General features: G+C 48.3%; 2 protein-coding genes across 3 annotated transcripts; one reads left to right on the top strand and one right to left on the bottom strand.

The window, feature by feature from the left end:
* Positions 1-60,996: 60,996 nt before the first annotated feature.
* ACKR3 (atypical chemokine receptor 3) lies at positions 60,997-72,731 on the bottom strand. Of its 2 annotated transcripts, XM_084778586.1 has the most exons (3): positions 72,584-72,725; positions 65,347-65,418; positions 60,997-62,862 (listed from the first exon to the last, which is right to left on the bottom strand). In XM_084778586.1, exon 3 carries the CDS (start codon positions 62,834-62,836, stop codon positions 61,748-61,750), a length of 1,089 nt encoding a protein of 362 aa, XP_084634712.1. In that variant the 5' UTR covers positions 62,837-62,862; positions 65,347-65,418; positions 72,584-72,725; the 3' UTR covers positions 60,997-61,747. The 2 variants fall into 2 exon arrangements, with proteins under 2 accessions (XP_084634712.1, XP_084634711.1); XM_084778585.1 differs by lacking the exon at positions 65,347-65,418 and having other exon boundaries at positions 72,584-72,731.
* A 39,316-nt stretch (positions 72,732-112,047) lies between these two features.
* On the top strand, positions 112,048-225,593 carry DRC11 (dynein regulatory complex subunit 11). The gene is made up of 19 exons (XM_084779500.1): positions 112,048-112,339; positions 120,956-121,280; positions 123,243-123,362; positions 125,490-125,681; positions 127,246-127,317; positions 137,445-137,650; positions 159,763-159,847; positions 165,573-165,713; positions 172,777-172,852; positions 179,265-179,371; positions 179,540-179,632; positions 182,321-182,385; positions 185,862-185,944; positions 193,420-193,527; positions 197,077-197,276; positions 210,170-210,256; positions 215,759-215,936; positions 219,818-220,056; positions 224,994-225,593. The coding sequence occupies exons 1-19, from the start codon at positions 112,329-112,331 to the stop codon at positions 225,108-225,110; spliced, it is 2,505 nt and encodes an 834-aa protein (XP_084635626.1). The 5' UTR covers positions 112,048-112,328; the 3' UTR covers positions 225,111-225,593.
* The last annotated feature ends 4,782 nt before the right edge of the window (positions 225,594-230,375 follow it).

Raw genomic sequence — 230,375 nt, 5'->3', positions numbered from 1 at the left:
TGGGTGCAGCTCTCGAAGGCCACTCACGTTTCAGTGTTGCCTAGAGGACTCTTAAGGATGCTCTCTGTGGAGGCCGATGAGATTCCACATCAACAACCCTTAGCACCAGGCCCTGCTGGCACCTGGGAGTTTCTCCCACCACTGTCACCTCACCACTGTTGGCCTCACGCAGGAGCCTCCACACAAGATGTCCTTGGGCTGAAAGCACTGCCAATCAACAGAGCTCCTTGTCTATCAGAACCAGGTCAGGTGCCATCACCAGCTACAGCCTATCACTGAGCCCCGCCCACCACACAACACCCTCATGAGTCACAAACTCTTGAGGGACAGTTCCCTTTTTTGGATGAGCTGAGCATTCCTAGGAGAATCCTGTCCTTTGAATTGTCCTGGCTTCCTAGAGGGACTACCTCAGCCTTACCTCCTTCCCACGCTGGGCAAGGCTATTCCATTAGTAGATGCCGCTCACCCACTTCCTCCTCCTTGCCAGGGTCAGAGCCAAGGCATGCCCATCTTTAGCTGGGTCTGAACGTCTGAGCAATATGGAGAGGAAAGTCAGGCATGTGCTTCTATTGGGAGTGGTGAGCTGGGGCAAGAACGGCTGTCAACAATCACGTACGACACACAATTATGGGTAGAAATGCACACGCTCACATATGCGCATGCGCGCTTGTGCAGAGCAGGCACTCATAAGCACACACATGGGTGCAAACTTTGATGCTGCACACTGACAGCACGGACCCACTGCCCCTGTATTTTGAAGGTGGTTAAGGTCGCCCGGTTCTCAGGGACAGAGGAGCATGCTTGCCATCACCATGCGGGCACTCCTAGGGTCTGCTCAATGAAAAATCAAGTCACTTCCGTGCTTCCTACATTGGTTCCGTTCAGTTCAGAGCAAAGATCCCAAACAAGAAACAACTTTCCACAGTCCAGCCGCACCCTACCCAGCAAGCTGCAAACTACTCCCGCCCACTAGCAGGCAGGGTTCCAGCCAGATGCCGTGATCTTCTTCATGTTCCAGCTCACGTGGAAGAGCCCAAGTGCCCTGCTGCTCGCTGACCCTCTCTGTCATTTGGTTGAAAGCAAACTACTTGGCAGGATGAGGGACATCCTTCGCTTTCATCATCTGCACAGCTTGGACATTTCCATTTCTAACACTTGCTTGACAGCTGTGAATTTCACCATTCCAGCCACGCTCAGGGATTCCTCTCCGATGACACCAGCAGGGCTCTTCCCCTCCTCCATGTCAGAGCGCGCATGTGCATGACTCACCCAAGATGGCGCCACCACATTCCGGGCAGATCCTCTGACTTCAAAGTATGCTTGAGGCTTCTTGCCTAGCCTTCTCTTCACCCCCCCCCCCAACTCCCCGAAGGGGCACTGTCTATTCAGCATCTTACACCCTCTACACTTCAGCTAGAGCAAAATTTTTGCCCTACCCAAATAAAAAGCCAACTGGAAGCTACCTACCCCAGCAGCCCAAGTGTGCCTGCTCCCCCTAGGCCCTGCCTACAACCTCACGCAGCACTCTGGAAGTTGGTTGAAATAATTAATCCTGGGGAAGGCAGGCAAATGCTGTGACAGGCACCTGGGAGAAGCACCCAGGCAGAGGTAGGCTCCAGGGGCCACTAGGTCTACCTGGGGTTATAGAAGAGATTTTTGGGTTTTTATTTTAAGATTTTTATTAGTAGGGCTAGAGAGATAGGTCCAAGGGAGGACAAGTTCAGTTCCCAGCCCCAATACTGTGGCTCACGCCATCATCACTCCGGTTCTATGGCATCCAATGCCCCCAGTAGCTGGTTTGTATCTCCCCAGGTTGCATCCATCCTGTGGTTCAGCTTCACTCAAGCAAGCTTAAATCTAGATGCTCAAAATAAAGTGACAAAAGGTTGATGGATCCCCAAGGGCTTAACTCCCAAAAGTGCCAGGAGCCCCATCCCATTATCATTAGCTCTCAGAGGTGAACCTTGGAGCCATCTCTGGCTTTGTCAGCCTCTGCCCTCAGACTTGTGGCCTCTGCCCTCAGACTTGTGGCCTCTGCCCTCAGACTTGTGGCCTCTGCCCTCAGACCTGTAGCCACTGCCCTCAGACTTGTGGCCTCTGCCCTCAGACTTGTGGCCTCTGCCCTCAGACTTGTGGCCACTGCCCTCAGACTTGTGGCCTCTGCCCTCAGACTTGTGGCCTCTGCCCTCAGACTTGTGGCCTCTGCCCTCCACTTTCTTCCTCTTGTCCTTGTCTTCTTCCTTCCTCCCTTCCTTTTATTTAGGGATAGGGAGAGACAAGATCTCAAGGTCTCATTCTGTAGCCCAGGCTGTCCTGGACCTCTATGTAGTTCAAGATAATCCTCAAGTTGTGGCACTTCTCTTACCTCAGCCTTCCCAGTGCTAGAATTGCAAGCATGAATGTCTACATCTGACTTCTTTCTGTTTTTAAGTTAGCATCCTGTATGGCTTTGCAATTTTCAACTATTAGAAGTGATCTCTTGTCCCCTTTTCCTTACCACATGATGGCACAGTGACTATGGTCCCCGTCTCTTGCCAGCCTCTCCGGCCTCGTTTCTGCACGTAGATAAGAGCCTGTGACTCATCCAGGAGCCACGGGCACATTAAATTGTTGTAACTTGGCATGGTTACTCACCACAGCCTGCAGGGCACTCAGGATCCCATCTGGATGAGAGGTATGTTATTAATGTAAAACATTTTCATTACAGCCACAACCACAGGGTGTCAACATTCCAGGGCCCGCCCCCTCAAGAGAGTACAAGCCTGAGTGGCTGGCATAGTCAGCAGAATATCTGTGGTGCAGACAAGTGTCCAGGCTGAGGCAGGTGGCATTTGCTTAAGCAAAGCCTTTGCTGACACATGGGTGGAGGGAAGCCTGCTTCTCCAGAGCGAAGCTGCTCAGAGTTTCCAGCCAGAGAGAGGCTCATGTCCACACAGCCATGCAAGTGTGAGCCACGTGCCTGGGTGATTAGGACTGTGGTTTGGGCAGCGTGTCAAGAGCTCCCCATGAGACCCCCCAACCCTTCACTGCCTGAAGCAGGATGTTCAGGATTTTTATGGCAGGCAATCCAGTTTCTCGGAGAGCTGGTAACAGCAGTCCCCGAGTGCTCATTCCTCCACACGGCCAAACATCGGCTCTTCTGCAGGAACACGGAGATTCATGCCTGGCTGTGCTCCTCTGTCTAGCAGGACCCCCGAGGCCAACTGACCATGAGGACAGCCTAAACGCCATGCTCTTGAGCTCGCTAGGACAACAGGCCTGACCCTGGAATGCTATCCTTCATGGGCCTCACTAATCCCCACACCCCACCCAACACAATGTGAATATCCCGGAGGGGCGGGGGTGGGGGGCAGAGAATCAACTGGCCTCAGAACAAGAGTCAGTGGGAGGCTGGAGACAGAAGTAGACAGAGTATACACTCTGAAGAGATGTGTCAGTCCAAAGTTGCATTTCTATATGTGATTAATACAAACATGACTGAAGAGAGAATCCTTCCTGTGCATTGTACTGTTAAAGCCACTTGTAACCGACAAATTATCCATTTATGGGTTTCAGAGCGGTGTTTCTCCGTACGGGTACCATGCAGTGATTTAACAACTGATTAACACATCCATCACCTGGCTTAGCATTTTTTTGGTGGTAGGCCATTTCAAATTAGTTTTTGTTTTAGTATTTATTTGTGCATTTGTGTACGCGCTTGTTCCTGTGGATGCCAGAAGAGAACATTAGCTGTCCTCTTCCGTCACTCGGTACCTAGTCCCTTGAGACGACGTCTCGTCCTGAACCTGGAATTTGCATTTTCTTGCCTTGACTGGAAACCATAAATCCCCAGGGATCACACCACCATCGCTTCACGGTTATAAGCAAGCATTGGATGCCCAGCCTGTTATGTGAGCATTAGGGTCCAAGCAGCAGTCCCTCCAGATTACACAGAAAATGCTTTTTATCACCAAACACCTCCTCAGCCCCACTCTTGATTACTGTCAAGCTCACATTTTCATGGGCTACAGTCACCCTACTGCAAGTCCCAAGACATAGCATCCTCTTGCAGACATGGACCTGCGTCCCCTTGAGCCAACAGCTCCAGCTCCCTCCCCTCCATCCTCATCCTTAGTCTCTGGCAGATTTACTCTTCTCTCACTGCACAGAGGGCCTCATCTTTCTGCACAATATGCTATCTAGCCACCTTCTTTGGTGATGCTTAGAATCAGCTGTCAACTTCATCAGAACTGGTATCAACTGAGAGATATGGGGACAGTGACCCCTGGCCGAGATCCACGGAGTCATATGTCTCACTGGTCCCCTTTCACTGGAGGTTCCACCCTTCAGTGAGTCCACAAATCTGCTACCTTTCCCTAACCGATCTGCTGAGTTCCGGCTGTGGGACCACTGAAAGCCGAAGATAGATTTAAAACGAGAAAGAGCTCATGTGGTCCTCTTCCACGAGGAATACGAGCTTTGGGCAGGAGAAGCTTCAACTGCAGGGGTGTGTCCCACTCCCTTGAAATGGAGACGTGGAAAGAGAACTGGGCAGAAGGCAGGATGACCAAAGCACAAGTCCTGGGTCTAGCAGACAGCTTGTAAATGAACGTCACAAAACGGTCTCTCTGCCTGCAAAGAATGGTTTCCTCTGAGTGCAGCTGACACAAAGCGGCCAAGATTTAAAAAAAAAAAAAAAAAAAAAAAGCAAATGTTTCAGTGAAATGCAATGAATAGTTGATGTCAAGAACCTGAAAAATATGGTTGTTTAACACAAAGTAGGTTCTTAAAACTGTGAGGGCCAGCCTTAGGACTGTCCACCCGGGGCTGCAACACGGCCAGAACTGTGAGCTGGCTAAGGGTGTGGCAAAGTCCGGTCTGGTCTGGGTCTACAGAACATCTGACTCTGGTTCCCAATGGGCATCGTGAGACTTGGTGAACTGTTGAAGGGAATACCATGCCTTCCACATCCAGTATCTTCTGGCATTCTGTTCATGGGGCCCAGTGAGATGACTCCCCTCCCCCAGCCTGCCCAAGGCCTCTCCCCGCACACCTGTACATCATCAGCAAGATGGATGAGATCACAAATGAGGGTTGAAATGGAAGCCCTTAAACACACCGAGCCTCAATTCCCTCCTCAGGTTTTTCCTCTACACCTCACCACGAGCACTTAGGACTTGGCTCAATGGGATAGACTGTTAACCAGCTTTCACCACCCAAGAATCTTAGGGACACTGAGTTGTCCAAGGAACGTGCCTCTCGCGCTCGGATCCAGGTGGGTAACAGTAAAGGAATGGAAATGGTCTCTGAGCAAAGAAAAGTTCTCTGGTTCAGAACTCAACAGAACCTGAGTAGGCACGGCCACAGTTTCAGATGCAAAGGCAGCTGGAAAGCAACCAGTGCCTGTAGCCCCACCCATGTGCTCTGCAAAGCATCCCTTCAGCAATGCCCTCATGTGCCCCAGGTCCTCGGAGGACAGTGAGTGTGATCACAAAGTCTAGTTTACACTCTGCTCTGCCCAGCCTCCGTTTAACCATCTCATGGGTGGTTGGGTTGGGAGAACCTATCTAAACCACCCGCCAGTTCCCGTGGTGTAAATACTTCCACCGAGTCCAGCCTCAGACTCTGAGTATGAATCCAACAAGCTCCCCGAGTACCAGCAGATCTAGGGATGGGGACTCAGCATGCACAGGTACCATGGGCACACAGCTGTGTCTGCAACATTGGTCTTCTTCCTTCAAACCTTATTTGCTCTTGTCTCATAAATGCTTAAGAGTTAAAAAAAAAAAACATTTTTGGCAAGAGACCCAGACAGGCTGGCTCTGAGAAGGCAAAGGGAGGCTAAGAAGATGTGAGTCTCTTTTTCTTCTTCTCATTAAGAGAAAGGCTAACTACAGGGTAAGGCGGAGAATCTGACAGCACTCCACTGGGGAACCCCCGCCTCCCCCAAACACACACCCTGCCCGGCACCAAATGCCACCAGATGGTTATCTCCCAAAGAGGGAACAGTGATTTATTTTTCTTAAACTTTTCTTGACCAGAAAATGGCCCACCTCATAAAGCCAGGCTAATCTTTATTACAGATCAGGGTTGCTTTTGCCCAGTAATGTTTTATTATGGTTGAATGCTGATGATCTTTTTTTTTTTAAATAAACCTTTTTCTACTTCATCTGCTGTGTGAGCTACTTTCTTCATTATTGAGACAAAATGGCTAACAGAAGCAATTCAATGAAGGAAGGGTGTTTTGGTTGGTTGGTTTATGTTCTGGTTTAGGTTTTTTGGGGGGGTCTATCATGGTAGAGAGAACATGGTGGTAGGAAGGTGAGGCCACTGACTGCTTTATATTCAAGAATGGCGAGATGAGTACCAGTTCTCCGTTCACTTTCCCCTTTTCTTAAGTCTGGGACCTCAGCCGTGGGGGTGTGTCACCCACATTCAGGGTCCATCTTCCTCCTCACTCTCACAGACAGGACGAGAGGTGTGCCTCCTCGGTGGTGGCAAATCCGGTCCAGATGACAAAAGGAGCTGGCCCATCATGCCTACCTGCCTTGTCAGATGATTTGGTGATGTTTACCTCTCTCTTTAATAGCAAAAGGAACAGAAAGAAAGTAACTTTACAGCCTGGCTGGAAGCCCTTGGGTTGCCGCCTTCCTACCATTCAAAGAATGTTCACTTTGATGAAGTTAGGGCCATGGGCTCCGAGCATACAGCCTGCCAGAATTCCTCAGAACAAAGAGAAAACAGAGCAAATGAGAAACCCAGGATAGATCAGCAGGAAGAGAAATGGCCTGATGGACCTTAAAGAAACATGGGAACCACTTCGTAAGGCTAGGGAACCCATCGTGAAGAGGACGCATCGAGTAACTGAGCATAAGCACCTACTGAGCATAAGCAGCCTAAATCAGGTCCTCGCTCACATCTCGCCCGATGCTGGTTTTCCAGATGAGAAACAGCTGCAAAGAGAAAGCCAAAAGGAAAAGGAAAAAAATATGTTCATTCTCTCTACGGGATTGCCAGGGAAATGATGTGCTTGATTTTATCTTGATGGCTAAGTGAACCAAGCTAACTCCAAATCCGTTCGGGTAACCTGGGTCTCAGGGGTTGGACTGCAAGAATTAGGGAGGGGGGTGGTGGGAGACTGATTTCGGAGCTAATTGGTGGACTTCCTCTCAAGCACACTCACCTCATCCTCCTAACTCGCAGCCTGTTCAGGTCACTCTGCAATTTGCTAGACATGTCGGCTATTATCTCCAGCTTAATACACAAAGGCAGAGCCAGAGCGCAAACAGGGAGGTTGTGCCAAGGTCCAATCACCGCCAGGGCTCTAACTGCAGGTCAGCACGCTGCACAGTTCAGCTCCGTTGCTCGGTAATCAGTCACGTCTAGGGTAACAAGGAGACTCCCGGAGACAGCCCATAAAGCCATCTAAATGTGACTGCTTGGGAAGGTTAACGGAGGAGCAGTGATTACAGCCACAGACTTGACACACATAATTAGGTTAGGAAAGCCCTGGGAGTGAAACCGAAGACAGAATCTTAGAGAAACAGATGCTGAGCCAGCTGATGCCCTTGGTTAAGTGCCACACGGGCCACTCTGAAGTGCGCAGGGCTGCGATGTCCTGGAGGACAGCTCTGCGGGAGCCTGGCCTAGGGCGCTCTAGTTTGGAAGACACAGGTGCTGTTAAGAGCCAGGCAGCTATGGCCTGAGAGGTTCTGCCTGCCGCCTGCTCCTCTCAACAGTACGGCAGCCTAGGGTGTAACACCAGGCAGAGGTGGCCTAGGATGTCCACAGAGGGACCTGGCAAGGCCAGACCAGAAATGCCACACTGCAGAAAAGGACTATGAGAGCAGTAGGGATGTGCTGGATAATTTCAACCAAAAGAACCACTTTCTGCTCTCAAGGAGAGACGATGAAGGTCTCTGGAGAAGGCTGGGGCCGGGTGAGATCTCTTCACAGGAGATGAAGCAGACATGTTGAGCCCCTGCAACAAGGGAAGAAAAACTGAGATGAACACACATAGAAGACTGACCCACTCATCCCAAGAGAATTTCATGTGGACTCATGGGGCGGGGGTGGTGGAGAAGATTCATCTCCCAGCAAGGAGATGCTGGGAGCTGCTATCTAGCTGCTACCTAGAACAGCATTACCCATGCCCTGATTTGCATACATCCCTGCTTCCTTAAGAAAATCAAGGCGTGGGGGAATGGAGAGATGGCTCCGCCCTTTAAGAAATGCAAGGCACCTTCCCACTCTAGCCACTTTTCCTCCGTACCCTAAGATTTTCCAGGTGATAGTTTAACGTGAGGCCTGAAGCAGGCCACTCAGGGCCCCCCTCCCCCTCTTCTGACAGACTTTGCACCTTGTTTCATTCCCCCAGTAGCTCTCAGCAGCCAGCCTCAGGCAGGATCCTCCTCTGTTCCTGTCAGCACAGGTTCGCACCACCACTCTCTCCTGCTTGCTTTTTTCCTCTCCTTTCCCCTCCCCCACACCTCATCTCAAGGCCACGGTGACACGTTTGCACTCACATTCTATCATCTTCGTTCCACCAAAGACTTTTATGGCTTTCTATTGCCCTTTGGGTAAACCCAGACTCCCTCACACGCCCTAAAGTCCCTGACATTTCTGAGGATAAGGGAGCACACCCTTGGGACCCTGTGGTGGATGAGGACAGGAGGAGCCACTGGGGGGCGGGGAGTGGGAGATGCAAAGTCAGGGCATGAGATTGAGTTATCCTGGATGTGACTAGAATGCCCTTCCTGACAGCAAACCCTGAGTATCCTGGGCTCATCCCAGCATGGCTTAAGAGAAAGAGGGCCAGGCCCAATGAAGATGGAGCATTGAAGGGGTCCTGGGGTCTCTAGGATGTCCTAAAGCCCCAGATGTTGCACGTGGACTTTGCTAGGGGCTCGTCAGGATGTATGGATGCCAAACAGCAAGAGCATATGGGATGATAGGTGGCCTGGGTCTAGGATCCAGGGTGGACTCATACCCCTTCAAGCCTAGGGCTGAGAGACTCAGCGCAGTACTTTCTCCAGAATTCAATCCATGATCTGTGCACTTCAGGAGCCCATGACCCTGTGCCCTGGTAGCCATGGCCTGGGCCACCTCGATCCAACTGTCCTGGGAGATCAGGGTGCTACGGTCATGGCTCAGTCGGGCGCTGGAGTACAACCCCTGTGCAGACTCCCATTGTCTGTCCTAATCCAGATCACAGGGGGCACAGGTGACACGTTTCCCCATTGTGAGCATCCCTAACCCTGACCCACCTCCATAGTGGAGCAGACTCTTACATCCCACACAGCGCAGTCACACAGCCCACCTGTGACCCACCTGCCAGGAGAGCCACAGCCAGAGGCCTCGCCCTCTGCTGAAGTAACTTTAATAATTTGTCTTTAGTGGTTTTGCTGTCAGCTTCTATTGACCCAGACAGATACTTGACAGGATTCTAATATTCCAAGATTATGTTTTGTGACTTGTTGAAGAATTATAAAGGTGATTCACAAATGGATTTGGTTTTATATTATTTTTAAGTAATATAACTACATCTTATTTATTTCTAATGATTGAGCATAGTCTGAAGGCAGACTTTCTTTCTTTCTTTCTTTCTTTCTTTCTTTCTTTCTTTCTTGTTTTTTCACACACAGTGTAGCACTTGCATGCCTTCAGGGTTAGGTTGGCCCTGCCTCTACCCACCCATCCCCCACCTCCCTGCCTCTACCCACCCATCCCCCATCTCCCTCCCTCTACCCACCCATCCCCCACCTCCCTCCCTCTACCCACCCATCCCCCACCTCCCTCCCTCTACCCACCCATCCCCCATCTCCCTCCCTCTACCCACCCATCCCCCACCTCCCTCCCTCTACCCACCCATCCCCCACCTCCCTCCCTCTACCCACCCATCCCCCATCTCCCTCCCTCTACCCACCCATCCCCCACCTCCCTCCCTCTACCCACCCATCCCCCACCTCCCTCCCTCTACCCACCCATCCCCCACCTCCCTCCCTCTACCCACCCATCCCCCATCTCCCTCCCTCTACCCACCCATCCCCCACCTCCCTGCCTCTACCCACCCATCCCCCACCTCCCTGCCTCCCTCCCCACCTAAGTTCTTCCATCCCCAGTGTCTCACTTTACCTTCCATGCCCATACTCCTAGTTTCTTCCTCCCTGGTGCCCCTTAAAGCCTCTTTTGTTCCCCTCTCACTGGCCCCTTTCCAGTTTCCTAGCATCTCCACACTTTTATTCGCACGCAGATACGCTTATTTAAACATTAGAAGCTAAGATCTGCACGTGAGAGAGGACACGTGGTATTCGTCTTTCTGAGCTTGGGTTACCACACTTAATATAATATTGATGATACTTTCCAGATCCACCCATTTTCCCGCAAATTGAATAATTTGATTTTTCTTGATGACTGAGTAAAATTCCATTGAGAATGCAGACCACATTTCCATTATTCATTTGTCTGTTGATGGACATCCAGGTTGGTGCCATTTCGTCACTTATAAAGGAGGCTGCAGTAAATATGGAGAAGCCAGTATCCATGTAATAAGAGGTAGCATCACCTGGGTACATGGCCGGGAGTGGTGTGGCTGGGTCACATGGTAGCTCTGTTTTGGAGTTTTAAAGAATCTCCACACTCACTTCCATATGATGGGACCATGTCACACTCCCACCAACAGTGGAAAGGGGTTCCTCTTTGCCCCCTCCACCCCCACAATCCTCCCCAGCATTTGTTGTTGTTTGTTTTCTTGATGACAGCCATTCTGCAAGGGATGAGATGGAATCTCAGAGTGGTGTTAATTTTCATTTCCCTGATGGCTAAGGATGTTGAATGGGTTTTAAAATGTATTTATCATGTCTTCTCTTGAGAACTCGTTTGCTTTTTTTTTTAGACCATTTTAATTTTCTAGATTTATATATGTTATTTTATGTGTATGGGTGTTTTGCTTACATATTTCCATGTGTGCTACATGTGTGGCTGGTGCCTATAGAAATCAAAACAAGGTATCAGATCCCCTGGAACTGAAGTTATGGAGTGCTCTGAGCTACAGTGTGGGTCCTGGAAAGGGAACCTGGGTCTTCTGCAAAAGCACCAAGCGTTCTTAACTGCCAAGTCATCTCTCCAACCCCTCTTAGCATATTATTTGATTTGATTATTTTCTTCTTTAATTTTTTTTGAGTTCTTTTTATATTCTACCTATTAACCATCTGTCAAATGTATAGATGACAAGGATATTTCTCTTATCCTGTGACAATCTCCTCACTCAATAAATTGTTTCCTCTGCTATATAGAAATTTTTTAATTTCTTAAATTTAAGCTCTTACAGTCCTATCTATCAATTATTGCCCTTGTTTTCTGAGTGACTGGAGTCCTAGTCAGAAATTCCTTAGCTAGGCCTATGTTTTAAATGAGTGTTTCCATTTTTTCCTAACAATTTCAGAGTGCCGGGTCTCATGTTAAGGTCTTTGATTCAATTGGAGTTGATTTTTGGGTGAGATGAGAGAGCTGAGAGTTTTCTGGTGGGATCTTTAAGGTCTCTGACATATAAGAGCCTTGTCATCTCTTTCCTTCTCTTACCTTTTTTTGACACTTTTTTTATTATGTTTCTTTTTCAACATATACATTTATATTATTACACATGAATAAAATAAACTACATACAACAGAAAGAATCAGGAATTATATGAGTGTTACATTCATAGTGATTTGGCTATTTGTATTTAGCAAACTTGAAGTAAATCTCTTGCCTTTCTTGTTGGGTCTAAATTTCTGAATGAAAAATCAATATCTATCACATCTCTATTAACTTAAAACATCTATCTTGATCTAAAAACATCTTAGCCCCTAGCCAACTAAGCTTACTTGTAAGACTAAACTATCTGGTCTTCAACCCCATCAGAGACCTGAGAAGGAATAAAATTTAAATACCTGAGTGAACCGGAAGTGCAGCTTAATGCTTCCAAAATGAAAAAAAAAAATGACAGAGACAGTTTGCTGCCTGAATAGTCATCCAACATTCTCTATAACATTGGTGCATCATCTTCGGCCTGCTAGCCCAATATATCTGACGGACATATTTTCAAGGCAGAAACTATTGAGGACTTGCTTACCCTGTGTTGGCAGAGATCGGCCATCGATTCAGCCCACATCTAAGCTGTCCAATTTTAGGCAGAATTCTGTCTATGGCAGAAATGAGGACATTTTGCGCAGTGGCTGGTTTGCGACATTTGAAGCCATCTCCATAAGGAGGTTCTTTGATGCTCATCATCTTCTTTGAGGCAGGCTGGGTGTTGCCAGGAATTAACTTGTCTTGTTGTCAAAGAATCTTTAGAATAATAAAAACATCTGGTCACAGAGTCTCTGCGACTTATAATTAGATGCCATCCTTAGTATGACATGAAGGAATATTTGCAGATGTCTTACTTCTGCTCATACAATGAGCAGAGAACCAGCTTAATTGCTCCATGCATCCCGCACACCTCATACAATTATAATGTTAGAACTGTATAATGCTTGTGAGAAATTATATTTTTAGAACAAAAGAACTGGGCACTGATGCTGGACCAGACCTGACAGGATTCATTCCTCTCAGCATGCTGGATGCTGACCTCCTGCATCCGCCATATTCCAGCCCCAGGAGCTTCAGTTGCTATTACCCATCAAAACAGGAAGGCCTCCAGGACAGCATTGTAGAAAGCTTCTGCTCCCAATTGGTCCAGCATTTCAGACTGCCCCACACAGGACTCCTATTAAGCCTGGAATCTCTCAACATTTAGAAAATGGAACACAAATGCTATCCCTGGCTTTCTTACCCATTTCCCCATTTTGGGGGGATCCTTTAAAGGTATTATTCACCCTAAATCAGCCTGAAGAAACTTTAAGAGAATGATGTCTCATTTCCTCTAAGGGTGGTGGGTAGGTTTCTGTTTGCTCTCTTGGGCTACAGATGCTTATTTTCATCGGGAGTTTGTTATAAGTTAGTATTGGTCTTACACAGAGAGAAAACTATATTGGACTCAGGGACATCTCTCTTTTCCTTTATTTTTCTTTTTTAGGTAGGGAAATAGGAGCTGAAAAGAAAGAAAGGGGGATATAGAAATATAGAAAGAGGATAGAAAAAAAGGTAGATTATTGAATCTACTCTTCAACTCAAGGCCTTAATTGTTACTCACAAATAAGGTTATTTTTAATTCATCGGTATAGAATTTTGTATATTAATGCAAATCATGGTCACGTCAAATAATAGTCTAATTTTATCACAAGAAAATATACCCTATGTCTAACAGATAGATATGATTCTATAGATATGCAAGGTAAAGTAGTTAATAAGGTCTTCAAAAGCCTCAGAGATCTACAGAATATGGCATCTAAAGATGTTTTTCTTATTCTAAAGATTCCTTCTCTTGTCTTTTGTTCTAGCTAAAACTTAAAGCACTATTTTGAAGACGGGTAGAGAGTCAACACCCTTGTATTGTGCCTGATTTAATGGCAATCACACACACACACACACACACACACACACACACACACACGAATGCTGGGCATAGATTTGTCATGAATATAGTTATTATTTCAAGCATTGTTCCTTTTAATTTGAGTTCTTTCAGGGTTTTTATCAAAAAGGGTGTTACATTTGCATCAGAAACTTTTGCAGCATCTCTGGATATAATCACGTGATCTCTGTCCTGGATCTGCCCATCCCCATCCCTTCTCCAGCATGGCGGGCTGTATTCTATCAACCCATAAGCCAACGTTAACTTTTCCTGCCTTATGTTGCTTCTCATCAGGGATTAGCTCACAGTGGCAGAAAAAGTGACTGATAATAGTGACCAGTTCAAACTTGAGATGAAGACCAATGCCATGTAACCATCTACAATGTCAGCCTCCTCCAATAGTGAGTACTTAGGCATAAACCTAACAAAATACCTGCAAGACCTAAGTACAGAAAGCATAGCACACTGGCTTTTAAAGAAAAAGAAAAAGGAGGAGGAGGAAGAGGAGGAGGAGAAGTTTTTTTTAAATCCCTAAGTAATTACAGGAACATTCTGTGTACATGAACTTGGAGACTCACATAGTGAGGTTTTAATTATTCCCCCTTGATAAAAAATTATAATTCATTTTAAGATTTCTTTTATGCTTTACTTATGTGTGTGTCTGTATGTGCACATGTGCAGGTGCCACTCATGGCGGAAGAGGGAGCCAGATCCCTGGATGCTGTGTTACAGGTGGTTGTGAGTTGGAGGATATGCATGCTGGGAGCTGAGCTCAGGACCTCCTCAGGAGCAGCAAGCACTGTTAACTCCTGGGCCCTCTCTCCAGTACTCTGATGAGTTTTACACACTACCCAAACCCTGGGGACTTCTCTTTAGATCGTGATAAAATTATTCTAAAAATCATATATAAAATATATATGAAAATATTACCAAAATGACTAGAAAAAGGAGGCAGTTAGGGGATTTACATCAACTGATTCCAAGAGCTGCTATAAGGTGACAGTGACTGTCATCAAGGCAGGGATACGAAAGGTGAGGGGATGGCTCACTTGGTAAAGTGCTCACAACAAAATAGTGAACTTTATATAAGTGAGACAGCCTAGCTCTGGCCTCATCTCCTGGAACGGCACCCTCTGAATGGAGCAGCATCGGGTTCACAGGCATCTCAGGGGCGTGCTGGTCAGGGGACATTTCATTGTCCCCCCCCGACCCCCCCCCACCAAGAACCTGACGCATAAGCTGTATGTTAATTTGGCACACTCAGTGTTCACCAAGTGGCAGTTTCAAAATGTAGTCTTTGCTGGATTCTGCACCCTGAGCTGCAGCCTCCATCAAGTGCACCCACCAACTGTATGTACATAGAGCTTTATTGGGACACAGATACAGTCATCCGTGTATCACTGGTGGCAAAGTTTAAAGGCTACAACCATGCCCTGTGGCTCCCACACCTACAGTATTTACTTTTAGCCTTAGGCAACAAGCCTTTCCCTCCACTAACAGGCATCTCAAGTTTTATTTTGCCTGAAAGTTTTTGTAGAGCCTACTAAAGCTGTTATTTGATAGAAATTCCCGAGCAAGTAGATGTGGGTGGGGCAGCCAGAAGTCTGCATGCTTCGGGATAAGCAGACTGCTGTCCACACTCAGAAACAGCCAGTCAAGAAATGTGGGGTGAGGCAAGGAAAGCAGTCGATGGGGTTTGTGTGCAGAGTCAAGCCACAATTCGTGCTTTGTACTGGGATCTGATGACTCAGCCTTTTTAGAAGTTGTTTCAAGTATTTGAAGGCGGCACCCCCTGGATAAAACAATATTTGGAGAACAGACACCTCCAAAGAATTACAGGCACAGGTTGCATTGCTCACATCATCTGCCATTATGAACACATACAAAACTTTTCAAGAAGTCGGTAATAAAAACACGCATTATTTTGGACCTCAACCGCACCCCAACCCAGACAGGGTTCCTGGTGAGGCGTCTGCCCCTCTGCAGGAAGAGGGTGGTTGATCATTTGTCATCCTGATGGGCAGGTAGAAGGGAGACCATAGGGGAACACTCATCAATCCCATTTACTGTACATCTATTTCTCCTTCCAGATCTTTCCCCACCATGCTAGTCTATGCCTTAATCATCCATTCAAATTTGTTAATGTCTTACTCTTCTTCAGGGCATAAAGGCCAGGCTGTAGCTAAGCTCAGGAGCCTATGGGATCCACTCAAAATCAAAGTACAGAGCTGAGAGATGGCTCAGTCTTGAGATAGCCTCAAAAAAGCCAAGAACCCTTGTAAACAAAAGTCAAGTGTGGTAGTACACACCTGTAATAGGCCTAGTCTGCTTGGCAAGTGTAAGGCCAGTGAGAGAGACCCTGTCTCAGAAACTAAATAGGTGAACGGCCCTTGAAGAATGTCACTTCAGGTTGTCCTCCATACACTCACACATGTGCATCTGTACACACAAGTGCGCGCGCGCGTGCACACACACACACACACACACACGCATGTGCACCTGCACACACATACACATACATACATGCATGCACACACACAGGTATACACATACTGAGAGAGAGAGAGGGAGAGAGAGAGAGAGAGAGAGAGAGAGAGAGAGAGAGAGAGAACCAGAGCCAAAGGCCAAAGACAGACCATCTTAACGCAGCCAGGGAAGCCCACGACAAATAACATGACACACAGACATCAAATGTGGGTGAGAGTTTGACTTTTCTTAATGATGGAGGAAAACTCAATTAAAAAAAACTACAAAAATATGAGTGTAAAGAAAATGTTCTGGGGCTGAAGAGAGAGTGAGGGACAGAACTCAGGAGGGCCTGGGAAGAGGAAAGGGGTATGTACCAGCCTGCCTCCCCCAGCAGTACCACCTCCTCCACCCCCAGGCAGCCCAGCATGCGTTGATGGCTCTTTGCCTCGAGTGCCAGTTTTGACTGTTGATCTCAGAATCCCACTGTCATTCAGTGTGATGCAGTGAATTCCATCAGCCTCGTGGCTTGCAACAATAACATTTTTAGAACATTACGGGATGAGGCTATAATTGCTTTAATTAGTAGTTAAATGACATCATGGCTGGGGAGATTTTATTTTGAGAGTGAAACTTCCCATGATTCACAGTGAAATTATTATTTTGGGTCTCGCACTGTCCTCCTGGCGGCCTCATAGCTCTGAAGTCTCCGAGTGGATGTACCATATCTGACACACAAGCACGCATTCTTCTCAAGTGCTGCTTAGCTTCCAATTACATGTCACTTGAGCTCTGAGTCTGAAGTCAAGATGGCCCTTCTCTATAACAGGGAAGGGGGTGCCGTCTGTCTCCTTTATTTTTCTCTGTGGTTACTATTTGGCAAGAGTGATGTGTCCAGCAGGTGTCCCATCTGACCTTCTACTTCAGGGCACATGGCTGGAGCATTCCGCTGGGATGGATGGGAAAGGAGGTAAAGAGGGTGTCTGTGACCTGGGCAAGAAATTTTAAAAAAAAATCACAATACGAATTTGGAGCTCCATTGCTGTGTGAATGAAGGGGACACAAAGAGGCCAATGTTGATTCATCTTCTCAGAAACAACACTCCCTGACATATAAAAAACAAAAACAAAAACAAGAGAGAGAGAGAGAGAGAGAGAGAGAGAGAGAGAGAGAGAGAGAGAGCGCTCCAGGATTCCCTCCACAAAAAGTCATGATGAAATTGACCAAGGGTTTTTTTTTTTTATAACAACGTAGTTGTGAATCTGCCACCTTGAAGTGGTGAGTCGCTTGACTCTTTTTATTTCTTTAGAAATATCTGTGTTTAATGGGACTACTTTTCTATTAAAAGTTAAGCCAAAAGAAGATACCTTCCCAGGGACATTCAGCTTTGTAGGTTAGAAAAATAAACCCTGACAAACGCATAATCCGAACATCTCTGGAAATTAGAATTCTGTTGCAGACACATTCACAGTCACTGTGGAAAATTTACTCAGGATAAATTTAAAATTATTACTCTCAGGAATGCTAATAATATGCTGTGAGCAGTATTTGAATGCTGAAGGCTGTTCTGTGAGAAAAGAGCCACTGGCATAAGTCATGTCCCAGAGTGCATTTCTGCACACACGAGACAGGAGCATGGGAAAGCCATAAGGATGCTCTGCCAGAACTCACAGGTGTCTCACATCATCTTGACAAATCCATCTCACAGATGGGCTTTCAGGAGAGAAATATGAAGTCTTGGTGTAGGAGGTGATGGAGGTGTGTGATCCAGACCTAGGATCAAGTAGAGGTAAGGTCTGGGGCTGGATGGGTCGGAGCAGCCTGGGTTTGAGAGTTTGGACAGAGAGAACGGCAATGTAAGCAATGGAAGGATGGGTACCCTAAAGCTATTGGAGTGGAGGCCAGCATGGAAGCCAAATGAGGGGCCCTGTTAATGTGGAAGGACAGAGCTCGGAGACTTGTGGTGACTGTAGGGGGTTGGAGTAGGACATGTCAGATGACAGTCCCCCTGCAGTGTGGGTCTATACAGCAGAGCCCCTGCTGAACTCTGGGGTCTCCGTGGAAATGATGGGGGTGAGGAAGGAGACGGTAAATGACGAGTGTGTCTGTGTTCTGGTCTAAGTATCCCTATTTCACATGTGCCCTCCACCCTCCTCTCAGAGCCCAGCCTCTGTGCTTGCAGCTCGTGTGTGTGTGTGTGTGTGTGTGTGTGTGTGTGTGTGTGTGTGTGTGTGCAACACAACTTGGATAGCATCTAACATCAGAACATCTTATGGTTTGGGAGGGCATAAGTCTTCAGAAAGACATATGCAGGGCGAGGGCCCCCACATGGGCGCTAGGGAGGGATCTATACCCATGGTATCACGTGCCATCTGTGTCTCCTGTTTTTTTTATAAGGACGCCAGGCACTGGAGATCCCTAACTTACCTGTTGCTGCAAACAGCCTTTATCCAAATAATGCAATAAAAACTCAGAAGAAACAAAGTATTAATAGCCCAGGGAAATAGTACAGAAAGGAGCCACAAAATGTTCAGGACTTTCATTCACTATTTTACTAACAAGATGAGCCTTGTGTTTAACAGACAAGAGCACATCTCTGAGTCAGGCCCGAGGCTTCCTGGAAATGGTATGATTTGAACAAACCCAAAGGCAGGTTATGAAACCAGGGGAGGAGCCTCCTGACTCAGTGCTCAGAGACCAGGGCAGCAAGTGGTCCTTCGAACCCTTCAGATAGCCTTCTTGGAAATCAACCACTTGTCACACCCCACCCCTACCTTGGCTATTTCTGCTTCTCCGCAGCCACTTCAATCTAACCACCCTCCCTGGGATGAACTTGGAAGCCTCACATCTGGATTGTGCCGGGTGAGGGTTATAGGACACTACAGTGACTCAGTGAAACTACGTGACATCAGCACTGAGTCCACCACCTCAGGGCTGTTTTCCTCTGGGATGGTCTGGAAGCCACAGAAGGGCCTGTCCTTTGGAAGGAGCCTGTGTGACATCACTGGGGACACAATTTTCCAACAGATGTGTACACCAGCATCATCTGTGCAGTTATAAAAGCTACTGCACCCAGGCCCGCCCCAATCTACTGAGCCAGAGCACTTGAGTTTGTTGCTCTGTTTCCATGTGACATGGTGACTCACTTTTACTGACAGCCATGGACAACATCAATGTTGAGTAACCAACAAGAACACAGAAGTCCTGAGAGGTCAGATACGAAGTAAGCGTTTGTCCCTACATGAATCTAGTTTTTTCTTTTTTTAATCCACTTGCTGCAGAACAGAGCCCATCCTTCTGTTTCCTTTTGGCTTGCATGACATTGAACAGAGTCCAGGCATGCCATCCAGTTGAAAGACCACATTCTGGGTGTGCCAGACAGCTTCCTGTCTACTCATACTTTTGGGGAGACACCATGTATAGCTCCTAGATTTTCTTTGGGAGGAACAGTTTGCCCCGATTCACTCCAGCCAGTTCCCGTGTGCTCTGCATGTCTGATGATCCCCATGGGTCCCTCTACATGCTGCTATTCCGTGAATCTCTCAGCCAATGTTTATCACCAGACTTTTCTCAAAGGTTCAGTAAAACTGTGGCAATGGAGGGAAATGGACAGCAAATTCCAAAGGGCCATACTCTGATGCCCCATGCTGACTGCCTGGCTGCTGGAGATAGGCATCTACCACTGAAGCAACGCCTCAGGTTCTGGGTGTTGTGTGTGAAGATATCTTGGGAACACACTCGGAGAAGAGCTGCTGGGGCACACCAGACTCACAACAGCCAGCAAGCTTGAATCCCCACACCTGCAGCTGGAGCGCATGTCCAACTCCATCCCGCCAGAAGGCCCTGATGGCCTCGCTCGCATGGCCCAGGGGAAGAGCTGCTTCTCTGGGAAGAATCAGTCTTGTGACTTGCCTCTGCTCTGCAGATTCAAGACTTTCAACAACACGGGAGCTGCGTGATGTTTACGGGGAACACTTGAAACTGCAAACAGCTAACCTGCTTTCAGACGTGAGCTAGTGTGATCCATGCTGATCACTCCTGCCAAACTGGCTCCAGCTATTCTACCCAGATGACTCCCACTGGGGCCAGAGCCCTGCAGTCTGCAGTTCTCCGTGCTCACTCACAACTGACCACCAGAAGCCAGACCACCCTGCTCTGGATGCTGTGTGGCTTCTTCATTAGAGTCTTCCAGACGCACTGATGGGTCCAACCACGCCAGCTAATGAGTCTCCTGCTGCAGTGTTCTCAGGGTGAACTCTTCCTACGAAATGTGTTAGGCTCATCACCAAACTGTGGCTTCCAAAACCAGGTTTGCGATTTCAAGTGTTGCCTGTAAGCTCTATGTGAGGTCCCACATTGACCTCAGTCTTAGCACTCTACGGAGCACGGAGGGACAGCTTCGCCATCACAAGGCAACCCAACAGGTCAGAGCCCTTCCTGAATGCCGATGCTGGTCTGGTCAGTAATGGTGTCCCCCTGTGAGAACTGACATAGACTGGGAAGAGTCCACTTTGGAATGACTACAGCCCAGCACTGCAGTTTCCCCATTTCATTGGAGGACATTGTCCTGAGTTGGTTTTCAGCCGCAGCTTCTCTCCGCCTAGGAATATGTTCCAATCGTAACAAGGAGGCGTCCTTCCGAAGGACGACCTTGTGTTCCAAATCTGGGACTTGGCCTCCACAGAACAGAAGGGATTTTCCACTGGGGACTTCTGGAGAAAGCCTGGATGCTGAGAGTCTGTCCACACTCCCCAAATTCTGCCTCTCTGAGCAATGCTGCCACTGAGCTCATTAGCAAGTTTATGGTGCTCTCTGTGTGCCAGGTGGTGCGCTGAGCGCCATTGATAGTCTCTCCAGGATGCTGTTCACACCAGACACCATTGTATACAGGAGCCCAGCTGTGCTAGAGGAGTCTGTGACATTGGGCTCAATTATATAACTTGAAATCTACACGAAGTAAAATGTGTTTTAAATTGCACACTGTCTTCTGCCAAAACAAGATGTCTCGATGTCTCGTAACGCTATAATTAGAAAGTAACTGGGCTGGAGAGGGGCAAGTGTTTTTGTTTTTTGTTTTTTTTTTTAAGTTCAGGAAAGCAAAAGTTCTCCCATTTTTTATTCTCTTGCTTCATGGTCTCTTCCCTTTGTTGGACACAGACAGAGGAGGAAGAGATGGAACCATTAAAGACAGAGGGAAGACCTTCAGCGGTATTACAGCAGCGCCCTGAGTAAAGTTCCCCAGAGGCTCTGACTGGACAACATTCCTATGTGGCAACCTTTGCTGGGACTGGGCAGCATTCCTGTGTGGCTACCTTTGTTGGGGCAGATGTCTTGTTTGGAGCTGGGATGACAGGGTAGGAGGATAGGATCAGGGCAAGCAGGAAATCAAGAACAGATTTTTGCATGGGGCATTTGGAATGGGGTCTTGAGGGATGATTAGAAGTCCACCAAGAAACCAAATGGGCCAATGCAGACAATGGGCTGGGGGGTGAGCTCACACACAGCATGTTGAATGTTCAAAGCAGAGATGCACAGATGGGAGAGTGGGAAGGAGGAACTGAGCTGTCATTTCAATTTATTCTTTATGGGTTTCTAGAAACTTCCAATCTGTCAAAAGGGCGTTCCCTGGGGTCCTCATGGGCTCAGCCATAGCCAGTGACCCTGTACCTCTATGCCAAGGCCCCACCAGCACAGACTCCACCCTACTGAGTAAGAGCTCTCTCCAAGTGGCACCAATTGGACAAGGGTCCCTATGGAGTAGAATCTAGGTCCTCAGCTTTCATGTGAATCATTAGACGCAGTTCCCTGTGACATGGCAACTCTGGAAGCTTCCAGTTACTTGATCCAGAGTCAACCTCTCCTGGTCACGCTGTAATAACCATCATAACCAAAAGCTATTTGGGGAGGAAAATATTTACTTAGCTTATAGATTGTAGTCCATCACCGAGGGAAGTCAAGGCAGGAACTCAAGGCAAGAACCTGAAGGCAGGAACTGAAGCAGAGACCCAGGAGGGATGCGGCTTATGAGCTTGCTCTGCATAGCTTTCTCAGGCTGCTCTCTTATAAAACTCAGGACTATCAGCTCAAGAATGTCACCACCAATAGTAGGCTGAGGCTGCCCCCTCCCAAAACTCAATCATTAATCAAGAAAATCCCTTCCACACAGACATGCCTATAGGTCAATCTTTTGTTGTTGTTGTTTTGTTTTGTTTTGTTTTTCAAGACAGGGTCTCTGGATTAGTCTTGGCTGTCCTGGACTCACTTTGTAGACCAGGCTGGCCTCAAACTCACAGTGATCCGCCTGCCTCTGCCTCTGCCTCCCGAGTGGTAGGATTAAAGATGTGAGCCACCACGCCCAGCCTATAGGCCAATCATATGTAAGCATTATCTCAGTTGGGGTTCCCTCTTCCCAAATAATTCAAGCTTATGCCTGGTTTGCAGAGGAATAGGGAGATTAACCAGCACGCACCACAGCTCAAAGACCCATGAAAGGCATTAGAAATGTGCTTCCGGGAAGATTCAAATTCAGCTAGTCTGAGGAGACTTGAAAATTCAGTTTCAACAGCCGCAGTAATGGGAACTCCAAGGCCCTGCTGTGATAATAGGAACCCTGGGCAAGCTGCCTTGACCCCACCATGACCTCTGCCATCCTTCAGAATTCCCCTACAATTACAGCACCCAGGTATGCTTTCACAAAGAGGCTGGTTACAGCAGGGCCCACAATGTTTGTCTTGATGGGGCCCCTGGTTCTTGGTGAGGCGAATAGCCTGTCAATTTACTCACATGAAGTTCATCCCATAGAAAGGTTTGCAGAGCTAATCACATTGCCCAAAACTTTATACAATAAAGTGGAATGACAACCAGGAGATGGAAGCAACACTGTTCTTTCTGACCCAGAGGGTCTGCTACTTGTGGAGATTGGTCACAGAATCCGATAGAGTAAGGTGCCCAGAGAAGATGCCAGAAGGAAACTCAGTTCAGCATCCTGCATCTCTTCCGCCCTAAAATCCTGGGAAGAGGGCAGAGACAACCATTGATCCTAGAAAGAAAGATTGAGGAATAATAATTGACAGCATGGGCCACAGTACATGGCGTGATGACCACATGCCACCATGCATGTGTGACAGTGGGAAGCCCATCCCAGGGCTGCCACAAAGCACCAAAGGCAGGTGAACTGAGAGCAGCATTTGCTCTCTCACTGAAGAAGGCAGAAGTCTGACTCCAGCTGACAGCAGGGCTGCTGTCATGTGGCCTCTATACATCTCTTTCTTCTCTTTTCTTCTCATGAAGACATGGGTCATTGGGTTTAGGGCCCACCCTCATGCAGAATAAGGCCCCAAAATATATTAAATCTGCAAAGACCCAAATATGTATAGACAAATATAGTTCACACTCACCAGTTGTCAGGTGTTGGGGCACAGGCCTGATTCTTTCCAAGAAAGGACAGCATTCTGGGGCTGTGATTGTTCTGCCTGTCTTACAAATGGAGACATAGGGAGAAAAGTTCAAATAACCACTGAGTCCAAAGCTAGTGAAGGATGCAGCTCAACGCTGTGATATAGAATGAAGTGAGTGTGAGAAACATAGAGATAGAGGCAGAAAGAGAGGCAGATGACAGAGAGACACACAGAGATAGGCAGACAGAAAGAGACAGGGAAATATACATTAAAAAGAAAGAAAAGCAAAAAGAAGACAGTGACAGAGAACAGCAGACAGACAGACAGACAGACAGAAGACCCAGATTTTTTAACACAGCTTTAGCGGAAAGTAAAAATCCTTTCTCAGTTTCGGCCCTGCCAGAATCAGACTGTTTGAATAGCTTCTGTCAGTGCATAGAGCACAGACCACCCATCCACACTGCTGCCCACCATAGCAAGTCCCCCCCAGCCCAACCGGCACCCACTGGGGTCTGTGGTACCAACCCTGGGACAGAAGATGCAGCTTTCAAACCCAAGCGCACCAACTTCCTCTACCAAGGGAGGATGCTTCTCCCACTAATTAAGGAAGATGTGTTGGTGTGGGCTCCCCTGGGCTCCAAGGCAGCCCTGATGCATGAGGACCGATCATAAATCTCATTTAGTGAAAATCCCCCCGCCGCCCCCGCCCCCCCCCCGAGCTCTTGCAGAATATGTCAGCTGTCACAGGCACTGGGGGCTTCGCCTCACTGCCCCTGGGAAGTCAGGCTGAAGAGAAGACTCGTGCACTAACCTCCAGAAATACTACAGAAATTTAGGAAGAGACATGGAGGTCTCCAGATCACTGGCCCAAGACTGAAGGAATTACAGTAGAAATGGTGACAAGTACAGGGAAGATAAATCATAGCCTGCCTGTCATCTACTTAGAGAGAGGAAAGTGGAAGAGAAAAGAAAATACGGAACGTTAATTAACCTGCCAAGTTTTTAATATTTCACCCACATTTCAGAGCAGGGAGACAAGGACGGAGAAAGAAAGAAAAAGATATGAGTCTTGGAATGCAGGCAACACTCAGAACACGACCCTCCAGACAGTCCCCATCATGGGGAGGGGACATGATACTGGAGAGAAGTGACAAGGCCTGCTGGGCGGTCCCCTATTCGGCAGACTCCCCCTTGCTGGTCAGAGTGGGTTCCGTGGCTCCAGCTGCCCGCTGCCTCAGAAAAGTGATCTTCTTTAAGAGAGCAGCCATGTTGCTCCTGACTTCCTCTTTCCCCGAGATTCTTGCTTCCTTCCGAAGCCACAAGCATGCCAGGGCTTGTGTTCCCCTCAGATCAGAGCATGGTTGCTGGCCTACAGATGCCAGCTGCTAACACTGTTAGCGGCTGCTCCATATTTAAAACCACGGGCATGGCTGATGTGGCCACACCTGTGTAGTTGGAGTGAATTGTCCCTCCATCACTGCTTCCTGGGGCCCCAGTCCTCATTGTCTTGTGTGTGTGTGTGTGTGTGTGTGTGTGTGTGTGTGTGTGTGTGTGTGTGTGTGTCCAGGGAACCTCCTCCAGAGCCTTCACCAGCAGCTCCCGCCACCTTCACATCCAGTCGGGCATTCTTGCTGGGTAAGTGTGGAAGAAAGGGACAGCGCCAACCATCACAGAGAGACTTGTAGGCTCATGCCAGGCAGATGAGGTCTGGAGTGTGACTTCCAGAAGGGGGTCTAGTGCAGAGCTACCTCCTTGTGAAGCAGCACGTGACGGATCCAGCTCACAGGTTGCTGGATTAAATAAGATAATGAGCCTGGCCAGCCGAGCACAGTGTCGAGTGCCCAGTGGGTGTTCATTCTCCTCCGCTTTTCTGCAGCGATGATGATTAAGCTGACAGTGTCTGTTGTTTTCAATCCTTTCCAAAAGGAGCCCTCGACTGTATTTCTTCCACACCCAGAGAGGCCTCGTGTTTCATCTTTCTCATAAGTCACATAGAAAGAGCCCACAAAAAAAACCACTCACCCCAGCCTTTCCCATGGACCCCCAAGTGCCAAGGAGGGTAGAAAGATGCATTTCACAGCAAACATTCATTTCTCTGCCGATAGAAAACAAAAGATGAATTTCTAAGCTCTGTTCTGAGGTGGAAGATAAATTCAGTGTGTGTGTGTGTGTGTGCATGTGTGTGCACGTGTGTGTGCATGTGTATGTGTGTGTGCACGTGCATGTGTGTGCAATGCATGTGTGTGTACATGTGTGTGTGCATGTGTGTGTGCACGTGTATGTGTGTGTGCATGTGCATGTGTGTGTGCGTGCACGTGTGTGTGTGTGTGTGTGTGTGTGTGTGTGTGTGTGTGTGTTCAGATGGAGAACTGGGAGAGGAGATGAATCTGAAGAGAAGAATAGAGGGGCTGGGGTGGAAGGAGACCATGAAGTTCAGCCTCACTCTTACCTCTGCTTTAAATTCTCACTTGTAAAAGTGAAACGTGATCCTGGGCTGGAAGAGTAGCTCAGTGCTAGAGTGTTTGCCTGGCATGGTCATGTAGTAGGTTCAATCCTCAGCAACACACACACACACACACACACACACACACACACACACTTTCACAATGGGTACACACATACACACATTCAAACAATGGGTACACACACATTCACACATACATACACACACACAATGGGTACACACATACACACACACTCACACAATGAGTACACACACACTCACACACATGAATGGGTACACACACACTCACACATGTACATACACATACACACAATTGGTACACACACACACACATACACACCCACAATGGGTACACACACACTCACACACATACATACACACACTCACACACACAGATAAAAACAAAAACTGGTTTGCTGTGGTAAGGGCTTGAATAGGGATGTGGGCCTGTCAGAACATTTAGGAGTAACAGTGGAATCCTACAGCTACTCCCTGACATGGGACAATTAAAAGCAGCGAGGATTTGGCCCTGTTGCAGAGACAGGTCACAGACTTTAATGCTGGGGTGAGCCTGGTTTCCTGGTGAATTGCTGAAATGAGAGCTTTGTATAAAGACGCCCAGTGATTCACTCCCCTCTCTACAGCTGTCATTATTGGCTATGTGCAGAAAGGTTCCTGTCACCAAATGCCACTAAAGACTGTCAGTTCATGTGCCTTGTCAGGCCCACCTAACAGTCAAAATGCTTTCAGCTTTGAGACATTACAGCAGCCACAGGATATTTGAGGCAAGGGCAAGGGCATGGATGCTGCTTCTGCATGGTGTGACTAAGCATGGGAGTTCAAGTCAAATACTTGCCCTCTTAAGACACCACGCTGTCCATCTCCTAAACTCCCACATTTGTCAAATAATTTTATTCAGGAAAATTGGTTAATCGCATCTAGAGCAGTGTCCCCACGCAGCCTGTCCTTGGCACAACCTGGCAACCTTTCCATGTGAGGCTGTGGTCCTCCAGACACAGCAGATCATAAAGAGATGGATGGTGAGTGCAGATTCCAGAGAGTACAGACAGGATGGTCACCCACGCAGGCACTGCTCAGCTGCAACCATGGCAACCTATGTGTCTGGGCTGTGTGAGTAGAACAGTGACCCCTAACAGGTAGATCTACATCCAGAAACTTGTGCCTGTGTTGTCTGATCTACAAGAAGGAGCCTCACCATGCTGAGAGTCCCACCTGCCACCCCCACCCCATCCCCGCCACAGTATGAGCTGCTGTGTCCAAGTGTTCTGATGTCACAAGGATATCCCTCACTGGGCAGGGGACCCCTTCAGGGATTTCCTGGCTTCTAAGGTTGCTCCTTGTCACCACAAGGAGGCCCCTTGCCGGTCCCTGGTTGTGTCTCTCTTGTGAAACTTAACTGGAGAATCACTTGCTGTTCTGTCACAAGCCTGAATTTTGGAAAGAGAGGTCGTTCGTGTACCCTTTGGGAACTCTTGAGCAGCAGGGAGGAGAAGACATGTGCTGACCTCACAATCCTGACCATTTTGCAAGTAAGAAATCATTGCCAGAATCCCCTAAATAGTTTTATTAAAAACACAAAGAGGCTGAGTGCAAAAATCTCGTTTCCAGCCCGCCAACTCCCACTCCCAGCCTTCACTCCTTCAATGAGCAATATTTACGAACGTCAGAAGGAGCCAGGTACGGCCTTAGGTGTGTGGAATGTAACAGCAAACCAAATGAAGAGAAACACCTGCCCTTGGCATTCTGAGATCCCTGGGGGGAGGTCAGGGAGAGGGCAAGCAATGAATGGACAAGCCAGCAAGATGCATCGCAGTAGCCACCAGACAGGGACAAGGTGACAACCAGCAGGTGGAAGAGAGGGAGGCGGGTTTCAACTGTCAGTGCTACTACAAATAGGCTCTGTCAAATAATTTCTAAGCAAAAGGAAATCTTTCCTCACTCTTCAATAATCGTACATGGAATTGCAATATGGAAAGGCTGACCCAGAGACACTTCCATATGATGTCACAGCCAAAGCCCTCCCAGTAGCTATTACCCTAGACCTCTAGTCTGTCTGTAAAACACTGGGGTGTATGGACCCCCCAAAGGAACCAATGTGCTGTTAAAGAAAGGCACTGTTTCCTCAAGTGCCTGGTCTCCTTTGGGTCAGCTGGTTTATTCTGCCCGGTCTCCCATGCCTTAACTTACATTTCTGCTTCTCACAAGCCCAGGGCTGGCTCTCCCTGAGCCTGGCCAAGCGAAGCTGGGAACCATCTGCAAGAGAGACCTGCCATACAGGGTGATGTGCCTTTGAGAGCTGGCCAGATTCTCAAAGTAACACCGTGGGGACTGGTCCTCCACCTCCCTTGAGGGAGACGCTGGGAACTTGGCTCCTGAATGCTAGAGGAGAGCTGCCTTGAGGGTGCTCTCCTGGGAACTGATGATGGTGACAAATGGCCCCTTGTCTAACTAGCTTATATGGCTACAATCGTAAGCACCCAGGCCACGCCACGTTAGCAGGGTCCTGAGAAAGAGGCCCTTTGGGCTCCTTCCCTGAGCTCCTTCAATTCACCGTCAGGGCTCTTTCCACGGAGTTCACGGCCCAGCCAAGGACATGAGGTAGGTGAATTAGCTTCCATGCAGCAGAGGGTTTATTCTCTCAGTCCTCAAGCGAAGGCTTTGATTCCAGAGGGGCCTTCAACTGGTGGAGCAGAATAGAAAATGAGGCCACTGCTCAGGAGGTAGGGGTGGACCGAGCCAAGCTACAATCACTATGCAATCCCAAATGCATTCACCGGTCAAAGGCACAGGTCCAGTGGCCGCCCGTGTGAAAGGCTGCTCTGCCAGAGACTTACCAGTCTCAGGATTCCACCTCTGTCCACCTCAGGCCTTAGACGGACAGCTCCTTCCTGTCCCCCTGCCCTCACCCTTCTCTGCAGTTGTCTTGCTACTGCCCAGCTTTTTTCTGGGACTTCATTGAGACTTCATTCCAAAGTAGCTTGCTAGCAGATTCAAACACTGGAAAATACTAAAGAGGAAAACGAACGTCAGGGAAGCCCAGCCCCCATGGTAATGGGGCTGTCGACACTGGAATGGCTAGGGAGCTGCTGACAGGACCAAGTTAGCAAGGCAGCAGAACCAAGAAACAGGCAGCAAGTAGACCCAGAGCCCAGGCAGCCTGGATCCCTCCCTGTCCTTTCTTGGTGGCCGGCAGTGCCAGCACTCTGTGCCTTGTGGCTGTGCCCTCTCCCTATGCCTCGTTGCCCCGGTTCACCAAACACAGAACTTTGGTGTGGCACAGCCTGGATACTTCCATTGTGTCCTAGGGGGCCTTTGTGCTGCTCACACTTCATCACACTTATTGGAGTGTGCATTGACCACTCAGGACATCCCGCACTCTCCCTCCCACCCCCTGCAATTTCCTGAGCACAAAAATGGAAGCATGACCTTTTTTTTTTTTTTCAACCTACTGCTCATGTGGGCCTCCCACATAAGGAGTACACCGACAGCTTGCCTTTGACCTTGTACCCTTACCCAAAAGTTTCCACTATGGACCTCCTCTTCCGGTGAATTACAGCCCTCATGCCGAGGGCTACCTCTCTGGGTCTCAGAGCTCCCTGAAGCCCAGGCCTAGGGCTTTCTCAAATCTGGATCCTGGAAACTCCATCAGTGCACTGAAGCTAAACCATTCACACCCACAAAGACATTGGAAACACAGCTCAGGATTAGGGTGCCCAGCACTAAGTCAACCTCCAGACCCCACATTCCCTCCTCACCCCAACACCAGGATGGGCCACAATATCCTGGAAATGAAATGCTTTCTGAATGGAGAGCTAGAACATCCCATCCCATGATCATGTGTCCAGCAGACATGACCACTACCAGACCTCAGCTTCAAAAGTGAGAGGCCAACAGAGGACTGCTCCCTGCGTGCAACACCACCGTCCCCAAGGCTTTCTGCATAGGGCTTCTAAATCCTCAAACCTGTGGCCCTCCCCCAGCAGATAAACACCAGGCTGCAGGGATGTGTGGGTCCTAGAAAACAGAGATAAGAGGGTGGCTATTCAGACACTTGGGCCTTCTTGGTGGCCACCTCTGAGTATCTACACTAACCTACTGAGAGGGTCTCCCAAGCCAGGCTGTCCTTAGGATGTGGTCAGCTCCCACAGTTTGAAACTTAACTGCACACAACCCCTCTATGCCATCCCAGCAAAATCGTCCCTTGAATGCTTCCATCCAAGGGCCTCATCCTCATCAATTCATACTAGGTGGGTATCATTTGGGAGTTTATAGTGGGCCAGTTCCCCTTCAAGTCACCCTTAGCATCCAATAGATATCTGTGTCTACATAACCCCCTCCATCCAGTCTCATCCAGTCTCATCCAGCCTCAGTCCCTGACCCCGCTGCCCATCTGCTTGGCCATACCTGGCCTACTCCCGCCTTCTGCTCCACAGTGCTCTGGAGAGCCAGAAGGAGAGAGTTGGTGTATTCTTGCACGTTGATGAAATCTGCTGTTTTAGTATAAGTTCCCAGGACATTCAGGCAGCCACACCATCATCTTCTGTATTTGCAGCCTCCCAAACCAGTAGTGTCCTAGCATCCTTCTTGTGGTTCACTTCCTGTCTCCCTGCCTGCAGTGGAGATGGAAGAACACAGGACTGGCTGGCCCCAGAGCCCACCTCCAGGGCATCGCACATGATAGAGGCTGTGCTGTTTTAGTTTCTCTGATGCCTAATGTACCGTTTGTTTCCTCCTTGCAGATAACCCCTTGGGCCCCAGTACTGCCAACTCCGCACTCACACTCACTCCTACCCAGAAAGTACCAGAGCTGATCCCCGTCATCTCAGTGGCTGGGACGATTTCAAATCCAACCTGGCGTCAGCCGCTGCACTCACTGGGCAGCTGACATACCTTGCAGACCCACACTGCTCGTCTTTTAAGCTCTCTCTGTTCGTTGCTGGCAGCTTACCCAGCCAAGCATGGCCCACCACTCACTACCTCTCTTGGCCTTGTATGAGCTCCTCCCAGGGACTAAGCAGGAGCCCCATGAGCCGTGTAACCTGGAGGGAGAGGCAGAGGTTTGAGGTCTAGGTTCCCCTTGCAGTCCTCCCGTGATGTGCTCCTCCTAAGCTCCCCCACAGAATCCCAGTCCTCTGTGAATGAGGTTTGTCACCTACAAGTTTCCCTCTGACTCTGCTCCTCCACCAGCACACCTGGCACAGTCGCTGTCACTTGTCTGAAAGAAGTCAAGAGGGAGCGCCATTGTCTTGGGCATTGGTAGATTTCTACTCTTCCTGGTTCTCAAGCAAGTCTGGGGCAAGGCTCTCTCTGTCCCTCTTGCTGAGCCATGACAGAGCTCTGCTTCATGTTATCTTGTCCAGCCACTGAGATATCCTCCCCCCTATCTCCTTGGCCACAGTTTCTCATCTCCCAAAGGCACCTGTCCGGGTCACCAGATGACCAAGCTGTTCTTTTACTGACATGTTTTCGCCATCACCCTGTTTCTGTCAACACACACACACACACAAACACACACACAGTGACTTTTCATCCCCACCCCCATGCCTGGCTTCCCTGCAGTACATGACATCTGGAAAGCTTCTCAGGCCAGAGGTGTATTCAACTGGGTCCTTCCCTCCAGGCCCAACACTTCATGAACAGCTCAACAGTCAACCAGCTTTGAATTACCCTCCTTGGCCAGGCACCCTGTATTCTCCCAGCGCCTGACTGTCCAGTCCCCCTGTCTTATTCAATCCACGTCTCCTGCACAGAGCCCAAGGGCCACAGGAGGCTGTTTGCATGCCTGTCACCCACTAACTGGCCAGCCTGAGCGTTCCTCGGAAGCTGACAGGGGCCAAGCTCTTTTCATCTTTAAACCCCCAGCAGCGTCTGGCTTCCAGCAGACACCCCCCCCCCCCCTGGTGATGGATAAATGAATGAATGATTGATGGAACCAGCCTGCAGCCTGGGCTCTCCTCTTCTCCATAGACAGTTCATTTTGTCCTAACTCGCCAAACTCTGAAAAAAAAAAAAAAACAAATAGCTTTCTAAGAACCCAACCACTGAAGCTCTTAATGGGAGACTGACGTGTGTCCAACCAGGCCAAGGAATCTAAAGCCCTCTGGGCTCGGCACCATCCACCAGTCTGTGCAAGATTACAGCCCTGCAAGTTTCTAAAGGGAGACGGTGTCATCATTGATGCAGCTTGCCCGAGCAGCAACTCCAGGAATGCTAGATATCTTAGTGCACACCTATTTTGTGGGCAAACATAATTGCATATGAAGGGCTCCCTCAGCCCTGGTACACCCACAGCCCGGGAGACTCAGCCCTCTAATCAGCTGTGAGGACTGGGTGACAACTGAAAAGCAGGGATATTTTGATTCATCCCCAAGAGCTCGGAAGCGTAGAAGAGGAAGCCAGGTCCAGAACCATAAAGACTTGGCTTGTGGATGTTTTCCCAGATTGTAGAGATGAATGAATGAGAGTGGGACAGAAATGGGGAGCCTGGAACCCCGGCAGTGCTCACCTCGTGTGCTGAAGCCTTGTACCTTTGCCTCCCCCTCGGGGTCAGTGCAACCCACGCAGAAGGTGGCGCTGTGCCTCTAAGATGAGCCAGGCACCCTGCCTGATCCAGCTGAGCTTTAAAGCTCCAGGCTGGGAGGCTGCTGACAGCCCCAGCAAGTGGCAGCACCACCCGACCCCACCCGACCTCACCCCACCCTTATGTATCTGCATTCACTTTTCCACACAATCCTGAATGCCAGGCACAGAGGACAGGCACACCTAGGCCTTTCTCCACTTTGGCCTCTGTCTTCCTTGGTTGCTGGTTACCCTGAGAGCACGGGTATTCAAACTCTTGCCTCCTTTGCATTCCCAGGTCCATCTTCTCTGCCACCAGTGTAGCGGAACTGCCAATCATCATCTCCCGTCTTATTCTCTCCCACTCTGAGCTAAGCTAAGTGCTGCCCCATTCCCACAAGAAAAATGTGATCCCCATAGTCTGTGTGGAATGCTTCTTTTCCTGGCATGAGGGACTCGTGTGTGTGTGTGTGTGTGTGTGTGTGTGTGTGTGTGTGTGTGTGTGTGTGAAGGCCAGAAGACAGCCTCAGCTGTCACTCTTCAAGCACTGTCTACCTTGTTTTGAGTTCTTTTTGTGTGTGTGTGTGTGTGTGTGTGTGTGTGTGTGTGTGTGTGTTGCCTTAGTTTTTGTTTTGGTTTGGATTGTTTTGTTTTGTTTTGTTTGAGGGGAGGAGTTGTTTTGTGTCACTGTTGTTTTTTTGTTTATTTGTTTTTCCCCAGTAGGGCTGGCTGAAATGGAACTCCCTATACACATCAAGCTAGCCTCAAACTTAGAGAGTCACTAGTTTCTGCCTGTAGGCTCTAGGACTAAAGGTGCATACCACCATTCCCTGCCTGCTGCTTTGTTTCTCTTACTTGTTTTGGTGATTCTGATCAGGTGGGTGTGGGGTGGAGGTGCAGGCGGGGTGAGGCAGAGGACTGGTACAATCCTCAGAAGTCCTCTTGTCACTGTCCCTCCCCCAATGGGTGAGTGGCAAGTGCATACCACCCCAGGAGACCAACTTTTCACTTGGACTTTTTGACTTAAACTTAGGTCCTCATGCTTAAAAGGCAAGGGCTTTATTGACTGAGCCATCTTCCTCACCCCAAGGTAAGAGTTTTAAGGAAAGACAGGCCTAAGTGATCAAATTGGACCTTAAACGTGGTTACCATGAGTATCAGTGACTTTTCTGTCATTGTGACTGCGATCCTTGACAGAAACAACCTAAGGTGGTCACAGGAGGACAGGGCTTCATTGACTCACAGTTTCAAAAGGGGGAAGTCCCTCACAGTGGGGACAGCATGGTGAGTGGGCTCCACCTTTGCAGGCAGGAACAGGAGGCTGTGGCGGCCCACATGTCAGTGAGCTGAATGCAGAGCAGTCCGGCAGACCCAGGGCCAGGTGTTGCCCTCAAAAGCAAGACCCTGGTGCCTACCTTTGCCAGCCAAACATTACCTCCTAAAAACCCAACAGCCTTTAAACTAGAGCCACAAGCTGGAGAGCAAGCCTTCAAAGTGCGAGGCTGTAAGGGGTATCTCATATTCAGATCCTAACACCATGTCCACAAAGGGAAAAGGCAGAGAAAAGGCACAGAAGAGAGGAAAATGATGTGCTGGTGAAAGCAAAGGAGTTCATGCTGAAGGAAGGGACCAAAGACCAAGGAAAATCTGCAGATGTCAAAATGATGAGGAAGTGCACCTCCTCCCAGGCCCCAAAAGAAAGCAGTGCCCCCAGTGAGCGAACTTCAGCAGGAGCTAAGATCAAACTTGGAAGAGAGTGTCAGTGTTGTATTGTGCTTGAAGCTGCTGAGCTAAGGCAACTTGTTTCAACACCTAGGAAGATCCCACAGGAGCCTGTACCTTCCACTGGAATGTCCTAGGATGTGGTATCCAGACTGGGAAGGGCCATTCTGGGCCATCAGGGATCTCTTTAGGTTTCCAACACTGAGTTCACTGGTCAGGTTTGTACGATGGGTTGCCTCCCAGTCTTACTTGAGCTGCTGCTGTGAAGAGGTGTGATGTCAACAGAACAGATGCTGAAGAACTGCCCATGGATGCAAGGGTTGTTTGCTCAAACCATGTGACATGGAGGCCAACACATGCATGCACACACACACACACACACACACACACACACACACACACACACATACACGCACGCACACAAATGCACACACACAAACACACACAGAGAGACCATTTGATCCTCAGACAATGCTGGCTGCTAGAATATCCCTTCTTTGACTTGACCAGGGTTCCCTGGAAATCACCTCTTCCAGCAAGTTCTAAAAGTGAACAGACCCTAAAAGAGCAGTGCGGTCCTGGGCCTCTTTCTCCCTTCAGGTGCTCTGTTTTTGTGATGGCCGCCAGCTGCTCACTCATCCAATTGAACATTATATAAAGTTCCCGCGTCTCTGCTCCCTTACCTGTCTGTTGTCACTTAGGCACACTGCCCTTGTGTCTGGGCAATTGATTTACTTGGGCCAGGCACATTTAGCTTTTGACTTGGCACCACTCCAAACAAGACCTTATAGTCCTGCTCACCTTTATTATCCACACAGTCTCAGCTTTCTGTCATCAGGAAAGATGAGCTTCTATGCAGATGATTTGTCTCCTGACTCCCAGGTCTAACCTTCTGCACGCCATTGGACACACACCAGGAGACTCCATGATCGCAGGTCCATGAAGCTGACGTTGCCTTCTTCCTCAGGGTGGTGTCTACTTTTACCAAAAATAAGAGGAATTTAAAGTACCCTTCTCCCTCATCTGTCTGAGATCCTGACAGGCCCTCTGTGAGGACATTCCACTGGCATTAGGGTACCAGGCGAGGCCTTCCCAGAGGGATTCCACAGAGAGGCCAAGGGCCTGTGAATCAGGACGGGCAGCCTCTGACAGAGATTGGTGAGGTCTCCCCCATTGGCTGAAGGAATTGCAACCAGCCATCCCAAGCACACCCTAATCCTCCCAACAGAACACAGATATCAGCAATTAGAAGAGTACCATTTATAAGAGACAAAGAACAACACGGGCAGGACGATAAGCCAGGGAGGGTTGGGCTACAACAATACGCAGTTGGAGGAGGTGATCCAGAGAGGCTTGCCAGTCGTATGCCCCAAGAAAAGGGCCTCCACAGAAGCAATCTCCCTCTCTGGACCACACTGTGCTTTCCCACAGGCTGAGCATGAAGAGATGCCGCCAGTCTTCAAGTAAAAGATGAGTAATATTCTCCATTGCTCTTGCCATATCGCGCTGCAGCTTCCTTCTCTCCTGTGGCCATGAACTGACAGACCTCACCTAGCAGAGCACTTTGGTCACGGGGACTCTCCACCTGCCAGTGGAGACATCTTCTGGTTGTTCCCCCCAGAGTCTTCGGTGACTAGTGGGTCTTCTCTGGAGTCTTTCATGACAGGTGGCCTGTGAGATCATCCCTAAGCGTTGACTCCTTGGCTCCTTTCTCCGATTCTCCTCCCATCACCTGTCTACAACCTGGCTTTTCGGTATACCGGCCTTCACCTTTAACTCGATGCGGTTCCTGCAATGTCCTCTGGGAGGCGCTCTTGCAGCCTTTCTGATGGGCTCCATCAACCTGCTGCGTCCCACTGGCTCTGCCTTGGAGAATACATGCTTGCACTTCTTGAGACCCCACCAGCCACCACTCAGCCTAGAAAACAAGCACCCTGACTTCTTCCCTCCCTTTGTTAGGTAGTAGAATCTGGCTACACAAAACTTTCCCCTGGCAAGACCTGTGCACACACAGGTTAGGGAGAGGCCATGAGCTCGGAGTCACCTACACAACTTCTCTCTCTCTCTCTCTCTCTCTCTCTCTCTCTCTCTCTCTCTCTCTCTCTCAAAAATGTCACGACTGGGCAAGTAAGATGTCTCAGTGGGCAAAAGTGCTTGTGGCCAAGGTTGACAACCTGAGGTTCCCCGTCTCCCAGGACCCACATGGGAGGAAAAAAAACTGACTCCTGCAAGCTGTCTTCTGACTTCTATACACATACCTTGCCATGCATGCGTATCTGCAAACGCACACAGACACACACAATAAATCAATGATCAATCAAAGAGTTCAAAGTGTTGGGGTAGCCTGTCTTTCCTGTTAATATCACTTGCTCTTGGGACAGGGAAGTTTTGCAGGACAGTTCCTGACCTTCACAGCCCCTCCCTTCAACCCCAGCACATCTGATACCCTGTACTTGCTGTACTGAGAGGGGAAGGGGAAAGAGCTAGCAGCCATGGGTAGCAGGGACCCCAGCCTTTAAGCACAGACCCTCCAATCCCAGCAGACATCACTCACAAGACCGAGAGAGAGAGAGAGAGAGAGAGAGAGAGAGAGAGAGAGCTGTCAAGAGATTCAACGTGACAGCTTTGAAACTGTAAGCCCCAGGTGTGGCATGCTAGGTTTGGGTCAGTCACACATCTATGACGACAACCCAGATAAGACCAACCCACGACTGTTCCAAAGAGAAGTGTAAACATGCGTTGGGTCTCTTGGTTGCCATGGTGTGGGGACCTGCAGTGTTTATCTCCTATCAGCACCAGGCCAACAAAGGACAAGCATGGCAAGCCTTCTCTGTAGATGAGGACATGGGGGCTGGCACGGGTGAGGTAAGCTGAGATCAAATCTTGCTTCAAAATGTCACATCATCTCTCTTTACACACCAGGTTCCCTGTGACAACCAAGTGTGACCGTCAGTAACCTTCACTGCAGACAAGGAAGAAAGTGGCCAATGCTCTGAGGTTTGGGGAAATTCACAGTAGGCATAACATGTTAAATACAAGTCCCATTAAAGCAAGAACAAAATGACAGGACATGAAGGATACGGTGGGGGAAGGAAAATGTTTTCACCAGGCTCTGATTTTAAATAAATAAATAAATAAATAAATAAATAAATAGATAAATAAATAAATGCTTCATTGGCTGCAGAGAATGCAGATCCAAGCTGCCTGGAAGCTGAGGCAGGTCAAGGCCCATGTACCACACAGTTCTTGGGCCCTGAAAAATAGCAGTATGTGGAGACGTGCATGACACCTGCATCATTGGCGCTAGATTTTAAGAACGCCACGTAGCAGTTTGACAAACACGAGCAGATATTCTTACCTTGGTCGTTTCATAGAGTGGCTCTTGGGGCTACAGCTGAGATGCCACATTATGTAGCAGGACAACTGAAGCACACGAACAGAGGCGCAAACAGTTCCAGGACATTCCATGAGGAAGTGCTGGCTTCCTCATCCCTTGGGTCAAGGACTCTCACAAGGACTCTATGCTGGAGAGTCCAGACCCAAGATGGATTTCTGGACACACTACCTCCATGGAAAGATAAAACTTATGAGGTAAAACAAAAGATTAGTGTTATTGAACTAATAATCTTTTTTTTTTTTACAAGCTGGCCTTTTTGTCCTCGTTTAGAAAATCGTGTTGGACACGATTACTTTGCCACTGTGGGAAACTGGCCCTTGGCAGGGAGCTGCTCAGTTGCTGGCCTCGGCAAATGCCAACACTAGAGAGACTTTGAGGGGAAAGCATCAGTGTGCGTGCAAGATGACAGGGTCGACTCTAAAGCTTGGAGTCTAGCGCTGAGGGATGGGTGAGACTCTAGTCAGGGACGAGAGATTGTCATCAAACAGTGGCCTCTGCTCTCAAGATCAAAGAGGGTGGGGAGGGGGAGGAGGAGCCCAGAGCAAGAAGGGAGCACACACAGCCAGACTTCCAAGCTGCCTACCTGTGAGGCAGCCTTGGGTTCTCCCAGCTTCCACATCCATCCACAGGGAGGCCAAGCAAAGAAGGGCTAGATTAGCAAGCACCAGCAGCAGGGCTTGGCCAGCAAAAGGCTAGAAACAGGCTCTCCACACCAACACATCCGGTTCAGCCATGCCTGACACTCTGACCAGCACACCTGCTCTCTCTGGACATCCAACCATGCTCCAGGACTGTCAAATGGCAGTTACTCATAAGAACCCTGTGGTATCATATGTAAAGCTGCCCTTGAATTGAACGGAGAGGTGACTAAAGTTCCATCCCTGACCTCAGGGGACCTGGCCGTCTAATGCAGAAGGGACACAGATAGGACACCACAGCTGATACAGTTAGACAGCAATGCCCACTTCACATGCTTCCAAAATTCACGCTCCAACACATCTAAAAGGCTATGGTCAAGCTGCCGTGCCCCAAGATCACTTCACATTTGGCCCACTGGAAGACCCCACAGTTGTCAGGCATTCCATCTGCTAGTTCCTAAGAACCAAGGTGGGCTGCTGAGGTCTCTGTATTGGGTGTTCTGGGTGATTGGCAGTAGCTCTCCGAACACTAAATGTGAAGGGCTCTGAGCTCACCACATTGACCTCACAGCTTGCCAGCGCAGCCTCTGTCCCTTGAGACTAACACTGGGTATGAGCACGGTCCGTGAAGTTTGTCTCGCCTCAGGACATAAACCTTCCAAGATCATTAGCAAAACTAATTTGGACCCTGATTAGTCCACATAAACCATCCACCACCAAGGAGCAGGCTGTGTTTGGACTGATTAATAATTGTTACTGAAGCTGGCTGTAATTAGTTCTGTAATTCTGAGCAGGGTAACTCTAATTCCACTGAGCTGACATCACAAGCCTGAAGCGTTAGCAAGAGTCGCTTTCCAAACACTGGTAGGTATGACTACATGCCCATGTGTTTTCGCCCTTGTGTCTGAACTAAGTCCAGGGCCACAGGCTCGCTATCAACTCGACATTGTTTTAACAAGGCTTTTTATGGAACCGATGCCACGAGTGTTTCTTTCTTGGCAACCCCAGCGCCTGCTCCAGAACTCCTCAGAACCCGCTTCTGGGTGGCGCCTTTTATGCTGGCTGCCTTTCCCACCTACCCCAGTGAGGCATGCTGGCGGCAGCTGTCCCCGCTCCTCACTGTGCCCTGAGCATTGATTCCCGCTTGGTTCTCAACTCTCACGGAGCGTCAGTTTCCAACTGCTGCTGCAGCTGCTGTTGGTCTCAGGGGACATGTGTGTCCTGGCCCTTCAAACATCCATCTCCCAGGGTGGGTCAGAGTCTAGGTGCTCTGTGGCACTTCACCTCCATCAGCCATGTACAAGCCACCTCATTCTAATTCATTCCAGATCATTCCAGATCATTCCAGAAAACAAACCTATCCTGCTGTACTTCCGGCAAAGGCCTTAGGGCAGGACAGCTCCAAGTCCGTAGCATCACCCTCCCCTATTGGTAGGGGAGGCCACAAGGACACCATCTGACAGAGTGACAAGAATGGCCCCCATAGGATAGGCTCATATGTATGAAAACTTGGTCCCCAGTTAGTGGAACTGATTGGGAAGGATTAGGGGTGTGGCCTCGATGGAGAAGGTGTGTCACTGGAATAGGTTTTGTTTTAAAAGCTCACATCATTTCCAGTCTCTCTCTGGGACTCACGCCTGTGGACCAAGGTGTAAGCTCTCAGCCGCTGCTCCAGATCCATGTGTGCCTGACTGCTGCCATGCTCCCCACCATGATGGTCATGGACTCTAGCCCTCTGAAGCTGTATGCCCCAAATAAATGCCTTCTTTTATAAGTCCCCTTGGCCGTGATGCCTTATCACAGCAATAGAAAAGTAACTAAGATGGTGACCAAGAGAGATAGTAATCAAATATATTATATACATGGATGAAGACAACACGTGAATCTCATTATTTTGTGTAGTTAGCATATGCTATTTTTAAATAGAATGGAAAAGGGGAAGCCCTTCTCACAGTAGAAACCAGAATTAAGATCATCACCATTAGGATCACTGATCCATGGGGCCCAGTCATCAGCATACAATATTCATATCTACCTTAGAATCTCTGTATCAGGCCCCTCCCACACCATGGTCCATCAGCACTTGCTTCCCAGGCTAGCCTCTCACTTAGGGCCAGCTCCCTTAGAACCATTGCTTTAGTTTGAAAATGGAATCTTACACAGATAGTCACAGGGGATTCTGGCCTAGTTATCCATCACTGTATCTCCTCCATTTCTGTCACAACACAAGCAGGGGAATATTACTAATCTATGTGCAATGACCTATCTCTAAAGGAGTCTTGGAGTCTAAGGAGTCAGGTAAAAACTCATCCAAGCAAACGACACCATGGCGTTGGTTGATCAGCTGTCACTAAGCCTAATCTTGCAATTAAAGGAGACAGTGACAGCCTGTGGGCTTTGTTCCCTTCATACCCCCTGAAAGTGCCCCATTGGGTTATTTTCCAAGAATAGGAAGGAGATTCTGCTGCTGATGTGACTGATGGAGATGAATAGCAAAGGCTCCTGTAAGTAGGTCACAGTGAACATGATCTCTCAGCTTCCTGCTCTGGCCGAATGATGCCCAAATTTTCATGACGGACTCGCCCTCTGAAGCTGTGAGTACAAATAAACCCTTCCTCCTGTGAACTCCGGTTGCTTCTGCTTTATCACAGCCGCAGAAATGTAACCGACAAGGCAGTGCACCATCCACGTTAAGCTAATACAATCTACCTTGTCTACAGAGGGGGGAACTAAGGCTCTCCCTCATGTGATTTGCCTGAAGCTCTGACCCTGGCCCGAGAACTCAAACCTTTGCCTTTGCTTTTGACCCTCATCAGTCATCACGCTGACACTACAGATTTCTACATTATGTGCCGCCTTTGCCGTATTTCCAGGAGGCTAGATGTTCTTATTATACACAATTCATAAAATTACATAACAACATGACAGAATCATGCATTTCAAACATGGTGTTTCTCTCACAGGAAGGAATACAGAATGGGAATATTACACCTTCAGATTTTTCTAGGAAGCAGGATATAAAACAAGTAAGGGGACAGATATAGTGCAGGCCCAGAGGTACTGGTTTCTCAGAGGCCTATCAATCACTTCTGCTAGATTTGCCCACGATGTCAAAGACTGGGACTGATGGCGGCATCTCCCAGAAGTCAGGAGGACTTCGTGATAGGATGGTTGAACCCTGGGCTTCTCTCCCCTGTTCAGTTTTCAGGATTGTTGGGCCAGGTACTGTACAAATGAAGCAAGCTAAGGGGCATCGAGGACAGGCTCACAGGCCAGGCAGCCCAGATCTACCATCTGGTGTTCATTAGCAAGCAATGTTTTAAGCTTCTAGTCACGCAGGGAAAAAGAACTCTGTTCATTGGAAATGTGGAGGTATTCAGATGTCAGCAACGAGGCCCACCTCTAGGGACCAGGTTTTCTTGAAAGAAATGTTATTGCAGCAACAAATCTGTTTTTCTGGTGATTTCACCCCATTTCCACATCACCGTCATCTAAGTTCACGTTCGAAACTGATGCAAGGCATGTGGCAACTTTTTTCCATGGGCGGGGCACCTGACTATGTCTCCCTTCTCCTTACTCACCCATGAAGCCAATGGAAGCACCTTTCAGCAAACCAGGCTGGTCCAAGGACGTGGCCAAAGTCACACAGATGAGACGTGACAGAGTGCCCTATACCAAGTCCCTCTTCCCACGGTCCCTGGGTGTCCTAATGCTTCCACCAGAGATTGGATAATGTTCTCCCCAAAATTCGTACACTGCAAGCCTAACCTCTAATTTACTTGTGTTCATAGACCTCCCATTTTCCCTGGATGTTTCTATAACCCAAGTCAGTCCTGTGCCCAAGGTAAACAAACATAACGAAGGGTCAGATGTTATACGTCAGTGTCCATGGCAGAGAGTATCATCTGAAGGGCATTTAGGGCTTTGACTGGGTATCTCCTCCCCCCACCCTCAAAAAATGATACATTAAAGTCCCAGTTCCTGTTACCTAATACCTCCGGCTATGACCTCATTTGGAAAAGTAAATCTTAGAAATGTGATTAAAATCATGGAAGTGGGCTGGCCACTAATCCAATACAATTGTCACTTTTGCAGGACAATGGCTTTGCAAAACTAGGAACTGATTTCTGTAATCAACTTAATTTGCACTTGCCACGGGTGGCTTCTGGCTACCATGTTGGACGTGGGGGGCACACACTGTGATCGGAGGGAAACTGAGGCCAGTTGGAAGCTCTGTGCTATGGAGGAAGGGTGGGAGCGAAGATGCCTGAAGCTTAACTGGGCAAAGGATGGGTTTTAAATCATCGGGATCTCTCTTCACTGCACTCAGCAACTCAAAAGGGAAATGGGATACTTGCGTAGAAGTTGGGAATCATGCCCGGGGCACACTGTAGGTGTGCAAGATAAATCTTCACCCTCTGTCTCTCAGTTAGCAGAGGTCACTGTGCCCTTCAGCTGTCCCATGTTTGTATTAAGAGTGGATGCATTTCTGGACATTTTAAAAGCTTCCCAGATGAGCCCCAGAGATCCGTCCTGGAGATGTGGCAGGCACGTTATTTTCATGGGGTTTTATATCATCAGATCCTTCTTCTAATGTTGTAAAGAAAGCCCTCAGGGAGGATAGGATGCCTGTTGGCTAATTAAACTCAGTAACAAGCCATTTGCCCTCTCTTGGGGCTTAGGAAGCTCCAGCTACCCCATGGAGGACCCCCTTGATGCACCACATGTCAGAAAAGAAATATTTAACCATGGCTGCACCATCCACTACATCTCGCACTAATTTCTATGATGACAAATGCTCTTTCTAAAAAAAACAAAAAAAAAACTTGATTATTTTCCTCTAAGCTCATATCACTCTGTATCAATCCTTGGGCATTGGCAGGGGAAGCCATGCTCCCACACATGTTCAAGAAAACCAACTGGAATATGGTCACATACCCAAGCGACAATGCTTAACTCAGGGCCTGAGGTCTCTCCCAATGGCTGACATCATCCCTCAGACGCCTTTGGTCTTGAACGGTGGCTTTCAACCTTTACTAAGGTTCCTCATGCTGCTGCGGTGACCCCCTAACCATCAAATTTTCTCACTGCTACTTCATAACGGTTAACTTCGCTACTGTTACAAATAATAATGTAAATATCTGTCTCTTCCCATGGTTCCACTTCAAAGGGGCTGTGACCCACAGGTTGAGAAACGCTGGTCTAAAACTTCCTGTCCAAACTCTGTGGCATCCCTATGAGAGGTATACGGTTAGGTGCCCAGGGATGGGCTGCATTGTCTTGTAAAGGATGGCACAAGGAGACTCTAATGCTAAAGGACTCCACAGTGGAACACCACACACAGCTACATATGAGAGTGGCAGGTGGATAGACTGATGTGGTCCCCAGCCCAGGAACTGAGAAGTGTGGCTCACACCCAAGAGGGAAAAATCACTCCCCTCCCTGAATTCAGAAGGACTTTATCACCACAGACCCCGGCTGCAAGGAGCCCCAGGCAGAATAAAGATATTAACCGGATTAATGAGACCTATCTCCTCTAATATTTTTCTTGGATTGACCAAAAGACAAAAACTACATGTTAACTTTTTTTGTTTGCACTGCCTGGACGCCTGCCACTGCCAACTCCAGCCGCCTGTGGCAGGGGTTTGTGGGTCTATTGCAGCTCGTCCAGCTGTGGCCTGAGGGACGCTACCTCCCCCACCCCTGGACAACAACTACTTCTCTGTGGAGTTTTCACACACAATCCCTTAGTGTTCTCAGGTTTTATTTCCTTCCCATTTATTCAAGCCTAGTTGGCAAAACCGTCACGCAGAGAGACCTTATTAGAGACAATCCCTTCAGTGGTGTTTTCATTTTTACCACGGTGCTTATGCCACCACTTGGGGACTTTTTTTAAAAAATACTTTTTTAAATTAAAAAAAAAAAGATATCAATGAACTAGGCTGTCTCACTGGATATGTCCCAGGGTTAGGAAAATAAAATATATACTCCACGGTGATGTCTTCAGAGGGAAGAAGCAGAGAGGCCAGCACAGGTGACCCACGCAGCAGTCACTCTTAATAACCAAACACAGAGTGAGGCTTCACTTCCTAAAGCAACACCCCAGGCCTGCTATAGCTCCTGCTGGCAAGAATCAATACCAGCACCAGCCAGAAGAGCAGGCTTAATGGTATCTGCAGGCATCCTTCCATGCGGTGTTGGGGGCGGGATGAAAGTCCTCGACAAGACACGGAGCCACACAAACAAAAGTAATTTGGGTATGTGAGTTTTATTCTCGGTGGGGGTAAAAAAAAAATCATTCAAAGAAATATTTGATATTTAACTCTTCTAAAAGTTGCATTGCCAGACCCTGGGGGTGCAGGTTGGGATGGGGCAAGCCAGGCTGAGTGGGTCTGGAGGCTTCCCCCATTGTCCGCCTATGGCTCACAGGACACACAATGGCAGCATGGGTTTTGTTGTGGTGACTGATACTACTTACAAATCTGTCTATTCGTGGACCTGCGGCCAACCTTGCTGGCTCACTCGCTGCAGGTAATTATAGAGGAGCCTCTCTTCCCCGGGGCTGTCGCTTGTGAGTCTTGGCACGATTTACAGCGTTTGGTTTTCATTAAAAGAACCCGCAGATAGTTCTTTCAAAAAAAAAAAAACCCAGCCTGCCCTGGGGATAGATGTGGTAAGTCTTGGCCACATTAATGGGAGTTTTGTGAAAGCTCATGAATTGATCAGCTGGGCCTGAGTGAAGTCTCTTTGTTGCCATGAAGGGCACGTGGATCATCCATTGATTCCTTGATTCTGCAGCCGTGCCTTTGTCCTACTGTGTTCTAACACTGCACAAGGACCAAACGCACATATGTGGAAGGCGTTCTCCGTTGGGTCCTGATGTCTCGCCCTCAGAAGCTCCCGGGTGAAAAGTGCACACACTCCTTGATCCGGCAGGCCATATCCCCGGCAAGCCCATCACAGACAGAACCGTGTTTAGGATCCCTGACTTTCCAGGTGTCCCACGACAGCTGCCACAGGACATCCCAGTGCAGTGTTTATCCATCCCCTTGGTTACAGAGCTGACTGGGAGCTGCACTGAGTAATGCTTCTCATGGCCCACTGAGAGAGGGTGGGACCACCCATCATTGCATGTGTTAGCACGAAACACAGATCAGCATCCTAACATTAAGGATGGCTTCCATGGAGTGAAGTCCAGGCTGTTGTAAAGATGAAAGCGCACTAAATCCAACCATCCTAAATCAGGAGCCATCTGCATGGCAGAGGCCAGAGGACACACGAGTGGGGCTGAACTCAGGCTGTTCTCTTAGGTGTGAGGTGATTAGACATAGCTATGGGCTTCTAACCTTCCTGATCTTTCTCAGCCTCCCCCGGTATCTCAGAACAGGCTACATAGCATCCAGACGGCCTGGGGCTCAGGGACAGCCAGCTCAGACGACCGACCACCTGGATTGAGCATGTGGTCTGACTTCTAAATCGGGTCCTGAGGGAATTCCACCTCTTGCAGGCAGCCCTCAGGGGCCTGCAAGGCATGCTGGTCCATCTCTTTGCCATTGGCTATCCCAAGGAAGCTGCGTGAACTGGCCTTAGGGAATGTCACATGGTCCTTGTTCACTCTGCCCTGGCAGAGGTACAGAGTTCCTGGAGTTGAGTCACTGTAGTCAGAGCCAGCAACTTATTTATTTTCTCTACTGTTGTTCATGTTTAGAAACCTCTAATGGTATGCATATAACTACAGGGTGAGGTTTTAGAAGCTCAACCCACATGGCTATTAAAATAGAACAAAATATAATCTTTGATAATGCCAGAATTTTTTTTTAATCCATTAGGTAGGGCCTAGAGAGATGGCTTAGTGGTTAAGGGCATTGGCTGCCCTTCCAGAGGATCCAGGCTCTATTCCCAGCACCCACATGGTGATTCACAACTGTCTACAGCTCTAGTTCTCGGACATATGACACCCTCTTCTAGCCTCTGGGGGGGACCCATGCACAGACATACAAACAGGCAAAATACTGATACACAAAATAAAAATAAAATAAATCTGTTAGGTGAATCCATGTGGACAAAGAGACCGTACAAAAACAATTCTTAAGATGACTTGGAAGGCTGTACTGCAATGGGTTGTATTGATCTAGGCCTGCAGAGCTTGCCTATGTTTGATCGTCTCAGCTGCCCGTGTGCCTTGACAGAGTAACGGAGAAGAAAAGCAAGCTCTGGGGAGCTGGAGAAGTAGAGCTAATAGGCCAAGGCCACCATGACACTATCTAGGGATTTTCCTTTGCATCCCTGCAGTCAGACTCTGGAGATACCGTAGAGAGGGTGAGTTATTTGAGCAGAGCAAGAATTTTTGATCTAGATAAACCTGACTCCCAAGTTACAGAGGTGCCACTGCGTGTGCTGGGAAGAAAGCCATGGCTCTCTGAAGCCACCAGCATTTGCTTACCAGCACCAGGCTGTGAACTTGGAAGTCTAACCCAGGAAAGCATGGAATGGAAGTCTGGGCTCCACCGAGCCGGCAGGATCCAACAGAGACCTCTCCATTGGCGATCTCTGGCCCACCACGAGGCCAGGGACACTCAGAGAAACAGGGACTCCTGGAACAGAATGAAGGCCACTCCAGTCAGAGCCTGAAGCCAGGAGGGACCCTTCCATCTTCACCTTCTTGAACTTGGACAATTTCTTGGAACTGAATTAAATAGCAAATGGATCCTGCTCCGTCTGTCTCTTTTCGAATACAGGGACGTGCCGCATGCCAGAAAGAGCAGTCATTTTCTGCACTCACTGGCTTGCTCATTAGCTTAATGAGCCTGTTAGGCCCGCCAAGCACTGCGCTAGACCCCAGCCATAGAGGTGCAGAAGGCCCATCCTAAGAACCCCTTCTGAGGAGTTTCACTGAGGTGACGGAGAAACATGCCTCGGTCCCTTTGCCAAGTCTCCAATTTTTTCAAACGTTCTCTAGATCAAGTAACCAGAAGGAATTGGTGGCTAAAGAGCAGGTCAGCACGGAAATGGCCATCTTAAACGAGGAGAGCCACATTGAGATCTAAGATGGCGGCAGGCTTGGCCTCCTCCGTGAAGCAGCTTGGTGGCTCGGTGCAACCTCCGTTTGGCCGCCCTGGACCTCCTGCTGAAACAATGGACAACCTCAGACGTCTCAGAACTGAGGACCAAAACACAGCCACGCCCTTTCAGTTGTTGATCTTTAGCTGGGCCTGGCTTTAAAAGAACACGAATTTTTTAGGCATGAAAATTATTCCTATTTGTCCTTCCTACCAAGAAAGACAACAGATTGTCAACTTGACAAACTCAAGGGAATCTCATGAGATTCATTAAACCAAACGACTCATTAGAAAGAAGAGCCGGGTGAGAGGTGACTCTTACCCACAGAAGTCTGTGTTTGCTCCAACTCAAAGCCTTTTTTTTTTTTTTCTTCTCTTCCCAGCCTGATAAATAGAGCGGCCAAGGTTGCATTTTTAGATAACATCCCAGGCTTGTAATCTTATTTGGCCTTTGAGTGACTTCTGGCTTAAAAAAAAACTCTGTGAAACAAACGTGCAATTCATCAGGTATATCTGTTGGAGGACTGAGGCACAAACTCACAGCTTGGAAGAGGGAAGACAGAACGCGCCTCTGTGAGTGGGCTGTGGTTTCTAAGAGCAGTCTGCCTTCTCTGGGCGGCTGGGCTGTCACCAAGGGCCACTGGTTTCCTGCCTGGACCACTTACCCACTTACGCTGGAGGCAGCCTAGGGGAGCGGCTTCAGAACCAGATGGTCTTGGGTTTAAATGGGGGGCTTACAATCAACTGAGTTCACGGGCTATTTGCTTGATGTTACTAATGCTGCCAAAACCCCAAAGTGAAAGCCAAAAGCGCCCGGAGCTCCAGTTTGGTCTACCAAGAGCACGGGAGTTGTTTCATTTCTTTTCACTGTGTGTGCCCATTTCCACCTTAAAAGTCAATTCACAGAGCAATGCTTCTTTTGTGCCCACACAGAGAAAACAACAACAACAACAACAACAACAACACACACACACACACACACACACACACACACACACATACCCTACAGCATCCCAGCTCACTGACTCTGCAGGAAACTGTAACATGGATGTATCCTGATAAGACAACACTGGCACTGATTTCTTGGTGTATCTATTGGCCAGGAGACAATTGTTTCATCAGTTTAAATCAGCCCCTTTTTCTGCTTTTGTGCTGTTTGTTAACACGACATTCTCTCTAAAGACAGCTGAAGGAACACAATGCACAGAGCAGGGCTGAACGCTCAGCGTCTGGCTTTGCTTATCTGTGCACTAATGGATGCAACAATTCAGCAGTGAGTATTTGGCACAAGGCCAGCATGGCCTGTTGACGTGTCTATAGGGCACTGGGTACTGATGACAATGGCCACTCATGACAAGGTTCCAGAAAGGTTGGACATCCCAGCTTTCCACAGAACACTACACTGGGGCTTCACCACATAAGAAGAGTGGCAGCTAATCCAGGGCTGCCTCCTGCTGCGTGGCCTACTCTGCCTCAGTGGGACTCAGTTTACAGGCCTAATTACACTCCAGTACTAACAGGCACCTGGTAAGTCAGTACTAATCCCTGACCTGAGGGGCCTCCCCTCAAATGTTTGAAATGGATACACACACACACACACACACACACACACACACACACACACACACACACCTACCTGGAATGTCTCTGACGGCCTGGCTTTTCCATGTTCAGTTTGAAAGCATTTCTCTGGGTGTGTACAAAGGCACTAAAAGCATTTGCCTGGATACAGCCCAAACCAGGGATAAGGAAACATTCCTGGAGCAAACCACTTCCACCCCATGTACCCCAGGGATGGTCCACTTCCAGAACAATGCAGGTAAGACCCCTAAGGATCAAAAATTTGCCTTTGCACTCAAAATATCTGAGCAAACCACTTACATGAGGTTGATTTTCCCATATCCTCTTTACCAAGCTCTTTTGAAATTTTAAAATTTTTATTTATTTATTCACTTTACATCTGGACCATGGCCCCCTCCTTCCTCTCTTCCTGGTCCCTTCCTTCCTTCCTCTTTCCCCATCCCCCCCTCCCCTAATCCTCAGAAAAAGGGAATTCCCCCCTTATCCAACTACCCCAGCTCATCAAGTCTAATCAGAACTGAGCACATCCTCTTTCCCTGTGGCCTGGCAAAGAAGCCCCAACAAGGGAGGAGTGATCAAAAAGCAAGCAACTGAATCCATGTCAGAGACAGCCTCACCTCTGCTCCCCTTACTTGGAGACTCACATGAAGCCTGAGCTCCTATCTGCAAGCATAGCAGTGTACTGTTAATAGTGTCAGGGGTTGGCTCTCTCCCATGGCGTGGGTCTCAGGTTGGGCCAGGCATTGGTTGGACATTCCCTCAATCTCTGCTCTATCTTTATCCCTACACATCTTGTAGGCAGGGTAAGGTGTTTGTGGGTTGGTTGGTGTTCCCCTCCCTCCACTAGGAGTCCTGTCTAGTTAGAGGGTGTCCTCTTCAGTCTCATGACCCCTGCTACTGGGAGTGTCAGCTAGAGTCACCCCCATATCCTCCCAAAAGCCTACCCTGTCCTAGGTCTCCAGCTTGTCACAGAGATGCCTCTGCCCACAGTTTCTTTTCTCTCTGCAGGCTCTCTGTCCTCCAGCCCCCACTCACCCCAGGTCTGATCTCCACCCTCATTTCTCTCTATGTTTCTTCTCTACCTTGTTCCCTCTCTTCAACCACTTCTGATGTCTATTCTCTTTTCCCTTCTGAGAGAGATTTAATCATCCTCCCCTGGGTCCTCCATGTTACTTATCTTCCTTGGCTCTGTGAATCGTAGTACGTTTATCCTGTACTGTATGGCCAGAACCCACTTATAAGTGACTACATGACATGTATATTTTTCTGGGTCTGGGTTACCTCACTCAGGATGATCATTTCTAGTTCCATCCATTTGCCTGACACTTTCATGATGTCCTTGTTTTTAATAGCTGAGTAGTATTCCATTGTGTAAATGTACCACAATTTCCTTATGCATTCCTTGGTTGAGGGATATCTAGGTTGTTTCCAGATTCTGGTTATTACAAATAAAGCTGCTATGACCATAGTTGAGCAAGGATCCTTGTTGTATAGTAGAGCATCTTTTGGGTATATACCCAGGAGTGGTATAGCTGAGTCTTGAGGTAGAGTTATTTCCAATTTTCTGAGAAAGCTTGAGATTGATTTCTAAAGTGGTTGTACAAGTTTGCACCCCCACCCACAATGGAGGAGTGTTCCCCTTTAAAGATCTCTCTCTCTCTCTCTCTCTCTCTCTCTCTCTCTCTCTCTCTCTCTCTCTCTCTCTCTCTCTCTTTCTCTCAAGGCTGTTTCCCAAGATACTCACCCAGAGTTGGATCTAAGATGCCTCTGCCCACCTCTCACCTCTCCACTCTGTTTACCTTTGGGAAGCTCAGGTTTAAGACATAAAGAAGAAAAAGCTCAGTGTAGGCTCTCTGGTACCCAACACTCTCTCTCTCTGTCTCTCTCTCTGTCTCTCTCTCTCCCCCCCCCTCTCTCTCCTCTCTCTCTCTCTCTCTCTCTCTCTCTCTCTCTCTCTCTCTCTCTCTCTCCCTCCCTCTCTCTCTCTCCCTCCCTCTCTCTCTCTCCCTCCCTCCCTCTCTCTCTCCCTCCCCCCCTCTGTCTCTCTCTCCCTCTCTCTCTCTGTGTGTGTGTGTGTGTGTGTATGTGTGAGTGTGTATGCGTGTGACTGTGTGCATGTGTATATATGTGTATCTGTGTGTATGAGTGTGTACATATGTTTATATGTGTGTGTATGGAAGTGTATGTGTGTTTGCAAGCATGCACACGTACATGTGTACACCAGAGACTAATGTTAGGCATCTTAGGTGTCTTCTTCCATCCTTTTTTACTTTTTCTATTTGTAAGGAAGACTATCTATCTATCTATCTATCTATCTATCTATCTATGTATCTCTGAACTGGGAACTCAGAATTTGTTTGATCTGGCTGCTTCTCCAGCACTAGAAATACAGACACTTGCCACCACACACTGCTGCTGCTGTTGCTGCTGTTGCTGCTGCTGCTGTTGCTGCTGCTGCTGCTACTGCTGCTCCTCCTCCTCCTCCTCCTCCTCCTCTTCCTCCTTCTCCTCCTTCTCCTCTTCCTCCTTCTCTTCTCCTCCTCCTGTTTCTTCTTCTTTTCCTTCTCCATCTCATTCTGTGTAATGTTGTAAATGTGGGTTCTGGACATCAAAACTCAGGTCTTTGCATTTGAGTAGCAAGCACCTTACCAACTGAGCCATCTCCCTTTGCCCCGTAACCTGTGTGGTATTCAGTCCCTGAAGAAGTTTGAGAGACTGTGGACTATGAGCCCACCCTGGAGCTCCCAAAGCAAAGAACCATTGCAACAGTCCCAGAAACCTTTGATGTTTTGAAGTCTTCCAGTTAAGTCTCCTTACTGGGATGCATGAATTCAGAGTTAGCACTGCCAGTTGGAAAGATCCATCAGGACACCTCAGAGCCTGGGGCGCATTGGGAATTTCCCACAATGCAATGCAGCATTTCTCAGCCACATCTGACTTCCAAGTATGCTTAACCAGGGTGAGCTGCTAAGAGTCAACCTCTGCTAAAATGCTTTACCTCAGGAACCATCCCAACACTCTTGCTGGCCTGACTTAATGAAGTCACTCACCGCTAGTTTGCCTCTATAATATCTCACGGTCTGATGGTTGGGAAGCAAGAACGGGGGACCTGGGTTTCAGGTTTGGCCACAAAGGCAGGCGATGACTTAGCTGATCTCAGACATGATTTATCTTTCCCCACACAGACTCTCACCAGCAAGATAAATGTCTGGGGTCCACACAGTAAGCCTAGCTGGGGTGAAGTAGAAGTGATGAATTGATTAAGCCTGCCTAGAGGCAGGCCACCAGCAACCACACCTAATTACTCACCCAGCACTCAGGGCCTCACCCGGAATTCCACGTCAGTGACTCACTGGTCTTCCTTCAACTGGCTGCCGGAAATGATTCCTCCTCGGGGCACTTTGGGCGAGCCTGAGAAGCCGTGGCCCCCTGCGAGCACCATAGCCCTTGGGCATCAGTCAGGCAGGATCCAACCCTGAAGGCTAAAGAGAAAGTATTTGGGGGGTGGGGGGGTGGATCTAAGACTGTCCTTGGAGAACTCAGGGAATAAAATAGAGTTTGGCCTCTTTTTGTGTCAGGTATTGAGACTGACCACAAGATAAGAGGGGAAAAAGAAATGTTAGATACCAGAGGGAGGGGATGAAAAGTGCCTCCCTGCCACAGCCTTTCTGGTGGGAGGGGTTGTGAGGTGCAGGGAAGGAGTTGGCTGACTCGAGGTTCAGGCAGGAGCAGAGTTCCTGCTAGTCACTCAGGAGAGCGAACGTGGTGCGTGGTACGGGAACCTCGCTAAGGGTCTCAGGGCTCTGGGGACACCACCACAAGAAGGAAGCCCAGAGCTCAGCTTGAGGGGAGGGATGGATACCTCCAGTGTTGGCATGTCTCAGCTAGGGGAGGGACCAAGGCTAAATACCCAAGAAAGCATTTAGCTGGGCACTGCGTGGGAACTGGGGCCACCGAGATAAGATGACCCTGCCAGGGACACTGACTATGGTAAAGTGAGAGGAAGAGCTCACAGGCAGTGACTAAATAAATAAATAAATAAATAAATAAATAAATAAATAAATAAAACCTACAAAGCACAGTGGCAGAAGTCACTCCTTCCACCAGGGCATGGCAGGGGAGGAGGGGAAAGTGTCTGAGAATGACAGAAAAGGCAGGCAACAGGTGGACCTCGGCTGGACACTCCCTCAACACATTCGGCTAGCGAGGGGCCCCAGGAACTACAGTCACACCCAGCCCAGGGACCAGGCAGCCTACTTAGGGCTGCAGCAAACATCCTCCAAGCCAGGGTTTCTTTGCCTCAGCACTAACGGGCATTTGGGACTGCATAATTGACTACCTTAAGCACCATCCTGGGCGCTGGAGGATGTCTAGACACATCCCTGGCCTCTGGGTACTGGATAATAGCAGCAGCACCCAAGTATGACACCCAAGCTAGCCCCAGACCTTGCCAAGTGTTCCCAGGGGGGCAGAAATATGCCCTGTTGAGAACCACTGATCTGAGTCATGGCAGGCAGAGATCACACAGGCCTTCAATCTCCGGTGAGTCCTGAGTGAGCTCATCTGAAGGAATTGCACATGCAAGTCAGCGGGCAGTAGAGTGAGAAGGGCCCAACCTGCCAGTGGTGCTGCAGTGTGGCAGTAGCTGGGCTCTCGGTTGTGTGGCTAGGTTCAGAGGTGGCCCATTTCCCATGGCTGTGGAAGCATACAGCTTAGCAATGCACTTCTACGGAAGCGATGTTTCCATTTGTCCCATGTATCACCACAAGGCACAGAAGGAAAGGGAGAGCAGAGAAGGGAAGGGGACAGAGCTCAGCTGTAACGGGCACTAGCATCACACCAACCCCTGCAAGGAAGCAGCAGAGTCCTCCGCTTGCCGAGCGGGAGACTGAAGAAACACAAAGCCGGTGTCATGCAGGCCTGCACTGGCTCTCAGCCTTAGAGCCAGGACATCTATGCAAAGCAGGACACAAGAGTCATGTAACACCCACCATCACACCATACACACATAACACAATACACACAGTACATGCCATCATACAATATAGGCCACAAAGCAGACACCGCATACACAATATAGAGACTATACACATGCAACACATTATACAGCATATATGTGCCACACTTCCTATGTGTGTGTGTGTGTGTGTGTGTGTGTGTGTGTGTGTGTGTGTATACAACTCACATACAGTAGTCCATATATACAACATACATATTACATATACTTAATACAGACTACACAGCACTGGTTCCATGCACACTCATACCCCACACATACCAAACACACCACATACATATGACATCACACACACACACACATCCCTGAGGGGCCACACTGTTTCACCTGAGGCGAGGACTGACCCTGTCATCATCCTGCAGAATTACCAGGGAGCCACCTTCTTTTGCCTCTCTGCTTCCGTGTTTAACCACAGCATGATGAGCACTGCGGCCTGTACTTCAGGTACCAGCGCAAACAGAACAGACACACGGAACAACCGCCACTGAGCACTGACTTCTCCCAGGGGGGGGGGGGGGTCTTGAAGGGCAAACCATAGCTGTCTTGAACCTCTAGGGGGAAAAATCCACCCAAAAGACACCACCCTGGGAAAGCCAAGTTTGGGTTCCCATGGAGTCATGAACTTTGGGCGTGTCCCTACCTCACAGGGAGCCAGGAGGACAAAGTCCCAGGATGTGCAGGGAAACCATAGGGCAGCTGAAGTCATCCACCTGGAAAGCCCCAGGCTTCCCTCAGTTTTCTTTTTACTTCCCTGTCCTGGGCTTCATTTTCTGTCCCAAGAGTGGGAACATGGTGACCTTTGAATTCCAGGTAAGGATAAGGCACCACACAGGGACGGGCAGTCTCGGGGTATTCATTAGCTCTGTTCAGACAGACCCCTCCACTTTCCCCGCAAAGAACACTTAAAACGTGATGCCATCATGGGAGCTGAGGCTTAAGGTCCGAGCTTTGTTTCGGGCCTGCCCTGCAGTTCTGGTCATCAGCAGGGTCCCTTCTCTGTAAGCCTTCCTTGTTTCTCTGATCTAAAGGGCCACGCCCTCCTTCCTCTAAGCTAAGACTCCAGGACACTCCTCGCCTTGATACACTCTCCTAGTCTCACTGCCCGTCACCAGCGCGGGCCGGGGGCATCTCTAAAGGAAACACAGTGGCCCGGCCATCTCTGCACTTTAAAGACAAGTACATTGTGCAGCCCACAGTGGGCGTTCCATAAAGCCTGTCCAACTAGGGATTGAATGAGTGAAATGTACGAACGGATGAATGAATTAACAGGACCAAGTGCAGAATAAATCGTCAGCAAAGACATCGCTCGGGCTGCACAGCTGGGCAACTGGCGATTTTTCATTTACACTTCATGCGCCCCACGAAATTCAAATTCTCATTACAGCCCAGCACAGAACGCAGCCCGCACTTTCAACAAGGACCCTGAGAAATGCGGCGGTGGGGGAACCTTTAATGTGTTCTTCTATTGATTACAGCCCCGTGGAAAGAAATGAAAAGATAGCTTCAAACGCTTTCATATGAAAGGGCTAAAAGGAAGCAAATTGTGCATGGCTTGCTGAAGCCAGGCCTCTTCAGACACGCCACCGCCACCAACAAGACATGTCTGCTGCCCGCCACATGGCGCGTTGCCGTGCCAACATACATTCTGAGTCACCCAAGCAGATTTAATGCCATCGCCCCAATGACTTTCTCTCTGCCTTTTCTTGTGAAAACTGTTCAAGGGAAGATGCTGACCTACCTAGGAAATGGTTTTTAATCAGTTTTGTTCCGGAAATAACTATGGAAATGCAGATGCTTCTGGACGTTATGTTGTGACAAATGGCTGTGAAGTTCCCCCTCCCGGGCCTCCCTGCCCCCAGCCCCCGCTATGCACTGCACCCCTCAGCCTGAAGGGAGAACTGCCCTGAGTGGCAGCCTTTCAGAATCCTACATGAAGTATCTGAAGGCATCAGCATATGAAAGCCCATAGACATGAAGCTGGCGAAGGGGGCAAAATGGCAAAGCTGTACCTCACTTTTCACATGTCATACCGACAACCATGACCACCTTTATACAGGATCCTGTCCTGGATCCGTAAATCTCAGAGGCTAAGAAACAGGATTCTCAGAAATGGAGGCCAGGACAGCGTGGAACACAGACAAGGACTGCGTGGACGACATCTTACAGAGAGCCAGGTGACCAGACACTTGTAGGAGACATCAGGCAAGCTTGACAGCATGGGTTACACTGGAGGAGGGGCGGGGGGCCCGGGGGGCAGGGAGGCCATACATTTCCAGGTTGGTGACAGAATCACGGAGCACCTCGGTATTCAGTGACAGGAAGATGAATCACAAGGGTGGGGGGCGTTGGGAGCTCAGCAAATTTCTGAAAACATTAGTGTGTCCCTGAGCAGATTTCCAAATGCGTCCCACTCTCTAGTCATTGGACTGCATTGACTCGCAGGTGCTCTGTGTTTCAGTCTCCTCAATAATCCTCCCAGGAAGAGGAGCAGCAGTATGCGGTTCACCTCACTGAGCTTAGAAGAAGCCAATAGTGTCAATCACCCTAGCTTGATGTCGTCCGGTTGGCCCCTGTCCAACCCTGTTCTTTCTGGGCCTGGCTATTCATTTGTTTCTATTGTTTACATTTACTTCTTTGTGTGCGAGAGAGGGTTAGAGGACAATCCGTGACTCTGTCAACTCCTTTAGATACTCTTCCCAGCCCTGGACATGTCAGAGGCTCTGCTAAGGGTGTGCTTGGCACCCTGAGGTCCCAAGACCTAGTGGCCAGCTAGATCCTGGCTCTCCTCATCACCACTCTGTTGATGCCTGGAGCCTGCTGCCTCAGTGTTATTGAGCAGTTCTGTGCCCTGAGGGCTGTACAGCAGTGGCCTGAGCATCTACTCACTGCATGCTAGTTTTCTTATCACACCCTCCACCACCACCACCCCCCAAACCCCACATCTGTGCACTGCCAAGTGTGTCATGGGACAGCTGCCACAGAAGAAAAGCATTGCTAAGGCAGATGAGGCCCAAAGGCAAATTTTATTTCACCTCACTCTGAAATGCTTTAGTATAAAACAAAACAAATGTGAAGATTGTCCAGAGGCGGGAGATGGACCAGTTGTTTGCTGTCTTCTGCTCATGTCTGTGACAAGCCCTTTGCAAGGACCTTGTGATTTGGTCACCACAGTAACCTGGGACAAGGCATATCACATCCAATGCTACAGAGGAGCAACCAAGCTCAGCAAAGTTAAAGTCTTCCTCACTTCCCTACACAGTGAACAGTGACAACTCTTTGGGCTACTTCCAGGGCTGGCCCCAACCATGGTAGGTACCAGTGCCTTCTAGAAGATGAACCTCAAATTGTGGCCAGAATGCTTACTCGACTCATCCCAAACATGACCCTGAAAACCCCGTCTGCGTGTGGGTTGGTTACAGGAGCAGTAATAGCAGGTCATGTCCATAGGCGGGTATAGGTATACAAGTGTCTGAGGGTGTGAGAGTCAGAGTAGGGAAGGAAATGGTCCTAGGAGGGTTGACCCACAGCTGAACCAGCTATCCAGGCTCCCCTAGCTGCTCCCAAACACAATAAAACACTGCAGAGCCAAATTCTGCAGGTAAGTCAATACGCCATCAGAGCTTGTTCACACTTGTCTCATATCATGTATGTATTGTATCCCTGGGATCAAGACTGAGGAGGGGGGCTTGAAGGTGTTGCAGGGAGGCACCCCACCAAGGCTGAAGAGAAATTTTGCTGGAAGATGTAGGCATAGAGGAGTGGAGGAGTATTAGAGCTTTTTGCAGTATGTGGCCCACCTGTACCCATCACTTTTGAAGGACTAAACTCCACAGAGAAGAAATATAGAGCTCAGAAGGGAGACCCTGCTCCCCAGGCAGGTACCTTGGGGCCACCTTGCTACCGTCATCTCTATAGATGTCCCCGTCTCATCCATTCCGTGTCATCCCATCCTGTTCCACCTCATGCAAGGCCATGGATCTTTGCATTTCTCCCAGGCTCTGAGACACTGTGTTTGGCATAGATGGGTTACAGGGTGCCCCCAGGGAGCACCCTAGAAGGCAGAATTCCCTAATCCTAGTAAATAAACCAGACACCTACAGCTGCTTCCAGGAGAGGCCCCAAGAAACCTCTGGTGCAATGATTTCAAACTTCTTGACTCTGACAGCTGTGAACACAGATGTGTGTGTCACGGGGAGGGGAGCTCCTGATTGCAGACATGGGCACTTGCATGAGGCTCCTTAAAGGAACACAGGCCATTGGGTAGTGGTTAGGTTTTGTTCCTTGGTGTCAAGTGCTTTGAAAGTCATTATTCTTTATTTCTGGAAAACCCAGGCCGCACCTAAAGTAAATAGTTTATGCATCAAGCCAGGGGGAATACATCCACACAGCAGTGAGCAGTGCTAATAAGTGTTCCTGGAGCTTCTGGAACATCTGCCTTACCAGTGAAGGGGCGGGACGGAGAGTGCAGAGGTGTGGCTCCTGGCAGGTAAGGCACTAAGTGGCTTTCACACTTTGGGTGGCTGGACCCTGGTGTCTTGAAAGATTTGCCCTTCACAAAGGAAGCCGAGAGTGGCTCCAACGTGCCATAGTTAGGGTTCCTATTGCTGTGAGGTAAATCCTTATTTCAGCTTCCAGTTCCAGGCAACAGACCATTGCTCAGGGAAGTCAGGACAAGAACCCAAGGCAGCAACTAAAGCAGAAAGCATGGAGGAACACCTCACCAGCTTGTTCTCCATGGCTTGCTCAATCTGCTTTCTTAGAGCACCAAGGACTGCCATTCCAAGGATGGCACCACCACAGTTAACTGGGCTCTCCCATACCAACCACCAACCAAGAAAACACATCACAGTCTGATGGGGGGGGGTATTTTCTCAGCTGAGATTTCTTCTTCCAAAAATGACTTCTAGCTTTTGTCAAGTCAACATAAGAAGTCAGCACAGCAAGTGACAGAATTTCTGGGCCTCTGGTGTCTCGATTTAAGGAAAATCCGGGTCTCTTGGCTTCCCTCTTCCCACCAAGTCCTGTACCACATCCATCCTCACATAATCTTCTTTCTGCCCCCACCCCATGCTCACATACTTAGAGTGGGACAGAATATTCTATGTTTAAGGGATGCCTCATTCCCTTGCACACATTCTATACTCCTGATTCTCCACTTTCCCATAATGCCTCAGGAAATGTGCTGCAGAAGCCTAAGGTTGGACTTGGAGTATAGAAAGCAGGGTTCCATCAGCATGTCTTGGAGCCTCAGGGAAACAAAGAAGAGGATGTGTAGAAGTACAGAGAGAGCTCAGTCACTTGGCCATCCCTGAGACAGAGGTGTTGTCTATACCCTGGAGACAGCAGACTTGACACATTTGTCAAGAACCTTTCGCCTGAGTGGGGTGGGGGTTGGGGCATGTAACAGGAAATCCCCTTGGTGAAAAGGCACAGGATGGCAAACTTCTCTCTGTCTTCTCCTCATCTCATAGGGGGAAGAGACAGCTAAATGGTTATCCTGTGGCATAGGGTGGTAAAGTAGAAAGGGCCAGGAATCCCAATAAACACCCTCAGGGTCCCACATGGCAAGGACTTGTCAGCAGAAGCCAAGGACTAAATCTGACAGAGGAGACCTGCCTGGGGAGCAGGCAGAAAGGGCGTATCCGGCAGCATCATGGACTCCTACCCCGCCCCCCCCCAGCGAGGTACAGTCACCCATGACTTAACCAGTCTTCCAGAGAAAGGCAATAGGGCCCTCGCTGGCCATCTGAGCCCTCGGGGCCTCAGTGGTAGAGGAGAGTTGAGCTCTGTTGAATATTTTCACTGAATGCAGGGCTGAGCTGTAGACCTCTCCCCCTCCCACTCGACCTGCCCCTCGAGTTTACTACTTAGAGAGTATCGCTACTCATTGGAACCACTTGATACCTCAGAACAGACACGAGGTCCCTGGTCATGGTCAGGGACACACAGTGGGGTGTAATTCCCCCCACCCACCCCGACTTGGCATGACCATTTTTCTTTCTCTCCCTTGTCGGTAATCCTGCCTGTTGTTAAGACTATTATCTCGCGGGCTGTAAGATTGCTAGCTCAGCAGAATGCTCTTCAGCTGGAGGCCAATTGTTGAGACACCAAAGGGTGTAGGTAATGCACCCAGCAGGTACTAATACAAGTTAACAACCCTCGTTTAAAATTTTTTTCAGGCATGAAGCCCTTCATGGGATATAGGTGTCCTGCCGATGACACGCATGGTCCCTGTGCCCCTGGGGGCCTTTAAGCTGCTGGCTGTGAATGGGGGGAAAGCCCGTTGAACACAGGGGTTTTCCTACAGAAGGGCAGCCGCGCGCGCTCTCCAGGTCAGTGCTTCTAGCTTTGATTTATCTATGCATGGGCTGGCAGCCCCCACTCAGTCATCCTCAGAGCTGGAGCAGGAAAACGCAGCTTTGAGAACCAACCTATCTCTGAGTTCCTGCCCGGCGTTCCCTTAGCTCCATGGAGAATTAGCGAGGGTAAGGAACGCCTCCGTTTTAAAAGGACACTTCAAACTCATCATAACACGAATTAATGCACAAGCCAGAACCTCGCTTCCTGCATTCCCTTCGGAGGAGGTCCAAAACCATATTTTGAGACAGAGACTTACTACATGGTCCTGCCTAGCCTGGAACTCACTATGTAGATCAGGTTAGCTCTAGCCTTGACCTTACAGAGGTCCGTCTCCAGAGTGCTAGGAGTAAAGGTGCTTTGTGCTCGGGGAGTCACATGGCATACCCAGCTCGCTGACAATAGCAAGAATGGGAAAGCACTACCTAAGCCTATGGCCTCAGCAGGAAGCTGCAATGGACATGTGGCTGTGGAGGATGGCTGGTGTAAGGTGCGAGTACAAGCTCCTGGGTAGACAGTGGGCAGTACATCTTCCAGCAAGTTCCACTGAACAGCCACTGAGACGCACCCACCCCAGCCTTGCTCATCCTCCCCCCACTGCCTGAAAATGGTCCTTTAGGAGCAAAGCAAAGGGACCCACCCTCCTCAGATGGCACTTTTGTATCAACCCATCCTCCCGAGCCCCGGAAGCCTACCCACCTGAGCACCATGGTTGGGTTTTACAGTGGTCCTCTCTCGTTGAATTTCTTCTTCTTGGGTGTGTCTGTCACATATTTCCATTTGTCAGTACCATGCCTGCCATCCAAAGCCCAAGCATGCTTTCAAAACAGAAGCACAGACGCAGCTTTAGGAAACAAAAAAGATCTTTATTAAAAAAATAACTTACAAATTGTGAGAACGTTATGTTCCCTTTGTTCATGGGTTTGCAGCCAGAAACATAACTCTACAATACGGTTTATGTCACAAACTGCATTGCTGGGCAGTTTTTTGTTCCATATCCTGTGCTGGCACCAAACACCACACAGATATAAAACTATTGTAAATAAAACATTTCAGCCAAGGCTGGCATAAATTTATATTTATATATACTTATATATATATATATAATTTCAAATCAGCTAACAATTAATGTCATCCTTAGACAAAACTCAAGTCCAAGCTAGTCTGAGGCCCTACACGGTCTGAATACAACAGCATTACACACCTCCCATACAATATTTAAAATATATTTAACTTTCAAATACATTTATAAGGTACATCCATAGTGAGAAAATAAAGTCTTGAAACTTAAATACAAAAGTCACCAAGTAAAAACTTGAGGAAACACAGAAGAGTCTATTTTACAAAAGTCCGAATCAGCCTGTCCCGACGCTGGCTTTAATAGACAGCTCTGCCTGCCCCCAAGCTGTCAGAATGAACACCCAGGTGACAGCCATCTTGGCTGGAGAGTGAGAGACAGGAAGCACAGTCACAAGCCCTCTCCTCTTCACACCACTCAAGCAACCAGACCCAACACTACACTGCTTTCTTCGAGAAACCACAGGGCCCGGCGCCCCACTTGCAACATGCACGTGTCCCCACACCTCTGCAGGGCGATCACTTGGTGTTCTGTTCCAGGGCCGAGTACTCCGTCTCTGACACTCTGGAGGCATCAATGAGCTTGGTGAGGCCTGTTTTGGCTGAGTACTTGAAAATGAAGGCCTTCATGAGCTCGTACCTATAGTTGCGGTTGATGAAGCTATAGAGCACCGGGTTGACGCAGCAGTGCACCAGGGACAGGCACTGTGTGACGTGCAGCGCTGTGAAGAGCGCGTTCTCCAGATGGCACGTGAACGGGATGTAGTGCAAGATGGAGAATATGTCCAGCAGGACCACGGCGTGGTACGGCAGCCAGCACACCAGGAAGACCACCACGTAGGAGAAGATGATCTTCCTGCTGCTGTGCTTCTCTTGGTCACCCGATGATGACATGGCTCTGGCGAGCAGGAAGTAGAAGATGGCGATGATGGTGAAGGGAACGGCAAAACCCAAGATGACAGAGACCAGCTCCATGCCGATGAGCCACTCCTTGATGCTGTGCTCGGGGTAGAAGGACCGGCAGTAGGTCTCGTTGTTGGAAGCGGACGTGACCGTCTTCAGGTAGTAGGTATCAGGCAGGGACACAAAGAAGGCCAGCAGCCACACCAAGATGCAGACAACACGGCGAGCCATCTTCTTCTTATAGCCGGAGGTGCTGGTGAAGTAGGTGATGGAAAGATAGCGGTCCACGCTCATGCACGCGAGGAAGAAGATGCTCCCGAAAAGGTTGATGGAGAAAATGAGGTGCGTGACCTTGCATGTGAGCTCACCCATGGGCCACTGGTTATGCTGCACGAGACTGACCACCCAGACGGGGATGGTGATGACGACCCACAGATCGGCAATGGCCAGGTTCAAGATGTAGCAGTGTGTGTCGTAGCCTGTGGTCTTGGCCTGGATATTCACCCAGACCACCACGGAGTTGGCGATCATGCCGATGACGAAGATGAAAATGTAGACGAAGGAGAGTGTGTACAGCAGCACATTCTTGTTGGGCATGCTGGGACACTGCACCGTGTCCACCATGATGCAGTCGCTGCTGTTACATGGCCAGTTGATGTCGGAGTAGTTTCCGGGCTCTGCATAGTCAAACAGATGCGCATCCATGGTCTGGAGGAGAGCGAGCACGTGACCTACAGCAAAGGCAAATGGGAGAGAAAGGCAGGCAAGATCATTTCACTAGGAAAACCTCAGGTCTTGGTCGGGACACTCTTCTGGGGCTCTGGAAGTGCTCATCTGTTTTGTTTTTTGCTCTATGATGGCTTCACAAAGAAAGGAGGGAGGTGGAGAGGGTGGGGGAACAACCGTCTTAGACTGCAGAAAGGAAAACCAAACACACCCAGATACAGCTACATGGTGCTGGACAGGGGCTGTGCTATCGAGGCATCAGCTTGCCTGTGTCCTGGGTGTGAAATCAACATGATACAGGGGCCAAAGAAATGTCAAGACAGTAGAGCCCTGGCCACAGCGATGCTGATGGCCTGCCTGCGCTCAGCAGGGGCCCACAGAGAGCCATTTTACTGACATCCCCAAGAGTGGCAGGGTTGATTGGCTCCTGGCATGAGAATCACAAGTGTGCTGCTTTGGTGTCTTAATGAAAGCATTTCAAGTCTCTTCCGATTTTGCATTTAAAAATGGGACTCTGTTTTTAGTCTTTTTTGCAAAGTCCGTCTGTTTACCTGGACCCTCCCCAGGTCCTCTGCTGCCCTCGAGTGCTAGCCTGTATGGAACGCCCTGCCATATGATTGTACCCAGCAGACGCTGGGCTTGCTGGGAGTTTTCAAGCGAGGGCAACCAGCCAGCTGCCTCAAGCTCTCAGCCTTCGCCTGGGTTTCCATTTCTTACTTGCTCAATTGACTCAAGAGCAGTGTGTGCCAAGACTCAGAGCGCATGAGCCACCTGCTGTATCTCTGGAGGGCTGGCGAGCCCTGTTGATTGATGTCCCCACTGACCTGCCTGACCTGAGGCCAACACTCTTAGCTGTCATCATGTCACCTAGTGAGAATTTGTCCCCAGGATGGCACTCTGCCTGGGGTGATTTCTCCACAGACACTGTAGGGACCACTGGGAGCTGTCTTCTAGTGCCCCATCCGTCTATGGTTCTAAGACTGTTGTCCATGAGGTCCCAGCCAAACCACACTGCAGGACTGGGATGGAGAGGCATCCAGTCACATGTCGGCACCCATCCCTGGTGATGGCTTAAACAGAGCTAAGCTTGTCTTTCGGGTTCACTTGCGATGGACTCTAGGTTACAGTTACGCATGAGAACTCTCACGGGACAGCAGTCAGTGGGTCAGTGGCCAGGTGGCTGACCCCAAGGTATGAAAACCCACCAAATCCAGGATCGGACACTCCTGGGTTGGAATTAGGGCTTTCTCAATCACTTCTAAGCTAAGATTTAACCACCTGTGTCTGATCCTCCAAGGCAGAACGGCATAAGCCAGGATCTGGGAACCAGCAGTTACTCCACACAGCTCCACCTCCAGCACCCGCCAGGAGGAGAGGACACAGGACTCTTTGGTTAATTAGGGCCTGGAGAGGTGGCTCAGTGGTTAAGAGCAGTGGCTGCTCTTCCAGAGGACTCAGGTTCAATTCCCAGCACCCACCCACATGGCAGTTCACAAACTGTCTGTAACTCCAGTTCCAGAGAATCTGGCACTTTTAAACAGACATACACACAGGTGAAACATTGATGCAAATAAAAATAAAGAAAAGTAGCCAATTACCCTCTTTAGCAAAGCCTGACCTGAATGCTGGCTATGTGCTCTTAGGAAGGTTAAGAATCCAGCAGAGGGGACATAAGAGCTGGCAGACTACCACTAGTCAGAGGGCTTTCTCCTCCAAGACAAAGGCAGTGGGATCTTGTAACAAGATGGCTTCTGATGCCACCCACAGTCACCCATGCCACCAACCCACAGCAGGTTAACCCATTCCTGAATCCTAGCTAAAGCAGACTCTGAGAGGGTTCCCTTCCCAGTACCCTAACTAGACTCTGCGTTCTCAGCTGCTGATGGATGATGTTAGCTATCTGTGATAGATTCACTACCCCCCCCCCACATTCAGAGGGTCTCCCATGGTGGGAGAAGATGATGGTCCTCAGAGATGTCCTGACAAGTGGACCATGACCAGTTTAGGAGGTGCCAGTTCTGTCCTACATCACGGCTCTGAGAACTACAGAAGGGCACCAGCTCTCAGAGCTGCAGAGTACCTTCCAGAAGATGGGGCCTCTGTGACTTATTAGACTGGCCTCTAGGAAGAGTACCAATGCCAGGTTGCTTAAAATTGCTGCACACACACACACACACACACACACACACACACACACACACTGGCACTGACTCTTCACTCTGAACTCATGACTTGGAAGGAACAAAGTAAGAATTCTGTCCTGTATAACTCCAGGGCAAAGATCCTTTTTTTAATTTTTATTCTAGTTAATTAAAATAAGAGACATGAGCCAGGTATGGTGGTGCACATCTTCCATCCTAGCACTGAAGAGGCAGAAGCAGGCAGATCTTTGAGGCCAGCCTGGTCTACAAAATGAATTCCAGGACAGCCAGGTCTATACAGAAAACCCCTGGCTTTAAAAAAAAAAAAAGGCACATGGTGGTACATACCTATAAATCCAGCACTCAGGAGGTAGGAGATCAAGAGTTCAAGGTGATCCTCAAGTACATAAGAACTCCCTCCTGGACTACAAGAAACTCAGTTTAGACTGAGCCTTCTCAGGCTCCTCTGACCCAGAGTCTCTGCATAGCATCAATAGCATCAGCAATCAGCTAAAAGATAACTCGAGGCCCACAACCACAAAAAAGGAAGAAAGGCAATAGAGTCCAGGGTTGACTGGAAGAGCTGCAAGGCCCTCCTTGACCTACTGGTCCAGTCCATGGCCTCAAGAGCCGCAGTCATGGAGGCTGAAAGGACTAGCCCCAAGTCCTGAACTTGTTCTCCTGCTGTCTGCACACCAGGAGGCAGCCCCTTGCTCCCACCTCCCTTGCCTTCAGTGCCCAGGCATGCGTAGTGCTGGCAGTGGTCCAAGAAGGCACTGTGCAGCGCAGGGGACAGAAGGAGAAGGCATCTGCCTTCTGCACCCCTCCACTGTCCCTGCAAAATAAACTCTCCGGTTCTCATATGTATCTGCAAGTCTCGGGGGTTTGGTTTGCTTTGTTTTGTTTGGGGGTGTCCTCTAGAGCAGCAGTTGATGGTAGCAGGGCTTGGGGATCCCCATCCAGCCCTTTGGCTTCTGACTTTTACCTTTGGGGAACGGAACCTTGGTTTCCTGACCATTGAGTCCCAGAATCACAGCAGTATTTCAGGGCAAGCACAGAGCCCCAGCCTCCTGTCTGTCCCTACTTACAGGGCTCCCTTGCACCGAGGAAAGTCAGGATCAGGGGTGACGCTGTTATGGTCTCATTCTGAAGGATGGAGCTGAAGCTGGCACCATGACTACCAGTCCCCTCCTGGCACCATGACTACCAGTCCCCTCCTGGCACCCTGACTACCTGTCCCCTCCTGGCACCATGACTACCTACATGTCCTTACAGTGGGCCAGATGAAGCTAGAGAAACTCACTCTGACCACCCACCTTCCCCCTGACTGGATGTCCCATCCCTGCTGTAGGAGGCACCTGGAGACCAGGCAAAAGAGGGGACCAGACCCTCCCTCCTTCAAACAGGCAACTAAAGAAAACAAAAGCAAAGATGTCAAAGGGCCACGCACAGCCTGGCCTTTGTCATTTGGACGTCTTTCATGCATTAGGTGTTAGAAACAAGAAAGACTGATTCCAGAAAAGAGCCAACGACCGGGCACTCCATCTTCTCGGGGACAACAGAAGCTGCACGTCACCTGGGTGTGCTCTGCAGTCGCAGCCCCTGTGCCAAGAGTCCTCCTCCATTTCTTGCGTTTGCTCCCTCAGCAAATGGCCTTCGGCCTTTTTGACGGAAATAGAATCGTGATACAGTAAACTGAGGGGCCATCAACTCACAGCCCTTAGACTCCAGGAGTCCTGGACAACGCTCTCAGGGAAATCTGAAAGTGAAGGCCAGTGAGGTTAAAAGGAAACTCCACCAACTTCCCAGAGAGCCCTGCATGGGGACCTGGACTCCCTCCAGCAGACAAAGGGAATTCCCAGGCAGTTCGTGAGGAACCTCTTACGTTCCATAAGAATCTGAGTGGACAAGATCCAGAGTCTAGAATTAACATCATCTGGCCACCATGACAGGCCTGTTTATGCTGGCAACAAGGAGAGCTGACAACCAAGGAGACCAAAAGAGGTTTCTCCACCCTGCCCAGTCACCCATTGCTGCAATCAACCCTGGTTCCTTTCCTGCTGTCTTCAGGCCAGAGGTAAAGAGTGATTGATGGGGTGCCCCTGCATGCGGTCTCATTTTTAAACATTCAGAGTCCGTCTCTGGGAAGGCCAGGATGAGACCCACTGATGATGCTTCCAATGTGCCACATCTGGGAAAAGAATGCTGGGGGGGGGCGCGTGTGGAGAAGCAGAGCCTCAGAATGATGATTTTATTCTATGATTTTACAAGTTCCCACATCTCTTCTTGAGATACCCACACGTTCTCAAGCACACGCCCTAGGTAGCTACTAAAGTTTACCAGCAAAAACTGCTGGCAGCATAAAAGAGCCACAATAGCAGACTAGTCCAAAAAGGCACAGTTCATCTAATGTGTGGAATATAACACAGCTGTGATGAGAGAGGGAGAGAAGGAATTGAGAGCTGCTTGTTCTTAAAGAACAAGGGTGGTAAATGGCGTACTGTTAGGCAAAAGGCAAAAAGCAGGTGCACCGCCTGCGGCACCGCCCCACTGATGTTGGAGAAAGGGCAAAATTAGGAGCATTTTATATGCAAATGCATGCATATAAAGACACAGACAAAGATCTGCAATGAGAGTTAAACTTTGGGCGGGGAGCAGAGACTTCTCTAAAGGCAAAGGGAGGAGCATCTGCCTGGGCTCGCTCCTTCAGAGGCCCACTCTTACTTAGCTCTTTCTGTCTTGTCTGTCAGTGACTTTGCCCACTATCTGTACACAGACAGACCCACATCTGTCCAGCTCTCCCGTGGGTCCACAGCCTATCAAGTGGTCCAGCGATGCCTCCCAGTGCCAGTGGCGCAAGAGTCCTCTTTGTGAAGAGATATGCTTCTTGCTTCTAAGGTTCACTAGTCTCCATGAAAAGTCCTGGACAGCACCCAGCTGCTGCAAGCAGCCTGCGGGATCCAGCTGTTTTCCAAGGGCTCGCCTAAGCTCCCTAGCATGCTGGGACAGCACCAGAATTAGAAGCATCCAAATTTAGAGTCTCCATGGGGTGGTGGTTTGGGCTGCAGCCCATATGTCCCTATCCCCAGATAGATCCTCCGAGAGACTGCCAAGTGTGTTCAGGTGTCTGGCAAAGATTTTGCCAAATTGCCTCAACATGTTTCGCCACATCCCATCGGAGAGTAGAAGACCCTTCTCAGTCAGGCTGTCTCACCTCTCCCTCCCACAAGCTGTGCTCACCACTGTACCAGAAAGCTGTCTACCCTGCTGCCCTCTCCAGCTCCTCCCTGCTGTGTCTCATTCACCTCTGCTCACCCAACGGAGCAAAGTGACCAGTCAGTCATGCTCCAGGAAGGCCAGCAGGCTGAGCAGCATTGGACATCCACAGAGACTCAGCTGTGATCCTGGTTCATCTGATCTCTTCTCAAAAGCACCCCTGTGAGGCAGGTGAAGATGTCAAGCTAGGATCACCTTCTCCTAGTACCCACCATCTAAACAAGGCCACTGGGGAGGCACACAAAGGCTTGCCAGGCTCCCGGGCATGGGTACTTTCTTCAATAGCAAAGTGGGGAGCCTTTGGGAGAATAGAGGCAAGTCAGAGATGTCACAGAGGCATTGCCGAGAGGACAGTCACTGTCTCGATGAAGGGGAGCAGAGACCAGAGGTGGGCCTTGACCTATGGGCAAGGAGATATGGCCTTAAGCTTATCTATGCCAGTGCAGGTTTGGAGAAAGGCCGTGGCTTCGGGAGAGAGAAGGTTTAAAGACAGAAGTGCCACACAGTTGAGAAAACCTGGCCCAGGATACCCTGGAAAAAAGATGTGTTGCCCCATAGAAGTCAGGTAGGATACTGTGGTCCCAGCCCCAGGGGCTTGGAATCGGCTAGGAAACAAGAGGCCCGCTGGACCTGTCGGACCTCCATCTGCACTTCCTGGACTGGTTTTCTGAAACTTGTGACATAGGTCTCCTGTGGAACTTCCTGGAGAAGTTCAGTGTGGACTCTGGTCAGGAGGTGACATTTGTCCACCCTGTCTTCACTATCTACACCTCTGTAAGAGGGCAGGGCAGAGGATGAGACAAGAGGGGTGAAAACAGATGTATCCGTGCACTGCGGCTTGTCCACACTCCGGTTAGTAGGACCCAGGATCAGTAGCTTCCACTTGGGTCCCGTGCTACAAGCACAGTGCTTTCATTTGGCTGGCACAGTCCCCACAGAGTATGCCACCGAAGCAGGAGAGTCTGGCCACCTCTACAGAATGGTGAGGAAGTGTCTGTCAGGAAGATGATGGGTGCAGTGTCGTTGTTTAAACAACTCTGTATAGTCCATTTGAACCCCCCATCAATGAGAAACAATGCTGTCCTGAGCACACATTCATTGTGGCCCTAAGCGACCTTACTTCGTATAAGTAAGGAACTGCTTTGAATTATTTGAGAACTCAAAAAATAATAAATACCCAGAGAGAGAAAAAAAAACCCCACACCCTGATTCTGATGCAGGCCACCTATTCCCAGGGTTCTTGGCTGAACTTCCCACCAAACACATGAGACGGCCTCCTGTACTGTGAGCACTCACAGACATTATGAATGTCCCATCCAGAAACCGGATCAGAGGCATTGTGTTCAGCGGCCCAAGGGAGCAGAGACGCATCTAGTGGAGAGATCTAGACGTCCCTGTGTCATACAAAGGCTACCAGCTGGCAGGATATAGCCAGAGCCTGCATTCCCACCAACTTAAGACCTGGCCAAGACAATGGTTGGTCCAGGGTTCCCAAGACCACGCTACGAAAGCTGAGGCTCTTCCTGTATAGTACCTTCCCAGGGTACCAGAGACAACAGCAAATCTAGAAGATGCCAGCTATGTAGCTTCAAACACAGCCTCCCATGCTGTCCAGGGCTCTAACTGTAGTCATGTGGTTGAAGTAGTCTCTGTCTTTCCCGCCTGTAAGCTGTAGAACAAAGCATTGCCCACTTCCACTATAAAATTCGACTATCCCTAGGAAGTGTTTATAAGAAACAACCTTTTTTTTTTAAAGTAGAGTTTGGAGGAAGACAGGCTAGCGGGCCCGCCCCCCCAACCCCCCACCCCCCTTTTAAACAAGCGAGGCATCAGCTTCTGAGGAAAGCATCAGCTAGTCCCTGTACAAAATGCCCTTGCCTGACACCAGGCCCCATCTGTTTCTTTCTCTAGGCTGTTTGTTTCCTTTGTAATAGAAGATAGGTGTCCCAGTGCTTGGAGACTTTGAAAATACTCATTACTATGCTTGATTATCAATTTCCTTGAAGTACATAGATTTCAATTACAAGACTTTTGTTCGTTTATTATTTATTTATTTTTAGATGTTGTATGTACGCAACATAACCCAAGCTGGCCTCAAACTCACAGCTATCCTCCTGCCTCTGGAGTTCTGGAATCACACGCAGGCACACAGGAACCTAACAAGCAACAAGAGGCATTTTAATGAATGCCCTGCCAGTCCTTAAGAACCCTGGTTGCTTAGTTTAAAAGTACAAATGCCTTCAGGCCCGAATTCCACTCTGTTTGCTACAAAATCTCTGAGAAAAATAAAAGTTCGGAAATCGCTGAGGCCCTCCCCTCTTCCCTCACTCCTTAGTTTATAAAGGAGCAGCCCTTCAGCCTCAGCTCTGCTAAACTTCAACCAACTTCCCTGTGTAGATTTGAAAATAAGAGCTCTCCGCCTCAAATCCTCACACAAAAAGCCACTGTTCTGATTAACCAGGGTGTTTCATGGTTTTTTTTCTTTCTTTCTTTCTTTTTTCCTCTACACACCGCCCCCCTCCGTGCCCCCCACCCCCATCTAGAAAGCCTACCCTTGGCCCTTTCTGGGCCTGATTAGAAATCAGAATACCTTAACTTCTTAGCTCCCTAAGGACTCGCTATTAATACTAGATAAGCTCACCTTCGAAGTCTTGACTCAGTTAAGCACAAGCATGCTCTGTGTAACTTTCTGGAACTTAAAAAAAAAAAAAATATATATATATATATATATATATATATATATATATATATATATATATATATATATGCATGTGTGACTGCACTGTACACACCCCTTTAAAAAACAAACCTGAAGAGAGCAACAGGCAGAGAGTGCAGGCAGCAGCAGGCTTCCCCAGCCTTTACACCTCTCTCTCCTCACAGACAGCTCCCTCCTGCCCCTGCTGCCTCCTGGAGGCAGCGATGAAGCTCAGCTGAGAGTAACGCTCAGTGTTTATGGCTCAGACTGGGGGAAATTAGAGCAAAATGTTTCCAAGCTGCGCAACTCCCGTTTTTTTTCGTTGGGGGTGGGGGAGGGGCCCCTATTCAGATGGGAGAAAGACCAAAGCTTTATCCATTTAAAATCTGCAGCACAAAACCCAGAGCCTTCGCTCTTCTTTCGGGTCCTATCCATCAGAGCCGCACATTCTCCTGAAGTAAATAAAGACGCACAAAGCCAGCATCTGCTCCTTCAAAGAAAAGCAGAAAGTTTCCGCCGCTGGTACAGCACAGACTAAGGTCTCAGGGATGCCACTGCCCTCAGACACCTCGAAAAGATGCTCACTCCCACTCCACTTTGAAAACATTAATTAATCTTGCTTGTGAGCAAATGGATGAAGAGAGACGGAGAGAAAGGGAGAGAAAGAGGAAGAGACAGCCAGTCTGCCTTTCACAGCGCTTCATTCTCCTAGCAGCTAGCAGCCAGGAGTCTTGGCTGATCACCCACCCCTGACCTCAGGACAGTCCTCACTCACTCCCAGCCACCCGGTAAAACTTTACGCACCGATGAACCTTTATGCACCGTAACAAAACTCAGCAGTACAGTTTACTTGAAGAGTAGATTTAAATTATAAAATACCAGACTTTTCAGTGCCTGCTTTTTCTTTTCTCCCAATTGAAATTGGACACTACTTTCTAAGAGAGCAATAGATACTCAAAATTAGATGAGTGGAGATGCAATGAAGAAATAAGATGAGCAGTAGCTAACATTCACACTTACAACTTCCAGAATTTAGGAGCTGAGAATTAACCGACACCACCACGCACACACACTCCACCCCACCCCCAGAGCACTGAGTTTAAACCCATCCTAGTCACAGAAAAGCTCAGTCCAGCTGTCTGGTCCACTGGACAGCACCTCTGAACACATCGTATCCTTTTCTAGAAATAAGTTTTTACAGTCAGTTCTATGTACCTCCAATCTGATAACCAGAAATAGAGTGGGTAAAGAGTGGGTACCAAGCTCACCCCTAAGCCAGCTTTGGGCAAGCTCAATGGGGCAGTCCACATTCTCTGCGAAGTTCCTCTGCTTCCTGGAACTTAAGTACTCGCAGCAACAAATCAGAGTCCAATGGCAAACAAGTGCCTGGACGAGAATTTCCCCCACCCCCCTCCCCAAATCAGGAGCAGTAGTTGGCAATGCAGCATGCATTGAGCCTGAGCTTTCCAAGCCAGACCTGCAGGTTCTAAAGCCCCCCAGCTCAGGGATCCAAGAGTTCTTAGAAAAAGCCCGCTTCTCCTAAGAACAGGAGCCCTGTCCTTTGCTGTCCTCTTCCTCCGCAAAGCAGTTGCAGAAGCACCGCTTTCTCACCTTAGGGCTGCCGGGACTGTGGCTTGCCTTCCCGGCTGTGAGCGCGCTGCAGGCTCCTTCCGTGCTGAGCAGTTTGTGGCAACTGAGATCTCCAGGCTCCGGACTTGCCTTTTATATACACCGCGGGAAAGCGCCTCTAGGTGGCAGTTTTGCAGCCCTCTTCTCTCTCTCTCTCTCTCTCTCTCTCTCTCTCTCTCTCTCTCTCTCTCTCTCTCTCTCTCTCTCTCTCTCTCCTCCCTCTCACCACAGCGCAGGCACGCAGGCATGTACACGCGCACACGCCCTCCTGTAAACCTCTCTAGGTTGCTAGGTTTTGTTTTGTTTTGTTTTTTATACAAACACACTCTCGGAAGCCCTCAGCTTCCCTTCTTTTGCAAAGTCTAGACCCCATGGGGGGAAAAGTCAGGAGAATAAAAACCAAAAGAAGTCCCAGTGCTTTGCAAAATGATCAAATATTGATCCTGTCCCAGGTATATCTTTAATAATCTCTGGAGCACCGGGAGTTCCTTTGAATGCCTGTAACTCCAGGGAAGACTGTGTTCCCAAGACAAATTACTCTGAACTGCTGAACTTCGCTGATGATTTGTCAAGCTTGCCCTTTCTTTGTCGATGCCCCTCTGTAACAGAAATCATTCTTTGGAAAAAGAACAACTCGTTGTCCTTGTACCGCCCAGAAGTGAGGGGGGAAAGTGCCTTTAAACTGAATTCTACTGGAACTCTTACACGTAGTCCTCGTGACCCTGTCAAAACCGCGTTCTACAGAGCTGAGCAGTGCCAGTCACTGAGAAGGGCTTGTCCGCAGGTGAGGTAGCAACTCTTTATCGCCTTGGTGAGCTGAGCAAACCTTTATCGCCACCGGCATCGTCATTATCAACATCTACGTTCTTATCTGGGTGCTCACTATTAAGATTCCAGTGTAGAATTGTGCCCCCCTTGCAATGCTCCATTTAGTAAAAATCAAGCGTAAAAGGACTCAATCCCTTCTTTTTAAAGCCGTGTCACTGTGACACATTCCCCCAGTGCCCCCCCCTCCAAGTGCCGGCGGCCACTCTGCTCTCTGGTTTTCCAGAACTTTTTGAAGAGCACTGGAGGCACGGGGCTATATGCACTTTCTTCTGACTGCGCTAAGACTTGCTGAGTCTGTTTTCTAAGACTCCCGAGGGCGACGGCTGAACGCAGAAACCCGAGGACTCGAGGAGGTCAGAGTCTCACGTAGGTTAGAGAGCTTCGGTCTGGAGAAAAACCTTAACAAAAGAGATGGTTTGTTTAAACAGCCTTGCACTTTACTCTTGGCGGGGCAGATCCTGCTCAGTGGGCTCCTGAGGAGCACACCTGCTTTCTGGGCTGTGTGGGAGGGGGTCTGTAAGGAGTAGTGTGAGATCTGGGTGGGAGGTCATGCGGCCTCCTAGGGTGCCGAGGACCTCACTGAGCGGGGGAGAAGGGGGTGGTCCTGAGGCCTGTGGGCGGGGTCTGTGGCCCGGAGGTGTGGTCTGTGGTCTCAAGGTTGGATCTGGGTCTAGCTAGGGAGGAGGCGGTTCTGTGGTCACCAAGTCTGTGACCCCAAGGGAAGTGAGATCTGAGTCAACAGGGAGGGTCGGGAGAGTCCTACAGCTTGACCTCTGAGGCCTCAGGGTCAGAAAGGGGTCGGGGCTTCGGGAGCCAGCCAGGCCATTCTGCCCCAGGCCTTCTAGCTTCCATTCACTAAAGACTTGGCACGGATTTGTTGATTGCAACCCGCCCTCGGTTGAGACACCAAAGCGCCTGCGCATCGCAGCACGCCTAGGTCCCGGCCAAAGCCTCCGCAGGAAAGGCTGCCTTTGTCCAGAGCCCAGCGCTGAATTGGAGCAAAGCTGAGACCTGCCCTCGTGCGGCCGTCTCAGGATGTCCACAACCGAGGACAGGTCGGCTTCTCGCCGCAAGGCATGGACCAAGACCGACGCAGAGGATTGGACTACCCTGCAGGAAGTGAGCTGGAGCCAGGAGAGCCCCCATTGGTCAGACCATATACACTTGCTAAAGAGAAAGATGTAAAATAATTCTTTAAAAAGCAAATGTATGCTCCCAGCCCAAGCGCGCCATAAGGCCCTGGCCCTTGCTGGAGCATCCTGCTTCTGAACTCCTGGAGCTTCAGGTTTTCTTATAAACAAGGGGTGAGGGTGGACAAGATGGCTCAAGAGGTTAGAGGCGCTGGAAGCCACACCTGGTGCTCTTGAGTTGGATACCCAGGAGGACTCAAATGGTAGAAGGAGAGAACTAATCCCCAAAAGTTGTCCTCCAACCTCCCTCTGTGTGTCATCCTCCCAACTCAGTCTCTGTCAGCCCCCCCCACCCCGAAAGAAACAAGAGTTAGCATGCAGTGTTTTCTAAGGAAATAAATCCAGTGCCCCAAAAGTGTCCTTGAAAGCACTGATGTTCCCCCAACTCTAGAAAAGATTGTCTTGGCACAGTAGGTTTGTTGAGCTGAGACGCAGCATAAGGTCCTATTTAATGTCTCCCACCTTTGGCCAGGAGCCTATCTGCTGACTCACAACAGGGTAAGACAGGTTTAGGAGACAGTCCCAACTGCCCAGAGCTCTGCTCTTTGACGCTGCAGGCCTTGGGGTGAGGAGTGTCTGGTATCTTCCCTTCCCTAGGGTCTGAAGCCCACCCAATCAGCTGCTCTGTCAGGTGTTAGCATGCCATCACCTCCTGCCTGACTCCCACCCACTCAACACACTGGCCCCTTGAAGGGCCAGGGCTATAGCAGGCTGTTGAGTTGCTGTGACTATGTCTGGAGATCTTTAAGCAGCTGGCCTGGGGACAAAATATTACAATGTCCCTTGTGTTACAACCCAGGAAGAGGCGTCATCCTCCAGTGGCCAGGCAGGACAGGGATGCTTCCTGCCAGACAGGACACTGCCCCCCACCCTTGAATTACTTCAATACCAGATACCTTCCTTAGAGGTAAGGTCAGTCAGCGCCTAACCCCAGAGGATACCCCAGCTGGATGGTCCAGACAACTCTATCTTGGAACTGACTCTTGTGTCAACTCTCCAAAGTTGAATGACTCAGTGTCTTTACTGCCAAGTCTGAAGACCTTCTATTCCTGCTGGGTGCCAGCCAGGATTCAAGGAACAAGTGCATGTCCTGGGTACCCAAGAGAGGTCCAGACAGGCTGATTTTCCTCCTCTTCCCACCTCTGTAACAGCCCTTTGTGACGTGGAACTCTGGAAGGAGTATAGGAGTTCGTTAGCTAATGCTAGTGACGCTTACAAACTTAGAAATGACCCTTGGCCATAAGTTAGGTGTGAGCGCTTGCTGTCCGTCTTTCCTCTGAGGGTCCCGCCCACATTCTTCCCTGTAATCAGCACAGCAGCCCTCATCTCATTTCTGTAATGAAGAGAATGAGGCCCAGAGAGCCAGGAGCTACGGATGGTAAGAGAAGCCAAACAAAACAGCGTTTGTCTGACGCCACAGAGCACCTTCCTGCCCGACACCACAGAAAAGCAAATCTTCAAAAGAGATAAGAAAACAAGTGTGAGACGTGCTTCAGGGGCCTGGGATGTGGCTCAGTGGTGGTGCCTAAAGGTTAGTATGCTACAGACTCGGACCCATCCCCAGCACTGAAAATAAATGAATAATAGTCAAATATGCATATTAAATATGTCTATAATTTTAAAGTAGTGAGTATCTTAGGTTGGCACCCAAGAGCAGTAAGGTAAGAATTGAGGACCAGCTCCTTAGTTAAGAAAATCTCCCAGGAGGAACTAGTATGCAGAAGGTAAGATGCCCAGGTGGGTGAGGCCAAGCACAGCACCTGTTTCAAGTGGCCCTCCGCAGCCCAGGCAAGGGGGCTGTGTGCCAGTCCCACATGCTCCAGCCACTGTGTAAGGATTGCTAGCCAAAATGGCCCCAGCTACCTGCAATTAGACTCTCGCTGATCAGGGTCTTTCCCTGCCTGGGAAGCAAGCCTGCAATAAAACTGAGAGGTACAGAGAAACTAAGCAAGGTATGGCAACCCAAGGGCACCATGGACTTCTATGGCATGTGTGGTGTGAGTTTTGCCCAGAATAAGAGTGTCCTGTAATACTCAGGTCCACTTGCCCATGCCCACCTGCCTAGAGGCTGAGACTGTCCTCATTAATCATCAGTCAAGAAAATGCACCATGGCCTACAGGCCAACCTGGTGGTAGCATTTATCAGTTGAGATTCTTTCTCCCAAAATGACTCTAGTTGTGTCCAGTTGATCATAAAAGAAGCAGCAAAAGTGCCATTCAGCAATAAAGGCATGGGACCATGTCATCTGCAGTAAGATGAGTAAAACACAGTCCTATGTGATGTTAAACAATAAATTATCTTATATCACATATAGCATTTGGGTTGTACACAGTATGCTGTATATGCTTATATGTATGCACACACATGTATTGTGATAATTTGAATAGGTTTGGCCCCTGTAGACTCCTGTGTGTGAACGCTCAGCTCATAAGGAATGGCACTGTTAGGAGGTCTGGCCTTGTTGGAGTAGGCGTGGTTTTGTTGGAGGCAGTGTTTCACTGTGGAGGTGGGCTTTGAGGTCTCATATGCTCCAGCAAGGCTTAGTGTGGCACAGTCTCCTTCTGCTGCCTACAGATCAAAGTGTAGAGCTCTCAGCTGCGTCTCAAGCACTGTGTCTGCCTGCATTTCTCCAGGCTTCTTACCATGACGATGATGGCCTGGACCTCAGAAACTGGAAGCCAGCCCCAGTGACGTGTTTTCCTTTGTAAGAGCTGCCTTGGTTATGGTGTCCCTTCACAGCAATGGAGACCTGAATTAAGATACAAACACACACACACACACACACACACACACACACACACACACACACACACAAGTTGAGAGCAGAACAGAGGTTGCAAGGTCCTGGCAGTCAGGTGGGGAGGAAGAGATGTGAGGAGACTGATCAGTAGGTGACTGCAGGTAACAGCCATCACACCACTAGAAGAAAAGCGTTTGAGGAGTCTCACTATGAAAGGACAGGGAGCTAGAAGCTTGCCTTGACTTAAAATACTGCAGTGTGTCTGCACATCTAAATGTCACATGTCACCCCACTGACTATCATTTCTGTGTTTTAGGTGTCAGTTAAAAATAAGTTTTACTTGAGCTGGGAAGAGGGCTTGTGGCTAAGAGCACTTGCTGTGCCAACATGAGGACCTGAGTTTGCCAATCTGGTACCCTCCTAAAAGCCAATGGCCAGTGAGCTGTTAACCCTAGTGCCAGGGAGTGTAACAGTTGTGTGTGTGTGTGTGTGTGCGTGTGTGTGTGTGTGTGTGTGTGTGTGTGTGTGTGTGTGTGTGTGTGTAAGAGTATAAGAGTGTAAGAGCTAATCCCAGGAACTCAATAAACCAGCCAGCCAGCCTGGGAGGAGTGGAAGGGTGATTAAAAAACAAAACAAAACAAAATCTTAAACCAAAACCTGATGAGTTCCTGTTCAGTGAAATACCCTTCCTCAAGGGCATGAGGGAGACGGTGGTAGAAGAGGACACTTGGACGTGTGCATGGGTGCACACCTTTACACACACAATGTATTCCTTAGCACTTACCACCTCTTATGTTTGGAGTGTTTCATTCTTGCCTTTTTTTTTTTTTAAGCAGATGGGGGAAGGCTCTTAAAAGTTTGGAGCAAAGCAATCCTTTTCCCTGATTCTGCTTCACTGTGAAGTTTGACACAGAAAAGAACATCTTCTGATCTCAAGGAGGCCCGGAAACTTCTGCCATGAGAATGTGTTAAGGCTTGGGAAAAAAACCTAATGAGATACTGGCTGCCTGGGGTCAGGACTGAGGCTCATTTTCCCAACTTGGACAACACTCTAAAGCCTTGTGCTTTCAAACCCTTCGGTCTACAATATATAGATTTTAGCTTCAAAACAGGAAAAGCACTTCAGCTTAAAAAAATACCTAAGCCCCGAAGGCCAGCCAAGAACATACATCGTAGCTGACCCACACAATGATTTGAATCACAGTCTGGTAGATCTAAGCATTTCCCTTTTCATTTGTGTTTAACGTGCCCCTGAGGCACCAGAGAGGTAAACCGAGGAAGAGAGGCATCTCCTCCCTCTTCTTTTCATTATTTCTTTTTATTTTAAAATAATCACAAACCTACAGGAAAGTTTCTAGTTAAAGGAAAAGGACTTTTTCCCTGAGCCATTTGGCAGCCACATGTCATTCCATCCTTAAGTGCTATTTCTCATATGCAAGAATGTCCTCACTGTCCTGACACGGCCACCACAGTCAGCATGCAAATTAAAGCACCTTCCACCTCCTTGCCAAGCCCTATTGGGTTTTGATAGATTTTTTTTTTTTTTTGTAATTCTTGTGTGCATGTGCATATGTGTGAAGTGCCTGCAGAGGCCACAAGAGGGTGCCAGATTCCCAGCGGGTTGGGAACTGCCTGGCATGGGTGCTGGGAATTGAACCTAGGGCCTCTGGAAGAGCAGCCAGTGTTCCTACTCTCTGGGCCATCTCTCCAGTTCCCCAACTGGGGTTTTAAAGATTGGCCCAGCTTTTTTGTAGAAAAGCTTCTCATAACCACATGTCCACACAAGCCCTGTCTCCAGTCCCTTCTACCTGGCTCTGGTTCTCAATATTACGTGGCTTTCAGCAAGAAATGTTGACACATTTTGGTGGAACTGGCTGGTGCCTGTGTTGGCTGGTTCCTATGTTGACCGCTCATTTGGGGTCTTCCTGGTGGTTCCTTCAACATGTGTAGCCCACACACTACATAAGTGACAGTGGGCTCTTCCTGAGGCCCACTAAGTATGAACAATGTCAACTTGTTCCCATCCGGACCCTCTTCTCTTTGGTCCTTTGAGGGCTTTTCGCTTTTCTCCTAACTAGAACACACTTTAAATAGCTCGCTCTTTCTCAAGCATTCAGTTTGTTCATTTGTTTATTGACATGTGGTTTTCTGCTTTATTTGGTGAGTTATAATACACTACTCTTGATACTTATTTTGCTACTCATCTCTGTATCTCTGTATTTACTCAGCCAATAAGAGCTGCTTCTATCTTTATGTGGTGTGTGTGTGTATGTGTGTGTATGTGTGTGTGTGTTTATGTATGTGTGTGTGGTTTGTTGTTGTTGTTTTGGTTTTAGTTTTTTCAAGACAGGGTTTCTCTGTGTAGCCCTGGCTGTGCTGGACTCTCTTTGTAGACCAGGCTGGCCTCGAACTCACAGAGAAACCACCTGTCCCTGCCTTGTTGAGTGATGGGATTACAGGCATGCGCCATCATGCCAGGCTGCTTCTATCTTTTGTTTGTTTGTTTGTTTTGTTTTGTTTTTAATTTTTTTCGAGACAGAGTTTCTCTGTGTAGCCTTGGCTGTCCTGGACTCACTTTGTAGACCAGGCTGGCCTTGAACTCACAGCAATCCACCTGCCTCTGCCTCCCGAGTGCTGGGATTAAAGGCGTGCGCCACCACTGCCCTGCTTCTATCTTTTTAAACACACTCCCATCACTCTTTGAATAGTTGATTGTTGTCTGACACGAGAGTCGGTCCAATCCCATCTTCCACTTTCCCTAGCTTGCCCTGTCTTCAAAGAGCTTAGAGATAACGCTGTGTAGAAGCCACTGGAGGTAAAGTACACCCATAGCTGGCCTCAGGAACAACAGGACAAGGACCGTCTGGGTGGCAATGCAGAAGATGACTTAACCCTTTCTCTTGGCACTCTGGAGCAGGGTTGGAGGGTCTTCCTTACCCCTGAGGATGCCCAGGCCCTGGCAGGGAGGTTTGCCATGTTCCCCTGTCCTGGAAAGGGTCTAAATAGCCACAGAGGGAGGGAGAGCGCAGGTGCGGTTTATAGCGGATAGGAGGGCTGGGGAAGATGCGGAGTGGAAACACTGATAGAGCAGAAGGGCTGCCGAGAGACAAAGCTGGCGTGCTCAGGGCCGATGCTGGCCTAGGAAGCTGGCTCAGTTCCAAGAGCCAACCATCCAGGGGAAGCAGCCTAGAGCTGGGGACATCCCCAGCACAAGCTGGGCAAGTGTTTGAGTGAGATGTGAGGTTTGGGGATCTAGGCTTTCAGCGGAGGGGCCAGTGGGGTTGTTAATTGAGGGCCTTTAAATTCTCTTCCGAGGTTGTCATTCCAAGGTGGACCCTGTGGGTTTTCACTGCGCATGCGGTTCCCCCAGTGCAAGGTTCCTGGAGTCCGGTAGCTTCGGTTTCTCTGCAGCAGAGTGGATTTAAGTAACTGGTCCATCTAAGATGGTCCCCCAGCCCTATAAAATGACCCCTGCCAACCTGGGAGCCGGGCCTTTTACATGCCATTGGCATCTTATTTCTGGATGAGTCTTCCTCTGTGTGAGCCTCAGTCTCGGGGCCTGGCTCCTCTGCACCTATGAACCCCATTTTCTCTCCAGTCTTCTCGCTGGTTAGTTCCTTATACCTCCCTTATTACTGTCTTTTGAGTTGAGCATGTGATCATCTGGGAACAGAGTCCACATCCTCACATTTGCTAGGCAAGCACTCTGTCACCGAGACACACCCCAGTCCCTCCATGCTTGCAGTCTGTCTCTCCTGACTGGCCCTCTTTTGGCTAAGCACCTCTCTGCCCCTGCTGTCCCTCCCCCTTCCCACCTAGAACTCAGCACCCTCAGGGGCACGCAGATCCGTCGGCACTGGCTGAACCATGCTTCCTGGGACAGTTCTTCATGTGACATGTGCAAAGGATTAATGACTCTCGGTGTTTAGGGACCCCCGTCCCTTACTTTTGTTTTCCCAGAATAGAAAGAAGGTCGGAGTTCCACAGAGATGGGGCACAGCTGAGGCTGTGGGGTTCCCTGTGGTGCTGTGTCCTTGTGACCTGCTGTCTGGGACCCTAGATGACTGTGGCACAGTTACAAGTGTGAAGCGGGTGCTGAACAAAAGCCACAGTTGGCGAGGGATGGCTGAGTAACAATGGAAGACAAATGTCCCCAGCTGCCTAGAGCAGGTGGGGTAGAGCCACGAAAACGTTACCTAAAGAGAACACTTGGTTTCCTCGCAGCCTTTATCTTCCATATCCCTTTCCTGAGTCGGATGCTTGAGAACCAACCCTTGGCCCCACAAAGCCCACATTACTATTCAGAGCTTCAACCAGCGACTGCGGGCACTGAACTGTATGTCCCTCTGGCATGGACCCTTTGTGACCCAACGATGCCCTGGGTTGGCAGGTGGATGTGTCACTGACCCCTTCCACAGCATGAGGCGTGTCCTTCCCGGGTTCATCTTCATCTGATCTGAGACACTCACTTCGCAACCCTCATTCCAGCCCCCACCAGCTTACCATTCCAGCTCAGCCCGTGACACTAGCGCCCTTGTCTGTTCTTTCTCTTTCTGGCTCTTCAGTCTCAATCTCTCCACCTTTGCTGCATTATAGTTCCTTTTAAAAGATGTTCAGTATAAAAAGACCAAAACTCACCCGTGCTTCCTTTAGATGTGGGCAGCTTGGGTCTCCCGAACTTTGCAGGCGCCCATGAGCCTTAGCTGTGGTGGCCACCTCTCGCTGTGCTCCTTGGTTAGTAATACTGCGTGTTAACCCCACCCTGTTTCTAAAAGCATCTCTACAAACACACCTAAGTAAGCAAATATACTGCTCACGTGATTCCCCCCTCACATGCCCCCCGCCACGTGCATCTTCATTTTATTCGGATTTTCTAGCTATCGACGAAAGCAAGTTCTAGCTATGTTTTCCATATAAAATGTCCCCTGCCCATCCCCCACCCCAGCCCCAGCCCCAGCCCCTGTGACTCAGAAGGCTGAGAAGAGGAAGAAAGGCTGGGAGGAAACCTGTCTTCAAGGAGCTTGCTGACAATTCCTTCAGCTCCGCCTTTACCACTTTCCCCAAAATTCCCCCTGCCAATTAATGAGCTCCAGATAAATGACAGTTCTTTCTCCGTCCCCAGTGTCCGTCCCCTCCAGTGGCCTTCACACACAATCCCAAGGACACACTGGCAAGTCCTGGGCCATTGACCTGGCAGGGAGGTCTACATCTCCTTTCAGGAGCTCACAATACGAATTTACATCCTAAAAGACCCTCTCTGTTCTGTCCTGAAGAATGCCAGGGTCTGTTGTAGAAAAATGTCAAAACTCTGAATTGGGTATGAGATGGCAGATCCAGGGAGAGAGCTGTAGCATGTTTGCACGGGGTGTGAATTAGGAGAGAGGTGGGCCACGGTTCAATTTTTTAAAAAAAAACTTGCAGATGTGCTGAGCATACACGGTGGAGCATGCCTGTAATCCCAGCACTCAGGGAAGCAGAAGCAAGCGGATCTCTGTGAATTAGAGGCCAGCCTAGTCTACCATGTGAGTCTAGCACAGCCAAGGCTACACAGAGAGACCCTGTCTCCAAAAATAAAAACAAAAACAAACAAACAAAGAGTACCTAGACTGACCCCTCCAACGCCAACCCTGAGCTATAGCTACTGACCTCCCTGGGCCAGGGTAGAGCTAATAGCCCGTGTGATGGCTAAGGCCATTCCTAACGGGTCCCAGCTGCAAGATCAGAGAACTAAGGAAACAGAGAGACCAGTAGGACCAGGTCTTGGAGGGCTAGGCTACACTTTAGGAGCCGGCTGACACTGGGAATGAGAGGGCATAATTCTCAGCCGCCCAGGGCATCTTTTGCTGTTGCAGGGCCTCTGCTTGACCTCGCAGAGGCTCTCATGCTGGATCAGAAGAGGGACACTGGGGTCAGCTGGTGCATGAGCCTGCTGCTTCCTGGATCTACTTCCCACCGGCAAAGGTTAAACCAAGAGCCCCTATCATGCCAGCTACCCATGATCCCTTACAGTGCAGGTCCCTACCTGGTTCAGTGTGCCTATGGGTATCAAGGACAAGCACTTTCTGTGTGCTTACGGAGGCCCTTACAGTCTTGCCTGAAGCCAGACTGACCTTGAGGCTAACGCCCCAGCTCAAAACCACAGCCTAAAGTAGCCAAGTAGGAAGAGACATGGAATGCAGGGCTGGTGCCATAGGAAGTCCATTTCCTGTCTAGGGCTGGCATGTAGAAGGATCCCTGAGTTTCGAGACGCTGACAAAGGAGGGCAGCATCCTATCATCCATTAGTGTCAACTCTGCCCTCTGATGGATGCAAGATGTATGCTTCCATCAGTGCTAAGGGAGGCAGGGAAACTGAGGCAGGGCATCCAAAGAGAACAAGCCCTCAGGGAAAAAGAGAGAGCTCTGCAACAAAGGTTGGCACCCAGGGTGGAGGCTTAGTGACGGAAACTAAGAAGTAGCGGGCCTAGTGGCGGAGCCTGAGCCATTCCAGCACCTGCTCAGCAGGACACCTGTGCGCCACGGAACACGACACAGTGACCAGCTTCATTATCAGTGAAAAGAAGGAGAGCAATACATGTGAACCAAGAATAGATGCTGGAGCCCTGGCAACAGCCCTGCGGAGGGTAAATGTCACAGATGAAGAACCAACCGCAGCTTCAAAATACTGTGTGCGCTTTCTGCAGCCTAGCCTCTGTCCATCTTGGACAGATTTAGAATTGCCTGCTTATCTAACCCAGAGATGAGGAAGGTAGTTGGCTCAGTCCCATCCCTTGTATCCTCCCATTCCTCCCTCCCTCCCATTTTCCCCTTACTCTCCTCCCCTATGACTGTGACTGAGGGGTGGCCTCCTCCCCCTGTATATGCACATAGGGTATCAAGTCTCTTCTCGGTAGCCTGCTATCCTTCCTCTGAGTGCCACCAGGCCTCTTCATCCAGGTGACGTGGTCAAATATGGGGCACCAGAGTTTGTGTGAAAGTCAGACCCCACTCTCCACTCAACTGTGGAGAATGTCCTGTCCATTGGCTAGATCTGGGTAGGGGTTTGAAGTTTACTGTATGTATTGTCCTTGGCTGGTGCCATAGTTTGAGCAGGACCCCTGGGCCCAGATCTGCCCATCATAATGTTCTTCTTGTAGGTTTCTAGGACCCTCTGGATTCTTCTATTTCCCCATTCTCCCATGCTTCTCTCACCTAGAGTCCCAGTAGGATCTCCTCCCCTCTGTCCCACTTTCCTTTTGGTTTGGGTTTTATGCACATTGGCTCTTCAGTTATAACAGTGTCCCTGGAGACTGAGGGGACTCCTTCACTCCACCTCTAGAAGAGCACCAGGTCCAGCCAGTGCAGGAAACAAGAAACCCAACCTGACCCTGACAGCACAGCCACTGGGCCTGCCCACCCTCCCCCCGCCCCAAGGTACCACACAAGGAAGTAAGGATGCCATTAGCTTCGCCTCCCAAGCCACCATCACTGCATTGACTTGTCAGTCCATCTCATGACCATGGGACCAGAACAGGGACAGAACCGCATGGTGCCTGCTGTCAGCAGAACTGGGGAGCCCCCTAACTACTATTACAGAGGTCTTCTCAAACAAGCTGGTGTTACCGTGCCTGCAGACAGATACCCCTCTGCCTGCCATTACCTGCAGATGCATTCTCATGAAGAAAATTATGATCTGTGGACAGTACTCACCCATCAGCCCCCCTAGACATTTCTCCCACACATTTGAAGTTCTCTTCCCAAAGTTATGTCCAACTTCACCACAGTTTCTACCTGCCTTAGCTGTGGGGTCACAGCAGGTGTGGCCTATCCCCTTGTAGATGAGGCATGGACCAGGCACAAGCCTCTCAGTGCAGCTGTTCCTTGTCCCTGCTTTCTCATACACAGCCACGCCATGGGCTCTGCATGTCTGCTTGCCTGTAACACTCTGTACAAGAGCAGCCTTCAGTTCTGCTTTGGGGGAGCCCCTGAGTGCCACTAATCAACAAGGAATTCACAGAAGAAAGTTCCTAGAAACCCTCTTGAGCCTGCAGAACAAGGGACTGTGTGCTTTCACCAGGGACAGCAGACAGCAGGACCAAACCTGCTCAGCCTCTGATGAACATGCAGAGAAACAGGCAAGGAATAGAGGTAGGGTGGAAAAGAAGAAACAGGAGAGGCCACTGGAAGGTCTAACCCACATACATCAAAGTTTCAGGAGGAAGGGCTCAGGAGGGAGGGGTGAATGGGCTGACCAGATACTGGGGAAAGTGGCCAGTGCGCAAGTCCTCAGTCTCAGGAAGGGTGACCAGCTTTAGCCAGACTTCATACAAGAGCTGGGCATCCAGGCAGGTTGTAGACACTTTACCAAAATTAGGGTATGAAGGGGCTGCTGAGGGACTGCTCTAGGGGAAAGCAGACTCAATGGTGCCCTGAGGAGACTGGGTCACAGCCCCCAGAGAAAGCCACAGAGAGAGGCAATCTCTCACACACCAATGACAAGAGCTGTGACCTGGATGGGGCAAACCAGGTCATTAAGTATGGTGAAGGAAGGCAAGATCAAAATAGGCACAGGCTGTCAAAACCCAAGTTTTCTACCAAGAAGTCTTCCTTAAAAGGCCTCTTAGAAATGGATTCATTTTAATGTTTGCAATGTGTGTGTGTGTGTGTGTGTGTGTGTGTGTGTGTGTGTGTGTGTGTGTGTGTGTGACTGCATATGGGTTGGTACAAGTGAGTGCAGGTCCCCATGGAGGCCAGAAACCGACAGGCTGTCGGTGCTGGGAACCAAACTCCGATCCCCTGCAAGAGCAATGAGCTATTTCTCCAGTCCCATAGAGGAGTTTCTTAAAGCATACAGTCACCACCACCATCACCACCACCACCACCACCACCACCACCACCACCACCAGCAGCAGCACCACCATCCATTTTTGATTAATCCAGATGTGCTCCACTTTGGATTAATTCTAAATCTGCCTCTTGTTGGTGCCTGAGATCCAGGACCTGAACTTCATTTTTTATTTGGTATACTTTGAATGTGTAGGCAAAAGGATTGTATTTTAAATGTTTTTTTTCCCACATGTGGAAAGGCTTTGGGTAATTTGTGCTCCCTTCTTTATATGTTTGCGTGTTCTGTACAGTCATCTTTGCGGAGATCTGGTCATGACAATGTGTCTCTGTGGCTGGAGGCAGGTTCCAACTGTGTCTCTGTGGCTGGGAGTTGGGGGTTGTTGGAGCGAAGTCAGGAGTTTGGGGGAGGATCCAAATGAGAACAGCAGAGCACAAAGTCTGCCCCGACCTCCAACCCTCTGACCCCAGAGCTGCAGTAGAGGCCAATGAACAAGAGTATGCCAACTCTCAGAAGGAAAAGGGCCATCCACTTCTCTTTGTGCAGCGACTCCCTCCCAGACGACAGCAACGGGAAGGAAAGTGGTCTTGTGGGGGCCTAGTCAGGCTAAAGAGGATAGGATAAAACACAGCCCACAAGTAACACACGGCTGCTAATCTTTCTGGACACAGAACTAGGTCACCAGTCTCCTGACCCAGACACAGTGTCCCAGACAGGGTCTTGGTGGCAGCTAGCTCTGGCCTTGGTAGTCTCCTGGGTCTGCCACTCAGGGTGCCTGACTCCTTCTTCAGTGGATGTGCCTTGAATCAGGAAGGGTCAAGTCTCGTAGGCTGAGGCTCCAAGGACCCTGGAAATGTCCTTGTCCAAGGATGTGTATCATTTAAGTTGCAGAGGGGACTCTGACATTTCCAAATCCCCTCTCTCACTGATGCCCCCAAGAGCTGGCAGCATGTGCTATTTATCACACTTGGGGGGCGTGGCTAGGGTTGTAAATGAGACAGTAGTGTGCTTGCTCAGCATGCAAAAAGCCCTGGGTTCCCTCCTCAGTTCAGACTAAAACCAAGCTTTGCAGTATACAATTATAATCCTATCACTGAGCAGGTGGAGGCAGGAGGATTGAAAGTCCAAGGTCATTGTTGGACATATAGGGACTTAAGGGCCAGTATGAACTCCATGAGACCCCAAGAAAGAGAGAATTTGGAGTGGTAAAATGTCTATGCGAAAAAGTGACTCTTTATACAGAGAGACAGGTGGAGAGAAAGCAAGGTGACTTCATTGAGTGCTGAGGATAACAGGCCTCGTGGCCAGGATTGAGAGCCTAACTCTTGCAGGAGGAGCCTGAAAATGAGGCCCAGTTTCCTCCTGGGCATGCCAATCATCGAAGGACCCATTTCCCTACAGTTAAGTGAAAACACAGTCCTCGCATTACAAACTCAACAAATGTAACCGGGTATCTAGCTTCTCAAACGATCGATGATCACCAGAAGGAACGTTCTAGAATACTAACACAGTATCACCTCACACATCATGGGTCCCTGAAAAGGAAGTAAAAGTCACTGTGGTCAGAACAATGCCTGTCACCTCTAGCCAGGCCAGATGGCCCAAGCTTTCATATCCTTTCACACATACTGAAAACCAGGGCCTCTCAGTTCCCACCAGGCTGTGTGTCACAAGCATGTGAGAGAAGAAGTTATGCAAATGATTTAATACGTGAACATGGTTTATCTTTCTAGTAATGGGAAGGCACGTGGCTAGGAAAGCACCCTGGACTCTCCTAAGAACTGCAACTATTCTCCCAGGAGTGTCATGTTACATCCCCAGGGAGAAAAGACCCCAGGGTCCGCTCCATGAATTATCTGTTTTATTACCACATTGTGAAGTGCAGTATTATGAAGTTGGAGGGGGCATAAAGTCCCTACAGAATCTGCCCCTGCCCCAGCTCACTGCAGAAGCACAAAGGCACCTGTGAGGATGGGGGAAGCTGAAATCCAGCCCAGCTGGCTTCCTTACTTGGTTGGGTTGAATGGCACTTGAAAGAGCCACAGGGTAGTTTCCAGAGTTTTATGGCCATAAGTCCCTACAGAATCTGCCCCTGCCCCAGCTCACTGCAGAAGCACAAAGGCACCTGTGAGGATGGGGGAAGCTGAAAACCAGCCCAGCTGGCTTCCTTACTTGGTTGGGTTGAATGGCACTTGAAAGAGCCACAGGGTAGTTTCCAGAGTTTTATGGCCATGTTACCTGCTCTAATTCATCCCTGGAGGACTAAGAGTGTGTGTGTGTGTGTGTGTGTGTGTGTGTGTGTGTGTGTGTGTGTGTGTGTGTGTTTAGAGGAATGCACATGTCAGCGGGAGCAAAAGTGTGTGGGTGCATGTGCACATACGTGTGTGTATATGTATGGAAGTCAGAGGCTGATGTCACGTGTCTTCCTAAATCACTTCTCCCCCCCCCCCTTTGTTTCTGAGATGGGGACTTTCCTCCGGAACCTAGAGCTCACTGATTGGTTGGGCTGGCTGGCAAGATGAAGCTCGAGCTCACTGATTGGTTGGGCTGTCTAGCCTACAAGCTTCAGAGGCCCTCCTGCCTCCTTAGCAGGGATGTTCCAGGCTCATGCCATAGCCAGCTCTCCATGTGGGTAATGGGGAAATCCAAACTCCGGTCCTTACACTTGCATGGCAAGCACTTTACAGACTGAGCCACGCCCAAAGTCCTGAGTCCTAACATTGTCTTTCCTCTTAACGCCAGGCCTCAGACAAAACCACGTAGGTATTTATAACCCCAGCTCCCTGATCATAGGGTGTGCACTGTATCACTAGAGCGCCATCTTCTCCCCTCAGTACACTGATGGAAGAGACCAAAGACCCTCAGACATCTGCCCAAGACTAGAGGATCGGTAGGAAGCATTGTGGAAGTGCTGGTGTGGCTTGTCACCTTGTCCCAGTGGGAAAACAGAGAGATGCACTCCCTCAGACAGTGGCCATTTTCCCAGGTAGACTCCTTGCTACAGAACTACCTCCCCTGTGTGAAAGATAGAAGAAACCCCTCTGGACCGAGGGACACACCCATTTCACACAGGTAGAAATACCTATTCCCACTAGGTTGCAGAAGTTGAATCAGTGGGTTTGATTCTGTGGCTCCATAGCTATACCAGGAGCTGCATCTTCTGACACCGAACATTGCCCCTGGGTCCTAGTTTGCTCTCTATTACTGTGATAAGCACGGGGACCAAAACCAACCTGGGGACGGATGGGCTCATATGACTTCCATGTCCCATCACAACTCATCATTAAGGTAACTCAGGGTGGGGACTCAGGGCAGGAACCAAACCTGAGGCCACAGAGGAGCAGTTTGCTCTCCAGAGCTTGCTCAACCTGCTCTCTTATACAAGTCAGGCCCACCTGCCCAGGGGTGGCACATTCCACTGTGGGCTGAGCTTTTCCCCTCCACCCATCTATCGTTAATCAAGAAAATGCCCCCCCCCCAGACTTGCCTACAGGCCAATCCGATGGAGGTAATTCAACAATTGGCTTTCCCTTTTCAGAGTTGTCTCTAGCTTGTGTCAAGTTGTCGAAAAGAAGCCAGACATCCACCACCATTCCCCCTCCCTGTCAGCTGATCAAAGTGCATAAGTCAGTAATGGTGACATCCAGCATTTACACTACAAAAAAAAAAAAAAGAGTGTTTGAAGAGGTGGGTGTGCTGAGTCTGACTGAGAACTGCGCTCTGTCCACGGGCTTTCAAACATCACGTGGCACTCCACAAGTAAGAACAACATTTCAGTTCTTTATCGATTTAGAAAAACAAATTAAACATGCCCAGTGTAGTAGCTTAATCAAGACGTACCCTATCAGCCAGCTGTGTTCAGTCATGCCTGTGACCACAGCACTTGAAAGGCTGGGGCAGGCAGGAGGATTGACCTACGCCAGTGGTTCTCAGCCTGTGGCCTTGAAACCCTTTTGAGAGTCAAAGGACCCTTTCACAGAGGTCACCTAACACCGTCTGCACATCAGATACTTACATTACAATTCATAACAGTAGCAAAATTACAGTTATGAAGCAGCAATGGGAACAACCGTGTGGTTGGGGGTCACCAGGACATGAGAGTTGTAGCACTAGAAAGGTCGAGAACTACTGCTCTAGGCTATGTGGTAAGTTCCAGGCTAGCTTGTCTCAAAAAAACAAAACAAAACGAGAGATCAATAACCTATAAATGCCAGCCCCTTGGAGCCCCACCCCCTTGCCAACCCAAATCTCCTAACACAGGGCAGGCACCAGCTCATAAGGGCAGGTCGCCCTTCCTCTCAACTGTCTCCTACCTCCATCTGTACCTACCACAGCACAGCGACAGCCCCAGGAGTAAGGGGAGGGTCCGGGACTCAGCCCTTCCCTAACTCTCCTAATACTGTTTTCTCTACACGCTCACTGTAAGCGAGGAGTTAAGAGCCATTGGAGTTGCTTGGCTCCCACCATCTCCTGTACAGTGGCCTCAAGCTCCACTTTGGAACACGGCTTCTATTTTCTTAGGTATCAGTTCATCTTGCCCGGAGTCATCCCACATCAGTGCTCCACTTCATGCCACAAAGCATGAGCCCGTATCCCCAGATGGCTTGTCTGACACTGAGCTGCACACTCTGAAGCAAGGCCTGAGAGGCCTGAGGTCCTGGGTTGCTCCACTGGCTCTTTCTCTTCTGCTGACGTCACTCCTACTCCACCTTTGCACTCCAAACAACACGTGGCCCAGGAAGGGTTCCATTTAGATCCAGCAAAAGAGCTTGTCACACTCAGTTGAGTGCATGACCTCACTGTGTCCCACAGTAGAGTTGTAGTTCTGAAGAACTGTGTCTGCCCACGCCTGGTGATACAGGATTGTAATCCTAGCCTTGGGAGGTTGGGACAGAAGAATCATGAGTTCAAATCCAGGCTTGGCTGCATAGTGACAATCTTTCTCACATACATACATACATACATACATACATACATACATACATACTAGATGATAAATTGAACTGTTTAAAATTATTAATGTTTTTATAATCAATTAATTAATTAAAACAAAGGGCTCAGAAGATGGCTTAGCAGGCAAAGCATTTGCTGCATAAAATGTAAGGCCCAGCCTTTGGACCCTCAGAACTTCCACATATGCTGCTGTCTGCATGCAGGAGGCAGAAAGCAGGGTTCCTAGAGAAAGCTGGCTGGCCACACTAGCTGCATTGGTGAGCTCTGGATTCAAGGGAGGGACCCTGCCCATGGAGAAGGCTTGAGGAAGACACACAGTATCAGCTTCATCCACATGCATACACACCTGTATACCTGCAACCTAAATACACACATATATGCAGCTGCACCTGAGCATACACATGTCCACACAAAAGCAATCATGCATACATTGGCACACAAAGACACACACACACACACACACACACACACACACACACACACACACAAAAGTAAAGTAAAATGAAATCAAATAAAACAGTAACAAAAGAACTCCTCAGAACCCTGAAGCTTATCACAGGGTCTTTGTGGAGCAGGGTCTAGACAAATAATTCCTTACTCACAGCTGAAGGACCTCAAGGGACCAGGCAGTGGCCTCGTGCATCAAGGCTATGGAACATTATGCAAATGAAGGGGGAAATTCCATGCTGGATTCTCATACACAAGTGCGGTCGATCGGGCTTTCCTTTAAAGCTTATTCTGTTTATAAGGGAAAAAATGCCATATACTCTTTAGTCACACTGAACCTTAATGCAAACTGAAATGCCACGTCTCCAGGAACATGGCCACACCGCTCAGAACAGAGCCTGCCCCATTCCTGTCTAACCCCAAACACGTGCACATAAGACTGTAAGGTTCTCTCTGCCAATTTGGTCTGTTTCAGTAACAGACCCAAGAGACGGTCCAGGGGCTGTGGATACCTCTTCAGCTGGGAGCCTTGCCAAGTTTTTTCAGGCTCTGAGCCCCTCTCTGCATAAGGAGAACAGGCGTCCAGGAAACAGGACAACCCTCCCACCTGCACTTGCTATAATATATGAAAAAAGCCATGAGCAGGGAGGCACAGCCCAGAGTGGACACTGAGGCCCCCATGCACTGACTATATGCTTTTACCAGTAGAGTTCTCTCTATTAACAGGCTGCAAAGCTCTCCATTGGCTTAATTCCATCCTGGTGTTATCAATGAACACAGTGTATTCATGAGTGTCCGTCCCTGGCAGGAAGATGCCCCACCCCAAAATGAACTCCTTCTGTGGAACAAGACTTTGATCCACCCACAGCCACAGCACCCTATGAAAACTCAGTCTCCTTACCAGCAGGAAGGCTGCACATGTGTCCCACGTATTGATAAGGACTAATGACCATTCCTCGTGGCTAAGGGTAAGTGATGCTGAATTTGCAACTCTTTCCCAGTCCCGAGGTGTAAACGCTTCTGCCATGGCCGACCTCAAATTACAAAACTTATCTCACTGACCTGAGGTGGAAAGAGGTAAGAACCGCCCACTCTTGCAAACTATCACAAGCAAGCCGAATGCTGGGCCTCAGAGTTCCGTCACCAGGAAGTACCAAGGACTGCATCGCTCTTCACCTTGGAAGCACGAAGCGCCTACTGTATACGTGGTGCTATGTTGAATCTTACAACACAGGGCAATAGATCTTTGCCTACTGTTGTGCTCAGTCAAGTGTCAAAGGCAGCTATGGTTTGAACACATGAACACTTGGCTCCCAGCAGACAGATGGTTTCAGAAAGTGGAAGGATCTTCAGGAGACGGAGCCTACCCTGAGAACATTCAGAGGACCTCATGGATCACAGCCAGACCCTGGTCCCATCCCAAACCCTCTGCTACCCACGTCAACATGATACAGCTAGATGCTTCACGTTCCTTCTGCCACAGCTGTGAGCCACTCACACCACCACATCTTCCCAGAGATGAGATGCTCAATATCCCCTCAAACTGCGAGTCAAATAAGCCCTGCCTGCCATAAGCTGTCTCTGTCAAGTACCTAGTCATGGCGATGTAAGGTCACCAACACAAATAGAAATTCTGATGACTTAAAGGCAAGCTGAAGACTGGGGAGATGGCTCAGTGGCCAAAGTGCTTGTGATGCAAGCATGAGGACCTGAGTTTGGGTCCCCAGGACCAACGTACATATTAGGTAGGCATGGCAGCCCACCTACAACTCCAGCATAAGAAGGTGGAGACAAGAGGACCCCAGAGTTGGGTGGCTAGCAAGACTAGCCATATCGGTAAGGTCTGGGTGTGGCTGAGGGACCCTGTCTCAGTAAATAAAAAGAGTAGTTAAGGATGACATTATCTCTTGCACATACACACACACACACACACACACACACACACACACGTCCCCACACACTTGCAAAAGAAACAAAAAGCATACATATGCATGTGCACATCACATACACAAAGACACACACACAGAGAGAGAGAGAGAGAGAGAGAAATGGAGAAATAACAGCAAGCTGAGCTCCCTTCTGCAACAGGGCCTCAATTAATCTGACACACCAGCACGGAGCTGGTTCACAGAATGGCTCAGAAATCTGAGGAGACTTGTGGGAGGGTGTAAAACAAAGGAGGTTTCACTTACAGCACAATTTGTGGGAGAGGAAAAGGCAGCAAGCCCTGCACGTTTGTCTGTCGGAATAGTATTTTAGTGATAAAAATAGAAAAGACACTGAAAGCTAAAGAGTTTAAAGTGCAAAACAAATATCAAAAAAACTTTCTGTTGTCATACCTTATAATGTAAAGGAAAAAAAAGAATTGCAAAGAGGAGGAGAAAAAACATACAGGAGCTGATGGATAGAGGGGTAGGGTGGCCCAGATCAACAAGAGACGAGCATGAACAGCAGTGTGTGTCCCTTCTGGAACCATCGAAAGCATCTGTTACCCTCCCAGACATGCTGACCCCGCAGTGAGTCCAGATAGAAACTAGGTCTTGCCAATCAACTTTAGAAACTTCCCAGAAGTCAAATCCAGATGGGATGACATGGCCCCAGACCAGCCATCTTGCACTAGGAAAGGAAGCCTGATCTGTTTATATTGATTTTCACGCTAAGGAAGGGAAACAAAAACCAAACAAACAAATGAAGCCTTTAACTCAAGACCTATTAAGAGAATTTTCTCTAGGAGTAATTTTCAAAAGCTCGATTCTTTTTAGTGAGCTGCCTTTCAGAATAACACTTCAAAGGCTATTTTTAGTTTCCTACCTGTCAATGGGGGAGCGGGGGAGATGCTGAGTGCAAATGCCAAATGCGTTACAGAAGCACGCTGGGTGTGTGAAGGGGTGTGAATGCACACTAGAAATGAAGCAAGGCTAAGCTGGAGGAGGAAGTCACACAACTGGGGGGAAGTGCGGAGTGGGAGAGAGGAGAGAAACACTTTGGTTGAATTTTTACACGTGTCCCTTCCCTCTGGGTCCCTGCAGAAAATACTGATTTTGAGTCATTAAGTGATGGTTACAAAAAAAAGATAACAAGGAAAAGCCAGGCCGCCAGGCCACGGCTCGTGGCTGTACACACTGGGACCAGCTGGCTGTGCCCTGTGGGCTTTGGGAAGGGCAGGCTGTGCAGTTGTTTGTAGTAAGATGTGCTTTGGGCTGTGAGTTGGCAAGCGCTTTGAAATGGCCCAGCGGGGGAGCTGAGTTAAACATCTTTGCTTCTGGCAATGCGAAGATGCTACCTTAAAATTACAGACCTGCTACCTAGAAGAGAGTACAGCTAACAAGGATATTTAGACCAACAGGCCCAGCAGGCTCAGATGCTGCTGCCTCTAATCATTCCGATTGGCCAATTTGGGCTATGCAAAACCAACCTCAGTGACAGTTTCTCACAGCTATGACTGTCATTCACTGGCCTCTCATACTTAGCACTAGTGAACTGACCTTTGACCCCTGTGATCTTCTTCTCTGCAGATGATATCCTAGGACTTGGATGGATGGTGGAATTCATGGTCCCATGATGCATGGCTGGGGTCCACCATGTGTTACCTAAGCTTGGTAGAGAGATCTGGAGCAGGCAGCGGGTAGCCAGACCTCTGCCTCCACTCTGCCTTTTAGAGAAGAAACTGCTTTCTTATACAACCCAGGACCACCAGCGCAGGATGGCACTGAACACAGTGGGCTGGTTCCTCCCACATCCATCATTAATTTAAAAAGAAAGGCCCCTCAGACCTGCTCACAGGTCAGTCTGATGGAGGCAGCTCCTCACTTGAGGCTCCTTCTTCCCCAGGTGACTCTAGATTGTGTCAGCTTGACACAAACTCACCAGTTCAGAGGTGCTGAGTTGTCTTAACTGCTACACACTCTTGGCATGTGTGCAATTACTATCATGTGTGCCATAAAGATGGGTGGATTGAAAAAATAAAAATAAAGTAGTATTTTTTTTAACCTAGAAACTGAGCTAGGAAGTAAAAAATGTACTGCTGTCTGTGTGTGTGTACATCTCTGTGTCTTTGTGTTTGTGTGTGTGTGTATGTCTGTGTGTGTGCCTGTTTATGTATGTGCATGTCTGTGTGTTTGTGTGTATGTATGTATGTCTCTCTGTGTATGCATATATGTATGTGTCTGTGTGTGTATGTGTGTATGTATGTGTGTGTGTGTATGTATGTCTCTGGGGTGTTTGTGTGTGTTGTGTGTGTGTGTGTGTCTATGTGTGTGTATGTATGAGTGTGTCTGTATATATGTGTATGTGTATATGTGTCTGGGTGTATGTGTGTGCCTGTGTGTGTGTGTGTGTGTGTGTGTGTGTGTGTGTGTGTGTGTGAGATGATAACTTTGGCAACCCTGCCTGTCCAAGCACAGAGCATCTCCATGTGTTTCATGGTTCTCTGTGGGTTTTCTGGTGATCTTGTCTCATCAGATGCAATGTCATCCACCTGTTCACAGGTGAGGCCCGTCTATGAGTCATCCAGAGATGACGTGGAAGAAGACAGAAAGGCAAGCCTTGTTCGGCACTCTGCTCCTTGTCACATGTGGAAGGTCTGAGGATGACCCCGCATCCCAGAACCTGCTGGGCTCTGAGCTGGTCAGCTTTCTGGGTGTTGATCTGCATCTCCCCATGAACACCGTGCTGAACTGTATTCAACGCCACATCCTCACTTAAATAAATTTGCGCAGGCAGGTTGTTCCCTTTAGGATAAATTCTCAGAGGTGAATATTCCTAATCATTTCCCCTGAGGGGGACTAATTACATTTCCTGATTATACACATGAGTGAACATTTTCCATCTTATTTGCTAATTGAATTTATTCTTGTGGAAATGTTTACTAATAATTCTACCTATTTGCAGACTTTCTATTTATGTGTTTCTTACCAATGTATTTAGATGTTGACATAACACGACACTTTATTACTGACTGTGTGTGTGTGAGTGTGGACGCATGTGAGTAGGTACATGCAGAGGCCAGAGCTAGTCCCTCAGGTGGCATCCACCTTGATTTATTTCTTTCGGTCAAATACTGGTTTTGAGAGAGGGTCTCTAGCCCGAATCTGGAGTTCACAAATTAGGATAGACTGCCCAGCAAGCCCCAGGGCTCCACTTACCTCTGGTGCCACAGAGGTGGGTGTTAGAAGTGTGCATGCCACACTAGCGTTCTCACCTGGCTTCTAGAGCTCCTCTTGCTTGTCCTGTAAGCACCTTACAGGCTGAGTCATCTCCCCAGGCCATTTACCATGATTTTTATGATGGACCACCAAGGGCCACATCCCCGTGCCTTGTGTCACATAGGCACATTTTATCTGGTCTGCAGAAAGTCTGGTCCACCATCCCTTGAGTTCTTTCTTCCATGATAGACTCCAGAGACTAAGACTGTCACTAACAGTGTTGATTCCATCACTTTCCTCTACAAATGTTCCAGAACTTTCTATGCAGTATTGTTCCTGCCTTATAGCCTAATTCTTCTTTATTCACTAGTTATATTTGGTTTTATGAAAAAGCCAGGCTTTCTCCACTTCTGATATAGGGGTTTAATTTCGTACTTGTTGCTGAAGATCCAGCAAACATCCCCTGACCAGCCGGGCATTTCCGAGTAAAAACAGGCAAGGATGTATATATGAAGGAGTCATGGATCAAAATCAAAATCATTGCCCCTGGGCTCACAGGATGTTCAGCAGGCAACTTACTCACTGTGTAAGCCTAAGGGCCTGAGTGCAGTGGCTCGTATCCACATAAAGATGGCAGGAGAGAGACCAACTCCACAAAGTTGTCCTCTGACCTCTCCACAGATTCCATGGCACTCATGCATCCACTTGCCCACATCTTACACACACACACACACACACACACACACACACACACAGCACAAGAGCATGTATGAACACACATATACAAATAAATAATTTTTTAAAGCCAATCTCACCTTGTTGAAAAAATCATTAGCAGTTTAAACTCGGCATGTGGCATTTTTTTCCCTTTCTTACAACCTCATGTGTTTCCTTAGGGACCTGGTGTGTGAGAACATAAATTGCCTATTGCTTATGCTGAGCAATGGATGGAGAGGCTCAGGGCTCATGATTTGAGGTCTGCTGTGGAGAATATGCACCCTCAGGCCCAGTCACAAGCAGAGTTTGAGGTTCCCAGCTGCGGGAGAGTGGGCTTGGCGGCAACCACCTGCTTCTTGTCTCAAATCTTCTGGAGCCCTGACCTTGGGCTTGTGTTCTCTTCAGTCACCTGACAGATGGAACACCTGACATAAACAGCTTAGAAGAAGAAGTATTTCTTTTTGCTCCCAGTTGATTGGCCTGAGGGCAGAGCATCGTCAGTGGTTTGCAGCTCTGACTGGTATTTTGTAGCTGTTGATGCTAAAAAGACCATTTCGCAGAAATACAGAGCACAAAATGGCAAAAGTGTGTTTAGGGCTACTTCAGAGATTGTTGGGAATTGCAACATGCCAATCAAGCCAAAATTCATTTAAAAGAACTTTAAAAAGAATTAAATTCAAATCTATAACTCACACAACAATATTTAGAATCAGCCATCCTAACACAATCTAACACAACGACAAGCCACCCTGCTTGGTATAGCCTGAGGACCGATGGCAGGGCATTAGTAGAATCCTTTGCTCTCCAGAGTTAGCCACCCTGTCTCACCAGAGCAGGAGACTTTTATGTGTACCGTAAAACCCCTGTAGTCTGAGATCACCAGTTTCTAAAGTTTGAGACCAGGCATTTCATTCCTTGCTAGTGTCATGTGGCATGGGTCCACATAGCACAAAGTGTGTGTGTGTGTGTGTGTGTGTGTGTGTTGTGTTCAGAACCAAAGCTGCAGTGCACCCATGTAATTACATACAGGCCAGTTCAGTCAGAACCCCTCAGATTTATTGTGCATTTGAATCTGAATTGTTTGTGGTTGTCTCTTCCGGAACTGTTTTCCTGTTCCCAAACCTTCTGCAGCCCCCACTTTAGAGGTAATGGTTTTAAGAAGCTGGTTTCTCCATTAGAAATGTCCTGAGGTAAGTCGTGACTTTTCTCTTGTTGTCTGGGTTGGCCCGGAGAAGCTCTTACACCCTCCATCTTCATCTCCATATTAACGGACCAAGAAGTCTTCCTACTACAGTGATGGTGGAATATAAACCCCGGGCTCAGGAGGCTGAGACAGAAGGATCACAAACAAGTTTGAGGCCAGATTGAACCATGCAGTGAGTTCCAATCCATCCTGGGCCAACTGCTATGACTCTTTCTCAATTTTTTTTCTTTAAAAAATGTGTTAGGGACTGGAGATAAAACGCCACAGTACAGTAATTGCCTAGCATGCAGCAGGCCCTGGGTTCAATCCCCAGCACCACAAACAACAACAACATGTCATTCAGATACCTTGTCACCTACAGACCCTGTAACTACACTTACGTTATCAGACTGGAGGGCAGAGTAGGGGTCAGCATGGCTAGAGAAATTCAAGACAGGCGCTGCGAATCCTTTACTGAGAAGCCAACAGAGAGAAGACAGCAAGCCTCGCACCCAATCCAGGGATTCATCAACCCTGACTTCAAGGGCTGCCAGCCAGTAGCCAGCTAGCCAACCTAAGCTGGCTTTTTTTCCATGACATTTACAACTTAAAAACATAAACAACTGTGCTAAATTCTAAGCTGAGGAAGAACCGAGGTCTGGCAGAAACATCACTGTAGACTAGGGAATGCCTCTGGCCTTTGAAGGTCACCTAGAGACAGGGGTGTGAAGTCTGAGGCAGGTTACCCAGTGAGGGCTGCGACATGGGCAAAGCTCAGCCACAGCCCTCTCTGATGTACCAGGCTTCAGTTAGGTCAGGGAGAAATGGAGCTGGAATCCATTCTCAGGGTAGAAAGGAGGCTTCAATGTGGGGACAGGTCCACAAGGAGCTCTGGGGCCTGTCTTGGTCAATCTTTCACCAGGGAGATAAGAGTTGGCTCTGGTGTGATAAACAGCCTGACGTCTCAAGAGCTCTGTATTTCTGGAATTCACGGTGCCAAGCCTGACTTAAGTGCAGTGTCCAAAGCCCTAAACAGGGGGGAGTTCAGGGTCTAACAGCAGTTATTGAAAGCAGGCCTGCTGTGTTTACATGTCAGTACCAGGTATGGCTCTCTGAGCCCAAGGGATTAGAAGCACCATCAATAACATCTCTTAACTCAGTGCAGATTCATACCAGGTCAGTGTACCACTAATAATTCCTTCACCCACAAGATGGATGCTGGTGCACCACAGGTATTTGTTTTATGCTCTGAGATGAGGCCTCTCACCAGGTCTCAGAGGGCTAAGCTAGCATAGCTTTGGGATGCTGATGGGTCTCTACCCTGCTTGTTCCTGTCAGAAGATGTGTTATACCTGACACTGGACTTGCCTCCACCTGAGGAGGTCATGGCTAGGGGAAGGGCCAGTCATTTCTTGGAAGGAAAGCGAGGTGAGCACAGCTTTAGAGCAGCCCACTGGAATTCTGGGTAAGGGTGCATGACTAGAAAGCCCAAGGCAGAACTGAGGAGCCCACAGATGTCCCCTTGTCAATCATCAAAGCATGCTCATAAAGGGACCCAGAGCTCTGGAAAGGAACACGGCCTGGATGGCACTCAAGTTCAGCCTCCAGACTGAGCAGGAAACCTGGCTGCAGGCTGAGAGACAACCAGACTCAGGCGTCTTCCACAGGTTCTACCCATTTGTCCTCCCTTTCTTTTTGGCTTTTTCTTCGCATGTGGCCGTTCACTGTCCCTGCTTACCTCTGCGTGAATTCTGTACCCATTACCCCACATGGCAGCCACAGAGCCTCCAAACCACAGGAGAAGAAATGTGGCCCTCGGTGGCACCCATCCCCTGGCATCTCTGATCCATCCAAGGTCATGAAATAAGCAGAGAAAGTAGTGAGTGCAATCAACCGGCTGGTCAGGTGGAAACAAAAATCTCACCATTGCCACAGAAGCCAATATTTCCTATAAGTAAACCTAAGTGTTTGGTTTGAAAAAATGACTGTGCTGAGAGGCCCTAGCAGAGAGTGTGTACAGCCCGAACCAGACTCTTGTGTTGGGATCTGAGAGGACATTGCTCTCTCTAAAAGTCAGAAGGAGTGAGTGACTAACCATTGGACAGGAGATGGGTGACATATATGCTAGCAGATGGCCCCTATACACTTCTCACACACCTGCCTTCCTGTCTTCTGGTCTCAGGGTTCCCTCAGTTTGCCTTGTTCATTTCATGGGCTTCCTCAAGGAACAGGGGTTGATGGTCTCTGTTCCAGGAGGAAGCCATGGACATGCCAGCACTGAACTGGAAGGTGCACTCATGATGAGCAACAGGGACAGGGGGAAGAAAGGTCTAAACCAAGTGAGCCAAGGGCTGAGGAAGCGGGTCAATGGGTAAAGCGCTGAAAACATGAGGACCTGAGTTCAGCTTCCAGAAAAATCTAGCCATGGTGCTGTGTGCCTGTCACCCTAAGGCCGGGGAGGCAGAAACAGAAGAATCCCAGGACCTTGCTGTGCAGCCTGCCTAGCTATCGTGGTGAGCTACGGAATCAGTGAGAGACCTTGCCTCAGAACATAAGGTGGAGGACAGGCAAGATGGCTCGGCTGCTAAAGGTGCTTGTAGCCAACTCTGACGATCTGAGTTCAATCCAGGAGACTCACACAGAGTCAACCTCTGTAAGTTGTCCTCTGACCCCTACTTGCTGAGGCATGTGTGTCCCCATAGACATGCATGCGCGTGTGCGCGCACGCGCGCACACACACACACACACACACCATGTAAGGTTATTTGGCTTTGAGTGCCCATGCTTAAGTCTTGATTCTGCAGTACAGTGTTTCGTGACCCAGTCCCTTCGTGCGACATCAGTTACAGGTGTGGAGAAGCCACCAGGGCTACAAATGGAGAAGAACTGCCTTGACTATTAAACAGCCCATGCCGCCATGCCCCTTGTTTCATTAGGTCTAGACGTGGCCAAAACATAAAGAGAACGAATGCTAAAACACAATTCCAAGGCAGAGAGCATCAGTAAAGAATTTGGTACAAAGACACAATCTATCGATGAGAAAGACCTAAAAGACTAAGGGGATTACTAATCAAAATATCAGTAACCAGTGCTAATTAATACATACTAAATACTGATAGTTCTGCTCCTCTCCGCAGCTGTTATCGGAACCGCCCTCTTACCACAGAATTCACAGAATGGACCAAGTCTGTGACCCTCCTCTTTTTCAGGCTTTTTAGGTACAGGAAGTGGAAAGGAAAGGAAAGCAGTTGAGATGTGGCTTCTGGGAGTCGGGTGGCCAGCTGTCTCTGGCCCTCCCTCCCCCCTCCTGTTCCTCCTAGTTCCATCCTGCTTGCTCACTCTACTGGAGTTAGTCACCATGATGTGACCGGCCTGCAGCAAGGCCCTCACCCCAACTGACTGTGGACAGGAACAAAGGGAGCCTCTTCTAGCCAATGCCAACAACGAACTCTAGATTCTTTAAGCCAACAGCTCAGAGGACAGGGTCCCCACCTTGCTGGCAGCTCTATGAGTCAGCCAAGCAAATGCTCTCCCCAGGTCAGGTGGTTGGTTGGGTGATGCTGTTGTGCCAGCCTTGACTTCTCAGCCTGTGAGCGAATCCTCAGACAGAAACACCCGAGCTGTGGAATGTGTTGTTTAAGTGACTGAGGCAAGGGGATCATTTGTTATGCAACAGAGGATAACTAAATCAAGAAATATATAATCAAGAATATTAATCAATCAAAGACAGCCTCCAAGAATACTGAAGACAATGATAGACTCTTAAAAGATTAGCCAAAGACCAAAACAAACAAACAAAGCAGTAGCTACATATGTCAGCCATGGCAAAGGTGGCATGTGTGTGTCGGGGTGGGGGGTGTCACCACAGACACTACAGCCATTAAAGAGATATCATAGAGTCATTAGCACCCAATGATATGAGAGAGAAGGTGTGGAGTCACCAAAGATCCCCCTGATATTGACTGTGTGAGGTCACAGTGTCAGAGACAGTGTCAACTATTGTGAGCATCTGAATAAAAGAAATCCCACAACTTACATCAAATGATGCAGCCAGTAAGAAACAGGAAGCTTGGGCCATGCTGTACTATAAGCCACATTGACATTTCTCCATTGGAAACCTTCCACAAATAAAACTCCAGACCTAGACAGTTTCTACCAAGCATTAAGACATAAAACAGACCTTACATAAATTCTCAGAAAATATAAGTGGCACATCCCATCTTATGAAGCCAATATAACCCTGATAATGAAATGTGACATAGCTATTAAAAGAAATCATGTGTCCAGCTACAACAATCTGAGATGCTGAGGCAGGAGCATCCCCCAGAAGCATTTCCTTTGTGTTTATACTCCTCTCAGCACAGGCAGGCTGCATTATCTGAAACCTGAGCCCAAAGGATGCTGGGAAGTGCCATAGATAAAGCTCAACCTTCAGGAGGTATAAGCTTGCACAGTCCTTGCCCTGGACTGGGTCAAGGCTAGGTCTAGGAAGTGCTGAACTTGAAGATAAACAGTGAACGCAGCCTGGGAGGTGGCTGGGGGAAGCCATAAACACAGTCTGCCTTCCAGCCTCCCATCTTTAAAACTAAGATGTTTCTACAAATCCTGACAGTTTAATGCGGTAGATGATAAGCCAAGTAGCTGTTTTCCCTCCTCTTCAGCTGTGCCTTGCTTATGTTGTTGGGCCACTGGTAATCCCTGTCTCCCCTGTCTCATGGGTGACTAAACGTGTCACTTTTGTTTTATAACAGGCCAGCTGTTGTTTGCAATTGGCTCCATGCCGTGGGTACCAAACCCATTGTCTTATTATAAGCCTTGTGAAAATGACATCGCAAGAGGCCAGACGTGAAAACCCAAAACAAACCAACAGAAACTGGACGGACACGTGTTATTTACTCGGAAGTTTTTATCAGGAGTGAAATATGGGAGACTGTCTGAGTGGGGGGAGGGCAGGCTGGATTTCTCAATGGTTTGGGGGGAAGCTGTGTGTTCCTTTTCAAAGCGAGCAGGTGTTAAAACAATGAGAAATGACCTCTGCTCGGGGTTAGGAAGGCTGCCTGGATGTTTGCGAAGAAACGGGACAATAATAAAAACAACATCCTGAGCTGTGGAGAGCCTTTCCCCTCCGTTCTCACGCGGGCCAGCTTTATTTATAGATAACAGAAATAGCTTAGAAGATACATGCACACACACACAAACATACACACATTCACAGGCATACACACAAACATACACACATTCACAGGCACACACACACACACACACACACACACACACACACACACGTATAGGCACACACTCATTTTCCCAAAGGAAGTGAACTTTACTTGACATAATTCGGCTGTGGTGTCTGTGGGAGCCTCCCCCCCCCCACCGAAACCCTTTCCAGAATACTGTGTTCTGTCACTTGCATCCTTTTTAGTGGACCAGCTTCCTCTCAATGAAGTTGACTGAATCAGACTCATTTCCAGGATGCATGATGCTTGGAGGTACAGTTGTGGCAACTGGAGAGAAGCCAAGATTGGCTGCCCAAACTATGCAGCCTGGGAATGACCTGGCAGGGCTCCAAGGACGGCTGTTCCCATGGACACCTGTGCGAAACCCTCATCTGAAGACTGTGAGGAGCAGACACTGGATGCCAAGACATCTAGCTATTCCTGGGGCTAGAGAGATGGCTCAGCGGTTCAAGCGCTTGCTGTATAAGCTTGAGCCTTGAGGACAGATGTAAATGCCAGGTCATGGCAGGCCACCTCTAGTTCCAGTGCTTGGAAACTGGAGACAAGATGACAATGACATGTGCTCTGGTTAGTTTTTGCCAAGTTGACACAAACCTAGACACACCTGGGAGGAGGGAATCTGAACTGAATAAACTGCTTCTAGCAGATGGCTCTCTGGGCATGTCTGTAGGGCATTTTATTGGTTGCTAATTGATGCAGGAGAGGTGGGTAGTACCACTAGGTCCCTGCTTCAGTCCCTGCCTCCTGGGTTCTTGCCTTGAGTTCCTGCCTTGCTTTCCCCTGATGAGAGACTGCAAGCCAAATAAACATTTTCCTCCTCATGTTGCTTTTGGTCATGATGACTAGGATCCGGTGGATCTCGGGAGCGAGCTGGCTAGCTAGACTGATTGTAGATGAGCTCTGGGTTCAACTCAGATACTTGATTCATTCAGTGAATACAGTGGAGGGCGAGTCACTGGGGAAGACCTCAGACATCAACCTCAGGCCTCCGCATGCATGGCCACATACATACACAAATGTGCATAGGCGCCCTGATGCATGCGTTCATACACACACACACACACACACACACACACACACACACACACACACACGAGAGAGAGAGGGGGGGAGGGAGGGACAGAGAGAGAGGGGAGAGAGAGGGGGAGAGAGAGGGAAAGAGGAGAGGAGAGGAGAGGAGAGGAGAGAGAGAGAGAGAGAGAGAGAGAGAGAGAGAGAGAGAGAGAGAGAAAGAGAGAGATGTTTCTGGGTGCCCCAAAGTGTGAATGCTGTTGATTCTGAGGAGAACCTTAGACTCCACACAGTTTATGGACCTACCTATCTCCCAGCCAGAGGCACGTTCAAATTTGCACTAACTGCCGGAGGAGAGTCAGAAGTCTCCTTGTCACGAACTGCAACTCCCCAAGACCTTGGGGGAACAAGTGGCAACCTGCAATTGCCTCTCCTGTAATCTTGCTGACTGTCCCATCCTATCCCTTAACAAGCCCGCGTCAGTGACAGGCAGGTGTTACGCCCTGCCCTCATCCACTCCTTCTGTATGGACTTGACGCCTGACATAAAAGTGGCCCAGGACAGCAGACAGCTTCGTAGCTGTCATCCTGAAACACTCAGTCTCTGAAGAATGACATTTCCAACTCAGAGGCACAGAGGTGTGTCTTACATCTCCGCTTGGAGGAGCAAGGCCATCCCATTCCGAGTGAACCTCGGGTACCTCGCTTTCATCTAGCCCGGTGCGCTTCTCTTTCTGCGGCCTACCTGAGCAGTGAGCCGGACAGAATCAAAGTCGACCGGAAGCTCCTGCTTTCTTTTCACTGGCCCTTGAAGTGCCCATCAAATGACGACCGGCTTCCTGAAGTACTGTTTGACTCACGTACTGCAGACTCCGCTCAGGCTGAGCAAAGCTATCTTGACAGACTCTACTCCTTCTGCCTGGGTTCAGCGAGGGAGGAGAGGAAAGCTGCTGAGGACACCACAGCCCTGGTTTTCAGAGGAGCCTGGCAAGAGTTTGTCTGTAAAAGTGTCCCCCGAGCCCAATGGCTCCTACATTGCGAAGGTGGGCCTGGCTGGTGGTACTGTGTTTGAGAGGTTGTGGAAACTTTAGGAAGTTAGGAGCAGGCACTCGAAGCAGGTAACTGGTTTCAGGTCCTTGAGGGACTATTTACCCCTGGACTTTTCTCTGCTTCTTGAATGTTACGAGCTTTCCCACCATCATAGACACACACTTGCAAAACTGGGAGTCATATAAACCTTTCTTCCTCTTAAGTAACTGATACAGAGAGTCCATCTTCTAAACCATGAAGGTCAGGTGGTCACTCTGATATAAACACACAAGGCCACGCTGCCCAGTTTCTCCTGCACACAGCAGTTAAAACAAAACAACACTGGAGGGGGTGGGGGGGACTGTGGCTCAGCAATTAAGAGAATATACAACTCTTTCAGAGGACCCAAGCTCAGTTCCAATTCCAATGCCAAGCAACACAGAGCTACCCTTAATTCCACCTCCAGAAGGTCTGAAGCCCTCTTCTGGCCTCTTCAGGCACTGCACTCACATGCACATACCTGCACAGACACATAAACCTACAAGAATAATACAATTAAAATAAATCCCTTAAAAAAAACTATCAAGAGACACACCACAATGTGCTTTGAGTGACACAAATGACCCTCTCAGTCTGTAGAGGTCGACTGGGGTTTAAAGGTGTTTCTAGTATCCATTCAAGATGGAAGAACAGGGACTGTTTTTGTTTTGTTTTGTTTCCTTGACTTTAGTTTTATTTGTGTTAATTATACATCCAGTTTATAGCAATCTTCCTGTCACAAGACCTGCTTTCTAATAGCAAATATTATAAAGTATGAAGGAGGAATAAGCCATGCTTTGTGCTGTCCAGAATAATGAGCAAGGTCCACACGCCAGGGATACTGCAGCAAATGTGCGATGGACACACAACTGTCCCTGAAGAGACGTGATGTGTGGTCTTTCTGGCACATATCTGCAATTTTACAGAAAGCTTCCCAGAGTTACCAGAAGTGCACACTGTGGCTTAGATCCAACAGTCCTTAAGGATCAAGCCTTGTCACCAGAACACTCAAGAAGAATATCTGTGTGCAAGGCATTCTGGAAAAGAGAGAGAAGGGTGGTCTGTATGCAGACGGTGCTTCTGAATGCAGTCCGAAAAGCAAGTGATTTGGAGAATGGAGACATTGCTCAGGGATTAAGAGCACAGGCTACTTTTCCGGAGGACCAGGGTTTGATTCCCAGCACCCACATGGCAGCTCACAACCATCTGTAACTTCACTCCCAGAGGACTCAACGCCCTCTTCTGGCCCCCATGGGCATTCCACACATGTTGTGCACAGATATACATGTAGGCAAGTACCCGTATATACATAATAAAAACAAACATATCAAACGTTGTTACTTTAATCATTGTAAATGCACAATTCCACAGCATCAAGTGAATTCTGAGTGTTGCACAAGTATTTCTGTTGTTTCAAAATATTGTCTCATGTCCTACCCTTTTCTGGGCTCTTCCCTAGTCCATGGTAATCTCTAACTTATCTGTAATTGTTCCTGTTCTGAATACCTCATATTAACTGCAGTCAGACGGCACGTGTCCTTGTGTGCCTGGTCTCCAGGCTCACACATGTTGTCACCCATGTCTGGCCTTCATTCTTTTCCATGGCTGCAGGTTACTCTATAGTGTGTAGAAAGTATGTTCTGTGTATCCACCCACCTGAGCTTCCTGTCTTTCCATTGCTGCCTGCCTCCCATCCATGCACACTTCCCTGTCCACATAACACACCATCAGTTCTAGAGAAGACATGTGAGTTGGTACAATGTCCCTTCCCGCAGCTAAACAGAGGCACCCTGTGGCCACACTCCAACAGTGACAAACCTGTTTCCATGGCAACTGGAAGCTTTGCACACCACGGAGCACACCCTCCACCTCCACCGCTATGCCAGAGCTCCCTTCTCTGCGGATGCACCGAGTGCTGTGCTAAACATAGTACTGAGTGGGGTACTCAGCACAACACTAAGTGGAGTACTCAGCACGGCACTGAGTGGAGTACTGTGCTTTCACAGAAGGTGGAAGCACCAATCAATATTTGCCCTATTGATTTAGTATACGTCAAAAGAACAAGGAAAATAAATTTTCACCTGATAATCTGGTCAGAGGGCTGTTCAAGAAGACATCCACATTTTGCATAAAATAAGGCATCTGTTATTTAAGACAAAATACAGTGACTGCAGAAGAGACACCGCGCAAGGAAAAGTCTAGAATGACAAGCTGGAACAGTGGCTTGTCCAGCCCAGTCCAACACAGCCCAGTCCAGCCCAGTCCAGTCCAACACAGTTGCTAAAGTGTTCTTGTAGAGAAAGAAGGAACCTCAGCACTCACGGAGGCCAGTGTGGTGACCTCTGAACTTGAATCAACAGCTCAGAGGTCACAGGGGACAGAGTCCAGGCTTCTCTGGAAATCTAAAGGTGGCTGTGTCCCCAAGGGATTATCCCCCTCCTTGGATCAAGGTCATCTGGCTGTCTTCCTCCCAAGGGCTGCCCTGGTGCAGATATTTGGGAAGGAGACAGGAGGGCACTTGGGACTTGAGAGGAGGGGTCCAGAGTCCCCATGGGGTCTCACTGGACTGGACAGTGGTGCTGGGCCTGCCCTGGTGGCAGGAACTGGCTTTGTTGTCCATTGCAGCATGAGGTATCTCTGGGAGCCTAGGCAGATAAGGTCTAGGCTGGAGTGGAGAGGTTCTGGTGTGCCTGGGGAGCCAAATTCCTGCTCTGAAAGGATTACTGTGGGGTTATGAAGACTGAGGTCGTGAAGAATTATGGCAGAGAACTAATGTCTGGTTGATAAGAAGGTTGAGTGGAGGCCTGTGAACTTCCTGTGATCCCAGGAAACAGTGCAGAACATTAAAGTGATGTCTGAGTCTACAGACAAAGAAGCAGAGCTGCCAAGCGCCACTGTCCTGGGATCTCCCCAAACACACGAGGGCAACAGGAAGATGAAAGCTTGGCCTCTTGGGTAAGAATGATGCTGCGAATACAAAGATGGAGCCACGTGTCAGCAGCACCTGCCACTGTCCTCATCTCAGGGACAGCTGAGGACAGGACAGCAGGGGCGGGGCGGGCTTACTGACTGTTGATTGACACTGAGATGTGCTGAAGGCTCCTCAGCTTTGGCAGGGAGGATATTTTTATCAGTGGCACTGCTTAGATCTGAGGGATCACAGGGACCTTGGTAGGACAATGAACTCCACCATGTGACAGAAGACATTACAGGCTTAAGACAGAGTCCCCTGGCCACGAGCAGCCCATGAAACACAAGGGTACAGCAGCCATGCAGAAATAAACACGGTGTGCAGGAAGGGCTTCTAGGTGAACCAGCCAAGTGTCCACTGCTCCTTCCAGGGGAGGTGGTGTCCTTGTTTTCTGTCCAAAGGACACAGACAGAGGAAACCCACCACGATCTACCAATGAACTGCAGTCAGGAAGACTTAAAGGAGACTGGCATGGGAGTTTGACCATGCACAAACTTGCTCCTGCTGCCCTGCTGGACAGGGGCCAGCTGAGCTTGCATGTAGAAAGAGCAATGGCAGGTTTTTGTATGTCCCCGTTGCCAAGGTGGCTGACACGGGTGCTCAGGGACCTAGACTCTCAGGGATAACCCTTGCCATGAGGACCAGCAGAGCCTTTGTCGGCTGCCATGGCAGGCACACCACCGCTGTCCAGTCCACTGGTACTCTGTGAGGACTCTAATAATCCCTTCTCAAGGTCCCAATATCTTTCTTCCCTAACATCTGTCCATTTCCCAGAAAGAACAAGACATAGCATGGCAGGAAAACCCGGCACTTGGGACTTAAGGGACAAACACCCAACACAAGAGGGAGGCCAAGCGGCTCCCAGGGCTTGCTAGGCAGCCCTGGGGAGAGGCCAGTCAGGCCACCTTGGTCCAAGGAGGGGGTCCGAGCCACTCCTAGACTTCCAGGGATGCCTGGGCTCTGTTCTGTCCCTCTGACTGCTGAGCTGTTGATTCACAGTCAGAGGTCACTTTTAAGCATTGGGCGCAGGTGTAGATCAAATGTCTTTCCACGGCCACCTCAAGGCCTGTTCACTTTCAAGGAAGTGTGCTTCTGTGGGGACAGCCCGCAGCCCCAAGATGGTCACTCCTTCCTCCCAAACTCCAAGAAGGCCATTCACTCCAGCAAAGTGTGTCTGTCCCCTGCCTCCATCCAGCTTTTCAGATGGCAGCATAAATACCTATTTGTTCCAAACACAGAAAAAAGAAAAAAAAAGTTCCCTTCCCAATGAGCTCGGCAGCCAGATGCTGAGGCTGTGTAAATCACTCAAGGCCAAGGATGAAGTGGACTTTCTGCTTTATCCACTCATGATTGTCAGGTTTCCCTGCTGGGTAAGTGCCTGAGGACCCACTGTTTTGGTCTCCTAGAAACTCAAAATTTTAAGCAAGGCAGGTGTTGGTCCCGACACAGAGACAGGGACCTTTTGCTGTTTGTCCCTCTTTAGGACTGTTTAGGGCCTGGCAGGTATTCATCTGTCTTCTCGAGATATCATCAGGCAAGGTGTAGCCGTTCCCACCTACACAGGGTAGAAACTGTCTGGGGTCTTCGAGGCCCAGCTAGGCCGTGATTTACATCACCTCCAGTGTCCATTTGTCTGAGGCCTTGAAACTAGCTGCTGATATCCTCTGGTTCTCAGTTTCCACCTCATGTAATTGTCCAGTGAGCATTGTCCAAGTGAGGCAACAGCCAACTTCATAAGACTATGCTTGATGCCCTAGCACCAGAGTCAAGGCTGAGCCACATCTCTTCCTACAGAAGGTTTTTGGGTTTGGTTTGGTTTGGTTTGGTTTTTGTTTATTTGTTTTGTTTGTTTGTTTTGTTTGTTTTTGTTTTGTTTTTGCTTTTTAAAAATACAATGTGTTCATTCTTTTGCTATTGTTTTCTATGAAATTATTTCACTTAGAAATGTCTGTTTATATTTCCCTGTGTTGTATGTGTACATGCATATAGAGCCCAGAATCAAGATCAGGTGTCTTCCTCAACTGCTCTCTGCCTCATTTTTTGAGCCACAATCTCTCCCTGAGCCTGGAGCTCACAGACTAGGCTAGTTTGGTTGGCAGTGCCCCTCATGTCTTGTCTCCACAGGGATCGTAGATATGTGCCACAGAACCTGGCTTTTCACAAGAGTACGGGGGAATCTGAACTCAGATCCTCAAATTCTCTGCTGCAAAGAATTTACCAACCGAATCATCTCCCCAGCCCCAGGAGCTCTTTTTCCCCCCAGGAATATCAGCTAACCCTTCTTAACTGTCCACAGGTTTCCATCCTACCCGGTCCTAGTCACTACAGCTGACTCTGGCTTCCCCTAGGTCAGGAGACACTGAGATCTGCCTGGCCTTACTCAGCTTTTCCTAATTCCTTTTCTGTCGAGTCCCTTTGTTTCTCTTTCATCAGAGAGCATCCCCGGAGAGGGACCTTTGGTATGTTGTCTGTCTGTCTGTCTGCTTTCCCCTGAAGGACATTAAGAACTGGGTCAGGTATAGATCCGGTGCGGGGAAGGTTCGTGCCACCTTTGCTCGTCCCCTTGGTAGTGGTATGAGGGTTCTGTGGTCCAGGCCTGTAGCTTCTTGCGTTGGCTCTCTTCTCCTCTCCACCCTCTCCCTGCCTCCTTACCCACCTCTTCTTCCCGCCCCGTTTTCTCAATTGTGCGGGCTCAAGACGTGCCCCTAAGGGAACCGTAGACTCCAAAGTATGACAGTAAATCTCAACATTAACCAAGGACGAAGAAAGAAAAGCAGGAAAGAAAGTCTCCTTGCGGGTCTCCAAAAGCTCACATACACAGGGCACCTCCCCTTTATGGAGCGCTGGCTTCTGCACTTGCCATAGTGCGGGACGAAGGAGTGACTTCTGCGCCCACTCTTTCTGAAGTTGGGAAGACTGAAGTGTGCCGCCGAGACAGTCCTTGTCAAAGACCCCAGGCAGAGCTGAGTGGGGCTAGGGCAAGCAGGACCTCAAGAGCCGGACTTGATCAGCTGCAAACCTGCCCCACCCCCAGCTCCTTACCTGCTGCGCGGTTGCCACGGAAACGGGAAACGCGTGAGGGCACTGCGCATGCGTAGATTCCTCGTTGCTAGGACTTCTTGGAGCTGCTCAAGTAGGAGAAGTGAGGTTCCAAAGCCCGGGGCAGCAACGAGAGCGAGGAAACTAGAGTTCGTGCCTGCGCTCCCCCGAGGGTGACGGCAGGGTGACCCACCTCGCTGCACCCTTCCCTGCCCCTAGAGACAGGCTGTCCTCCGTCCCTACCTCTCCCTCCAGAGGAATCTCCAACCTTTGGGAACCTCTGGGAGTACCCCCTCCAACCTGGACAGTAGGCCAGCCTTCAAAGGGGTAAGAAAAGCTTCCCAGCGGGTGAAAGGAAGACCGAAAGAGGCCAGCCATGTCGAACCTGTAAGTGGTGGGTTACTATTGCCTTAGCCCAGGGCGCTTAGGCAGAGTGGTTTCTGCCTTCCCGCCTCTTCTCCTCTTCCTCCCCTCTCTCCTCTTTATCTTTCATCAAGTTCAGTATGCCTCAGGATGGACTATCCGTGTCTTGTTGGCAAGGAACACCAGGCTGTTTCCCTCCATCCCCAGGGAGGGACCTCCGGGTCTGCATGTCATGCCATGGGTGACCTAGGTGGCTTTTCTATTAGTAACGAAGGGGTTGCTTGTGAGAACCATAGCCCCTAAACTTCATTCTAGAAAGATCTGAAGGGAGAAGCGTCAGTGTTCTGGTTCCCAGGCCAGCCTCCAGGCCATTGCCTCCAGATGAGATGAACTTGGCTCTGAACTTACTCCACGTTGAGAGCATGTGGTATGGCTTGGCTGGAGTAAGTGTACAGCTTCCATATTGCAGAAGAGACAGCTCTCAACACATTGCGGGACAGTGGCTCACAACATCAATAACCACAGCTCCAACCTCAGCGTCCCAATACTTGTCTTCCAGGGAACCTAAGCCTGGAGGTTCCCAGCTCATGGAGGCATGGGGTGAGAAGTGCCTATAGGGGAGATCAAGAGAACAGACTGAGGCCTGTGGAGTTGGAAGGAAGGCTGCAGAACAGCAGGTCTTAACCTCATGAAGATGAAGTAGGAACTTGATTGTATAAACACAGGATAGTCTATATGAGACGTGGGTCAAAAAATTAAGAGGGCAAGCCTGGGTCCACAGGGAGAAGAGCTAACCCCACAAAGAAACCAAAGTCCCTCCTTCCATGGGAAAATGGTGTAGGGAGGGGGAACAGGCTCTGCCCAGTGCTGCTGGCTGAGTCTGAGGAGAGAAGGAATGGAAGCCAAATTAGCAGCCTACGGTCCGCGCTCATATTTGACTGGAGTGATGGGCTGGAAAGATCATTTTGGAGACAGAAGAGGGAAGCCAGTGCAGTGAAGCTCTGACAGCGTTTGTTTGTTTGCTTGTTTGTTTGTTTGTTTTTGGAGACAGGGTCTCTCTGTGTAGCCTTGGCTGTCCTGGACTCACTTTGTAGACCAAGCTGGCCTCGAACTCATAGCAATCCACCTGCCTCTGCCTCCCGAGTACTAGGATTAAAGGCGCGTGCCACCCCACCTGGCAAGACAGTTTTAGATGTTAAAAAGAAAGCCTGGTAGTGAGGGAATCAGGATAAAACGGGAGGTCAGGAGGAGGTGGGTGACACCCTTAATAGTGAGAGCCAGTGGGAGCACTTGGGCCAGCAGACAGCTCACCAAAACTGAGTGTAGCCGAACATCTGGAAGGAAAGCAAAAGAGAAGGGCTGTCTCTGAGGACATGGGACTCAGAGCTAGGAGGTGGGAAGAGGGAGAGGGTTTCGAGCTGGTATGAAAAGCCGGGAGGCTCCTGGAGCAACACACAGCCAGGACAGAAGAGCTCCATGCAGAAGGGGGCCACCCATTAAGGAAAATCCCACACACACCAACCTACACCCCCAATAAACATATGCACACACACACAGAGGGGCAGAGAGAGCCAGATCTCTCTCAGAGCAGGAAGATGCTGGGGGCATGCAGGAAGGGGTGACCACGGACCCAGTGAGAAGGAGGATGGCTTCATCCCTGTCACTGGCAGGAGATAATTGCCATTGGCACACTTAGACTTCCCAAGGATGCTCAGTTCATGGTCCCTCCCCAGCCACCAGTGGCAGGAAGAGTCCATCAAGCAGTAGAATAGCCGTGTGGTCTTTCCAAGCCCTCGCCCACCGCCACCCTGACTTCAGATTCTGCCACGTTTCTAGGCCACGTGCTCAAGTCTCAAATCCATCACAGACCTTTTAAACCACTAGGCAGTCTCAGGATTGAAATACATCTAGGTTCTCCACACCATCATACCTGTGACCCAGCCCCTCAGAGTCCCCTTAGGGACAGGGACCCGCTCCTGAGGATTCAGGAGCACAGGAGGTGGCCTGGTCTGCCTACACCTAGCTCTCCCTTGAGAGGCAGGATAGCTTTGCCATTACTGCGCTCACCCCTTTGACGCCCCTCCTGGCCACAACCAGAAAGGTAAACCCATGTCCTCAGAAAGAGGCCACAGCAGCGGTATGCTCCGGACAGAGCAGAAATGTCCCAAGGGTTCCTTGATTGGTGGAGGGTAAGCCACAGAAGGGTATGCCCATAGCACCACAGGCTCTTTGGCATTAAACCAAAGAAGTCCTGGTTTGTGCCGCAACATGAGTGAACTTGTCACGTGGTATGAGTGTATGAAGCCACTAACAGAAAGTGACTTAGGACAGACTCCGTTTACAGACAGCCCCCAACTTAGGATGGTTCAACTTAAAAATCTCTCTGCTTCATGGAGGTATAAAAGCCGTTGGAATTCAGTATATGCCATACCTATGAGTTTTGAAGGTGGAGCTTCTGTGCTAATGATTTATGCCTGGTGTTCTCGGTGCTCAGCCTGGTAAATGCTGATCGAGAGGGAAGCCACCATTCACTGCAGTGTGCCCTGCCTGCTGATGCTTGTCATTTTTCCATCCGTGATATTTTCACTTAGGATATGTGTGTCAGGTGCAGCTGTATGTGGGACTGTCTGGATGAGGCCAAGAGAGGCAGATTTGGGGTTTGTTTTGTTGCTGTTGTTTTGTTTTGCTTTTTTAAAAAAGGATTCATTTATTTTATGTATGTGAGTACTCTATCTGCATGTATACCTGCATCAGATCCCAGTATTGATGGTCCTGAGCCACCGTGTGGTTGCTGGGAATTGAACTCAGGACCTCTGGAAGAGCAGACAGTGCTCTTAACTGCTGAGCCATCTCTCCAGGCCCAAACTTGGGATCTGTGGCCATCAAAGCCTGAGAGGAGGCATACTCGGGGGTGGCTATTTGACTGGACAGGATTCTCTTGGGGTGGTGAAAACATTCTAGAACTCAACAGTGGTGATGGTTGTACAGCACTGTAAATAGATTAAAGCCACAGCATTACACCCTTGAATACAGAGTCCCTGGTAGTTTGTGACATGTGTCTCCATGATGCTGTTGTTTAGCGCCTTGCTGTGTCCCTTCTCTTACATCATCATCACAGGTCCCACATAAGCAAAAGGAGCAGGGGATGATCTGTGGGCTCATGTCACACCAGGTCTAAATGGGGGGTGGGGGGCAGGAAGGGAGCGGGGGCCAGCACTCCACAGGCCAAGGCATGGTAGTTAAAAAAGTCCAGGGGCAGGCCAGCATGGTAGAGTGTAGTGCTATAGATACAGGAAATGGATCAAGGCAAAAAGGCACGGTACCCAAGAAACAGCTCTGTCAGAAAGAGATGGATCCATCTTCAGTGGTGAAGACAACAGGCCGTGACATGGAATCCATGCGTTTATCCAGCACCATGCCTGCAGGGTCTCTGAAAGGTACAAGGGAGAAAGAGAGGATTCAGTCTAGAGGGAGGGACCGGTGAGGCTCCAGCCACTAAGAGTGTCTTTGACTCCATGCTTCTGCTATGGCCTATCTTGAAAAGTCCCTGCTGTCCTAAACCCTGAAGTGGGTACATGAAGGCATTGACTCTTTTGAGGGCACAGGCTCTACACGATCCTGCCTAGCTGCAGCGGCCCCTCGCAGCATCCAGCTCCCCTGCATTTCTGTTCTGTGGTGACATCTGGGGAGTGCCATGATGGAAGCCTGAGACTGTTGATGCATGTGGGTGTGGGCGGGATCAAGCTACCCAGCCCCACACTCTTAGGGGGCGGCCTCTTTACAGTGCTGCCGGGAAATGCAATTCGAAGTATAAGTTGCTGAGGTTGTTTACATAAGAATGACCGCCATTGGCTCATATATTTGAATATCTGTTCCCGGTTGGTGGAGCTGTTTGGGAAGGACTAGGAGGTGTGGCCATGATGAAGGAGGTATGTTTGAAGTTTCCAAAGCCCACGTGATTCCCAGTTGCCTCCTCTACATCTTGCTGATAAGGTGTAAGCTCTTGGCTACTGCTCCAGCACCATACCTCCCTGCCCTCGGCTACACTCTCCACCATGATGGTCACGGACTCTAACCCTCTGGAGCCGTGAGCCTCAAGTTAAACTCTTTTCTAAGTTGTTTTGATCACGGTTTTGCTATGGAAAAAGAACAATTACCGAGACAGTTGCCTTTCATCATTCGCTGTCTCTTCTATCCTCACATTAAAATTATGATATTTATTCTCGTTTCATGGATTCTTGTCCATATTAAATTTGTATATCAGCCTCCTTAATGTTCTTTATGTTTTGTATCTTTGGGCAGGAACAGATCTTGACTTCTGTTTGTTCTCAGCTTCTGCACCCTAAATTTTTTTTTCATCTAGACCTGTGTAGCCCCATAACTCTTTAACACCCTGTGTTTGAACTGAGATATAGCTGAGATTTCTCTTTATTTTTTTTCTTTGCCTTTTCTTTAGGTGGGTGTTGTCTGAGCCTCACAATCTTGCTGTTTCAAATGACATCATTTATTATTATGGTTTTCTTGCATTTGGCAGTTAAGTCGTTTACAAAAATTAATGTTAAAACTCTCTTTTTGTCAGTCCCTTCTTCCCCTTTTACTACTCCTAACATCCAGGGTCACCTTGTTCATGTTTTCCTGATGAGGATGCAGTGGTCTCTGGATTTAGCATCCTGCAGCAGCCCTCACTCTTGTGTGCACAGGGCATCTTCGCTCAGGAATGGGCTTGCACCTTGCTGGGTATCTTCTCAAATGCCCGTGACTAGCCTGTGGTTTTGTCACTCTGTGGCTGGGTGTGGTCAGGGGCTCTGGCATGCAGAACCCTGGGCATTCCTGGGTTCACCCTGCCTGGGTTAGAGCTGATGCTTTCCTTCTGCCTGAGTTTGGTTTGACAAGCAGAGTGTCAGATCTGAGTTCTCAACAGAGCTCTCCTCCCGTCACCATGTCTGTTAGCTGAGACCCCAAGCCCTAGTTTGTCTCCGAAAACAAATCCTACATTGTTTCTATGTTTGATGCTGCCAGCTGTGGAGCCTTGCTGGTGTGCTCAACCTGTGTTCTTTCAGGCCAGTGACCATCTTAAATTGTGCCCTTCTCAGATCTGGCAAGTATAGGATTTGGCAACATAACCTCGTTCTCAGTTTATGTCCTTTGTGAACTTCTGTTCTGCAGGTAGATGGCTGGCAGCAGCTGCTTCTGTTGAGGCTTGACACCACCTTTGACTTGCTCATCTGTGCTTTCCCCTGTCCTCCCCTGTGGCTTATCTTTCTGAGCCCAGAATACACAGATGCAGAAAGTCTGGCACACCAGGTGCTTTGAGCAGGAGCACATAGCTTCTGCAATCTTGCTCTTCCATGGACAGTCATTGCCGCTGGTTAGCACGACTGACCATTAGCCACCAAGTATGCAGGGAGTGAAATCCTGTAGCAGTCAGAGCTCCTGCCCTGTTTTGTGGGAAGCTACCTAGCGGAGCGCTCTTTCCCTAACAGAATCCTCTAACTGTTGTAGAGTTTGGGGAGGTGTGGTGCTTGGACACTGCAGATGGAGTGCCAGATGCCACACTCAGCATCCTACTCAAGGGGATGGGAGGGAGGAAAAGCTATGATTTGGGATTCACATAGCCTTTGCTTCTCATGGTGGCCTTATATCTGTGCCCAGTAACTACTCATGCTAAGCGGCTTCAGATCCAGCAGAAAATGACACATGTGAACAGGTAGCTGTAGACCAGGCACCAGGATGCCCAGGAGTTGTCTAGGCTGGAGCCAAGAGGGCCTGAAAGGCTTCAGGCTCTGGCTTCTCATTCAGGAGACAGGGCCACCACTCTCTCAAGAGAAGCCTCTGCCCAGACACAAACAAGAAGCATAAAGTTTGGAGGGCAGGCAATGATCCCTGGAATCAGAATGCCAAGTCTTGGAGTCTGCCTCAGACCTCTGAGTGCTTTGGTTTCCTCACACATAAACTGGAACAATCATTCGTCTACAGCCACCATTTCTATCACCATTATTACACTGCCACCAACATCATCGCAGTCGTCATCATTACTGCCATCACCACCATCATCACCATCACAACCACCACCACCACCATCATCACCATCACAACCACCACCACCATCATCACCATCACAACCACCACCGTCATCATCACCATCACAACCACCACCACCACCATCATCACCATCACAACCACCACCACCGTCATCATCACCATCATCACCATCACAACCACCACCACCACCATCATCACCATCACAACCACCACCACCATCATCATCACCATCACAACCACCACCACCATCATCATCACCACAATCATATCACTGTAACCAGAGCCACACAACACTGAAAACCTTCTCACATCAAGAGGCACATTGGGCCGGGAAGATGGAAGAAGCACGGCCAGTCAGGGCATCAGTCAGTGGCAACAATTCTTAGGAACGGGTCGGGGTGGGATGTCAGGAAAGCCTGTAGGTGGAGCTTCTTGCTGACCTTAGGATGGTTGAAGAAATGAAAAAAACGAGGTGGTTGGATATGAGTATTCACCCCCAGTGCTCCCTAAGTTGTTTCTCAAGTGTCAATAAGGACTTGAAAGGCTATGAACTCGTGAGGACAAAGAGCACCTGGACGTCTGACAAAACCATCAGGAGAACTGAAGAGGGAAAGAGACGGACAAGAGGTGTGAAGCCGGCAGAGAGCTGGAGTAAGGCCAGGGCTTCCCGGAAAGAGGGGAGGCCCTGGTGCTTCTGAAGGGGCTGTAAAGGAGCTTTGACTGTAGAGCTGTGTCAGATCATGTGACAACTCCCCCCTCAGCCCCAGCCCCAGCCCCGCCAGGAAGCAAGCGGCTAAATGACTCCAGATCCCGCAGAAAATGACACATGCGAACAGGTCGTTGTAGACCAGGCACTAGGACGCCTGGGAGTTGTCCAGGCTGGAGCCACGAAAGAGTCAAAGGCTTCAGGCTCTGGCTTTTCAGTCAGGGGACAGGGCCACCACCCTCTCCAGAGAAGCCTCTGCCCAGATACAACATCCAGCTGTTTCACCCTTAGTTTTTAAGTATAAAACCACTAAAATTTGGAAAGGAGAAATCTTTACCATAATTATTCCCATCTGAACAGGCATATTGAACAAATCCAATGACAGAACTATCAACAGGGGAGGCAGAGAGGGGATGCCATGGTCCCCAAGCAGCCCCATTTGGTGAATGATACTGCCTCCAGCTGTTCCCTAACCAGGGCGTTGAACAGTCCAGTAGTTGTATAGGCTCCTCCCAGTAGAGTGAGGCAAGAGGACCCAGCAGGCGCAGACCCCATCGGACCCTCACTTCTCATGAGCTATTATGGTTCTAAGGACAGCAACTGTTGTCTTCAGCTATGGTTCATGCACACTTTGTCACTGCTGTATGAAACAGTTTAGTGACTACACAGCAGCTCTTTGCCTCTCATTGGTGGGTTATCTCTAGACTTTTGCTATTTTTTTATATTTATTTTGTATATGTGTTAGTGTTTTGTTTTCACATATGTATGTAAATATACATGTATGTACCATTTGCATGCAATGCCCACTGAGGGCAGAAGTGGGCACCAGATCTCTTGGAACTGGAGTTACAGAAGGTTCTGAGCCGTCACGTGGGTGCTGGACTTAAACCCAGGTCCTCTGCAAGAGCAACTAGTCCTCTTAGCCACTGAGCAACTGCCTCAGACTTTCATCGTTGTTGTTGTTGTTTAAGAAATACTGGAGCTGGAAAGGTAGTTTAGTCAATGAAATGTCTTACAAGTATCCAGACCTGAATTTACTTAATTAAAAAAAAAAAAGCTGAGTATGATGTAACAGTCTTACAATCCTAGCACTGGGGATACAGAAAAAGGGGGATCCCTGAGACTCCCTAGTCAGCAAATCTGGCCTGCTAGATGAATTCCAAGGCCAGTGAGACCTTGTCCCAAGAAACAAGGTGGTTGTGTCCTGAGAAATGACACTGAAGGTTGACCTTTGGCCTCCACACACCTGCACACACGTCAGGAACCTGAAGGACTAGGGACATATTTTAGTGACCAAGCACTCACCCAGCTTGCTCAAAGCCCTGAATTCTTTCCCTAACACAGTAAAAAAAAAAAAAAACATTACTACAATCAGACTTGATACATAGTCATAAGGTACTCTGGACCATAGCTTTATCCACAGAAAGAGTCTGTACACATCTAATTTTACAAGGTAATGTGGAATTACTTTCCCAAATGGTAGTTTCAATGTATGCTTTCCATCATATATACATCATAGAGATGTACATATATACCTTTAAGTCAGCTAGTTGTTCTGGATATAAATGACTTTATTATTTAAATTGGTGGAGTAACACTGGCTTCACAGACATGCTGAAGAGCAGTCATTATTCATAAAGAGGCTTTTGAAACTATTTACTAATCATAGCAATGGTTGTTCAAACAAAGAAACAACAACAACAACAAAAAGCCCCAAAACCACAAGCATGTCAAAACACCAGAGAGCCTTCCAGCCACTTACCACCATGTCCTGAGCTCACCCCTGCGTGCGTGTTGTGCTTTGTGATGCCAGATGACCAATACGTGTGCTCAGCGGGATAAAGTTTACCCATGAGGTTGTCTGAACTCTATCTATATCTCCCCCACCCCAGAATGTACAATAAAATGTGGCACCAGACCCAAGAAGCCCTCAATTCTCTGCTTGACAAAGAGTCTCAGAAGAAGACCGAACCCCAGAGAAACAAGGTCATAGTCTTCCAGACGTTAGCCACCTTTTACATAAAGTATGTGCAGATCTTCAGGAACATGGAGAATGTCTACGACCAAATAGTCCATCCACAGAAGCGCATGCTCATCCGCAAGATCCTGAGTGGAGTGATGGGTCGCATTCTGGAACTGAAGAACGAGATGGTCGAGCTGGAGATGACGGAGTTCCATTATTTCGACGACATCCTACAAGACCTGAAGTTAGCTCCTGTAAGTATTTTGTTAGTGTTTTCCTCATTAGGTTTTGTTGTAAACAAGGTGCATGGGGCTGTGTCTCTTTGTCTGCAGCCACACTGAAATGTGACGGCCTTATCGAATTAAAACGCCTGAATGTCCTCTTCACCTAAACCTCAGCATCATGAGGCAGGCTTTGGTTGCTTCCTTGTCTATGTAGAATGATCTCTGCACAGCCTTTGAGTCTGTTTGACGCTGAGGTCCTATTATCACCGAGCTGCCACACTGTCAAGATGGTTGAGATGGGGTAGACTGCTCTCACAATATACCCCAAAGCCCAACGTCCCCCATTTTCTCTGGGTCATGCCCCCAGCTCTCTAGGTCCACAAAACCCTTTGCCTTCTATTATGGTATCATCACTTGGATGGTAGTCTGCATGGCTTCCTCCTTGTCCCCAGCTGGATGAATCTCTTTCTTGGCTCTGGGTCAATACCAACCCAGTAGGTTTATAGTGGTGGGTTTTGCTCCTTGGGTCCCATACAGAAGGACGTAGTCTTCCTTACTGCCCAAGGGAGCCTTCCTCTGCCAACTGGTAGCTGAGCCACTTCCTGTGGTCGCTCGGACCCTGCCACTGAGCTTTTTCCTCTTTGCTGACAGACATCAGCCTAAAGTGTCTTCAATATTCTGGCTGGCTGGGCTCCCCCAAGGTCCACTGGTCACCTCATTTCTTCCAGCTGTAGGCACTATTCACTCACCCTTGACTTTTGAAAGGATGTTTCCCTCAAGACATTAAGACGGAGCTTAATGTCTCTTTGCTTTGAAAATATTCTGACTTTTGTAAAGGTTCTTTCTCTTTCTGGGGGAGACCTCTTGTGTTGTTATCTGATCATACCAGAATAGACTAATGAGAGTAACTGGATTGAATCAACACATTCCAGAATTTCACATGTATGTCATACATGTTTAAGAACAAAAGCTAAACCACTGGACTCAGTCAGGTATGCTTGGTGCTCACTCATGTAAAAAAAAAAAAAAAAAAAAAAGCAAGAATAGCCTAAGCCAAATGTGAAATAGCTATTTATTGAATTATATTCCTAAATTTAATTAGTAAGGTGACATTCAATGTCTAAATCTAATTTCAAGGCTATTAAATAGTTACAGACTAAAGAGGTTTAGGGACTCACGTGCCAGGATCTCTCCACTTTTCCCTGCTATTCACAATACCCTGCGCTTCAGCGGGTCACCTTCCTTATAACTAGGAAATGCTGCTGCTGTAAGAACCCAGTTGTGCACAGGGAAGAGAGGGGGAATAGGGGAACAGGTTTCATCCAGGCACTCTATGTTGTAGGATGTTATCAACAGCGTTTTCCACCATCCTTGAGACTGATGTGCAGAGGCCAGAACACCGGCCATCAATTGCATCCGCATTCTGTGAACAGTGTCCTGCAAGAGAAGCAATCCCTGGGAATGTCCCTGCATTTGGGATGGACCATTCCGAGCCGTGTGCCGGGCCGCTGTGGCCATTCTCTTACAAAGACTCCTCCATGTTTCCCTGGCTATCTCCCAGCTGTTTGTATGTTAGAACTTAAGCCCCCAGCACCTGGGATACTGTGCCTGGCAGGCTCTCCCTGAAGCCAGAAATTGATGGTATCTGTCTCTGGTCTGAACTGGCCTCCCAGTCCTTGGAGCCTTGGTCAGCTGGAAGATCAAAAGAATGGAGGAGGTAGAGCTAGAGCCAGAAAGAAAACTAGGGAGGAAGATCAAGCCATTTTCATCCCCATCCTGCCCTTGGTCCAGAGTTCCTCAGAATGCTTCCATGTGTCGCTACTTGGCCTTGAACTCGGATCTTCATGCTTGTGCTGCACACATCTTTACCCCCACCCCTGAACCCTTCTCTCTAGCCCCAGCCCCAAGCAAGCCATCCTACCATAATTTCCAGGTGGACTTGAGTCCTGGGACCCTAACAGAATGTTCTTTTATTTATTCTCTCTTCTTCAGCAACAGTTGGATGTCCCCATACCCAGGTATTTTTTGAAGGAGAGGTTGGAAGTCATAAAAGGAAGAGAGAAGATCCTTGCTCAGATCTTAGACGAATATGGATTGAACCTTCCAGGAATGGTGTGTATCATGTAAACAAATGCCTTTGTTGCTTGTATAACCTCCTCTTCTATGTCTCCAACTGTGTGAGAAGCACTTACCTTATCTCTATGTTGAGGAAGGTGCCTCCCTACCCTGCATGCTATATGAGGTCTATAAGGGATAATATAATTTTTGGGTGGTTGCTAGTGAGTCACCATGATTACAAGAAATAAAGACCAAATAGTAATGCTTCATGGCTTATACTAGGATTCAGCCTGCGTTGTCATCTCTAGTTCACCTGGTGAAGTCAGACAGTGGACCCACTAAGCTCAGAATTCACAAGCTCAAGGCTAACTGTGCATTCTCAACTGCCCCCTGGCCTTTCATGAGTTCTGACTGACTGACACTCGAATCACCTGGGAGGACTGTCTCTTGGAAAATAACTTCCTTAAGAGAGCCCCAGAAAGGCCTAGGAGACAGTTCAGTGAAGAGTTTCCTACACAAGCAGGAGGTTCTGTGGTCCATCCCCAGACCCAGCACAAAGCTGCATGTGGCAGCAGAGTGCCTTTACCCATGCAGGGACACACTCTCCTGTCATGGTCTGAAAAGGTGCCTCCCTTGCTTTCAGGACAACAGTAGCCTCACCCTGATCCCATTCAGGTCTCCATGGGTGGCTAAGAACTCCCAGAGATCTTACTTGCATAAATCCGCACCCCTAAAAATGGCACACATCACTCACCTAGCCTGTCGTACATACCCCACCTGAGACCTCACAGTCCACAGCATGAACTCTCATTTATCATGTTTGTATATTTGTGTGCGTGTGTGCGTGCTTCTGTGTGTGTGTGGTGTTCATGTGCAAACAGGTGTGTGTGTGTGTGTGTGTGTGTGCAAACAGGCACATGTATGTGCACTTGTGTGTTGAGTGCATTCCTCAGTCACTCTCCACCTTACTTTTTTATGCAAAGTCTCTCAGCAGACCTGGAGCTCACCAATTCAGCTAGACTGGTTGGCCACTGCATGTCAGAGATCCACCTGGCTATGCCCTGAACACACCCCCAGCACTAGAATTCCAGACACTCACTGTCACACCCAACTCTTCAGTTGATTAGCGGAAATCCAAACTCAGTTCCTCAACCTTGAGAGTGACTGAGTCGCCTTTTCACATATAGCAGCAAATAGTTCTAAATGGTTTAACATCCTAGCCTCTGACCAGTCTACAACTGGTTTCAGCCTTTTGCTTGAAGTACATTTAAGTCTTCAACTCAGCACCATGGTTTTCATTGGTATTTCTCTCATTAAGCAAATGATGGAATTTCCAGCATGAAATCGATATGTCTGGTTAACATTTCTAGTCATCTCAAGTCTAACTTGCCGTAGAACTAACCTGCTGGGGTGGCAGTTAGCATTCTGTTTAAAAGGGTAGTGGCCTAGTGTGTGATCGCTCACCTTGGTTAGCAACTTATCACACCTGGAAAGAGGGAATCTCAGCTGAGAACTCGCCTTCATCAGATTGGTCTGTGGACAATTGTTGCATGTACATACATATACATTATATACAGTATTATAATGTACTATATGTCATGCTCACATATACACATTTACACATGCATATACAACCTACTAAGTTCTTTTAACATTGCTCATGTGTACACGTGTCCCAAGATGATCACTTAGGATTAGGAATCTTATTTGGGAACTTGTCTCTGGAAGAAACCAGTTCTCCTTTTCCTAGTAGTATGGGGGCATTTCCTTGATCGAGAGCTGGTGTAGAAGATCCCAGGCCACTGTGGGCAGTACCACCCCTCAGCAGATGGGCCTCGGCTGTATAGAAGGGTGACCTGGGAACAAGGCAGTAAACAGCGAGTTTTTGTAGTGTTTGCTCCAAGCTCCTGTCTTGAACTCCTGCCTTGGCTTCCCTTGGTGATGAATTGTAACTTATAAAATGAAAGGATGAAAGAAGCGTTCCTCTCCAGGATGCTTTGGGGGCATGCTGTCCATCACTGCAACAGAAAAACCAGCTAGGACATTGTCCTTAAGTCGGGATCACAATCTACAGTTGGTTTACTAGAGGATGCAGTTGGCAGCGAGCACCCAGACTTGCTGAGCTATCTCACGGGTCCGGTTCACATGTATAAATATTGATTTGTCTGTTTTTTTTTCCAGACCTACGCTGTAAAGAGCATAGCACTGGAAGAGGCAGTTAAACTGATCCAGATAGCAGAGCGGGCAAGGCAGGGCCGCCTCAGGGCGCTGTTCATGAAGCAGATCTTTCTTCAGGAGTGCAGAGCCAAGGAAATGAAGCTGCTAAGCCAGAAGCTATCAGACACTGGTATTGCGGCACTCCAGATTCAGAAAGTAAGGACAGACAGACACGACGGGGGAGGGGAGAGGAGGCTGGGGGGAGGGGGCGCCTCTGGATGAGAGGGGCCAGGCCACATGGTCCAGCCTTGGGGCTAAGCTCTGAAATTCAAAACCCAAAGCCTTACCTATAGGAAAGCTGGGCTGAGTTAGTAAACCCCACAAAGACCGATGGCTTACCCTGGAGAAATGCCGTCTTGTTTTTATTTTGTTTATTGTAAACTAGGGAGTTTAAGATGCAGAACACTGTGTTCAAAGACTTCTAAAAGGGCACCGATAATTATTGGAAAGAATGTTGCTAGAATCTAGCGGGGATGTAAATTCACAATAAGATTCTTTAAAAAAAAAAAAAAGCATCCCTTCTGAGACAGTTGCAGAAAGGAGAGGCTAGGAGCTACTCCGGGTGGGGGTGGGGGGGCTTGAAAAGTGAGCTCACCACTTAGCACATGACTATGGGCCAGAACCTTGGTATTCCTTCTCCAGGGGCCCTTGGGGTCTGATTTTTCTCCTCAGTGTTACTAGTAATGTACCCTGTCTTTTTCCCAATGGAGGGCAAGGTTGTTTGTGGAAAGATGAAGACCAAGGCATGTGGCACAAATCATAATTAAGTTTGAAAGAAAATAAGTACAGAAACATCCTGGGGAGCCTGAGGGGCAGGGCACTCTCCTAGCTGTGCATGGAAAGACCTGGGCCTAGGCAGCGGGAAGGACAGGCAGACCCCTTTCTTTGCCTCTCTGTGGCCTCATAATCCGCCACTTCTGGAAGTGCCTGAGCTGTACCCGCTATATTACTTGTATGGTCATGAAGTACCACCCCCAGGTCTAGTCTCACTCTTCTGACTTCTAGAAGTTTCTCTTAAAGAATCCAAAGTAAGATTCAAAGACAGCTACAGGTCATTTTGATAACAGTCCTTTAAAACTGTTGACTGTTGGGGGCTGCAGGGATGGCTCAGTGGTTCAGAACACCGGCTGCCCTTCTGGAGGATCTGGATTCAGTTCTCAGCAACCACGTGACAGCTCGCAGCCACTTGTGACTTCAGTTGCCAGGGATCGGATGCTCACTTCTGTCCTCTGTGTCGGTTAGGGCAGTGTTGGTTAGCAGCCACGTATTGCGCATACATATATGTAGGCAAAACACTCATATAGGTAACACAGAAAAGAATTTAAGAAAGCTGTTGCCTCATCCAGCCTTGATCTGAGGGTCTGTGCCTGGTCTTATTGTAGGACATGTTTGGAGGCTTGCTCTTTTCTGAAGGGAAATGAAGGGATAGTGGATCTGAGGAAGAGGGGAGGGGGCGAGGGGAGGGGGCGGCTGGGAGGAGTGGAGGGAGAGGAGGATGTTGTCAGGATGTATTTATAATGAGAAAAGAACAAAATTTTTTTTAAAAAAGTAACAAAAGAAAAAAATAAAAGAAAGTAATTTCCTATTATCCCAACATTTAAAAAAAATCACCCCAGTGACACCCATACCTGCAGTCTAGAGTTGGTTGACGCAGGGCTTGGGATGGGCACCTTCTACGGGAGAGAGCTTCTCTCGGGAGTAATGATGCGTTTGTCTGCAGGTTTGGCGAAGTTTCCACCAAAACAGGAAAACAGTGAAGGCGAGGGAAGAGGAGATGGTATTCCTGGGTATGGTAAGTTCACTGTTTAGAATGGAGCCTGTAGGATGTGCGTCTTCTCCAGCGAGTTTCTGAGGAGAGAGGAAAACAGAATAGGAAACTTGAGAATAGAAGTGTCCGGCTGCTCAGAAGCCTGCAGGGGACTCACTAGGTTGGGGAGTGTCCCACGGCATGAAGGAGGTGGGAGACAGCTGGAAACATCCCCCCTCCCGCCCCGCGCCTGCCCTGGGGTCAGCAGAGCCCTCAGCTTCATGAGTGTCTTTCTGGAGAGAATGGGATTGTTTTGGTCCAGCTGATGCTGAAGGGCCCATTTCCACAGTGATTGGCAAGTCACGGGTTACAAGGGTGCACTTGCCATGTATCGCTGCGTAGCTGTGTCAACACAAAGCAGCAGTTTAGGTGACCACCTGTGTTATGTCACGGGTCCCGTGGCTCACGAATCTGGCTCAGTTCAGTTCTCTGCCAAGGTGTCACATGGCTGTTGTTGTACCAGCTGGGGCTGGGTTCCCATCTGAGGCTGGAGTAGGGAAGGATCTGTTTCCAAGGTCGTGTGGCCATTGATAGCGTCCCTCCTTGCAGACAGCCAGGGTGGCACCATCAGTTTTATGCCAGATCTCAGCTGGAGACAGCCCAGCACCTGATCTCATGGCCCCTGAGTTTTCCATGTGGCAGCTTGCTTCCCCAGAGATGGCAAGGAAAGAAGGTCCCATGGTTCTATTGTTAGTTAAAAGTGAGCAACAGGTCCCCAAAGAGGGGTTACGTCAGGGTTTAGGGACCAGGAGGCAGCACAGCAGAATCCCCTTATAGCAGCATTTCTCAACCTGTGGGTCACAGTACTTTTGGGGAACTGAACCACCTTTTCACAGGGGACTCCTAAGACCATTAGAAAACACAGTATTTACATTATGATTCATAACAGTAGCAAAATTATGAGGTAGCAACAAAATGATTTTATGGTTGGGGGTCACCACAACATGAGGAGCTGTATTAAAGGGTCACAGTGTGAGGAAAGTTGAGAAGCGCCACCTTAGAGCCTGGTCCTCAGTGTCTTCTGTGCATGGAGTACGGGGCCTCTGAGAGGGGCTCACGTGTCCTGAGCACAGACTGTGCCTCTCAGGGCAGCCCACCACTTCCTTTTCAGAGCCTTCTCTTCCTCAACTGGAACCTCTCTCCTCATGGGTCCCACTGAATTACTGGGCACTATACCCTGTGGAAGCTCAGGAGACCTCTTATGTCCCTGCATGTGACGTGACATCCCTTCAGAGCTGAGAAGGTCAACTCTGTAGTACTAGCATCCCCAGAGATGTGGCCACTCCTGAAGGGACTTCACTTGTTGACCAACTTAGTTTCGTGAAAGGAATTTTTAACGAAGAATACCAGAATCCCACCAGGCCTTACACATCAGCTTCACATGCACCACAGGGAGCCGGCTGCTTTGCATGTGGGGCTCCATTGGTATCCTCAGCTTAAAAACACGGAAACAGCAATGCTGACAGGACACGACAGGGACTCTGAGAAGAACTAACTGCCTGTAGAGCTCCGGTGAGGCTAAGTAAGGAAAGAAGAAACAGGAACATAAATATACCATAAATAAGCACAGACGCTAACAAACTAAAAAACTATGAGATCGCGTCTTAAGCCTCTGCGGTCATAAATTATAAGACACTATGCAGAGACGATTGTCTGGGGAAGTGTAAATATCAAAACCCATTGAAGCCATAAGAAACCTCAATTAAGCCAATCACAGTAGCAGAGGCTCAGCCGATTCTCCAGCATCTGGGTTTAGTCAGGACCAGGAGAAGTGGGCACCGAGGACAGTGGTTTTTGTCCAGTGCTGACCCCGGTGGGTGCAGTGGAAGTGGCTCAGGTGGTACTGTGTACACAGTGCATAATGGCAGCTTGTGTGGCTGAGTACCCATGCCAGTGCACAGCAAGCTGGCTTCGCTGGACCTCGCTTCCTGGGGCTTGGGGACGCATTTGCTCATGAAGGCAAGGAGGTATGTCCGCACCCTGCTCCATTTCTCAGCCTAAGAAGTTCAGCTATGGTCAGACTCTGTTCCAGGTGTTTCTGTTTTTTAAAAAAAATTACAATACAAAGACAATAAAATAAAACTGATTTTTGCTTGAAAGGCAGAGTGAGTTACGACAATAAGTGGCCTTGGTCATCCACCATTTCTGTCATAGTTGGGGCAGTGCAGACAACAGTGGAGTGTGAACCAAGGCACTGCCCACCCCCATCACTGCAGCAAAGACCCTTCTCAGTGCACCCCTGCTGCCACCTCCCCCCTCCACTGTAGGTGGGTGACCGACTGCTGTTGTCAAGCGTTCATACAGAGAGGACCTGGGCCTTTTTTTTTTTTTTGAATTATTGTTGGGAAATAAATCATAAGCAGTTTCTAACTGCCCATCCATCCCCAACAATGACATGTGGAAAACAGATAATAAACATTGGGTCAGGATAGGGAAAGAACAAATAGAAGGAGAGAGAAGTCTTGGCTGTCGGTGTCAGGTGAAAAATACAAACCCAAAACTGAGCCATAGACAAATGTGACACCTGGAGTGTCACATACTCACAGCGGGCTGGGCCTCCCATATCCATCACCAGCCGAGACCCATCCCTCACAGACACGGCCACAGGCAGTCTGATCTGGGCAGTTCCTCTGTTGACACTGCCACTGCCTGTGATTATAGTGTTCAGGAGGCAGAGAGAAGTGTTCCTGGAGGAAGTTTGCGGGCTAAACTAGTCAAATCGGGTTCATGTGAGAGACCCTGCCTTCCTGTATAAGCTGAAGGGTAATTGAGGAGGAGCCCTAATGTCAGCCGATGGCCCCCACATACACTCACCACGCGTGTGCACACATATCCAAATGCACAGGTGTGCCTATACGCATATAGACACCCACATAAACACACACATGCTCACACATATGCATGCAGAAAATAAACTAGTTATATTGGCTGTTTGTTTGTTTTTTTTTTTTACTTTAAAAGTCAAATTAGCAACCTAAGATTCAAGGCATGTACTTAAGTGAAACCCACAGTATCAAACTTTTGACTCAACAGCGTCTATTTGAGAAGCACTCTTGTTTAACATGACTCAGTCTCCATTTTCTGGCCACCTTCTGTGTTTAAAAAAAAAAAAAGTCCAGAATCCCAGGCAGTGACCAAAGATGCTCACATTCACCCTTTAATCTCCACTGCCTCCCCTGGTGCCATTCAGAGGTAGAGACGTTGTGTGTGGTTCAAACTCTCCGCCTTGCTCTCTAATTTCCCTGCACTGGTCTCCAAAGAGAACTTCCCCGCTGCCCTGCAGTTTGCACGTCATGAAGGGAACAGCCGCCCACCCCGCACCCCACCCCCTGCTGTGCGTTCCCTTCCACTCTGTACGCTTTTCGCCTCTTGATATTACATGTTCTGTTGAAATTTTAACCACTGAGAAATACGTGGACTCAATTTTTGAAAGAATGTTATCTGCAGTTTGCTGGATGATGAGGAGAAGAAGAAGAAGAAGAAGAAGAAGAAGAAGAAGAAGAAGAAGAAGAAGAAGAAGAAGAAGAAGAAGAAGAAGAAGAAGAAGAAGAAGAAGAAGAAAAAGAAGAAGAAGAAACTATCCCAAACCAAGGGCATGTTTTCAATTCAGTATATTTTCCACTCTGTCATTGATGAGGGTGTTGCCTCCTCATTTCAAATTTCGATTTTCCATTTGTTCATCTCGATCCGTTATGCCAATGTAAAAGCCATTGGTTTAGTCGATCCCAGCTGTGCTTGTGTCTTCACACAAGCCCACCACACTTCCTGGGGTGACAACGACGACGACGATCTAGCCTCTGAACGCAGAATCAGGACAAAGGGCATCCCTCTGCCTTCTACCCCAACCTAATGTTTCTCTTAACCATTGGGCTATAAATTATTTTTTTTGATATTGCCATTTTAGATATTTAGATTATAAAAGTCTTCAGAGGAAAATAAATTGTGGTCTGAAAATCGTGTGCAGCTATTTTAATTGGCAGAACCAATAGCGTGGATCCAGTGAAAGGAAACTTAATGAACACAATCCATTCTCTTTGCTGGACCCCTCAGAGCCATCCGTCCTGCAGTCAGGGCCCTGCGTATTTTAAGTTACCCTGAAGGCATCGCTGTTCGCATTGTAATGAGGAACTCTGGGGTCACTTATTAAAGGGATGGTCCTGTGGCTTCTACAAACATCATCAAAATCCTAAAAGCACCAATAAACCCATCCACTTTTAGACTCCACCATCAAACAAGCTATTTTCTCCATAGCTTTGGGGCTAATAAATTAGAATTTTATTTTTATTAATGCCAGCACAGGCTGGGGTACCTTGGGAGTGAGGCTCAAAGAGCCCCTGCTGCATCTTTTAACATTAGAAGAGCTGTCTGTCCCCTCAGTGTCCCAGCTGAGACAGCATCCGGCCACAGCATTTCTCCTGTGATCACTGGGCCTCTCTGGGGCTTTTGGTTGGCAACAACCTTAGAGGCAAACAGCCATGGTCCAAAGCCCAGCCCCACGTCTTACACACCCTCTCTGGGAGCCTCAGTTTTCTCTTTGAAAAACTGGCATAGTACCTGCCTCTCACAGGACAGCAAACAGAACAACCTACGAACTTAAAGGGAAAGGCCTCGCTCACCTGGAGTGTGAGGTGAGAAACACCTTCAAGGAAGGTTGTTTGTATCATATTGGGAAATGTTAAGATGTAGTGATGGTTGAGTTGTCCTTACAACAGAACACTTTGAAGAAGTCCGGAGCATTCATGTACAAAAACACAGAAATAAGCTCTTAAATAAAACACTTGTATCCAGCATGCATACACAGGCTGTCACTGTCTCACCCTGCTAAATCTACCTCCTGAAAACTGGCCCATCAAAATTTGATCGGGAAAAGTTCATGAGGCTGAGTCTGGCTCATTGCTTCCTTCCTTACCTGGCTGCAAAGGGGCCACCCGAAGAGTCCCCAAGGCGACAAGTAGGGGCTGCCACACTGGGATCTACCAGAGTAAAAGCCACAGAGGCAGTAAGCTGCCCCTCCAGCCACCGTGCCCTCTGGTGAAGAGGCTTCCCCAGAGGTGTTGAATGATTTCAAAAGCCTGCTTCTGCTGGGCATGAGCCCCCGTGTCTGGAATTCTGGACATTTATAAAGGAAGACTCTCAAAAGTTCCAGGCCAGCCTGAGCTATATAGAAAGTTCCAAGCCAGCCTGGGCTACAGTGTGAGGCTCTGTTTAAAAAATAAAAACAAAAACAAACCCATGATCCACTTAAGAGGCCTTGGAGAAAAGGCAAAGGCATCCCTGTCTTTTCTACTAAATAAAATTGTACCATTCCATTGCCTGACTTGACATACCTTAGCTTGACTTCTACTCTTATTAATATGTGTGTGTGTGTGTGTGTGTGTGTACATATAAATATTTCTTGTTGCTGTTAATACTCTGCTTAATTATGGCCTCAGGTTTCTAGGTCATCAGACACTAAATGACAAAATAATTTCCTTTGCCCTCCCTTTATCCCCTGGCCCCAGAAGTCCGTCATGGCCTCATTCACCTCATAGGAGCCCCTTTACAAAGCCTCTCGATGCTACATGGACTGTGGGCAAAGCTACAGACTCCTGGGCCTGTTGGTGGCGCCATATTCTCCTGTACAGAGCAAATCATGTGAAGCACTCACCAACTATGGCCTGCTCTGCTCCTAAGACAGTGTAGAATCCTGAGTGAGATGCCAACATCATTTGCAAGTTGGACATGGTCACTAAAGTGCTAGCAAGTTCTTGGTTTTTTGTTTTTTTTTTTAAATCTTTGTGATTTAACCCATTTAAGCTAGAGAGGGACCAGGAAGGTTCATGTCACCATAATGTCTTGAAATAGCGCTGTCACAGACTCAGCAGGGAGAATGCCTTATATAAAACTCCCATGCAAGGCAGCTCAGCAATAGCCACCAAGTTCACGAACGTATTGTTTTCAAAATACAATTCACAGCATCCATAAGAAATGATTTTTCAGACAAGATGGATTCAGCTTGATGCTCAGCAAAGAGGGGCATCAAACACAAGAATAAGAGTGTTTCCATGTGTCCTGCCTGTGTGACCCCGGGCAAGGCTCTTGATAACTCCATGCCTCCATTCCCTCATATGTAAGGGAAAGTAGCAGCCCTCTCTCCGCTTAAGGCCACTGTGAGGAATAGTTGAGCTCATTATTTGTAAAAGAGCTCAGACTTGCCTCGCAGTGCTGACTTTAAGCTGTGAGAACACAAAGGGGACGGACTCAGCCTTGGCCACTAGAGATCTGAGAGATCCCCAGCACCCTACCCTACCGTAGTTCTCAAATAAGCAATTTAAAAAAAAAAAAAAAAGTACTGAATTCTTAAACCTGATGGCATAGAAAACATTGCTTCTTTTTAACAGATTTGGTGTTTGCTAAAATGGTGGATCTTAAAGATTCACGCTGAGCTCATTCAACTCAGAGGACCAAAGAAAAATGTCTCCCCTACAGCCCGTGGCTTCTGCTTCTGCCTGGCCTTGTGCAGAGTAGGTGTGTTTCTGGACCCGCAGCTGTGTACCTACAGAGAGGTGACTCTGAAGTGATGGCACACCCAATCTCAAGGGGACCTGATGAGGAGTTTGCTGTTCTGCCACCTGATGTCTTTGTCCTACAAAATCAGAGCCCTGGATGCCAAGGCAGCCCTTCTGAGTGCCTCCCCACAAACACCAGTGCACACCAGTGCACACCCTGGGAGATCTGGTGTGACAGGCCACTAGCCGAGATCCCTTCCTCCACTTTGGGTGACAACTACCACACCCAGACAGAAGTCCCTTGGGTAATCTCCAGCACCAAACCACACAATTCCCAGTCTACTTGGGGCTGATATGCTGGGCAGCTTTTTATATATGACCGTTTTCTCTTCCTAAATTCAACAAGGGTTTGGAAATCCAAAGCCGGTCAAACATTAGCTAAGCATTGACATTAACGGAGTGGGGAGTCTTGTTTCCCCCACCAAACTCAGGAAGCATCACGTCACGTCGCATTTCTACAGCAACATCAATTATTAACGCGTGTGTGTTTTGCTGACAGAGAACCTCGCTGGAAATGTAGGTTTTGTTATTCCGTTCTGGGTCGTTAATTGTGGAGAGCCGGCAAATGTAATGGTTTGCTCACATGGGGAGCCTTCATTAAGATGCGTTAATCTACAGCCCATGCATTCCAATATGTCGTATGTTATCATGCTCTCCCTCTCCTTTTAATATCCCTAATTTATTTTTAAATGAGTTGCTGTTTATGTGGCCAGTTAACAAATTTGAATTCATATGACCAGAGTCTCTAAAGAAGAAAAGATGTTTGTGCCCAAAGGACAGGATGCTCGTTAGCATAGGATGTAAATTTATTAGAACCTTCAAATGCAAAAACAGCAAGAGGAGGGAGTTACAAATGACCCAGATGTATTCTCGCCAGAGAAAATCTATATGGAGAAACACGCATGAGTGCTCCCATCTGAATAACACAGCACGGAGCAGCACAACACGGAGTGGAAGGGGCTTGGAGCTTGTGGTGGCGGCCATCTTCATTGGCATGAGCCCTCCCTCCGCTTTCACATCTGTCCAATGGGATCCTCCTCGCTCTCATTTCTACTTCCAAAGATGAATGTGAGCATCGCTGAGGAGGCACAGAGCAAGGGCTTGTGGGGCAGAGTACAGCCAAACCTTGAGATGATTACATCAACCTGTTAAAGAATGTTGCAGGGGCTGGAGAGATGGCTCAGTGGGTCAAAGTGTTCACTGTGCAAACATGAGGACATGGGGTTCAGATGCCCAGCCCCCACATAAATGCTGGATGGACATAGCAGCCTACCTATAATCCCAGCTCTCAGGAGGTGAAATCAGCTCTCAGCAGCAGATTGCCTAGCTGGAATGGCCAGATCTGTGAGTTCTGGGTTTAGATGAGAGACTCCAGGAAGTTACTCAGCGTCAACCCCTGCCCTCCACACACATAAGTGTGTGTGCACATGCACGTGCACACACACACACACGCAAAAAAATGTGTAATTCTCACTCTGGAGCCACTCTTTGGGTATTTGCATCTTAATAAAAATTGTGATTTTTGTACTTAATTCTCTTTATACTAAATGAGAAAATTGTCATTTTAAAAAGTTTCTAGTGGATACATTGATAAAGTATTACACATAAAACTTCCTCTTCTATTTCACTTGACTGTTTGGTTTTAAGTGGATCCTAAATTCTAACAAACGGGAAGGTGGAACAATCTCTCCCACATGGAGGTCCAGAAGTGTTCCTTATGGAGGTGTGTGTGTGTGTGTGTGTGTGTGTGTGTGTGTGTGTGTGTGTACACATACATTGGAGCTTGTTTGACCCAATGGCCATGGTACAAAATTCCTAGAACAACTGAGTGTGGCCTTTGATCTGCCAGGTTGTGCTGGGACATCAGCACCAAACCCATCACCACACTAGCTAGGATAATGTCCCCTGGGACTACTCCCCAAGCAGTCAAAAGTTACTCAAAGTGACACAGTAAGCATTTCCAGGAGCTCAGGAGGCAGGAAGTGGAGGAATGTCTTGAGTGGATGTAACAACTGTCAATAAAGCGCTGTTTAGCCAATAAGCTGGGCAGAAAGACAGGAAGTGGAAGGCGGGACTTCCTGGAGAGGGGGAAAAGCCAAGATTGACAGTTGAGAGGGGAAGTGGGTTGAGAGTTGACAAGGACAGGGGACTGGGACAAGGGGAGAGAACAGGCCGAGGATTACCAGATTGGCAAGTGCTTGGAATATATGTATGTTATGAGGTTTAGAGTAGTTAGTTTACGTCAGTTTACAAGTAGATTTGTATCAGTGTAGATTCTGCCCAGCATAGTGCTGGCAGCTTTAAAGTACATTTCAGACTCTGTGTCAGTTATTAACCATCTTAGGCTGAACCGATACATTTTACTGTAACACAGAAGTCATGAGTTCTGAGTCTTGGTAATTTGGTTACCAATATAATTGACTTAAATTATTTCATATAACGTTAGATTTAAAAATGGCCGTGTTTAACCCAGCAGGCAAATTTACCAAGAATGCACTTTGGGTCTCAAGAGTCTGTGAAAGACTGGCTTTGGTACCCAGTCATTCTGCCTTTGGTTTGAGGGCCTTGGCTGAACCTCTGGAAGCCTTGAGATGCCAGCTTTTGCCCTGTACAAGAGAGCTGTCCTCTCTCACTCTTGTATTTCTGATGCGGGAGGTAAGGGGGGCTGTAAGCACCAGGCTCGGCTCCTTCCCCACCTCCACCACCTTTACTTCTCTCCATCCAAGTTTCCGTCATGGTGTTGCCTGGATTGCTGCATAGAGATATGGGCTAATCTACCTGACTTTTCAACCTCGGGGCTTCAAAAGAACTGAGTTTTATCCTAGCATCATTTGAGGTATGAATGCCTACAACCTTGCATAGATGCTGCACATGGCTCAGGGCTGGGGGCCAGAAGATGCTGCACATGGACCACTTTCTGATTTGTTGATTGACAGGTCTGGAGGGAGAACATTCTGTAAGATGTGTTGGGATGTGTGTCTGAATTAGGCTGCACAGTGTGTGTCTTTGGAGAGTTGAGAGTTGATTTCCAGAGTTGAATTTTAGGTCAATTCTAAATAATCAGAATACAACTCCTTTCGATAGGCTTTGCAACAAGCACTTCCCTCCTCTCCGTTCTTTCCTCCCACTCATCAATAAGGCTGGGAAAAGCTTTAGTTTCTGAAACCCGGGGGACGATTTATAGGCTTACTGAGTGTCCTAGTTTTCTATCGCTATAACACAGTATCTGAGATGTTGCTTACAATCAATGGGTCCTCACTGTTTTGGATCTGAACGCGCATTGTTTGAGCTATTACACACCTCGGAGTGTGTGCCGTGGTGTGTGACGTCTCTCCCCTTCCATGGTGTGAATTCTTCAGATGCTAGCCCTGGCTCTGACCTTGTGCTCTAGCTGTATTGTTTTCTAATGTGTCTGTGTTGCGAGGCCTCCAAAGGCAACACACTTGATTTCCCTCTAATGGCTCACACACACACACACACACACACACACACACACACACACACACACACACGGCCAGTCCTCTGACTTTTAGAATCTCAATGCTTTGGGCGGTTTGTTTTCAGAAGCCACCCCCTCGCTTCAACGAGGTCAGCACTGCCATCGTCCAGTCTGAACACGTGATGCGCCTGCGGAACGAGATGCAGCTGAAGCACGAGAAGAGTTACAAGCAGGCCTTGGTGAACATCAAGGAGGACCTGAAGGTGATGGAAGGCCCGGACATCAAGGATCACCTTCAAGACCAGATCCGGCGCTGGTTCATCGAATGCAGGTGACCAGTTCTCCCCAGGTGGCTCCGCGCAGCAGCCGGTGGTTTTGCTGCTGTCTGGTTGTCTCGTTTCATTTTTGAGGCAAGGTCTCACTGCTTAGTCCGAGCCAGGTTTGAATTTAAGGGAGGCCTCTTGCTTCCGCTCTGCAGCCCTGGGATTAGGAGCGTGAGGCACCGCCTGGCGTGTTGTGGTCTTGAACACCCAGGCATACAGCACGGAGGAGACAAGAGGTTTCTTGACTTCATTTTGAAAAAGTCAGCTATCAGTGCTAAGGATTCAGAAGTGGTTTTAATTAATTGCTTCTTGGCCTGTTTGGTTTGTTTTTTGTTTTTAATATGGAGATATGGCCCACGCAGTGCCCTGTGACCAATCCAATAGGGTGTGTGGTAGGGGACTGGATGGCCAAGTGTGTCTACAGCCCAGGAAACCAGAAATAACCAGGCTGCTTCAGGTTTTCAGTCCCCTGGGGGCCAGCTGCTAGTTCCCTAAAGTGATGGATCACTAGGGTTCTGAGACCAAGGCTCCAGGCCTACTTTTATGTTAGATTTTTTTTTTATTGCTTTCAAATGGAATGCCAGCTGGTCTAAGACTTGTTTGCTGGTGCAGTTTTAAAGTATGTTCTATCTTAGGGAGAACAAAATAAGGGTGCCCTGTCAGGATCAGGTGAGGACATCGATTCCTACTAAAGAGCATTCGTGTGTGTGCGTGCATGAGTGCATGTGTGGGTCGGTGGGTGCGTGCATGCGTGGGTGGGTGCATGCGTGCGTGGGTAGGTGGGTAGCAGGCAGGTTGTTGAGCAGACATCCGGGAATCCTCTCTTTCTGGATTTAGTAAGTCCCTTAACAGAAAAGAATCCAGCAGTAGTGATGGCTAACTCACCTTCCTCTGGTTCATCACTCACCTTCTTGTCACCGTAGAGGCCCAGGGGGCAATGGACATAGAGAGGCTCCCAGGTACAACTGGCAGGAGGGGGGGGGGAGGTCTTGTCCCAGCAGCTGGACAGCCAAACCCTGTCCACAACCGTTCTCCACCTCTCTCTGTTGACCTCATATGGAAATCTAATTCTCGCTCCCTGGATGATAGTCAGACTTTATCCCAAAACTTCACAGTGGGTGTAGGCATGGCAATCACATGCATCTGATGTGAGAATTCTGCTCTATTCTTTATTATAAATGACGTTTCTACACATTTAATGATTTTTCTCAAGTTCAAACTTGATTGAAGTTGCGATTGCCGGGGAGGGGGCATTTCAGTGAGCGTCTTGATGGAGCATTCTGAACTCATCCTGGGAGATAGGTGGGCTTGTCCTGGGGGAGGCACAGACAAGCCCGTGCCCCCTTCCCACCCGGCCAATCTCCCCTCCTTCTCCTCCTGGCGATGGTTGCACAAATGTACACACTTGTCAAAACTTATCAGTTCTCCCTCCTGAAATCTGGCAGTTTATCACCTGTCAGTTATACCTCAAGACAAGCTGTTAGAACGACACAAGATGGGTAGTGGACCAGCAATGTGCCCGTGTGCTAACTCGTAAAAAAATGAATCACATATTTTGCTGTTTCTTGGAATACCAAAACCCAGTCTTCCAGCCTTATTCCAACCCCACGCCTACTCCTAGCATAAGGGAAAGTTGCATTTGTCAGTTCTGGTTAAAAATAGTCGCTTTGGGGGCAAACTGCTCTTCCTACCTAGATGTACGACCAGTTCAGATGCCCCTTCTCAAGAACCTTGCAGGATTTCTCTTCTTACGAAGCCTGCCTGCATAGAGAGCCAAGCTTCAAACACCCAGAGCTATGCCTGCATGAAGAGTGACGAGACTGTAGGCATGGGCAGACACCTGTTAATTGGCACAGTAATACTACATCACTTGGTGGAAAATGAGGTGTCAGGTGAGTGCACCGTTGTGTGTCCATCACAGGGCTACACACACACCACACACACACACACACACACACACACACACACACACACACACACACACACACACACACACACGGATGCCCAAGCCTCCCTCACGACTGGACACCATGAGGCCTCTAGATACTATGTGTATGTATATCTGTGTAGTGGTGTGCAGCACATACGTGGGATAGTGCAGCTGTGTTCTGTCACGTTACTCCAAACGGTGCGCTTTTTAAAGGGCACGACCTGTTTATTCTGGAAGTCTACACTTAGCGTGACAGTGGGTCACGGAAGCCAAAACCACAGAGGGCAGAAGTGCAGATAGGGGAGCTGTTGTGCTCACAACATGTGGAACCCCCTCAGCTTTGTGCACACGTGTGGAAAGCTCTAGGAAGAGCACGGCAGACGCTAAAGATTGCCTCCAGCTTGGCTCTGGGGAGATGGGTTACTATAGCGTCTATCTTCTGTGAGAATTCTTTTGTTTAAGTAAGCGTTATTTTTATGATTAAAAAAGACAGTTAAAAATACATGAGATGGGGGAAGCAATCTGCTCTCATTGGTTTAAAATACTGAAGACACTCAAGTTTTAGGGAAGTAGTTTAATGGGCTGTCTTTCATCTCACGCTGGGCTGTCATTCTGGACACAGGATTGGGTAGGACGGTGAAGGTGTGAGTTATTTTCCCTACCTGAGTCTGGGCAGGCCCTAGCTGTCACTCTGGAAATGCCCAGTTGTTACAGCATTTCTGAGGTCCTTTGAAGATGCAGCTGGTGGGCCTTCTGAAGACACTTCCTCCTGGTGTTGTCGACCCCACCGTTTGGGGGCTGCTCAGGGGCCCCTTCGTGGGTACACTGGGCAGAATCCACAAAGGCATAAAAATTCCTCTTTTTGAAGTAACGTAAGGTCGAGGGTAAATTTATTTTCATAATTGGATTAAAGTCATCTGATGGGCTTTGATAAAGAGCCTTCTCCTTGCTTTTTTAAATCAAAGGCAAATAAAAGCAAATATTGTCTTTTGAAGTACGAAGCACGGTCCATTCTCAGAATAAACCCCAAGCACAGGGGCGGGTCAGGAGACCGTGAGAAGCCCTAAGGAATAAACACTCACTCTCGGCTCATCTGGTCAGTGCATACAGGCTGGCATCCGACTCCAACTCACCATATTGCTGGGGGCGACATTGACCTCCCAAGGGCTGGGTCACAGGTGTGCGACACCATGCCTTTTGATTATTTGTTTTTTAAGCCACCTTTTAAGCTACCTTGGATCATTTTTTTGATTATCTGCCATTTCATACACATGTATAATGGTGTTTAGCTGTTTTCCGTCTTCTCTCCCTTCATGCCCCTCCCACTGAAAAGTTACACTTCAAAAATAACACCTATTCATTTGAGATAGAGCTTAATGAGGAAAATTTGGCCTCTGTATAGTTTCAGCATCCAGAGACACCAACTGTGAACATGTTTGGTAAAGTTCCTTCCTGTCTCTTTTCCAATATGTATTTTAATTAGTTTTATTTATTCATATTTTTGCTAATGTTTAAAACCTAAACATTGAACTTTCCCACGGCCTTTCAATGCGTTCCAAGAGATTTTTTTTTTTAAAGGAATGCTTGGCACTCAGTTGCATGGGTGCACTAGTTAATAAACTGATTGCAATCTTTTTTTTTTTAAATATTTTGCAGAGCTTATTTTAAAAGGTTATCAAATGATCTTGGAATTTGTATTAACTTAATTATTTAGGGGTTGGGGAATAATTTCATTTTTGCTTTTGCTCTGAGACAGGATCCAACTATACAGCCCAGGATAGGCTTCAATTCAATGTATTCCTGCCTCGGCCTCCTGAGTGCTAGGATCACAGGTGTGAACCCCCAACTTATTTGAGTTGGTTTTGTTAGTTGTTTTTTTCACCTCTGGGCGGTTCTGTCATTTTTTTTCTTCTTCTTCTCTGTATCATGGTGCCGGGTTCTTTCTCTAAGTGATCCTTGTTATGTAGTTATATACATGAATATTAAAGATCCTTAAACTTCTGGTGTATCATTAGAATAATGACCATCTAGGTTTTCATTTGTCATTATTATACCAAGGGAGGCGTCGGCCCTTGCCAGGTACCTCATGGACCTTTTCTATGGTATGTCCTCTCTGCCTCTCTTACGCTGCCAGGCCCTGGGATCTTCTGCAGAGTGTGGCAGTGTGTGCATTGCCCTTGCTGTAGTGTGGGCCTATTGGAAGCAGCAGCCTTTGTCAAAGGTCTTAGTCTGGGAAGCTTAACCAGTTAGAGGCTGCTTGAGTTGTTGCTCAAGCAAGCACCAACTTCCAGGACTTTCCCTTCGTGCCTCCTCCTAGCCCCAGGGTCAGAACTCAGATGTGGGGTGCCCCACTGTAACTCCCAGGGTCTCACTTGTAATTGTAGCCATTTTAGTGACTGGGACATCAGGCATGCATTCAGGGAGGAGGGGGAGCCTGTTACTTCCTGAATACTTATTCCATGACAAGAATGCGTTACAGGTGAACTCATTTGACCTCTTTGCTAGTTTGTTATCGCTGCGATATTAAATCGATGCACTCTTGGTGACTTAACTGGAACCTGGAGGCCTGAGGTGAAAGGATAGCGCTGTGCTCTCCAGAAACTCCGTGGATAACCTAGTCACTGTGTCGGGCCTCCGGTGGGTGCTGCCACTCCTTGGCTTGTGTGTCTAGGTCACTCCACCAAACATCAGGGGTCACGTTGCTCGCTCCTCTGTGTGTCTCTGACCACCTTGCACATGTGTTGCATGATATTGAGGGCAACATGGAGAGACTGCCACATGACACAGGTGACCCCCGTCAGATATCCAGTCACACCATCTAGAGCAATTCTTCCATGTACGGTGTCACACACTGCTGGGATTAGGACCAAGGGTCTTTGGCATCCACCCTTCAGCCCACCACACACCTGCAGCCCTGTGAGATGGCTCCACATCCTTTGCACCACTGGGAGCATAATAAGGACCGACTGCAGGACCTTGGGTGAGTGTAGACAGTTGGCATCAACAGGACTCTCTGCTGCACTAATTCCGCCATCTAGCACAGTAGCAGACGTCGACTTAGCCTGCTGTGTGAACTGGCTCCAACCTGCAAGGCTTCCGCTATGCAGTGTGCAAAGCAAGGCACGTCGAGAGGAAAACGCTTTCCTATTTTGTTCGTGGACCTTACCCTGAGCTGGAACCGTGTGATCTGATCCTTGATGATGAGCAGTAATGGGTAGTAGTGGGGGTTGGGGGGGCGCGGAGCACAACTCCCAGTCAGCCCAGTTACCTCAAGGGCAATCTACAGTGGCCTGGGCGTCAAGCTGTGACAGTCAGCAGAGCAGCTATATAAAATGCATTGTCCAACTTCCGGTGCATTTAAGGGACATAGTTGAGCAGCAGCCGTATGTTTTATTTTATTTCATTCGAATGTAGGTTAAGGCAGCCACATGTCCCTAGAGGCGACCATACTGAGAAGGACAGCTGTGAGGACGTTCCCAGAAAGCACTCACTGTGTGCCTTTACTTGGGGCCACCGTCCACTGCATTAAGCCTCAGGACTCAATTGTGAAGAGGTCTTAGCCATAGCTTCATCCAATGCACAACTACAATGCAGAATCTTGGCAGACACTCAGCTAGGCTGCAACCCCCAGAGCCAGCCCAGGGAACTGGGACTCTCATCACTGAAGATGCAACAGCCTTTCCTCCTCCCGGTCACCTGCATCAGCACCATGTAAGTGGCCTTCATCACCAGAAAACTGGGACTAACTCTAGCTCTTATAAGGCCCTTACAAATGAGAGGCCCGGGTTCGCCCGGGAGTCTTGCGGTGCCTCCGCCGCTGCGGTTCATTGCTTACTGACTTAGTTTCGTTTCTCTTGCTGTAACTAAGCACCCAGGCAAAAGCAGCACAGGAGAAGAGAGGTCCTATGTGTACTGTAATGCCAGGTTACAGTTGCTCATCGCAGAGAAGTCCCCGAGGCAGGAGCTTGAAGCGATTGATAATATCATACACACTCAAGAACAAAGAAAAATAAAGCAGCTGAGCTTGGTGATGAGGGAAGGGGGGCGGGGCACTCGAGCTTGTGCTCCTCAGAAGCTTCTGCTGCTTCCTCTCCACTCACAGTTCAGGGCCCAGCCTAAGGGGTGGTGCTGCCCACAATGGGCTTGAGTCAGATAATAACTAAGCCAGTTCCCCAGAGAGAGGCCCCGCAAGCCGATGTGATCTGGGCAATCCCTCCACTGAGGCCTTCTTCTTAGGTTACGCTAGGTTGTGGCAAGCTGGCAATTAGAACTAACCAACGCCCTGTGTAAAAGTGCTCTCACTAACTGGGCACAGTGGTGCACGCTTGTAATCCTAGCACTCGGGAAGGCAGAAACAGGCAGATTCTCTGTGAATTTGAGGCCAACATGGTCTACAAAGTGAGTCCAGAACAGCCAAGGATACACAGAGAAATCATCTTGGGAGATAAAATAAATAAATAAATAAAGAGAAAGAAAGAAAAAGTGCTCTGACTTCCAGGGAACCTTTCAAAGGGGGGGGGGCTACAATGTGGGAGTCAGATCAGCCTGGTAGCCTCTCCAGGCACATTAAAGCCGACTCCTGTGTTACTGTTCTCATTGCTGGGATCAAGGACATGACAAGAAGGAACTTAATTGAAGTGGCTCACAGTCTGAGGGGATACATTTGCCGCGGCAGGGAGAACATGGCAGCAGAACCTTGGACACAGCTAGGCACACTGCATCTGCAGTCAGAAAGCAGGAAGTGGAAGCGAACTTTGCAGCAGGACTCTGAACCCTAGACGCCTACCCCCGGTGTCACACATCTGTCATTGATGAAGCTCCGTGTCCTAAAGGTTCCACAACCTTTACTGCCACCAGCTGGGGACCAAGTATTCGAACACAGGAGTCTATGGGTGACATCGCACATGCAAATCAAAGAGGTGCTGTGAGCTGTATATAGCCTTACATTGTTTATCCAGCAGATACAATAGTCGCCATAAAGGTCAAAGGAAAATGACTGTAGAGGGCAAGTTGGACCTCAGCAGTGTGGCCACGTGGCTGGAGATGTAGCTACCACCACTGCCTGTTAATGTTCTGGTGCAGTGATGCATCCTGCCTACACATCAAACAGATGTGCTGTGAAGGCTGCATATACACACAAGCTCTCACACTAACTTGGGAGTTGAGATCCTAGAGTGGAGGCTGCATGGGTTCAGATCTTCACTCTGCCACTTAGGTCTTTGTGCCCTTGAGCCATACCCGCCCCTCTCTCTGCATTTGTTCCATCTAAATGTATGCTGGTGGTGGGGACAGTCTTAATGCCTGCTTCACGAACAGGATAGACAGACTCATAGATATGACACCATCCGAATAGTGCGGAGTCATGGTACTCCACCAGACACACAACTTACGGTTCAGAACGGTTGTTGTATCCTTGACACCCCATGTTGTATCCCTGGGCCTAGCACCCCGACTTCCACAGCCATCGGGACGTTTTGGAGCCTCTTATTCACAGCTCTGCCTACCAACGTACAAAGGAGAGATTGGCCGCTGGGGCTGGTGGAGAGAGGAAGGCCTAAGGGGAGGGGGAGGCGGAGATTGGAAAGGGGTCATAAAAGGCTTGTGACACAAAACAGCAGGTGTGTAAGGTGCTCAGGCCTCAGGGCAGGGGAGCAACTTGTCTGGGATCTTGGAGATGTGCATTTTTTCTTTCAGTAGTGTGTGTGTGTGTGTGTGTGTGTGTGTGTGTGTGTGTGTGTGTTAAAATTAAAGTACAGTTTAAGTGAAGTTACGTCTGCTTCCCGCTTCCCACCATTGTGCACAGTTCTGTGTGTTAAGCTTTGGCATTTTTAAGGCTGGGAGACCTTGGATGCAGGGCCCTGTCTTGTCACTCCCATCATGCATTGCGAACTCTAGAACCAACCTGTCAAAGAGAAGTCGCCATGCTCTGGCCCTGCAAGCGTCAGGCTGGAAACCAATTTGCTGACTGTGCTGCTGTCTCCAGCAGGCAACAAAATCTTGGCTTTGACACTAGCCTGAGGAAATGGTAGCCTGTGCTCCCCACCTGGACCACCAGAGCCTTGGGTCCAACTCAGCTCCCACTAGTCATGTCCTAACTGTTTGCCCCTTCAGATGAACCTGCCTGCCTCCTGCTCCGCTAGGAAGGGGTCTGTGCCAGGTGCTCATAACCATCCACTAATAAGCATCTATCTAATTAGCTCTTTAGCCTTCCACGTGACTTCACTTATGCACCTTACACAACTATCACAATTAGCCCACACAGCGGTTGAAGCAGTCGGCACCATCCTCCCAGCTGTTACTCTCCTTTTAATTTCACTACCACCACTTCGAGTTCTTTACATAGGATAGGAGAGTAGCAAGCCATCCCTATCCATAATAACAGTTGACCACCCACGAAATTGACATTAGGAATGTAGAGACTGGGGACATCTATGTCTTGAGTGCTAAGTCGTTCCTGAATCACACCTAACACGCACTGGAAACCTCCAAGGGCTTTCTCGGGGTTCTTGGCTGGAATTCTCACTCAGCTTTGCTCCCCCACACCCAGTACATCACTTGTTTTCTCCATAGCGGTGACAAGATGCCTAGCAAAAGGTAGTCACATTGCGCCCACAGTTGGGAGGCAACAGAAGGCGAATGCTGGTGCTCGGCTCACTTCCTCCCTTTCATTTAGCTTAGGATCTCCGGCCCTTGAGGGTGAGCCTCAGTTAACCTGAAACTCCCTTACAGACAGGCCAAGATGCTGGTCTCCTAGAAGATTCTAGACCCTGTCACACTGACAGCCAATATTAGCCATCACACTGGCACCTCCTCCTCTCAAAGGCTCTAGTAGCAAAGCCCCTGGCTGCATCTCTTCAACTCTAAGCCACAAAAGACTGGGAAATAATCACCACCATTTGTACAAAAGGATGGCTGGCAGATACATGTATTTTTTCCCCACTTCTGTTATTCCTTTCATTAGTGTTTTTAAGTTAAAGTGCAATTTAAATGAAGTTAAGTCTGCCCACCCACACCATGGTGCACAGTTCTGTGTGTTAAGCTTTGGCATTTTTAAGACTGGGACACCTTGGGTGCAGGGCCCTGTCTTGTCACTCCCATCATGCATTGGGACCTCTAGAACCAACCTGTCAATGCCGCGTTAACATTCTCTGGCCCTGTGAGTGCTAGGAACAGAAATTTGCTGGCTGGCAAGAAGCAACCTAAAGGAGAAAGGGCTTATTCTGACTTTCAATTTAAGGGGAAACACACAGTCAGCCATGATAGTGAAGGCACGGGAGTGGGAGAGTAAGGGAGTTTGCTGTCAGGAAGTAGAGAACAGACAGGAAGTAAGGCCGACTATCAAACCTTGGGGCCCACACTCAGTGACTACTTTCTCCCATGAGGATTCTAAAGCCTTCCAAAGGTGGCCCAACAGGTGAGAACTGAGTCTTCAACTACGTAAGCCTGTGGGGAATATTTCATGTTCAAACCACCGTAGGGCCCACAGCCGTCGGGCTCATTGGCGTCACCTGGGAGCCCAGGGCTTTACTGACTCCTAATTCCCCCTCTTCCCTCAGCAGCTTCATGTCTTCATGCGAGGTAGTTAAAAAGAGAGAGACACCAAGAGAGGGAAGGAAGAAGGTGAGGAGAGAAGTCAGGGAGCAGAATCCTGGGATTTGAGGAAGCTGGCTGTGGCTTGCCCCATGAATTTCACATGAGACCTTGCGGACTTGTGGAAGTTAGGCAACTTGGCTACAAGTCCACCTAGTGACTAGCGATGGAGAACGGAGACGGAGGGAGAGACCTTGAGAAGTCCAGGCATTGTGTAGATCCAGGGTGGTCTCCGGGGAAAGGGCAGAGCTTCCCTCTGAGAACCTTCAGTGACATCAGAAGAAGCCACCAGCCCGCTCCTGTCAGATGCTGTCTGGATGTTCGGAATCTAGCTGTATTTGTTTCTTCTTTTGTGTTTTCTATATTTTCTTCTGTATTTGTTTCTTCTTTCTTGCTTTCTATAGTTTCTGCAGGGATCCTGAGTTACATTCAAAAATGAAACAGAAGTTTGAGGAAGCCAGGGGGATGGTCACACATGGAGAGAGGGGTCCAGGCCTCATCGTTGTGAATTTCTTGTGTAATTACACATTCAGTGAATTCTCAAAAGCAGCTGCAGTCAGATGCAAATGTACATGTGGGTTATTCGAGTCAGAAGGCGAATTGTCCTCCTCCCTGCCATTGCATTCACGGAAAATATATGAGCTCGAACAGGGGACATGACAAGGGGTGGGTGAGAAGTCAACATCCAGACAGTACTCACTGAGGCCTGCGGGACAGGTGCACAGCCCATGGTGACGTCACATGTTTTGATGTGGCTCGTCATAATAAATAAAATTAAGAGCACCCAGCACCTAGGGGTTCTTGTGGTCCTCGATCCAGATAGAAAGGCTAGATGAAAGACAGACTCTAGGCTTGTCAGCAAATGCAGTAGGCTAGTTTCCTTTGTCTAGACCTAAACAGGTCCAGGCAATAGCCTTGGGCCCTTTGCTCTCTCAGTGTACCCCACAGACTGTGAGGACAAATCTGTCTTCCCCAGGATAGTGGTCCCTCAGAAACATGGCAGCCAACAGCTGCAGTTACCACCGCCCTTCTATCTCCAGTCTTGGGCTTCAATGTGGGAGATCTCAAACCCAAGTAATTCTCCTGCAGGTCACAGGAAGTGGGATGGCAGGAAGGCCACCACCTTGAAGAAACTGAACGCTGTAGTGACAGGACACAGGATTGGGCTTTTGCAGTCAGGGCCTGCCAGTTCTGAACAGACAGAAGTGCTTCATTTCCACGCTCCATGTATAAACACTGCTTGGGCAGAAACAGCCACACACCTTCATGTTTTATAAATACAGCGACACCCGCTTGCCACTTGATCAGACAAGGACAGAGGGTTGGAAAAGGACAGGACAGGCGAAGGTCCTTCTGATAAGGAAGGGGCATGGAAGACTCTGGCTGCCTTTGAGCCATTGTCTTAAAGGGAATGGATGACAATGAAGAAAGACTTCACTTTCATCCCGACAGGGTCGGCTCTGTCCTGAGTATGAATTCCCCTAGATACATGGCATTTGGAACAGGAAAGCAAAAATAAGCCTTGCTTGTCCCTTTCTCAAAAGAGGAGCAAAGCAACATGGGTTCTCATGTCATCCCCAATGTATGGTTTCTTTCTGTTAAATTGTAAGGGAGAGGGCAGGGTGGCTTGTACAGGGTTGGAGGAGACTTGTCACATTCAAACAGGAGCAGAATCGAAGGTGAAACTCTTGACCCAAGAAGGAAGTCTTGATCCTGACTGGTACCAGCTAAAAGCATCCACTAATAAGCAAGGTGCCCGTGAATAGATCGATTTTCCTAACAGCACTGTGGGATCAAGAGGCTGGTGCATGGGGCTCCCTTGGTCTCCTCTGAGCACAGGTCCACTTGGTGTCCCAGGGAGGCCATGTAATCAAGCCCATGTGTAACGCATCGCCTTTATTGAGTGCCTGGGAATTTATAGGCAGCAAGTGACACCTTTGGAGGCTTCTGTGCAGTGGCATAAGCTGCTTACTTTAGAACTCGAGAGAAATTTATGGGACTGCTGACATTAATGGAGGTGGCTGACTGACTGGGGGGGGGGGGGAGACCGGCCGGAAACCCCTGCATCCATATATTTTTCATAGTTGATGAAACACAGATAAATCTCTGTCCTGTGCGTCTGAGACGGTGAGACCTGTCGAAGCTTGGTGTCGGGCCTCAGGGGGAAATTTATCATGCATAGGAGTTCTGCTTTCTAAATCACTGTGAACTCCAGACTGGCCATTTGCACATTTGTATGAGAATTTTTGACAATATCCATAAATTTTTAATAGGCCCTAACTTTACCAAGTGTGCCACACCTCCCGTTTGTGAACAGAAAACTACGAGGTTGGAGTGTTTTTCCTCAGATTACTCAGATAAAAGAACAGGAAAAGGGCACTCAATGTCCATCACATTTTTAGTGAGAAAGACGACATTAGTCACTGAATAAATTTTATAAGAAGTTAACATTGCCCCCATCATTTATCACATGTAAATTGTAGAGTTTCCAGACGCCAGAGGAAATACAAAAATTGCCTAGTGGGGCACAGGGTTCTATTTTTAAAACAACAAACGTAAGGTTTTGCAAAGATGGAAATGCCCCAGTCCCAGTGGAGATTTTTAAACTTAATTTATTGTTATTATTTGCATGTGTGCACATGGATACAAGTCAGAGGGCAGCTTTGTGGAGTAAGTTCCCTCCCTACCACTTTCCATGCATCGAACCCAGACTGCCGGGCTTGGCTGGGGCCAGCAGTTGGGGCAATTACCTGCTGAGCCATCTCACAGGCCACTCCAAGGGGATTTCCTACTTTGCCCCCATCACAGGAGTAGTCAGTGGCAGCTACCACACAGCTTCCCTCCTTTCCAGTCAAATCTTGTTTATCATACATGTATTCTCTCAACTACTCCCTGATCTGGTGTGAATCTTTACTTTAAGCTCAGTTTATTGGCATCTCCATGGGCAGTGTGCTTGCCTGCCTCAGCATCCTCGGTGCTGTAGTGTACCTGTGTCACCATGCCTGGTCCTAGAGCCATCCTATAGCTATAGCTAAAGCAGAGAGAGAATTGGTGGCACATACCTGTAATCCCAGGAACTTGTGGGGGAGGGAGCAAGTGTAAAACCAGATGACCTGAAATTCAAGACTTGTCTAGGCTACAGAGTGAGTTCAAGGCCAACCTCAGCAATTTAGCAAGACCTGCTCTCAAAATTTAAAAACACAAACAAACACAAACACAAACAAAACATTTTAAAATTGAGGATGTAGCTCAGTCGTGGAGACATGTGTCCTAATGTACACACAGCCATGGCCCTGGGTTCAATCCCAAATACACACACACACATAAACATTCATACACTTGCACACACATAGACATACACACTCACACATGCACAAATCTGTACATACATATGCACACACATACACATGCACTGCATGGATACACACGTGCTTACACACACATGTAAACTCACGCACACATATACACTCACACATGCACACACACAGCCATGGCATCCTGACAAAGGCCCCGGAGGCAAGTGTGACATACTGTACTGTTTTCAGACTGCATCCTGAGCTCTCAGGCACCCAGGGCCACCCTTTTGTCAGAGACTATGTGGTTTCCCCTCTTTCATAGGAACCCTAGCTCAGGAGAGCCTGCCCACCCTTTTCTGCTCTCAGAATCGTCCCTAGTGTTTTGCTTTTCATTGTCCAGGCGATGGTGAAGGGGTAGTGGGTGGTCTGGGCTCATGTTGTGCTTCTTACTGTACAGGATTGAATGGGCTTCCATGGCATCTGTGCCATCCTGTTTTGTTGTGATTACTCACTTCCTACTTGTTTGTACATTCAGAATGTCCGTGAGTCATTTAGTTATTCTAAAAACACTTTGGCCTTCCCAAGAGACGCACAATTAGAATGCTAGTGCTCATCCTTACACTCTAGGGAAGTTGGGCATTAATCATGAAGCCACATGATTACTTCTGCTTCTGCAGAGAAAGCCTTTGATCAAGTTAAACATCTGCTTCTTACCTGAAAATCTAAAACCCGGGAGAAAAGGCATACATTGTAGGGACATTTACTTTAAGCAGGACAAGATGTAAGCTGGGTGTAGAGAGACTGTTGTATCTTCCACCTGCTGGCTTTTCTCAAGGTCACAGGCACTGTCTAGCACACCACGCATGCTCAGTGAGCCTATTGTGAGTTAACAGATGCAGCATGGATGAATGAATCAAAGATGCTGCATCCTCAGTGGAGCCATGCCTCACAGGCGAGGGGCGCAGCCTTTGTCACCACCTGCACATAGCCGGTGCCACGACATGAGTGAGTAGCAAAAACCAAGACAGTACAATGGGGAAGTTAAAAGAATAAGTATCCTGCGGAAAGTGGGAAACTGTACTCTTAGGTGTTGATGCCGGGGAAGGAGCACAGCTGTGTAAGATGACAGCTGTGCACAACGGTCAGAAGAAACTAAACAGTTGCTGGGATAGATGGAGCGACGGGCTCCGCTCCTGCCCAAACAGGAAGACGATGGATCAGCCCCGGGAGACTTACAGGGAAAACACAGTTTCAATTAAAAATCCCAACAGGATTATTTGTTGAATGTGAAATATAATTATTAAAGTCATTAGGATTAAAATAAGAAGCTAAGAACAATGGGGGAGGAACAAATGGCTATGTATTGTAAAGTACATTACAAAGAAAAATAAGGTAACTGCTTAGTGCTAATAAGAAGGCATATGCCTGGATCAGTGGGCTAAGAGGGCAGCCCTGGAGCTGACAGACAGTAATGGAACAAGTAATTTCTGATAAATGCATTTTTAAAATGGAGCCAGAGAAGAAAAATACAGTTACAGTAAGTACATTGTTAGAGTTGACTGGTAACAGAAACAGAGAATTTAATGTCCTGAAAGAGAAACCACGAAAGCATAAGTATTTTAAAATAAAATTGGAAAAGCCCACTGCAAAAAGTATGAGGTCTGCTTAGTAATAAGACTCTAAGAAAGGAGAGAAAGCAAGCGAGGACGACACTTGCTTTGATTGTGACGTGTTTTGCTCTGCGGTTTAATTCATTTGACACACCATTCCTGTTTGCTGTGTTAGAGAGAGCAATGCGTAAGTGGACTCAAGAGCTCCACAGCCTCGCTCCAGCTTTCTTCACCTGTCTCCAGGCTCAGAAGACACAGGCACAAGGGATCTCCTGCTGTCCCCTTTGCTCTTAAGCAAAAACAACGCCGTGATGATTGCCAGGTCTTTCCTGCTAGGAGCTGCATCATCATTTCAGGAACTGATGGGTGCTCGGTGCCTTTCCAACATCCTGAAAACACTCCGTGGGCGGGGGACTGTGGCGACTGTTCAGAACGGCTCTGTTTTCTCCACTTATAGCCGTGAGAACTTGACTTCTGGAAAGCGTTTCTTACACAGAGCATCGGATGTTGTGGAACAGACTGGTGTGATTAGCAGAAATGCCCCACCCCCCACCCAGGCTGTGACCTGAAGTGGCTGAGGTGAGCTGAGCGAGTCTGGCAGGGCAGAGCAGGGCAGGGCAGGACCAGACAGGCTGACTGCTGCCTCCAGGCCCTGAAGACACAGGCACAGAGCATCTCCTGATGTCCCCAATGGGGCCTCTACCTTGAGCTGAGAGGTACAGGGCAGCGTTCTTACATGCACAGAAGGACAGGGCACCCATCACTTACTGTCCTGAGTCTCCCAGGAGCCAGGCAAGTGCTACACAGTGATGCATGGTAAGGGAAGAGAGGCATGGACAGGCCTGCGGGCCCTAGCTGGAGGGGGAAGCAGAACAAGCCTCCGTGGTGTCTGGCCAGGGGTTCTTGTCTGAGACTCAGACACTACCACACCTGCAATGGAGCGGGGAATGGAGCTGGAGTAGTAGGCGTCAAAGCATTGAGAGTCAAGCCCTGGGATTGATCATAGGAGAAGAAAAGGCAATGGCAAAATCTACTTACTCGCTGCGCTTTTCCCAGCCCAGTGGAGCTTCGAGGCATCACAGCTTAGACAGCTAGAGTCTGGCTTCCAGCGGGGATAGGCGTGCCAGGCTGCCGCGTGCCTGGCTCGCTTGGTTTCTGGGTTTTGCTTGTCAGCATTCTAGAGGTGATTTGGACTCAGTGACAGGAGGTGACGTTCATCCTGTTAAAAATATTAAACAATCTCTGTAATATCATGTTTTCATTTTCTCAATACATTTCAGGAATCCTATTAAGGAATAATTAAAAGTTTTCTTCTTGGAAGTTAATATTTGTCTTGATAGAAGGTAAATAGTATAGGCGGGGCAGATAACTCACTCAGTGTGGCATTTGTCCCTTGCAAGCTCTGGGACTAGAGCCTGGCCACCAGAACCCACGTCATAAGCAAGCCAAATGGTAAAGGCAGACAGAGAGATCTCAGGGGCTCCCTGACCAGTCTTCCTACCTGGTGAGTTCCAGGACACTATTACAACACTACAGTCGTCCCCTGGCCTCCACATATGTGAGTACACACAGGCACACACGGGAACATGCACGTGAAATAAATAAATACCCTCAAAGCTGAAAAGCTTCATTTAGAAAACCTCATCCCTATGAAATACCTGTGTTTGCTTGTAGGTGACTAAGTGTTGACAAATAGGTGCTAATTTCTGGAGATTTGCTTTACGGAGACAGCATTCATTTTCAAGCTTTCTGTTCCCCGACAGCTGCCTCCTCGGTTGTCTCTCCACACCCCTCCTTTCTCCACCCCTGCTTCTCTCTATAGACAAGGGTGAGCTGGTAGGTCTCACACACATGGCTTTGGCTGTTTCAATCGAAGCTTTCTGCTCGAACCGCCTGGTGGTTCCAGTGCCCACCTGAAGATCTCCTCTGACTGTGCCGTGGCAGCAATTTGAGGGTGAATGGAAATGGGCGGGGAGGTGGAGAGGAGGCAGAATTCTAGAATGGCATTCTCTACCCGCTGTATGTCAGCAAGATGGTGCAAGCTTAAAGATAATCAAGGCTTTGGGTTCATAGTTGAAAGAAAGCTGTAATTTTAGTAATTATGCACAATCTCAGTATATTGAACATCTTGGAGCTGTGCGGAAAATTATGCCTCGAGGTTCACTTTCAATAGAAAAGAGTCCTGCTTCTATTATACTAATCCTTCAGGCTGCAGAGAAAGGCCCAGGTTGTCAGCCCCCCGAAAAAACAATTTTATGTTCCCCTCTTTTCATTCTACAGATATGTGCCCCTACCAGTTCTTTGGTTGTAAAATGAGAGCAAAAGTGTTATATTTGGTCAGCTTATGTCATACAGTGTAGTTTAAATCTGTCTGAGCAGATTTAAAATGAGGGAAGGAATCCATCTGCCACTTGGTCCATTTTTCTAATCAAGAGAACGGGACCCAGACTGCAGCCAGGGTGGCCAGAACTTGGCATGCAGGAAAAGGTATAGGAGACAGAGCGAGGGAGTCTGGTCGCAGCACCACATGGGGCAAGGGTCATCAGAGAAACCAAGTAACCTAAGGCCCAAATCAGTTCAGCCTTAAGAATAAAAGGGGCGCTGGTGTCAGTTCTCCCAAGTGAGCTGGAACAAAGCTTAGCCTAAGGACATGGGCAAAAGTTTTGTTCTGAAAGAATTGGTGACCTTTGAGCAAATACATGACATGGTATAACTCATGTTTTAAAAGGGTCCCTCACCACCTCCTGGGGTAGGGCCATAGAACAGTAAGAGACCACCAGATCATGATATAAGCAGCTACTTGGTGGCAGTGGCCTGAGCCCAGTGACATTTGCCAGTTACCCTCAAGGCATGCTAGGAAGGTGGAACCATGGGAAAGGACACCTGGAAATGGCTCCAGTGCTCCATGAAGCGCCCCTGGAGGGACCAGAACACAGTCTCCATCCTCTGCAATAGGAGGAGGAGGAAGAATTTGGGTGTCAAAGTGGCAAAAAGGCTTGACTGGCAGAGCCTCTGCGCTTCTGGGTGTTTTGGTGGACAACTGGATCCAGATCCAGGCCAGGGAGGGGTGAGAGCCAGGGAGAAGTGAAAACCAGAGTCAGCATCAAAGAGCTGAGCACACAGGTGCTGAGTCAAACCGGGAAACTGGGTGAGACGGCAGTGTGTGAGGGTGGACAAGGCCTTCAGTTTCAGAGGTAAGGAAAGGGTGGGAAAGGACCTAGCAAGGAGGATTTGGGTGCAGGTCTATGAGAACCCACAGAGTGTCCCCATCAAGAAGAGGGCAGGGACTAGGCCTGTCCTGTATGTGACCAGCTGTTTCCATGGAAGAGATGAGGTACTCAGCCAGAGAGGAGGGAGCCAGGGGCATGCGTTGCACTTGAAACTGAGGCAAGAGGACCTTTCCAGAATTAAGACACTGCCCTCCAACTACAAAACAGCACATGCTGGCTAGTTTTATGTCAACTTGACACAAGCCAGTCATTTGGGAAGAGGGAATGTCAACTTAGAAAATATCCCACCAGATTGGCCTGTGCTGCCTTTTCTTGATTGATAATTGATGAGGGACATCCCAGATCACTGGTGGGCGGTGCTGTATCTGGGCTGGTGGTCCTGGGTGCTCTAAGACAGCAGGCTGAGCAAACCATGAGAAGGCAAGCAAGCAAGCAGCATTGCTCCACGGCCTCCAAATCTGCTCCTGCCCCTATGACCCTGTCTGCTTACGTTCTTGCCCTTACTTACCTCAGTGATGGACTGTGGTTTGGAACTATAAGCTAAAATAAACCCTTCCCTCCCCAAGTTGCTTATGATCATGGTGTTTAAGCACAACAACAAGACCCCTAAACCTCAGCACCATGATGAAATGCCCTTTAGAAGGTAGCAACCCCATGCCAGGCCATAAGCTGTGTACTAGGATGCTGGGTCTCGACTGCCGTAATAATGTCCTAAGTCTAGGTGGCTGAGCAGCAGGAATGCGTCGTCTGGGTTCTGGGCAAGAAGCCCAGAGTATCCGCAGGTTGGTTCTTTCTGGGGACTGTGAGGTGGAGCCTCATCTTAACCAAGCATAGCCACAAGGACCCCCATATCCTGAGGTTAGGATTTCAGTGTAAGCATCTTTGGGGTCTGGGCCACAGTTAAACCTGTTAAAACTATCTTTTTTAAAAAGATTTATTTATTTAAATGTGCAATGTTATGCCTGCATGTATGCCTGCCCACTGGAAGAGGGCACCAGATCTCATTATAGATGGTTGTGAGCCACCATGTGGTTGCTGGGAATTGAACTCAGGACCTTTGGAAGAGCATGCAGTGCTCTTAACCTCTGAGCCATCTCTCCGGGCCCTGTAAGAACTATCTTAATGGGGCAGTGGATATGGACAGTTCTCCCAGCTGAGCTCAAGGAATGAAAGCTAAGGAAAGTAAGCATGCCAAAGGAAGGGCTACAAGATTCTCAGGGCTGCAGCTAAGGAGTAGGGGAGGGGAGGTAGAGGGAGTGATGGAAGGATGGAAGACTGAAGGGAGAAAGAACCCCAAGAGGAGTGGCTCCTGGGGCCAGAGCCCAAAGGGACAGAAGTTTGTGTCTAAGGAAGGTGACAGGAGCCAGGTGGTGGTGGCACACGCCTTTAATCCCAACACTCGGGAGGCAGAGGCAGGTGGATTTCTGTGAGTTCAAGGCCAGCTTGGTCTACAAAGTGAGTCTAGGACAGCCAGGACCACACAGAGAACCCCTGTCTCAAAAAAACCAAAGAAGAAGAAGAGGAGGAGGAGAGGAAGAAGAAAGAAGAAGGAGGAGGAAGAGGAGGAGGAGGAGAAGGAAGAAGAAGAAGAAGAAGAAGAAGAAGAAGAAGAAGAAGAAGAAGAAGAAGAAGAAGAAGAAGAAGAAGAAGAAGAAGAAGAAAGAAAAGAAGAAAACAAGAGGAAGAGAGAAAAATGACAGGAAGGTGGTGCCTCCCTGATGGGTGGGGTACCTGGATGTAGGAGCTTGTAAAGATGCAAGTGCTCATCATTAAAAGCTCCCCAAACTCAGGGGCTGGAGAGATAGCTCAGAGGTTAAGAGCACTGTCTGTTCTTCCAGAGGTCCTGAGTTCAATTCCCAGTACCCACATGGTGGCTCACAGCCATCTAAAATGAGATCTGGTGTGCAGGTGTACATGCAGGCAGAACACTGTATAAACAAACAAACAAACATTTTTAAAAGCTCCCAAACAGTGTTTTTAATCAGAATCACAGACAAGTATCCCAGGTATTCGCCTATGGATTCCTGGTTCGATGGGTGTTATGGCTGCACGTGTTCAGGTGTCCAAGAAAAGGCAATTTCCACTATTAAGATTTATCGGGGGCTGGATAGATGGTTCAGAAGTTAAGAGCACTGACTGCTCATCCAGAGGTCCTGAGTTCTATTCCCAGCAACCACATGGTTGCTCACAACCATCTATAATGAGATCTGGTGCCTTCTTCTGACCTGCAGGTGTACATGCAGGTAGAACACTGTATACATAATAAGTAAGTAAATAAATAAATAAATAATATTTATCATTAAGATAAATTTCCACCATCCACAGCATCCAGGACTGTGGGGATAGTGTGCCATGGGGGGTGGGAGCCTGAGGCCTAGGATTCCCCAAGACAGACACATTGTTTTCCACTGTTAATCAAAAGTGTCTTGGTGCTGACACTGTATAATTTGGGTCCTGATACTGTATAATTTGGGGTCTTCAGTTCCTTCTGAGAGGCTCCAGGAGGGCATGCCTGCAGTCACAGCTGTCGAGCCCTAGCTGTTTATTGTGAAAATTACCATGGGAACCTAAATAACATTTGCTGTTCCCTCTTGCAAGACTTATCTGCACCTCTACCCTCAGCTCTCATCCCAAAGTCTAGAATGCTCCAGGGCACACAAGACCTAAATTACAAGAAGGAAAGTACAATCATTAAGATAAATATATCTAATATTATTTTACAAAAATTACTGTGGAATTTTAATATTAACTCTATGAAAATTGACACATCCTAAAATTAAAAGGTAACACACAAAATGAGATCATGTGAATTGGGGTAAAAAATGTAAGTCACGAGGCTGAAGAGCTGGCTCAGCAGTTAAGGTTAAGAGTATCTATTGCTCAGCGGGGCATGGTAGCATATGCCTGTAACCCCAGCACTTGAGGAGGCAGAGGCAAGCAGATAGTTCCAGGCCAGCCTGGTCTACAAAGCAAGTCCGGGAAACCAAGGTTACACAGAGAAACCACCCTGTCTCCAAAAAAAAAAAAAAAATACTGCTCTTCCAAAGGACCTGAGTTCACTTCCCAGTACCACCCTTCTATAACCCCAGCTTTAGGGAATCTAACACCTCTAGATTCCAAGGGACCCACACAAAGTATATACGCTCTCTCTCTCTCCCTCCCCCCCTCTCTCTCTCCCTCCCCCCCCTCTCTGACACACACACACACACACACACACACACACACACACACACACACACTGAAAACCAGCCGTCCCCGCCATCTAGAAGCTCCTCTGATGGTAGCTGAGAGATGGACTAATCTCTGGGTGTATCAGTACGTCACTAGGAGTCAGTTTAATATGATTTCCATTTAGCTGTGTGATAGTAGTAAATTCTTCCCTAGGGCCTATGACCTGTTTATCTGTGGGTCGTTGGCCTTAAAAAAAACAAAAAACAAAAACAAAACAAAACAAAAACAAAAAAACGGTGCCAGGTATGAGTTTCATCTTGTGAAGCAGGGCTATGGTAGATTATTCCGTGATATCTGGGCCATTGCCACAGCCCTGGGCACGGCTTGCTATGCCTCCCGTTACTGTAGTTCAGAGCTGGAACGATTGATGGTTACTTTCCTTCTCTAATAATGCATTTATTATTTTTAAATGAACTGAAAAATACATATTTAAATTTTTCTGAGTTTTACTGTCTAATAGGGTAAACATCAGTAGTGTAGCTCACATTTCTGCTTAGAAACCTTTAAAGGTCCTCGAAAAGTGTTAAGTGTGAAAAGAGTACCTTAAATATGGACATCTCCTCTAAGCCTGGGGCTCTCTGCTTTGGGTACTAAAAGCCTCTGGTTCAGCAGGCAGTCTATTTTCCCTTCACACGGAGTAGGTGTGAGGCTTGGGTCGAACTCAGTTTCTCTTATAAATAATGACCACATCCCCCTTTGGTAATCCTTCACACTAAATTCCACAGCCTGCTTTCTCTGTGGAGAAATTATGTGGCTACAGACAGAAATACTTATTGGACCCCATCAAACATGGGGCCCCAGACTTCCTAAAACAGAAAGCACGCGTGAATGTTTCAGACACTTTGCTGGCCGTGCCATTTGTGCAACTCCACCCTTCTGTTTAGTTTCAAAGTCCTGTGTTTACCCTGTGTTTTAAACAGGAAGAAATGATTTGTGCTTCTGTCCTTGAAACCACAAGCATCTTGATACAAAGGGGGGGTGGGGGGAAAGGGGGGCAGGGGGGAGCAGAGGAAGAAAACTAGAATCTAAGAGAGAGCCGTCCACCTCAGGCTACATGGCCCCAGAGGCAGGAAACCTCGGGCTGCTGGTTTCCTCCTGCCCAGCCTTGGACACAGGGACCCTCACCCTGAAGAGCCACCCCTTGCTGATAGAAACTTACACCGGCTGTCAAGGGTGGCATTACTGAAAGAGTCACCCCACTTCTCTTGCACCTCACATCCTTTCCCTCTGCAGGAATTTAACGGGTGCATTTCCAGTCTACCCCAATGAGGAAGAAGGGGGATCAGCTATCGTTTTTTCGGACAAGACCCCGGAACAGGTAAAGAAATGCAATGCGTGAGAAGTAAAAAGTGTGTAAGCCATAGTGACGTCTCCTTAGACTCGAATGTGAATGAATCCAGTGTGTTGCATCTCCTTTATGTTCTTAGGATTACTCACATGACATCTTCCAGGGTGAATATCATTTCACATATTCTTTCTGATTTCTTTCACAATCAGTTCATTCTTTCTCCTGTCCCATCTCTGAAAAAGCTGTGATGACATGTGAAGCCATTTTTCTTGTCAGCTCTAAGCATCCTGAGTTCTGGTTCCTGGTACTTCTGCATCCTTCCTCCCTGCCCATCATCAGGCCACTGACTCTGGCAGTTTACTCCCACATCTTCCACATCCCAGGATGCGCTCTCCTGACTCCCCACATCTCAGGATGCTCTCTCTAGCTCTCAGTTGACTTCTGTTACATCTACTAGTTAGTATTTCCTTGACAACTCTAGGAAATGCAATAAGATCTTAAATCAGACTGAGTTATAAATGCTTTAAGTGACATTTTTTCCACATTATGGGTTATCTTCCTAGAGGTTGCTATAATCTCAACATGAAATCACATTGACAGACACACAGTTGTCCAGAATTACATGGGTAAAACTTCACTGTGGAGGCAAGAAAAGCCTCAATTAGACAAAGAGGTTGATAGATCGTTTCCCTGAAGACACAACAAAAGAGAAGTATACTTAGTCCATTAGTCCCCACCTTTGATGCAAATTTGATAAAAAACAAAATAATTTTTAATCAATAAACATATTATTATGGAAGAATACATGGAAAATCTCTGAAAAGTAATAGACTTCGTTATGGTGGTGACGCCACAGAATTACAGAAAGAATGGCAGACAGCAGCAATAAGAGGCATGTTCAATTGCTGAGAAAATGTTCTGTGCCAGCTGCTATGCAAAGCACATGCAAGTTTATCCCATGAAGATCCAGCAACTTGGCCAAACTCACAGTTAATAAATTGTGGTTTTTAAATTCAAACCACAGAGGCCGGCTTTAGAATAATGTATTCAGAAGCCAATTCAGACACAAATTAAAAGTCAGTCATCCTGATGGATCCTTTCAAAATAGGGAGAATAGACCAGCCACCAGCCCGCAAAAGGATGGGCAGGCCTGCTTACTTTTTGGCAGAATTTGGTATATCCTTACCCTCCCTTAACTTGTAAAATAAATTCCTTTTGCATTGAATATTTACATGTAAAAAAAAATCAGACCACAAACCGACAGAAGAAATTGCTAGAATATTTAATAATCAGAAGGGTGGGGGTAACATTGGAAGCATGTTACCGTAGGCAGAGTCATAAAGAAACAGACTGGTATAATTGACTATATAAAACTCAAGCAGTTAAAAATAACAGCATAAGTGAAGTTAGAGTCGTGAAAAACTAAGGAAAATGCTTGCAGCATCTCTGATGAATGGTTCATCCATTTTTAAAGAGTCCTTAGAAAATAATAAATCATCTGACCATCTCAGTAGAAAAGACATCAATAATATGAATAGAACTTTTTTTAAAAGAAAAAATAGTTTTAATTACTGGCAAAGACTTTTTGGTATAAAACAGCTTTGCTCTGTCTCCTTAGCCACACAGCTAATAAAAATGTTAAGTTAGAAAACCAGTTTGCTGTGGTTGTAGGAAAATGTCACTCTCAAACACTGTGGCTAGGTGAATTCATTAGCACGACATTTTTAAAAGGGGCACAGACCAAGGTGACATCCAGAATTTCAGTGTAGATGTTCTTCACCTGAGGGGCACCATTTGAAGAATTGATACTAAAGAAAATAACAAGGAAGGTTGATGGAAAGTTACATACAGAGCCAAAAAGTAAGGACCTTAAACTGGGTGTGGATACTCTCTGCCACAGTTGTAGAGCACTACCGTGGTATCCCGAAGACAGGCACGACTGTGTGCAAGTGATGGGGTTGTGTGGAGTTGACCTCTGCCATAGGTGATGGTAACAGTTGGTCATGTCTGCCTTGTTTATAGCATGGATGAAGAACACCAAAGTGTGTGAGTGTGTTAAGATACTCTCTGTAGCCCAGGCTAGGCTCAGACTCATTATGTATCAAGGATAGCCTTGAATTCCAGGTCCTCCTGACTCCATTCCCTAAGTACTGGGGTTATACGCATGTACCACCACATGCATGTATGTTGTGCTTGAGACAGAACCCAGGTCCAGGGTTTCATGCCTGCTAGACAAGCACTCTTCCTGCTGGGTGACGTCCTCAGTCCTCTAGTGTCTTGTGTGTGGTGAGGGTGTTGTTGTTTTGTTTTCTAATGTTTATTTTATGTATATAAATGTTTTGCCCGCACATATATGAGTTCACATGTGTGCTTGGTGCGTGTGGAGATTCAAAGAGGGCACTGGATTCTCTGGAACTGGAGTCACTGCTGTTTGTGAGCTACCATGTGGGTGCTGGGAACTGGACCAGTCCTTTACAAAATCAAGCAGAGCTCTTCACTCCTGAGCCGTCTCTTCAGCTCCCACCCCGACACCAGACACCACCACCACCCCGCCACCCCGCCATGTTCTTATGGAGCTAAGTCCCTGGAGCATGATGCAGTGGAGTACCCACTCTTAAGGTGGGAGACCTCACGCCAGCCCTAAGCCAGACTCCCCACTCTGGGCCCTGTAGCCTGTGGGATCAGGCGCAGGGTTCCTCTCTAACCTGACACACTCGTGCAATCACAAGCCAGTATCTCTCTCATCCCTCCAGACCACACTCTGCCCTCCCCCAGAGTAATGTAAGTGTGCAATACCAGCACTGTTACTTGTCATTTCAATAGGCCCTGCCCTGAGAGAACATCACTTTATATTGTTTCTTTTTCTTTGTTTCCTCCCTTCCATCTTGTGTGTGTGTGTGTGTGTGTGTGTGTGTGTGTGTGTCTGTCTGTCTGTCTGTCTGTCTGTCTGTCTGCACACACATGCCTGTGCACGTGTCTTGCCCTGCAGCTAAGTCTTCAGGAACAAGCAGGGTCTTGAAAGTCAGACCAGGGCGAGCAGCCAAACAGGCTTCACTGTAGTTTAGAGAGCAGTGATTACAGGATTAAGAATGTTGGTGGAATGTCTCAGTTGTCCATAAGAAACATGAAAAGGTGGGGCTGATGCTAGTCAGACTAAAAACAAACCTGAGGGCATCTGGTTAATACATTCCAATAAAGCAAAGAGGACCACAGGGAAGCTTAACATTACATGACAGATGATAGAGAGTGAGAAAAGACCAGCGATTACAGACCACATTCCACCGCAGGCTGTGTCTGCAGCCCGGGGCCTGCCTGTCTAGAGATGGAGATCGGGCCATAGCTTCCTGCACGGACCATGTGTGATCAGATGTTCTGAGTTCAATTCCCAGCACTAAAGTAGGGGAGGGCAGAATAGTGGCACACTAAAGCTAGCAGCACACTTAGGAGGTAAACCACGGTAATAAAGTGGCAATTATTTCAGAATGCAACCACACTCAGAATTTAAGGTATGTGTGACTGCACTGCATCATAGGAAGTGACCCAAAAGAAAGAGCATGAATTCATTACATGGATATGGAGTCTCCAAATCTCTCCCTGAGACTAAAAATTAAATCCTCTTCTGAGTTGTTGGTCAGTAGGGTTCCAAGGACACCCTCAAACCGGTAATTTCTATTGCTCTTGGCTACCCTACAGAACTTGAGGTAACACCCTATTGCTGCAGATACTACACAGTTGAGTCACATGACATAGACAAGTCAAGCTGGTACTGACCTGGAAGCCTCATCCTGACCAGCTAGTGTGCATAGTGCCAGAAGGTTCCACTTACACTACTGAGAGCAAAAAGCATTCAGCAATCTCACCCAGCTGTGAGCCCCATGAACTTACAGCACTGACTGACCTGGCAAGATATACTGACTGGTACAACAGTACCATGAATGTTCTAGAAGTAACCAAATACTTTCTGATTAGATCTAAAGAATTTAGGCCCGGTACTGTTCATTGGGCCCTAACCCCATGGCTGGATGGGTCATAGGTCATAGGTCATAGGGAGAACCTTCTACTATTATTCTGCTAAATGAACAGAGTAATAATTTCCTCAGTTGTGGAAGAGAGGGTAGAAAGATTATAAGAGCCATAGGAAATGCATGTCCATAGAGAAAAATTGCTTGTTAGACATGACAGCAAATCCAAGCACCTAGCACTACAGATACAAGACCTGAACCAAATCAAACCAGTCAAAATGTCAGTGAGGACAGAAGAGTGTCTCAGTAAATCACAACTCTACCTAAGGAACAACTTGCACTTGGTGGCCGTTAAGGAAGGGAGAGTCAGTTTTCTTCAATGATGTGGCCCCTGAGAAGGCTGCCCATGCTCCAGCAGAGGGTCCTACACCCACCCGTGCACATCCAGGAAACCCTAAGTGGAGCCAGTGTTTGTCTGTCTGTACCTATGTATGTATGTATGTATGTATGTATGTATGTATGTATGTTGTTTTAACAAGAGAGCACATGATGTTGAGAGGGAATCGTGGTTGGAGGAAAGAAGAAAAAATGGAGAGGGAGATAGTATGGGGTAGATTTGATCAAAACACATGCATGAAATTCTCAATAAAAAAATTAAAATCAATAAAAATTGAATCATATGCACCCTTCTTTAACATAGCAACATATCTCCATGTTGGTCTGAAAACCAATGTCATGCCTAATTAAGTTCATGAGAGTCCCACTAATGGTAGAGACACACAGGAAGGGTCGTTATGCCACCATTACTAAACATTGTTCTATATGAACTACTGTGCACTCTCAGACAAGACAAAGGGCAAAGACATGGAAATTGGAACGGGCAAGAGATCACCCAGGGCAGATGTGTCCTGTGTACAGAAAAGCAGAGAGAATGACCGAAGAACTGAAAACCATGCAGGCTGAAACAGGAGCCTTGCACTATTAGTGCGCAGAGCAGTGGGCCTGTGTGTGCAAACACTAGTGGAGAGAAAAACACCACAAAAGCCAGTTGGAGCAACAACACCATCATAAAGATGGGATGCCTGAGGTGAACTCAGTAATGATGATTGTGTGCTGAGAGTTACAGGGGAGACAAAGAGGTACGGGGAAGGAGGGGTCTCCACGGGTAAGAGTGATCAGCATCAGAAGCCCCGAGCATCAGTCTAGAGATGTAATTGATCAAAGAAATCCCGGAAGTACATTATTATTTGCTGGATCCTCAAAGAGGAGAGAGAGTGAGAGTGACCAGTCTGTGCTTTGGGCAGAAGACAGATAATTGAGGATACCCAGCTCTGCCAGCTATTAAAACATTACTTAGTAGGAGCCTACTGAGGTGGGCAAATGCTTGAAAAGCTCTAGCTTCCCTAGGCATGCACACAAGCGTAACACACACACACACACACACACACACACACACACACACACACACACACACACACACACACACACGAGTCCCAGTAGAAAGCAGAGCAGCCCTCAGACTGGACTACTAGAGTGTTGAATGTGACATACCCTGCTGCCACTGACCAGCTGAGAGAAGCACAGCCACGTCTAGTGTCAATGTAACCCCTGAAGGGTATGGAGATATGGAGGGAGCTGGCTGATCTCCATCCATTCTCCTCAGGTGCCTTCCATTAAGAGAGCAGAACCCCACAGGATGGGGAACAGTCCTCCTCCTGACCAGAGTGAGTGAGGTGCTATGATTGTTTGTTTTGTTTTGTTTTGTTTTGTTTTGTTTTTGATCTTTTCCACAGGTTATTGAGGATATCCTAGCCAAGCAAGAGGAGGAAGAAAAACTCAAAAAGAAAAAGAAAAAAGAAGAAAAGGAGAAAAAGCTCAAAGAAGGCAAAAAGGAGAAGGAGAAGAAAGGCAACGTGAAAGAAAAGCTTGTGAAGGTAGAGTGTATGAGAATTTTACAAGTCTGATTTCTCTTTTTCTTTGTTCTGTCTTTGCTCTGCTCTCGGGCAGAGGGGTAACCTTGAGGCTGCCAAGGTCACCATCAGTAGCTTCAGACTTCATTGTATTGTAAGTTGGTCAGCATTAGGTCACAATCTCTTCTACATTTCATAAGTATCTACCAGGACAACTGTCAGTGTGGACAACTTGTCAGTTTATATAATTTACATGATTATTCCCCAAGATACATCATCCCACTCGTCTTTCTTCAAGGCAAGCTGCTTGGCAAATCAAGGTGCCACTGTGAAGTGAAATAACTCTGTCTTTGTTAGCCCAAATGTACTCTTTGAATTCATTATAAAGCCTGAATTTAGCCAGGCGTGGTGGCGCACACCTTTAGTCTCAACACCGGAGAGGCAGAGGCAGGCAGGTTTCTGTGAGTTCAAGGCCAACCTGGTCTACAAAGTGAGTTCTAGGACAGCCAGAGCTATTACACAGAGAAACCCTGTCTCAAAAAATAAAATAAAATAAATACTAAACAACAACAACACTGACACTGAGGGTATGCCTCAACAGCACCTTCAGAAATCACCAAGCCAAGGGTAATCTACTAGCATTTACCCCAGGAGACAGTTGGGTAAAAAGATAATAGACCTGCCTTGTTTTTCCAACTCCTCTTTTGTTTTAATTACATGCTATCCAAGTTTCATTTCTCTTGCTAGGATAAAATACCCTGGGGGGAGGGGGGAAGGGAGGTCACAGTGGCAGAAGCTTGAAGTAGCTTGGCACACATAGTCAAGAGCAGAGAGGCGGGCACGCCTTTAATCCCAGCACTCGGGAGGCGGAGGCAGGTGCATCGCTGTGAGTTCAAGGCCAGCAAGGTCTACAAAGCGAGTCCAGGACAGCCAAGATAACATAGAGAAACCCTGTCTCAAAAAAAAAAAAAAAAAAAAAAAGAGTGGAGAGATGTCTCCGGCTTGCTTGCTTGTGTTCAGCTTCATTCCTTCACTCTTACACAGTTCAGGACCCCTGTCTAAAGCACACAGAACACTAGTTCTTCCTACATCCATTAATATAGTGACGACAGTCCCCACAGACGAGCCCACAGGCCAGCCTGATCTGGACAAGGCCTTCTTGAGACTTTCTACCCTGGTGATGCTAGAGTGTGTCCAACTGACAATCGAAGCCGACCACCCCACATATCTTTCCGTGCCTTCAGAGGTAACCGCTTGCTACCCACAGGGAACAGAGCTAGCACCTTATCACACTTCCCCTGCAGGGTGGGATGGGCAGTGGAGGTGGGTTGTCTGTGCGTTTGATGCTATCCCAGGTCAGTATTCCAAGTCTTCATCTTCAAGGGCATCATTCATCCTGGTTAGAAGGCCAGGGAGGGAGGGGCTGGAGCAAGGGCTCAACAGGGTAAGCATAGGATGCTCTTCTAGGGGACTCGATCCCAGCAACCACAGTGTCACAACCATCTGTAACTCCAGGTTCAGGAGGTCTGATGTCATCTTTCTACCTACATGGGTACCATGCACACAAATGGTGCACATACGTACACACACAGATAGACAGGCAGGCAGATATGCATACATGCATACAGACACACAGAAAAAAACACTCTTACGCATAAATTTAAAATATAAATATTTTTTAAAGGTGGAGTACAGGGCCAGGGAGATGCTCATTCATAAAGCACTTACCAAGCATAAGGACCAGAGTTCAGATCCCCAGAGGCCACATAAGTGCCAGCTGGGCTGGCAGACCACCTGTCAGTCCAGCTCCAGGAGACACAGAGGAACCCAGAGCGAGCTGGCCAGTCAGACGTGAAATCAATGAGCTCTAGGTTTGATTGAGAAGTAATCTAGGGCTATTCTTACATAAACCTCAGGCCCCACAAGCACACACATGCACGCCCCGAGACAAACACACATGCAAACAAGCATAGACGCACGTGCATACTACACATATGCAGAAAGTGGCGTGTGTTGGGGGAAAGAGTAGATCCCTTCTGACAGTGACAAGTTGGACTCCATCAAATTCTAACCCTCTAGCAATGTGAATGACATTGGGGGACTTAAACGTGAAATGGCACGCGGTACAAACTACCTCACAAAGGACAATGTATAGAATATCTAACGAATTCTCACCGTTTCAGTTTAAAAAAAAAAAAAGCTTTTTCAGTGCACTTTCGGGTTGTCATCAAAACTCTTTAGGGTTTCAAACTGCAGAGGGGGCAGGAGAGACGATCCCTTGGTGGCAGCGTCCAGGTCTCCCACCAACCTTGGTCGGGGTCCTGGGTAACTTACTGTGGCGCACTTTCTCCTCTCCCCATCTCAGTGATCATGGCTAGTGCACTGGCGGGTTTTGTGTGTCAACGTGACCCGAGCTAGAGGCATCAGAGAGGAAGGAGCCTCAGTTGAGGAGATGCCTCCATGAGATGCAGCTGAAGGGCATTTTCTCAATTAGTGATCAGTGGGGGAGGGCTCAGCCCATGGTGGGTGGGGCCATCCCTGAGCTGGTGTCCTGGGCTCTATAAGAAAGCAGCCTGAGCAAGCCATGGGGAGCAAGGCAGTAAGCAGCATCCCTCCATGGCCTCTGCATCAGCTCCTGCCTCCAGGTTCCTGCCCTGACTTTCTGCACCGATGGACTATGATCTGAAAGCACAAGCTCAATAAACCCTTTGCTCCCCGACTTTTTTGGTCACGGTGTTTTATCACAGTAGTAGATGCCGTGGCCAGGACAGTTAGAAACTGTATTTTAAGATAAGAGTGGGCCAAGATCATGTGACAGCACATTAACTTGATAGAGATGACACAGATACAGTTTTACAGATACATGTCAGCATGTCGCAACTAACTTTCACCTTACACTTGAGTGTCATGTGCTACCCTGATTAGTTCTACCCTGATTAGGTACTGGGAGTTGTTCGTGCCTGTCAGGGTTTGAGGAGGCTTTTCTTGCCCACACAAAATCAGCAGCCGAGCTGATAGACTCTGAAATATGAAACCTAAAAATATGGTGCTGTGCCCCAAATCTGTCTCAATTTTCGTTGATGATTGTGAGAGTAGCTTTTGTCAGCAAGGTGCCTCTGGCTTTTTTGTTTTGTTTTGTTTTTTGTTTGTTTGTTTGTTTGTTTGTTTCCAAAGTGGCCCTGAGGAAACAACACTCCTGGCCACACGCAAGTGGTGGCAGGGTATGGAGAGGGTGGGGGTGGGGCAAGTGAAGTTTAGCCACACCAACCAACAAGGTAAGAATTAGAAGTAAGCGGCTTTCAGCACCCACTCAACCGGTAAAACCTGTAAGTCCTTAGCATTGTGGCATGATGGACAGGCAACACACACGCAGGCAAATAGCAGAGCACAGTGGGAAGTCTCTTCCTTTTGCTGTGACGCAGCAGGAAGATCCAGAGGGAGGGTGTTGTGAATGCCTTCAGGGGAGCCAGACCCTGCAACCTGCCATCAGTGCCCAGTGGGTGCACTAAAGAGGCCCTGAGGGGCATTTGAACAACTCTGAAGAAATGCAAGAGTGGAGCTTATGGAGGAGGCTCACACTCCTCAGTGGAAGCACCACTGGGCAGCCTCACTGGGTGGCAGAACCAAGCTTGCTAAAGTCAACAATGATAACATGAGACAGGGGACATGCAAAGTGCAAGGGACAAGAAGTGAGACCTCTCCTTGGCCTGGCCGAGTGGAAGAGGCTAAGGATTCAGTTCCAGGAGTCAGCTTCTTCATCCATCTCCTCTGAAGATATACACAGGCGTGCACATGTGGGTGTGCATGCCTGGGGCTGGACTTCTCTCTCTTCCGAACAATCTGCAGCCACTTGGCTGAGCTGAGAACAGCAGGGTTCATGGCCAGAAAGTGTCCATCAGAAAAACGCAGGGCTGCGACTAAGTGCACAGTGCACTTATATGACCCCATCCAAGTAAAGATTCAAGGAAAATAAATGACCTTAGGATTGAGACACAGATTTCTGGAGGAAATTTCCTACAATACTAGTCCTAATGAGTAAAATGCTTAGAACAGCAACCAAAGGAGGAGTTACTCAATGACGCTGAAGGCACTTTGAAATGCGCTTTGAGGGGGAAAGCGGAAGCTCCGGGCTGCACTCTCCCCTCCAGTGAGAAGACAGCTCGTGTAACTGGCAATTATGTCATTACTGCATGGAGAGCCGCACCCATTATGTCATGGGAATGTCTAGTGTTTTCTCCTTAAAAGCACCAGGATTAGATGTTTTCCCAACCAGTCTCACCATGGTGTTTGCCCTTGAGAACTTGAGCCGTACTGTTGAAGTAAAAGCAGGCCTTTAGTGTTGCTTCCATGTCCCTGCCTTAAACACCTGGTGCATGCAAAGCAGTACACTGCTTTCAGACAGAGCAGGAAGCTGTGTGTGAGACGGCAGCCTTGCCACGGGGGTGCCTCAGCCCAGAGCAGCGAGAACAGGCACCCTAATAGTCTGCGATTTGTCCAGAGATGCATTCCTATTACTATCATACACTTCCCTTGGAGATTTTTTTTTTTCTCTCTTGCCTACGTACGTGTCTCGGTACCCACAGGTAGGACAGTGGCCAACTGTGAGCTAACCTGGGCCCTAGCTGGGCTTCTTAACCAGTGATCTTTACTTTAACATGAGCCCTGCCAGTCAGGTTAGCTGCTCCTCGGCTCTGTGCCCCAGTCCTTCAGGGACCAAATTCTTTCCTGGCTCTGACAGGCAGGTGGCTTCCTTACCCGCCTGCCAAGCTGTGGTCCTGGAACTCTTTCTCTAGCCCTCCCCTCCCCCTCCCCAGGAGCATCCTGGTCATCTACACAGAAGCCTGTGAAAGGAGGAGCCCACCTTTGCCAAGCAGACCACAGGACTCATCTAGGGCCAGAGGCTGACTGAGGTCTAACTAGATGGCGTTTGAGCATTTCTCTTAAGTGGAGCCCTCTGAAACATAGTCTTTGTGCCCCGCCTCCCTCACTCAGGGCATCCTTGTAGCAGGTGTTGGTGCCTCGTTCCTTCCCACAGTTAAAGAGCAGCATAGTATTTATCTGTGGACCGAGAATGTGTGCTTTACGTTCTTCTTTCACTCAATAAGTGTTTATGAGAGGCAGAAATGCCCCCTCCAAGACTAGGGGGCATCCCTACTATTCACAACCTTTTGTCTTCTCAGGAAGACAGGAAGTAAATATGAGCAAAATCCAGCCAGTGCCCAGTGCTGGGGTATAAAGTTGACTGCTGGGGATTCCTAGGGACCCTGAGGGGCCTGAGTCCAAAATCAGAAACCATTAGCTGCCAGATAAAGGAGGAGGGAGAAAGGAGGGGGCAAGGGAAGAGCATCCCACTGTACACAGCACAGCATCCCCCTCCATGTGGCCGCAGCAAAGTCAGAAGCAAGAAAGTGACCTGGGGACCAGGGCTGGGAGGGCTGCTTGCAGCCTGCTACAGGGGTGGGTCTTTGTCCTACGGGGACAGAGCCAATGAGGAGCTTCAGCACAGATGTCTCAGGGTATCAGTTGAAGGAAGTCTTAAGGTTGATCGCATCTGTGTCTGAGTCCCTTTCGAAAGGACTGAGAGGAAGGCCCCAAGTTGGCTAGTGTATGAGTGTAGAAGGGAGTTTTCTGTAACCTGACGTTTTTCATCCACACCCTTGTTCCCAGAAATAAAGACTCTAAGACTTAAATACTTTTACAAAAACCTAGGCCAATATAGCTAGGTATGTTCCCTGGCTTGCTCATAACTAATATCCCATATATACTATTCCAAGTTCCGCCACGTGGCTGGTTACCTCTGCTCAGGTTTCACGTGTCTGTCCTCCTCTGTCACTCTATCCCAGCATTCACTCTTTTAGATCTCTTCTCTCCTGTTTCCTGCCTCAGCTATAGGCCAATCAGCTGCTTATTGACAGGTGAAGAATCCACACAGTATGCAAGAGATTATACCTACACATGAGAAAAGGTCCTATCAGATGACTGAGATAAGAAAAGGGTAAGCTCTCAGGAAGTGCAGGAGTCAGGACAGGTGTGATTTGGTGCCCATTTGTCTATGAAACTAAGAAGGGGCAACAGTGGGGATTGGAGGCACAAAGCTCATGCGGTCTCCAGGAGTGTGGACACTCAGGGATGGGTGCCACCACAGTGCCCAATACTGGAACCAACCCAGAATAAGACAGGTTATCAGTTTTCCAGTGTCTTGGGAACTCACAGCACACCAGTGAAGAGATTAGCTTAACACACACAGTGCCCTCCTTGTGTTGGTGCAAAAAGCATGCAGGAAGCTTCCGAGACCCTTCGTGGGCTCAGCAACAAGCGTGCTTCCTTTGATCCTTTTGGACAGTAACAATAACCATGCCATTTGTCACCAGAAACTATTGATATGACTGAAACAGAGATGAGAGTCGGCAAGACTAGTTCTTAGCTAGTCTTAACTAGGGGCTCAGAGCAGAGCTATCCACCGAGCAGGTGGCATATGGCAATCTCCTATCTTGATGAACAGAATTGATGGGAGTCAAGAGCAATGTGTTTGGGCTCTCCACAGTGGGATCTCAGGATTCAGAGTTCTCCAGATCCTAACCCCATGGAGGAAGCCAGTTCATTCCCAGGAAGAAAGTGGTGGTTGGCCCCCTGGCTCAGGGAAGGGACAAGTGAGAGGATCAGCCCTAGTACAAACAGAAGCCTAGCAATGGCAAAGGTGCAGTAAAGCCTAGGGTGAAAGAGAAGCTCAAGGCCTGGCTCTGGGGACACTGAGAGAGGATGCAGGCAGGACCCGAGCTGAGAGTGCAGCATGCAGGCAGCACTTAGCAAGTCTTTGCAAGGTAGAACTCAAGCCAGCCCCACGGACTATGGGAAAGCCTCCATGCAGAGAGAGTGCCTGTCCTACAGATGCCTCAGTAACCTGGCTATCCATGCAGCCAGGACTGGTTGTGGCACTCTCTGCTCAGGTCAATAGCAAGGGCACTTCCTTGGTCAACAGCACAAGACCTCTAGTCCTGTCAGCCACAGTGTATGTGCCCCCTGCTGTTTAGTCTTAACAGATTTGCTGTGCCTGTAATTAACAAGAATATTCTTCTGTTCTCAACAGGAAGAAGACGAGGAATGGAAAATGTCACCAAGTCTTTTCCTTCAGTTGATGGAGGAAGAAAATTGCTTATACAAAGGTCAGTCCCTGATAATGCCTGGTACACAAGGGGCTGCCCTGTCTGCTGCCTGTGCCTGAGCTCCAGTGAGTGGGCAGGTCTTAAGTGTTCGAGCATGGGCTGAGCTATGTTGTGCAAATCCAGCCAGAACCTGTTCCTCTCAAGCTCCTTATGCTTCCTAAAAGCCTAAGTTGGTGTGGTCGCTACTGTCCGGTTTAACAAAAACAACCTGGGAAAGAAAGGCCTTGTGAGTGCCAGGGTAGGCACTCAAGGCAGGAACCTGGAGGCAGGAACCTGGAGGCAGGAGCCGAAGCAGAGACCATGTAGGGACACTGCTTACTGGCTTGCTCCTGATGGCTGGCTCAACTTGCTTTCTTATAGAATCACGGGTGGCACCGCCCACAGTGGGCTGGGCCCTCCCACATTAGTCACTAACCAAGAAAATGCTCTCATAGACTTAGCTGCAGGCCAGTCTGATGGAGGCATTTTTTGTAAACTTAGACTTTCTCTTCCCAGCCTATGTTAAGTTGGTTAATTAATTAGCTGATTAATTAATTTAAAATAACATAACCATCACAGTTTTTCATTGTCAACCTGATATCCACCCCCCCCCCAAAATCACTTGGAAGAGAATCTCAAAGATTCGCCTAGATGAGGGCAGCCTGTGAGACTGCCTGTGAGGGGGTTTTCTTGATTGTGATCATTGATGTGGGGAGACCCAGGCCATTGTGGGTGGCACCATTCCCTGGCTTGAAGTCCTGGACTCTAGAAGACTAGAGATGGCTAACTGGGTGACAGCACGGAGGCAGCAGGGTGATTTGTTTCTCTCTGCTCTTGACTGTGATGTGCTATGACTGGCCAACTGAGTTCCTGCCTTGGCTTTCCTATATTGATGAACTGTAGCAGAATAAACCGAATAAACCCTTCATTCCCTAACTTGTTTTGTTTTGGGGGGTTGTTTGCTTGTTTGGTTTTCTTTTTTTTTTTTTTTTTTTGGTTTTGTTTTTTGTGGGGGGTGTTGGGTTGTTTGTTTGTTTGTTTGTTTTGGTCAGGGTATTTGTCATAGCAACAGAAATAAAACTAAGAAAATTGAGGAAAAAGACACACACAGGCTGGGAACATTCTAGAACTCTCTCTAGTTTTGCACTCCTCAACTGACCACACTCTTGCTTAGTGGCATGAAGAAAGGAATTACATTAAGGAAATGAATTCCATATGTATAAATCTTAATCTTCTCAGTTCTGACGAGTCCGTGGCTCAATTCCATTAGCGGAGCTAGAACCTGGCCAGGTGTGTGAGCGAATGGGCTCTGCCCTTTCTGATATCTCCATCGTAATTTTCCAGGGCTGTTATCCAACTCGTTCGTTTCACTGTACCCTCGGGATAAAGCATAACAGCAGATGATTGGCTAGTGTGGCCCTGGTCCCTACGCCTGTTGTGGAAATGCCTGGGAAGTGTAATTAGGATGTAAAGGAGAAATTTTTCAAATGTCAGTTAATCATGGACTTCCTTTCCAATCTGAATCTGATCTGGACAACAATGGATTAGATAGATAGATAGATAGATAGATAGATAGATAGATAGATAGACAGACAGACAGACATACAGATGATAGATAGATACGAGAGAGATTTAATGTTGATTCAAAGTGTTTAGCCCAGCAAATTGAGTTATATATATCCACAAGAACCTGTTTGAGAAGTCATCCAAACATTTACATGCAATGAAGCAGAACAGTTGCCATCAAAAAACATTCATATGTTCACCTGGCAAACTCTGTCTCCACTATATTGCATTCAGTATTGATCTGGAGACCCAAATATGAAGTTAGTCATTTACATGCCCGCAGGGCATCACATGTAGCAAGGGCAGATGGGAGGGGCCCAAGCTGGGATGAAAGCAGAGATGTAGCCTGAGCAGGCAGGACCTTCAGCAATTCAGTTTGCAAGGCCTGACTGGGGCTCCACTGGTGTGTGTGTGTGTGTGTGTGTGTGTGTGTGTGTGTGTGTGTGTGTGTGTAAGAATGATGACTAGCATTACAGTCTTGCCTTTGGGCCTTTTCACCAGCCTATTTGTGCTGTGTGTACACTGTCTCCCACCAGCCTTCAGGACTGTTTCCACACAGAGGAGGCAAGTAATGCCACGTTCATTTTCTCCCAGGCCCTCCCCTGGGAGCCCTCATGACCATCATGGGCCCTCCCTGGTCTCCGCTCACTGCCAGCCACACTCTTGTCATCTCTTCTCTTCCTCACTTTGGCAGCACCATCATTTAAGACAGCCTGAGCAGGAAGGACTCCAGGGTGCGTAGGGCTGTGAGCACGTTTTCACCCTCAGAACTTGGAAGTCCTGACTCTTCCCTCCCCTTTTCACACAACTATGAAGGGAAAAGGAGGGCAGAGGAAGATGGCGGGGTGGGGGGGGGGGGAGGGGCGGCCACGGGAGGCGGGGATGAGGAAACCCTCCGTCATGACACTAGGTACTCAAAAGCTGCAGCCTGGACGTACTAAGGAATCAGGACTTGCACTGTGCAGACCTGAGAGAGCAGTCCATGCACCAGCTGAAGGAGCCCCGGGGCCACATCTCCACAGCCCCTGACACTTATCTTCCCCAGCATGCCCATCACACCCCCACAGCAGCTGTGTGCCGCCCGCTCCCCTCGCTCACAATGCTTGTCCCTTCAGGCCTCATGCCAGGATTGCCTTCCGTTGGGCCTCTGCAGAGTAGCAGTCTCCTCCCCAAGCAAACCCACCTTGCCCCTTTATACTCAGCTCAGAGGCCAAGTCATGAATGTGTGTGGGCTTCCCGTGGTGGGGGGGGGCCTAAGTCCCAATGGGCAGGGCCTGTCACCTACTTGCTCTGCAAGCAAGGCCTGGTCTGAGACCGATCAGCACAGCAGCACCATAATTAACACAGAATTTACTTCCTTCATGAGTGAATAAACGTGGGAAATGAATGCACGGACTGTGTGACCCAGTGGCAGATGGCACAAGAGTTCAGTTTCCACTGTCTTTTTTAACTGTCTTTTAGTGCAAGCAGTGCATGTGCACATTTCTTCTTGACCAAAAAAACAAAAAAAACCTAAGATGAATTTTGGGGAGATTTGGTATTCCCATGGGAAACCAGGGCTTGCAACCTACAACACCCCTCCTTAACCACTGCCACCTATTGGGCACAGTCTGTGTCCATGAAATCCAGGAAGCAGGGAGAAGCCTCAAGTTGTCTGCTAGTTGGCAGCCTAGCCCGTCATCTTCCAGGTCTGTAATTTAGTAGGGATCTCTTCATCCTAGATTCCTTTTCATTAAAATCAAAGGTTTGCCCTCTCAAACAATACATTAGCATTTTAATCACTGAGATTAAGCTCCTCCACCCCTCTCCACTGCACCGCCCACCCCTTCCCTTCCTTGTGAAAGGACCCTGGCCTGCTTTTCACAGTCTTGGGATAAAAAGCTCTTTCTGGCTGCAGGAGAGTGAGGGCAGCAAGTGCCCTCTGAGGGTCTCAAGCAGTTTCCTGCATTTACAAATGCCCATGAACTCCCTGAAGGGATTGAAAAGTGCCCTGTGCAGAAGTGTCATGAGAAAGCAACATTTTCGATGGAAAAATCGGCCCACTGAGACCTTCTCAAGGGGAGATCAGATGGCTCCTTGTGCAGGACCGTATTATAAAGCTTAGCGGCTGGGACCCCAGTGTGTGAACCTGTTACTGTGACTGTTACAGGAATACTCGTGTTGTGGTTCCCTCCCTGTTAAATATTCCACACTCCTTCTATTGCTGAAAGCCTCGTTCTCAAAGGGGGTTAGGAGGGATGGGGGGGGGCAGAGTGCTAAGAAGTGGGTCCCTGTAAATAGCAGAGCGACTTTGCTCTCTGATGTCTGACTATAGCAGGTAAACTTGGTGGTGCTTGAAAACTTACCAATCCTGCAAGCTGGAAACCTGTCAGGTAGTTATCATTAGTAAATGGCACTTTATAACACACTCTCCTTTTACTATTGTCAGGGAAAAAAACAAAGGTTTTGTTTTGTTTTGTTTTGTTTTAAACACAGAAAAGGAAGCCAGTCTAGGAGACCTCTAGGTCAAGGCAGGCTTGGACTACATAGTGAGACCTTGTCTCAAAAGGGAGGCATCTATAAACCCTGCTGTTCTACATTTTAGAATAATGTGTATTTCAGGAAATGGGATTATTAAGATATTTTTATTTAACTTTCATATATGTATACAATACATTTTGGTCATAGTATTGGTCCCAGCCCCCCTCCCCCACTCTCCCTAAACTCCCCTCAGCATGGCCCCCTCTCACCTTCATGTTCTTTCATGTAGTACATAGTCTACTGAGCCCATCCCACATGTGCATGATATGGAAGCCAGAGTGTGGGTGACCACAGCAGTAGTAGCCTAAAGAAAAATGGCACCCCCCCAAGCAGCCATAAACTTCCAATAGATCCTTAGCTAGGGGAGGAGCTTAATGAGCCCCTCCCAGACCCAGGTTGAAATGCTGGCTGCCTTGATCTTTGCAGGTAAACAAGCTCCTGTGGATTCGTGGGTGTAATGGTCATGCCATGTCCAGAAGCCAGAATTCCATAGCTCTCATGACCATCTTCCTGCTCTTACATTCTTTCCTCCCCCTTTTCCACAATGTTCCCTGAACCTTGGTGAGATTGATATAGAGATCCTGTTTAGAGATGAGCATTCAACAGTCACTTATTCTTAGCACTTTGCCCATTAGCAGCTGACCATTTCAGACAGAAGCTTCTCTCACCAGGGTTAAGGGTAGCCCTAGTCTATGGGTACAGACGTAAATATTTAGAAGGCGGTTTGACAACATGTCCATTTATCAAGACAACAGTAGTAATGGGTTCCCACTAGGACCTGTGACTTCCATTGCCATGGTTTTTTAAAATCATGTTTACAGTTTTAGGTATGAATTTCTCCTTGTAGAGCAGATTTCAAATCCAATCAGAAAGTTGTTGGTTGTCTCACAGTAGTAACGCCAATGATACGCCAGTGGGCACATCTTGCCTTGCAGCTTGCAAGGTTCAACTCTAAGTAAGAAAGACCATTTATGACTTTTTCTTCTCCAGCAGCTGCATAGCACCATGAAAGCTAGCCAGCAGAGAAGAAATTTCCTGGTCAGCTTCAGCTTCATTTCTATATGTCTTTAGTAATGGAAGCTCACCATATGGTTATGATGGGCAACCAAAAGTGATGGTCATAGCCTATGTTGCTTTTCAGGGGGTTCTTTGGACCTTTGTTGACCAAAAACTTCTTACAGAAACTGTCCCACACATGACAGTGGGATTTTCATGTAATAACATAAGTCCTCTTGTAAAAGCACCATCTACCTATACAAGGTACCCTTTTTACCAGGCTCTCCCTTGCCAGGCCAACGACGATACATCTTGAATTTCAGCCTCTACTTTTTTTATCACCTTCACACTAGCTTCCTTCCAGTGGTACCATTCATCCCCTCTCTCCACTCTGGCATCCATCCTGTGCTCTGGACCAGTCACTGAGGCACTTCACATGCAGCTGCCCTGCCTAGGGAAGAGCATATGGAAGAACTGGGTCTATAAAAAATGCACCAGTTTGAAATGTGTGGGGGTGGTTTTTTGTGGGTTTTTTTTATGTTTCTTGTGAGTCCACACTCTGTATTTTCAAGCACCTGCCTCCCCTCTGTAACCCCCCACAGGCTTGCCCACGTATCTCGGTGGTAGAGACTATGGTGTGGTAAGATGGAACCGGTGTGGTAAGATCATCACATCCACCTCAGCTCACATCTCTCTCAGGCAGGACATAGGGGAAGTGAGTGAGAACCCGTGATGGCGCCGGAATCCATCCAGGCTCTGTGCCAGCTAACATCTGCTGACCTCAGGGTTTGTCTAGGAAGTAAGGTGGACCCACCTCACTTGTGCGTAGTGACAGCCATTGCTTATCCATATGTGACCTTGTGGCCACTGGGTTAGTGTCTATAGCTTGCAGTCTTGACACACACTTTAGAAACTTGACCTTGTGTCTATGTCTTCCTGAAGCCATTCTTAGCTCAGACTCCCCTACACACACACACACACACACACACACACACACACACACACACACACACCAATGTTATTTCACAATTCCTGATCTAGATAGCTCCTCAGTTGAGGCTTTCTTCTCAGGAGATTCTAGGTAGTGCTGAGTTGACTAAATCAACCACCACGGCATCTTTACTTGATGTTTTCACATTCCATTTCTCTCTCTCTCTCTCTCTCTCTCTTTTAAGATATCATATGACAGGTCTGTGAATCCCCATCATGTTCTAGCTTTTTTTATTCAAATTTCTGTTCTAGAAACAGGACAGATTGATGTGTGTTGAAATTACAGTAACAGCTCTCATTAACCTAGATATTGACCGTATTTTTTTTTCATTTCCCTTTTCTCTGTCTTTGTGGAGTGCAGACATGTGGATGAATAAGGATGAATCTTGGAATTTCCCCCAGGACTATGACCCAGAATTGATCAAGGAGAAAAAACGGAAGGAATTAGAGATGGAAATAAGGGTTCAGGTATGACCGCACTTATCAGCCCGTAGGAGAGAAGAAGCCACTTGCTGCAATCATTACGCTTTTTCCTGTTTCCAAACTGACGAGCAAGCCAAGAATTTAACACCAAGGAGACACAAGGCCTGCAAAGTCACCTAAAAGCCAATGTATGTATTTTGCATTTTCTCCTAGGTTGACGAGTTGATGAGACAAGAGCTGAAAAACCTTAAGCTAGTTGTGAACAGACAGATAGAACTGCCATCCCAGGAAAAGAAAGGGAAGAAGGTGCGTATTAAGGAGCATAGACAGCCACAGATAGCAGTGCCTGCTGGGTGGCTGCTTGCTCCCAGGATGCCCCTCATCATGCGGTGGTTTCAATAAGAATGGCCCCCATAGGCTCATATATTTCAATGCTTGGACTTCAAGGAGCGGTGCTGCTTGGGAAGAATTAGGAGGTGTGGCCTTGTTGCAGGAAGTGTGTCACTTGGGCATGAGCTTTGAGGTTCGAGAAGCCTAGGCCAGGCCCAGTGGCTCTCTCTCTCTTCTCCTGCTGCCTGTGGATGCTGATGTAGAACTCCCAGCTACCTTTCCAGCACCATGTCTGCCTGCGTGCCACCATTTTTCCTGTCACGGTAAATGAACTAAACCTCTGAAACCGTGAGCAAGCCCCAATTAGATGCTCTTTTTTATAAGAGTTGCCTTGGTCACTGTGTCTCTTCAGAACAACAGGCCACTGACTAAGATGTCAAGCGTCCCTTCTTTTGCTGATATCCACTGTTCACCACCAGTGCTCAGTGGCATGGCCTTTAAGTGGGATTAGCCCTGCCATCTGAGAAGATCCTCCCCAGGACCACACATTACAGGCTCATATCACCCAAGCCCTAGAGAGGGTGAGTACTATCAGAGGGTCACAGCAACTGCCCCCAATCCCTCTTCCCCCATCAGCTCCTGTGGTGAATGACAGGAGCAGCAGGGTTTATGAGTGGGAGAATCAGACTGAAAGGAACCGGGTGGCTCAACTCTTAAATTGCGCACACATCCATCCCATGGTGGTTTGCAGCAGCCAGTTGGACTTCAGAGGGTCTAGTTGATTCCTTTGGCCTCCCTCCTCTTTCCACCTTCGTTTCCTGCAAGATTCTTCCCTGCAGTGTTATCAGAGACACTAAGCCACCCTGCCTCTGACTCGTGAGCTCAGTTGTACTGTGTTCAGTCTTGGCATCTTGAGGGACACAAAGTCTTAAGATACCTTTCTTGGTCCATTTTGTGCTGAACTTGACTCTGAAGTCAGTTAGATTGTCCCTCCAAGCTCTGTTCTGAAGACAACTCACTGGCCTGGCACAGTCCTCTCTCCTTTATAGGGGCAGCTCTTGGTGCCACTGTTCAGCTCCACGTGTGTCGTTATGTTCATGGCTAGACACAGAAAAAATATATATATATGTATATCACAGTGGGTGATATATATTGGAGGTGACTGCAACCTCCTCCCAGCTTTTTTTCCTCCTTACCAGTCAGGATCAAGGCCACACCAGGCTTACCTCACTCCTCCCTCTGACCCCATCTCATTTCCTGAAATATTGCATCTACAAGATGCCACCATGTCACAACAGGTGTCAGGTGCTCTCAAGAGATTGATGGCAATCATGTAGCTAGAAGAGTTCATACAGCCCAGCCCAAGCCCTGGTGACCCGAGGATCAACTCAGGGCAAGGTAAACATTCATTGGTTACAAAGAGTCTTACAGGGATACTATTAGCCAGGGACAGGACATGGAAGGGAAGGACAGCACTCGATAGATTCCAGCACTTACTGGAGATGGCGACTTAGAACTTACCTACCATCGTGAGTGGTCTTTCCTGAACACAAGTCTGCTTTGGTCACTCCCCATACGCACTCTCCAATGGCATCCCTGTCTCTCAGGAATAGATGCTAGTCTTCCTCCAGGAGGCCTTTGGAATCTCCATAGCAGCTCTTATTTCTTTGCATATACATGGTGCTCTGTGCCATATCTTATTTGTGCTTCATAACTGGCGGATGTTACATTTGCCAATGATGCCATGTTAACATCTTTCTTCTACTTAAGGACAGTGAATGTAAACATGTATAGACATTAGCAACCTTCTCTGTCTCAGAGCAAATCCTTAGTGTATATCGTTGTATGGATTAATTGTTAAGTCTAGATCCTATGGGGATTGGTCCCTATAAACTAAGTGAGAATCTTGGACTGTCATACTCTGACCTCCAGAAAAAAAGTGAAAGAGAAAGGGAAAAGTTATTTTAAAATTAATTAATTAAAGATGTAAAATAAAATTGCAACAATAATTAGGAGGGGAGACTTCTAAGCTATTTTTATGAGCCCTCTACCATCCTGAAACCAAAGCCAAATAAAGACACCACAATAAAAGAAAACTAGGTGTCAGTATTCCTGACTAACAAGGCCACGCATAGCCTCAACAAAACTCTAGCAAACTGAATTTGGCAGCACTTGCATGGATTTTGCTCCAGGACCATGCAATGCAAGGATGGTTCAACATGAACAGATAGGTCCCTGTGCCCCACCACATTGACGGAATGGAACCGAAAAGCCGGAATCATTCATTGTTACAATCCATTGCCTTGCTCATTGTCACTTCAGAGATGGGAGAGTATGTAACAAAGCTCAATATCCTTTCATGAGAAAAACTCTCAACAAGTTAGATATAAAAGGAATTTGCCTCCATACAGCACCGCTGTGTTAACACTATGCTGTGTTCTTAAGAAAATACGGACATACAGATTGACAGGCAGACAGGCTAACGGACAGACAGATAGATGTATATGGAACAGGACAGAGAGCCCAGGCAGCCCTGATGCACAAATACACGCAACTAATTTTTGTCAAAGATGCACAAGCAATTCAGAGAAGAAGGGAAAACCATCAGGACTCATCTACATGCTCATTTTAATAAAACCATCGCTTATTTCCACTTTCTTTCAGCAAACTAAAGGGAAGAAAGGCAGGAGAGGGAAACGGGGAAAGGATAAAGACCTGACGGCTAACAGGTGAGGGGTGGGTTGGTTCTGGGGTGACAGATATGGGGAGTGGACGGCAGCGGAGAAAATAAGAAATGCAGAGATGCACCCCAAATTCCAGAACAGGCCAGTGTGAGGCAGCCCCTCTCAGCCCTACCATGCTCCTCCTGGACAGAGTGGTGGGCACAGGAGGAAACCCTGTATGTGCTCTAAATTAGAAAACAAAAAACAAAACAACAACAACAAAAAAAAAACACCAAAGGACTACCTGCCTGGAGGGAAACCTGCCCATCACATCAGAGTTCCTGTAACTTTTTAAAATTCTAATACTTATATGGAAGTCAAGGGTGGTGATGTTTATTTTTTTTAATGGCTCAGAAAATTATATCATGAAACTTCAGAGCATGCAAGGTGAGCTCCTTCTGGCTGAGGGAGCCTCACTTCCTTTATAGCCTCGCCCTGCCACCCACGGGCACTTCATCCAGCTTGCTGAGAGAGCTGGTACAGAGATTCGGTGGCGCTAAGTCTCCAAGGGGACGCTTGCAAACCTTGAGTTTCACCAGCCCAACTCCAGTACTAATAGATGGCCTAAAATGCTTGTGTTTAGTAAACTTGGCACACAGACACGAGGACAGTCACATGGTCAGGGAGTTCAAGAACACTGCTGGGTGGAGTCTGGGTATCATTCCAAAGTGCCCTTCTTTTGCTGTGGGTTTTACTCTTAGTAGACATAAGTGACATCTGTGGGAAAAGAAGCCTAGTCCCTCTGCAGTCACCCCTGAGGCAGCCAGAGTACCCCACAGCTGGTGCATGCTTGGAAGTAGCTCCCCCACTTGAGGTTGCCTTGTTTGGCTGCCTGGTGCCTACAGGGGTGCTCAGGAGCATTTTGAGACTCCAGGGCTCTCATTCATGGAAAGACAGACACCTGTCATTGCATGAATGTTGAAACTGCCCAGGAGAGAGACACATGGTCATTTTGAGGAGGGTCTGGCCAGGCAGACCACAGAACCGCAGGTGCGTTCCAAAGCTTTTGTGTAGTCCTTTCCTCCTTTTTTTCTTGCCTTAATTCCAAAATGGAGTAAAGTAATGAGAAACCAAGAGCTAACATTGGGTCTCCTCATATGATCCTGTCCCTAGTTAAAAGCATTCACCTACATTCCTTTGTATTTGAAGTGTCACCAAATACAGTGGTACTGACCAGCATGGCTGCAGGTGGACAATGGACAATGACTGCTGGACGCTGAAGGTGTTCTGGAATACTTCCTTGCACTTGAACCTGTCATAAGCAGTTTGTTCTAGTTTTCTTTCTCATACTATAATTTTAAAAAACAAAAACAAAACAAACAAACAAAAAGAAAACCACTGTCACTGAAATCAATTCAGGAGGGAAGAGGGCTATTTTAGCTAAACATCTCCAGATCATGGCCCATCACTGAGGGAAGTCAGGACAAGAACTTGAAGGTGAGCCTGCTTGCCATCCCACACAGCATTACCTCCAGCCAGGTCACATACAGCCAAGGAGTACAGCAGAAAGTGTGGAGTATGCTGATTGCTAGCTGGCTCCTTCACTACTCATGCTCAGGTAGCTTTCATACACAGTGTAGGACCACCTGCCTAAGGAATGGTGCCGCCCGCAGTGGGCCGGGCTCTCCTATACCAATTAATGACAAAGACAAGTCCCTACAGGCTTAACCATGGGTCAATCTGATCTAGATGACCCTTCAATTGAGACTCCCTTCTCTGATGACTCTTAATCTGTGTTACATGGAGGGTTAAAGCCAGCTATAACACAGCTCTGTGGTGAAAAGATCTGAGGCTGTGTTTCCCATTCATTTCAATTTCCAGAAATATAAAGCCACTGCCAGCCACCTTATCCTTTCAGCTTTAAGCCTAATGATCAGACTCTAGGCTCCTGTTAGCTCTACAGTAGTACTGCAAGACAGCTTCTGTTTCTCTCATCAAACTAAGTAACCTTTAAACCAGTATTTGCTCAATATACTTTAAGGCCATTTTCTTTTTTTTTTTTTAACTCTTTTTTTTTTTTAAGATTTATTAATTATGTATACAGTGTTGTCTGCTTGTAGGCCAGAAGAGGGCATCAGGTTACATTATAGCTGGTTGTGACCCACCATGTGGTTTCTGGGAATTGAACTCAGGACCTTTGGAAGAACAGGCGTGCTCTTAACCACTGAGCCATCTCTCCAGCCCCCAAGGCCATTTTCAAGTTGAATTTTTTTCCCATATCAAATGTTCATTTGCCTATGAAAACAAACCAAAATACATATGGTTTTGTGTTTGGAAATTCCTAATATATACCTTCACCATGTAAGAGAATTTTTTCAATTTCATGTTAATATTTTATGCCTAGTTACACGTTTATATTAAACATATATTCCTGTGAAAATGCTACACTCAGTACTCCTGTGACAGCATTCGGTACTTCTGTGACAGCATTGGGGTACTGTCACTCCCAACCATCATAGCAATCAAGCCTTCCTCAACTGTCAGCAGAGGGCAGGATATCTGGCATATAACTGGCAAATATAGATCCAGTCAACTGAGGCGTGGGGCCTCTGAACTAAACCATCCTGGTTTAACATTCTTGGGTCTTTTTAATCATTTTAATCACGCTCATTCAGATCAATGTACAGTGAGAAAACTTCTTAAATACAGTTGTGGTTTTTTTTACTTCCAACATGAAAAAATGCAAGAATAGGATGGAAGGATAGGAAAAAAAAAAAAAGAATGTTAAACTATCCCATAGGGTCAAGTTGAATGATTCTCAAGCTGAACCTACTGCATTTCTGTAAACAAAACCCCAGCTAATATCACTGGGGAGTTCATCCACTAAGCAGAACCCTGTGTCTATCATCTTCAGCTGTTATAAATTATCCGTGTCCTGGCAGTATGCCCCTCTTTGAGAAGTGTGTTGCTGTTGTTGTTGTTGTTTAGGCATGTATATCCAGCACAGAGCACATGCACGTACACACGCACACACACACACACACACACAGAGAGAGAGACAGAGACAAAGAGAGAGAGACAGAAAGAGAGGAGAGAGAGAGAACTATCTCTAGTACAAGCCACCCTTGCTCCTTGTAGATGTGAAACCCCTATACTATCAAGTTGAAAAGAAACAGAAGCTTCCCGAAGGCTAATGATCTACAGCTCGCAGATTCTAACTGAATATAACATTCTAGGCCCATTGTATTACTGTCATCGGGTAATTTCTAATTCACATCTGGACCATCACAAAGACTAATAGTGTCATAGTTGGTCTCAGACGCCCACAAATATAACTCTTAGTAATGGGAAATACCCAGTATCTACACGGTTGGCTGCAAATACTGTTTTCAAAAAGCCTAATTTATCCCCAAATTGAAGAAATATTTCAGAAAGGCATTTCTTTGCATAAATGAAAGCATACTTCAGAGCAGTTGAGGTCTGAGTTCTTGAGCGTTAGTGTGTGCTTGATGACAATGACAATGAATGTGCTTCGTCCCCAGGACCATCGAGTCCCTGTACAAGGAGCTGGTTGAAGAAGGCTTGCTGATCCAGGCCCTGAAGGTCAACCTCTCTGACTACATTGGTAAAGTACCCAGAACAGTGCATGGCTCTGTCACGTGGCACTCCGTGGGGGCTGGAAAAGCATTTCATTTGTGTCTCTTTTCAAACAGAAGCGTGGTCACAGTGGCTGCTTGCAAATTGGTTTTTAACAACCTGAGTGGGTGCCGTGACCAAAGGGGCTCCCTGAATAAAATCAGTCCCTTAAAATGGCAGAAGCGCATTAGCAGGTCTCCTCAGCCAGCTCTTCCTGGCACGACCTGAGGTGGAGAAATGAATGGTTCGTGCGTTGGTGTCGAGACACTTTGCCCCTGAAGCTTCCATGGCCACAAACCTCTCACAGGGTGATCTTCCCAGAGGACTTCTAGGGGTTGGGGGGATGGTCAGAAGAGTTGAGAAGAGTGAGGTGGGGCAGGTGTAACTACAGCCTTCAACTAAGGGTTTATGTTGATTTTTAAATTTAAAAATGTATCTCTGCTGACCTAAGAGCATGCTCACTGAAACTACTCACAATTCTGCACCTGGCGGGACAAGGTGTGCTTACTCTGGTGAAGAAAACATCTCTTGTGGTCAAGGACAGTCTCCAACAGAACCACAAAGAGCAGTCACACTCAGAAAAATCAAACACCAATCCAAACGCTGTCACTGATGTGTACTCAGTGCGCAGTCTCCACCTGTCCTGAACGGGTTCTTAACTGTTTTTCTTCCTCAGTCCCAAATCCCATTGTGGGTGTGCTCGAAGTATAGACCTCTACTCCCCTGCCAGCCCCTCTGTCTTGATCACCGTCACTTCTGTCTTAGTTAACTTTCTTTTGCTGTGACAAACACCACAACAAAAAGCACCTTAAGGAGAAAAGGGGTTATTTGACTTACAAGTCAAGGTCACAGACCATCACTGGTGGAAGTCAGGGCAGGAACTCAAGACAGGGACCTGAAAGCAGGACCCAGTGGAGAGGCCACAGAGGAGTGCTGCCAACTGTCTTGCTCCCTGTAGTTTGCTTGGCCTGCTTTTTATACAATCCATGACCACCTGCCCAGAAGTGGTACCACCCACCGTAGCTTGGCCCTCCCACGTCAATTGCTAATCAAGAAAACGACCTACAGGCTTTCGGGATGGAGGCATTTTCCCATTTGAGGTTTACTCTCTCTAGCTGTGTCAAGTTGACACAAGCAAACCTAAGCACGCCTACTGCTCTGAGACTTCCCCTTCCCGAAGATTCTGGGTTGTTTTCCGATCCCTACGTTGGGTTTCGTCCTGGCTAAATGTTTTTGGCAGGAAAACTACATGCATAAGTGTGTCCTCAGGTCTCCCACTGGAAGTACGCGGAACCTCTTTGTCGCACCTGGTGGCATTTAAGTCGGACTGTGTGGTGAAGGCACGGTCCCCGGCGTCTCCCTTGGAAGTTTCCTCTTTCCCTTTGCAGATGGTGAACAGTGTCTGGCTTCAGAGGTTCTAACAAGCCATCTTTCACGCAAACACCTGAGGATCTACTGGTGACTTTTGCCACCCAGATACCCTTGCCTCTTCATCTCTCAGCTTATAGGACAGGCCTGTGTGCTCAGGCAAGCCTCACGCAACCTTCACTCGTTCAGGAGTTGAGCTTGGTTTCATGAGTTTTAGTTACGGGCTCCTCTCGTGTGTTCTATGGTCTTGCATGTATCTGTGCAAGTATGTGCACAGGCGTGGTGGAGAGCCTACATTGGACTCTGGTGTCTCACACTGTTGCCCTCCACCTTATTTTTTTTGTTTTTGAGTTAGGGTCTCACATTGAACTTGGTGCTCACAGCTGTGGCTGGCTAGATAACGACCTCCCCACATCTTCCTGTTGCTGCCTCCCCAGCACTGAGGTGGCAAGTGCGCAGCTCTAAGCCTTCCCAAACTCAATCCCTCACGCTTGCTCGGCAAGCGCTATGCCCTCTGTGCCATATCCCCAGGCCTGGTTTCCTTCACCTCCCTTAATTCAACTCAGTCCTCTCAGTAGAGCCGGACAACATAGGAAGCTATTTTACAGCCCAGTCCTTCACTCCCCGGCCTCTGGTTGGGCATAGACCGGCCACCCAGATGGTGGGGGCTTTGGATAGCACTTTGATATGGCTCATTACCTCCCTGGATCCATTTCTGGGGAGTTGTGATGAAGTAAGTGTGAGGTAATCCTAAGCACGCCACTCACCACTGGAAAGAACTTTGTTCTCCGCCTCACTCAGGCAGTTCATATCTGGTCTTCTCACGCAGACAGGGTAAAAAAATGATCAGCTCCCTCTTGTCCTCTGGATCACTGGTTTTGATGTTCTTTTTTTGTTTTGTTGTTGTTGTTGTTTGTTTGTTTGTTTGTTTGTTTTAGCATTTTAGCACAGAAGTGCACATACACCCCCAGCTGGCCCTGGGTGACTCATGTCCTGTGAAAGACACCTTCTCAGCACTCTGATTTTCCTGTGTGTAGACAGGAGGGCAAGTATGTGAGCCAGGTCTCCAGGACTCTTCCTCCAAGTGGGAGAGAGCAAGGACTTCATACCTAGCAAGCTAGACACCCCACACGTTTCAAAGATCAGGGATGTGATGCAGGTCCAGCAAGTGAGTGTTCAACAATGCCAGGACCTTAAGTCAGCTTTTAGGGCCCTGTGGTTTGCACCTCCTTCCCAATTTTAGCTCCTTTAAAATTCCAGGTGTCCTCTCCACCACAGCAGGTCAGGGCTGCTCTCCACATTCCCAGCTCTGCTCCTGCCCAGATGCTTGGCTCCAAGCACTGGTCGTATGCCCAGAAGGCCAGCAGCAGGTCACTGACCGGATCTCAGGCACACAAGAAAAACAAAAAACAAAAAACAATCTACTTTAGCTTTGCAACCACTGCATGGCCTATGCTGTTCAAACACACTCACTTTGAAGAGCCTATAGCCTGCCCCTAGGGAGCAGCAAGCGTCCAGACTCACATGCAAAGTATCCTGGGTACGAATCCCGTGCAGACTCCTTTGCCACATTGTTAAGGCTGGACGTCCAGTGCTTGGGGACCCTTGACCAGGATTGGCAAGGCTGCTCTACTCCAGCCTTCCAGAATCCCTGTCCCCTGGATCTTCCAATGCTTCCATTTCTTCTACGTGCAACGGAAATGCCAACCACGGCAGCCTCGATGAATGGATGTCAACACCGAGTGAGTCACACCCCGAGTCCTCAGCCCCTAGTAACTGCTGCTCCTGCTATCCCTCTGCCAATGCTGTTGTCACCTTCATTGGTGGCCTCGGGGTGTTGCCATGAGAAGGGCCTCTGTCCTGGGGTGTCCTGTGTTCCCATCCCACTCCTACATCACTTCTACTCAGAGCACCCAGAGAGCCGGTCACCTCCAAACAACTCAAGATGCTCCCGAGTGATCTTGGCACGGCATGGCTCCTCAGCTGCTACGCTTGATGAGAAATGGACCAAAGCCCTCTTAATGCTGATCACATTCTCCTCGGTGCTCATCACCTCTGCTAAAGCTTGGAAGATTCCACGAGCTTCCAAAACTCCACTCCTAGAGCTGTGGGGTATGCCAGCACTGCACACAGGCAGGATCTTGCAACAGAGTTCACCCTGAGGTGTCCTTTGGGTCACTTGATATTTGTACTCTTTTTGGTAACTGAGGAGCTCACGCCAAACACAAACACAGTTCTCCAACATTTCCAGAAGTTTTTGATGTGCATCATTATGGCTGGGCTTTAACTCTGTAGCTGTGTAACACCAGGCTTGTCCATAGAACCACAAGCAGTCCCCACCAGGCAACACAAGCACTGAGTTGTAGTTGGTTAATATGGCCAATGTGTGATGTGCCAAGGAGTGCTGTTTATGTTCATAGACCCTCCTGTGTGCTGTCCCTGAAGGATTTTTTTTTTTTTTTAAGAAACTAGGTTACTGGCTAGGGAGATGGGTCAGTCAGTAAAATGCTTGCTGTGCAAACGTAAGGATCAGAGTTCTATCCCCGGAACCTGTAGAGAACAAGCCAAGTGTGGTGGTGCCTCCTAGCGCAGGGAAAAGCAGAGACAGGCCAATAAGCCTAGCCTACCTACTGAGCTCCAGGCCAATGAGAGATCCTGTCTCAAAGCCAAGGTAAGGAACTGAGGAATGGCAAGGATTGATAAACCACTTCCTTCTTCATTCCTTTCTTGTTGCTATATTGAAGAGAAGGGAAATACAAGTGGCTGGTCTTGTTTTTATTCCCAGGATCCTTTGTGTTTCTGGTTGCTCTTCACTGGGCTCTTCCGTGCTGCTTCTCTGTGTTCTGGTCACTCTGCGCCTGTGTGGCATGGCTGTCTCCACAGGGACAGCAAGCCTGGCAGCTTAAACAGTAGGCATGGACCGACTCGAAGTTCTGCAGACTAGAAATCCAAGGTTGACATGTGGTGGGGTGGGCGCCTTCTGAGGCTGTGAGGAAAGCACTTGCTGAGTCTCCTCCACTCCGGATGGCCACTCCCGCGTCTGCTGTCACTTGGTGTGTGGATGCTTCACCCCTTTTGCGCCCTCATCTTTGGGTCCTATTCTCCCTCTTGGTGTGTCTTTCTCTATATCCAACTTTCCCTTTCCTATAAGGACAGGAATCTTGTTCATTTTCAAGCACCTGGTGGTCCCACTGTCTAAATGCATCTCCGCAGATCCTCTTTCCAGGGGAGGTCACATGGTGAAAAGCTGAACTTAGACCCCAGTGCACAGACTGTACCAGAGCTCAGTGCATCCCCTGTCTGCCTACCTGTCTGTCTGTCTGTCTGTCTGTCTGTTTGTTTTTTCTTTCAATTGCCCAGCACTTCCTAGCCCGGCTTCACACCCTCTATCTCAAATACCTTCTCTTCTTCTTTCATCTTTTCCTCTCCCTTCTGGAAGACCTGGTGCTTGTGCAGGGCATCCAGAACTTTCTGTGCTCTGACTTTATCGATGGGATGGGATAATGGCTCCCATTCTGGGCAGTCATAAAACACGGAGACATACTTTCAGAATGAGGCTCGTAGCTTGGCAAACAGCCCGGGCCAGTTGGATCCTTCTCTCTATCAGAACCAACATCCACTAATTTAATTTAATATAATTTGTTTAAGTAAAATCTGCTAGGTTCCAGAAAATATGGTCCGCCTGGATATGAATATGGATTTGCATAAGCAAGAAAATTGAGGTCACTTTCACAGCCCCTCTAATGTCATGTTTACTGGCAGTAAGCATCAGATTTAACGGTTGCTACAGGGTCTCTTTCCCTTCTGATGGAGGCTAAATTAACCATTCTGCTATTTATTACCTGCTTGTTAAAATGCAGGAGTCTCTGGATCCGTGATGGAAGTGGCCACTATCATTCATTCCGCCAGCCAATGCTGTCGTCCTTGCCAAGGACTTCTCTTTCTAATGCTGAGGATTTGGAAGGCTGCCCTGCGCAAGACAGCAGCAGCCAGTCTCTTGACTTTAAGCTCTAATTTTCCTCACGTTTGGAAATGTTATAAGCACTGGGTGCCTTTGGTATTTCTCACAGGAATGTGCTCCTTGCATCTGTCACACACACACACACACACACACACACACACACACACACACACACTGGGGTCAGTGAGCACCTCAAGTAGGAAAGAAGGCATGGCAGGGTGTGGGGGAGTGATTGGGGGGAGGGGAGGACAATCAAATGCCCTGCCTCATTCTGGGAGTATTTTCACTACACATTCAGAAACAGATCACGGGAATCATAGCAGTACATAAAGGTCCATCCTTGTGACAAATGGAGACAGCCAAACTAATTTTCTTGGTGACCTTATCTAAATGAGTTAGAAAATAACACTTCAGATTTATGGCCAGTTACAATTAAGCCCTTTGATATCTTTAATTAAACCTGTAGAGATTTATTTCCACATTATTCCTTTGGTAACCCTTTAAAAAGGATAAAAATGTAAATTAATATTACCCTCAACAGGAGATGTTTCTATTTATCCTGAATTAGACTCAGACCCTTTCTTTCACATTGCACTGCTCGGATACACGTTCAACATGGACCTTAAATAATTTGTTGTGGATCTTTCTGACAGTGTTAAACATGATCTTTTAGAGGCTAAAGAAAAACCTGCAACATTTTACCTTCTTTGTATGTCACTCAGAACTTTATCTCACTTCACACAACCAAATACTTTGTGTGTGTGTGTGTGTGTGTGTGTGTGTGTGTGTGTGTGTGTGTGTGTGTGACTCTGAACGACAATGCTGAGGATCAAACCTGGGGCCTGGTACCTGTTAAGCAGCTGGGGGTTTTTATTTGTTTTGTTTTGTTTTTCATGGGAGATGATTGTAACAGTTAATGCTATTTGCCTTGTATTTCATCTGGTATACATATGTTTTCTTGCCTAGTTTCTCTTCAAACCTTATCTAAGAAAAGATGCCATGGGTTCATTCTGTGGCTGTGATTTTTTTTTTTTTATTAAAAAACCCTCTGACAAAAAGCTACTTGGGGAGAAAGAGATTATGTGGTTTACACTTGCAGGCCACAGTTCATCACTGACAGAAGTCAGGGCAGGAACTCAAAGCAGGAACCACTCATGGAGGAACACTGCTGGCTAGTCGCCCTCCTGGCTTTTGTTCACTTACTCACCCACGCTTAGCTACCTTTCTTATACAGCCCAGGGCCACCTGGCTAGGGAATGTGCTGCCCACTGTGGGCTGAGCCTTCCTATGTCAATAATAACCTAGACAGTTCCTGGCCCCACCTGCTGGGGTTCGACTAAAACTCGGGAGGAGAATCAACCTGTATGAAGAAGAGAACACAAGACACAAAGAAATGGGGGCAAGTCTGGATTCTGATCAAACCCCCTTTATTGAAAATTTTCAGAGTTTTTATAGGCACGAGGGCATGGGTATTTATATAAGCGAGGGTTGCTACGGATACCTAACTCTGGAATGCTCCAGCAGGTGTCTACCTTTACAGCTGCTATAATCACAGAAGAGGGAGAAATTCCAGAGAGAAAGGGAAGTTGTAAAAGATCTGGTTAGTCAGGAAAAAGTTCCCGGAACTGCTGCTCACAGGCAGCTGGCCTTTAATCTGATTTTACCAGTAGTAGTCTTACTGGAAAAGCTAGTTTATAGCCAGAAAGGAGTAGCTCTTACTATGAGCTCGAGGATCTTAGAATGACCATCCACCACAATAAACCACAACAGGTGTCTAACTGCCAAACCACGACAGGGTCAGCTGGTTTCTGCTAAGTGACAGACTGCTGGAGAAATAGAGACCTAAAGGTACAGGCTCTGACAAGATGGCTGAACACTGGCCATATGGCCTGCTGTCCCCAACAAGTTCCCCCATCGGTATGTTCACAGTTCAAGCTGATCCGGGCAATCCCTCGAACAAGGCTGTCCTCTCAGATGACTCTAGGCTGTCAAGTTAACAGTTAAATGTGACTAGGACAGGACAGATGTGTCCCTTTAGGCTGGCTCTTCTGTGTTGTGTTTGTGTTCTCTGGCCTCTCATTTTTTCAGATCACCTTGGCTTACCATTCACTCACCCATGTTTCCTTCCTCCCCAGGTGAGTACAGCTACCTGGGGACGACGCTGCGCCAGGTAGCCATAGAGCCCATGCCCTCCCTCCTAGATGTCAAACAGCTCATCACACTGTATGGAATCTTGCCTTTGGGTAAGGGCTGGCCTTCCCTACAAGCTCAGACAGCAGTGTCCCTTCTTGCTTTGATGGTAGTTCCTGTTTGATACCAAAAGGACTTCTCCCTTTCCCAGCTAAGCCCTTTCTCACTTCCAAAGTACATGCCCGGCAGAGCAGGGCATGCTGGAAACTCTTCCATGGTACATGCCCAGCAGAGAAGGGCATGCTGGGAAGAGAGCTTCTGTGCCATCTTTGGGTCTGGTTCGCTTTACAGAAGTTGGCTGGAGAGAAGTGGCCTTTGTGAAGTCGATGCGCTAAGCTCACAGAGCTAAGGGGGCTGTGTGCCCTCACGTACTACCTCCTATGGCTGGGTCCTGGACAAAGAAGGCGCTCTGAAACCAGTGGAATGCCTTCCCTGTGTACCAAGCCCCCTCCCCCACCCAGGCTCCATGATCTCCCCCAAAGTCCCTTCTCACTGCTGATAAAGTTCCATCACAGTTCTTCAGACACAGCTCTAGGGTGTGGCTAGGGATGCAGAAAGGCATGTGGTCCCTTCCTTCCCTCTGTTTGGAGGCTGCCTCAGGAGGGCAGGCCCACGACCGGCAGAGCTCTGCCCACCACTCTGAAACTAGAAACTACTGCTTGTTTCAGCCGCTTCCATAACTCTGTCCCGCTTTGACTTAAGAACTTAAGTCTATTGGCAAGAAAGCCTTAAATCCTGTCCTGACATTACGTCAGGAATAGTAAATGTAATTTGGGGGCAGTATAAATATACATGTGCTGTATTTCATATTGCATCGCATACAAATAGAACATATTGGAGTACATGATTTAATGACAACAAACTCAATATGTAGTATTCACAGGGCCAACTTAATAAAATACATTGAGCCTCACACCTTATTGTAACATAATGGGAGACAGAGAAGCAACGAGCCAGTAGGGTCTATAAGGAACTGGTCCTGCCTGAGTGTCTGCTACAGCTGATCCCTCGGCTAGCAAGTCCCTGGTGTACACGGCTTTCCATTCTGCTTTGAAAGTCTCCCTTCTGGAAGCAGCCGGGCCCCCCTCCCACCGCGCCAATCTCTCCTCACCTCTTTGTGAGGACCCTCCCATCCCCCTACTCTCCCACCCCACCCCACCCCCACCCCACTCCACCTCCAATTCCATGCTGTCATCAACAGCTGCCAAGCCCTCCTGGCCATAAAGTCAGCCGGAGAGTTTGTTCTCCTTAGTTTTATGTCACCTGTCAGGAATGCAGACACAAGGAGGGCAGAAGAGCTGTGTGTGTGTGCAGATAGGCCTCTGGGCGCTTAATCTAAATTTCATGTGTCACCTCCAGCTGCAAGTGAACGCAACCTGGGGAGATGTTGGCACAATTCCTGAAGCTGCTGCTTGCCTCCCCCATCATCATAGGGGAGCCCTCGTATGGGAAGTGGTGTCCTGTTACACAAGGAAAGACACAAGGCCTTAGGGGGCACTGATTGTTCAGATCATGTCAGTCATGGCCACTGGCAGAAGCCCGCACAGGCCAGGTCCCACACCTGGTCACGAAACAAGACCCCATCCTAAGGAACCAGTACTAGGGTTGAAGCTCCCTGGCCCCCTCAGGGTAGCAGAGGAAACCCACAACATGTCCAATCAGGTCCTGGAAGAGGAGGGGAGGGTACGGGGGGGGTGTGTTTTCTTGAGTAGCCGTGGGTCACTGTCGTAAGGAGGTTTGCTTCTATGGTTCCTAACCCTTCAGAGCCCTTAGAGCCACTTATCCTCCTCCATCTCCACGTGGCAGGAGAGTTAGAGAGAGGCAGAATGGGGTTCAGGACCTAGAACGCCAGCCCTCCTGTTACTCTAAAGTCCTGCAGACCTTAGACAGGCGCTACGGCCAAAGCTAGAAGTGTCCCGAATCACTAGGCCACTCCATTCGAGTGACACCTCCTGGGTTCCTGGGTTAGCTGGGCCTGCAGCACAGAGACCGTCCCTGGACCACCCTCTTCACCTCTGAGTGGTCTAAGTGATCCCTCTCTGGAAAAGTGACGCGTCCTGTATGTGCATCTGGCACATCCTCCCCGAGGTCTCCTTGTGTCCCTTGTCCAGATCCCACTCTCCATGCTGTCCTTTCCTTCTGCCAGCCCTTCCCAGGCCTCACCCATGCCTGGTCCTGGCCAGCACCCTTGGCAAACCTACAGTTCCACCTTTCAGACACCATACTACTGTCCCCAGCCTCCCCGCTTGCCCTATCTGTCTGTCCTTGACACCTCACCAATCAAAACGTGCACTGGTCCCTTCAGGCCAGCCTGACTGGTCACTCAGCCTCCACCACTGGGATTCTTTTCACACACTGCTCCTGGGATCCCCTCCTCCAAAGGGCCACATAGATGTCACCTCCTTCCAGGGTCCAGCTGAGGCCCCTAGCTGAATTTTAGCTTCTCCGCCATCTGTGAATCTTGAGGTTCCACAAACCCTTTGCCTCCCACTAGTACATGAGGCTCAGCCCCATCCTGGCTTCCTGTCGCAGGTTCACCTTCTCAGGGCTCAGTTCCCTCCTGACCAGAATCTCTTAGCAGCACATCTCAAGACCTTCCCACTTTTAAAACCCACCCTACTCAGCCACAAGAGTACCCAGGGCTTGCTGGGGCCACACCCAAAGCATCCTTCCATGTCCAAATATGAATGAAAGAGGAATGACTGGCCTCTTTCCCAAAACACACACACACACACACACACACACACACACACACACACACACCCCAGTTCCTTTTCCATCATGGCATCTAGCTGTAGTCTTCACTAACAACAAACAATGCACCCATGTTTATGTCACTGAAAAAAAAATATGGAAAATGGTAAGCAACTAGTCAAGACATAGGTACCCAGAGTCACTGAAAGCAGAGCCCCTTGACGACAGCTATTCCCCTCACCATGGTGCCCAGCACTGAATTCTGTGCATCAGTGCCCGCTGTGTTCTGCTAGCCCCACCCCCACCTCATATTAGAGAACACCTGGCCTGAGGTATAGACTGTGTGGATAAGGACAGGAAGTAGGAACAGTGATAAGTTGCTTGGTTGCCAAGCGCCAGGTGACCTTTGCTCCTGGCAGTCTGGGGCCAGCTCAGGAGGAAGACCTCCAGGCTTTGTCCCTGGCCCTTGGCCTTTCCCTCTGTCTCATATGCTTCAATACGTAGTAGAAAAGAGGGTTCCAGGGGGAAATGAGCATGTCTTAGCCGGCCTCACTGTCCGTCTCTCTACATTCCGTTCCCAAGCTGTCAGAGGATTTAGTGAGGCTGTTGACAGACAGAGAAGCCCCACAACCACCACCCAAAAAAAAAAAGTCCTGAATAAGCTATTGCAGGAATGTTCTTTAAAATTACAAGTCTAGAAAAATGCAGGACCAGGGAAGAAAAGCTAGTCTGGAGGACCCCAGAGGCCACTGGGGCAGAAGGCGAGCCTTGGGCTTGACACGATTTCCACGTATTCACCGTGGCCTTAGAGACCCCTCACACAACGCACCCACAGTCCGAGGCAGCCTAGCATAAGGGCTCTGCTTTTCTTGGCAGTGCTCAACAGCACTGGCCTCTGCCTTTTCCAGGGTCCGCAGAAGTGCACGAGAAAGCTCCCTTGGTGAAGTCGCTGCTGTTGGCTGGTCCCTCAGGGGTAGGGAAGAAAATGCTGGTCCACGCCATCTGCACGGAAACAGGGGCTAATCTCTTCAACCTGTCTGCCTCAAACATCGCCGGCAAGTACCCTGGCAAAAATGGCATGCAGATGATGCTCCACTTGGTGTTCAAGGTACGTGCTGTGGCTCTCTCCTCCCTCGCCCAAAGGACACCCGGTTCCTGCAGGCCACTTCGCTAGACCAGCAGACACCGCTGTGGTGAACTCCGTTTCCATCCTCCCATAAGTTTACTCATTGTCACATCTGGCTGAGCACCGCGCAATTAGAAACAGCTTCTTTGGAGCCTAAACGCCCTACTGTGCGGCCACAGGGTTCCTTGCTGAGATGCCTGTATGTCTCCTGGAAAATCAAACCCACGTTCTCCTTCCTCAGCTCCTCTCACGGCCCCCATCAGCAGCTTGTATTGCTTCCCATGTGGTATAAATTAACAACACCCCATTACTCTCTGCACGCTGGCTCTTCCAGCAGGTCTGAAGGAGGAACCTGCAGAGAGCTAAGCCCAGCACAGGCAAGGATGACACAGGGGTCACAGACGGCAGCTCAGACGACCAAATGCACTGCCAGCTCTGTGACCTTAGTTAAGTTCTTATCCGCTCCTCTGGATCCCATCTCCAGGAGGAACGACTCTTAAAGAACTCAGATACAAATCTTCTATATGTGATATGAAGATTTACAAGATGTAATTTCCATCTGGCTGAGTACCTCGAGGTTATCCCCGTGCTGGTCAACCCTCCTTTAGTTTGTTACAATGTCAGCTTTGACTATAGAAACAAACGTGGCTGCATACACTATCCAGGCTGGGCACTGTGCTGACAGTGTCTTCTCAGAGCTCTAAAGTATGGGGATGGGAGTGTCAATGGAACAGGAATAGAAGTGGGTCCCTCTTAGGGATATTGATTCAGTATATCTAGACAGTGATGGCAGCAGTGGGCTCTGTTCCCTCAGCCACGTCTCACCATCAGGCCCTAAAGAACATCACTCCCCCTTCTTTCATGATTGTCACAAAGGAACCCTATGGCACAACACCAGTAACAGGTGCCTATCCGGTGTGCTCTGCTCATATGAGCAAAAGATCTCCTCAGGACCTTGCCTGCTTTGTGTGGCTGGATGGGTGAGTGGGTGTGGTTTTGTTGGCATGTATGGGATGCACTTGTGTACGTAGGGGTAAGCATGCAGGTGCGTGAGAGTGCATTCCAAAGCCAGGCCAACCTTAGCTGTCATTCTTCAGATACCATCCATCTCATTTTAGGAGGCATGGCCTCTCACTGGCCTGGACTCACCAGGTAGGCTGGGTAGGCCGGCCAGCAAGCACCAGAGACCCGCCTGTCTCTACCTCCACAGCCTTGGAATTAGAAGCACACACCAATGCCTAGCTGTCTTAAGTGGGTGCTGACCAGCGATCAAACCTGGGTCTTCATGTTTGTTTAGCAAGCACTTTACCAGCTGAGCCATCTCGCCACCCTCCTCACCGCTTACCTTCCATAGGACATTGGCTTCAGGGTTTGTTAGAATTATTTCTATATCCTGGATACAAGTCTTCATCACACATGAACTGTGAGCACCAGCATTTCCCAAGCATCTCAACTGTCAACTTGACCTAACATAGAATCACCAGGAAGAGAGTCTCAAGGAGGAACCATCTAGATCAGGCTGGCCTGTGGGGATTGTCTTGTTAGTTGACATAGGAAGTTATAGTGCATTGTGGGCAGCAACATTTACTAGGCAGGCGATGGTGAACTGTGCAAGAATAAAGAAATCAATCTGAACACGAGCAAGCAAGAAAGCAGCATGCATTCACTCCCCTCTGCTCTTTACTGTCAATGTAACATAATGAGCTGTTTGAAGTTTCGTCCTTGACTTTCCTGCTATGATAGACAGCCATCTAGAAACCTAAGCTAAATAAATTTTTCCTATGCTATGTTGCTTCCACCACCACCCCACTCGTGTTGAAGCTGATGTCTAAACCAGCAGCCTTTTTCTTGCTAAGTAAGCACTTGACCCCTGGAGCTAAACCTCAACACCCCACCTGTGGTAGTGGTGCATGCCTTTAATCCCTGCACCTGGGAGGCAGCCGCAGGAAGATCTCTGTGAGTTCGGGGCCACTCTAGTCTACAGAGTGAGTTCCCAGACAGCCAAGGCTATACAGAAAAACCCTGTCTCAAAAAACAAAACAAAACAAAACAACAATAAGCCCCAACTCCCCACTTGCAATGTTGCTTTTAGTCTGGATATTTTATCACAGCAACAGATATAAAACTAGGACCATATTCACTCCTCACCACAGCCTATGACTTGGCTGGGTCATGGTGCTGCTGTGTGACACCCCCCACCACCAAAGTCCAGCTGGAGCCTCCATGTTTCATAACCTGAGTTATGAATTCACAGCTTGTGCCTGGATCTCTTTACTCCCCACAAGGCTCCGGCTGTGACTCTGGGCACAGCCAGTGACCTGACCATTGTTTCACTTCTAGGAAAGTGAGGACCCTTGTCTTGATAATAGATAAGCAATCCTCTCACTAGAATCATCACCACCCGACATTATGTGGACAGGAAATGCTAGATGTCAGGATATTAAAATGTAGAACAACACATCATCCACCTAGACCCCTCGGTTGTGGCGCCTGACACACACCTCATTAAGTTTCACCTTTCTTGTGTATGTAGCTGATTAATGAAAGTCTCAGAAAGCTCGGGAGTGGGAGTCATTCAATTAAAGATTGCTCCAAGAGGCCACTGTGCCCCCGGGAATGACTGACAGGGCCGCTATCTGCATTTAATTAACCAGTGAAAGGCAGGATTAGGAGCTTGCTTAGGGAAGTCAAGGGCAGGTTGCTGGAGGGTGTGGCTCACCAGGACCCAGAAAGCTGGAGGGTATCCACACTATGGAAGGTAGGACCCAGGTCATAGGCTCAAGGGCAGCAAGGCTGGCTCTGTGGGGTTTGCTGGAGGTGAACAACAGCAGAACAGCAGGATCTGATTACCCAGCATGCCTCATGTGACTAATCTGTATGCCAGAATTAATCTTTGAAGAGAAGCTGCAAGCGCTGGGAACGTGCTTATGCTCTCACTGCCAGCTGGGGGTGCTCAGTCTCCTGCACCACCCTAAAAACTGGGTGGAAAAAAAAAACTTCTGATTTGCTTCACAACCGTAGAGTCAAGTCCATTCTGTCACCCTTGCTTCTTAAGGATTCTTGGGCTTTACACAGAATAGCAGGGTAAGGGGTTTCTTTAAGGCATGTTCTGTGTCAATGGGGACACCTGTTATTTCAGATTCTCTGTCCAATTGGGGACATCTTGTCCCAGATGAAGAAAAGAAGATATTGCCTTTAGGAAATGTTAGGAATTATTCATCCAGATCAAGTAAACTTTCACCGTCCCTCCAGCTCCTGGTGTAGACAGGGAGAATTGAGACAGCAGGAGCTGAGGAGAGAAGTGAGAAGACACAGGGACAACATTTTTTTTCTCAAGGAACCAAGGGAAAGCTGAGGGGACAGAAGGGAGGAGAGAGACATGGGGAGGCTCTAAGAAGGACCCAGCCCTGCAGATGCCTTGATCTCAGACTTGCAGCCCCGAGAATATATAACAATACATTTCTGTTTTTAAGCAGACAGACAGACAGGTAGACAGACAGACAGACACAGATCAATTTGTTGATTCAACATATGATGGATACTGAGTAAGTACGCATGAGCAGCAGGGACATTTCCCAGGATGCCACGGGCACCCTCTTTGGATTCTTATGACAGTAAGTCAGAGGTAGAGGTACCAAAGGGACTTTTGGATACGTCTAACCAGCAGCGAGGCGCACACAAAGGAGTTATACCTACTGTCCTTTTTCATTATGCCCAAATCCAATAAAGTGAGAAGCCATGCCCCTATTTTACAGATAGGAAAACTGAGACTCAGAAGAACCAGAGGCTGGAATCTAGACTTAAGGCCAGGCCAGGCCTGACTCCAAAGCCATGGTGTTGGCTGCAGAGGGACCCCTGGTGGGACAGGACCCTTAGGCCAAAGCATCAGCTGGGACCATTCCAGCTGTGGACACCCCTTGGACTTGCTCCCATGGGATCCCCATCTTCCTACACTCTCTGCTTGGTCCTCCCTCTTCCCTCTTTTCATAAGAAAGATCCTGACCCTTCAAGCTTCTCCTTAGAGACTCAAGGGAAATCAGAGCTCAAACAGCAAGCCAAGCAGAACCCACCAGCCTGCATCTCAACCCAGGGGAGATGCTGGCTCTTTCCGGATGACCCAAGTCTCTTTTCTTCCTCCTTCTGCACAGTGACCCAGCCAAGGGCCAGCAGAGGAAGTGAAGTCTTAGGACAAGAAGGCTAAGATGGCTGCTCTGCTCGGGGGTGGAGTCAGGGCCACATCTAGGTCATGCAGCCGGCAAGCAAAGGATGCCCAAAGCTCTTGTGCCCTGTTCCTTCCCTGGGAGAGGACCCTGCCCAGATGTGCTGCTGTCCAAGACTTCTGCCAGAGTCCCAAGAGGATCCCCACAGCTCTTGGGGATAAGGACTCTGATGAATAACTCCAAGACACTGCTGTTGTCTTGTGAAGAATGTGGCACGCATGTGATACAGGAGACACCTGACCTCAAGGCGGAGCTAACGAAATGAAGAAAGGAAGGGGGTCCCTGGGAAGATGGCTTGGTCAGTACAGTGCTTGCCAAGCACTGTGGAAACTTACATTCCATCCCGAGCACCCATAGAAAAAAACAGCTGTGGCCATCCCAGTGCTGGCAAGGTGTAGATAGGAGGATGTCTGGGGCTTGCTGGGCTGCCCAGCTTAGCCTCATCAGCAAGCCCCAGGTACCACTGAGAAGCCTTGTCTCAAAAGACGAAGACCATGAACCCAGGGAAGGACATGGAAGGTTGATCATCACACACACACACACACACACACACACACACACACACACACACGGGGGGGGGGGTGGAAGGAGAACTGGGAAGAGAGAAGAGGGGAACAGAAATTACTGGCTAGACATAGCACTGTGTGAAAATCAGGAGGCCTGGACAGTGAGCATCAATCCTAAAAGGGTGTCTGTATGAAGGCCAAGGTCATCTTCCACAGTGTGATGAAGGCAGTTTCAAATTGAGGGATGAGGTGCAAGAGGATCCCCAAATCCTGCACATGTACTTTGTGTGTAGTAGTTTTCCACCAACAGCAGGTTTAAGCAGTGTGTGGAGGGTTCACTGTACTCTTACACACACACACACACACACACACACACACACACACACACAGAGTCCCCACCACCAGCATCATCGCAAAGTGTTCATATGCTGTGGTCCAGTACCCACAATGCCATGTCACCATCAGTACAAGGCCATATTTCCTCATCGCTTTCAGCGGTGGGCATCTGGGTAGCCAGCAAGAGCTCCGCCTTGTCTTCCACTATCGGAGCCTTCAGCATTTAGTCCTGGGAGGGCAGAGTCAATGAAGAGAACATCCAGAGAGGAGCCCGGATGGAACCATGTGGAAAAGTCCACCCCAAATGGAAGACATAATAGCTTGGAAAAAATGAAAAAAGAAAATAAAAGAATGATAATAACCCTTGGCCACAGAGCCACGTAGCTGTGGCTGGTGCAAGAGGATGGAAACAAAATGGCCAGCTTTTCCGTGGAGGTACTAGTTTTAACTGCCCTCCAAGGACAAGTAGAGCTCCCAAGAGAGAGAGAGAGAAATCATCGGACTGTGGGCCCCTGCACTGGCAGCAGGGTGTGAAGGAACACGCTGTGGACTGAAGTCCCTGAGTACAGGATGGTAGGCTGCTGATATTGTATATGGGTTGGGGGAGGCGGTGACGTGTGACCAGGCTTGGACAGGATGTTTCTCCACCCTGGAAACACTTAGGGGGAAGATGAGGTATTGACTGCAGTTAAACCTGCCCTGGGGAGTTAAGTGTGCCTGAATATATTATATTCATATATTTTATATATATTGTTATTCCCAAGTTTTCCCAGCATTGGTGCAGCCTGGAATGAGCCCGTTGACCCCTGTGTAGAACAGCATGGGCCAGGAGGAGCAGGGCTTCCAGTGTGAAGTCACTGCATGTGTGAGCACAGCACCCCTCCATCTGGGCTCCTTTCCCTTACACACAGTAGCAGCACTGGTCCTGTTCGCCCTGGCCTGCCTCACAGCACACTGCCCATCAGAATGAACAGCCTTTCTTGTGTGTCCCTACATCCCTGCTCATCCAACTCCCTCTCTCCTGCCTCAGTTTACCTCCTTTTCATCAGCTAGGCTCCCGGTTTTAGGATACTTGTGCTCCTCTGTTGCTTATCATTTTCAGCTTCAAAACCGAGTTAGCCTCTTGCTAGAACTTGAAATCGCCTCATTGACTATATAAAATGTAGCGCAGGAAGGCAGCAATTAACAATAGAATGTTAAGATAGTGGGGTGCAGAAGAAAATGCCTTTGCATAGCGTTCAGATAGACCCCCTAGTTAGTAGAGTAAATTTAGAATGTGAACACCCAATAGCCTGAACCCTTCCGCTCCTCTCCAGCAGGGCAGCATCTCACACAGGCCCAGGATACTGCACACGCGAAGGCAGGGAGGGGTCCCCACCACCTAAGGTTCCTTCCGTCCTGCCTAGAGCAGTTCTAGCAGTATCCGTGGAACAAAGAGCAAACGAGTGAAGGAATGAGTACAAATGGACATCATTGCCAGCTGGGTAAACTGAGGCCACAGCATAGAAAGCAGTCCTTGGGGTTTGCTGCTATTTCCCTGAAGTTCTCCACATCCAGTGAAGCGGGACCTTGTGAGAGACAACCCTAGAACATTCAGGGCTCATGTCTGTAACATACATGATGTAAGCATGTTCTAACAGCTGAGCCAGTGGGTCCTGAGGTCTGATGCCTGTGGTGTGCTCCGGAGCTCTCTAAGGCGGTTGAGGCCTCCTTGTTTCCTTGTTTTGACGAAGCGTCTCCAGCTTAGTCTGTACTCGACAGAGGCATTTGATAGGACTGAAGAGCCCTCTGCTGGCCACGGAGTGAACTAGCCCGCATGAGGTTCAATTACATTTAATTGGCCATGACCTCAAACTATCTGCATAATTTAAATGAAGCTTCTCCGTAGCTAAGTGAAAATTAAAAGAGCAAAAGATATCATTTTTCATTAGCAAATTGTCAATTCTTTTTTTTTTTTGGTTGGAGAGAGAGAGAGAGAGAGAGAGAGAGAGAGAGAGAGAGAGAGAGAGATGGCACGGAATAGCAGACCTGAACACTTACTGTTGATAAACAGTGCTGACAAGGGAGAGCGATAGACAGGGGCAGCTTCTAGAAGGCTGAGGGAGGTACAGGCAGGTAGAGCCTCCAGCAACAGTGAGTGTCTGGTGCTTAAGACAAGGGAATAGCAGAGAACCAGCCAGCCAATTCCTGCCATTCAGGTGTCCCCAACTCAAGCCAAAGGAGCCAGGGCTGAGCCAAGTCACGTGGCTGCTCCATTTATTGATTAGGGAGCTGGCTGCAGTTTGGTAACCATCATGGTGGCTTTAAAGGCTTTTCTTTTGGGGTGGAAACAGCCTGGCCTTGCACTTGCTGGGTTAGCAGACAGTTGACTTTCATCAAGGAACTGCTGGGCCACTGAGGCCAGTGTCATCCTGCACAAGTGTCCTGACTTACTGAGCCTTGATAATTAAATTGGTAGAGCAATGCAAGTTTTTTAGTGGAAGGAACATACCCACTCAACGGGCAGCTGGCTAAGTTAGTCCTGAGGTCTCATCTTAGGCAAAATATTTTTGAAATGAACAACCGGCCTGTGTGCAGGTCTGAGGTGAGTCTGGCCCCAGTTAAAATAGTGAAAGGCACAGATAGGACATGGAAACAGATGCCAGCGTTTGGGCCACTTCTTCCCCCATCTGAGATCTGCAGGATCTTGTAAAGAACTCACGTTTATAAACTGATGGGATCCATGCAGTGGCTGTGGACACTGTGATCTCCCGCATAATGGACCTGGTTCTCCTCAGGGTCAGGTTGCTCTGGAATATCGCCCAAATTGGGTAATAAACTCCATGAGACCCAAGGTCGTCAAGCACCATCAGAGAAAGTTGAAAAGAACTTTGAAGAAAGAGACCGGGCCTGGCATGGGCCTTTGAAACCTCCAACAAGGCCACACCTCCTAATCCTTCTAATCCTTCCCAAATAGCATTGCTCCCAGATGACTAAGCATTCAATATATGAGCTATGGGAGCCATTCTTATTTAAACCACCAAAGCAGCTCCTGCAAGGTGACCTAGGTGGTCATTATTTATCACAATCTCCATGCTAGGGGTCTTATCTGCAGCAATGCTGGTAACAAACTAAACGCACAGTCCCCTGCTGTCTTGGTCAGCATCTCCATTCTGAACACATTCTGGCCTTGTGGCCTAAGCTGCTGTTTTGTGACAAAGCTTTGAAAGAACCTGTACAAAGAAAAATGCTTTTAACAGGTGACAGATTAACGGCCCAGAGTGTACATGCTTTTAGTGCCCTGTCGTGGTCCCTACCTGTTCACCAGCAGTGGGACGTATGGATAGATAGAGCCTCGAGGTGGCTGTGATTTTAAAGCCACGCAACTCATGTGACTTCCACCAGGCCCTGTCCCTCCAGAAGTTATTCTAAGGGGATACCAACCATGTGCCCCCAAATGCACAGCTAAGTACTGGTAGATCTAAGAAGTCAGCAGCCACCTATATGGTCACAATAAGGGTAGAACCATGAACGACGGTCCCTTGTGGGGTCAGGATGTTAGAGAAGTACATTTCCTATCTGGGGGATGGGCAGCCTGCAAGACAGTCCCCAGGGCAGGGTGGAGGGGTTTGTAAAGACAGGAAACGTCTGAAGACAGATGTGAGAAGGACAGAGTCGAGGGGTCTGGGCCAGTCTGTGTTCAGTAAGAGACCTCCTTCTCAGAGATGTGTTCAGTTGATACAGTCTTCAAAAAGAAATCCAAGAGGAGCCACCCAAATGATGCAGTCCAGGGGTCCTGATTTGGGGTTTGTTTTCTCTGCCCGTTAAAGAATTTAAAAAGGCAGGGAAAAGTTGAAGTGCAGCAGGCAGCAGCAGAGGGGTCTCAAGCACCCCAGACTCATTAGCTGAAGACCAGCATTTATTGGGGGCGAGGAAACACACACTCAACAGATACACAGAGAAAAAAGACCTTCTGCAAAGCAGAGGGAGGACCCAGAAGGCCAAGCACGCTGGTCTAGTCATGAGGCTGTGAAGGTCTCTGGAGTGTCCCTGCCCTACTTGCAGACACCTACAGTGGCTGATTGGTCCAACTGTTGTGTGACGTGTCTTGAGCAGGCCTTGAACTTGTTGAGCCAGACCATCAGCAGGGCGCCTGCTGGTTGCGGGGGGGGGGGGGGGGGGGAACCTACAAGGCCTTTGTTTTAAGCTACAGGCTTTTGTCTCAAGTCAGGAGGGTAAGGAAGAAGCCGGCCATCTTGGAAATTCACCACTCTTATTACCTAGCCATGGCCCCTCTCCCTATCTGTCTGCCTACCAGGGAGTCTGTCTGCCTCCCAGTCTCTCATCATGTCACACGCTGTCCCCAGTAGTTCTTTCTTCTTCACTCTTTCCACACCTCCCACCTTATCTCTCCCCAATGTTGCCTTTTCTGTCTTTCCCACTTCATCACACGCCATCTCTGTGGTCCTCTTGCCCTGGATACACTAAGATGCCAAACATGTCTTCACTCTCCCATCCACCCCCATACACTGTTTACACATATTCCTGAAAGACCCTCTTAGTCTTCTAGACTCTAGCCATGCATACTTGAGCAGCCTGTCATCTGCCTTCTGTCCCCTTCACTCCTGCCAAGGCCACCAGTGACATCCTAGCTACTCAGCTTCCTGACCAGCATTGCCAGCACTCCCCGATACTGTCTCCCTCTGTCTGCCTCTTCTCATGGCTTCCCAGCTGGGGCTGGCACCATTCAGGTGGAGTCTACATCCTGTGCTGTTCTGTGGTACTTTCTGAGTCCTCTCCACCCTAGCAAAGAGTTTGGTGCCTAAACATGATGGAGTTCGCCCTACAGGACTGGAGTGGGATCGCTGTCCTCAGCCCTCCATCTGCAGTGCAGGCACGACCTCCACTAGAGACTCATAGGATGTGGAAGCTGGAGAGTCATTTAATAAGCTGCTTTGATGTCTCTGGGCACTGGTTTTATAAAAGGCTATAGATGAGGAAGAGAGAAGCAGAGAGGGTGTCCCTTTCTCTTGTGGCATGTATCCACCGCAAGGGTGACAGCTGTGGGCCAGATGGCTTGGTTTGTGGGGGTCACTCCTGAGATGACTGGCTTGAGGTTTTTCAGTTCACACCATGCAGCCTCACCTTCGCTAGCGGCCATGCAAAGTCACACCAGAGTTGGAGGGGGTGGAGAGTGGCGCTTCCAGGAGACACTGGCAATGAATGGGCTTGGGATTTGGGGAGAATTGCGCCGCACAAAAAGGGCCAGGCCAGATAGAAACTGCCTTAATTTGTTACTAGGACAGACTGGAGTGTGTGTGTGTGTATGTGTGTGTGTGTGTGTGTGTGTGTGTGTGTGTGTGTGTGTTTGTGTGTGTGTGTGTGTACTTACCTGTCCACGTGTGTGTGGAGGCCAGAGGTCAACACTAATTGTCTTCCTCGGTCACTTGCCACCTTATTTTTAAAGACATCCCTCTCTCTCTCTCTGAACCCCCCTCCCCCATCTCTCTGAGGCTGGACCTGGCTGCCTTGGTTGCACTGGTCAGCAGCAAGCCCCAGGGATCTCCTGTCTCTAGCTCCCAGCACTGGGATACATACACCACTATGCTGTCTTTTTCCCTGGGTGCTGGGGATCTAAGCTCACGGTACTTACGCTTTGCATAACAAGCACTTATTAACTAAGCTGTCTACCTAGAGCCTTGACTGAATTTTTTTTAATCTCCTTTTTTTTTTAAAGTATTTATTTATTTATTTATTTATTATACAATGTTCTGTCTACACATACACCTGCCAGCCAGAAGAGGGCATCAGATCACATTATAGATGGTTATGAGCCACCATGTGGTTGCTGGGATTTGAACTCAGGACCTTTGGAAGAGCAGGCAGCACTCTTAACCACTGAGCCATCTCTCCAGCCCTTTTTTTTTTTCCTAGCAATCAAAAAAATCTAGGAAAGATAAAATGTCTATTTGGATTCTGGTGCCAAAAATAAACCACAGGAGGCCAGACCAAAATAAAGGACCTGCAGATAGAGGTTGCGCTAAATTCAGAAGTCACGGTGGTTTGGGGTAGGGCTCAATAAAGAAGCCGTGGCCATGGAGAGAGAGCTAGAGTTGTGGCATCAACAGTGAGTGTTTGGCTCTTCAACTTCCATGCACTCATCTCCAGCCCTCGCTCCTCTCCCCTGAGGCAGGGACTCTGGAACTGCCTGTGTCCTTGGTTTAAAACAGATGAGGGAGCCGGGCAGTGGTGGCGCACGCCTTTAATCCCAGCACTTGGAAGGCAGAGACAGGCAGATCGCTGTGAGTTCGAGGCCAGCCTGGTCTACAAAAGTAAGTCCAGGACAGCCAAGACTGTGATACAGAGAAACCCTGTCTCAAAAAAAACCTAAAAAAAAAAAAAAAAGACGAGGGTGTAGCCCATATTTCCTGCATCATGCTGGCCTCCATCTTGCGTCCGCCATTTTGCAGTTGTGCAGCTTAGATCACCTCTGACCCTCAGAGTCCCTACCAATAACGGGACATACAATTGCCCCTAGATTGAGTTGAGGACATTGCGTACATGTGAGGCACAATCAGGGCCCGATGAATGATGGCTGTGTCTCATTCATGCTGGCTCTGACATGTGATGGCTGTGTTGCATTCATGCTGGATCTGACGTGTGATGGCTGTGTCGCATGCATGCTGGCTCTGACATGTGATGGCTGTGTTGCATTCATGCTGGATCTGACGTGTGATGGCTGCGTCGCACGCATGCTGGCTCTGATGTGCATAGGGCACAGGCCCTGTGCCTGGTACAAAGCAGCTCCACCTCTCACTGCTAGACTGCCCTCAGTTACACTCCATACCACCTGGGGCATGGGATTTAAGAACAAGACTTGAATTCTCAAACTGTATGACCCAGGGTCTAAAAACCTAATATCTCCCAACTGTGCTGGTTTCTACAGTTTGCTGAGTGTCCCAGCACATTGGGGGGGACAGAGGTATATCTAACCCAGGTGTTGCATCAGGTTCAATCAACATCCACATTCTCACTTGGCACATTAATGCCAGGGGAGACAGGCTATGTCATCACGCCCCTAGTGACTTTTCCATCAGCCACTGCGTAAATGATGTTGCCTCAACAATGTTTCAAGAAATGTATAAATAAGAGTCCTTAACACTGTATATATGCTGTAGCTGATAATTGCCTTTAACCCACCACAATTTCGCACAAAGCAGGAATTTTTGCAGAAATACTTGAACTCCATTCCTAGGTGGGCGCTTTGAAGAGACGGCTAGGTGTGTGGCAATTATTCACATGCCTTCGCTAAGTCCAGTCCTAACTCTGCCATGGATCCCCGGCCCACTCTAGGAAGGGTCCGAGCCACCATCCTGCAGGGGAGCCTCAGTCACAAAAGCTCGGGTGAACAAATTGCACCATGTTTTCCTGCAGCAGGCAAACTTAAATGAACCTGGGAACCGTGAGTAGGCTGTGATTAAAACACGTGGCCCCGCTCCCATTCACTCTCAGCTGAAAACCAGTGCTTTATGACAAACCAAACCAGGCAGGGGCTCTGGGCACCGATACAGGAATGTGTCCATTAAGACAAGCCTGTGGAGGTGGAGGCCACCCCACAGCCCCCTCCCAGGCAGTTACTGAGATGCAAAGAGCATAAATGACAGCTGTGACAACGAGGCAGGTGGACAGGCACACTTCCGGGTGACCTGGAGGCCCTGCTTCCTCAGGGTGTGTCAGAGATGCCCTCAGTCATGCTTGGGGGGTGGGGGGAAAGAGGGCGAGTGTCCCCCAGGAAGAAGCGCATTCACCCCAGGCTGCCTCTTGTGCCCTGCAGGTGGCCCGCCAGCTTCAGCCTTCCGTGGTGTGGATCCAAGACACGGAGAAAACCTTCTACAAAAAAGTCCCGCATGCTGAGAAGCGGGTGAGTCCTCCTAGCTGCTTCCTTTTTATTCCCTGACTGACGCCTTCCTTCCTCCGCAGGGGCCCCTCACAAGGGACCGGCTCTACCTTTCAAGAAAAAGTCCTAGCTTTTCAAGGCAGTAAAGGAGACAGGGCGGTTTTCAGTCCTTCCGCAGTAGGCTCTCTCTGCTCTGAGTGCCTGTCAGTGTTTGAAAGAAGCCAGCGCCTTGGTTTTTATGAGGCATAATTTGGAAGAGGGAAAAAAAAAAAGGAAAGAAGGAAGGAGGGAGGTTTTTCCAGCCCAAACATGATTCAGAGGAAAGAAACAATTCAGAGAACTCTGCTCACTTACGGCCAGAGGCACACATGGAGTTATTATTACAATTTCCTATTGTTCATAATAATAAATAGGAAAGGGCCTGAAATTCGTGAACAAAGGCCATCAATAGCAAAGCTAAGTGCCCTGTATTCAGAGCCTCTGGGGAGCTCAGTCTCAATTGCTTCCTTCCTTCTTTTCTCTCCTTTCAATGGCCCACACTTCCCCCCACAAATCACCAGCAAATTTCCCACAAGTTTAAAAAAAAAAATTACAGATACACAGGCTTGTTACTCCACACCAATTTATACCAGAGCAAATAGTGGTTAGCTGTGAATTTCTGATTAAATCAGTAAGGATTTTAATCACTTATGTATTATACATCATTTTCAGCAGGTAGAGGTGATTTGGGTAAAGCCCCAAAGCTCAATCTTTGCTTCTCCAAATGAGCCCTGATTGCCCTGTCATTTCAAAACCTCTTAGGAAGACTCATTTGTTATATTTCATCTGGGAATCCGGTGGCTAGCGCCCTCTGCTGACCATGTTGAGACATTGAGGAAGAAAGGAAAAGTCTGACTGAAGACAGAAATTGCCAAGGAGGGCGTCATATGTTCCTATGTCTAAAGAGCAATGCAGGGCTGTCCTTAGCCAGTGGTCATATATATGATAGCATCATATGTGGATTGCTAACAGACGTGGCGATTCGCTCTCCTACAGGACTTCAGCCTCGGTGATATGAAACCCACGAGGCACGGGCTGCGGGCTGGTTCTGCCATTCACATAGCTGGCTGTGTGTCGTTCACCAAGAAACCTGACCTCTCTTAGTCTTTAACTATTTAATCATCAGCCCTTAGCTCTATAGGAACCTAAGTCCACAGAGATTCCGAAGAATGTGACCAGTGGATAAATGAGATCCAAAGGCCAGTGGGGAGGGCTGGGACTGCTTTTAGGGGGTACAACAAGAGAAGACACCTCACATAGGGAACGGTCATGCAAGGCAGGAAGCTGGCAGAGAAGATGGAGAAGTCAGTGGTACAGATAAACCACCTCTCCAGACCCCACATTCACCCTTCTGGTCTTGTCTTCCAGACCCTGAAAATACCATCCCATAGCCTGGTCTGTTCCATAGGACATGGAGGCACAGCCTCACTGTGCACATATGGAACTTTTGCTCTGTTCACACCAGCTGGAAGATTCTTGACCATCAGGAGAGTTCCCTGCTTTGAAGACCACAAATCACACCCGGGACAAGGCCCAGAATGTATAAGTTGCTGTTCTGTCGCTGTCACCAAGCCACACGACCAAGGCATCTTAGGAAATAGAGCATTTAGTTTTGCTTATGGGTTCAGAGGGTTAGAATCCAAGATGGCTGAGTGGAGGCATGGCGACAGGCAGAGCTGAGAGCTCACATCTTGATCTGAGAGCTGGAGGTAGTGTGTACCCTGAGTGTGCACATAAGGCCCTTTGCCCCCATTGACACACACCCTTCAACAAGGCCCCTCCTCCTAATCCTTCCCAAACAGTTCTCCCGACTGGGAACCAATTATTCAGATAGAAGAGCTCATCAGAGCCATTATTGGTCAAACCACCACATAAAATATCCCATTGAATTTGAGCAAAAGCTCCCCTGAGGTCTCTGAACACAAGGCCCAGGGATAATCTAGGCACCCCAGCAGGAGGTGAGTGCTGAGCCATGTGTGTGCACAGCAGGCGCCAGAGGATCTTGAGTACAGTAACCCCAGGCCTGACCCATGGGAACAGGGCCACAAAGTTCTTAATGCTTTTCTGCCGTTCTGGAGCTGAGGCTGGGACTAGCTCTACTCAAGTTCCTCACCCACCACGTCTTGGGGACCCACAGCAGTGGGTTCTGACACCCGTGTTCAGAAGGGGGGGACCAAAGGCCAGGGCAGCAGTTGCTACAGTGAACAAGCGAACTTGGAGCAGCATTCTCACCAACTCCTAGCCACATGGGACTCAGAGTCCTTTTTCCCCCCACATGACCCAGCCTTTATCCCAAAGGCTCCTCTGGTCTCCAGACTGTAAATGCCCAGAGAAGAAAGCATCTTCCAGGAACCAGGAGACCAGTTATGGCTGACTACAATCACAGCACAAAGAGCAAGGCCACTTGGCTCAAAATGGCTACCTGCCAGGCTTGAAAGTTCTAGGGCCATCCCTTGAAATCTCATCTATGGTGACAGATCCCCCCAGTACCTCTGCCTCACATTAAGACCCCTCCCCAGTAAAGCTTATGAGGCATGTCCCATTCTGGCCTCTGAAGTAATGGAAAGGGTTTAGCCAGCCCTGAGGAAACCTGAATGCAGATCCTCTGTCACACTTGTGAGTTGCGGAAACGGGTTCTGACAGAGGAGGAAGGTAAAAGAAGCACAGTAAACCCATGAGCACAACTCCCAGCAGCCCTGGGAGGGAAGCCTGGTCCTCTTTCACAAAAGAGAGCACAGATTTGTGAGAGCACAGGACTAAGGAGGGGTGATGGGGCATTCAGAGCCAGGCTAAGTATGGAAGCCATACCTTCAACCTGGGTACCACTCACAGACTGGAAGCCCCTTAATGCAAAACTGACTTTCCCTTCTGCTATGGGTCCAGCCTCCTGTTCCTCTCTGCTGCCTATAGCTCCCCTGGGACTATGCTGGACCTCTCCTGGGACCTGCCTTTGAAGACCTGTCTTAGGAGACAAAGATGAAAAACTCTTCCTCTGTTTCCTCTTCCTCTTCCTCCTCCTCCCCCTTGCCCACTCCTGGTCTTCCATGTCACCCCAGCAACCGCTTACTAGGCCTCAGAATTTTCAGAAAAGTTCAATCCTGGGGATGGAGGGGCGGGGACCCACCCGTGCTGCCCTGGTAGACCCTAGCTGGTGCCTGTTCTATGATGTTGCCATAACCAGACGGTCAGTCGTGTCAGAGACGAAGGTAAAGATTGAGACAAGAGCGCCTGCTCCTGCATTTTCCGCACCATTACCCTTCGTTGCTTCATCTAGCCCCAGCCTTCCCTGCTGCCACAATAGGTCTCCACCGGGGAATTGCTTGCTTTGTTGGTGCTGGCTGTGATGCTCGTTTTTGTGGCGCTAACTGCAGAAAAGCAAATTGAAATTGCCGTGTGGATGCTAGCCACTAATTTGAAATTGCCCACAGTAATACAGTTGTGAGAGACTGGCAGGCCAGCCGTGGGGGGATGGCGGACGTGGAGGTGGCCAGCTAATCAGGAGACGTTTCCCAGCATGATTGATGAGCAAGCAAACCTTGTGGTGAATGAACGAACGAACAGCTCTGAAATGGAACTGCACTGGCCCGAGCACTGGGTGAACATACACCTGCTTTCTCGTTCCCGACTCAAGAGAACGCCCCTCCTCAGTGTGAAGGGGTCACTGTAGATGCCACCCAGGATCAACATTTGTCATCCAAATAGGCTACTTAATTTCGGATCTCCTTGCCATTTCAGGACATGCAAATAGCAATATCCTACCTCAGGAAGGGAAGGGTAGGTACCGCCATCACCATAGCAACCGGGCTACTAAGGGTGTGTAGCTGTTCTGAGCCTTCTAGAACATTCAGGTCAATCCTTTCTCTGCCAGTCTTTGGGTAGCTCACACATGCACCCCTCACTTCCTGCGCACCCCCTACAAGGCTTGTTTGCCCTACTGTGCTTCTTAAAAGCCCAGCCTACCTTCCCCGTCTCCACTCATCTCTCAACCCGCCACCATTCCATCTCCACTCCATAGACAATGCTTTTGAAAGGCACCATGGCATAAAAGTAACACAAGACATCCCCCCCCCCCCGCATCTGAAAACTATAAAAGCATTGAGAGGTTCCAAAGGCCTAAACAGACAGGAAGGCATCCAGTAGATATGTGTGGGTTGAAGATTTAATGTTGCTAAGATGGAGTCAGACTTCTAGCTGTGATAAACACTGACCAAAACCACCTTTGGGAAGGAAAAGTTACATGTTGCTGAAGGAAGCCAGGACAGCTCAAGCAGGACCCGGGGATGGGCACTGAAGAAGAGACCATGGAGGAGTGCTACTTACCAGATGGCTGCCATTACTTTCAAGCTCTGCATCCCTAGTTATTCAGATCCCCTGGCCAGGGGTGGCACAGCCCACAGTAGTCTAGGACCTCCCATGTCAAGCTCAGTCAAGAAGATGCCTCACAGATGTGCTCATGGGCCAAGCTGAGAGGCAGTTTCTCCACTGAGGCTCCCTCTTCGCAGATGGCTCTAGCTCGTGTTGACAAACGAACTGTGCAGATGACGTTGCCTCGAGATCCACCTTCAGCTGGGGTGCAACCCCCATTAAGCATGGGGGCTGACTCGTTCACATACATTTAAAGCTAACTCCAAAGTTTGTGTGGAAATTCAAGAGACCTGGCCAAAATAATAAAGCCCTCAACTCCTTTTTTTTTTAAGCCCACAACTTCTAACGAGCTTAAAAAAAAAAAAGCCATGTTTCCCCTCCCAAAAAAGACACCAGTCTGGCCATGTAGTTCATAAGAAGATGCAAAATATCATTAGTTAACCAGAGCCAAAAATGACCAAGTCTGGGCGTGGGCATCTCTGCCTAAGCTCTCGTCCCGTGATTCCTCTTCATGTAGCTGTCCCTGTCAGATGTAACTCCAAGGCAGGCATTGCCCGTGGCTACAGGACCAGCTCTGCTTCTTCCTGGCATCCAGAGCAGAGCCCATCCACACCCCCGCCTCTCCCTCTTGGTGAAGACGTGGCACTGAAATGCTACAGCCTGAAGTCATCATCCAGCTGCTGACAGCGGCAGAGCCCTTGGTGACACGAGAGCCAGGACTTTGGGTCCTCGTAGTGCCTTGTGCAGCACAGGAAAACAACGGAGTCCATCTTCTAAGGCAGCTAGGAACCAAGTGGTTTTTTTTTGTTTTTTTTTTTTTTTGGAGCCAAGAAATCTAGGTCTTGGGTCCATCAGGTGCTTCCTTCCTTCCTTCCTTTCCGTCCTTCTTAATTCCAAATCTGAAAACAGAGGCTACAGGCAGGAAATTGCCACAAGAAAATGCCGGGCCAAGTAGGAGGCGCTTCCCAGGGTCCATCCAGGGAGACACTTAGAGAAGGTGTGAGCAGAACCTCGAAGTGGCCTCGCCGAGTGCACGTCACCACACGTGCCACTCCACTTTCTCCACCCTCAGTTCTTTTCTCCATATGGCCTCATCTTTCCCCTCTCTCCTCCTCCTCCCAGAATGAACCAAAACGCCTGAAAAAACACCTCCCCAAATTTCTGAAGCTCCTGAAACCAGACGACAGGATCCTGATCGTGGGGACCACACAGCGCCCTTTTGATGCTGAGCTTCAGCCCTTCTGCAGAGTATACCAAAAGATTATTCTGGTTCCCAGACCCGACTATGGTTCCAGATATGGCAAGTATCATAAGGCTTTCCGGGAGGCACCAAAGCTGGGCCACCGGGGCCTGCTTGCAGGCAAGTAGAGCGAGAGAGCTGCTGGCGGGCTTAGAACAGTGGTTCTCAACCTGTGGGTCACGACTGCTTTGGTGGTCACATATTCGGCATCCTTCATAGCAGGTATTTACAATTCCAAACAGTAGCAAAATTACAGTTATGAGGTAGCAGCGAAGTAATTTTATGGTTAAGGGTCACCATAACATGAGGAATTGTGTTAAAGGGTCACAGCATTAGGAAGGCTGAGAACCACTGATTTAGAGGAACCTGCATCCTTCGGGGGCTAAGGCTGCCAGTCATTCTATTGGCACAGAGTGTGACCCTGACCTCATAAGGAGCCAAGGAAGGAAGACTCTAGGACCTGTTATGTCTACCCATCTAGGGCTTGTCGATCACGTAGGGCCACAGCGGTCCTTCTCAGCCAGCCAGCACTGAAGAACGAAGGGAAGACGGGTTGGTGGGTGACACAGGTGACACAGCAGGAGAGAAGAGTAGGAAGGAGTGGGGAGAAAGCTGGACAGAGATGAGGGTCACCAGAAAGAGATGGGGAGACATGAAGAGACTGTACAGAAGAGGAGACCAGTGAGGAGCAGAGAGGAGGGTGGTGCGGTGCTGGGAGCAGCAGTGGGGATCCTGTATGGGGCTCCGTTGCTCTCGGGGCTCCCCCCCCATCTCATTTACTTTTCCTTTTCTCTTATTGCACATATTTCACATCACTTAAGGGACTACAGCCCTAGGCTTAACTTTGGATTGAGTGTCTGACAAAAGCACAGACTTTAAAGGGAAACTATCAGTTGACACCGCAGGCAACTGACGTCCCTGACGGAAGTGCCAGGTGTCTCCAAGAACTCAGGTCAAACTGCAGATTCCTTACTGAGTGTTTTCTGGCTTCATGGCGATAGAGAAGGATCCCTTCCTCTTGGGCAGAAAGTGCTTCTCCTGGGCCCAGGGCCCATCCATCAAGTGCCTGCTTCTCACACATTTCTTCCCAGCGGTAATTCATCTGGCGGCCATTTTTGCCGTCATCATAAATGCTGTGTGTGTTTCTCACAGTAGCCCTGACGCTTTCAGTGTCAGTGCTGCAGAGCATCTGTCTTAGAGAAAGACCACTCCTGCCTCCACAGTGATCACAGAGGTTTCCTCCAGCCCTTGCAGTCAAGGGCTACAGATTCATTGCCGGAGCCACTACTCTGCCATTTTTCTATCCAGCAGCCCAGAGCCCCAGAGGTGTGCGAACACATCCCCTGCACCACCACTTGTCAAACACCACAGGCCTGAGTTGGGTACAGTAGGCACAGGGAGGTCAGCTGGGCAGCTGGGTGGGGCAGGGGGCTTGACATAAGGCTCACTAGTCATAGCTCAGTGTCTACCTGTTCTACAAACCACCCCCAGGTTTGGTGAATGCCTTGGTGTGGTGCTCAGAAGCGCCCCACCACCCCCTGGGACCACCCTACTGCTGTACCTTAGCTGCTCTTCCTCAGGATCTTCCTCAGAATTACACAATTCACAGGCCCAGCCCATCCAGACTACAATGGGTGAGCTCAGGGGTAAAGGGTTCAGGTTTGTTTGGAGGTCAAGGCCCCAGAGGGTCAGTCTCTCAGACTCAGATCGTATCACGAGGTCCTTGGGCCCATGAAGCTCAAGATAAAATGAAAGTTAAGCTCCTGTGCCAAGGAGGACCCAGCTGGGATCGGGTCAGTTGAGAGCAACAAAAAGCAGATGGCAGAGCCCAGATTCCCTCCCCTTCTCCACAAAGGGTGGGGAATGTGGGTCAGTCTACAGAGTAAGGGGCCTCCCTTCCAAAGGAGGAAGCCAAAGGCTGGGGTGATGGCCCAGGCAGCATGAGGACCTGAGCCTGGGCTCCCAGCTGCACACCTGTCATCCCAGCGCTAGCCTGTCGGCAAGCTTAGCCAACTCAGTGAGCCCTAGGCTCAACAAGTGATCCTGTCTCTTCGTGAAGTGAGGTGTCGAGCAACTGAGGATGGTACAGGACATCCACCTTGGGCTGCTGCACGAGCATGCGCGCGTACACATACACTACCGTCCCCAGCAGAGGCTCCCTTGCTGTCATAAACACTGAAGGGGTGCTCACCCCACCCATACCAGCCCCCAAGACATCTGTGCTTGTTTCTTTCCATCTGCAGTCCTGGGTCATCCAGCTGCCTGCCAGTCCTGGGCCCGCTGTGGAGCCCCTCTGAGCTGAGACTCTCTACACCAGGTCCCATAGGAGTCCATTGGTCTTTTCTATAGATTGAACAGGTTTGGGTAGAAACCAAAGCTGTTTGCAAGTGACACTGTTGTGTAGTTGAGGCTGCTGTCTGCCATTTTGCTGGAAATTGTATTTTCTGATTTCTAACTCTGTCTATGGTAGTTACATTTAAATGCGATTTCTCCTTGTTTGCTATGCTCTGTCTACACACACACTGCTCATGTTTCACAGTTGGTGTTTAGAGGGTTAAGAAACTTGAAGGCAATGTTAATAGTTTGAGAAACAGCAGTAATCCAGGTACAGAAACCGCCCTGTCACATACTGGGGACCTCCAAATATGTCAGGTGCACACTTGGCAGTTTGTACCTACTTCCTTCTCCCACTAGCATCAACCAGGGCTACAACCCCAACAAACTCACCAAGGATACAGCCGAATTTCAGTAAGTTGCCTGTTGTTTTGAGCCACTAGGAGGTCCCTGTGGCCCTGGCTACCTCCCCCACAAGTGTCCAAGCCCATTATTCCTAATGCTGCAGCAGCTTAGCTCATTCAACGGCCATACTCCCAATCCAGGATGCCAGTAGGAGTGAACACTGGGTAATCCTCATCCGGGCTGTGGTACTCCCTGACATAGCCATGGCCTTCCCTCAGCCATTCTGTTCCTCATAGAAGTAAGCAGAGCTTTACATCTTGGCCAGCTTTGGGTGGATGTATTTATGGAATCATTGAATAGACCCAGAATAGACCCTTGACCTGACCTGTCAATCATCACAGCTTATTAAAATGGTCATTTTCAAAGTACAGTTTTGGTGTTCCTTGAGGAAGTTAAAAATGCTTTGGAGTCTAACCAGACCTTCCTAATGAAGAGACAGACGGTCACAGGAACACTCCTCACACAGCCCAGTTTGAAAACAGCAGGCCCCAGTGGTCCCCTAGAAGCTCCCTGAACAGCAAGGACATAGCTCACTGGCCATGGTGTTATTTTGAAGACCATACAAGACTTCCAAATCTGTCTCTAACGTTAAGCATCACAAAGCATCTTATGACTCCTTTTCACAGCATCCCTGTGCTCTGGTAGACTGGTCCCCTGACCCCGGCACCCATCTGAATGGCTGCAGTCAGCCAGCATGTTGATGGCCTGGGGGATGGAGGTGAGGGATGTGGTGTTACTATGTAGAGCCTGGCACCGGCTAATAAAAGTGGGAATCTGTATTTTTATTCCAGTTACAACAATAATACAAGAAATGAACCTTATAATTACAAAGGGAAAGACATTCCGCTCCCACTTATCCAAACTCATGGATGAGCAGGGAAACCACACACACCCAAGGTGAATTTCCCATCTTGAAAGTTTCTAAATCCCTTTGCATTTGCCACATTAAAACCGCGCGGGGTTTCATTTTCCTTTGCGAATTCGCAAGGGACCTGAGTTGGAACTACAGACTTGAGAGTCTCCAATATGCATCCCAGTTCTGGAAAAGTCCCCAGGGGAGATGCATCTAGCTGATTCAACTGTCTGCTCATTTGAATTGCAAAGCAACTGGGGTGGGCTTCTCCAGGAGAGAGGGGGTTTTGAATGGAGAGCCTGGCGTAATTGCCTCCTCCTGTCTTTCTCTACTCCCTTGGATATGGCAGTTCTGTGGAAACAAATCATTCTTCGCAATGGAGGTGTGCTCACCAATGCCTTGAACATCAGTTGCCTGTCCAAAGTCACTGACGGCTTCACACAAGGGCAGATCGTCAAAGTAGTCAAAGAGGTGCTCACCGACCACAGAGTCCGGCGGCAGCCTAACAAACCGCTCACGGCTGTGGAATTCATCGCCGTGATGACCAGCATGAACCCGGTCTACAAAGAGGAAGAAGAGAGCTTTAAGGTAACACACCACCACCCTGCCCACCAAATCCTAGGCAAGCGCTTGTCACGTGACCTCCCCTCTCCCTCCAGGTTCCTCACCTCCATGGATTTGAGTCCTGCCCCATAGAGTGAAATTTTGGAACTCCTCATTCGGAGACCGCATAGCCTTCGGCGCCTCAAGGCATTTGTCTCATGAACTTTATTTGTACCTGGGAGGTTAGCTCCTGTCTTCTAGATCTCAGGAAAACCATAGTCTGTGGCAATTATAGAGTGACATCCAAATTGCCAAATTAAGCAATAGTTTGAACGCCACTGATTTCAGAGCTTGGGATGTGGGTTATGTTGCTCACTGGCACAGCATTTGCCTAGAGACCACAAGGCCCTGGGTTCAGTCTCCTGTCTGCCACAAACAAAGCCTGTCTCTCTCTCTCTCTCTCTCTCTCTCTCTCTCTCTCTGTGTGTGTGTGTGTGTGTGTGTGTCTGTCTGTCTGTCTGTCTGTCTGTCTGTCTGTCTGTGTGTCTGTCTGTCTCTCTCCCCCTTCCCCCATCTTAGCCCCCCCCCCCACCCCTGCTTCATCCTTTATTTTGCTTTCACCACACAGTTCACATTACGGGACAAGTTTGGCATAGGAAAAACTATACCTAACTGTCTTTCAGGATGAAGCTGTCTGCCCCTGTCCTCACAGCGACCCCTGCCTTTCTAGTCTCCTGTGGACATACAATAAGAAACATGAGACAGATCATCAGAATTCAGTTTGCCAGTGTTTGGGAGCATGCTGATATGTTGGTGGGAGGTTTCGGTCGGGAGGAGACCTAGAGAGCAGAGCTCTCACTTGTCCTTCCCAAGTCTGTCTTCCTAGGAGGAGAGAAGCTGCCCGTGTTTTCCTCGGTCCTGTAGCGAGGCTAAGGCACAGTCAGGAGCCCTTCTTGCCAGTGCCTAGGCTGCAGGCATTCCTCAAAGGCTCCTCCTTGCCTTTAGTTCAGCAATTCTTGGCCTTCCTAATGCTGCAACCCTTTGCTGTGACCCCCAACCATAAAAGGATTTCATAGCTGCTTCATAGCTGTACGTTTGCTGCTGTTGTGAGTTATAATGTAAATATCTGTGTTTTCCCCCATGGTCTGTTTTCTGTGTAGCCTTGGCTGTCCTGGAACTCACTCTGTAGGCCAGGCTGACCTCAAACTCAGAGATCCATCTGCCTCTGCCTCTAAAGACAGGTGCCACCACCACCTGGTGAGTTTTTTATTCTATACTGTTAACTTGTTTACCATTCTGGTGTCTTAACTGTTTGTATTAGTTAAAAAAAGAATATTCATTATCTCTGAATATTTATTTAAATATAAATAAAATAATCTCTTCTGAAATTTGGCCTTTTAGAAATCCTTTTCTAAAACATTGACTTTCTTTATTTTCAGGAATGTGGTTTAGCATGTTAAAACCTAAAGCTTTCTCTTTTTAACTTTACAAATTAATCTCTAGTCATTTCTGCTGTGACCAGTGTTTGAGGACTGACAGACAAATGCATTCTTGCCTCCATTCTTGGTGGATTTAATCATTCTATTCCTCTCTAAAGAAATGGAATCATTTCCCCACCATTAGCCTACTTACCAGGCACAGTGCTAGCCCCAAGTCAATGCTCAATAGATTTGTTAGTGACACATTTATTGAACAGATGGCCACATGGGGTGATGCCATCACCTGTCTGGATACTGAGAGGGACCACTGCTGACATGCCGCACGACTGGGCCGTGAGTTTTCCCTAACTGTGCCTCTGAGGATGTGTCTCCTGAGCTCCGAGGCCCTTGCAAACATTCTGTCCCGTTCCTTGGATGTGGTGGCAAGAACGTGTAGGGCTAACGATGTAACCATTCAGAGCTCACAGCTTTGGACGGGATGGAGAAAACACACAATGCTATGGATGATAGGATCATTTAGACCTCACAGCCTTCTATAGCCTGAGCTATAAAGAGGTGTGGTGAGTAAATAAGAGCCCCTCCAAGAGATCTTGATACACAGAGCTCACAAGGCAAAGGGAGAGTAAGTTTGCTGTTGGCTAACCCTAAGATCCTCAGACTAGCCTGAGCTAGTCTAGAGAGTCCAACAGAAGCCTGTAAGCAGATGAGTAGAGAGGGGGCAATTGAAGGGATACTCACTGGCATCTCAAGTACCCTAATGTCACAGCTTATGGAGAGACAGGGACCCAGCCACCAGAAGCACATGGGTCTGTGGAAGCTGCCATAGACAAGAGATCAGCCTCTCCCAGGGGACACACAGCCTTACCAATGCCTTGACCTAAGCCAGTGAGACCATTCCAGAACTGTGAGGCCCTAAATGTATTGCTCTGAGTACTGATTTGAGCAATTTGTCAAAACAGCGGTAAGAAAGAAAAACAATACAAGAAACACGTAACTCCACAGAGAACTGAGCAGAGAGCAGCAGAGCCGTGATTCGTGGCTTACTCCAAAACAAAGTCCATCTGCTGACCCTATGCCGCAGAATCCTGAAGTCTCTAAATGAAGGACTCACTACTGGAAGTCCTTGACCACTTCAGTTATTAAAAATAGAGCCAAGGCTAAGAGGAGGAGGAGGGGCCTTAGGTAGCTCTCACGAAGGCCAACATAAGATGCACATGTGCAGGAGCCACAGGCAGTGCACCCTGCCCAGAGTTGAAATGCATTCAGGCCTCACCAGGGCGTTTGGTCAAGACATTCTATATGGTATCAAAGACCTTGCCAGCACATTGTCTGCCAAGGAGCCACATCAATGCTACTCCAGGACACCAGAATCCCAACTCGAAATGCTAACATTTTTTCAAAAAAGTTATGTGATCATTAAAACCCCTGAAATCATATCAAAAGCAAAGAGGAAAAAAAAACGTTCTGTGCAGAAGTGCATCCACGTCAAGGAACACCCAGTTCCTACAAGAAACATGACTCTCAATGAAGACAAGTTCACAATAAAAGCATTATGACCCATGAAGAAATAACATGGGGCAACTATATATAACTTAGTGATAACTTATAGAACATTCTGAGAGACAACTACATATTAAATACAATTACATTACAAAAGGCTAGAAATGTCACAAAGAGAAAAAGGAACCAAATAGAATATCTGATACTGAAAAGAAAATAAACATTAAAGTAAAAATTCAGTGAATATGCTGTCTGTTGACTAGACATACCTACCTAATTATGTGAATGGGAAGGAGAGAGACAGAGACTGAAACTAGCCTGCAGATGGACAGACAGCCACAATCCATTAAAACTAGTGTGGAAAACCAAAACAGGAACACTGTAGAAAATACAGTTTATTCAACAACAGTTAATTTAAAAAGAAGCCATGGAATTGAAAGAGAGCAAGCAAGAGGGGTATATGGGAAAGTTTGGAGATAAGAAAAAGGAGTAAATGGTATCATTATATTACAGTCTCAAAAAATAATTTTAAAAATTTAAAGAATAATATGACAAAATGCTTTGAATGCATAAAATTACATGTTCAAGAAAATAAATGAAAACATAACTTCCACTAGAAATGTGCTTTTGAAATAGAAAAAATACCAAATTAAATAATAGGAGATAATTTTCTTTTAAAACCATAAAACAACATATAACTGAAAAAATACTAACTAAATGTATTTTTACTAAATACTAAAAAATAGCTAATTAAACGGCAAAAAGCTAAGAGGAGTGTGAACTCTAGACTAAATAAGTAAGGTCAAAGAGCAAATCACAGAACTGAAAATTGACCCTGGGGAATTCCCTCAAGAAGGCATCACAGAAAAACAAAACAGATAAAACCTATAAAAGTAAAAGAAGACAATTTAAAAGGAGTTGACCTTTGACTAACAGAACTCCCAGATGGAAAAAATACAAGATAACTCTAAAGTAATACTTGCAAAAAATTTTCCCAAATTAAAAATATGAGCTATCAGATTAAAAATAAATTCCAGGCAGCCAGCTAGACAAATAGGAGAAAATCCATTTTTGTCAATTACTACAAGTCTAAGAACAAGATAACAAAGTAAGCTAAAACAAACAAACAAACAAAGCATGAGAAATCAAACATCTCTTTGGTAGGAAGAGATACCAGAAAACAGTGACTTACACCATCAAAGTGCTGGGGGGAAAAGATCATCTAGCTAACACTTATACCCAGCTAAACTAGCACAGGAGCAAACTAGTGACAGGAGGAAACAAAGATATCTTGAGACAAATGACTGAAATAGTCTCCCACTCACAGAGAGCAACTTAGACAAGTCAAACCATGCCAAGTTTGGTTCCCAGAATCTACATCAAGTGATGTACAACTGCTAGCATTCCAGCTCCAAGATGCCCTCTTCTGGCCTCTCGGGCATCTACATGCACATGGGTGCACACCCACGCGTGCCTGCACACACATGCATGCACACATGAGAAGAAAAAAGAGATGGGCAGATGAGGGAGGCAGAAATCTTTTTTAACTGAATTGTAATAAAACTGATAAACAGCACACAGAATAATCATTTGCTTAGATTATCTGTAAGATTATAAATTGAAAAGTTTCTCCAGTTTTAAGTAAAATATTACCAGTATCATGTTTTCTATAGCATCTCCCTCAAAGGATGTTGACGACTGTGGCCATGCATGTCTAACCAGTTGAGCTACTAATGGCTAGCCAGCATGTGAACCAGGAGCCAGCCACATTACCAGGAAAGCGATCAGGCAGTCTTAATTACGCAGGACTGTGGGTAGGAGTTGATACGTGGTTCTCTAAAACTACCAACTACCAGAGGACAAGTTTTAACTCACAGAATTACAAGCTAGAAATGCAGTGAGGCCTTTGTACTGAACATACACCAACTGCCCGGTGTCTAACGGCCCCTTACCATCCCTTTCTTACTAGATGCATCTTCACCTCCGGGACTATCTCAGTATATTCGTGTTGTTTGATCATTTCTAAATATCTTTTCCTTTCAGAACTGGTATGCCAAAACCCCTCTGGGGAAAAAGCGAATGCTGTCACTAACGGTTGGTGGCGGCAAAGAAAAGGAGGAGAAAGGGAAAAAGAAAGGAAAAATGGCGAAAAAGAAGTAACTTCCTCCTCAGGAGCCACCTTGAGCGTCTTTGAGATGGTGATGGCCCCGCCTCATCGGGGAGAGGCTCACCCCCGCCCTCTTGGGGAAGCCTATGAAGAAGCTAAGAGGCAAGCAGCCGCTCCCAGGCCCTGCACACTAACCACAGTTTGCTCAGTTATCCTTTAGGAGGCTGGACACCAAGGGAGATGCCCTTTACAGCCATTCCTACTGCTTGCCACTGTCCCTTAGTTCACGCAGTCTGTCTGTAATTCAAGTTTGCTTTCTCCACTCCCACACTGTCCCCAAGTCTCACACTTGTCAGTATTAGGGCCAAGATTACAACCTACAGGGAGGTCTCTCCTGTGATGAGAGCACCATAGCTGTACTGTTGGTACACTAGCTGTTTATTAACCCATATCCATTGTATATTTTATTGCACATATTTTAATAATTTAATCATTTGCTGTAGTAATGAGTATCACATAATGAAATAAAGCTGTTGTCCTTGAACTGACCTCGTAATTTTGGTGCCGGAGCTAAGCAAGATCTTTACTGTGGCCGGGCGGTGGTGGCGCAGCCTTTAATCCCTAGCACTCGGGAGGCAGAGGCAGGTGGCTCGCTGTGAGTTCGAGGCCGGCCTAGTCTACAAAGTGAGCCCAGGACAGCCAAGGCTCCACAGAGAAACCCTGTCTCAAAAAACCAAAAACAACAACAACAAAAAACAAAACAAAACAAAACAAAACAAAAAAATATCTTAACTGTGGACTCGGCCAGTTTCCTAATGTTTACATGAAGCTCACAAAGTGTGGTGGCCCCTTTGCCGTTTGGACCACTGCACTGACCGCAGGCTCCTAGAAGCTAGCTGACCTCTGTAAGGCAAAGACTTGGCAAAAACCACAACCTGAAATGGGAGAGGGACTAGAGAGGTGGTTGAGAGAGTGTATGCACTTGAGAAGGCCTGGATTCAGTCCCCAGCACCCACAACGCTCACAAATATCTCTAATCCCAACTCCAAGCAACCCAACATCCTCTGTGGCACTCACACTCACGTGTATATACCTACACAGAGACACACACATGGACACACATAATTAAAAATAATAGTTTTAAAAAATAAAAACAGGGTAAGTACAAATAAGACAAAATCTAAATGAGATATAAAGAGATTAAATAAAAATATTTGAGGATAGATGAGTTAAGGGGTCAAAACAGAAATGTAAACTTTACAAAAACATGACAGGCGATTTGGTGGGAAACTGCACTTTAAAATAGTGTGGAGGGCTTAATTACAACAAGAGATAACTGAGATGGGTGATTTCATTTCAGTACTAAGGGTACCCCATCTTACAGTTTGGGGCACAACACAGGGTCACCATGTCTCCCACTAACAGGCCAGGCCAGACATCCAGGTTCTCCAGGACCCAGCAAATGTGGCCATGACACACAGGAAGGCTCCATGTTCTCCAGCCAGCCACACGTGTCCCAGTCTGAGTCTATATGAGGTGAGCAGCACAAAGTAGCTGGCACAGAGACCCACACTGACCCTCAAGCCTTGGACATGCGCTGGGTGCACCAGAAAGCACAGTTGTACCAGAGAAATTCCTGGAAGCAAAACTTCGGTGGAGGCCGCTGCCTATGCTTTCTTTGCATTCCGCGTTGCACCCCTTTGCAGGGGTCAGGGGCACAGTGGAGAGTCCTGTCACTCAGGCCCCTGTGGGAAGTCTGTCCTACCGTATTCCACAAAGCAGTTGCAGCGGTCAAACTTGGTGTATTTGCCTGAAATCACACTTAAGACCCAGCCTGAGCTCTCCCTGCCAGTGAACCCAGGTGGTACTAGAAGGCTCGTGTGAGGAGAGGAAGCAAGGTGACGTGATGGTGGGGGTAGGGTGGAGGGGTGGGTGAGGAGAGGAGACACTCCCTTCTGCAATTCTGCCAGGGTCTCAGTTATTCCTGGGCCATTATGTAGCAATTAGCCCCTCTTGAGCATGCTCTAAGTGAGGGGGCAGTAATTAACGTCATTAACCCTCATTAAGGGGATCTTCTATGGAATTGCATCTGATTAGAGTGGAACTCGAGTTGTCTGGTGGTTCCGCACCCAGCCTGCGCTTGTAAAGAAGGACATCCAAGTTCCCAAACCACTGCCTAGCGTCCCAGCATCCCTCACAAAATGCCCCGGGGACCACCAGACCTTTGACAAGCACCTTGCCTCAGAAATCAGACGTTTAAGAAACCTAACGTAGAAGAATCTGCCCTTGAGGCTTTTCCTTGGCATGTGTCTGCATCGGTGGCTGAGGCAGGAACTGTGGTAGGCGAGCATGGGGTAACTGTGCCCACACTATGCTATTTCTCATCACTGTAGGACCTACAGTGGCAAGAGGATCCTGGTGTGCCTGAAACCTTAAGTGTTGACTGTGAGGGACAATGGTAGTAAAAGCAGAAGTGGGAAACAGTTGTGGGCTAGAACCAGCTGCCAGCTGTCTGGGGAATATTTGGAAAGCCCGGATGACCTTGAACCAAAATACACATCTCGGAACACCTGAAGCAGCCCTTCCCGGGAGTATTCATTGCCTGGCATAGGTCCCTTAGCAATCCTGTTTCCTTGGAGGTTCAGTTGCAGCCCAGTTGTCTTCTAGATCTTTCCAGGCACTATAACCTCCTAGGTGGTGCTCAGGAAGCCACTGGGTCACCTAGTGGTCAAGAACATTAATAAAATGCTGTGCAAATTGAGGACACAGATAAACTCTAGGTGACCCCGGAGGCTGGGCTGAAAGTCCGGGGTTACTGCCAATAGCTTTACTCCCTCAGGAACTGTCAGCTGGCACAGCTCACTGAAGAGCATGCAAAATCAGGAGAACAGGCTTCTCCTGAACCCACATCCCTGTGATCACCTAGGAAACCCATGGGATGCAGGCATCACCTAGGAAACCCATGGGATGCAGGGATCACCTAGGAAACCCATGGGATCCAGGGATCACCTAGGAAACCCATGGGATGCAGGGATCACCTAGAAAACCCATGGGATGCAGGGATCACCTAGGAAACCCATGGGATGCAAGGATCACCTAGGAAACCCATGGGATGCAAGGATCACCTAGGAAACCCATGGGATCCAGGGATCACCTAGGAAACCCATGGGATGCAAGAATGCAGCCCAGCAGAGTAGACGTTAGTCAGGTCCTCCTCATGGTGGGTATTGTGGAGATAAGGGGAACCAGGCTCTGGAGGAGGTATGGCCTTTGAACCACACCATGGTATTGGATGACTGTCCATTGCCTGAGGCATTTAACTCAGTTCCTCCTCTTGGCAAAAAACAAACAAACTGTTCTTCCTGTTGTTGGCCAAAGGTTAGAGACTCAGCAATTTAAATGCAACTGGACAGCCAATTTTACTCGTATGGACCAAGGACTCTGCCTGACTCAGACTTGGTATCTCAGCCTTCTCTGTCAGTTCTGCACAACAGAGTTCTTTTTTATTTCATTTTTGTTTTTGTTTGAGCGCTGGCAGAGGAGGGTGTCAAACCCAGGGCCACACACATGTGAGGCAAGCTAGCTCTATGCACGTGCAGCCTTTTAATGGCCATGGACTTAGGCTTTGGCAAGTAGGGCTATACTGGGGAATGAAGCAAGCTAAGGCAAGCACGAAAGTCAGAAACTGCCCAGCCCAAGGTAACTCCACCTACTAGTCAGTAGGTTGCAAGCTCTGCCAAGCAGGAGTGCTACAGCTAGGTGAACCCCTGCATGGGGGTGAGAACAGGCTTCTGGGGGAGGCGGAGTAGAGGACCTGCAGAGCTGTCCTTCTGTAGCCTTCCAGAACTTAGAGACCCTTTTAAATACCCTGGCCTCATCCCCGGAGCCCTGTCCCCGTCCTCTCCTCAAGCCCCAACTGGACAGGAAGTTAGACCAGACAGCAGGCTATTAGGAGGGTCATGGTACTCTACTTTGGGCCAAGTGGGGCAGTGCTGAGTCCAACTTAAGCCTGTACACACATAAACATGCCCACACATACAGGCACACATGCTCACTGAAGACCAAACACTTTGCGTGCTTATGTGCAGGTTACATGTGCAGCTACATGGGACATTCATAAACCCACATGCACATACATATAAACCATGCCAAATACATACACATACCCAGGTATGCACATGTACACAGAATTTGCATACACATGCACATACCACCCACTACAGATGTGCACAGAGATGGTCATAAAAACAGATATATATACACACACACACAGATTAGACATAAAAACACTCTCACATGTGCACATGTACACAGAATTTGCATACACATGCACATACCATCCACTACAGATGTGCACAGAGATGGACATAAAAACAGATATATACATATACACAGATTAGACATAAAAACACACACTCACATGTGCACATATTCATACACATGCATACGCTCAGCCCTACGGTCCTCACTTCCTCAGAAGGCTAAGGGCAGGTGCCTATGACCTGTACAACTCCGGGCCTCAGGCCACATCCGGGAGCTGCTGCAGGAACCAAACCAGCAAAACAGTGCATTAAATGCAGAAAGACACTCAGGCAGGTGTTTGGATCCTGTTGACTGTTTACTTACTACACTCTGTGTAAACATCCTCTTCCTGTTCCTCGTGGGAGTCAAAGGACACCCCAGCTGCAGCAGGAAGGGCTGACGCAGGAACCCCAGCTCCCAGCTGGACCTCATTCACAAGCTGGCTAGGTTGAACCCACAGCTGCTCCCCAGGGGAGAGCACAGGGGATAGAGGCCACACTGTGAGGGCATCTCCACTAAGCAGCAGGGCCCAGAGACGCCAGTGGGAGACAAGTCCTGAGACACAAAGTCTGACCAGACAGCAGGAGGAGTTTTGCATGGACTGGGGCCTTGTTTTCTTCTTCAACCACTGAAAGACCTGGGGAGACTCCAGACTATTCCTTCAATCTCTGAGTTCCTATCACTCTGAGGACAAGAGATCTACAGAGCCTCAGCCATGATGGACACTGGGAGGGGACAAGGAGTAATGCTGTACACCTAGAAGACAGACTAGCATGCTGGGGTTTCTCTCCTGAAAGGCCAAGACACAACACAAGACATGAGTAGCTACAGGGTTGAGCCCTGCCAGCTCCCACTGGGCACATGGTTCTCTGAGCATCCTGGCTTACATAAACCCCAGCTTTAGTGTCTGAGCCAGAGCCCTCTCTAGCCCAAGGCTGCCTTTATGCCAGACAGCAGAGAGCATGTTTGCCTTTGATCTTTGTTAGCAACCCACAGGGCCATCTGGGCCAGATGAT

This window comes from Acomys minous, assembly GCF_964271855.1.
Source record: "Acomys minous genome assembly, chromosome: 4".
NCBI lineage: Eukaryota > Metazoa > Chordata > Mammalia > Rodentia > Muridae > Acomys > Acomys minous.
The sequence above is the reverse complement of the archived record's forward strand: the minus strand, read 5'-3'. Positions and strand labels throughout refer to the sequence as shown.

Bases quoted from the DNA above. Each gene is read 5' to 3' on its own strand.
- ACKR3 (XM_084778585.1), bottom strand. From the start codon at position 62,836: ATGGATGCGCATCTGTTTGACTATGCAGAGCCCGGAAACTACTCCGAC.
- DRC11 (XM_084779500.1), top strand. The intron at 123,363-125,489 runs GTGTGTATCATG...TTTTTTTTCCAG, and splicing joins GATTGAACCTTCCAGGAATG to ACCTACGCTGTAAAGAGCAT. The intron at 197,277-210,169 runs GTACGTGCTGTG...TGTGCCCTGCAG, and splicing joins TGCTCCACTTGGTGTTCAAG to GTGGCCCGCCAGCTTCAGCC.